At 43.9% G+C, this 244,523-nt stretch overlaps 4 protein-coding genes, 1 long non-coding RNA gene, 1 other non-coding gene and 1 pseudogene across 7 annotated transcripts; 3 read left to right on the plus strand and 4 right to left on the minus strand.

Moving 5' to 3' along the window:
• Nucleotides 1-18,613: 18,613 nt before the first annotated feature.
• On the minus strand, nucleotides 18,614-102,357 carry LOC144485993 (very long-chain specific acyl-CoA dehydrogenase, mitochondrial-like). Its single transcript, XM_078204102.1, has 17 exons — nucleotides 102,297-102,357; nucleotides 68,145-68,209; nucleotides 65,390-65,524; nucleotides 58,254-58,398; nucleotides 56,847-56,970; nucleotides 56,091-56,216; nucleotides 52,592-52,790; nucleotides 45,471-45,575; nucleotides 38,169-38,255; nucleotides 34,861-34,923; nucleotides 34,431-34,532; nucleotides 32,719-32,816; nucleotides 30,251-30,323; nucleotides 26,537-26,609; nucleotides 24,024-24,096; nucleotides 20,706-20,781; nucleotides 18,614-18,751 (listed from the first exon to the last, which is right to left on the minus strand). The coding sequence occupies exons 1-17, from the start codon at nucleotides 102,355-102,357 to the stop codon at nucleotides 18,614-18,616; spliced, it is 1,743 nt and encodes a 580-aa protein (XP_078060228.1).
• On the minus strand, nucleotides 44,568-44,765 carry LOC144491915 (U2 spliceosomal RNA). The gene has a single exon (XR_013497511.1). It is a non-coding gene; the product is annotated as a U2 spliceosomal RNA (small nuclear RNA).
• LOC144491926 (U2 spliceosomal RNA) lies at nucleotides 44,885-45,090 on the plus strand (annotated as a pseudogene).
• LOC144488189 (uncharacterized) lies at nucleotides 99,014-104,263 on the plus strand. The gene is made up of 2 exons (XM_078206220.1): nucleotides 99,014-99,171; nucleotides 103,164-104,263. The coding sequence occupies exon 2, from the start codon at nucleotides 103,170-103,172 to the stop codon at nucleotides 104,184-104,186; it is 1,017 nt and encodes a 338-aa protein (XP_078062346.1). The 5' UTR covers nucleotides 99,014-99,171; nucleotides 103,164-103,169; the 3' UTR covers nucleotides 104,187-104,263.
• A 12,971-nt stretch (nucleotides 104,264-117,234) lies between these two features.
• Nucleotides 117,235-149,938, minus strand: LOC144483166 (D-beta-hydroxybutyrate dehydrogenase, mitochondrial-like). The gene is made up of 5 exons (XM_078201964.1): nucleotides 149,555-149,938; nucleotides 141,110-141,220; nucleotides 132,557-132,698; nucleotides 125,458-125,610; nucleotides 117,235-118,076 (listed from the first exon to the last, which is right to left on the minus strand). Exons 1-5 carry the CDS (start codon nucleotides 149,765-149,767, stop codon nucleotides 117,607-117,609), a joined length of 1,089 nt encoding a protein of 362 aa, XP_078058090.1. The 5' UTR covers nucleotides 149,768-149,938; the 3' UTR covers nucleotides 117,235-117,606.
• Nucleotides 149,939-169,912: 19,974 nt separating this feature from the next.
• LOC144488200 (D-beta-hydroxybutyrate dehydrogenase, mitochondrial-like) lies at nucleotides 169,913-185,029 on the plus strand. Of its 2 annotated transcripts, none has more exons than XM_078206231.1 (6): nucleotides 169,913-170,054; nucleotides 173,570-173,630; nucleotides 176,119-176,229; nucleotides 178,359-178,500; nucleotides 179,318-179,470; nucleotides 183,301-185,029. In XM_078206231.1, exons 1-6 carry the CDS (start codon nucleotides 169,990-169,992, stop codon nucleotides 183,768-183,770), a joined length of 1,002 nt encoding a protein of 333 aa, XP_078062357.1. In that variant the 5' UTR covers nucleotides 169,913-169,989; the 3' UTR covers nucleotides 183,771-185,029. The 2 variants fall into 2 exon arrangements, with proteins under 2 accessions (XP_078062357.1, XP_078062362.1); XM_078206236.1 differs by having other exon boundaries at nucleotides 169,918-170,054; nucleotides 173,573-173,630; nucleotides 183,301-184,411.
• Nucleotides 185,030-197,453: 12,424 nt separating this feature from the next.
• Nucleotides 197,454-242,494, minus strand: LOC144483175 (uncharacterized). Its single transcript, XR_013495978.1, has 2 exons — nucleotides 242,429-242,494; nucleotides 197,454-197,930 (listed from the first exon to the last, which is right to left on the minus strand). It is a non-coding gene; the product is annotated as an uncharacterized LOC144483175 (long non-coding RNA).
• Between the last annotated feature and the right edge of the window lie 2,029 nt (nucleotides 242,495-244,523).

Below are 244,523 nucleotides of genomic sequence, written 5' to 3' on the forward strand. Positions count from 1 at the left end.
AACGAACTGGGTGTTTGCAATATTATTTAGCATATCGGTGCTCTTGACTTTTGTCTATTGCTCGCCATCTGTTTCTGAAGTACTTACCGCTTCTCCGTAGTATTAACTTGTACCCAATTATCAGCTGTCTGAGCGAATGTGTGTGTGATGCAATCACCTTGTATTAACCGTGTGTTGAGTGCTTCAATTTCATACCATACTCCCATAAACTGTGAAATAAAAACATTAAAGATTCGATTACTCAACCTGGGATCACTCAAGATTCAGCAATAATGTAGAAAGGGCACACATGCATTGAGAACACTTCATGTCTTCAGATCATCTCAAAGTGCTTCACAATCAGTTCATTACTCTTAGAAACATGATCATTGTCAAATACAACAATCAGATGGCCTGATATTGTCCCAAAGCAGCAGTGAGAAGATTGATCCTTTGATAATATCGTTTGAGGGATGAATGTTGGTTAGGACACTGGAAGAAATCTCTGCTGTTCATCAAGAAAAAGTAACGGAATGAAATTGGTTTAGGTTGGAGGGTCACATTTTTTTTTTTTTTTTTTTAACTGGTCGGTGCAACATCGTGGGCCGAAGGGCCTGTTCTGCGCTGTAATGTTCTATGTTCTATGAATCTTTTCAAGCCTCCCTGAACAGGCTTTGTTTTAATGTCTCATCCAAAAAGGTTGTATGACACAATGGTCCTTCAGCACTGCCATACTGAAGTGTCAGCCCAGAGGTCATGTTTAAACCCAGCACCTTATGGCCTTGAGGGGAGTTATAAAAATGTCAACAATCTATTATGTATTTCCATCCGAAATATGGACTTGCAGGCACACACAGTACACATACAGATTGATTCACTATCTACATGACTATAATTCATTTCTCAGGGCAGTATTGGTGTGATGCCTTCTAATGCTAAATTCACTGCAATTTGCAGGGAAGACACCCATTTTCACGAGACAGGTTGGCTTAAGAGTCACTTCGGGAACATCTCCAGCACCTAATTGATCATGCCTGCCTGAAACACTAGCGCTTACCTGCCAGGGTGGGAAGAGTTGGTCCAAGTCACCTACAACTCTGCCAACATACTGATTTACAACCCACAAAAAAAGTGACCACTTTACCAATTTTTCCCCCCAGTTTAAAATTAACTCAGGGATCCAACTCAAATGCCTCGCCCTCGTTGATGGGGCCCACATATTGGCTTAGGGATTTTGGTATGTGGCCACTGAGTTGACATGTCACTATCACACCAGGCCTCCTCCCAGCCTGATCAGCAGGAACTCTTCGCCTGGGGAAACCCCACCCAGCAGCCACTTGCTTGGCAAAGGGATGGATGGATGTTCTGCCCTTTTGAAGTTAAAGGACAAAACTCATAGAGTCAGGTATTAGTGGGAGCACGGCAGAACCAAAGTTCCCTAAAGGTATTTGTCCACCTGAGTGAAGAATGTGAAAAAAGAGTAAGGTATTCAACATCCAGCTCTGAAATGTGCTGCATTTGTTTCTTCACTTTTCACAATAACACCAAGCTCACAATTCATGTGCAGTGCCCAGTATCCGTGTGCAGTGCGCAGTATCCGTGTGCAGTGCGCAGTATCCGTGTGCAGTGCGCAGTATCCGTGTGCAGTGTGCAGTATCCGTGTGCAGTGTGCAGTATCCGTGTGCAGTGTGCAGTATCCGTGTGCAGTGCGCAGTATCCGTGTTCAGTGCACAGTATCCGTGTGCAGTGCGCAGTATCCATGTGCAGTGCACAGTATCCGTGTGCAGTACATAATATTCATGTGCAGTGCACAGTATTCATGTGCAGTGCATAGTATCCGTGTTCAGTGCACAGTATTCATGTGCAGTCTTATGGGCAGCACAGTGGTTAGCATTGCTGCCTTATAACGCCAGGAACCCGAGTTCAAATCAGGTCACTGTGTGGAGTTTGCATGTTCTCCCTGTATCTGCGTGGGTTTCCTCTGGGTGCTCCGGTTTCCTCCCACAGTCCAAAGATGTGAGGATTAGGTTGACTGGCCATGCCAAATTGACCCTAATGTCAGGGTAAATATGTGGGGTTACGGGAATAGGGCCTGGGTGGGATTGTGGTCAGTGCAGGCTCAATAGGCCGAATGGCCTCCTTCTGCACTGTAAGATTCTATGATTCTATGATTCAGTGCACAATATTCATGCGCAGTGCACAGTACATTAACAAATAATTTTGCACCCCTTTTCTCTCCAAAACGGCAACTCTGTACTGAAAACCGAGCATCAATGAATGCTAAGTTTTCCAAATACCGAATATCATAACGATTCTTAAATTAAGCCATGCAAGTGATGGATTATTTTCTTTAAAATTGTTTTCATTAAGAAAAAATGTGGATTCCTTACTGTCAAGAGGAGGCATGTGACCTGAAACAAAGGGAATTGACTTCCCCTTGGTCTTATTGCTTATCGTATTGTATAAAGACAAAATTAGCTGCAATAATGTAGGCTATATTCCCAGGTGCATAGTTTTGCATAGGAAAGGTTGCCTTTGACAGTTAGATTTCTGAGAAGTTACTAAGCTGAATGGTACAAAGGCATCAGTGAGTCATTTAGTACCCTCCAAACAGAAATCAGTTACGTTTTTTAATGACAGGAAGATATCCAGCGCACAATGTCATGAACAACAATTCCCACTAAAGGCATGGAGCTTTTATGATACGGCTCTGCATCTTACAGCAGAATCTACAAACAAACACATTTCGATTGAATTATTTCCCTCAGAATGGTTGTCTGATGACATGGCAGAATCTTGCAATGTATTTCCTTACATTTATTTATTAAATATGGATGTTGATTAGGCTTTTAATTGCCATGGACATAACTTCCATATGGCAATACAGTATAAGTTTTAGCAATGACTCTGAGCTAATCATGTGGTGTGCTTAGCAACATCTTCAGCATTGTGTAAATGTTGCAAACCTCCAGATCATAGAAGAATCATAGAATCCATACAGTGCAGAAAGAGGCCATTCAGCCCATCGAGTCTGCACTGACTCTCCAACAGAATATTTTACTCAGACCTTCTCTCCTGCCCTATCCCGTAATCCTACACATTTGTCATGGCTAATCCATCTAATCTACGCATCTTTGGACACTAAGGAACAATTTTAGCTTGGCCAATCTACCTAACCTGCACATCTTTGGAATGTGGGAGGAAACTAGAGCATTCGGAGTAAGCTCGCATAGGCATGGGGCGAATGCACAAACTCCACACAGACAGTCACCCAAGGCCGGAATTGAATCCGGGTCCCTGGCGCTGTGAGGCAGCAATGCTAATCACTGTGCCACCATGTCGCCTAAATGATAGATGCCAACTCTTGAGAACATTTGTGAACCATTGTGTGCAGCGAGGACTCACTATTCAAATGTAGCACAAGCAGACCCAGAAAGAAGCTCTCTCAAACATTTTCTTTAAAGGAAAATTCCAAGAAATCTTCCAATAGCACTCCTACATTTTGCAACTACAACAATCACACATTTCACCTTCAGGTGAATACACTTATTTATACTCAATGATGCATCCACCAAATGATCCAGGTTGTAAGAAGCAAAACTCATTCCATTTAGGAATTCTGATCGCTTTGGGAGAGGAGGCAAGGCTGGATTTAAATCTAATTGGCAGAAATGAAAGGACCATGCGCTAAAGCCTGGTGGTGCCCAGTCTTTTCAGAAAGTGCGTTTAATTACAATTTCTAAAAGCCGCAGGGAATATTTCTTGACACAGCAGGATTGGCAATGCCAGGTAACCATCTACTTAATGTGACTGACCTCTGAGAGGGTGAAGTTTTGCTGCACTTGGATCTTCGGGCATGACATACAACTTCCTCTGGTGAAACAAATGGAAAGGACTACCAGCATCAACAGTCGCCCCTGCATCTTACCGTCCTGGGAGGATCTGGAAGGGGGGAAATAAAAAGATCCTTTTAGAGCTCCCAAAGTCATCACTCCAGCATTGCCATCCTGGAGAAGAGAGGCACCTATGAATGACAGATAATTCAGAAACTGAAACATCTCTTTCAAATATAGCAGAGAGACTTTTAAACAGTGTGAGATGCATGATATAATTAAGTTTAAGTTTATTTATTTGTGTCACAAGTAGGCTTACATTAACGCTGCAATGAAGTTACTGTGAAAATCCCCTAGCTGCCACACTCCGGCGCCTGTTTGGGTACACTGAGGGAGAATTTGGCATGGCCAATGTACTTAACCAGCACATCTTTCGGACTGCAGGAGGAAACCAGTGCAACCAGAGGAAACCCGGACAGACATGGGGAGAACGTGCAGACTCTGCACAGACAGTGACCCAAGCTGGGAATCAAACATACAGAATCAAGTATACAGTGAAAAGTATTGTTTCTTGCGTGATATACAGACAAAACATACCATTCATAGAGTACAGAAGGTAATATAAGGTAGGTCCATTCAAAAGTTTGATGGCAGCAGAGAACAAGCTGTTCTTGAATCAGTTGGTACATGATCTCAGACTTTCGTACCTTTTTCCCGACAGAAGAAGGTGGAAGAGAGAATGTCTGGAGTGCATTGAGTTCTTGATCATGCTGATTGCTTTCCCGAGGCATATATGAGAAATGTTTTATTCCAGGCATTCTCACACTTTATGTGAATGGGTTAGACCCAAGTTTTCCCCAGGCTACCTCCTCCTTTCCATCCTCCCTATAGTGTAACTTGTGCATTTTCATTCCTTTCTCAAACTGCGTATTCTTTTGTTAAAGAAACAACGCCCTTCTGATTCATTCAGGTACCTTCTCCTAAAGTTGGCACCTGGATTCCACACCCTCCTCCCTAAATCTTGCCGGTGTTGAGGGGGATACTATATGTTATCTGAGACTTTCTGATTTGATTTGATATATTATTGTCACATGTATTAGTATGCAGTGAAAAGTATTGCTTCTTGCGCGCTATACAGACAAAGCATACCGTTCATAGAGGAAGAAAGGAGAGAGTGCAGAATGTAGTGTTACAGTCATAGCTAGGGTATAGAGAAAGATCAACTTAATACAAGGTAGGTCCATTCAAAAGTCTGAATAGTGCATTGTTAGAGAGTTTTAAAGTTTAATTATTAGTATCACAAATAGGCTTATATTAACACTGCAATGAAGTTACTGTGAAAATCTCCTAGTCGCCACACTCGGGCGGGTACACTGAGGGAGAATTTAGCACAACCAATACACCTAACCAGCACGTCTTTCAGATTGTGGGAGGAAACCAGAACAACCGGAGGAAACCCATGCAGACATGGGGAGAACGTGCAGACTGTACGCACACAGTGACCGAAGCCGGGAATCGAACACGGGTTCCTGGCGCTGTGAGGCAGCAGTGCTAACCACTGTGCCACAGTTTACAAGAGTTAGAATTGTTTTAGAAGAATAGGAGAGCAAAAGATAGAATATGCTTGGCACAGCTCCCGGCGCCCTTTAAACAATGAGCGAAATTCGGGTTGTTCTCTTAAAGGGAGGAGGGGTGCGGGAATCTCAGCCTTTGGGGCTTAAAGCTTCAATCGCTATCGATTCCTTTCTCCCAAATCTAACAACTGTGAACTAACTGGTTTGGAAAAAAAACAGTGCTGATGAAAACATTGAACTACAGGAGATGGGGATAATCGTTGTTTTAATCATGGTTTTATCAAACAAGCTGCATGTTTCAATCAGTTCCATTCATTATAGAGGATGAATTCATTCGATCAAAGGAATTGCCACGTTTCGCTTGTTTTTATTTCCCCAAATGGCAGGATCGTGGCTTATCTCTTTGCTATTTGCTCTCTCCAAGACTTCCCTCGCACCATTCTCAGACAGCTCCTTCAGTTGGCAGGCTGCGCAACCCGCTGAATTCCATGCCTCTGGGCTCTTCCCAGAATGGTTGGTTGTTAATTCACGGCGACAGCATACATTTCAGTCTGCAATCTTTCTTCTCCCTGTGCGAGCACTCCAAGGCTTTTCAGTGCCTCTCTGGCTTGTGAAGTTCACAACTACTCTCCAACACAGGGGACAGCTATCTGGACCCTTTGCATCAGGGTGTTATCCAAGACATTTGCCGTACTCGCCTCCCTTTTTTCCCCTTCAAACTGGACTCCACTGACCAGTTCACCTCTCAGTGCCCTGGTATAAATTAACCCAATCTATTTCACTCGGTCAATGTAAAGCTATCCTTCTGTCGATTGCAAAATTCTTGTGTTAACAAACCGATTCGGACCGCGTTCATTGGGGTTACCAGTGAGTTGTCCCCAGTCGAGGAAAGGCTTTGACAACCTCAGCACTGACCAAAATCAAAATGGGCAGAAAAATCAATGAACTTATCATATTCCAGCAAGATTCGAGAGAGAGCGGTTTATTACAATAACCCACCCCAGTTTAAATAACATCCTCCCCCCACCACCCCCCCCCCCCCTTCCCCCTATCGGAATCAATCCCAATATCTTACCCTAAAGCAATGTGGAGATTGAACGGTGATGTGCTCTGAAGCTGACCCCGGATCCCAGCTGATGTGTTCCAGTGACTGCTGCACAGCCCCACAGCCACTCCTTATATCTCAGTCAACCCCCGATCCGAATTACCTAACAGGGCTGGGTGAGAGGAACCGTAGCTGCCAGTCCCCCCGGGAGATCCCAGTAATGTACACGTTCAGATTAGTCCTGTGGAGAATAATGTGGCTCATTCTCCGCACCCAAACTGCTTTGCAGCTCCATATTTCACTCACCTCCATTATTCTTCGATGAATTATTGAATTTATGACAAGACACGAACTCTCCTCACTTGTTACATCTTTGTTGGGAAGTGTCACTTCAGCACACGGTGCTGGAAGGGACATTTATTTCTCTGGCCCTTCATCCGCCCGAGCTCCCAAACATCTGCAATGAATCACAGATGTTGGTTATTTGAGAGGGAAATGCGGATTTGTGTACAGCAAGAACCCAGAAACAGCAATTCAAACAATGACCAGTTCATTATCCGCGACTGATAATATCCCTATTGTATACAACATGTTCCATTTAAGCGTCAGCTCGACTTCTGCTCAAGCTGCATAACGAGTATCATCGAAAATTACAGCAGGTCCCTGGTGCCTGTGCCAAGAACAAAGAACTGTTCAAATTTACCTCCACACTCCAACAATAGGGCAGCACGGTGGCACAGTGGTTAGCAATGGATTCACTTCCCGGTTTAGGTCACTGTCTGTGCAGAGTCTGCATGTTCTCCCCATGTCTGCATGGATTTCCTCCGGGTGCTCCGGTTTCCTCCTACAGTCTGAAAGACGTGCTGGTTCGGTGCATTGGCCATGCCAAATTCTCCCTCAGTGTACCCGAACAGACGCGAGACTGTGGCGACTAGGGGATTTTCACAGTAACTTCACTGCAGTGTTAATGTCAGCCTACTTGTGACACTAATAAATAAACTTTAAACTTAGTTTGTATACGAAAGAGCAATTAAGCAATGATCTGGTCCCTGGTGTCAAGAACAAAGAGCTGTTCAAATTTACCTCCACACTCCAACTTCCCCCCCATCACCCTCTAAATTAGTTCTACTTAGATAACATTCAGGAGGTCTCCTGGCACAGTGGTAGGGTCCCTGCCTCTAAGCCGTGAAGCCCAAGGTTCAAGTCCTACCCCAGGACTTGATGGCCAAGGAAAGTGCATTGGTAGCATGGTAGGAGCGTCAACCTGCTAAATCCTTCTTACACTCAGCAAAGAGCAGGTGGTAAGAGCAGAAGAGATTTCTGGTCAGCCATGTGAAAATGGAGCCTCGCTCATCAACATCCAGAGCTCCAGGGGGCAACATGCACGTGTGAAACTGTATGTTGCCATAGTAACTCCTTTTGGGGGTGGGGAGGCAGCTTGTTGTCAACCATCCCCCCACAATAGTCCCCCCCCACCCCACCCCCCCCCCACCCTCATTGTATAAATCTTGTCCTATTTTCTTTGTCTTTAGCTCTGATGAAGGGTCATCCAGACTCGAAACATAGAATCCCATAGAATCCCTGCAGTGCAGAAGGAGGCCATTCAGTCCATTGAGTCTGCACCAGCCACACTCCTACCCAGGCCATATTCCCGTAACCCCACATATTTACCCTGCTAATCCCCTGCCACTAGAGTCAATTCAGCATGGCCAATCAACCTAACCCGCACATCTTTGGATTGTGGGAGGAAACCCACGCAGACATGGAGAAAATGTGCAAACTCCACACAGACAGTGACCTTAAAGGCCGAAATTGAACCTGGGTTCCTGGCGCTGTGAGGCAGCAGTGCTAACCACTGTGCCACTCTAAAACGTGGGCTCTATTCTCTCTCCCCAGATGTTGTCAGACCTACTGAGTTTTTTTTCCAGCATTTTCTGTTTTTGTTTCAGATTCCAGCATCCGCAGTATTTTGCCTTCAGCTTGCTGTCTCAGTTGACTGGCTCGTCATTGTAGATCAGATTGGCACCTACAGCATGTTGTTCGATCCCGATGATTTGGGACCTGCCTGAATGCCCTGCCTGTGGTGGAATTCACGGCGCTGTGGATCGGACCTGCCTTTGAGCAGAGAACAGAAGGTGAAGAGATAAGATGCCCTCTTGCCTTTTGTAATTTTCCTATGCAATCCACCATCTGTGTGTATTCAAGAGGCGGCTAGATATAGCACTTGGGGCAAATGGGATCAAAGGTTATGGGGAGAAAGCAGGATTAGACTATTGAATTGGAGGATCAACCATGATCGTAATGAAAGGCAAAGCAGGCTCGAAGGGCCAAATGGCCTCCTCTTGCTCCTATCTTCTTTGTTTCTATGTTTCTATCTTTGCAGTAGTCTTTGGGTTGCTCTGGGGTTGCACGTGCACACAGTTTAGCAGGAACTTTACTGTATTGAGGTTGCATTCCTGGTAAAGTGGTAATGGGGTGGAAGCAACATGAAAGAAATTTCATGTTCAAGTCATGTTACTGAGTCAAACAGGCTCAGTGAACAGTGTAGAGAAGAATCACAAGACTGAATCAGGGGACAATTTTAACTCAGGGTGGGTTAGTGTAGAAAGCTGAGCCAAATGCTACAATTGTCGCCAGGCACCAGAGATTAAAATCACCAGCCCTCATTGCTATGAAACCATGCTTTATATCAAAAATGATTTCTGAATTTACTGGCTGGAAACCTAGAATTGATTTTTTTTTAAAAGGACGAGAGTCACATTCCGATGACTTGAGATCACAGTCAAAGATGGCTACATATTTGTATCACTGTACCTTTTGAATTGCAGAAGCATTGAAATGGAGACAACCAAGCTACAGACGCTGCACCAGGAACAATGGCCTTGAAGAATATGAATGGGACCACCTCCTGTCCCATTAGCATCCAGACCTGGAGTACCCAACTGGGTGGAGACAATCCATTCGATGTCTGACCACAGTTGAACAAATAGTTTATATGTATTATGTATTTACTGAGAATTTAGAGTATGAGATAGATATGCTAAACTGTTTCATCTTTCCAAATTTATATGCATCTGGGGTGAAGGAATATTGAATATTTGAATAATTTTCTTGTGTTTCTATTGCGATCTTTCCAACCTTTTTGTATGGTGTGGTATAGTTGATTTATCCTGTTTAATAAATGTTTGGATTTTTGTGTTAAAAGTTTATCAGCAGGCTCCTATGAACCTGTTCAGTAACTTTCCTCCTCTGTTTCTGAAAAAACGTTAGGATCAATCAAGCCAGGTTTTGTGTTAGGATCTCATTTGTTCAGTATTAACATCAGCTGGGATCCTAACAACATCCTTTCAAAAAAAAACTATTGTAGTCAAACAAGGGATGGGGAAATAATGGAACCATTCGACCCCTCCTCACTTGATAGTAAAATCACATACATGTAACTTGACATAGAATCATAGAATCCCTACAGTGCAGAAGGAGGCCATTCAGCCCATCCAGTCTGCACCCACTCTCCGACAGAGCATCTTACCCAGGCCCTATCCCCATAACCCCACACATTTACCCCGTACATCTTGGGACACTAAAGGACAATTTACCTACCCTATACATCTTTGGACTGTGGGAGGAAACCGGAGCACCTGGAGGAAACCCACTCAAACAGGGGGAGAACATGCAAACTCCACACAGAGTCACCCAAAACTGGAATTGAACCTGGGTCCCTGACATTGTAAGGCAACAGTGCTAACCACTGTACCACCCAAATGACATGCCTATACATGTAAACCTCTGCAGCCAAACTGACTATTCAGAGGTCCGGTAAGAAGTCTCACAACACCAGGTTAAAGTCCAACAGGTTTATTTGGTAGCACAAGCCACAAGCTTTCGGAGCGCTACCCCTTCATCAGGTGAGTGGGAGTTCTGTTCACAAACAGAACATATAAAGACACAAACTCAATTTACAAAATAATGGTTCGAATGCGAGTCTTTTCAGGTAATCAAGTCTTAAAGGTACAGACAATGTGAGTGGAGAGAGGGTTAAGCACAGGTTAAAGAGATGTGTGTTGTCTCCAGCCAGGACAGTTAGTGAGATTTTGCAAGCCCAGGCAAGTCGTGGGGATTACAGATAGTGTGACATGAACTCAAGATCTCGGCTGAGGCCATCCTCCTGTGTGCAGAACTTGGCTATATAGCTTGTTGGAAGCTTGTTGGTGTTGTGAGACTTCTTACTGTGCTTACCCCAGTCCAACGCCGGCATCTCCACATCATATCTAGAGGACAGCAGGAGTGGGATTTCAGGCATGCACCATCAGCTTCCAACACTAAGATCATTGATAGGGAATGTGGTAAACCACTGTTAGCTTATTGCCTGTGTGTGTGACATGCCTGGACACGTCCCTGCCGGCCATGCCCGGGACTCCTTCCCCCCCGGTCCAGGTATAAAGGTGACTGCTCCCCACCCCCTGCCTCAGTCTGGACCAGTTCATCGACATGGGTGTGCTCCAAGTCTTTTGCTAATAAAAGCCTATTTGTTCTTGCATACAAACTAGTCTTTGCTTGATTGATGGTGCATCAATTTTGAAGGCCGTTTTACTAGCTCTGAGATCTAAAGGTCTTCCAGTCACCCGCTGATGCACTACACTCGATTAGATCACTCCTTTGCACAGCTACCAATGATACCCCTCATGAAAGAATGTTTGTTTCCCCCAGGAAGTCCTCCTCGGGGACCTCACTACCATCATGGCTGACGTCCCCAGGCCCTGTCCTGCTCCGGAAGCACGTGAGGACCCATAAGTCGGACCCCCTGGTCGAAAGAGTCCAACTCCTCCACGCCAACCCCCAGTACGCCTATTTGACGTACCCGACGGGCGGGAGGACACAGTTTCTATTTGAGACCTGGCACCCGCAGGTGCCCCAGGGACCACTACGACCCACAACCCCACACCCCCAACCCCCAACGTTGTCCATACAGCACCAGGGCTACAGCACGCTCCCCTAGCCCCCGTATACAGCACGCCTGAGCCCCAGGAGCTGCCACCACGCACCCAACAATCTGAAGGGACTACAGACGACTCAAGCGACTATGACCTGGCGCCTGATCCAACACCGTGGCCACCTGAACCGACACCACGACTGGCACTACGGCGGTCACAGCGGCAGATCAAGCCCCCAGAGAGACTAAATTTGTAATTCTGTAAATATCGTTCCACCCACCTCACCCCCGCCGGACTCTTTGTGGGTAAACCACTGGGGTGGAAGCTTGTTGGCGGGCAATCACAATCAGGAAAGTGCAGCAGGGAGGCCCACTGTTTCCCTGAAGGCCCCCAGCAGATTTGCCTTGACAGGAGAAGCCCAACTGGTCACCTATTCAGACCTGATGCTAAAACTATAGCTGGTCCCTGATAATGTTGCCAGGACCTGATCTGTGCATTTAAAGTAGAACCGTGCTTCAATAAGTGTCCTGTACTTTTGCGGAAGACAGATTACAATCTTGGGCATAGGTCCCTGGCCTTATTTTAACTACTTGCCATGATGCAACTTTCTGCCGGGATTAAAATTGGCCCCCATGCCACAGGACAGGGATCTAATTTATGAGAGGATGCTGGATAAAGGATGGGCACTGGCGAATTTCATATCACACACACCTCAAGTTACCATATTATTGGCCTTGCAGTGATTGTCAATTGGATCAAGTCTGCTCTGGAATCCGTGATCCATCCAGATCAAAGCAGCACTGTACCAGCAGGAAGATCTCTGACAGCAGGTTAGAATCCTGCCTCATCAGCCTGTAAGAAGTCTAACAACACCAGGTTAAAGTCCAACAGGTTTATTTCATAGCAAAAGCCACTAGCTTTCGGAACAGGCTGTCCCTTCGTCAGGTGGGTGGGATGTTCCGAAAGCTGGTGGCTTTTGCTACCAAATAAACCTGTTGGACTTTAACCTGGTGTTGTTAGACTTCTTACTGTGTTTACCCCAGTCCAACGCCGGCATCTCCACATCATCAGCCTGTACCAGGGGAAGGCTGTTGACAGAATATTGCACACCTCCATGATGAATGCGCTTTCACAAATCGGGTTTGGGAAGGGAATCCGCAATTGGAGACAACTGCTATACAAAAACATTAAAGGCACAGTTTCAATCAATGGGTGGGAATCGGAAAGCTTTCCAATCTAAACTGGGGTCAGGCAAAGGCTGCCCCTGTCATGTGTTTTTCCAAGTCCATAAGGAAGAATGTGGACATCAGAGTTGACAATTCCTCCCTGCACATGCACAGTATCTTCTGCTCGGATCTGCTGTCAGTTTCTGCATTGAGAAGCATCTGTAAACAGTTCAGGCAGCTCTCTGCAGCCAAGGTTCCCCCTGGCAGGAATGAGGCCTTTGGGAATGGGGCTGACCGATCCCTTGCCCCCTCCCACCATGGTGTTGTAGGCTAATTAGAAATGTGTTTTTAATTCCAAGGTCTGAATCATTGACATAAATTGTGGACAACAGTGGCTCCAACACTGGTTCTCATGGGATCCTACTTTACATTTATGGCCACTCAGTTATCCTTTACCCCAACTCTCTGGTTTCTTTCTCATTTTATCCAACTCTCTTTCCTTGCTTTTGAATTGTCTATGTCTCTGTCTCTCTCTCGCTCTGTCTTGCAGCCAGTTAACTACTAACTGCTGAAGAATGAGGGGGCAGCACAGTGGCACAGTAGTTAGCACTGCTGTCTCACAGTGCGAGGGACCCGGGTTCAATTCTGGCCTCGGGTCACTGTCTGTGTGGAGTTTGCACATTCTCCCCGTGTCTGCATGGGTTTGCTCCGGGTGTTCCAGCTTCCTCCCACAGTCCAAAGATGTGCGGGTTAGGTTGATTGGCCATGCTAAATTGATCCTAGTGTCAGGGGGATTAGCAGGGTAAATATGTGGGATAGGGCTTGGATGGGATTGTGGTTGGTGCAGACCCGAAAGGCCAGATGGCCACTTTCTGCACTGTAAGGATTCGAAATAACAGGTTTGAGACCTGAAATTGATGTTCACACAAGAGGGGCCATTTGGGCCATGGAACTGGCAGTGTTCAAGCACCTGTGGAACCATATTCCAACTGGAGCCATTACTGGAAGTGAAAAAATGAGGATTGGAGAAGTGAAAGTTCAGGATTTTCCAGTTCGTTAGCTATCCTAGCTTCTGACATATATTTCACTAATTACTAGACTGTTCTTAGAGTGGCAGATTCTTGATTATGATATTACAACTTGTATCTATCATCATCATGTTGTGAGAGTGAAGGCAAGTGGACAATTGACAAGGTAGGCAGCAGCTAATGGGGCAGGAGGACAAGTGGTCATCAAGCAAGAGAGAGAGAGAGTGTGTGTGTGTGAAAGAGAGGTGAGAGTGTGTGTGTGAAAGAGAGGTGAGGGTGTGTGTGTATGTATATGTGAGAGAGGTCATAAAGGGAATCATAGAATCCCTACAGTGCAGAAAAACGCCACCATTCGGCCCATCGAGTCTACACCGACTTTCCAACAGAACATCCCACCCAGGCCCTATCACTTTAACCCCATATTGTTACCCCACTAATCTACACATTTTGGGACAGTAAGGGGCAATTTAGCATGGCCAATCCACCTTTTTGCACATCTTTGGACTTTGGAAGGAAACCGGCTCACCTGGAGGAAACCCATGCAGACACAGGGAGAACGTGTAAACTCCACACAGTCACCCAAGGCCAGAATCAAACCCAGTATCTGGCACTGTGAGGCAGCAGTGTTATACACTCTGCCGCCCTGAGTCATGTAGAAAAGAAAGAGGTGAGAGTGTGTATGTGTGCGAGAGGTGAGAGTGTGAGTGCATGTGAACGAGAGGTAAGGGTGAGGGTGTGAACATGTGTGTGTGTTTGTGAGAGAGAGGAAGGTGGGAGTGTGCGTGTGAGAGAGGTGAGAATGTTTGTGTTTGTGGGAGAGGTGAAAGTGTAGGTGTGAGAGAGAGAGCGTGGCTCTGACAAAGGATCATCTAGACTCAAAACATTGGCTCTATTCTCTCCCACAGATGTTGTCAGACCTGCTGAGACTTTCCAGCATTTTCTGTTTTTGAATCATTTTTGTGATTTATTTATTTGACATAATAAGAATGTTTCTCAAGGTTCCATCAGTACTCTTGGGAGGTCAAAGGGGGTTCCATGGCTGGAAAAGTTTGGGAAACCCTTGTCAGAGATCCTTGGGTACCAGCAACCTTAGGCACACTTAGTCAACTCTTAACACAAATAGAGCTGGACACCATGCATCCAATGCAAGGTCTTTAATTACTTGTGCACACGGAGAACTCCCATCTCTCCATCAAAATGACTGGAGTGGTTCTGACGTTACGGAGAAACAACTCAGCAGTTATAATCAATCACAGCAAATCAGGAACCGGTGATTTTTCACATCCTTCATCGACATACGTATTTGCCAATAAAATCCTGGCTTTTCGCCCTGTCTCATTTGATGAAAAATTTACTTCTGCTAATCCTTCATTTGCATAGCATATCCCCATATCTCGCCTTTGGTATTTGTTATGGAAAACATCTGGTCTTGTTCACCCTCCGATGAAGGTCAAAAAGCAGAATGTTTTGAAAAAGATTAGTCTAAAGCAGACAGGCTCCCTTGAAGGTCTGCAACTAATAACATTCTCACAAGCTGTTACATGATTTTTTTTCTAAATCTGAGCATTTTAACTCCACACCCTTCTCTAATGTATCCTCAATACAATTATACAATTAATTTGATGTACATACTCCACATGCTCTCTATAACACTAAGGTATCTATCAGATCCCTCAAAGGGCCACTTTCTGATATGAATGACTTCAGTTACTATCAGTATTACTTTCCCATCTCTTATTAATAGGGAAAATGAGTAATGTATTTGAAAGCAAGTTACTTGCCAGGGGGTGCCATTGATAATACATATTAAAGAGGATCTATAATAAAATTGATCCAGAGGGAATAGATGAAGAAAGTTCCAGGGAAGTTAACACCTGTTCCCAACTCAGAATGAAAGGCATCACATGCTGAAAGAACTTGTTTTCTTTATACTTTCGATAGTCGATCTTCACTTCCAGTGTTTAACCCTTTAGCATATTTTCTACAAACATGGAACTTGAAAGCAACACATGTTTTGCTTTTTTTATAAAACACAGGTCCAGTTGAAATGAGCTTCACCACATGATTCTGATTTGATGTTTTCTTCCTGAACATAAGCAGGTGTTAATATAAAGAGGCATCAGAAAAACAGCACCGATCAGACAAACAGTAAGATCACGCTACACAGGAGGCGGATATTTTGAGTCAACAGCGGTTTTCCATCACCGTGTCAATTGTTTGGTACAGTAGCTGACTGTTCACTGCGCTCTGAAATGGCCTCGTAAATGACTCCGTTCAATTAGGGATGGCCAACAAATGCTGGCCATGTCCACAACCCATGAAAGAATGGAAAAAAAACAAAATTGCGGAAGCAATGTGTGTCAAAACAGAAGAACTAAGGCAGTCAGTCATTGCAACATCATTTCCACCTCTACTTGTGCCCCACCATCAAATAAATAGTCTTTTCCTTTAACCAAAAAAGTCACTTGTTCTTTTTTCCAATCCAGAGATTGTTAGATCAGCCAATCACTAAAATATGGCTCATGAACTCAAACTCCTCAGATCCTAACTAGGAAAGTCGCAGTCCAGAGTTTTACCGTCGCAGAACGGCATTCTCCATTGGTCTCGGGTAGGATCTTACGAGCCTTGGGCGGGCGAGGTGGTAAAATTCCAGCAACAGTGTCTTCCACAATTTCAGAATGCCCCAAAGTGATTCACAGCTACTGAAGTACTTTCAAAGTGCCACCATTGTAGCACTGTAGCAAAACCTGACAACCAAAAACTGCGCTAAACAAGATCTCAAAAACAGCAATTGAGTAAATGATCAGATCATCTGTTTTAGATGTTAGAAGGATCAATGTTGGAGAGGCCACCCAGAGAGCTCCCACACTCTTCTTTAAATAGTGGCATGGGCTCTTTTATTCCCACTCGAGAGGGCAGACAGGGCCCTCAGATATCCCATCCAAAAGAAATCACCCCCAGCAATGCAGCATTCCCTCAGTGCGACAGTGATTCTATGCTCAAAGACTGCAGTGGGGCTTAAACCTACGACTACTAGACTACACTGTGGTGAGCATGCAATCACTGAGCCAAGGCTAACACTTAGAAACAGTCATTCTTCCCCATTCTCTCTGCCAAGTAGATTTATCATAATGACGATATAATCCACAATTAAATTGGAACTTATTTGTAGAATACATTCCTCCAATAGCTACTACTTAATTTGTGGTCCTTTTATATACACAGGAGAAAATAGGTTAAAAAGAAATCTCTTTACTAGTCTTTAGTCACCGGTTTTCAATCAAGATGATGTTGCTTTTTTTTCAACCACTAACTAAAATTATGGAAAAAAATTAAAACAAGATAAATTCAACACTGATTCTAACTGAGGGTGAGAATTGAACAAACTGTCCAGAACTGTCCAGATTTCGGCAGTGTGAAACACAAGGAATTTTAACTCTCATTCCTCGTCTGCATTTCCCAGTCAGTTGCCCAGCCAAAAACAAGCAGGAGCTAGCAACTGGGGTAGCAATCAGGAATGAAATGTTTGTGGCAAAAGGCTGTCCTGTCCTGGTTGGGCCTCTTTTGGCTCCCAAATCCTCTTCTGGCACTTGTACATCTGCCTTTCCTGAAATAGCATGACATTACAGTGCCTGACCTGCTTTATTAAAGGAACCTGACAGTTTCTGGTCAATGCCCTTCCTGCTTGCTGAAAAGAGCAAATTGGAATAGAAGGTAGTGGGAAAGGAGTGACCACAGTAAAGAATCACCCTTCTCGACTCCTGTCTAATTGTAACCTACAGCAGTCATATGGCATTATGATCTGATACCAAATGGTTGCTAAGGCCAAAGTGGTTGTGGTCACTAACTGGAAGAGTGTCCTATCCAACACTATGTGAAATATTAAATGGTATCATAAACATCTGACAAAGAAGCATATATTAGATAAAGGTAATTCAGTGAGTAGAATATTCCTTTCAGAACACAATTACCCTGTTAAATTTGTTCCCTGAGGTCTCATTAAATGTATTTGTGAACCTCCTGATCACAAGGTGGCTGAACTTGTCAAAACATGCTTATTGTTGCCTTAACAGCATGTTAATGCCCAGCCATATAAAGAATAACAGATGGGTCTATAATATACTCAAGGGGCTTGGATGGTGTCAGAAGCTGTTAAAGCAGGCTTCACGTGGTTTGTGAACTAATTAAAGCACTGTATGATACTGATATTGATAACTGCATGTGGCCAAAATTCTGAATTTAACTTTGCCATCTGACTTTCACCATCGGTCACCCCTAATGCTCCAACATCAACAACCACTGTGGACAAAATGCCAAGGTTCAAATGTGCCAAAATCCTTAAAAGTGAACTGGCATTGTTACAATTTTTCTGATCTCAAACATACTAAGTCCTTAATAAATAACCTCAATCATTGTCAATTGTCGTTGTGATTCTCCAGGGATACAAAATCCACAACCGATTTGTCAGCCGGCTGCTCTTTCCCACAATGCAGATCTTGAAATGAACAGGAATTTCAGGAAAGGAAGACTACGTGCTCTTAAAGAAAAAAAACAAAAGGACCTGTAAATTCACAGGCATTGGAGGCTTAATTTGGGTGGCATGGTGCCACAATGGTTAGCGCTGCTGCCTCACAGCTCCAGGGACTTGCGTTCTATTCCCGGCTTGGGTCACTGTCTGTGTGGAGTTTGCACATTCTCCCCCCGTCTGCGTGGGTTTCCTCCGGGTGTTCCGGTTTCCTCCCAGAGTCCAAAGGTATGCGGGTTAGGTGGATTGGCCATGCTAAAATGCCCCTCAGTGTCAGGGGGTCTAGCTAAGGTAAATGCATGGGGTTATGGGGATAGGGCCTGGGTGGGGTTGTGGTCGGTGCTGTGTCAATGGGCTGAATGGCCTCCTTCTGCCTGTAGGATTCTATAATTTGCAAGAGGAAACATTTGAATATTTGTGTGAATGATCACCACATGTATGGGTCTTCCTTAAGAGGGTTCAGCATGAATTTATTATAAGTTGCACCAAGAATCCAATGCTTTTAAAAAAAAGTTGTCCATAGGTTTAATGCTTAGAATCCGAGTGGATGGTTTGCAACGACTCCCCCCTTGGCTACAAGCTCTTTCGATATAGCCTTCATGTTGCTGATGACCTGCATGTTGGACTCAGATTTTAGTGCATTCAGATTGCTGGTTACACGAGCAAATGCCTGAAATAAAGACAGAAAATTAGTTAAAACACTGCGTGCATTTTCTAGACTGCATTCAAGTCAACCAGAATGTGCACAGTGAATTACTTTGATTGTGTAGCAATGTGGAATCCCTGGAGACAGTTTATAACTGTGACCATGTATCCATCAAGTAAGAAATGTGTTACTGGATTTTTTCATGAATGAAGGGATAAATTATAGTATGTTGTTAATCAAAGTTTTAATTGACATTAGCATAAACAAAGGAACAATAATTGGAATGTACTTGTTATAATATTGCTTAATAGAATACATTAAAATCTACTTTCTGATAGTCTTTCCAGAATTATTTTTTATTAATTTTCAGGATATGGGCAACGCTGGTTAAGCTAACATTTATTGCTCATCTCTAATTGCCTCTGAGAAGGTGGTGGTGAGCTGCCTTCTTGAATCGCTGCAGTCCATGTGGTGTAGGTATACACAGTAAGAAGTTTAACAATACCAGGTTAAAGTCCAACAGGTTTATTTGGTAGCAAAAGCCACACAAGCTTTTGCTACCAAATAAACCTGTTGGACTTTAACCTGGTGTTGTTAAACTTCTTACTGTTGTTTACCCCAGTCCAACGCCGGCATCTCCACATCGTGTAGGTATACCCACAGTGCTGGTAGGGAGGGAGTTCCAGAATTTTGACCCAGCAACAGTAAAGCAACAGCTAAGTCAAGATGGTGAGTGATATAGAAGGGAACATCTTAATACAACCTTATCCTTAAATGTTGACATAGTGGAGTTGGGTGTCTCACCTTCTTCGAGGATGATAGGGTTAGCCCTCTGAGATGTCAGAGTGGTGAACCTGCTCGTAACGATTCTCCAGCATCCTCTGCTGCTGGGCTAATTCACATTCTGCACTACTAGTTACGTTTGACCGATATTTCACTCTATACGATCTTGGGGAAATGTACATCTAGATGACACACTTATATCGACATCTATCAGGCTAAAATAAATGTAAATTTTTAACTTTTCCCATTTCTCTCTCGCTCTTGGTTGTCAGAGTATGAGGGTTAAAACTTTGAATTCTTTCGTTCTCAAAAACTGTGTTAGGTATCTTTAATTCTCAAGAACCTTGAGACAGCTGGAGTGAAAACATAGATTATGCACTCAAATGTCTGGAAAAAGGCTCAAATCCACATCCCAAGTCAAAAGTAAAAGTGCTGTTACTGAGCAAAGACTGACACCTATAGGTGGCTATGTGTACAAAATGGGGCACTTACAACAACCATGAGGAGGGTTGCAGAAACCCGTCAGCATAGTAGGAGTTCAATGCAATTGTTACTTTCAGTACCAATGGAATAGCAATCTTAAAAGTTCATTTTTTAAAGCATGGATTAGGAGATTTTGGATTCCTATTTTAGGTCCTGGACAGGCCATTAAATCTCTTTCCAATATTTCAGTCAATTCTTGCATTATAATGTTCCTGACATTGGCCTGGTCACCCACCACTTGCCAGGATATTTGCCTGGAGACTCTTCTGCTCCACGTCCTGTCCCAGACCACCATCATCATTTGGAGGGGGACCTCCCTCCTCTTACATACCCCTTCTACATTTGAGAATCTGGGGGTCCTAACAGTATCAGCCGTTCATGCCATTTTCAATGTTAACAACAGAATTTAAGTTGCCTGTACCTCTCCTCTAAATAGTCTAAACAAACCAATATTAGGCCCCACACATTCAGTAAACTGATAACGAGTAGCATGAGTAGCAATGGCAGTTCATCAATTTTAATGAAATATTGATCTCGCCCCTTGCCCACACGGGCAGGGACATGGAGCAATTACTCCACACACATGTGGACCAATAATGAGCTAGACAAACTTCTCAACCTTCATAGCAACAACCACTACTTAACACAAATAGCATCAAACATTTGATAAAATGGAGCTTCCCTCAGAAAAAAAAAGGTACAGGAATCACACCTCAAGGCACCAGGTTTCACAGAGAACTTTCTCGTGTTGAGCTGATGGGAGCCTTTTGTTGAGAGCGCGAGATGCCCTAGAATACAAGAGCAGAGTGAATATGCTTCATTATAAGTTACCAAAATTAAATTACATTTTGAGAGGATAACATTCCAGTTGAAGGTAGTGTATTGGCATGGATAGAGAATTGGCCAATGGACAGAAAACAGCAAATGGGGATAAGGGGTTCTTTTTCAGGTTGGTACCCTGTAACCAGTGGGGTTCCACAGGGACCAGTGCTGGGACCACAACTGTTTATAATATATATTAATGGCTTGGAGGAAGGAAGCAAATGTACTGTAGCCAAATTCGCACACGCCACAAAAATAGACAGAAAGGCAAGTTGCAAGAAGGATACAAACAGTTTACAAAGAGATACTGATAGGTTAAGTAAGTGAGTAAAAAGTTAGCAAATAGAGTATAATGTGGGAGAATGTAAAGTTGTTGATTTGGAAGGGAGAACAAAAGAACAGAGTATTATTTAAATGAGAAAAACTGCAGAAAGCTGCAACACAAAGGGACCTGGGGTACTTGTGCACGAAACACAGAAAGCTAGCACACAGGTGCAGCAGGAAATCAGGAAGGCTAATGGAATGTTGGCCCTTATTTCAAGGGGGGTGGAATATAAAAGTAGGGAGGTCTTGCTGCAAGTCTTGGGGTGGACCTTGAACTCAGAGCTTCTGGTTCAGAAGCATGGATCCTATCTACTACATCATAAGACCTCTTTATTACGGTGTGTATGCTGTATAATTTTATTTAGCTCTAAAGTATATTACGTCCATCATCAAAATCATGTTCATTGTACACTTGCTAATCTCTCTCTTCTTAGGTAGCCTCTCATGATCAAGGATATATTGAGGTTCTGATACCTTTTTTATCCATTCTTGAGATGTGGGCATCGCTGGCTGGGCCAACATTTATTGCCCATCCCTGAGAACATTTAAGAGTCAACCACATTGCTTTTGGATCTGGAATCACATAGGCTAGACCAGGTAAGGATGACAAATTTTCTTCACTAAAGGAAATTAGTGAACCAGATGGGTTCACAATATATCATAACATAGCACAGACTCTCCACAGATTATAATACATTGTACCATATGCTCTATAATACATTTTATAATGTATACTGCTAACAAACTGAACAATGTGTTATTGAGTGTAGCAGGGGATACAGAAACCCTGCTTTCTGGGGCTATTAAAACAAAGTAGATTAGTTTAAAATAGGGACCACAGTGTGCCTTATACACATCAAAGATATTACAATGTGCCTCACTTATATACTATACAAAGGTATTGTCTGTATAAGCATATATATAAAATCGTTTTTGAAATACGCATTATAGATTTAAACTGCATTTTTGGAATTTCTTGTGAGCTTTGGCCACCAAGCGATTTACCCTTGGCATAATGGGAAATGAGTTTAATTAGACAGACCGCATTCTTTTGGAACAATGAAGCACAAAGCATTTACCCTATTATCAGGGGCAGGCCAGGCAGCTACAAGCTCCCAGGGCTTTTTGAAATAATTGGAAAGATTCAGCTTCTAGCTGCAATGAATGGACTTATTCAGCCTCCACTGGTAAGGGGACAGGAAACAGACAAGAAAGGTGACTCCCTTCTCATTCCCAGGACTGCAGGTGTTAGGAGTGATCCTTGAACCTACTGAATTTGCATAGGTAAAGGTCACTAGACAACGGGGGAAGAATCTCTGGGTTCGGTTGACCAATGAATTCCTAATTCTACTAGAGGATAGAATGCTCTTGGGCAAAGTAAATGAAATGTATTAATGTAATTGGACCATCCAGCTTGGAAGACAGGTTGGGTGGGAGGATCAAATCTTCAGAAATGTATATCTGTTGTGCTCATGTGATGTAACGTCAGAGAGAGGTTAGAATCCTCTGACCATCTCTCTCCAAATATTTTTTGGTCAAATAAAGAACATCTTTAACTGCATACTGTCTTTTGCAAGTCTTTGTGTTAGCTGGGTTCGGCTAAATACAAGACTCCCCAGTGGGACATACCGAGAAAATCTCCTTACATTGAGTATTATCATTTTGTTATCGAAAAAGAGCACATGTACCCAGACATCAAATTAAGCATCAGAAGATATTCTTTGACTCTTCCAAAAGGGTGTGAAATTCTATTTCGGTCTATTTTCAAAACAAGCAATGGCAGGGCTTGAGTTTCAGGTTCAGAGTTGAGGAGGGGGAACGGAGTTTGGGGGCTGAGCCTGGGATTAGGGTAGATGGGGAAGTGCAGTGGCAGTGATGTTGTTTGTGGGGTAGGGGGTGGGGGAAGATGGAGGGGATAGGGTGTGGGGGGAGAGTGACAGGGATTAGTCCCTTTAATGCAAAGCTGGGAGCAGTATTGTTACTCCTCCCAGCTCCACATTCAGCTAAGTTAATTACCTCCTTAGTCATGCCTTAAAGTGATTCCAATGCCTCAATGCCTGTGCACAGTAGACATTAGGTGCCGCTGTCTCAGGACAAACCAACATTGGAAAGAGAGCCTCAAAAAGTTGTTACATATTTTATTTGCATTTGTGAAGGGCCTGACTCTTGTTTCAGGCATGGATAAAGGGCACATATTTTGTTACCCTAACCAACATGGCAGGCAGCAAAATTATCACCACAAATCTGCACACATTTTCTGCTTGGTAGTCCAAGTAGCAGCCAAAAAACTGAGACTGCGAAGACTAACTTTGAGACTGCCATTTCTAACTAGCATCCCATATCTGCCAGTGAAACCAGCAGATCTGCAGAATGTCATGGTATAGTTTTTACAGCCTTCCAAGTCACTAAAAGTTTTGACTGAAGATTTTCTGGCCCAAGGACTTAGAATATATGAGTTCTGTACCACGCAGAATAAAATAATGGGTGAGAGTCCAAAAGACATGCTGGTTAGGTACATTGGCCATGCTAAATTCTCCCTCGGTGTACCCAAACAGGCACAGGAGTGTGGCGACTAGGGGATTCTCACAGTAACTTCATTGCAGTGTTAATGTAAGTCTACTTGTGACACTAATAAATACATTTTCCGACCTCGCTCACCCTGAAACCGGAAAATCCCACTCAAGGTCAACGGACCTTTCAATGTTCCGCCCCTTGCCCGCTCTGATTCCCGTGGCAGGTAGGACAGTAAAATTCACCCTAATACATCTCATATCAAAGAGACAGAACTTATGATGAGTGACACGGGCCCTTTTTGGAATGCGGTGACAAACAGTGGTCTGGTGAGGTGTACAGTGAAGCAGCAAATTGTACTTCAGGAGTTTACCTGGAGATGATCACTGTCATAGCATAAATATCGATGGCTGCATCAGCAACTCTCTTCAATAAAAACTGCTGATCTGAAAAACAACAAGAAGTTAGTGCAGACTCTTGTTTGTAGAGACCGACAGCAAGATGTCCCTACCACAGCTCTTGACATCATACAGTTCCCAAGGCGTGGCAGCCTGGCCCCTGAAGTTCAAGCAACTCCGTCTTTCGTGCACTTATATTGGCTTTGGAGGCTGGCTTGTCCTGTTTGAATTTTGGGGACTCGGAGATTGGCAAAGGGCTACTTTCAGTGCAATTGTGTCAGTGATGAGTATATCAGGACCTTAAATTGGAACAGCTCAGCTTGAGGGGTATGCAAATTAACGTGAATTTAACTTCATAGGAGGAACCAGAGACTCCAGGCCGTGCAGGCCACAAGGGCAAAAGGCTTGGACATCCATGAGCTGCAGGAATGTTCCTTACAGTTAAGAGAGAATTCAAAGGCAAATAGAAATGCTGCAGGTTAGAATAACATCCGAGGTGGAGGACAGGCCAGCACAGTATTTCTGATTGCATGTCTTATAGGACTGCTGAAAATCAGAAACACAGCTAAATAATCATTATGGAATACATACTATGAAGTCCACTCTCTTAAAAATCCCTAGGTCTGCAAGGGGACTGTAACAAGATATCGTTGTACCACAGCATAGATATAAAGTGTGAGTATACCTTTACAATTCCATATACAGTAAATTGAGACTTTAATAGTTCAGGAGGATGTGAAGAGCTGAAGTTGCCTTAGACAGAGCAAAGAAAATGACATATAATTAAACAAAAGAAGGATTATTCAACTTGATTTTCCACATTGTCCTGTTTTGATCTTGAGGTAAGGAAGAGGGCAGCAGTTTAGGAATGCCCCCTCCCCCATACCATCAATTCCTACAGTGCAATCTCTAATCGTGTGTCCATTTAGATGGTGGTTTATTAGCACTCACCCAACTTTGATTCCTGATTTTTCAATGTCGGCCTTGAATACATAAAAGGCATGGGGTTGGGAGTTTGTCAAATATAAATAGCCTTTTAAAAAAGAACAGAGGTGGACGGATTGTTGCTGCTGTGCCATGCACAGCTGGAGTCGGACTTCCGTCTCCTGATACAGATGCGAATTGGGTGTGAAGTGTTAAACTTAGTTTTTTTTTTACTGGCAACACAATTTTCCTTCACCATGTCACAATTTTCATGTGTCTTTTAGGCGGTTTAGAAAGGCCTTAGGTGAAACTCACATGCACACCTCGCCCAAAGCTGGTGTCCCCATTGTAAGAAGCGCAGTAAAATTGTACATCCTTCCACACATAACTGCTATGTGATGGTGAGTGTTTTGGAAGCCCTAAAAAAATTGAAAGTTTGTGAACACAGGGGAAAGCCTGCTGAGAAGTTGGGACCATTCTGAAAGGTAGATGCCAAATGTTCTGACACCTTCAAATGTCATGGTCAGCTGCTGTGCTATAATGCAAACGTGTTTGTTATGGAGCAATTCATTGTAGGGATCGGTCCTGCAAAGGGAAGTTGACACTTACATTGACCAGCATTGTATAATTGTTGTGATGCCTTAGAGTACTTTTCTGATTGTCAAAAGTGACATGGTGCATTAAAAAGTGAAGGAAGAAGAAATGTCCTGTCAGCCTCTGCTGTCATGTTTAACAGCTACAGATGTTAAAAAAACAGCTTTTGAAAGTTAAACACAATCTCTGCGCCTGCTTCCCTCCATTGATTAAAAGAGGCACTCTTGTTTTGAAATGGAAATTGGACACCATTCTGTTCTGTCAGCTTTTGCCATGACAGCTGTAGCCATTATGAATGCTTGGCTGGGTTTCAAAAATTATGATAGTTTCATTTCTGCAGATGTCCATTGATTCAAGAGCAAATGAAACTGTTAAGAGACTGTTATGACAGATTATGCCAATGATGTGGTTTCTTATTTGTTTAAAAGCCTATTGGCATGCAAATATTACATTTTGTTGCACTAGAGCAGCCACCACCTCCCTCTAAAAGGCATAATATACTGAAATAGAAACAGAAACAGCAATCCAGCCTGCATCTGTGGAGAGATATAAAGTTGGCTGATCCTTCATGGGACACAGTGAGAGCTGGGCAGGAGCTATAAAGGCTGCAGGATTTCCACTGCCAAGGGGAACCCTGCTGCTATCAACCAGAAAAATCAGACAGTGCAGCTTCAATAATGAATAAGTCGCAATGCATTAACACTTCTGTAAACTGCTTTCTACAATGACGAAACCCATGATGCATCTCTCACAGATGGACACCTTGGCCAGAATTTTCCAACCGTCTACGCCAGCAGGATTTTCCCATCCCGTTGCAGTGAACGGAGATTTGGCTTGTCGCCAAATTCTCCATCTTGGCTTCAGCGGGAGCATGGCGTGTGCGGGTGCTAAGATTGTGCCCCTTGCATTCAATCAGATGCCCCCTTACATGATACTTATTTTTGCATTACGTAAGCAGCAACATACATACTTATTATTTCCTTTCTGTATTTCAATAGCAGATCTTCGATGGATGCTCCAAAGTGCTCAACAGCTTTCGCCACCTGTCAAACATAAAGATTTTCGTTAGCTTGAAATTTGTTTAAATGGAGGGGTTTAAAAAGGCAGGAGAATTTAGTACTGGGAAACACAGCATTCCCACCTAACAGAGCCAGAATTAGCATCACAAACTCCAGGTTAGGTTAAAGATAGCTTGCACTTGTTACAGAAGCAGAATTCCATTGCTTGAAGTCACCAAATGCTTGCATTACATGCTTTTTATTACTTTTTATGACTTGAAATGCACAGGCCAAAATTCTCCGATCTCTTTCATCCCACCATCGCTGCCACGAGAATGGAAAATTTGACACTCAGCCAAAACTTCATTCACTGCAGCAGGACCGGAGGATCCCAGCTACGGGCGAGGTCGGAGAATTAGTGCCACCAACTCAGACTTTCAATCTGCACTCACTTGGTGGGAACATGTTAAGCATCTGTATCAAATCCTTGCCTGTGTTATTTTAAAGCAGACATTGATTTGCGTATGGGCGGGATTTTCCAGCCCATCCCATCGGCAAGATCTTCCAGTCCCACCAAGGGTGATCCCCAGTAGCGGATTCCCTGACAGTGGAGCGGGTGAACCGTGCAAAATGCCATAGACATCAGCGGTACTGGAAATCCCACCAGCTGCCAATGGTGGATTGCCTCTGCAGCAGGAGAACATGCTGGGGGGGGGGGGGGGGGGGGGGGGGGCGGTGTGAGGATGGGGGGATGGGGTGTGAGTGAAAAAGTTGCGCCAATAAATGAGAGGAAAAATCTGACAGCAGTCGTTAAACACCATCGCTGCTATCCAACTGCCTTTCTTTTATCCTCCATATCTGTCGCAAGTTGTTCAAACAGAACCAAGGGCAGCACGGTGGCACAGTGGTTAGCACTGCTGCCTCACAGGGACCCGGGTTCGATTCCCGGCTCGGGTGGCTGTCTGTGTGCAGTTTGCACATTCTCTCCATGTCTGCGTGGGTTTCCTCCGGGTGCTCCAGTTTCCTCCCATAGTCCAAAAGACGTGCGGGTTAGGTGCATTGGCCATGCTAAATTTATTCCATATAAGGCAAGTGACTGTTTTTGAATAAATTAAACTTAGTGATATTTTTCGCAAACAAAACTAAAAATGAAGGTCTGGAGTACAGTGACCGAAAGATGCAATCAGGGGTCTTTGATCATCAGATCAGCCAGGATGTCTGTCTTCTGTGGAATTTTAACATAGAAAATAGAAGGGTTACTTTTCAAAATGAAGGGAGCCTGTGCCATTAAAATTCATTCTGGTTCCAACATCTTTGTGTCTCATCTGAGACCAAGCAGAATTCTGTTCACTGTACAGTGGATATATTTCAGTGGGGTGTTAACAGGTGAGAGAGTCTTCATGTGCAATCGATGAGCTGAGCAATTTGAAAAGGAATTCTGTTCTTTCCCCCAGGAAACTGGAGTGCCAGTTTGTGTCAGCTTTTAGAATCACAATCCTGCTAAGGACTAAATTGAATTGAATTGAATTGGATTGAGTTGCCAGGGGTAGTATAATAGAGGCGGGTACAATTTTGTCTTTTAAAAAGCGTTTGGACAATTACATGGGTAAGATGGGTAAAGACGGATATGGGCCAAACACGGGCAATTGGGACTAGCTTAATGGTTTTTTAAAAAGGGGCAGCATGGACAAGTTGGGCTGAATGACCTGTTTCCATGCTGTGAACCTCTATGACTCTATGAATTATTATTGTCACATGTATTGGTATACAGTGAAAAGTATTGTTTCTTGCGAGCTATACAGACAAAACATACTGTTCATAGACTACATATGGGGAGAAGGAAAGGATAGGGTGCAGAATATAGTGTTGCAGCTACCAATAGGTTGAAGACCTTAATATGTAACAACACCATTCAAACGTCTGATGGCAACAGGGTAGAAGCTGTATCTACAGTAGATGTATCAGCAACAGCAATGAACTGCATTTATATAGCACATTTAGAAATCATGAAATCAAGAATTAATGTACTAAAACATTGCAAGGAACATCACAGGGGTGCTATTAGGTGCAGACAGATTTGGACAGGCTGAGTGAGTGGGCGAGGATCTGGCAGATGGAGTATAACGTTAACAAATGCGAGGTTATTCACTTTGGAAGAAATAATAGCAAATTGGATTATTATCGAAATGGAAAGAAATTACAACATGCTGCTGTGCAGAGGGACCTGGGGGTCCTTGTGCATGAGACGCAAAAACCCAGTCTGCAGGTGGAACAGGTGATCAAGAAGGCAAATGGGATGTTGGTCTATATCGCAAGGGGGATAGAATATAAAAGCAGAGATGTCTTGCTGCATCTGTACAGGGCATTGGTGAGGCCGCAGCTGGAATACTGTGTGCAGTACTGGTCCCCTTATTTGCGGAAGGATATATTGGCCTTGGAGGGAGTGCAGAGAATGTTCACCAGGTTGATACCAGAGATGAGGGGTGTTATGAGGAGAGACTGAGCAGATTGGGTTTGTATTCGTTGGAATTTAGAAGGCTGAGGGGGGATCTTGTAGAGACCTATAAGATAATGAAGGGGCTGGATAGGGTAGAGATGGAGAGATTATTTCCACTTAGAAAGGAAACTAGAACTAGAGGGCACAGCCTCAAAATAAAGGGGGGTCAGTTTAGGACAGAGTTGAGGAGGAACTTTGTCTCTCAGAGGGTGGTTAATCTCTGGAATTCTCTGCCCACTGAAGTGGTGGAGGCTACCTCGTTGAATATGTTTAAATCACGGATAGATAGATTCCTGATTGGTAAGGGAATTAGGGGTTATAGGGATCAGGCGGGTAAGTGGAACTGATCCACTTCAGATCAGCCATGATCTTATTGAATGGCGGGGCAGGCTCGAGGGGCTAGATGGCCTACTCCTGCTCCTATTTCTTATGTTCTTATGTTCTTATTAAACAGAAGTGGAACCAGGATAATAATAAGATGTCAGGACAGGTGACATCATCAAAAGAGGTAGGTTTTAATGAGTGTCTTAAAGATGGAGAAAGAGGTAGAAAAGTGGGAAGGTTTTTGTATATTAACAGTGGGAAAATTTTAAAAACAGGAATACTAACTTTATAGAATTCCCAAATTTGAAACCAAAATCAAAACATTCCACTCTTCCACTTTGCATGGTACACTAAATAAAGTCTCACAACACCAGGTTAAAGTCCAACAGGTTTATTTGGTATCATGCGCTTTCGGAGCGCTGCTCCTTCATCAGGTGAGTGGAGTAGAGTCCACTCACCAGCGCTCTGAAAGCTCGTGATTCCAAATAAACCGTTGGACTTTAACCTGGTGTTGTGAGACTTCTCATTGTGCCCACCCCAGTCCAACGCCAGCATCTTCACATCATTCTAAATAAAGGTAAAAACAGACCAAGAAATTTCTCAAAGCTGGTCCCACTCAGCTTCTGCCACATTTCCTGATAAGTAATGGTGTTCAAGCAAGAGCAGCGGTAAACAATTTCTCAATAAGAGTGTTCACAGAATCAGTGTATCAGGGGGGCCTGTCTTACAACGAACTACCCCTGTGGTCACCCAAGGTAGAATTTCAGTGTATGCTGCTCCTGGAATTGATCTGCCCTCGGAAATACTCACAGTCCTGACAATCCCTTGAAGTCATATTATTCATTGTATAATTAAAAATCATTACCAAATCCCCACTCGCCGCCAGATCTGCATGTGCTGCATTCCTTAGTGATAAACCAGTGGGCATGCCCAGTTTTCTGTGGAATAGATGGAAGAGATTAAAACACTGTAATAAGCAAGAAAAAAAGATAACTCCTGCATGCTACACATGAGACACCGATCCACGTGTTTCCTCTTTTTACTCTATTGTTATGAACAAGAAAATTAACCCTTAATAATTATTGTGAAATACAGCAGACAAAATTGTTTTCAGAGTTGCATCTGGGACGTAACTCTTGGCAATTGGGAATTTCTGCTTCCTGTTGGCAAAACCATTCTGCTTCTTTTACACGGTGGTTGCAGCAATAAATGAGAGGAAAAATCCGACAGCAGTCATTAAACGCCACCGCTGATATCCAACTGCCTTTCTTTTATCCTCCATTTCTGTCACAAGTTGTTTAAACAGAACCAAGGATGGCACGGTGACACAGTGGTTAGCACTGCTGCCTCACAGTGCCAGGGATCCTGGTTCGATTCCCGGCTCAGGTCACTGTCTGTGCGGAGTCTGCACGTTCTCCCCGTGTCTGCGTGGGTTTCCTCCGGGTGCTCCGGTTTCCTCCCACAGTCCGAAAGACGTGCTGGTTAGGTGCATTGGCCATGCTAAATTCTCCCACAGTGTACCCCAACAGACACAGAAGTGTGGGGACTAGGGGATTTTCACAGTAACTTCATTGCAGTGTTAATGTAAGCCTACTTGTGACAGTAATAAATAAACTTAATAACTTTAAACTTAAAAAAAACAGTGGTTAGCACTGCTGCTTCACAGCGACAGGGACTAGGGTTCAATTCCAGCCTTGGATGACTGCCTGTGTGGAGTTTGCACATTCTCCCCATGTCTGCGCGGGTTTCCTCCGGGTGCTCCGGTTTTTCCCACAGTCCAAAGATGTGCAGGCTTAGTAGATTGGCCACACTGATTTCCCCTTAGTGTCCCAGGATGTGTGGGTTAGGGTGATTAGTAGGGCAAATACCTGGGGATTACTGGGTAGGACCTGGGTAGGATGTTCTGTCAGAGAGTCAGTGCAGACTCGATCGACCAAATGGCCTCCTTCTGCACCATAGAGATTCGATGATTCTAAGTTTTTATCGGTGGCAACCCTTAATGGGGCTCAGATAATGGAGCTTAAAATGTTCAATTATTCTTAATGTGCCAAGACTTGATTAGGAACTGGATTTGTGAGATATTTTTTAAAAATTGCCACTGAGCTTCAGATTGATGGAAGATTTGATTATAAATCTTGAATTTCCTCATAGGCACACGCAGGAAGCCAAGAAACCTAATGGCATATATCTGCTACTTATATAGTTAGCATCAAGTTACTAAAACTGTGATTACATTGTAAATCAAACTGGCTCCTCCAATTGATAAACTGAAGCAACAACTTTAAAGTTTATTTATTAGTCACAAGTAAGGCTTACATTAACACTGCAATGAAGTTACTGGGCCAATGCACCTAACCAGCACATCTTTCAGAATGTGGGAAGAAACCCATGTAGACATGGGGAGAACGTGCAACTCCACACAGACAGTGACCCAAGCTGGGAATCGAACCCGGGTCCCTGGCACTGTGAGGTAGCAGTGCTAACCACTGTGCCACCGTGCCGCCCCATTAAGTATTATTATTATTAAGTAGATCAGGAAGATTTTCCAGAAATAGTCACATTGTAATAATGACTATTTGATCCTTTGCTGGTGGATCATTTAAAAAAGAAGTTAGTTGAAGAATCTGTCCTCACAAAATTAATTCATTAACAGGGATATCACACAAACAGCTCTACCATTGGTACAGCTATCCCACAAGCTGCAGGAGCACTATACAAAGTGGCCTTACTGCAAGAAAACACATAGCCAGGAAAGGCTGCCTCCTGGTGAATAAAATGAGTAACTGAATAGAGGTAGTCTGAAGGGCAGGCATTATGTTGAAGACAAGAACTGGCACTGAGACATGTGGTTGGTGTACCATGTCAGATGTGTAAATGATTATGTTTTACTTATCTTTTATCAGTAGGAGTAGAAAGTTAAACAAACACATACATGAACTCAACTCAATGAGAATTTGTTACTTTGTAAAATTACAGGAGTTGACACTGAGATCGACACAGGGAATGAAATAAATTGCTCTTTTTTCCCTTTAAACCAAATACAAGGTGAAGGGAGAATATCCACTTTGGAGTATGCACCAAAGTTCAGAATGTATTAATTAGGTGAAATGTGAATGGTGCGTAACATTTGTGCCACACAGGTTCCAGGCAGTAACCATCTCAACAGTAGAGAATCTAATAACTCCCACCAGCAAACAGTCAACACCAAGAAAAATTATATTTTCAGAACAATTAAATTCAAATACCAGCAAGGTCAATAATTTGACCTTGGATTTTTCAGTTAGGGATTTAAAGTCTTTGAATTATTGGGTTACTCAACAGAACTCACAATACCGCTTAGCTCTTTTGAAGATTTGCTCCATTAGTGTTCCAGGATCACTGAACGGATTCTTCATGATCATCTGCAGCCTCTTAAAGTAATCCCCAGTTTTCTGTTACACCGGCATTTGGAAACATTTAGAAAAATCAGTAAGCACATTTCATTCAGAATTCACTGATACTACTCATCAATCTACTGCACACGCTGCCTGCTTACTCTTTCCATAAGAATGCAATTTGAAATAGGGTAGCTTGAAATTTGTTGCATTGTTTAAATGTAAAGATTAACTTTTCCATCTTCTTGTGATCCGCTGTGTTGGGTTTGCACATTCCTTGGCTGATAATATGAGTAATAAATAAGCTAGTCGCCAGACTAGTTAGCATTGCTGCCTCACAGCGCTAGGGATCCAGGTTCAATTCTGGGCCCGGGTCACTCTCTGTGTGGAGTTTGCACATTCTTCCCATATCTGCGTGGGTTTTCTCTCGGTGCTCTGGTTTTCTCCCACAGTCCAAAGATGTGCAGGTTAGGTTAATTGGCCATACTAAATTGACACTTAGTGTCAGGGGGATTAGCAGGGTGAATATGTGGGGTTACGGGAATAGGGCCTGGGTGGGATTGTGGTCGGTGCAGACTCGAAGGGCCGAATGGTCTCCTTCTACATATAGGGATTCCATGATTCTAATACAGTTTGCTTTGGAAAAGGCTGTTGAAGAATGTGAAGACGTTTCAGCGGTGGCGTCTTATTCTCCAATTCTCGCTCACCAGGAAGTGCAGCAAGATTTTAGTGTTTTCCCCAAGCTGCTTACCTGCCTTTTGGAAAAGACAGTGCATTTTAAATCAATGGCTTGTTATATGATGAATCACTGGCAGAAATCAATTTTAACCATCAAGTGTATGGGACTGATCAGATATCAGTTTTCTTTCACCGACCCTGACTAGGAAGATATCCAGCCCATGAACAATAATATAGAAAAACTACATTGGAAGAATGTTCTTTGAATAGGCACAGAAAAGGACCATTAATTGCAACTTCCACAGAGAGGGGAACATAACAACATTGATCCAGTAATAAATACATGATGCACAGATGGCACGGTGGCACAGTGATTAACACTGCTGCCTCACAGCTCCAGGGGCCCAGGTTCAATTCCGGTCTCGGATGACTGTCCGTGTGGAGTTTGCTCATTCTCCCCGTGTCTGCGTGGGTTTCTTTCGGCTGCTCCGGTTTCCTCCCACAGCCCAAATATGTGTGGGTGAGGTTGATTGGCCATGCTAAATTGCCCCTTAGTGTCAGGGAGATTAGCAGGGTAAAAAGTCGGGTTATGGGGGTTGGGCCTGGGTGGGATTGTTGTCAGTGCAGGCTCGCTGGGCTGAATGGCCTCCTTCTGCACTGTAGGGATTCTATGATTCATTGGGAGAATCAAGTTTATACTTGTAGTGATCCATTATATGACCGGTTCCTGATTTTAGTTTTGCCAACAGATGTAAGAAAAGGGCATGTGTTTTGGAAAGAAATTCAAGGCAAATATAAGTCAAGCTGCTCTTGCACATTATGCAGTGGCTTGATACAGAGTAACAATGAGAAAAATTCATTCAGAAGGGGAAGTGCACAAGAGATCGACATGTACTATACTATATTGGATGGATCGGAGAACTAAAGTGCATTCTACATTATTTTGTATGGATAGGTAGTTATATTCCTTGTCAGTTAGCAGTCACAACTTACTTGAAAACCAGTTAGTGCAATAAACAGTCGGAGAATGTCATTTGTACCCTCAAAAATACGGAAGATGCGCAGATCTCTCATTACTCTCTCTATACCTGTTTCCTATTGGGTGGCAAAGAAGTTAAAATATGTATGTAACATAAACAGACAGCCTGGTTACAGAGCATACACATGCAGACTACTTATATCTATAGATTCTCTTAGATATTTTTAATCTAATTTTGTGTCCTACAGAAAGCCAAAAACAAGTAATTCTGCAAATATTGTCATTGTTACTTATCATATGCCCCCTACCATAGCTTCATAAAACTTCTACAGTTCCTTCACAAAAATAGGAAATTCATGCATCTTACAGTATCGTTTAACATTCTATTCAGCATATACACATAGATCATACAGTATCCACAACCATTATATTCACCTACAGTACCTGCATATATCCCATGCCTCCTAGGATCTGGATACATTCATCAGTCACATACCAGGCAGCTTCCTGCAGAGAAAATGAGAAGAATGGACTTGATCTCAGGACAGAAGATTTTTCGCTAATTATTTCTTTTCAATATTTAATTTAACTCATCACATATTTCATTCAAAATGATCATTCCTTTCTGTGATATATGCCAGCACTTCTTTCAATAATCTCATCAGGGTTTGCACTCTGCTAGTGGAAGGCCATTAGAAATGAGCCAGAGAAATAGCACAGTGGGTCTCAAATGAGATATGCAAGCTGATCACGTGCTGCTAAACTCAAACACCATAGTTAATCTCCCCGACCAAAGTCTAATATCCTTTGCTGGTGATGCCTACAATCCATGAAAGAGTAAAATCAAGCTCTTATTTGAAATTTCTCATGATAAAGCTTGCCATTTTTTTTATTCATTCAGAGTATGTGTCTGTCACTGGCAATGCCAGTACTTATTGCCCATCCTTAGTTGCCCTTGAGAAAATGGTGAGCCATCATCTTGAATATTGCAGTCCATGTGTTGCAGGTACGTGGGCGGTACGGTGGCACAGTGGTTAGCACTGCTGCCTCACAGCGCCAGGGACCCGGGTTCGAGACCCGGGTGCAAACCCTAGCTCGGGTCACTGTCTGTTTGGGGTTTGCACTTTCTCCTCATGTCTGAATGGGTTTCCTCTGGGTGCTCCAGTTTCCTCCCACAGTCCAAAGATGTGCAGATTAGGTGGATTGGCCATGCTAAATTGCCCCTAAATTGTCAGGGGCACTAGCTAGGGTAAATGCATGGGGTTATAGGGATAGGGCCTGGGTGGGATTGTGGTCGGTGCCGACTCTATGGGCCAAATGGCCTCCTTCTGTACTGTAGGATTCTATGATTCTAACCCACAGTGCTGTTAGGAAACAATTGCAAGATTTTGATCCAGCGACAGTGCCAAGTCAGGATAATGTGTGACTTAGAGGGGAACTTGCAGATGGTAGTGTTCCCATTCATCTGCTGCCCTTGTCCTTCCAGATGGTAGAGGGTTTGGACGGTGCTGTTGAAGGAGCCTTGGTGAGTTATTGCAAGTGCATTTGGCATATGGTACACATTGGGTGAAGGAAATGAATGTTTAAAGAGGTGGATGGGGTGCCAATCAAGTGAGTATGTATTGAATGGAGTGCAGCTTCTGAACTGCTATTGGAACTGCACTCATCCAGGCAAGTGGAGAGTATTCCATTCCATTCCTGACTTGCCCTTTTTAGATAGTGGCTGCACTGCAGAGTCAAAAGGTGAGTTAGTTGCCATAGAATACTTGTTGCTGTATCACCTATGTGGGTCAACCAGTTAAGTTTATGATCAAGGATGACCTCCCAGGATGTCAATATTGAGGGGTTCAGTGATGGCAATGCCATTGAATATCAAGTGAAGATGGTTAGATTCTCTCTTGTTGGAGATTGTCATTGCCTGGCATTTGTGTACACAAAGGTTGCTTCTACTTAGCCCAAGTTCTGAATGCTGACCCGATCTTATTGCTTGAGTCTCTGACGAGCTGAAAATGGAGCTGAACACCGCAATCATCAGGCGACATTGCCACTCTGATCATATGATAGAGGGATGGCCATCAATGAAGCAGCTGGAGATGGTTGGGCCTGGGACAGTGCTCTGAGGGATGCCTGCAGAGATGTCCTAGGATGAGATGATTGACCTCCTGTAACCATAACTATCTTCCTTTGCACTAGGAATGCCTCCAGGCAGTGGAAAGTTATCCGCCAATTCTTGTTGACTCCAGTTTTGCAAGGGCTGCTTGATGCCACACTCAGTCAAAGAGTGCCTTAATATCCAGGGCAGTCACTCTCACCTCACCTCCGGAATTCAGCTCTTTTGTCCATGTTTGGACCAAGGCTGTTATGAAGTTTGGAGGGGAGTAGTTGTTGAGGCTGTTCACTTTTGGTGCAGAGGTTATTGATGAGTAAGTGCCACTTGATGACATTGTCATTGACAGCTTTCGACACTTGGCTGACAATTGAGAGTAGACTGATGGAGTGGTAATTGGCCAGATTCCAATTTGTTCTGTACCATATGGACAGCAACATACCCGGGCAATTTTCTACATTGTCGGGTAGATGCCACTGTCATAACTGTACAGGAAATAGCTAGCCTTGCAATGTGGTTAGTTCTGGAGCACAAGTCTTGAGTACTATCAGCAAATCATCTTTCTCATTTAGATTTTGTTCTTCCCTTCGTTTTCTCAGGTGAAATTTCGCTACAACACATTAAGAGGTTGCATTGCAGCCCTGTTCTTTAACTGACACAGTAAGAAGTCTCACAACACCAGGTTAAAGTCCAACAGGTTTATTTGGTAGCAAATACCATAAGCTTTCGGAGCACAGCTCCTTCGTCAGATGGAGTGGATATCTGTTCTCAAACAGTGCACAGACACAGAAATCAAATTACAGAATACTGATTAGAATGCAAATCTCTACAGCCAGCCAGGTCTTAAATGTACAGACAATGTGGGTGGAGGGTGCATTCAACACAGGTTAAAGAGATGTGTATTGTCTCCAGACAGAACAGCTTGTGGAATTCTGCAAGTCCAGGAGGCAAGCTGTGGGGGACTGACTACCAGGAGTCACTTTAGTCAACTCATCTGTTCCTTTGAGGAAATTTCTGATTCCTGGTCAACACCCTTCCCCAGGGATGGAGCTGAGTACAGAAACTCACTGTGTGGCAAATTGCAAACACAAACCATTATCCTATCATCACTGTGTGCTCTGGTAAGGCTGCTTTTATCAAATGGGGAGGCAATGGCCTAGTGGTATTATCGCTAGACTATCAATCCAGAAACTCAGCTAATGTTCTGGGGACATGAGTTCGAAACCTGCCGCTACAGATGACAGAATTTGAATTCAATTTTTTAAAAATCTGGAATTAAGTATCTACTGATGACCATGAAACCATTGTTGATTGTTGGAAAAACCCATCTGGTTCAGTAATGTCCTTGAGGGAAGGAAATCTGCCATCTTTACCTGGTCTGGGCTATAGGTGACTCCAGAGCCACAGCAATGTGGTTGACTCTCAACTGCTCTCTGAATAAGGGCAACCATGAAGGGCAATAAATGCTGACCAGCCAGCGATGTCCATGTCCCATGAATGAATTTTAAAAAGATTCATTTTGTTATATTCTAGAATGTAGCTTCAGGCTGGATCAAGCAAATAAGGAAGTTTTGTTATGAAGCAATATGGTATTAGTTTGTAACAAGATCCGATCAAAACAGTATTTCTTTATGCCAATACTCACTGAAGCAAAGACTTTGCTGATTGCAGCTTCAATCTGGAATTCACTCGCGCCTGAATCCATATTACCACTGACTATATAAGCCATTGACTGTAGAAATACACATGAGCTTCAGTAAGGAAAGCATTATGTCATTAACTACATCGCAGTTACTTATGAAAGCTTATACTGGAATGATGCATTTAGTGTAGACTCTTTACTCTTGTCAAGCCCACAAAATATGTAAACTTTTATAAAATCAAGTTAGTTCAATGGGATGGATCTCGTCTCGAATACTGTATGTATGGAGAAAAGAATACAAGGGCCAAATTGGTAACTGATGCAATAAAGTCATGCCGCCCGACACACAAGATTGCTAAAAATCTTTCATTGTTTCCCAATAGTGCAGAAGGAGGCCAGTGCTAACCCCTGCGGCAACATGCATCTTTTATGGCATTTGTGGCAAGGTATTAGAATGATCACAATTGTAAATTGCAACTTCTCTACTGTGATAAAGAACATGCTATTCTTGATTGAAATGCACATTTTAAATTTATTTTAATTGAAAAGTGCTTACGGAGTGTACCATACTTTGATAACATAATTGACTGCTGAAGCATAATAACAAAAAGTGGCAACTTCTAAAATGATCAAGGGGTTGATAGATAATCACTTGATCTGGAGAGGGAAGCAGATGGAGCAAGTTTCACAGACAGCCATGACGTTCTTCACATTACTCCCAACATGTAATTTTCTTTGTTCTATGTCACATAGTTGTTCAAACAGAGGGTAAATAAATCACAGGCTAGATAAGATGCATCTGCGACTTTTGCAGAAATTATGGAGATTAGAGGGGAGGTTTTGCCAATCAAACTTACAAGCTTGTTTTGAAGGTGTGATATCAGGACTTTGTTAGGGATATGATAAGGGACAAGATGAACTTGGATTTCCGGAAGCATTTCAAAGGATAAGACCACAAGACATAGGAGTAGAAGCAGGCCATTTAGTCCATTGAGTTTACTTTGCCATATAATGACCGATCTGATATGATAATCCTCAACTCCACTTTCCCACCTTATCACCATAGCCCTTGATTCCCTTACTGATTAAAAATCTGTCTATCTCAGCCTTGAACATACTTAGCTACCCAGTCTCTACAGCCCTCTGTGGTAAAGAATTCCCTACCTTCAATACAGAGTCTCAGGAAAGACTGACACTGAGATAAAGGTGGGATTTAATGTCCCACAATCAAAGGCACACAAAGTGCCTGATCAAGGAACTGAGCATTGGAAAGCCAGGTGCCTGCTGAGAGCTATCATCTTGCCTTTGACTCCCCTGACTAGCATCTCTCACCCACCCTGCACCCCCCAAATCACCTCACCTTCCCTCCCCTCCTTTGATCTGGGGTCCCTTGTTGATCCTGGGCCTTTGATGGATGCATTACCGACAGCTGCCACCACTTTCGGTGGTGCTCATAGAATCCCTACAGTGCAGAAAAAGGCCATTCAGCCTATCGAGTCTGCACCGACTCTCCGACAGAGCATCTTACCCAGGCCTTATCCCCTTAACTCCACATATTAATTCCCCTAACCCCTGCATCCTAGGACACAAAGGGGTAATTTAGCATCGCTAATCACCCCAACCTGCATATCTCTGTGGGAGGAAACCAGAGCACCCGGAGGAAACCCACACAGACATGGGGAGAATGTGCAAACTCCACGCAAACCATCACCTAAGGCCAGAATTGAACCCAGATCCCTGGCGCTGGGAGGCAGCAGTGCTAACCACTGTGCCACCATGCCGGCTCATGTTGATGGACAAGGAGAGTTGCAGACTTCCCAGAAGGAAAAAACAGTTCGGACCAGTATTCTTACTGATTTTTCCTTCTGGGCTCTGATTAGCCAACAATCTGAAATGTTAACTCTGTTCGTCTCGCCACAGATGCTCAGTTTTGTTTTCCCCAACATTTTCAGTTTTTATTTCAGATTTCTAACATCCACAATATTCTGCTTTTTGATATACTTCGCTGGTTTGCTGATAAAAGGCAGAGAGCAGTGGGTACAGGGATAGTATCAGCCTGGGAGAATGTTAGTAATGGTTCCCCAGGGATCTCAGTTGTTTAATATTCTCATACATATTCTGGAGCTCGGAGTCACATATCCAATAGCTAAATGTACAAGTGATATAAAGCTAATAAAAGTAGCAGACTCGACAGCTGAACAGGATGAGCTAGAGGAGGATTTGAATGTACTTGGGGATTGAATAAACACATGGAAGATCAAAGTCAGCGGGGAGAAAATCACAAGGACAAAAAATCCAGGAAGGAACTATTTCTTAAACAGAAAGAAAATAACATTGGTAGTAAATCAAAGAGGGTGGGGGATCTAATTGACAACAATTGAAGCTATTGTAACATTGCTTGGTGGCAGTGAGTAAAGTGAGTTGATGTTGGTATGTTTTAGAACATTAATATTGAGCCACAATACTGAAGTAACCGTAACAATTGAGGAATCATTGGAACTCAAGCACCCTAGGAGTATTGTATACAGATCTGGTCAGCACAGTACAAAAAGGATATTGCAGCTATCGAAGAGGGCAGTCAGAATGATTGAGAGAATGTGGGGATTGGGTTATAGAACATAGAACATAGAACAGTACAGCACAGAACAGGCCCTTCGGCCCACGATGTTGTGCCGAGCTTTATCTGAAACCAAGATCAAGCTATCCCACTCCCTATCATCCTGGTGTGCTCCATGTGCCTATCCAATAACCGCTTAAATGTTTCTAAAGTGTCTGACTCCACTATCACTGCAGGCAGTCCATTCCACACCCCAACCACTCTCTGCGTAAAGAACCTACCTCTGATGTCCGTCCTGTATCTCCCACCACGAACCCTATAGTTATGCCCCCTTGTAATAGCTCCATCCACCCGAGGAAATAGTCTTTGAACGTTCACTCTATCTATCCCCTTCATCATTTTATACACCTCTATCAAGTCTCCCCTCAGCCTCCTCCGCTCCAGAGAGAATAGCCCTAGCTCCCTCAACCTTTCCTCATATGACCTACCCTCCAAACCAGGCAGCATCCTGGTAAATCTCCTCTGCACTCCTTCCAGCGCTTCCACATCCTTCCTATAGTGAGGTGACCAGAACTGCACACAATATTCCAAATGTGGTCTCACCAAGGTCCTGTACAGTTGCAGCATAACCCCACGGCTCTTAAACTCCAACCCCCTGTTAATAAAAGCTAACACACTACAGGCCTTCTTCACAGCTCTATCCACTTGAGTGGCAACCTTTAGAGATCTGTGGATATGGACCCCAAGATCTCTCTGTTCCTCCACAGTCTTCAGAACCCTACCTTTGACCCTGTAATCCACATTTAAATTTGTCCTACCAAAATGAATCACCTCACATTTATCAGGGTTAAACTCCATTTGCCATTTTTCAGCCCAGCTTTGCATCCTATCTATGTCTCTTTGCAGCCTACAACAGCCCTCCACCTCATCCACTACTCCACCAATCTTAGTGTCATCAGCAAATTTACTGATCCACCCTTCAGCCCCCTCCTCTAAGTCATTAATAAAAATCACAAAGAGCAGAGGACCAAGCACTGATCCCTGCGGCACACCGCTAGCAACCTGCCTCCAATCCGAAAATTTTCCATCGACCACCACCCTCTGTCTTCGATCAGACAGCCAGTTGCCTATCCAATCTGCCAACTTTCCCTCTATCCCACACCTCCTCACTTTCATCATAAGCCGACCATGGGGGACCTTATCAAACGCCTTACTAAAATCCATGTATATGACATCAACTGCCCTACCTTCATCAACACACTTAGTTACCTCCTCAAAAAATTCTATCAAATTTGTGAGGCACGACTTGCCCTTCACGAATCCGTGCTGACTATCTCGGATTAATCCGCATCTTTCTAAATGGTCGTAAATCCCATCCCTAAGGACCCTTTCCATCAATTTACCAACCACCGAAGTAAGACTAACCGGTCTATAATTACCAGGGTCATTTCTATTCCCTTTCTTAAACAGAGGAACAACATTCGCCATTCTCCAGTCCTCTGGCACCATCCCCGTGGACAGCGAGGACCCAAAGATCAACGCCAAAGGCTCTGCAATCTCATCCCTTGCCTCCCAAAGAATCCTAGGATACATTTCATCAGGCCCAGGGGACTTATCGACCTTCAGTTTATTCAAAACTGCCAAGACATCCTCCCTCCGAACATCTATTTCCTCCAGCCTATTAGCCTGTAACACCTTCTCTTCCTCAAAAACATGGCCCCTCTCCTTGGTGAACACTGAAGAAAAGTATTCATTCATCACCTCGCCTATCTCTACTGACTCCATACACAAGTTCCCACTACTGTCCTTGACCGGCCCTAACCTCACCCTGGTCATTCTTTTATTCCTCACATAAGAGTAAAAAGCCTTGGGGTTTTCCTTGATCCGACCCGCCAAGGACTTCTCATGTCCCCTCCTAGCTCTCCTAAGCCCCTTTTTCAGCTCATTCCTTGCTAACTTGTAACCCTTAATCGAGCCATCTGAACCTTGTTTCCTCATCCCTACATAAGCTTCCCTCTTCCTTTTCACAAGACATTCCACCTCTTTTGTGAACCATGGTTCCCTCACTCGGCCATTTCCTCCCTGCCTGACAGGAACATACCTATCAAGGACATCCAGTATTTGTTCCTTGAAAAAATTCCACTTTTCATTAGTTCCTTTCTCTGACAGTTTCTGTTCCCAACTTATGCCCCCTAATTCTTGCCTAATCGCATCATAATTACCCCTCCCCCAATTGTAAACCTTGCCCTGCCGTACGGCCCTATCCCTCTCCATTGCAATAACAAAAGACACCGAATTGTGGTCACTATCTCCAAATTGCTCTCCCACAACCAAATCTAACACTTGGCCCGGTTCATTTCCCAGTACCAAATCCAATGTGGCCTCACCTCTAGTCGGCCCATCCACATATTGTGTCAGGAAACCCTCCCGCACACACTGCACAAAAACTGCCCCATCCAAACTATTTGACCTACAAAGGTTCCAATCAATATTTGGAAAGTTAAAGTCCCCCATGACAACTACCCTGTGACCCCCACACATATCCATAATCTGCTTAGCAATTTCTTCCTCCACATCTCTATTACTATTTGGGGGCCTATAGTAAACTCCTAGCAACGTGACCGCTCCTTTCCTATTTCTAACTTCAGCCCATATTACCTCAGTGTGCAGATCCCCCACGAAGTGCCTTTCCGCAGCCGTTAAACTATCCTTGATTAACAATGCCACTCCTCCACCTCTTTTACCAGCTTCCCTACACTTACTGAAACATCTATACCCCGGAACGTCCAACAACCATTCCTGTCCTTGTTCTACCCACGTCTCCGTAATGGCCACAACATCGTAGTCCCAAGTACCAATCCACGCCCCAAGTTCATCTACCTTGTTCCGGATGCTCCTTGCATTGAAGTAGACACACTTCAACCCACCTTCCTGTCTACCAGTACCCACCCTTGACCCTGATACCTTCCCCAATGCCTCACCACCCTCACTGACTTCTGGACTACAACTCCCTTTCCCACTCCCCTGACAAATTAGTTTAAACCCCCCTGAAGAGCCGTAACAAATTTCCCTCCGAGGATATTATATGCCAAGATTGTGTAAATAGAGCATGATTTCACTGAAAAAAAGACAGAAGCGATGTGATTGCTCTTCTACGGATTCCAAGAGCTCTAGATAATGTAGACTATGACGTGCTGTTTCACCTTTTTCAGATAATAGACGCAGGGGTACAACTGCACTTGAATGAGCAAAATTCAAAACTAGATTGTGGAAAACTTATTTTGGTGAGTGAATGGCCAATTTATAGAACAGATCCCAGGCAGACAGAAGCAGTCAATATTGATTCGTTCAAATGAAAATTAGATCGATTCTTTCTGAAAACACTATTCTGGGATACAGTATGAGTCATTTGATACATACAAGACATATGGCATGTGTATCATGCTTGGGAGGACAGGTGACACATGGTTTCCAAGGGTGGGATTCCCCCAACCCCCCACCGTGTTTCATGACAGCAGAGGCAGCCTACCATTGGCTAGTGGCAGGATCTTCTGGTCCCACCGTTGTCAATAGGGTTTCCCATTAAATGCACCCCCTGCTGCCGTGAGACCGGGAATTCGCCATCGGCACGAATGGAAGATCCAGTTGGTGTAAACGGCCGGAAAATTCCAGCCCAAGGCACTCCACTATTCAGATTTCACTTGCCGCGTCTTGGAATTTGTTACAGATTTTGTTTAGTATTTTTATTCCAATTCAATCAAATCAAGTCCAATTCAGAGTCTCAACAAGTTGAGACATTCCCAATCCAAGCTGACAAGACAGGGCTCTCACCTCCCTTCTTGGGCTTGATCTACATGATCCAAGCTGATTGGAGTAGGCATAGCTCCTCCTCCAAGGCTTGATCTCATTTGCATCTTCGCCAAAAGGCCAAGATGCCGCTTTTAAAAATAGCTTCAAATGAAGCTAAAATGTAACCTAATGACTTCAACAAGTACAGCATGTCGATACTACCCTTGATCTTAGCCAAAAGGCCGAGAAGGAGTCTGTTACAGATGAATTAACAACTGTGATTGGTTAACAATTCCATTATCATGTTTAGTGGTTACCAGGTTGGTAGATGGCAAGTTAGGTGGACCTTCTATTTCCCTCAAGCAATTCTTATATCGCTTCTCGGCCTTTTGGCTAAGATCAAGTGTAGTATGGTCGGCAGCCCATGGTCGGCCGCACTTGGTTGAGGTCATTAGGTTACACTGAAGCTTCATATGTTTCATATGAAGCAATTTTTTAAAGCGGCATCTCGGCCTTTTGGCTAAGATGCAAATGAGCTCAAGTCTTGGAGGAGGAACCTCCCCCTTCTCCAATCAGCTTGGCTCATGTAGATCAGGCCCAGGACAGGGTGGTTTGGTCGCTCGCCCTGTCTTGTCAGCCTGGATCGGAAATGTCTCAACTTGTTGAGACTCTGAATTGGACTTGATTTGATTGAATTGGAAAAGTATTAAAAAAAATTTTTTTTAATTATGTCCCCGTGACATTTGTCCACTAAAAACTCTTATCTGGCCCTCTCAGGTAAAGTCACTAAATAGCCCGAAGGAACCTGATCCAATTTTCCCAGTGCAACTGCTGCCATTCTGACTGAGATCAGCAAGCTCAGTCAAGCTGCTGATCAAAGCAGAGACTTTCTAATCTGTATGACTCAATTACAATCTACCTGGGAAGTTTTGAGAGAAATGTCTTTAAGGAACGTTTACCTCAGTTACATACTGCAGCATAGCCATTGTAGCAATTTTCTCTTGAATGAGGCCATATTCATGAATCTTGCTACCGAATTGTATTCTATTGGCAGCATGGTCTACCTGTTAAAAGAGTTACAAAAGAAAATGCAAAAGGGTGTAGGATTAAATAACTCTGACCATTAAAGATAAAAAGAAACAAAACATTTCAAGTGGAGTATATTGGTTTGGTTCATGTTCACATCAGACTGGACGTTTCTACTCAATTGCAGAGTGAAAGCACTACTGGAGCAAAACTTGATTCAATTTGCGATCATAATTATATATGCTTTTCTTCTTTCTCACCCGCATCTGTTATGTTTAAATTCTTTGTTTCATCAACTTAAAACAAGGGGTTGCCGGCACGATGGCACAGTGGTTAGCACTGTTGCCTCACAGCGCCAGGGACCTGGGTTCAATTTTGGCCTCAGGTGACTGTCTGTGTGGAGTTTGCACATTTTGAATGGACCTACCTCACAGAATCGTAGAATCCCTACAGTGCAGAAGGTGGCCATTCGGCCCATCGAGTCTGCACCGACCACAATCCCACCCAGACCCTATTCCCATAAGACAACATATTCACCCTGTTAATCCCCCTGACACTAGGATCAATTTAGCATGGCCAATCAACCTAACCCCACGCATCTTTGGATTGTGGGAGGAAACTAGAGCACCCAGAGGAAACCCACTCAGGCACGGGGAGAACGTGCAAACTCCACACAATCAGTGACCCGAGGCCGGAATCGAACCCGGGTTCCTGGCGCTGTGAGGCAGCAGTGCTAACCACTGTGCCACCGTGCCTGTGTCTCTGTGGGTTTCCTCCGGGTGCTCCAGTTTCCTCCCACAGTGTAAAGATGTGTGAGTTAAGTTGATTGGCTTTGCTAAATTGACCCTTAGTGTCAGAGCAGGGTAAATACATGGGGTTACAGGGATAGGGCCTGGGTGGGATTATTGTCGGTGCAGTCTCGATGGGCCAAATGGCCTCATTCTGCTCTGTCGCGATTCTATGAAAATGTGCCTAATGGGATTCCATTTGAAATGCTATGGACTCCAATCCTAATGCATGATATGTCTCAACGTCATCCATTGACTCAAGATTTCCTGAGAACCAGGAACATGTCTGTAGTGGGCCAAGCACAACAGAGGTGAAAATTGAATTAGGACCTGGAATTTTAGCTTGGAGACAAGTGGATTCCTGTTTCAGGTTTTGCTGTATTTTACCTTCTGGCATGACCCCTAGCCATGCGTTTTTGGGAATTAAGGACCACTCCTCAGTGTCTACCCCAATGATTAGGCCCTGCAATTGAGGAAGGTGGAAGTTACATCCATTCTCTGGTAGCCTGGTTCTTGACGAGGGCAGCAAAACACCGGGGGGAATACATTATTGTCAGAATTATCCATTGCTCCTGTTTCCTCTGTGTGAATTGTGCTAGATATTAGAATCCAGTACAATGGAGTACCCTTGACTGGAACACTCCAAGTTACTGGAACCTTTTAGAGAGTCCTTCCAACTTCTTCCCAGCACTGATACTCAGAAGTTCAAACTGTGTACTGAAAAATCGATTGATTGAGACCTGAAGCTGGATTTTATGCTCAAGTGGTCAAGTAGTGATCACTTTAAGGCCTCATCCTGCCATCACTGGTATTTTATCAATGGCAGCAAGAAGCCTAGGCTATGCAGGAAGCCCAGCAGCTTTGCTGTGTGGACTGGTGTTGTGCAGGTGTGGGAGGCATCACTTGCATACTTCTTGGGATCATCAATGGCAACCTCCCCGAAGGTCATCAACCAACTTTAACTTCCTGAATCCAGCTCCCATCCCATCCCCCCTCAGTGAGACCTGTACTCCTCAGCATTGGGGACTGCCTATAGTCCCAGCAGTGGCCACCACTCCTGGCTGGCAACACTGAGAATACAGAACTTTTGAACTCACTTCTATAGTCCTAACAACTATTTCTACATACCATTGTTTTCCCCTAGTCACTGAGGTAAACACTCACTTTCCTACTGCTTAGCTAATTTGCATATCAAACACACTCATAGAATCATTGAATCCCTACAATGCAGAAGGAGGCCATTCGGCCCACTGAGTCTGCACCGACTGCAGTCCTACGCAGGCCCTATTCCCGTAACTCCAAATATTTATCCTGCTAATCCCCCTGACATTAAGGGGCAATTTAGCATGCCTTCAGGAAGCCATACTCACCTATTCCCTTTTTATCCAATTTATTTATTTTGTCCCAATTTTATTTTTAATCTTGACTTTATCCAATTCTTGAATCTTCCTTTTACTCCAGTGTCTTAACAAGGGTGTACCTCGACTAGTTCCCATTCCATTTATTGCAGTAAAGAAAGTCCTTTCTCACTTGACATGGAATCTATTGGCCTAGGCTCAAGTCCAAATCACATGACGAAGAAAGGATCCACTCCCAGATTGAGGGGAGTTTATAAATGCCCATTTAGGCTTCAAAGAACACAGCTTTTGATGGGTAATTTAACTTATACTCATTATTTATGGACAAAATCCTCAGCATGTATGTTTTCCAGAATCAAGGAACAAAGAAAAGTACAGCACGGGAACAGGCCCTTCGGTCCTCTGAGCCAGTGCCAATCATGATGCCCTAACTAAACTAAAAAAAATCTCCCCTTACTCGGTCCATATTTCTCTATTCCCTCCCTATTCATGGACCCATCCAGTTGCCTATTAAATGTTGCTAATGTGTCTGCTTCCACCACCTCCCCGAACAGCGTGTTCCAGGCACCCACCACTCCCTGCATGAAAAACTTCCCCCGCGCATCTCCCTTAAACTTTCCCCCTCTCACTTTGAACCTGTGCCGCCCTGTAATTGAAACTGTAAGAGGTATTCTCGGGGAAATCTACTGAAGAGAGGTGGCAGTTTTTCAAGGAATGTCTGTCTAGGGTTCTACAGGACAATGTTCCGAGCAGACAGGGAGGAGTTGGTAGGTTAAAGGAACCGTGGTGCACGAAAGCTGTGCGGGACCTAGTCGAGAAGAAAAGGAAAGCGTATAAAAGGTTCAGAGAGCTTGGCGAAGATAGGGATCTAGATGAGTGTACGGCTTGTAGGAAGGGACTAAAGAAGGAAATTAGGAGAGCCAGAAGGGGTCACGAGAAGGCCTTGGCAAGTAGAATTAAGGAAAACCCTAAGGCGTTCTATAAATATGTGAAGAGTAAAAGGATGAGACGTGAAGGAATAGGACCTATAAAAGGTGAAGGCGGGAAAATCTGTACGGAACCAGTAGAAATGGCAGAGGTGCTTAATGAGTATTTTGCCTCGGTTTTCACAGAGGAGAAGGACCTGGGTGGATGTACTGCTGGCTTGCGGTGGACTGAAAAGATTGAGTATGTGGACTTTAACAAAGAGGTTGTGCTGGAATCTTTGAATGGCATCAAGATAGATAAGTCGCCGGGTCCGGATGGGCAGTACCCCAGGTTACTGTGGGAGGCGCGGGAAGAGATTGAAGAGCCGCTGGCGATGATCTTTGCATCGTCGATGGAGACGGGAGAGGTGCCGGAGGATTGGAGGATTGCGGATGTGGTTCCTATTTTCAAGAAGAGGAATAGGGATAGCCCAGGAAATTACCGACTGGTGAGTCTAACCTCAGTGGTTGGTAAGCTGATGGAGAAGATCCTGAGGGACAAGATTTATGAGCATTTAGAGAGGTTTAGTATGCTCAAGAATACTCAGCATGGCTTTGTCAAAGGCAGATCGTGCCTTACGAGCCTGGTGGAGTTCTTCGAAAATGTGACTAAACACATTGACGAAGGGAAAGCGGTAGATGTGGTTTATATGGATTTTAGCAAGGTGTTCGATAAGGTCCCCCATGCAAGGCTTCTAGAAAAAGTGAGAGGGCATGGGATCCAAGGGGCTGCTGCCCTGTGGATCCAGAATTGGCTTGCCCAAAGGAGGCAGAGAGTGTGTATAGATGGGTCTTTTTCTAATTGGAGGTCGGTCACCAGTGGTGTGCCCCAGGGATCTGTTCTGGGACCCTTGCTGTTTGTCATTTTCATAAATGACCTGGATGAGGAAGTGGAGGGATGGGTTGGTAAGATTGCCGATAACACGAAGCTTCGTGGGGTTGTGGATAGTCTGGAGGGATGTCAGAAGTTACAGAGGGACATAGATAGGATGCAAGACTGGGCGGACAAGTGGCAGATGGACTTCAACCCAGATAAATGCGTAGTGGTCCATTTTGGCAGGTCGAATGGGATGAAGGAGTACAATATAAAGGGAAAGACTCTTAGTACGGTAGAGGATCAGAAGGACCTTGGGGTCCGGGTCCATAGGACTCTAAAATCGGCCCTGCAGGTGGAGGAGGTGGTTAAGAAGGCGTATGGTGTGCTGGCCTTTATCAATCGAGGGATTGCGTTTAGGAGTCTGGGGATAATGATGCAGCTATATAAGACCCTTGTCAGGCCCCACTTGGAGTACTGTGCTCAGTTCTGGTCGCCTCATTACAGAAAGGATGTGGAAAAGATTGAAAGGGTGCAGAGAAGATTTACAAGGATGTTGCCTGGATTGAGTGGCATGCCTTATGAGGATAGGCTGAGGGAGCTTGGTCTTTTCTCCTTGGAGAGACGTAGGATGAGAGGAGACCTAATAGAGGTATATGAGATGTTGAGAGGCATAGATCGGGTGGACTCTCAGTGGCTTTTTCCCGGGGTGAAAATGGCTGCTACAAGAGGACACAGGTTTAAGGTGCTGGGGGGTAGGTACAGGGGAAATGTTAGGGGGAAGTTTTTCACACAGAGGGTGGTGGGCGAGTGGAATTGGCTGCCGTCAGTGGTGGTGGAGGCAAACTCAATAGGGTCTTTTAAGAGACTCCTGGATGAGTACATGGGACGTAATAGGATGGAGGGTTATAGGTAGGCCTAAAAGGTAGGGATATGTTCGGCACAACTTGTGGGGCCTGTTTTGTGCTGTAGTTTTCTATGTTTCTAATAATTTGGGTTGTTTTAAAACTGGGCACAGGACCCAATTTCAGGATTCCCACTGCCATTCCCAACACCGCCAATGTTTGCTGGTGCAGGATAAGGGTGAGAGTCGCAAATTGCCACCCTACACTTCCAACCTGACCAGCTCCATTGCTGGAGTAGGCATTTCCGACCCCCCATAATGTTATTGGAGCCAGATCGGCTTCTCCATGACTATACCATGAACCATGGTCTGGATTCAAGAACATTTTGAAAGGTAAGTTTTAAAAGTCTTACCCATGCCCCCCATGGTCTCTCCATGCCAACTCATGCCTCCTACCCATTCCCCATACCACTTCCATGCCAACTTAATGCCAACTCATACCCATTCAATCATCATGCACTGTGCATAATGAGACTTGGCTGAGAGATCAGACACATAAAATGATTGTTTGAGTGGAAGGTTGCTGGACACAGCTGCTGACTTTCCTAGATTGTCATCTTTTGTGGTTATAACAAGTTGTTCTTTTGTCAATGTCTCAATGTTTATTTGCACAAGATTAAGAGATGTGAAATGTCTACAGTTTCTGCTATTGATACTTAATCTATCTCATTGAAACTTTCCAGGGTTGTAGAATAAAGAACAATTATTCTACATATAATTGTAGATTACGAATGGGTGATTTTTAAAGCAGTTTTGCACATATCATTGTTACTAAATGGTCCATTTTTTGCTCTACATAGTGTAAATAGGTTAAATTAGCATGGAAAGGGCCAGGAGGTGACATGGGGGCATGGGGTTGGCATGGTTAGTCAGTGGGGAATACTGGAGTATGAGGGTTGAGGGCTAGAGAGTCTGGAATAGAGCTAGGAAACTGAGACAAAATTCCAGAGAATGAAGCAAGCTTTGCAGCCAGCCTGCCCTGCCACTTAACCATCCCTGTGGCTGCCCTTCAAACTTCTTCATGCACCCACCCATCTGCCACCACCGCCGCCCCCCCCCCCCCCCCCCCACCCCTCCGCCCCCCTTTCCCAAGGAGTGAAAATGGGTGACAGGGCACTTTCTACCAAAACATTTGCAATGAGATAGGAAATTTCCCGACTCAAGCTTTTGTCTCGAAGACGAAAATTTGTGTTTGAGCTGGCAGACTGTGTCTTTATGCCCTCGCATAAAGCTTCCCGAATATAATCCAGGAAGCAATCAAAACATCTGCCAAATCACTTTACTGTTTGCACAAATTAAACTTGGTCACACAGTCTTCAAATCAACTATCAAGAGCTTAAAATTCCTACTGTTTTACATTGAATTAGTTCTGACAGGCAGGGCTCAAAGTCCAAGCACATTGTGTCGGCATTAGAACAAAGGAAAAGTCAAGCGTAGATTTCAGTGCGGCCTCAGCACGAAAAAAATACACTTTGCAAGTGTCAATAGTGGCAAGGTGGAAAACTGAACCCATGTTCACCTTTTCAAATAGTATCAGTTTCCCCTCTTTGTTTCCGATCCTTTCTATTCCCCTTTCTAATTAAATTCCACTATTGGAAGTTTACATAGCAATTTTGACCTGTAAGAGCAGATGAGTTAATTATCGAAGTTCTATTTACCAAGCAACAGGTAACTTTTACATTTCATCTGCATAGAGCTGTGCACAAGACATACAACATAAAAAGGTAACACTAGCCCTGTGCTGGAGCCAAAGATACTTGGAGTACCATTGCATCCTATGTCTCAATTTTGGGTCTGATACAAGACATTTACACATAAAGTAATTGCAACATAAACCAAATTTAAAGGCAAAACGCTGCAGATGCTGGAAAATGAAACACAAACAGAAAAAGGTGGAGAAACGCATCAGAGCTGACAGCATCTGTGGAGAGAGAATAGAGTCAATGTTTCAAGTCTGGATGACCCCAGGTCTACTCTCGATTCAGTAAGAAGTCTCACAACACCAGGTTAAAGTCCAACAGGTGTATTTGGAATCACAAGCTTTCGGAGCGCTGCTCCTCCATCAGGTGAGTGGAGAGGTAGGTTTCATAAACACGGCAAATATATAGACAAAGAATCAATTGCCTATTCTCGATTGGCTCTATTCACTCTTCACAGATGCTGTCAGATCTGCTGGGGTTCTCCAGCATTTTTTGTTGTTGTCCATAGACCAAAATTATACTCACTGCTTTGGAAATCGCACCAATCATTGTCCCAGAGAGAGCAGCCGCCATGCCGAATCGACCGTTGTTCAGTATGTTCATGGCTACTTTAAACCCATTCCCAATCCCACCTAGCACGTTTTCTGCTGGCACCTTTACATTGTCAAAGTAAACCTCAGCTGTGTTAGACGCCTTGATTCCCATCTTCTTTTCAGGAGGACCACTGAATCAAAAGAGAAACAACACTGCCATCATTGCGTGATGCATTGAGTCACCATGATGCATGAGGGACTGAAGAAGGTGGAAGTAGAACAAGAAGAAGATCAGATGTTCCATACTTAATAATTATTTTAAAACATTTAAAGTATGTAAACAGTGCTGGACATGCTATCTAAGCTTTAGGTCTTGCATTCATCAGGATAGCTCACAAGAAATTACCGAACTGTAACCTGTAAGAACTACACCAAAAGCCAATTTCAGACTGTTGGTCGGGCTTGCAGTATGGCTCATTTATGCATGTTCGAAGGCCCATAGATTCACACACCAAAGGAATATGTGTATATTTTGCACCTTTATAATTTAACAAAAGTTTAGGGAACCATCATTCCGTGGTTCATTGCCCAGGGCAATGCCTTGACAAAGAAACTTATAAAATTCGAACAGGATTAGACAGAGTTGATTCAGAAAGAATGTTCCCTATGGTGGGGGAGTCTAGAACTAGGGGCCATAGTTTGAGGATAAGGGGTAAACCTTTAGAACTGAGGTGAAGAGAAATTTCTTCACCCAGAGGATGGCGAATGTGTGGAATTCACCACCACAGAATGTATTTGAGGCCAAAACATTGTCTGATTTCAAGGTGAAATTAGATATAGCTCTAAGGGCTAAAGAGATCAAGGGATATGGAGGGAAGGGGAGGATCAGGATATTGAATTTGATGATCAGCCATGATCAAAATGAATGGTGGAGCAAGCTTGAAGGGCCATATGGCCTACTCCTGCTTCTGGTTTCTATTTTCTATGTTTCAACTAGGGTCAACCTGCCCAGTTTGAATTTGAACAAAGCAAGGCAGTTAACTGCTCTATGATTCATTCTCCCTGACAATGCTTCCACTAATCAGAGTCCACTTGAAGTCACAAAGCCGTAACAGCCATATTTGACAGCTAAGTCCGTGTTCCAGTTAATTTGCTATGCTGGAAGCTGGTGATACTAACAGATCTGGGAATTCTAACTCAGGGTTTATCCAGACATGCATGAAACAACAGCATGAAGAAAGCTCATTCCATCGCCCCCTCACCCACAAAATTTGACATTACAACCCAGAAAATAAAAAGTATGCTTAAAGAGGAGAGGGATGTGTGTGGTTCAAGGGTCAGATTGGCAGGCTGCAAGGGTGTATGTGGCCCTCAGTTTGGGGTGCGTCATCAATGAAATGGGGAGAAAGATGCAGAGGAAAATGTATTTCAAAGGTTTGCACTTGCAAATTTTGAGTCAATTCTGTTTTGCTTCCCCACCTTCTCAGCTAATACATCAATGACTCAGAATCACAGAAGCACAGAATACTACAGTGCAGAAGAGGCCATTCGGCCCATTGAGTCTGCACCGATGCATGAAAGGCCCTGACCTGCCCACCTAATCCCACTTGGCCCATAGCCTTGAATGTTATGGCGTGCCAAGTACTCATCCAGGTACATTTTAAAGGATGTGAGGCATCCCGACTCCACCACCCTCCCAGGCAGTACATTCCGGACCATCACCACCCTCTGAGTAAAAAAGATTTTCCTCAAATCCCCCCTAAACCTCTCACCCCTCACACTTAACTTGTGTCTCCTCATAACTGACCCTTCAACTAAGGGGAGCAGCTGCTCCCTATCCACCCTGTCCATGCTCCTCATAATCTTGAACAGGGGCCTCACAAAATTTCAGAAGTTTACAATGAAGAGAACATTTAAGAGCGGATACCTGAAAAGAAAAAGAAAGCACCAGCTTGAAGAGCAACTCAAAAAATTACCAAATTTCCCTAATGTGGAAGCAATATTACAACTATTCTTATGCCTGATGGTAACAAATTGTTCAGGAGAAAGGTCATTTTCACAGCTAAAGAGAATCAAAAATGAACTGAGAGCAACCATGTCTCAAGACAAACTGTCTGCACTTAGCATCATGTGCATAGAAAGCGATAAGCTGCGTAGCATATCATTTGAGGACATAATTCATGATTTTGCTTTTGAGAAATCAAGAAAGAAAATGTTTTAAGTTGTATCTGATATCAGTTTTCTGATTTTGCAAACAATTTCATTATTACTTATATTAATAAAAGTGATCCTGATTACTTATTTTGTCAGCATTTTGTATTTATATATTAATGTATCTTAAAATTATTTTAAAAATTACATTTAAGTATTGTTTCCAGGGTATACTAGATTATAATCTATGAGAGAGATCAAGCCAGCCAAATGATAAATATGTAATCAGTAAATGCATTCATTTGAAAATAATTTGTATTTTTCACGTTAAATACCTTGCTATTAAATAATTAAAAGGCATAATTATGTTTTCAATTTTTTTGTGGCGACTCAAGGTCCTGTTTTGGTGCGCACCTTTGTGAGACCTTTTAGTGTAACTTTTTAACAAGGGGCCTCCAAGCTTTATATAGCTTAGGGCCTCACCAAGTCTAAATCCGGCACTCAGTCACATCACTCCCCCCCCCCGCCCCCTGCAAGTCTTCTTTGCTCCAGAGAAAACAACCCAAGCCTATCCAATCTCTCTTTATAACTTAAATGTTCCATCCCGGGCAACATCCTGGTGAATCTCCTCTGCATCCCTTCCAGTGCATTCACGTTCTTCCTATAATGTGGCAACCAGAACTGCACACAGTACTCTAGCTATGTCCTCACCAAAGTTCTATATGTGACTTCTCTGCTTTTGTAATCTATACCCAGATTGATAAAGGCGAGTGTGCCATATGCCCTTTTCACCACCCTATTAACTTGCCTTTCCACCTTCAGAGATCTATGGACAAACACACCAAGGTCCCTTTGTTCTGGAAGAACTTCCTAGTGTCAGACCTTTCATAGTATACTTGTCAGGGTTAGCTCCTTACATTATTTAATGAAAGCAAAATACTACAGATGCTGGAATCTGAAACAGGAGCAGACAATGCTGTTAAAACTCAGCAGGTCTGACAGCATCTGTGGGGAGAGAAGGATAGTTAACTTTTTGAGTCCATATGACTTCTTCAGAACTTGCATTATTTGTCCAGCTCACAGGTGTATTTAAGGAAAACAGCAGTGCATACTACAGCAAGGTATAGATTCCGGGTGCTCAGATTTTGTGCAGTAGGTTTTAATGATAGACTTAGTAACTGTCGAAGTGGCAAAGGCACAGTGATTTACTTACTAATCCATTATGATCACTTATTATTAATGTCAATGTCAATTGGTCGAAGTATGAAAAGGTTTGAAGGAAAAATTGCATACCAGAAAATTGAGATATAAAAGTTATTTCAAATTATGTTTCACTTAACTGAGTCACCCCTCCAAATTTTCTCTCCACAATAAATGCTGTGATCTTATCCTTCTCTTTTCCAGTGCGTTTATCTTTGACAACAGTTTTAGCAAACACAGTGAAGATCTCTGCCATGCCTCCATTACTGAAAGAAATTCAGAAATAAATAACTGAGCAATTCTCTTCTCCCTGCCCAAGAAATGTTACTACCAACAGTTTAGCCCTTCGATGCCGAGCAAATATCCAATTAGGCCATTGAATTTGACATTCCAGCAACTTAATTGGATCTGTAGCCTTAAAACATCCAAGACAACAGGAACTGAAGTTCACACCAAATCCAATTGATTAAGGAGTCTTTGGAATGGAGTTCCTGTGGGGCATTATTCCAGCATCCCCACTGTCCCCATCCCAGCCTCAACCCTAAGATGCAATGCAAGCTTGTGCTGAAGATTAAGGAGGGTCCACCACTGACAACAAGGAAACTCCACAGATTCTATACTGTGGTGACTACTGCAGGTGCAATGAGAAACTTGGTGCAGTAGAGTGAGGGCTCCCACTGTATTTCTCATCCACGGGTGAGGCCATCAGCATCTACGTCGTTGGCACATTTGGCTGACAAGGAGGCCATTATAAGACCATCTCCATCCATTTCGGCAGCTACCGGTACTCTTCAGGACTTACCAACATCTGCCATAAGGTGCTTTCAGGGAGCAACAAGATTGTCTAATTCATTTAACATTTACAACATGGTCCTGGTAATACAGCCAACACTCACCTAATCCAGAGTTTGCCCCCATTCAGAATGTAGCTTCCGCCCTTCTCCACAGCAGTTGTTTTAACAGAGGCTGCATCAGAGCCACTCGCTGTTTCAGTGAGGCAGAAGGCGGCTATTGTTTTACCTACAAGTGGAGAGTCAAAGGAGTAAAAATGCTTCAATTTGTAGGAAAAGAAAATTGAGTGAATTTGGTATATTCATTCACATTTCAGATCTGGGCTGAAATCCAGCTTAGTGGATAAAAAAGTCCTTCAGTCTATTCTCCTGTTGGCAGTCTTATTCCAGTTCCTGCAAGTCTCAATCCATCACACAAACTGCTTCGAAATGCTACTGAACTCATGTGGGTGTGAAGTTCCCGCCCCTCTGGTAGAGTAGCGTGGCAGGGTGAGAAATTTAAGAGGGAGGCCAAAAATCTGAATCGCACCCAACATCAGGCAGGTTGCCATTCTCCCGGGCTGTTTTTTGTGACGTATTCAGCCTCGCACTGGGGAACGCTATTGCCCAGGCTCACTTAGGTTTCTGACCTTGCTGGTGAAGGTTCCCACCAGCGGAGATCACAGCTGGTCCTCAGCAACGGGGTCCAGATGTGATGGCCTCGCTGGTGAGACCAGAGACCATTGAGGCCCCCCTGGAAGTGAGGAGCAGGAGCCAGTGCCCTTGAGCCATGCCAGCTTGGCAGTTCCAGCCTGCGACTCTGGCACTGCCAGCCTGACACACTAACAGTGCCCACCGGGCACCAGGCAGTGCCAATGGGGTGGGGCCTAACTGGGGCAGGGCCTCATGGGATGAAGCTAGACATGGGAGGGGAGTAGGAGGGGAGGGGTGGGGTGGGGGCAAGTGGTGGGGTCAGCGATCGGTGGGGGGTGGCGATTTTAAATTTAGGATTACTAACCAATCAGCACGCATACAATATAAATTGTTTTCCCCTGATGTTTGCAAGATTAACAGCTTTGACATGGCTCATTTTTCAGTAATACTCTGTTATACCAAGCAACTATTTCTATAAATATATGTTTAGATATCTTTATTCCTCAGCTGATAGTTAAGCGCCAGTTTTGCATAGAATCTTATTGAAATGCGCAAAATTAACCACAAAGTCTCTTTGGTCATAAGGCTTCCGAGGCTTAAATCCCCACTGAAAACCACAAGAATCAAATTATGAATGAAACTTAATGAGTTGTGATGAGTATGCACCTTTCAAAGTACATAACACTTACATACAAGCTTCTAGCCCTCAATACACATGAACAGACCGGGCTTTCTGTCACAGTTTCGACACATTTATTCATATTACTTATATAAATAATGTACACATTAAGCAAGAGGAAATGAAAGCCCAATGCTTATATGTAAATAACAATAGAATCCATTATCCTTGGTATCCTAAATCAAACTAGTCTCACCTACCTGATGCGAGGTCAGGCAAATATTTCTTCTTCTGCTCATCAGTGCCAAACAACAAGATTCCTTTGAAGCCAATGGATTGATGAGCCCCAAGGGTAATGCCAACTCCAAGGTCATGAAGACCAACAATCTCCACCAGTCTAGCATACTGTAAGAGCGTAGATTTGAAAACACAACAGAGCTCAAAACAAATAAACATTTACAACGCATCACAACATGTAGAGGAATCAAACAAAATTGAATGATAATTCTAAGACCCTAAACATCCTTAAGAGGCGGAGGTAGGTAGTGGCAGACTTTCCTTCCACTTTGACCAGGTCTGACATCTGAATTGCTTTCTTGCAAGAAGATGTTTGTTCACTTTCAATATTAGAAAGATGGCACAATGTTTGGCATCTGGATCATTAAAGGTTAATTCAATTTATTCCTGATGCAATCAAGCAGAGCTCTGTGAAAGAGAAATCATGTTTGATCAATTTATTAGTGTTTCTTGAGGTTGTAACTAGCAGGATGGATAAAGGGGTAGCTGTAGATGCAGAATATTTAGATTTCCAAAATGCATTTAGTAGGGTGCTACATAAAATGTTACAAGGTGAGAGCTCACAGTGTGGGGTCCTTGATTATACTGCTTTTCCGAGGCAGTGGGAAGTGTAGACGGGATCAATGGATAGCAGCCAAGAGAATGAATTCATACAGTGTATTCAGGAAGTTTTTTTGAAGCAATATGTGATTGAACCAACTAGGGATCAGGCTATTTTGGACCTGGCAGTGTGTAATGAGGTTGGTTTAATAAATGATTTCAAGGTTAAGGATCCCCCATGAAGTAATGATCACAGTATGGTAGAATTTAGCATTCAGCTTGAGTGTGAGAAAATTGGGACTGAAATATCAGTGTTAAACTTAAAGAAGGAGAATTTTGATGATGTGAGGATGGAATTGGCCAAAGTGGATTGGTCATACAGATTAGTAGGTAAGATAATAAATGAGCAGGGGCAGACATTTAGAGAGAGAATTCATGACTCCCAGCAAAACTACATGAGTATTACTTTACAGTAAAGTTTCAGAGAGAACATTCAGAATACTTAATCACATTTAATGAGCTAACAAGAAAGCAGTTTACATATGAGATGCAGTAAGAGATTTAAACAAGTGATTATGATTTTAAAACACATGCTGATATTTTGAATGTATTAATGTATTTTTTTAAGATATATTGTTCACTTTAGCCAACAGCAATTTGCTGCAAAGCATCACGGTAAAAGGCATTTACTGATAAATCTTGCATATTTCTAAGGTCTAAACATTTTCTTGGAATATGGCTTCACCCTAATGCCTTTTACCGTGAAGCTTTGCAGCAAATTGCTGTTGGCTAAAGTGAACAATATATCTTTAAAAAGATATTAATACATTCAAAATATCAGCATGTGCTTTAAAATCAGAATCACTTGTTTAAATCTCTTACTGCATCTCATATGTAAACTGCTTTTTTGTTAGCTCATAAGCTTGTTTTAGAAATCATTTAACTTAATGCTGGTAGTTGTGTCAATGCCTTAATGTCTAATGTTTAAAAATCTTACTAACCTATTAGGGTTCTCCCCCTTACAACCTGTATGCTAGCTTTTTGGATTTCATGAACAAGGACCCCCAAGTCTCTTTGTTCTGCAGCTTTCTGCAGTCTCTTGCCGTTTAAATAATAATCTGCCTTCCCGTTCTTTCTTCCAAATGAGCAATTCCCACATTGAAGTCCATTTGCCAATTTTCTGCCCACCAACTTTACCTGTCCATAAACTATTTATATCCTCCATACAACCTGCTTTCCCTCCCACCTTCGTATCATCCACAAATTTGGTCAAAGTACACTCTGTTCCTTCCTCCAAATCATGAATATATATTGTGAAGAACTGCAGTCCCAGCACTGATCCCTGTGGGACTCCACTGGTTACTGCCCTCCTGAGAAATACCCCTTATCACTCCTCGCTGATATACAACATCGACTGATTCTCTTTTATCTATTCTGGCTAATACCTCCCGAAAGAACTTTCGTAAATTTGTCAGATGTGTTTTCCCCATCATGAAACCACGCTGACTCTGCTTATCGGAATATGACTTCCCAAACATATTGCCATTTTCCCCTTAATAATCAATTTTAATAGTGTTCCAATGACTGATGTTAGACTAACTGGCCGGTAGTTTGCTGAATTTTGCTTCCCTTTTTGAACAAAGATACCACATTGACAGCTTTCCAATCCTTTGGCACAGTTCTAGAATCCAAGGATTTTTGGAAAATGATTACCGCTGCATCCACAAATCTATAGCTACCTCCTTTAAGATCCTGGGGTGCCAACCAGCAGGTCCAGGGGACTTGTCAGCTTTTACCCCATTAGTTTGCCTAAAATTAATTCCCTGGTGATGGTGACTGTATTTAATTCCTCCCCTGTACCTCTTACTATTTCTAGGATGCTTGTAGTATCCTGTAAGGGACGATGCAAAATACCTATTTAACTCCTCCGTCATTTCTTTGTTCTTTGATTTGATTTGATTTATTATTGTCACATATATTAGTATACAGTGAAACGTATTGTTTCGTGCGCGTTATACAGACAAAGCATACCGTACAGAGAGAAGGAAAGGAGAGGGCGCAGAATGTAATGTTACAGTCATATCTAGGGTGTAGAGAAAGATCAACTTAATATAAGGTAGGTCCATTCAAAAGTCTGAAGGCATCAGGGAAGAAACTGTTCTCGAGTCGGTTGGTACGTTCCTGAGACTTTTGTATCTTTTTCCCAACGGAAGAAGTGGAAGAGAGTATGTCCGGGGTGCGTGGGTTCTCCGGAATTATTTTCCCAGTTTCATTCTCTAAGGGGCCAATGGTCTCTTTTATTTCTCTCTTCCTTTTATTGTGCTTAAACAAGCTCTTATTGTCTGTTTTTATGCTTCTCGCTAACTTGCCTTCATAGTTTATTTTCTCCTTCCTGATTTTTTAGTCTATCTTTGCTGCATTCTGAATCTATCCCAATCTTCTGGCTTACCACTAACCTTTGCCATCTTATATATTTCCACTTTCAACTTAATATCCTCCTTACATTCCTTGATTACCCATGGTAGGGTCTTCCCCTTCGAGTCTTTCCTCCTCATTGGGTTTATTCGCTGTTCAGACGAATTGGATGCATGCCCTGACGTGGAGTCATGTGTTAATCTGGTTGGCAGTGACCTTTAAGGGAACGCATGGGAATGTTCATTTGAACTTTGGGGCTAGCGTCTGAGGTTACTTGGCAACATGGAAAGTGGGGTTAGCCAAGAGGAATTAGCTTTGTGGCTGGCACGGTGGTACAGTGGTTAGCACTGCTGCCTCACAGCTCCAGGGACCTGGGTTCGATTCCCGGCTTGGGTCACTGTCTGTGTGGAGTTTACATGTTCTCCTCGTGTCTGCGTGGGTTTCCTCCGGGTGCTCCAGTTTCCTCTCACACTCCAAAGATGTGTGGGTTAGGTTGATTGGTCATGCTAAATTGCCCCTTAGTGTCCCGGGATGCGTAGGTTAGAGGGATTAGCAGGGCAAATATGTGTGGTGACACGGATGGGGCCTGGGTGGGATTGTTGTTGGTGCAGACTCGATGTGCTAAGTGGCCTCCTTCTGCACTGTAGGGTTTCTATGATTATTCTGGATTTTACAGACTAATAAAATGCCATTATGCCAGAGGGTAAGATGCAGTTGGCTAGAATTTATAACAGGTATTAATGTTGATTTGTGTATATTGAAGATGATTGATTCTAAGCTAATGAAAGGCAGGAGTAATTGATAAGAAAACCTATAATTGTTCTGTTTTGAATTGGAAAAGTCAGATTTCATCAGAGAGATCTAGCTGCTCCATCTCATAGCTACCCTGACCATTTTGGTGGTCGCCTAGCAGCCACTGGTGAAATAAAGTTACATCTTTAAACTGAAACACTGGCTTCATGAGTGTTGTACTGTCTGAAGTTAAGACACCTCGGTTACCCCACCAATACAGGTACAGAAGGTAATAGGGAGGACAATTGGAATTCTGGCTTTTATTTCAAGGGGGTTAGAGTCTAAAAGTAAAGAGCTATTGCTACAAATGTACAAGATACCAGTGAAGCCATATCTAGAATACTGTGTACAGTTGTGGTCCCCTTATTTAAGGAAAGATATTGGCCAGATTCTCCCAAAAAATAACTAAGTGCCCAACGGGCGGGAAAACGGGAGAATTTTCTGCCTGTTTTTTGGGTGGACTTAGTTTCACGATTTTCCGGCACTTGTGTTCCACAGAGTGCCTCGGGGTTTCAGGAGGGAGGGGGAGTTGGGGGGAGGTTCATGCTGCTGGAAAGGCTAGAATCAGCTCGCTGAGCGGGCCACTGCATGTGCACCGATCTGTCAGTGGGGAGATCGGTGCGTGCGCACTGCCCCCCCACAGCTCAAAACAAAAACAATCTTCTTTTGAGGATGGGCAAATTAATGGATTTGGTGCAGTTCCCTTTTCACTTGGACACTGTCACATTGACCACCTTTTTTTTGAAAAGGATTGACAAGTCATCACAGAATCACAGAAGGTGACCATCCGGCCCGTCATGTAGCTCTCCAAAGCAGTAATTTATCTATTGCCACTTCCTGGCCTTCTTCCCATAGCCCTGCACATTTCTCATGCATAGCAACATGCTTCAAAGATTCTCTAATCTTTCACCAGCAAACTCTGTATGGAACATCTCTGTGATGTGGAGATGCCGGCGTTGGACTGGGGTAGACACAGTAAGTAGTCTCACAACACCAGGTTAAAGTCCAACAGGTTTATTTGGTAGCAAAATCCACTAGCTTTCAGAGCGCTGCCCCTTCGTCTGCCTCTCCAAGGCGGCCTTCACGACACACGACAGCGCAGAGTCGCTGAGCAGAGACTGATAGCCAAGTTCCGCACACATGAGGACGGCCTCAACCGGGATCTTGGGTTCATGTCACACTATCTGTAACCCCCACGACTTGCCTGGACTTGCAAAATTTCACTAACTGTCCTGTCTGGAGACAATACACATCTCTTTAACCTGTGCTTAACGCTCTCTCCACTCACATTGTCTGTACCTTTAAGACTTGATTACCTGTAAAGACTCGCATTCCAGTCATTATTTTGTAAATTGAGTTAGTGTCTTTATGTGCCCTGTTTGTGAACAGAACTCACCTGACAAAGGGTCAGCGCTCTGAAAGCCAGTGGATTTTGCTACCAAATAAACCTGTTGGACTTTAACCTGGTGTTGTGAGACTTCTTACTGTGGAACATCTCTCCCAGGCCTTACTTGAAGCAACACATTAAAGCTTCATCCTCTTCTAAGTCTTTGGCCTTCCAACACATCTACTTGTTATTGTACCTGAAACTACTCCAGTACATTCAAGAACCAATTTATCATTAATCTCTGGAGCTGGATCTATCTAGTTACTCACCTTGGGTAATCCACACCCATTCTTAGCTCTTTTCCACTTTTTTGTGGACTTATCATAATAATTAGAAGCAGGAAAACGGGAAGGATGAAGACAATCAGAAGCAAACAAAATAGTTGGGGCTCCGGGAAGGTTCTGACTCTGCTCCAATAATCCTCCACCTCTCCCCCTTCCCCATCACTGATATCTTAATTCAATTCACCAATTTAGATACTTTCGCCTGCGCCTATCTTGTGTTTCCCTTTTCCTCTTTCTCCCTCCATCTCGACAGTATACAGAAGATTTGACACAAGGTAAACCCACGCTGCTCTCGTCCACCTTTTACTGCATAAAGGCCAACGTTGAGCAGTGCTCTGCATTCTGCCTTGTCAGCTTAAAGTCCATTTCACTATCTCCCCAAAGCATATAAAGAACTCTCTACACAATGCAATAGTATCCCTATGCTGCAGAAGGAGGCCATTCGCACCATCAAGCCTGCACCAACAACAATCCCGCCCACATATTTACCCTGCTAATCCCCCAACACTAAGGGGCAATTTAGCATGGCCAAACCAACCTAACCCACACATCCTTGGACTGTGGGAGGAAACCGGAACACCTGGAGGAAACCCACGCAGACATGGGGAGAACGTGCAAACTCCACACAGTGACCCATGCCGGGAATCGAACCCGGGTCCCTGCACTGTGAGGCAGCAGTGCTAACCACTTGTGTCATCGTGCCGCCCAAACATGTAGGTAGACCTGAGCTTTGGGCAAGATTTTTGAAAGTGGTAGGCACCTTGCTGAGGAGCACTTCTGTCAGGCTCTGTTGATTCTGACAAGCGGATATAATGGCTCATTTATCTGGATGGAGGTTACATTGAGTGGTGTCATTTCAACATCTCACAGGAATCCCAAAATCTTCTAACCACCCTATCATTTTCATCTCATTTGTACATGTACACTGCTGGAAGGATGGATGGAGGAAATGAACCCATGCAGGACGACATTATGGAACAATTCATAACCCAAACGACAACATGCACCACATCTATCTTAACAGAGCAAACATGGAAAATCAAGCCTTTTGTTAGAACATGGAATGACGATGCAATCTTAATTCAAATGCAATTTAAAATATGCCTGCTTATAAATTAAAATTGCGAGTTGGGGTTTATCCCTCTCCACTTCCTTTTTAAAAATATTTTCAAAGTTTTAGCAAAGATAACAGGCTTTTAATTCACGTAAAGGGGCAGCACGATGGCACAATGGTTAACACTGCTGCCTCACAGCGTCAGGGACCTGGGTTCGATTCCCAGCTTGGGTCACTGTCTGTGCGGAGTCCGCATGATCTCCCCGTGTCTGCGTGGGTCTCCTTCAGGTGCTCCAGTTTCCTCCACAGTCCGAAAGATGTGCTGGTTAGATGCATTGGCCAGGCTAAAATTCTACCTCAGTGTAGGTCGGCGCCGGAGTGCGGCAACTGGGGGATTTTCACAGTAACTTCAATGCAGTGTTAATGTAAGCCTACTTGTGACACTAATTAATAAACTTTCAATTTTAGAATATTTTTAAACTACTTTGAACCTTTTTAAAAGTAGAATAAATGAGAATTGAATTGAAACACCCCTGCCCTGCAGTATTCTATGTTTGAAGTTGGTTATAGATATGTCTGCCTAGATCTATTCTACAAGGAAAGGTCAGCTGTTGATAAAGCCATTACCTGAGTATTGCTGAGTCCCAAACCCCCAAATTCAACAGGAACTTGCAACCCAAAAGCTCCCATCTCCTTTAAACCTTCCATGGTCGCATCCTCCACCTTCCCCAGGTTATCATTAACAGCAGCATCATTGACCTCCTGGAACAAAAATGCAGAAATTAAAACTCAACTTTATACCTACTAATTTTCTCATTCAGTTTCTATGGCCTACTTTCTGTGGGAAATGTGATGTGGAGATGCTGGGGTTGGACTGGGGTAAGCACAGTAAGAAGTCTCACAACACCAGGTTAAAGTCCAACATGTTTATTTGGTATCACGAGCTTTCGATGCACTGCTTCTTCATCAGGTGACACACCTGATGAAGGAGCAGCACTCTGAAAGCTCATGATACCAAATAAACCTGTTGGACTTTAACCTGGTGTTGTAAGACTTCTTACTATGGGAAATGTGTGAACCTTAACAACAAGGCTAGACAGTTTTCAATCAAGGAAACGTCACAGCTGATGTCCTTGCACCACTGACGCATGTTTCCAAGAGAAGTTTCAAGGAAAGGACTAGGAATGGAAACCCTAGAACCATGAAGATTAGTTGGAGCGAGTCAACTGCCTTGGTGGTTGGAATCAGCCAGCTCTGCACAAATTGGGATCAAAACACTGCGTGTGGTTCAGTAGATCAGTGAATGGGTATGAACAAAATTAAGCGAAATATTTCTTCTCAACACATATAGGATGACGCTAATGCAATTTTATATCAAGTTTCCAGTCATCCTAATTATTTTTGCATTTGGCGACTGGAGTCGTCACTGAATTCACAGCCTCAAAAACAAGTTAAAAGTAGAAGGAATGAGCTGAAAAAGGGGCTTAGGAGAGCTAGGAGGGGACACGAGAAGTCCTTGGCGGGTTGGATCAAGGAAAACCCCAAGGCTTTTTACTCTTATGTGAGGAATAAAAGAATGACCAGGGTGAGGTTAGGGCCGGTCAAGGACAGTAGTGGGAACTTGTGTATGGAGTCAGTAGAGATAGGCGAGCTGATGAATGAATACTTTTCTTCAGTGTTCACCAAGGAGAGGGGCCATGTTTTTGAGGAAGAGAAGGTGTTACAGGCTAATAGGCTGGAGGAAGTAGATGTTCGGAGGGAGGATGTACTGGCAGTTTTGAATAAACTGAAGGTCGATAAGTCCCCTGGGCCTGATGAAATGTATCCTAGGATTCTTTGGGAGGCAAGGGATGAGATTGCAGAGCCTTTGGCTTTGATCTTTGGGTCCTCGCTGTCCACGGGGATGGTGCCAGAGGACTGGAGAATGGCGAATGTTGTTCCTCTGTTTAAGAAAGGGAATAGAAATGACCCTGGTAATTATAGACCGGTTTGTCTTACTTCGTGGTTGGTAAATTGATGGAAAAGGTCCTTAGAGATGGGATTTACGACCATTTAGAAAGATGCGGATTAATCCGGGATAGTCAGCACGGATTCATGAAGGGCAACTCGTGCCTCACAAATTTGATAGAATTTTTTGAGGAGGTAACTAAGTGTGTTGATGAAGGTAGGGCAGTTGATGTCATATACATGGATTTTAGTAAGGCGTTTGATAAGGTCCCCCATGGTCGGCTTATGATGAAAGTGAGGAGGTGTGGGATAGAGGGAAAGTTGGCCGATTGGATAGGTAACTGGCTGTCTGATCGAAGACAGAGGGTGGTGGTCGATGGAAAATTTTCGGATTGGAGGCAGGTTGCTAGCGGAGTGCCACAGGGATCAGTGCTTGGTCCTCTGCTCTTTGTGATTTTTATTAATGACTTAGAGGAGGGGGCTGAAGGGTGGATCAGTAAATTTGCTGATGACACCAAGATTGGTGGAGTAGTGGATGAGGTGGAGGGCTGTTGTAGGCTGCAAAGAGACATAGATAGGATGCAAAGCTGGGCTGAAAAATGGCAAATGGAGTTTAACCCTGATAAATGTGAGGTGATTCATTTTGGTCGGACTAATTTAAATGTGGATTACAGGGTCAAAGGTAGGGTTCTGAAGACTGTGGAGGAACAGAGAGATCTTGGGGTTCATATCCACAGATCTCTAAAGGTTGCTACTCAAGTGGATAGAGCTGTGAAGAAGGCCTATAGTGTGTTAGCTTTTATTAAGGGTTGGAGTTTAAGAGCCGTGGGGTTATGCTGCAACTGTACAGGACCTTGGTGAGACCACATTTGGAATATTGTGTGCAGTTCTGGTCACCTCACTATAAGAAGGATGTGGAAGCGCTGGAAAGAATGCAGAGGAGATTTACCAGGATGCTGCCTGGTTTGGAGGGTAGATCTTATGAGGAAAGGTTGAGGGAGCTAGGGCTGTTCTCTCTGGAGCGGAGGAGGCTTAGGGGAGACTTAATAAAGGTTTATAAAATGATGAAGGGAATAGTTAGAGTGAACGTTCAAAGACTATTTCCTCGGGTGGATGGAGCTATTACAAGGGGGCATAACTATAGGGTTCGTGATGGGAGATATAGGAAGGATATCAGAGGTAGGTTCTTTACGCAGAGAGTGGTTGGGGTGTGGAATGGACTGCCTGCAGTGATAGTGGAGTCAGACACTTTAGGAACATTTAAGCGGTTATTGGATAGGCACATGGGGCATACCAGGATGATAGGGAGTGGGATAGCTTGATCTTGGTTTCAGATAAAGCTCGGCACAACATCGTGGGCCGAAGGGCCTGTTCTGTGCTGTACTGTTCTATGTTCTATGTCTATGTTCTAGAAAAAGAGCATGACATTACTTGCCAGGAAAAACTTGGAGACTGGATCCACTAGGTCCTGGAGGAACTGTGATTGCTCACTGTTCAGAACTGCGTGGAAGAACAACACAGATTCAGTATTTAAATTGAGTTCTCAAATAACAGATAATTCACAATTTAAAAATATCCGATCAACCAGATTTTCTCCACATCTTAAAACATGCTGGAGCTCTTGTAAGCTTTTCTTTCACACCAATTCTACAGTGGCTCCACTCTTCCTTTACTGACTATAACCACTAGTAATGGTTTCCTGTCCATCAATTGCACAGTTAACACTCAAGTCCCCCAAGGATGTAAGTGTCACCTTTCCTCTTCCTCTTCTATCTGCTTTTCCTTGATGACACCAACAAAAGACATGGGGTGGGTTTTTACATTGAAGTTGATAACTTATTAGCCCATCACCTGTCTTTATCCCTTTCCGCCATAGGTCCTGTACTGTCGCACTTTCATCGGAACTGGAACGTCCTACAGCTAAACACCAGAAGGAGCACCCACACAAAACAGGAACCCTTCCTCACCAATAACTCCATTTACCTGCCTGATCATTGTTCCAGTTTTGCGTGGACTTTTTGCAGCCTCAACATTCCCTTGAACCCTGAGGTGAGCTTCTGAACTCATATCCTCACCATCACAAAAGGTATGTTGTCCACTTCTGCAATATCAGTCACCTCAACCTATTGCAGTTCATCTGCAGATACAACCCTCATCATTAGCTCGTCACTTCCAGCTGTTTCTGGATAGTTATCCATCCTCCATGCTACATATTTTAGCCGATCCTAAACTCTACCGCCTACACACTATACTGTATAATAAGAACAAAGGAATTGGTGTTGGAGTAGGCACGGTGGCACAGTAATTAGTACTGCTGCCTCACAGCACCAGGGACCCGGGTTCAATTCCGGCCTCTGGTCACTGTCTGTCTGGAGTTTACACATTCTCCCCGTGTCTGTGTGGGTTTCCTCCAGGTCTCCGTTCCCTCCCACACTCCAAAGATATACGGGTTAGGTTGATTGGCCATGTTGGGTTGACCTTGCTGTCAGGGTGATTACAGTAAGAAGTCTCACAACACCAGGTTAAAGTCCAACAGGTTTATTTGGTAGCACAAGCTTTTGGAGCATTGCTCCTTCTTCAGGTGAGTGAACAACTCTCCACTCACCTGAAGAGGGAGCAACGCTCCGAAAGTTTGTGCTACCAAATAAACCAGTTGGACCATAACCTGGTGTTGTGAGACTTCTTACTGTGCTTACCCCAGTCCAACACCAGCATCTCCACGTCAGGGTGATTAGCAGGGTAAATGTGTGGGATTACGGGAATAGGGCCTGGGTGGCAGTCGGCTCTTCCATTCCACAAGATCATGATTGATCTACCTCAACTGCACTCTCCTGAATTATCCCCATATCTCTTAATTCCCTTAACACCCAAAAATCTGTCAACTTTTGTCTTGCCAGCTCCCTCAATCATAAAGACCGTGCTAATCTTCTAGCTCAACAACACCTTCCAGCATTGTCCTCTTATCCCTCGATTCACACTGGGGGGACTTTTCCCGTTGTCCACCACAGGAACCATAGCGGGCGGGGGCGGACCATATAAAGGTCCGTTGACCTTGGGCAGATTTTCCAGTTTTGGGGCAAGCACAGCCACAAAATCCCAGCCTTAGGGCGGAATTTTACAAGAATTATTTTAAGTGTGCAGCTAGTGTGAACATGGAAGAGTTCCTGATCCATTTTTGGGCAAGTTTTCACTCCCAATCTTACGGATTTAGACATTGAAAATATGGGCTGGACCATTTTTAGCTGCTGCAGGCAGTGGGCTGGGCTTAATCATGATGTGGAGATGCCGGCGTTGGACTGGGGTAGACACAGTAAGAAGTTTAACAACACCAGGTTAAAGTCCAACAGGTTTATTTGGTAGCAAAAGCCACACAAGCTTTCGGAGCTCTAAGCCCCTTCTTCAGGTGAGTGGGAATTCTGCTGGGAATAAGCTCTGTTTGTGAACAGAATTCCCACTCACCTGAAGAAGGGGCTTAGAGCTCCGAAAGCTTGTGTGGCTTTTGCTACCAAATAAACCTGTTGGACTTTAACCTGGTGTTGTTAAACTTCTTACTGGGCTTAATCACCAGCCAGCCTGCAGAGGGAGCTACTGAGCCTGTGCAGACCTCTGATTCTGCACATGCCCAATAGCAACAGCAGATGTCTGTCAGACAGTGAGGTAGCTGTCAGACCCTGCTGCTGCAGGCACCCTGAACAAACACCGCCCCCTCCCCCCCCCACCCCGGCAATCGCGGGGGCCTGCAGGCAATCGCGAGCCCTACACCACCCGGAAATGCAGCCCCGCCACTCAGACCGATCGCACTGTCCCCCCCTCCCTCCTCCCCACCGATTGGAGCTGCAGAGTGGCAGCGGGTCCCCACCCTCCCCGATCCGATCACAGGCAGAGTGCGCCGTGGCCCCCCCCCTCTCTCCCTGACCGGACCGCCCGTATAGGCCCTGCTCCCCCATAGGCCCCCATAAGCCCCGCCCTCATAGGTCCTACCTCCTGGCACAGACCTGTGGCCAGTGCCAAGCTGCCCAGTGGGCATTAAAAAGGTGCCAAGCTGGCACTGCCCAAGGGGCACTCCACTCTTGCCCTCAGCCCCCCTGGGGGGGGCCTCAATGCCCACCGGTTCCACCGACAAGGCAACACTATTGTTCCCTGTTCATGGGGAGCAGGTGTTTTCCTCGCCAGAGCGAACCTCTCTCGGCGAGGCCACAATGGCAAGCAAACTCGGACGATTCAGCGCCGGGCTTGCAAAAGACATGGTAATGAGGATTAAAATATTATAGCACAATTTATTAATCCTCCCGCCCATTTCTGGAATTTTCCTTGCCGGAAATCCAGCTCTCGTAAGATCGCAAGAGCCGAGAAGTCGGGCGTGATCCTGATTTCTAGGCTCTCACATGACTTTACTGGCTCGCTCCGCCCTTCGATGGGCAGGGTGAGTCGGTATAATCCCGACCATAGTGTCCAAAAATCAACTGATCCCAGCCTTGTATATACTCAACAACTGAGCATCCACAACCCTCTGAGGCAGAGAATTCCAAAATATTCCCAGTCCTTTGAGTGAAGAAATTTCTCCCCATCTCAATTCTAAATGGTTGATCCCTTACTCTGAGACTGTGACCTCTTGTTCTAGCTTCAGCTGCTAGCTTTTCTCAAGCACCATTTAAAAAATCAGAGATTTCAATTAGATCGTCATCTCTCATTCTCCTTAGTTTCAGGCCCATGAGCTGTTGCAATCCAGGTCAGTGCCTAAGGGCGATCGCCGTCTTTCCGTTTTTGGCAAACAGTGGTCAGATTTCAGGTAAATGTCAAGTGGCTGGGATCCCTCACTGTGCACTCAACCCAGGACATTCCTCTCTTCTACCTTCCACCATCAGGAAAAAGATACAAAAGTCTGAGGAAAACATACCAACTGACTCAAGAACAGCTTCTTCCCTGCTGCCATCAAACTTTTGAATGGACCTACCTTATATTAAGTTGGTCTTTCTCTGCAGCCTAGTTCTGACTGTAAAACTACATTCTGCACTTCTCCTTTCCCACTCCCTTACATATTCTATGAATGGTATGCTTTGTCTGTATAGTGCACAAGAAACAATACTTTTCACTGTATACTAATACATGTGACAATAATAAATCAAATCAAATCAAAAATCCTTTGAGTTCGAACCCTGAAGGGACTAGATTTCCTCTGGGAAGGTTGGAAAGTCCATGGAAAATTCCTTCACAATGACCTTAATGGGCTTCCCCACACCAATATGCAGGTTGCTAACCCTTTGTGGTTGCTGTTGGTAAGAGTGTGAAGAGGTGGGAATGTAATGGGGAGGTGGCCCAAAGCCTTTTTTTTGCCATTTTCCTGCCCCTGTGCCCCTCACACTCCAAACCCATCTCCAAGCTGCCAGGGAAACTCCCCCTTTGTTGTCTCCTGCAAAATGTTCCTATCGGAATCAATCATGGTAAATTGCAGAAGATTATATGGAATCCAGATTTTAATTGATTGAATGAGTTAAGGTAAAGAAAAATCTCATAGCATCTGTGTTATATGTAACTTGAATCCATCCTAAAGCATTATGAATACAGGACTTTTGTTTTACTAAACTTACAAATGAAATGGCAGTGATAAAATAATGGCTGGAAATCTTCAGCCATTTGTAGCAATTTGTAGTTATATGACATATTTAACGTTGAAAATGTATCTGAAAGTGTTCTACGCAGGAGATAAAAGAGATTGACAGGGTACTGAAGAATTGATGAGAAGAATGAAGCCTTTGAGAACAATGAAGAGCGTTAGGAAGAAAGTTTCAAAGAATTGAGTCAAGGTAACTGAAAGCTCTACTATCACGAGGTCACGGAAGGAAGGAAGGACTGAAGAATGCAAAGAAATATAAGGAGGCTACAGTAGTGTTGAGGGGAAGGGTAAGGGCGGAAGAGATAGAGAGAGAAATAAAGAAAGGGAACGAGGGGAGGGAGATCTTTTACATTCACCCAAGCAGGCAGACTGGTCCTTGCTTTAATCACTCATCCAAAAAATGGCACCTCTGACAGTGCAGTAATCCCTCAGTACTACACCGAAATATCACCCTTGATTTTTGTGCTCAATCCTTGGAGAGGGAGTTGAACCTGGAACCTTGTGACACAGAATGGAAAGTGCTACCAACTGGGCCAGAAGTTTTGAATTCAATGAGTTGTAGAATAGACAACCAATGCTGAAAGGCGGTCAAAGCTCTTCCTGGATTTCACTGGAAAATTCTTGAATCCCACCTTCTCCTGACACAATCACATAAAAGTAAACATACGCTGGCGAGACCATTCCTATAAAAGTGAATGGTTATGCAGTTATGAAGGACTATATTTAAGCAGGTTGCGGTCAATCCTTGGTATGTAGGTGGAGGTCCAACAGGGGCAGGCAGAAAAAGACCATTCCTCAGATAAGACACGGGATAAAGAAACTGCGAGTCAGCCCAATCCCCTTCTATATAAAACTCATAAATAATGTGCAAATGATTGAGAATTCATTGAACACCACCTGACAACATCTGAACTATGGACTTTAATACAAAATGCAGAGTGTAGTAGACCTTTCATTTCTATGCATTAAATTAAGAAGACCTGCTTTTGGCAACATATTACAATTATTTGTATGCTAAAATGATGACAATTGTGCAATCCTTTTATTATATTCTACTTTGTTTTTATTTTCCTTTTAATGCTTGTCAATAACTCTGGCCGGGACTTTGCCCCCCGACCCCTGAGGCGGGTATTTCAGTTGGAAGGTGGCAGGTTGATAAGGAGGGTATTGGAGAAATTTTGGGGAGAAATTGTCAGGCAACACCATGGGCCATGAACTGCTACTCCATGGCATTCTTCAACGATACCAATGCAGGTAGCAGCCAATGGCACTGCTTGCCCTAGGGCATCAATGGAAGTCTAGCTGTGCCACGCAGTCAGTAAATCTACAAGTGGCCAAAGCTTAAATGAAGGTTTGAGAAGCACAGGAAGTAAAGGCAGACGAAATTCAGACAACATCACACATCACAGCCAAAAAAAAAAGGCTTCAAGAGGCATTGATATTCCAGATCTGGACAGGGTAGATAATAGATTTAAAACAAAAAATTCACAGCAACTTTTATTCATAATGATAGATGGTGGCTTTTTTTTCAAAAGATAAGCAAAAAAAAAATCAAACCCCTTTGCCAGTGTTCCCAAACGGAATCTCTCCTCCTTCCTATGTCTATATATATCCAATCAATTTAAAAGCATTTTTGCAGACTTAATTATTAATCAACATTTGAAATAAAACACTGAAAGCTTAATCAGTGACAACAGAAGAACCCCAATTCTGTACAATGCAAAGTGGGTTAAGTACCCCTGTGACAAACTTCAGATGTTTCAATGGAGATAATTAAAATCTTGGCTGTTTGAATCATTTGGTTGCCAAACTATCTGCATTTTGTTTCCATTTGAACTGCTGTTGAGTCACCTCTTACCAAATCAGTTGCACTAATCTCCAACAAGTTATAAAGTATAGCCTGTGTTTAAACTCTTGGAACTCACGAGCATGCAGCATTGAGCAAATTTCACCAAAAATCAAGTTTAAAAAATGCATAGAATATGCCATAACCCAAAGATCAATGCCCTTGTGCTAATCTGTCGTATGCAAACTCTACATTATTGACAGATCCATATCTTGAGGAAAGGGATAAAGTTGCCTGGTTTTGCTTTTAAAGACAAAACATGCGGTCTAAACAATATTCACATTGTATACTGAATTATAGAACAATACATTTCAAACAAAACTAAACAAAACTAACCAGTGCCCCAGTTTCCTCCCACACAGATGTTAGGTGGATTGGCCATGCTAAATTAACACTTAGGGTGGGATTTTACGGTCTCGCTCGTCCCAAAACCATAAAATCCTCCCCGACGTCAACGGACCTTTCCTTTGACCGCCCCTCGCCCGCTCCGATTCCCGTGGCAGGCGGGGTGGTAAAATTCCAGCCTCAGTGTCAGGGAGATTAGCAGGGTAAATACGTGGGGTTAAGAGGATAGGTCCTGGGTGGGATTGTTGTTGGTGCAGGCCCGATGGGCCGAATGGCCTCCTTCTGCACTGTGTGGAATCTATGATTCTATGAAAAGGGGATGCTTGTCCCAATGTCACTTAAGAGCAGCATAAGGCAACAATACAAGCTGCAAAGGAATAAAAAGCCACCAGAACCAATTCTGTTTAACAAATGTGCCATTTTACAAACCTGCATACATGTATATATAGCAATTAAACACGTTTGCAGTCATCTCAGAGTGTAGCATCTCCAGTGAACTATGTTAGAATTACATTTTAATCTACTGTACTAAAATGCAGTTTGGGCAGCATCTGTGGAGAGAGAACCTGAGTTAAGCTTTCCAGTTGAATATGCTTCTTCTTCAGAACAGAGCTGCCAGACCGGCTGAGTATTTTCAGCACTTTCTGCTTTCAGATTTCCAGTATCGGCTGTGTTATTTAACTAAAATGCAGGTTTGCAGGAGTATGAAGCTATGCAGGGATGGACCCACAACCTGAGCCTCCAGAATCACTAGTTGCCCTTGTTCAGAGGGCAGTTGAGAGACAACCACATTGCTGTGGCTCAGGAGTCACATGCAGGCTAGACCACATAAGGACGGCAGATTTCCTTCCCTAAAGGACATTGGTGAACCAGATGGGTTTTTCCAACAATCGACAATAGTTTTATGGTCATCAGTAGATTCTTAATTCCAGATTTCTTAAAATTGAATTCAAATTCCACCATCTGCAATGGTGGGATTCGAACCCGGGTCCCTAGAACATTAGCTGAGTTTCTGGATTAATAGTCCAGTGATAATACCACAAGGCCATCACCTCCCCATTTTATATCCCCTGTTGCAGCTGGCGTGGCAGTTTGTCAGACTAAAGGGTCATATTGCTGATATGGACGGGGTGAACAAGGGAACTAAAAACACCAAAGCGAGCAAAGTCAAAAACCTGAAAAACAATAAGCGGCTACACAGCTGTGGATGGCTGTTAGAAGGAGGCAGTGTTGCTTAATATCAGAGGGCTTGAAAAAGCCACAGATATCACATTTGCTCAATGGCAAAGTCCACAACTCTATACCTGTGGTTATGTTAGGTATCACAATTTTTCACACGACTAATATTTCTATCAAACAGAGGGTAAAAATATAAAAGCTCCAATGTCAAGGTGTGAAGAGCAATGCACTTGCTTGCATCTGCTTTTTGCAAGCAAAATACCTTTAAATAGAGTGAGAAGAAAGCTGCTTGCAGGGCCAGGCCTGGCCGTTAGCATCTTACAAGAACACAGTCCTCTTACAATAGGAACATACTGGAAGAATCGTTGCACTTGAAATGTGCAATCTGAGGGTGCTTGTGAAATATGCAACCATTGATTTGTCTCTGCACACTAAAACATGCAGATAAGAATAGTTTCCTGCCTGCCTGACTACCATTGATAGTTACAGAAAATATGGAATACTCTCCTGATATCACAATGATAATGTTTCCAGCCACTCTCTTATAAACCGTGGGTTTGCATTCATGAGTTCCACGTTATCAGTCCACAGGCTCAATCAGCCTAGAGGCATTGAGAAAATGTTAACGTGAGTGAAAGCAAAGGAGAACAAAACACAGGCGACAAGTTATTTTTGGTTACTCTCATACATGAAAGAGGGCACAATGTGTAGGCTCTCTGCCTCAGAGCCAGGAGCTCGAGGCTTGAGTCACACACACACACACATACAAACACACACACACAACACACGCACACACATACACAACACATACACACACAGAACACACACATGCACACACACACAACACACACAAGACACACAACACACATGCACGCACATGCACACACATGCACACACACACACACAACACACGCACGCACACACAAGACACATGCACGCACATGCACACACACACACACAACACATGCACGCACACACAAGACACATGCACGCACATGCACACACACACACACAAACCCAGACCTGATGGTCAAGGAAGATGAGTTCATAATGTGGCCAAACAGGTTGAGTATGGGCAGGAGAGATTGATGGTCAGCCATGTGATGGAAAGAAAGTTGAAGCCTCAACTATCTCATTATCCTGAACTCCAGATTACAACATGCATGCAAAAGTGTATGTTGCCACGGCAACTCAGTCTCCCTGAATGATCTGTAGCACACGCACATACACACACACACAGCCAGATGTAGGCTGACATCAGAAGACATCTGTCCTCATGGTGGCTGTGGTGGGGAAGAGATTATGACTCCCCTCCTGCCGCAATGTGCCTTTGCAAAGAAGGCCTGGAAAGAGATGCAGTGGATTTTTCATAGAATCTCTGCAGTGCAAAAGGAGGTCATTTGGCCCATCGAGTCTGTTCCATCCTCCGACAGAGCCTTGAACATAATAAGCAGCAACCCAACCTCCATTGTTCATGGGGGAAAGAATTTCAAACACTAACAACTCTCTGGGAAGAGGAAATTCCTCCCTCATCTCCATCTTGATTAGGAGACCACATATTTGTAAACTGTGCCCCCTAGTTCTAGACTCACCCACAAAAGTAACATCTGCTCAGCATTTCCCCAGTCAAACCCCCTCAGAATCTTTTCTGTTTCAATAAAATCACCTCTCATTATTCTAAACTCCAATCTTTCCTCACAAGGCAAGCCCTTCAGCCCAGGAGTCATCAGGAGTGAATCTTCTTTGAACTGCCTCCAACTCAAGTATGTCCCTCCTTAAGCAAGGTGACCAAATCTACACACAGTACTCTGGGTGTGATCTCACCAGTGCGCTGTTGTTACAAGATTTCCCTACTTCTATACTTGATTTCCCTTTGCATAAAGGTCAACATTCCATTTGCCTTCCGAAACACTTGCTCTACCTGCATAGTAACTTTTTGTGGTCCATGTACAAGGACACCCTGATCGTTCTGTACTGCAGCATTCCGCAGTGTCTCTCCATTGAAATAACATTCTGCTGCCAAAGTGGACAACCTCATAAAACAAATGGAGATGTTTTTAAAACAAAATAGAAAAAAAAAGGTGTAACATCAATCTAATGTCAGAGATGGGCAAACTATTGGTGATCACTGTCAAGGATAAAATTAATTCTCTTTTGGAGAACCAAGGGTTGATACGGGACAGCCAAGATGGTTGCTAAAAGCAAGTTGAGTTTAAATATAGTGGAGGAACTACAGTAGATATGCTGCAAAGTTCGGATGGTCAGTACCCACATTTTGACATTACAAATGCTGTTTTGGATCCAAAACAGGAGTCACTGTACATGCGACCACTTCTGGTGCTGGATGCCTAGATGCCATTTTGGAGAGGGTGTTGGAACTAACAAAGAAAGCATGTGCCGAAAGTATGTGGTGTCGGCAGATCTAGGCAACATTCAGGCTGCACCATTAATGTGATGTTTAACAGAATGGGGCATCCACACCAAAGCTAACTAAAAAGATCATCAACTACTTTCAGGTGAGTGGCTGATTAATTTCTACTCACTGTTCATGAGTTACTAGGAGTGTTTGTGTATGGGCGGGGGTGGGGAGGGGGCGGTTGTAATATTATTTAGTGCTGCAGAAATCTCTAGGGAATGGTGTGGCACTGGTTCAAGGAATCGGTCCTGACTTCATGAGATCTACTGAGACCACGTGCTGTCAGACATGGTGCAACAGTTCACATTCCACTTGGTATGTGACATGACTGAAAGCGTGAGCAGAGATGACGCAGATCAGGGCAAGCTGACCTCAGAGATAGGAGGAGGTAAAGTAAAGTTTATTTATTAGTGTCACAAGCAAGCTTACATTAACACTGCAATGAAGTTACTGTGAAAACCCATTGGTCGCCACACTCCGGAGCCTGTTCGGGTACACGGAGGGAGAATTTAGAATGGCAAATGCACCTAACCTGCACGTCTTTCGGACTATGGGAGGAAACCGGAACACCCGGAGGAAACCCACACAGACGCAGTGAGAACGTGCTGACTCCGCACAGATAGTAACCCAAGCCGGGAATTGAACCCGGGTCCCTGATGCTGTGAGGCAGCAGTGCTAACCACTTTGCCACCATGCCGCCCCAAGTAGTGGAGAAGTGATCTTAACAGGAGGTCATATCCACCCAGTGTCTTCAGGGAATAATTCTCCTACCGTAATCGAAGTGAGAACAGAGTGTTAGAGAACTCCACTTCAACAAGAGTTACTCACGGAAAATCTTAACAAGCATCACAGCCTCAGAGCAGGGCAAGGATGGCATTGCCATTGGCTATGGAAGTGGCAGCTGCCATCCATTTCCAGATTGGAGCAGACAGGATTTGCAACATATCCCAGTTAGCCATTCACTATTGTGTAAGGAACATCACTGAGGCTCTGTATGAAAAGAGAACTGAAAAGCTCTAATCTCTCCTGCCAGATAGAAGTAAGCAGAGCGAACATTAGGCTTCACCACAATTGCAGGCAGCCCCATTGTGCCATTGACTACACAAACATCGCTTTGCAGGTGCCAAACATAAATTCTCAGATGCACTGTAACTAGAAGGGGTACCGCTCCCTCAATGTCCAACTTCACTGCAACCATATTCAGCACATCAAGCAAGACATTCCTCAGTATTCTTGTAGCAGTTAAGATGCCTTATTTAAGCAACAGTCCACTGTACAATGTGCATGTATGCCATCGCGACAGACTGGTTTAGGGCTTCCCAAATTATGCATCATGTCACCCACTGGTGTTGAGAGCTGCGAGTTTTGGGGTCTGAGGCAGCAATGGTTGCCATGGAGCTCAGACTGAGTTCCACTGACTCAGACTGACTCAGACTGGAGCTCCACATCATGGCTACCATCGACACCGCAAACTGCCGGCTCAAAGTGGAGAGGATCTCCAAGACGATCGCGCAAGCAGCGCTCCGAAAGCTAGTGGTTTGTGCTACCAAATAAACCTGTTGGACTTTAACCTGGTGTTGTGAGACTTCTTACTGTGTTTACCCCAGTCCAACGCCGGCATCTCCACATCATGGCTCAGACTGAGGCCCTTGCTGCCACTGTAATAAATATTTTTTGTCAAAATCCTGTCCTTTATCAACTCCCCCAGTGAGGGAGTTGGGGGGTGTGAAGGACAGGGAGAATGACATAACCTCAATTCCCTTCCCCTCTCCGCCACGCAACAACTGAACCCTCCTGCCCACCAATGTGCGCCCCACACTCCCAACTCTCGTACCCCTCAAAATTTCATCCCGGGAGCCAAAAGAATTTATTTTTATTCTTTCATGAGATGTGTGCATCAATGGAAAGGCTAACACTTCTTATCCATCCCTAAGTGACCTTGAACTGTTTGGCTTGCTGGGCCAATCCCTCAGAGTCAGATTGAGAACGTGTACCAGGCTGATTCCTGGAATGGTGAGACTGACATATGAGGAGAGATTGAGTCGATTAGGATTGTACTGGCTGGAGTTCAGAAGAATCATAGAAACGCTACAGTGCTAAAGGAGGCCATTTGGCCCATCGAGTCTGCACCGACAACAATCCTATCCAGCCTCTATATCCATAATCCCTCATATTTACCCCACTAATCCCTCTAACCTATGCATCCTAGGACACAAAGGGATAATTTAGCATGGCCAATGCACCTAACCTGCACACCTTTGGACTAAGGAGGGGGGCGGATCTCATCAAAACCTACATAATTTTAACAGGACTAGAGAGAGTAGATGCAAGAAGGATATTCACGGTGGTAGGGGTGTCCAGAACAAGAGGTCACAGTCTGAGAATGCAAGATAAACTACTTAGGACAGAGATGAGGAGAAATTTCTTCACCCAGAGAGTGCTCAGCCTATGGAATTCGCTACCAAAGAACGTAATTGAAGCCAAGACATTTAATGTTTTCAAGAAGCAGGTTGATATAACACTTGAGGCGAAGGGGATCAAAGGATATGGGGGGAAGGAGGGATCAGGCTTTTGAATTGGATGATCAGCCATGATCATAATGAATGGTGGAGCAGGTTTGAAAGGCTGAATTGCCTCTTCTGCTCTTATTTTCTATGTTTCTATTGCTGTGCATCTGGAGTCCCATGTAAGTCAGATCTAGGTAATGATGGAAGATTTGCTTAGTAATAGTGAACCAGATGGGGTTTTGCAACTTTCAATTATGGCTTGCTGAGACTAATTTTATATTCCCGATTTATTTATTGAATTTAAATTCCACCAGCTGCCCTGGAAGGATTTGAACCCATGTCCCCCCCAGAGAATTCACCTGAATCTCTGGATTACTAGTCCAGTGACATTACCACTATGCCACCATCGGCATTCAGCTGGGGATTATGCTTGGAAAAACCTAGGGAAACACTGAAAGAGAGAATGGTTACTGGTTGAAAAAGGCCATCCACTTGTAAAGGAATAAGGGCTGTAATATATTAAATAGATACAAGAAATTAATTTTAAAACTCATTTTCAGTAAAACCTGCAGCAAGCTGCATTTTCCAAGAGCAAAGCTGACCAAGCATATACACAGTCAACTTCCTTCACATCAATGTGACATTGCTGATAAAGATTACATACATTTAGAAGCCATTATCCTAAGGGTCCTTACAATGACAACTCGCACGAATGTACAATGCCAGTTTGGATAAATAAAACCACAATCAAATAAAAGGAACACTAGGCCCCAAGTACTATTATAGAACCATAGCATTCCTACAAAACAGGAGGAGGCCATTTGCCCATCGAGTCTGCACCTACATTCTGACAGAGCATCTTTACCTACTGCCCTATCCCTGTAACCCCACGTATTTCCCTCATTAATCCCCCTAACCTACACATCTTGTGACACTAAGGGGCAATTTCGCATGGCCAATCCACCTAACCTGCACAACTTTGGACATCAATATGTTCCTTCCACAAAGTAAAATAAATACTGACATAAGACTGCAACAAAATATGAAATCCCCAAGTTTCAAAATGAATGACTAAAAAAGAAAGTTCTCAAGATATGAAGTGACATTTTGCTTTAATCAAGTTATTAAAGTGGAGTGGGAAAGAACAGCTTCCTTGAACTTCTTCTAAGTTCAAGGTTTATTTATTAGTGTCACAAGTAGACTTACATTAACACTGCAATGAAGTTACTGTGAAAATCCTCCAGTCGCCACACTCTCAACACCTGTTCAAGTACACTGAGGGAGAATTCAGCATGGCCAATGCATCTTTCAGACCGTGGGAGGAAACCAAAGCACGTGGAGGAAAGCTACAAAGGAACAGGGAGAACGTGCAGACTCCGCACACACAGTGACCCAAGCTGGGAATCGAACCCAGGTCCCTGTGAGGCAGCAGTGCTAACCACTGTGCCACCATTCTTTCTCACCTTACTGAACGCAATACATTGACCAAGCAGTTTGGCCAACATGACTGATATCCACACTTTGTTTTTCAAGAACAAATTCAGAAAAACATTTCCTAGAAATTGAATGAGCGATTTAATTATAATAAGAGAGTCTTCTCACCTAATATGGAATAATGAGTCGAAGTGCTCTATTATTTAGGGAATGACCTTCTTCCACACCATCCTTTGATTGTACAACACCAAAACGTTGTTCCAAATATCTCCATGTAATTTGAATTATCAGGCTTCTTTAGGGGAGAGTGTGGTAGGGATCACCCCCATGCGAGATCCATCCTAACAAGTCGTTCAGTCTCCGGAATCAAGGTAATATAATTTGATGTTTGATGGATATCCAAGTTTTCTTTTAAAATCGAGTATTTGCATTAAATAAGAATTCACATTTGGGATTCTCACATAGATATAAAAATTGGTCATCTTTTTGGGATATTATGTAGGTGTTGCAATGTATATACTCTTTGTCTAACCATCCAGTTGCATGCTTTTTCATAGTATTAAATTTATCTGTTTACTCAAAACTTAAATTGTCTCATCTAACCTTCTGTGTCAAATGCTCCACAAACCAGACTCCTATTCCCTTTTGGTGGAGGAATCATTTCTGAGGAGTTCTCACTTGGACCCTTGCAATAATATTGGTAAATGTGAGGTCATCTATTTTGGTAGGAATAACAGCAAAATGGACTATTATTTAAATGGTAAAAAATTGCAGCATGCTGCTGTGCAGAGGGACCTGGGTGTCCTTGTGCAGGAATCACAAGGAGTTGGTTTGCAGGTGCAGCAGGTAATTAAGAAGGCAAATGGAATTTTGTCCTTTATTGCTAGAGGGATGGAGTTTAAAAACAGCGAGGTTATGTTGCAGCTGTATAAGGTGCTGGTGAGGCCACACCTGGAGTACTGTGTATAGTTTTGGTCTCCTTACTTGAGAAAGGATATACTGGCACTAGAGGGGGTGCAGAGGAGATTCACTAGGTTGATTCTAGAGTTGAGAGGGTTGGCTTATGAAGAGAGACTGAGTAGACTGGGGCTATACTCATTAGAATTCAGAAGAATGAGGGGAGATCTTATAAAAACATATAAGATTATGAAGGGAATAGATAAGATAGAAGCAGGGAAGTTGTTTCCACTGGCGGGTGAAACTAGAACTAGGGGGCATAGCCTCAAAATAAGGGGAAGCAGATTTAGGACTGAGTTGAGGAGGAGCTTCTTCACACAAAAGGTTGTGAATCTGTGGAATTCCCTGCCCAGTGAAGCAGTTGAAGCTACCTCATTGAATGTTTTTAAGGCAAGGATAGATAAATTTTTGAACAGTAAAGGAATTAAGGGTTATGGTGAGCGGGCGGGTATGTGGAGCTGAGTCCGCAAAAAGATCAGCCATGATCTTATTGAATGGCGGAGCAGGCTTGAGGGGCCAAATGGCCTCCTCCTGCTCCTAGTTCTTATGTTCTTATGTTTTTAATATCTGGGAAATTACAATCTAGCTAAGAATCAGTTGCATTTGAGACAATTGAGAGGAAGGTAACACTCTCGACCGACTTTTTTCCTTTGGGTGGAGAGATGGCTAGATACTGTGGATGCAAATTACACGTCCTGGAGTCTGGCAGGAGTTAAGGAAGTTAGTTTAGCAATACACTGGATCCTATTGGCTTTACAAAGAAGTTACGATTGGAAAGACACCGCACACTGACCCCTTAGCTCAGGGCTGCAATGCGTATGGACAGCATGCATATAAAGAAAACCTGTACTGCCACAGAAAATGTGATCAAGCAGACCAGCAAGGGGCTTAAGCAATGCTTTTGTGTCTGGAACTCTCTGCAGGAATCCTGTAATACTCTTCAGAACATGTATCAAAATTTGTCGTGATCTGTTGTATGCTGCATAACCTTGCCATCATGAGGGCACAGCCCTTGCCACCCACAATCGAGGAGGAGGAGGTGTATGGGGGAAGGTGTAGGCTGCTGTGGGATTTTTACTAACTGTTAAATCCAACACGAAGTGCCAAATATATATTTCAGCTTCCACCATCTCAAAACAGTGTGACTGGCAGTTTTCAGAGCATACATATGTGCCAGGGACTCTTGGATATCTGTACAATTTTATACATTTGGGAAATAATCAAAAAAGAATTCTTCATGTTCTTTCTTTCCCACTAATTAACTCACCTGATGGATAGGGAAACACTTGTTCAGTGCTGATCCTGCCCTGAAAAATGTTCACACCAAAGGATACTGACTCCTACAGAGGAAGATAACCACATTATTCAAACAAAACTCAGAGCGCTTGGAGGAGCTACATTAAAAAGATTATTTTCAGTACTGTAAACAGAAAATTAAAATAAAGACGGAAAGTTCTGGGAAAACTCAGCATGTCCAGCAGTGTCTGTGAACAGAGGGCGGAATTTTCCCACCACGGGAATCGCAGCAAGCGGGACAGGACGATGCAAAGGTCCATTGACCTCGGGCGGGATTTTCCGGTCTTGAGACGAGCACGGCTGGAAAATCCCATCCAGATTATCAGAGTTAACATTTCAAACTCAATATGATTCTTCTTCAAAACTGAAGATTAAGTTGAGTTATTACTAGACTCTAGAATCGTCTCACTGGGATTCCAATAGTTTTTATGGCACGACCATTTGAAGTTACAATTTGCTACTTCATGCTTCTCCGTTCTGAAGGAGGAGGCAGTAAGTGAAACACTCCCAACTTTGGAAACTGGTGAAAACCATTTAAAACTTTACTGATTGATAAGGACATAAGAAATAGGAGCAGGAGTAGGCCATCTAGCCCCTCGAGCCTGCCCCGCCATTCAATAAGATCATGGCTGATCTGACGTGGATCAGTACCACTTACCCGCCTGATCCCCATAACCCTTAATTCCCTTACCGATCAGGAATCCATCCATCCGCGCTTTAAACATATTCAGCGAGGTAGCCTCCACCACCTCAGTGGGCAGAGAATTCCAGAGATTCACCACCCTCTGGGAGAAGTTCCTCCTCAACTCTGTCTTAAACCGACCCCCCTTTATTTTGAGGCTGTGTCCTCTAGTTTTATCTTCCTTACTAAGTGGAAAGAATCTCTCCGCCTCCACCCTATCCAGCCCCCGCATTATCTTATAAGTCTCCATAAGATCCCCCCTCATCCTTCTAAACTCCAACGAGTACAAACCCAATCTCCTCAGCCTCTCCTCATAATCCAAACCCCTCATCTCCGGTATCAACCTGGTGAACCTTCTCTGCACTCCCTCCAATGCCAATATATCCTTCCTCATATAAGGGGACCAATACTGCACACAGTATTCCAGCTGCGGCCTCACCAATGCCCTGTACAGGTGCATCTTATAAGTTCTGTTTGTGAACAGAATTCCCACTCACCTGAAGAAGGGGCTCAGAGCCTCGAAAGCTTGTGTGGCTTTTGCTACCAAATAAACCTGTTGGACTTTAACCTGGTGTTGTTAAACTTCTTACCAGGTGCATCAAGACATCCCTGCTTTTATATTCTATCCCCTTCGCAATATAGGCCAACATCCCATTTGCCTTCTTGATCACCTGTTGTACCTGCAGACTGGGCTTTTGCGTCTCATGCACAAGGACCCCCAGGTCCCTTTGCACGGTAGCATGTTTTAATTTGTTTCCATTGAGATAATAATCCCATTTGTTATTATTTCCTCCAAAGTGTATAACCTCGCATTTCTCAACGTTATACTCCATTTGCCATATCCTCGCCCACTCACTCAGCCTGTCCAAATCTCTCTGCAGATCTTCTCCGTCCTCCACACGATTCACTTTTCCACTTATCTTTGTGTCATCTGCAAACTTCGTTACCCTACACTCCGTCCCCTCCTCCAGATCATCTATATAAATGGTAAACAGTTGCGGCCCGAGTACCGATCCCTGCGGCACGCCACTAGTTACCTTCCTCCAACCGGAAAAACACCCATTTATTCCGACTCTTTGCTTCCTGTCGGATAGCCAGTCCCCAATCCACTTTAACACACTACCCCCAACTCCGTGTGCCCTAATCTTCTTCAGCAGCCTTTTATGGGGCACCTTATCAAACGCCTTTTGGAAATCCAAAAACACCGCATCCACCGGTTCTCCTCCATCAACCGCCCTAGTCACATCTTCATAAAAATCCAACATGTTCGTCAAGCACGACTTTCCCCTCATGAATCCATGCTGCGTCTGATTGATGGAGCCATTTCTATCCAGATGCCCTGCTATCTCCTCTTTAATAATGGATTCCAGCATTTTCCCTACTACAGACGTTAAGCTGACCGGCCTATAGTTACCCGCCTTTTGTCTCCTTCCTTTTTTAAACAGCGGCGTAACATTAGCCGTTTTCCAATCAACCGGCACTACCCCAGAATGCAACGAGTTTTGATGAAAATACTTTGTTTATGGGCTGCAAGCGCCCCAGGTGAATTGGGTTTGGACAGTCTCAGCCTACTTCTTTATAAGAAACACACACAGGGATTGCTCTGAATTTGGCCTGAATTGACATCGACATGCAATTCTTACTCAAAGCGTCCAGAAAGAATGGTTTTCTGAATGTCCAAAATGAAAGCTTTCACTTCCCAACACTTAACAAGCTCAAAACGTACAAAAACTTTGCTATTTGTCACGGGTTTTCAGAGAAATTGAATTGTGCTTTCAAAAGGACAATGTAACTGAATAAGACGCCAAAATGAATAGTAATAAAACACATTGATTAATTCTGTCCATTATATCTTCATTAATCACATGAAATCAGTCAAGATGTCCTCTATGCCCCCATATCTGACTTGCATAACTAATTCTGTCAATAACTAATTGAGAAAATTGGGATAGATGATGATAGATGGAAACAGAAGTTTCCAATATGGTGAGATGGGAGCCAAGGTTAGCAGTAAAACCAGGTGGGAGTCAAGATTAACAGTAAAACCAGGCGGCAGCCAAGGTTAACAGTAAAACCAGGTGGGAGCCAAGGTTAACAGTAAAACCAGGAGGGAGCCAAGGTTAACAGTAAAACCAGGCGGCAGCCAAGGTTAACAGTAAAACCAGGAGGCAGCTAAGGTTACAGATATGATCAGATTGAGGCCAATGTTATGACAAGGTTTTAAACATTTATTTATGCAATGTGGACATCACTGACTAGGCCCATTTATTCCCCACCCTTGAGAAGGTGGTAGGGAGCTGCCTTCTTGAACCATGTTAATCCTTCTGGTGAAGGTACACCCACAATGCTGTTAGGGAGGGAGTTCCAGATTTTTGAATTTGCTGTTGTTTCCAATGCCAAGTTCGAGGCTGGGTGGTCTGTGCATTTTTTTCATTCTTTATTGAATTGTTTTTAACTGTTTGATAAAACTGAGTGGCTTGCTAGGCCATTGCAGAGGGAGCTTAAGAGTCAACCACTAGTGTCACATATCGGCCTGACCAGGTAAGGACAGCAAATTTCCTTCCCTAAATATAGGTTTTAACAACAATCTACAACGGTTTCGCGGCCATCATTAGATTTTTTTTAATTCCAGATTTTTACTGAATTAAAATGCCGCCTCTGCCATGGTCGGATTCAAACCCAGGTCCCCAGAGCATTACCTTGGGTCTCTGGATTGCTAGTTCAGTGACAATGCCAATATGCCTCCACCACCACTTCACCCAAAATGGGGGCCAAGATTGCCAGTTTTCCAGACTATTGTACTCTAGATGTGGTAATGCAATCAGCAGCAAGATTAACTGTAATAAACTGCTACTACTTGCATTTGACAAGACAAAATTGCACCTAATGAGCCACTATTTTTTTTAATTCATTCATGGGACATGGGCATCACTGGCTGGCCAGCATTTATTGCCCATCCCTAGTTGTCCTTGAACTGAGTGGCTTGCTAAGCCATTTCAGAAGGCAGTTGAGAGTAAATCACATATATAGAACATAGAACATAGAACATTACAGCGCAGTACAGGCCCTTCGGCCCTCGATGTTGCGCCAACCAGTGAAACCAATCTAAAGCCCATCTAACCTACACTATTCCAATATCATCCATATGTGTATCCAATGACCATTTAAATGCCCTTAACGTTGGCTAGTCCACTACTGCTGCAGGCAGGGCATTCCATGCCCTTACTACTCTCTGAGTGAAGAACCTACCTCTGACATCTGTCCTATATCTATCAAAGTCACATATATGGAGTCACATATAGGCCAGACCAGGTAAGGATGGCAGATTTCCTTCCCTAAAGGATTTTCCGACAATCAACAATGGTTTCATAGTCATCAGTAGACTTTTATTTCCAGACATTTTTTATTGACTTCATATTCCACCACCTGCCATGGTGGGATTCAAACCCGGGTCCCCAGAACATTCGCTGAGTTTCTGGATTAATAGTCCAGCAATAATACCACTAGGCCATCACTTCCTCGGCGATGGACGGCACGATGGCACAGTGGTTAGCATTGCTGCCTCACAGCTCCAGGCATCTTGGTTCAATTCCCAGTTTGTCTGTATGGAGTTTGTACGTTCTCCCCGTGCCTGCACGGGTTTTGTCCGGGAGCTCCAGTTTCCTCCCACAGTTCAAAGATGTGCGGGTTAGATGCATTGGCCATGCTAAATTGCCCTTAGTGTCCCAGGATGTGTAGGTTAGAAGGATTAGCAGGAGAAATATGTGGGATTACGGGCATAGGGCCTAGGTGGGATTGTTGTCGGTGCAGACTCAATGGGCCAAATGGCCTCCTTCTGCACTGTAACATTTCTGTGATTCTATAATTCCGCTGATTCAAAAATGATTCAACAGAAGTAACATTAAAAAAAAGGTTCCAGTAATGTGAACTTTCCATGAGTGGGGATGCTTGATGAAGGCTGCATTGTGCATTGCAGCCATGTAATACATGGATGGCCCCAGCACAGCCAACCTCACACTTATGACTCACTATTTGGCAACCTCCCAATTGCAGCTGTACCATCATAAGGAAATTTGGAGGTAACCAAATGGTGCAAAGGGGTAGAACATTCCCCATTGTGTTGCAAAATAAATTCTCAATACCAGCTCCAATTTATCAATGTGTGCTCTTTCCCCTAGTGAGATGGTCTCAAATAAAACAGATTTCGTCACTTTCAACATTTTTTCCAGTAGAAATGGAATATTAATTTGACAAAAGCTGGTAATCTCACTCAAAAGGGCATAAGGATAGCTAATGTCTGGAATAAAAACATCCGTAGTGGTGCAGTCAAAGGTTAGCGGAATCATATTGTCCAGTACATAAGAACATAAGAGCATAAGAAATAGGAGCAGGAGTAGGCCATCTAGCCCCTCGAGCCTGCCCCGCCATTCAATAAGATCATGGCTGATCTGAAGTGGATCAGTTCCACTTACCCGCCTGATCCCTATAACCCCTAATTCCCTTACCGATCAGGAATCCATCTATTCATGATTTAAACATATTCAACGAGGTAGCCTCCACCACTTCAGTGGGCAGAGAATTCCAGAGATTCACCTCCCTCTGAGAGAAGACGTTCCTCCTCAACTCTGTCCTAAACTGACCCCCCTTTATTTTGAGGCTGTGCCCTCTAGTTCTAGCTTCCTTTCTAAGTGGAAAGAATCTCGCCACCTCTACCCTATCCAGCCCCTTCATTATCTTATAGGTCTCTATAAGATCCCACCTCAGCCTTCTAAATTCCAACGAGTACAAACCCAATCTGCTCAGTCTCTCCTCATAATCAACACCCCTCATCTCTGGTATCAACCTGGTGAACCTTCTCTGTGATGCGCGATTAAATCACTCGGGAGGCTGGATCGTACCCGGGAAATAAAGGCTTTTATTAGTAACAAGAATGGAGCATACTGCATAACAATACAATCCCAGACTAAAGGGTCACCAGGCAGTGCAGTGACCTTTATACTCCTACAGGTAGGCGGAGCCAACCGGAGTGTACCACCGAACAATACCAACAGGTAGAACACCCCAACCCTAACCCCAACAGTGACAACAGTAACATATGTACAAGTACCCATAGTGCTAACCATCTATGGTTCAGTACCCACAGTGCTAACCATCTATGGTTCAGTACCCATAGTGGTAACCATCTATGGTTCACCACACTCTGCACTCCCTTCAAGGCCAATATATCCTTCCGCAAATAAGGGGACCAATACTGCACACAGTATTCCAGCTACAGCCTCACCAATGCCCTGTACAGATGCAGCAAGACATCTCTGCTTTTATATTCTATCCCCCTTGCGATATAGGCCAACATCCCATTTGCCTTCTTGTACAGAACTGTATCCAACTAATGCTGACTCCTGTATTTGCATTCCTCCACATTGCCATAAATAAAATGGGTGATTCATACTGGATTTCAAAAAAAACTTTCCAAAGGATTGTACCTATTAAAAAAATGCACACTACCATATGCAGCTTTTTTTTAATATCACAGGGGAAAAACAGCAGTTACACAGAGGTAATGGTTAAGATATTTTCACTGGAAACATACAATCCATTTGAATTCCTAAGTTATTAATGACACCCAACAACAACTGACATTTAATACTCATTTGGTCGTACAGAATTTGGGTACTGCTGAAAAAAGAAACATGCTGCCAAAGCATGTTTATTTTGCACTCATCAGGACGGATGCAAGAACACCAAATTTCAAAGGGAACAACAGTTTATACTGCATGATTGTTTGGCAAGTGAATTCTGGTCGAGGCATTGCCTTGGAGACTGCACCAGAGAACAGTTGGCTCCCATGTTTTTCTTTAATTTTGCTTACTTAATTAAGACACAATGCTTGGACATGTTCTTTCTGTTTAAGGAGGACAAGGCCCTGCATTTGAATAATGTATCTAGTAGCAAACGTAAGTGTGGCTGATACTCTTAAGTTGGTTGTTAACGTCATTCTTAACATACTCAGGATTGTTCAGTAAGTGCTGTCCAATCACAGAAACACATCTAACATTGAACATTAGGTTCTGAGTTTTGCAAGCACAGGCAGGTTGAATAAAGTCAGTACTCTCTGTCTGTTGCCAACAGATGAGGAAATGTGATATTTGCTATGACTGATGTGATATCAGGTATGTAGGCTACACATCCCAACAACCAGGAGAAATCACAAAGGAGCAAGATTGCATGAGGAAACAGCAGCCAATGTGGCTGACATGCCAAAAGACCAATGGTGATATTGGGTGAAGCTAAGCAAGTAGGGGCAAAGCACAGAAGTTGAAAGCCCAGGGAATTAAAGTCATAGAATGGGAATGATAATTTTAAAGGGGTTACAGAGGTCAGCTATGATGAGACCAGAGGGATTTATAAATGAGGATGAGGAATGTGGATTGGCAGCAAGAAGACAATGGAAGTCAACAGGTACAGGGTTGGTGGATCCTGAGTTAATAAGTAACTGAACATGTTAATCATTAGATAAGACCAAAGAATCCAAAGCAAGCTGATTGTGTACCCTTAAGTGTTCCCTGGGTGGGGAATCTGGAACATGGGGCAACTCTCTCAGAATAAGAGGCTGCCATTTAGAAGTGAGATAAGGAAAAATGGGTTCACTCAAAAGCCTTTCACTGCCCCAAACAAGTTCTGGATGCTCAGACATAGGGTAAATTCAAGACAAAGTCAACAGAATTTTGATTGCTGTGGAAATGAAGGGATTTAGGGATGGTGCAGAACGGTAACAATGATGTTTACGATCAGCCATGATTATGTTGAATGGGGGAGCAGGCCCGAGGGCCAAAAGGCCCACTACAGCTCATATTCCATAAGTTTTTATTTATAAAATAAAAATGCACATTACATATAAAGTTTCAACAGTTTGGCTCACCTTTTTAATTTTGCTTGCATAATGGGCATTAAACTGGAAGGTTGGAGCAAATATTCCTGGTAAAATACAACTAGAAAAAGGAATGCCACAGATAGAGAATTTCAGTAAGCCATTAGAATTACACAAAGAGTATGAGACATAACTCAGCAAGTGATATGCTCTATATTTTTACATACTTATCTTGACACTGAAGACCAAATATAACACTAAAGACAGTTGATATTAAAGCAGGCCCTGACAATAACATTGGTTTTGTAAATTTAATTTGTTTTAGATTTATCCATTGGAGATTAAAGCTCATGCCAGTGAAGGCAAATTATTGAGCTGGTTGGGAACTTGGCTGAGTGACAAGCGACAGTGAGTAAGCATCATTTCAGAGACTTTAATTAGCTGCACATGGCTCGTGGTGTCCCACACGGTCCCATGTTGGGCCCTCAACTATTCACTGTAATTGCTAATGATGTTAATGGTGGGGTAGAACCATATATCCAAGTTTGCAGATGACTCAAAGAAGATCAGCATTATAAGCAATGTAGAGAAAAATGTAACATTACAAAGAGACATTGATTGATGAAGTAAATGGGGAAAAAAGGGACAAATGGATTTCAATGTCAGCAAATATGAGGTCATCCACTTTTGGCCTAAAAAAGATAAATCAGAGTGCTTTCTAAATGGTAGAAAGTTCCAAAGAGCTTTAGTGGTCCAGGCACATAGATCATTAAAATATCATAGAGGGGGACAGAAAATAATCCAAGTGGCTGATGGAATCCTGGTCTTTGTATTAAGAGGACCAGAGAGATAGACGTTATACGATAGATATATAAAGCCTTGGTTAGCTCAAACCTGGAGGACTGTGCGCAAGCCTGATCAGCACACCTTAAGAGATACAGATTGCCTTCGGCATGTGTGCGGTATAGATTTACCAGAATGATATCTGAACTCCATGGATTATATACCAGGAGAGATTACATAAATTGAAGTTGCATTTTTTTTGAAATTAGAAGGTTAAGTTTTTACTGATTCAATTTGTTCACATTTTGCAATGACCTGGCCTTGCAAAAGGCTGAAGCTTTGCATTGTAAAAAGGCCAGGAGTTAACTCCAGAAAAACTCAATGATCTTCTTCTGCTTAGCGTACTGTTTTTAGACATGTGTGGTACTAGTCTTCCATGTTGTCACTGCAGCCAAGCATCTTTTTGGTGTTTTTGTGCAAAATCCCAGATCATCTCTTCAGTAAAACACTCCAGGTTTATCCACAGAAAACATGTCTCTTGGTGCAAACTTGTTCAGGATGTGGCCAAGTCTGTTTTGGAGCCAACCATCTGTCATTGCGGCTGTCACCTCTGCACCCTCACAGCATACCATGCAGAAGACAATCAGTAAGGATAGGCAACAACATCACCTTCACGATCATCCTCAACACCGGTGCCCCACAAGGCTGTGTTCTCAGCCTCCTACAGTACTCCTTATGCACTTATGACTGTGTGGCCAAATTCCCCTCCAACTCGATTTTCAAGTTTGCTGACAACACCACCATAGTGGGTCTGATCTCAAACAATGACGAGACAGAGTACAGGGATGAGACAGAGAATCTGGTGAACTGGTGCGGTGACAATAATCTCTCCCTCAATGTCAAGAAAATGAAGGAGATTGTCATCGACTTCAGGAAATGTAGTGGAGAACATGCCCCTGTCTACATCAATGGGGACGAAGTACAAATGGTCAAGAGCTTCAAGGTTTTAGGTGTCCAGATCACCAACAATCTGTCCTGGTCCCCCCATCGTGACGCCATAGTTAAGAAAGCCCACCAATGCCTTTATTTTCTCAGAAGACTAAGGAAATTTGGCATGTCAGCTACGACTCTCACCAACTTTTACAGATGCACCATAGAAAGCATTCTTTCAGGTTGTATCACAGCTTGGTATGGCTCCTGCTCTGCCCAAGACCGCAAGAAACTACAGAAGGTCGTGAATGTAGCCCAATCCATCAGGCAAACCAGCCTCCCATCCATTGACTCTGTCTATACTTCCCGCTGCCTCGGCAAAGCAGCCAGCATAATTAAGAACCCACGTACCCCGGACATTCTCTCTTCCATAGGGAAAAAGATACAAAAGTCTGAAGACATGTACCAACCGACTCAAAAACAGCTTCTTCCCTGCTGCCATCAGACTTTTGAATGGACCTACCTTGCATTAAATTGATCTTTCTCTAAACCCTAGCTATGAATGTAACACTACATTCTACATTCTCTCATTTCCTTCTCTATTAACGGTATGCCTTGTCTGTATAGTGCGCAAGAAACAATACTTTTCACTGTATCCTAATACATGTGACAATAATAAATCAAATCAAATCAAAGACGATGTTATGCCTTGTCTTAAATCAATCCAGTCATCAGCTCAAACATCCCCTTCCTGGAAGATTGGACCAAAGGTGGAATCTTCCCCACTTGGGCTGCCTTGAATGACATCAGCAGAACTTCTTCAATGTCAGGATGAGCAGCCATCCTCATCCTCTTCCTTGCTGGCGAGAAGTCCTATGTGTCAAACTGCTCCATGGTTTTTGCCTCGTGTTCCACAGTGGTGGATAAACTTGACAGTGGAATCTCTCTGCGATATCCGCTCTGCATTTTACACTACAGTTTTCCAGTTGCTGTATCGACTCCACTTTCAATTATAAGGGGGCACAGGTTCAAGGCAAGAAGGGGAAAGTTTAAGGGAGATGTGCGGGGTAAGTTTTTCATGCAGAACATGGTGGGTGCCTGGAACGCGCTGCCAGAGGAGGTGGTGGAAGCAGGCCCATTAGTATGAGGCATCTGGATGGGTACATGTATAGGGAGGGAATAGAGGGATACGGACCGAGTGAGGGCAGAAGATTGTTTTTAGTTTGGTTAGGGCATCATGATCGGCACAGGTTTGGAGGGCCGTAGGGCCTGTTCCGGTGCTGTTTCTTCTCTCTGACAATCTGCATTTAAAGCTGTACTCACCTGAACTCTAAAGCGAGAAATTAACATTACCAGAGCAATTTGGACTGATCTGAGGGTCAAACCAAACATAAAATTGGGAACTTTGGTGGAAAAGATTCTTAAAATACATAATAGTTCCAGGAGGATAGAAGCTGAACAAGTAAATACAGTACTTTATTTCGTAGATCTGTTAGCCAACTATATTATTGTGAGGCAAGGAATAAATTAATCCTCAGGTAAAATTGATGAATTCTTAAATCATTTGATAGGTGTCTTAATCTGAGATACATGAAAATTTTACAGAGCAAAATTCAACAAACGTGTCCAACAGCCTGGAGAGCTGGTTGACTCTTTTCTAAATGAACTATACAGACTGGCGAAGGCTGTGACTAAGGAGACCTTAAGTCCGGGTACATAAAGATCAGAATTGTTGTCAGACTGGCGGATGATGCCCTTTCAGACATACTACAGGCCAAGGAAGATCTGACTGGAGAAAAGGCCATGCAAATAGTTAGACAATCTGAAATCTGCAAGCAGCACCGATCCATTTTACCTGGCGAAAGTAAGCCGAGGTACAAAGCAAACCTAACCGTCCAGCTAGTAAAGCAACTGATTCCCATTTTTACTCCAGTTCAGCTAGGGTTCCTTGACACCACAATCAAATGCCCTTCGAGGTGGAAGTGGTCATGGGTTTGGAAGATGCTATCTAAGGATCTTTGCTGAATTTTTGCAGTGCATCTTGTAGATAGTACACACTGCTGCAACTGAGCGTTGGTGATGGAGAGTGGATGTTTGTAGATGTGGTGCCAATCAAGCGGGCTTCTGGAAAATGGCATGAAAATGGCACTGGGTGCATTGCTCCTTCAGAGGACCAGCACAGATATAAAAGGGCAGAATGGCCTCCACCTGTGCTGTAGCCATTCTATAATTTTTCACTTGAAGCAGTTACAAACCAGGCGATGGTTGGACTCGGACCCCAATTCCAAATTGCCTACAATGCAATTGATATTCATGAATCAGTGGCGTTGGTATCAATAGATGGGGCGTATGTATCCATGGGTTGAAGCAGTGTACGCACCTATTGGTGGTGGGGCGAGGACGCCGCCACCTGCCCTTTGTCCGGGAGATGCTGAGGAGGTCGCGGCGAGCGCTGCTGTGCACCAGCAGACGGGGCAGCATCGCCTGGTCTCTGAAGCCTCCCCGCAGGAGGCGAAGTCTTCAGCGCTCACTGGCCAAGGCGGGCAGCTACTGCCGCCATCCGCAGCACCACAGCTCTGCAATTTACTCTCGGCCTTGTAGCCTATCCCTTTCCTCTCTCCCTCCCACCCCAAGAGTCAATGCAGTTTGCTGTTGCACTGCACATCCTATTGTAAATGGCGAGGGAAGCCTTATCTCCAGGGCAACTGTTCTGTGACGCCAGCAATGACATTTTTTTGTGTAAACGTGATTAATCTTTGCTAATGGAACATTTGAGGATTTTTCTGCACCTTGGTTCCCCACATGCTAGTGTTATAAAAGATACTGGCCCCCTCTGCATTCTCTGTAGGCTGGCTGCCCGCCCCCCACCACCCCCGCATCAGAGGAAGACTTGCTCTCACAAAAACTTGCTCTAATGCAGCCACCGTGCACTATAAAATCACTTGCTCTTCATACAAGCTGGGATGCAACTCTCAGATGTGAAGGGATGCAGTGTACTTCATAGAATCCTACAGTGCAGGTGGCCATTTGACCCATCGAGTCTGCACTGACCACAATCCCACCCAGGCCCTATCCCCATAACCCCATGCATTTACCTTAGCTAGTCCCCCTGACACTAAGGGGCAAAGGGTGGCACAGTGGTTAGCACTGCTGCGCCACAGTGGTTAGCACTGCTGCCTCACAGTGCCAGGGACCCAGGTTCAATTCCCGGCTTGGGTCACTGTCTGTGTGGAGTTTGCACATTCTCCCCGTGTCTGTGTGGGTTTCCACCGGGTGCTCCGGTTTCCTCCCACAGTCCAAAGATATGCAGGTTAGGTGAATTGGCTGTGCTAAATTCTCCCTCAGTGTACCCAAACAGGCGCCGGCCAGAGTGTGGCAACTAGGGGATTTTCACAGTAACTTCATTGTGGTGTTAATGTAAGACTACATGTGACTAATAAATAAACTTTAATTTAGCATGGCCAATCCACCTAAACCGCACATCTTTGGACTATATTTGAGCAGAGTGAATCAAAAATGTTTCAATTTTATTTTTCAATGATTTAATTAAACATTTTATACGCACAAAATCATTATTTATTACTTGACTTTCTCTCTTTTGATGATTGAGACATTATGCCATTAATTTGCATGACCGTATTATTGTCCATTCAGTCCATTTATCCCATCTGTCACAAAAGCAAAATGATTAGGAAATCCTTTGGGCCTGATTATACCTTATTCAGAATACTTTAGTAGGTGGGGGTGGTGGTTTGGTGAGACTTCAGGTAGTGTCTTGAGGACAAAAGGGAAAACGCTAGAAAATCTCAACAGGTCTGGCAGCATCCGCAAGGAGAGAAAAGAGCTGACATTTCGAGTCCAGATGACCCTTTGTCAAAGCTCCACTATATCAGAGAGACCAAACGTAGACTGGGTGATCGCTTTGCTGAAAACCTTCAGTCTGTGCGCAGTCAGGATCCTGACTTTCCGGTTGCTTGCCATTTTAACACACGATCTTGCTCCCTTTCCCACATGTCTGTCCTTGGTCTGTGAAGCTCAACGCAAACTGGAGGAACAGCATCTCATCTTCTGGCCAGGCACATTGCAGCTTTCCAGTCTCAACATCAAATTCAACAACTTCAGATGATTAACTCTACCCTACCTTGACCCTTTTGTTTTCATTTTATTTAATTTTTAACTGTTCCCTACCTTTTAAAAAACCACTTTGACAAAGGGTCATCTGGACTTGAAACATCAGCTCTTTTCTCTCTTCACAGGTGCTGCCAGGCCTCCTGAGATTTTCCAGCATTTTCTCTTTTGGCTTCAGATTCCAGCATCCGCAGTAATTTGCTTTTATCCAGTGTCTAGAGGAGGTTGACCACTGAGGTTCCTACAGCTACAGGCATTGACAAATATGAATTGTATTCAAAGCTGAACAATGATGGAAGAAATTCACCACATGGTCCACTGAGGAAGGGATACCTTTGATGTTTTGCTGGGGAGAGGGTTATTTGTGCAAATTATTTTCGGCTTCTCTGTGTATGGGGATGTGAAATGTATGCCCCATAAACTGCCCAAAGTGAAATCTTTAAGATTCGTTGGGTACAGGTTCTCTCCAGGTGGATTTCAGCTTTACGCATCCATATAAAATGTAATTCAGCCAAAGAACTGAACGTTAGAATGTAACTGGGAAGTAAAGCTAATTGAAACCATTAAGCTTCTAACTAAAGCAAGTTACTAAGATAATTAAACAGTGTCTTAGCTAAAAGCCACAAAGTTAGTATACACAAACAACCCAATCTGCGCTAGAGGTGCAGGTCTCAATAAATTGCAGCATCTCGTGCAGAATGTGGAATAATGTTCATATTCCACAAATACCAGTACAGTGCCTCTGATTCTGTATCAATATTCTCTGATTTTTTGGAATATTTTGGAAAATGTTGTTCCTTTAATATCCACAGTTCTCCCTCAATGTTGGTCATAGCACACAAGGTTATGGACCAAGTGTTGGAAAGTAGAATTAGAATAGATAGGTGCTCGATGAGTGGCACAGATACAATGGGCTGTAGGGCCTCTTTTTGTGCTGTAAGACTCTATGACCCTCTGATCCTATGACTTGTCACCACTAAGCAAGATAGATATTGATCTACCAGCATAATGCTTAGCAAACTTTACACTGTTTCAACAGATCAGATTACACCTGACAGTTTGCTGATTTTTAGATATTGCTAAGGGTTTTCTAAGTTTCAGTCTTATTGATGCAATATTTTTTGATCAGAACAGCAGGATTAAAATGAATAAATAGCACACATTTCATAAAAGGGTTCTGCATGTTCTGTACAAATTCATTATTGCTCATTGGGCTAACTAATGTTGCATGAAGTGCCACTGACCAAAATGGCAGAGACCTCAGCAATGTTCCCAGTTCCGGTGATTATGTAACCTCTCTTCAAATTTCACCAGTTCCAGTATTCCAGCCTCACTTCCTTTGACAGGAACAGGCAGACGGTTGCTTGTTTTGGCAAAGAGCAGTTGTGGAGCCATATATAAAAAGAACATCTCCAAATTAATTGCCGCTGACAAAGCTGACAGAACAAATTTGCTTCAGAATCGGTTCAACAGTGAGGTAAGAATATGTTAATGGTGTTGCAAGTCTGTGCTTTCCCCAGCCTCTCTTTCTCTTGTTATTAGCTGCTTTCTATTCAGTCTGCCGGGATTTGTATGGAGGGAGCTTACTCTGCGATCTGACTCAATGAATGCTGTGGGGTATTTTGTGTCATGTGCAGACCATGCTGCAGATCACAGTCAGCAGAAAAAGGTTCTATCCCGTGTCCCAGTTATTTTCCAAACCGGTCACTGTAGTTAAAAGTTAAGTTAATTTATTAGTGTCACAAGTAGGTTTACATTAACACTGCAATGAAGTTACTGCAAAAATCTAGTCGCCACACTAGTCGCCACACTGGAGTTCAGGTACACTGAGGAAGAATTTAGCTTGGCTAATGCACCTAACCAGCACATCTTTCTGACTGTGGGAGGAAACCCATGCAGACATGGGGGAAAGCATGCAAACTCCGCACAGACAGTGACCGAAGCCAGGAACCGAACCCAGGTCCCTGGCACTGTGAGGTGGTAGTGCCAGCCACTGTGCCGTCCTCAAATTAATCGCTGCAAATAGTGAATGATACTTGCTGAAATGTTAATTGTTACATGTATTGTACAAGAAAAAAGAATGGCAGTTGTTCACATACTGCCTAAGTGCAATTGCTAACAAAGAAGCCAGTAACTGCTACATGCTGCCATAAATCAAACCAAGCACTGTTGTTGAGAAAGTTCCAGCCACAGGGTAACATACTTAGTAAGCAATATTTTACTGGGTAGAGAAAGGTTCTTTAGTCATTATGGATGAACCAATTTCTGAGCTTTAAAACTGGAAAGAGAAGTGATGACTGCTATTCTGCAATGGTTAATACATGAACAACATAGGAGCTATGTAATTAGATTAACAGGCACTCCACTCACACAGGTAGAAATCAATTTGCAAAAATAACAGGGTTATCCTCTCTAGCAACATTGTACAAAGATAGGCACTGTTCAGAAACCCTCTGCATAATGTATTAGTTTCCGACTTGGACCAGTCTCAGGTAATGCAGATTATTTCGACTGTTTAATTAAGCAGTGATTGGGCCCAGTTATTGGACAGCTGAGATTGACTTTTGCTGGTCGACTCTCTTTTCTGTTGCCAGGTTGCTCTCAGTGTTCTCTCCTCTTCCCATGCACTTGTAATTCTTTGTGAGTTTTCACTCTCTCCTTCACTCAAGGCTTTCCACAGCCTCCCTTTTTACTGCAGTCAAAGATATTTTTTCCATTTATTATCCAACTTCATAGTGGTAGGATAATAGGATCCAATGAAAGGGTTCAGTTCCATAAAGAATAATGGAGACATGCTAAAAGAGCGGTAGGTTATAATCAAATCAAGGGATTCAGATGGGTTAGACCGAAGATTATAAACTGATACTCTTTTGGGAATGAGTTACAATCTAATTGAAAGGTTCGAATGGTTTGTGTGGAAAATGCTACAGGTTAAGTTATCGACTGTAATTTGTAAACAATAAAATGCAACTCAATGAGAATTGGATCAGAAAACTGGGTACAAAGGTCAGCTTGCCCATTTCACAATAATCCTGATTTCCTATTAAAACTATTTTGACTCAGGCATTCTGGCCTTGGCACTTGATTCCCCAATTATGCTCCTGTATGCATGCCTCTTTACAGAACAGGAACTCACAAAATCTATACACTAATTGAGTCAGTTCTACAGCGTCACAGCTTGTGACAGTGAAATTTCTATGATTGATAAGACCATAAGAAATACGAGCAGGACGAGGCCATTCAGCCCTTCGAGCCTGTTTTGCCATTTAATAAGATCATGGCTGATAACTATCATCCGAAACCCTACACAAGATTAACATTAAGATCAGGAAATTTTCCAGACGACATGGTGGCACAGTGGTTAGCACTGCTGCCTCGCAGTGCCCAAGGACTTGGGTTCGATTCCCAGCTTGGGTCGCTGTCTGTGCGGAGTGTGCACATTCTCCCGTGTCTGCCCGGGTTTCCTCCGGGTGCTCTGCTTTCTTCCTACAGTCTGAAAGACGTGCTGGTTCGGTGCATTGGCCATACTAAATTCTCCCTCAGTGTACCCAAACAGGTGCTGGAGAGTGGTGACTAGGGGATTCTCACAGTAACTTCATTGCAGTGTTAATATAAGCCTGTTTGTGACATTAATAAATAAACTTTAAACTTCATCATGTCATTCACATATTTTGGCTAAATGAAGTCATTTGTGAAGAAAATGAACTGAAATGTGTTAAAAAGAAACAGAAGACTAGAAATCTGAATGAAAATCCTTTATAACCCCATGTTTCTGATGTTATCCACTCTAAAATGGATGAGTTGAAATTTCATTCAATTAAATATTGGAATGCCTGAAGATATTATTTTCAGTCCTGTTCCTCCACTTCCAAGTTCCTGACACCATTCCTCTTTCTTGCAACAGTCTGAGATAAAACCAGTCTGTTCATGATCGAGGTATCATATTTGACCGGAAGATGAGCTTTTGACCTCATACTTGTGCCTTAGCTACGACTACATATTTCTACCTTCACCCTTCATGCCTGACTTCACCCCTGTCTCAACTTATCTGCTGCTTTTCCATGCCTTTGGTACTTAACCCGGGTCCCTGGTGCTGTGAGGCAGTAGTGCTAACCACTGTCCACCGTGCCGCTCATAATTTTTCATAGTGTCAGGCTCTAACCGTCACGTATCTCTCCTGCTGCACAGCTGAGTTTTTAGACCAGGCTTTCTGGCACTCTGAAAAAAAAATGTTTGGTCGGGGTTATTGGCATTGGTCTAGTGGGGCGGGGCCTCATGGAGCTGGCAAGGTCGGCTCCACATAGATCGGGGTGCCATCTTTAAAGGGTGTCCTAATCAGCACAGAAAGTGAATTCCACCCAGCCGCCACCCCCCCCCCTCCACAATGGACACGGATGACCCCATCACAAGCACTTGGGGCTCTCCCCCCACCCACTCCCCACTAACACTATGCAAGCAATGGGCATTCCTCACCCCACCCCCCAACCACAATGGCAACATTGGGCCCCCTTGACCCTCTTGTAGGCTTTGGGGTTCTTTGCCCGCAACCCCCCTATGCCTTGCAGGCATCAGGCAGTGCCAATCAGTGCCAGGGACCAGTACCAGGGCACTGCCCAGACATGTCCCTCTCGCCACTGGCGATTATACTTGGCGCCCCCGGCATGATCACCTTGACTATTTCCCGTGTTCGCAAACCTGTTGTGAACCTCGCTAACGTGATGTCATGCCTGCCAAGTTTCAATATTCCGTGAGGGGGAATAATGTGGAGGGAAGGCTTTTTAAACATATGATAATGTTCCATTAGAATGCATTTAAATAAGGCCCCTGCCTTTTCTGGGTGGGAGACTCATTACGTCACTGTCGAGAGGGAGGGGGGGAATTGTTGGTTAGACCTCATTTCCCGATTCTCGTGAAATCTTGTGGCCGCATTACTGTTCTCGCTGACGCTGAGGGCAACATCACGCCCCCTCCCCCCCCCCCCCGCCATTTCTTTGTTTTCAAATCCCTCTATTGCTTTGTCCCTCCCTATCTCTGTAATCTCTTGCAGCCACAAAATACTCTGCCATCAGACCTACTGAGTTTTCCCAGGGTTTTCTGTTTTTAATACAGATTTCCAGCATCTGCAGTTTTTTATTTATTCCAGTGCTCTGGGAATCCCGAGCTCATCTAATTCTGGTCTCTTGAGCATCTCCAATGGTAATCGCTCCACTATTCATGGCCATGCCTTCAGTTGACTCTGGAAATCCCTCAGTACAGCTCTCTGCCTCCCCATCTCACTTTCCTCCATTAAGAGCTATTTCATTAACCAAGTTTTAGGCATCTAGCCTGATATCCCCCTGAGTGGCTCGGTGTCATATTTTACTTTATAACGCTCCTTATGAAGTTTTATTACGTGAAAGGTGCAATGCAAATATAAGTTGTTGTTGTTGTAAAATGGCCAAAAGTAATACCATTCTTCTTGTGTTTTAGACGATAATGGATGCCTGTAAGATTACTGCCGTGCTGTTCCTGAGCTATATTTGCTTCTCATCTTCCGTGACCCTTTGCCCTGAGCACTGCACTTGCTACTTCTCCAGTTCTGTCACGTCTGTCATTTGTGTCTCAGTCGAATCTCTTCACGAAGTCCCTGAAAACATTCCGTCCAGTGCGACTAGCATATCGCTGGAATTCACCAATATTTCCAGTTTGAAAGAAAACGATTTCGCTGGGCTTTTCCAGCTCCAAGATCTTAATCTTGCGAGCAACAAGTTGACAAACATCTCTTCAGGCGCACTAAAGGATCTTCATCAGCTGAGAACCTTGGATTTGACCAACAATTTGCTGGATACAGTCCCACCCGGTTTATTTAACAGCTCTCTTAATCTAACTACCTTGGTTTTACAGGGAAACAAGCTGCAGGCTGTAAATCCTTCGTGGTTTCATCATCTTCACAGTCTTCAGTCACTGGATTTGTCAAACAACATGTTGAAGTCCTTGCCTCTCGATTCATTTCAAACTCTGACTGATTTAACAACACTTGATCTTTCCAGTAATAAATTTGAAAAACTGCCAGTTACTTTATTCCACAAGTTGGCTAAACTGGAGAGGTTAAACCTGGGAAATAATCAGTTGCACAGCTTTCTCCCTGGTACCTTTGATCATGTGCTTAATTTAGAATATTTGTTTCTGAATGGTAATAAAATTAGGATGATTCCAGTGGGGCTGTTTAATAAACTACTGAAACTGGACACAATGGATCTTTCCGAGAACAACTTAGAGTCGCTTCCTCCAGGGCTGTTTGATAAACTCCAGCGCATTGGGGCCAAATGGGAGCAGGGCTTAGATCTCTCACTGAACCCGTGGGTTTGTAACTGCGACCTGAAACATCTGTGGCACTGGATAACAATCAACTCTGAAAAAATGTATTCAGTCAACTCAACAGTATGTGCAAAACCTGAAACACTCAATGGGAAACAGATTAAAACACTGTCCGAATTGGAGTTAATGTGTTAAAGCAATTGCTTCTGAAACATTCTGTATAAGATTGTGCTTTGTATGCATCCGTTCAAGAAAATAAATGTAAAGATTAATGTTCTACTTTGTTATATTCTTGGGATGTGGGCGTCACTGGCTGGGTCAGCATTTATTGCTCATTTCTCATTTAAGAGTCAACCACATTGGATCTGAAGCTACATGAAGGTCAGACCAGGTAAGGATGATAGATTTCCTTCCCTAAAGGACATTAGTGAACCAAATAAGTTTCTACAACAATTGATTAATGGTCATGAGACTCTAATTCCAGATTTTTATTGAATTTCACCATCTGCTTTAACAGGATTTGAACCTGGGTCCCGAAAGCATTGCTTGAGTCTCTGTATTGCTTGCCCAACAACAATGTCACTACACCACAGCCTCCAGCATCAAGTGTTTGAATAATCTTTTTAAGGGTGTACTAACTGGCAGCAGCTGACAAATTCTAGGCCAAAGTGTGGTGGAACATAAATCCATGTTTGATGATTAGACTCATGGGCCGCGCTTTTACCAGCTCACCCCTCCCAGATGGGCGGAGCAAGCCAGTAAAATCGCGCAAGAGCCTAGAAATCAGGTTCACGCCCAATTTCTCACCTCCTGCAATCTTACTGGTACCAGATTTCCAGCGAGGTCAGCCTCACATCCATTTCCAGTGCGAGGATTAATAAATTATTCAAATCTAATTTTAATATCATTTGAATAGATTTAGTGAGCCCAGAACATAATCGTCCAGGCTCACTTGCCTTTGTGGCCTCGCCTCAGCTGTTGCAATTGTGGATGTTCAACCACAGAGGTCTGTACAAGTGCAATAGCTCCCTCTGCTGCTGGAGAAAGCTGGCTGGTGATTTAAGCCCCGCCCACTGCCTCGTGTGGCTGGAAATGGTCTATCCCATTTTTTCATTGTCTAAGTGCATCCACAGCATCCACAGTATTTTGCTTTTGTCTTAAAACACTCCATTGATTTTCTTTTAAAAATGACAGTGAAAATTGCAGGAGTTGTCCAGTAATTTACTGAAACTCAGCGGGATGGGACAGATCAGGCAGGAGTTCCAGGTATCTCCAGCGAGGAAATACCTGGCCCCCAACAATGGGGGACAGTCGTGTTGGCCTCGCTGGTAGAACTGAAGGCCATTGAGGCCCCCCCAGGTGAGGCCAGGGGCAAGGGGGGGTGACACTTGGGCAATGCCAGCTTGGCATTTCCCACCAGGGGGCCTATGGGTGGGCGGGGCCTGGATGGGCAGGGCCTGAAGGGGACAGGGCTAGGCTGGAGCAGCCCGATCAGGGAGGAATGGGGGCCCTACTGCCACTCTGCTTGTGATCGGTGCAGGGAGGGTGAGCAGTCTGGGTGGCAGGACGGCGGGAAGTGGGTTGATCTTTCCGGGAAGTGTGGGATTCGCAATCGGCCATGGGTTCCCATGATACCTGGTGGGGCGCAGGGAGTCCGTTGAGGCTGGCTGCAACAGCAGAGGCCTGGCAGGTCTCTCTCTCTCTCTCTGTCAGGCCTCAGCTGTTGCAATTGCGGATGTTCAGCCACAGAGGTCTGTACAAGCGCAATAGCTCCCTCTGCTGCTGGAGAAAGCTGGCTGGTGATTTAAGCCCCGCCCACCGCCTCTAGTGTCTGGAAATGGTCTATCCCATTTTTTCATTGTCCAAGTGTATAAAATTTGGAGTAAAGACCGGCCCAAAAAATGGATCTCAAACTCTTTCGTGTTCACTCCAGCTGGACACTAAGAATTTTTCTCATAAAATTGCCCCCTTGGTGAGTCCTCAATCTTGAATGTACTATTTGGTTAAAGTACTGTGCAGAGGTTTTTTCATGGGGAGGGAGAAATGCGTTAGCAGGCAAATCATCTGACTACTGCCTGCCACCTATCAGTGGGCCAGTGACATAGCAGCATTGGTGGAGCCTGATCAGTAGCACATATACCTGCTCTATTAACCAGAATGGTGTATGTGGTACAAGGATTAATGTGGGACTTAAGAACAATACCGCTCACAATATGACGTAGCGAGATACATGGCAGTCGACAGAGGCAGAGGTATATGGAGTAGAAGTCAACATGAAGTTAGCTCCTACTCTAAGCTATACTTTGTACATATGTGTATAGTTAAGTGTTACCAATAAATCCTATTGTTCAACCTTGTAATCTTTAACCCACTTTGTGAGACTTATTGAATAAACCCTTGCAATAATAATGACATGAAAAAGGTTAGATATAATACCTGCATTTCTAATAACAGGGGAAGGCACCCACTGTTCATTATTGCATGGAAATTGTAAACCCTTCTTTATAAAATTGCACAAATTTCTCTGACAGCAGCAAAAAAACAATTATTCAAAGTGAAGACTTAAAAGTTCTTCAAGTGGGTCAAACAGTGAAAGTAATATCCACTGAGATTTGGATGAACTGTAATGCTGAAAGCCTATAATGTGGATGTTGAAAATTCTATCCATCGCACATATTCCTCCATCAATACACTCAGGAACAGGATACAGGTAGACAAAGTGAAAAGCAAAAATAACATGGTGGAAAACTTGAATTTTTGAGACTAGTGTTTTAGGGGTTGACTTGAACAGGGGTAATGCTTTCAAGGGGTTGACGTATGTTCTTGATTTGGGCCCAAGTGGAATCCAAAAAAGATTGTCAGAATGGCATAAAGTAAAAACCAACACAAAATCAGCTAATGTTCTGGGGGCCCGGGTTCAAATCCCGCCACGGCAGGTGGTGGAATTTGAATTTAATAAAAAATATCTGGAATTAAGAATCTACTGATGACCATGAAACTATTGTCGGTTGTCAGGAAAAACCCAATTAGTTCATTAATGTCCTTTAGGGAAGGAAATCTACCATCCTTACCTGACTGGCCTACATGTGACTCCAGAGTCTCAGCAATGTGGTTGTCTCGCAACTGCCCTTGGGCAACTAGGGATGGGTGATAAATGCTGGCCAGCCAGTGATGCCCATGTCCCATGAATGAAGAAAAAAAATAAAGAATGCATGTTCATTATGTAATATTTAGTTATAGTATAAACTTACAATGTAAATACATTTTATCCATATTAAATATCTAACATTTATTTATCTGTTCTTATTCTCATTAGTATATATACATTTACAATCAAGCCCATTTGTTAACATCTGCCAGATTACACATTGGTTCAGAAATTTTTGGGCTTGCAAAATTTCTGCCAAAATCCTGCTGCTGTTTAGGCCAATGAGATCTTACAGTCCTGCCAACAATGCACTTCCGCTGCAGGTATCCCTGCGTCAAGGGGTGTGTTCAATGGGAAACCCCAACAACAACAGCAGGACCATAAGATCCCGCCACCAGTGAGGGTGCACCACCTCCCGCTGCCTGCAAAAGACACCACGGAGGGGGAAGAAAATCCTGTCTTACAGCTTTTTAGACCAAAAATCCAACTTTTGCATGGATATATATTATAGAATCATAAAATCATAGAATCCCTACAGTGCAAAAGGAGGGCATTCGGCCCATCGAGTCTGCACCGACAACAATCCCACCCAAGCCCTATCCCCATAACTCCACATATTTACCTCACTAATCACTCTAACCTTCGCATCCTGGACACTAGCTGAAGATGGTTGGTCCCTGGACATCACCACGAGGAACTCCTACAGTGATGCCATGGGAGCGAGATAATTGACCTCCAACCACCAAAACCATCTTCCATTGTGCCAGATAGGAGTCCAACCAGTGGAGGGTTTGCCTCCTGATTCTCATTGACTCCAGTTTTGCTGAGGCTCCTTGATGCCACAATCACTCAAATGCTGTCTTGATGTCTAAGGCAGTCATTCTCATCCACCTCTTGAGTTCAGCTGTTTTGTCCAAGTTTGGACTAAGGCTTTAATTATGGCAGAAGCTGAGTGGCCCTGGCAAAAGCCAAAGTGAGTGTCAGTGAGCAGCTTATTGCTGAGGAAGTCTTGCTTGATAGCACTGTCAATGACCCAAGAGCTGTTATTTAAGAAGAAGAGGGAGATAGAAAGTAAGAAACTAAAGGCCAGTTAGCCTAAAACTTATCATCAGGAATTTGTTAGAAACCATTATTTGGGAAGTTACAGCAGTATACTTAGAAAATCATGTTGGGATCAGGCAGAGTGAACTAGTTTTGTGTAATTGAAACCATATTGAGCCAATTCATTAGAGTTCTTTGAGGAAGTAAATAGCAACATGGACAAAGGGGAATCTGTAGATCTGGTGCATTTGGATTTCCAAAAGCAGTTTGGTAAGTTGCAACATCATAGTTTACTACACAAAGTAAGAATTCATGGTGTAGCGGGGTAACATATTAGGATAGATAAAAGATTGATTAGCAAGAAGAAAGAAGGGCTAAATGAGTCTTCTTTGAGTTGGCATGCTGTAACTAGTGGAGTGCCATAGGGATCAGTATTGGGGCATCAACTAGCTATTTACAATCTATATCAATGACTTGGGTGAAGGGACCGAATGTATGATAACTAAATTTGTCGATGAGAACAATGATAGATAGGACTGCAAGTGATCAAGAGGAGGTGAAGAGCTTACAATGGGCTGTAGCTTAAAGGAGTGGGCAAAAATTTGGTAGATGGAGCGTAACATAGGAAAATGTAAACGTGAACACTTTGGAAAGAAGACTAGAAAGGCAGTATATTGTTTAAATAGGGAGAGATTGCAGAACTCAGTGGCACAGAGGGATTTGGGTTCCTGGTACAAAAGACCATAAGATAGGATACAGGAGCAGAATTAGGCTATTCAGCCCATCGCGTCTGCTCCGCCATTCAATCATGGTTGATAAGATTCTCATCCCCATTCTCCAGCCTTCTCCCCGTAACACTTGATCCCCTTATTGATCAAGAACTTATCTATCTCTGTCTTAAAGACACTCAATAACCTGGCCTCCACAGCCCTCTGTGGCAATGAGTTCCACAGATTCACCACCCTCTGGCAGAAGAAATTCCTCCTCACCTCAGTTTTCAAGGAGCGTCCCTTCACTCTGAGGTTGTGCCCTCGAGTTCTGGTCTCTCCCTCTAGTGGAAACATCCTCTCCACGTCAACTCTATCTAAGCCTCTCGGTATTCTGTAAGTTTCAATTAGATCCCCCCTCACCCTTCTAAACTCCATTGAGTACAGACACTGACTCCTCAACCACTCCTCAAATGACAAACCCTTAATTCCTGGGATCATTCTTGTGAACCTCCTATGGACCCCCTCCAAAGCCAGCACACCCTTCCTTAGGTATGGGGCCCAAAACCGCTCACAATATTCCAAATGAGATCTGACCAGAGCCTTATAGAGCCTCAGCAGTACATCCCTGCACTTGTATTCTAGCCCTCTAGGAATGAATGCTAACGTTGAATTTAACTTCCTAACTGCCAACTGAACCTGCATGTTAACCTTTAGAGAGTCTGGCACCAGGGCTCCCAAGTCCCACATAATGTTAGAATGCAGGTACAGAATGTGATTAGAAAGGCAAATGGACTGTTGCTGTCTATTGCAAGGGGTGTTGAGTATCAAAGTAAGAAAGTTTTACTGCAACTGTACAGGGCCTTGCGGAGACCAAATCTGGAGTACTGCATAAAGTTTTGGCCTCCTGATTTGGAAAAGGATATATGGATACACTCTCTCAAAACCAGCTGTGGAAAAACCAGAGTTATCCAAACACCATACATTAATCACATAAAATTAACATACCTGGACAATTTGGCTAAATGCTGCATGGCGCCAGACTTCATATTCACTTCACCACCTGTGTGCCAGTCTACTCCCAAGCTTCAATCAATCTTTGACTCTGCCTGACATAGATTGGCCTGAACCCTCCGCTGTCCAAAGCACTCGACCCAAAATCCAGCAAAAAAATAAAATCCAGCATAGCCTCAGTCTCGAGGCTTATCTTATGAAGAAAGATTGAACAGATTGGGTCTACACCCATTTGCGTTTAGAAGAATCAGAGGTAAGCTTATTGAAACATAGAAACTAGAAGCAGGAGTAGGCCATTTAGTCCATTAAGCCTGCTCTGCAATTCATCTTGATCACTGCTGATCAGCGAATTCAATATCCTGATCCCCCCTTCCCGGCGTATCGCTTGATCGTTTTAACCCCAAGAGCTGTATCTAATTTCTTCTTGAAATCAGACAACGTTTTGGCCTCAACTACATTCCACACATTCACCAGCCTCTGGGCGAAGACATTTCTCCTCACCTCAGTTCTAAAAGGTTTATCCCTTATCCTCAAACTATGACCCCTCGTTCCGGACTCACCCATCATTGAGAAAATTCTTTCTGATTCTACCCTATCTAACCCTGTTAGAATTTTATAAGTTTCCACGAGATCCCTTCTCACTCTTCTAAACTCCAGTGAATATAATCCTAACCGACTTAGGCTCTAAGATAAGCTTATTGAAGCCTGTAAGATTCTGAGGGATCTTGATAGGGTGGATACTGGGAGAATGTTCCCACTTGTGGGGAATTTGAAAACCAGGGAACACATTTTAAAAATAAAAGGTCTCCTATTTAAGTGAAGGGTGGGATTGTGGTCAGTACAGACTCGATGGGCTGAATGGCCTCCTTCTGTACTGTAGGGATTCTATGAACTTCTGTGAACTACATCAACGGGGACGAAGTAGAAAGGGTCAAGAGCTTCAAGTTTTTAGGTGTCCAGATCACCAACAACCTGTTCTGGTCCCCCCATGCTGACACTATAGTTAAGAAAGCCCATCAACGCCTCTACTTTCTCAGAAGACTAAGGAAATTTGGCATGTCAGCTATGACTCTCACCAACTTTTACAGATGCACCATAGAAAGCATTGGTTTGGCTCCTGCCCAAGACTGCAAGGAACTACAAAACGTCGTGAATGTAGCCCAATCCATCACACAAACCAGCCTCCCATCCTCTGTCTACTCTTCCCGCTGCCTCGGCAAAGCAGCCAGCATAATTAAGGACCCCACGCATCCCGAACATTCTCTCTTCGACCTTCTTCCGTCGGGAAAAAGATACAAAAGTCTAAGATCACGTACCAACCGACTCAAGAACAGCTTCTTCCCTGCTGCCATCGGACTTTTGAATGGGCCTATCTCGCACTAAGTTGATCTTTCTCTACACCCTAGCTATGACTGCAACACTACATTCCACACTCTCTCATTTCCTTCTCCATGAATGGTATGTTTTGTTTGTATAGCGCGCAAGAAACAATACTTTTCACTGTATGTTAATACATCTGACAATAATAAATCAAATCAAAATCAAATCAAATCAAAAGACTGAGATGAGGATTTTATCTTCTCTTAACGGGTCATTGGTTTGTGGAATTCTCTTATTCAAGGCTGTGTTAGCTCAACTTTTGGTAGACAGGAAGGTGGAGCAGAGATCAGAATCAGATGAGCCATGATCTTATCAAATGACAGGAAGCTCAAAGGGCTAAATGGCCTACTTCTACTCCCGAGTCCCAGATTCTTAAGTCCATCTGGAACTAACTAAATAAAATTAACTTGAGGTCGAATAAAGCTAGACTCGATGTGCAACAGTAACAGAACATTAGATTCACACAAAATAAAGCACTTATTTAACAAGTCATCATGTGCAGACGGCATCACTTTGTGGTTCATTTTGTGTAAATGACCAGGCCTTGACACATCGTCAATGAACTTCACGGTTAACTTTGAGCTAATGTCAGCAAATATAATGTATTCGAGCTGCAAGCAGTTGGATCTGTGTTTATCCCGCTCAAGGCTGCAGTACCAAAACAAGTTAAGATAAGCTTTGAAGTGCAAGTAACCTTCACCTAGTACACACGGGTCATTCAATACACAGAAACCTCCCCCTTCAATCAAGCAACTTGTTTTTGCTGTTTGTTTCTCATGTTATTGGTAGCAAGGGACTATTGTCCACTTGCCTGAAGCTGATTCATACATTGAACACCCTCCAACATCGGTGAAACCTAAAACCAAGCTAAATGCTAGCTTTTTAAAGGTAGTGGTTTTACTGTAACATGGAGTTTTCATACTGGCTGTTGCAGAAGGAGCACAGCTGACTTGATCTGGGCCTGGAGCAACTCGCAGAAGGGCAGGGATAATCACCCCCTGAGATCTCAATACCTCTCTTTATAAGTATTACTGTACACTCTGCTGACGTTACTATAATTTCATTGACACAGCTATTGGCAGCGACAACAAACACAGCCAAGCAACAGTGGAAACATCGACGAGGAGAAGCTTCCAACCCAAGCATGCACAATTTATTAACAGTCCATAGCTTTAATCTCGCAGTCACTTAGGCACAACCCTCACTTTATAGGGTCTCAAGTGAAACCCCAGCTCATACTCAGCACCTGCATACAATTAAATACAAATAATATACAATTAACAGCAGTGATTACACATAATAGTGAATAGACCTTGCAATACCCAGTAGACAAATGTACTAGTTACCCACAATATATCATTTGTTCTCTTCATAGACAAGGCTCATCAGTCAACCTAGCATCAACAGTGACCACCCAGACTGGAAACATACTCCAACGTCTGTGCCAAAGATCGTCAAATACCCCTTTGTTGAGAAATGCCTACATCAGATAGCAGTACCAGTGATGGTCAATGAGTCATCGAGTTTTACAGCACAGAAAGAGGCCCTTCTGCCCATCATGTTTGCGCCAGCCATCAAGTACCTATCTATTCTAATCCCATATTCCAACTTCTTCAATGTTGTGAGGGTTCCCACTTCTCCCATCCTTTCAGGCAGTGAGTTCTGGATTCCCACCACCTTCTGGGTGAAAAAGGTTTTCCTCAAATCCCCTCCAAATATCCTGCCCATTACTTTAAATCTATGCCCCCTGGTTATTGACCCTTCTACGAAGGAGAACATTTTCTTCTTATCTATGGCCTTCATAATTTTGTACACCTCAATCAGGTCCTCCCTCAGCCTTTTCTGCTCTAAGGAAAACAGCCCCAGCCTGACCAGACTCTCTTCATTGTTGAAACACTATGGTGGCTGACAAATGGCCAGCACAATTGATGGAGATGTAGCATGGCTTTCTCCTTGGTTGCATTGCATAAAGCTTAAGGTGAGTTAATTTTCATCGACAGCACAACGCATCTAACAGATCTGTATTGAAGAGTTATGCTTTTCTTTTCACATCTTGTGAAAATACTGGCCAATAGTTTTCATTCGACATTTTGTTCTGATTTTGCAAGCACAAATTGGTTGAGTACAGTGAGTACTCTGCCTATTGCAAACAGTCCATTTGAAATTTGATGTGGCCCATAGTCACACCATCTAAGAAGGAAGACAATGAAGGAGATGAGGAGCAAGAGAAGGAGATCCCTGTCCAAGCTCCTGGCTCTGACGAGGAAGAGGAAGAGGGCAGCATGGCAGATCAGCTAAAGTGCTGGCCTACGTAGCCATGGCTGATTCACATAATAAAAGTTTAACATGGAAGGCAATCTTCCTCAGGGAAATGCTCACTCCCAATATGAGAGAATACCAACAACACATATTGAAAGTCAAGGCCATCAACATGACTGAATCCATGACCATCATGGCTTCAAGAGAATGCACAAATACACCTTCCAAAATCCTTTGCAACTGGACCCTACAAATGTGTCTGCCAATGAACCAGCAAAAATGCTGCCAGGTGCCTATTCAAACCATGTCCACAATGCTGAGAATGCCACTAGGAAGCAAGAGTTTACACCCTCTGATTTTGTATGCACTAACAGCACTTTAGCTGATGTACATTGTGCAGGGTGAGGCTACAATGGTGTTAGAACAACTCCTTTAATTACCTTCACATTATCCACCTGCCATCAACATCCAGCTTCAGGAGTATGTGACAACTGAAACACGCAATGCTACCCGACTTCTCAGCTCCCTTAGAAACTGCAGCCTCTACCATCCAAAAGAAAAAGGCTTCCAATGTGGTGGGGAGACCACACAAGCAAGCTTCCCTGGAGCATACATCTTGGCATGCAGAGCATCCGCTTAGTTGACTGTGTAACACTACACATGTGGATAACTGCCAATGACACACAACTCATTCTTGAAGTGCATCTAGGAAACTGAGTGAGCCTTTGTACCTGACCATTGACCCTCCCTTACAGTCAATCATTGATGGACAAGAAACGCTGCAAGGAACATCTCAATCTGCAACACCTTATCTGAAGGTCTGGAGAAGGAAGCAGCCTTCTGCTGTCAGGCATATATGGTTGCATCATTGCTCTGATAGCATCAATGTGATATAGACTCAGTATACACTCTTCAGTGCATGGGCCACCCTCATTTTGGTACGATTTGAATCGAGGGCTATAGAGTACCAAGCAACCCAAGACATTGTTCAGTATCTTGACAGGTATTTCAGAAGTGCATAAATTTGGAATGTACAAAGTGGTAGTGTTACTACGGACACAGTAGTGATCGAGATGAGACAGCAACTTGCGCTCATTACTGAACCTACCCTACCACCACCATGGTGCCCCGGAGAAGGTGGAGGTAGGCTGCTCACCTCTCATTCTATCTGAGATTGAGGAGCATGGTTGCCGGGCTCATGGTGTAAGGTCTGGTGGGGGAAGCAACTTCCAACCGCAGGCCCTTTGCATACTGACGTTTTATGTTAGCAGCAATAAAATGTGCTCCACACAACCACAAATAAGAACATAATAAGAAATAGGAGCAGGAGTAGGCCATCTACCCCCTCGAGCCTGCCCCACCATTCAATAAGATCATGGCTGATCTGAAGTGAATCAGTTCCACTTACCCGCCTGCTCCCCATAACCCTTAATTTCCTTACCGATCAGAATTCCATCTATCCGTGACTTAAACACATTCAACGAGGTAGCCTCCACCACTTCAGTGGGCAGAGAATTCCAGAGATTCACCACCCTCTGAGAGAAGAAGTTCCTCCTCAACTCTGTCCTAAACTGACCCCCCTTTATTTTGAGGCTGTGCCCTCTAGTTCTGGTTTCCTTTCTAAGTGGAAAAAATCTCTCCACTTCTACCCTATCCAGCCCCTTCATTATCTTATATGCCTCTATAAGATCTCCCTCAGCCTTCTAAACTCCAATGAGTACAAACCTAATCTGCTCAATCTCTCCTCATAATCTACACCCCTCATCTCCTGTATCAACCTGGTGAACCTTCTCTGCACTCCCTCCAAGGCCAATATATCCTTTTGCAAGTAAGGGGACCAAAACTGCACAATATTCCAGCGGCGGCCTCACCAATGCCTTGTACAGATGTAGCAAGATTTCTCTGCTTTTATATTCTATCCCCCTCGCGATAAATGCCAACATCCCATTTGCCTTCTTGATCACCTGTTGTACTTGCAGACTGAGTTTTTGCGACTCATGCACAAGGACCCCAGGTCCCTTTGCACAGTAGCATGTTGTAATTTTTTTTCATTTAAATAATAATCCAATTTGCTATTATTTCTTCCAAAGTGAATAACCTCGCATTTGCCAACGTTATACTCCATCTGCCAGATCCTCGCCCACTCACTCAGCCTATTCAAATCTCTCTGCAGACCTTCCGCTTCCTCCACGCAATTCACTTTCCCACTTATCTTCGTGTCGTCAGCAAACTTTGTTACCCTACACTCAGTCCCCTCCTCCAGATCATCTATGTAAATAGTAAATAGTTGAGGCCCCAGTACCGATCCCTGCGGCACGCCACTAGTCACCATCTGCCAACCAGAAAAGCACCCATTTATTCCAACTCTCTACTTCCTGTTGGATAGCCAATCCCCAATCCACGCTAACACCCTACCCCCAACTCCGTGCGCCCCAATCTTCTGCAGCGACCTTTTGTGAGGCACCTTATCGAATGCCTTTTGGAAATCCAAAAACACCACATCTACCGGTTCCCCTCCGTCAACCGCACTAGTCACATCTTCATAAAAATCCAGTAAGTTCGTCAAACACGACTTTCCTCTCATGAATCCATGCTGCATTTGCTTGATCGAACCATTCTTATCCAGATGGCCTGCTATTTCTTCTTTAATGATGGATTCCACCTTTTTCCCAACTACAGACGTTAAGCTAACCAGCCTGTAGTTACCCGCCTTTTGTCTACTTCCTTTTTTAAACAGCGGCGTAACAGTAGCCGTTTTCCAATCAGCTGGCACTACCCCAGAGTCCAGTGAATTTTGATAAATAACTACTAACGCATCTGCTATTACCTCTGACATTTCTTTCAGTACCCTGGGATGCATTCCATCCGGGCCCGGGGACTTGTCTACCTTCAGTCCCATTAGTCTACCAAGCACTGCCTCTCTAGTAACAATAATTGTATTGAGTACCTCTCCTCCTACCAACACTCGATCGTTAATATTTGGTAAACTATTTGTGTCTTCCACCGTGAAGACCGACACAGAAAACCTATTTAAAGTCTCAGCCATTTCCTCGTTTTCCACTATTAAATCCCCCCTCTCGTCCTCCAAGGGTCCAACATTCACTCTCGCCACCAGATTTTAAATATGAATATTTAAAATCTGACACGCTACATCATATAGTGAGAGAATGCAAATTTAGACTCCAATTCTCCAGTTTCTGTCTCAAACCTGTGAGTGAGAATGAGCCAAGAAGTTACCACTGCTGCACTGGGAGGACGGCACTGTGGCTCACAGTTAGCGCCAGGAGCCCAGGTTCAATTCCAGCCTCGGTCACTGTCTGTGTGGAGTCTGCACATCCTCCCCGTGTCTATGTGGGTTTCCTCTGGGTGCTCCGGTGTCCTCCCACAGTCTGAAAGACATGCTGGTTAGATGCATTTGCCATACTAAATCCTCGCTCAGTGTACCCGAACAGGCGCTGGAGTGAAGTGACTCGGGGATTTTCACAGTAACTTCATTGCAGTGCTAATGTAAGCCTACTTGTGCCTAATAAATAAATGATAAATTTTAACTCATGACTAGCTTTAGAACATGAGTAGGAGACTCTGAAAAGATCTTTAACAACCCCTCAGCTTTAAGTGGCATGTTGGAGTGATACCAATGACTGAGGGAAAAGAGTGGTGGGCGAACCAAGGAACGAAATATGCAGCAACTAATCATGGGAATTTTTTTTATTTAACAAATAGTATCACATACATGTAAAAATACTGAAGAACAAAGCATATTTTTTTCCACTGTGGAATGGAATTACACAAATATATATATTACATTTAAAAATAAACAGCAGTTCTGCAGTACCTTTCACCCTGTAACAAACACATAATGTGCTCACATGAAAAATAATTACATTAGACTAATACTTATAAAACCTATAAAATAGATTGATTAAGTTTGTGCAATTCCATTTAGTGTCCTTGTATTAAGAGTAGCTCTTGGTGACACTAGGTAATGAAAAAGGAGCTGGAAGCACGAGGAAAATGGCACAAAGTGTTGGAAGCAGACCTTTCTGGCAATGCACTGGCGAGTCAATTAACATTTGTATAACCAGTCAGCTACCGGAGTAGGTAAGTGGGCCAAGATGTGCAATCGAATCCACCAATAGGCATTCATTGGTTCGTAACGGCTGTATGGATATCTGGAAGTTAGTGCGTCAGTGATGGCGTCAAAAATAAGAGATATGTCTTTTGAACTGCTGCTGCAGAAAGATTTCATGATCATTGTCTGTCGATCAAAGTAAGCCTTCCCGTAATCCTCGTGTACAATATCAGCAGCTTCATTCCACATTCTATCGGCAATGCTTTCAATATGATCGCGGTTGAGGATTCCTGTGGCAGCTATATAGTTTCCCAGCTCAATAATGCTGACTTTAACACCCCAACGCCGCTGTTCATAGCGCAGGCAATCCGAGAAGGCCTCCAGTCCATAATTCGAAATGCAGTAGGCAGAGTGGCTCGCTAGGCCCATGCGTCCAAACATGCTGGCAACATTAACAACACGACCTGCAAACATTGTAAACAGCAAAAAAAGACTATCGTTAATTCAAATGAATAAATAGAGATCAACTAAATCCTTAGGACAGATCTGGTCACATGGATGCTTTCAGGCCTTCAGTACGGGATCATAGAATCCCTACAGTGCAAAAGGAGGCCATTCAGCCCATTGGGTCTGCACCAAATCTCCAAAAGAGCATCTTACCCGGGCCCACCCCCACCCTATCCCTGTAACCCCACACATTTACCATGGCTAACCCACCTAACCTAGGCATTTCTTTGGACACTGAGGGGCAATTTAACATGGCCAATTCACCTAACATGCTCTCTTTGGACTGTGGAAGGAAACTGGAGCACCTGGAGGAAACCCACGCAGACACAAGGAGAATCCCACACAGTCGCCCAAGGCCGGAATCAAACCCAGGATCCCTGACGCTGTGAGGCAGCAATGCTAACCACGGTGCACCGTGCTGCCCCCCCGCTGTGCTGCCCCTAAATCCTAAATTTTATACTGAGATGCATCCATTTCATTCACAGAATTTTGCAAGATTGCAAAACATGACTGATAAAGGAAGTACGTAGAAATGATATTTTGAACCTCTTATTTTCTCACATTCTCTGAGTTATTTTACTTAGTTACTGATCTGTCCATCCATGACATCCTAAGACCACTTGTCATTTTGTTGTTTTTTTAATGGCACATCAATTCCATACTTTTGAATTTTCTTCTTTGAAAACGTCTCACTGTCTCTGTTCAGTCCTGCATGCCAATGTTTCCTTTCACATTAGTTCATTCCTTACCTTTCTGAAATTTGCCCTAATTCAACTGGATGCTCCAGTTTTGGTACTGGCATTGTCACCTTCTCATTAGCTCTCATCTCTTGTCATATTGTAGACTCCACTGCGAAAGTGTTCACCAACATTTAGCTCACCTACTTGATCCACTTCATTGCTCATTACCAGATTTAGCTATGCCTCCACCCACTAGGCCTGTTGACGTATGTCCGGAATTCCCCAAATTCATTTGCCACCCCACCCCCCCCCTCCTCCCCCCAACCACTGCCAACGTGAACCGAGAATTTGGCGCTCAGCCACATCTCCATTCACTGCAGCAGGACTGGAGAATCCCAGCTGCGGGCGAGGGCAGAGAATTTCAGCCATATAGCTTAAGGAAGTCTGTCTATGCATAGTCTAGAGATCCTTTTGTTATTCTCCTTTCACTTCCTCTCTGCTCCAGTCATTAAACTGATCATTCATATCTTCACGAGTGGCACAGTGGTTAGCACTGCTGCCTCACAGCACCAGGGACCCGGGTTTGATTCCTGGCTTGGGTCACTGTCTGTGCGGAGTCCGCACATACTCTGTGTCTGCGTGGGTGCTCTGGTTTCCTCCCACAGTCCGAAAGACGTACTGGTTAGGTGCAATGGCCATGCTAAATCCTTCCTCAGTGTATCCGAACAGGCGCCGGAGTGTGGCGACTTGGGGATTTTTACAGTATTTCACAGTAGTGTTAATGTAAGCCTATTTGTGACACTAATAAATAAACTTTACTAAAGTATAATAATGTTGTTTTCCCTATAAATCTCTCTTAGCCTAAATTTCTTCTTCTGTGTCTTTCTCGCAGTTTGGAAGTCACTAATACACCTCATTAATATAACATCCCTTTTCATACTGAGCTGCAGCCATATTGAGAGTCCAAATCAACTCTCTCTGTAATATGTATCTCCTCTTTTAATATTGTCATTCTGAATCCCTTATTATTTTTCTGTCTCTCCTTATTATATTTCAATGGGCCATTGCCACTCCATATTGACTTCCCTGCACTTAAATTCTTAAGCGCCTGTCTGGCGAGATGGCAGATGGAGTTTAATCCGGACAAATGTGAGGTAATGCATTTTGGAAGGTCTAATACAGATAGGAAATATACAGTAAATGGCAGAACCCTTAAGAGTATTGATAGGCAGAGAGATCTGGGTGTACAGGTACACAGGTCACGGAAAGTGGCAATGCAGGTGGAGAAGATAGTCAGGAAGGCATACGGCATGCTTGACTTCATCGGTCGGGGCATTGAATTTAAAAATTGGCAAGTCATGTTGCAGTTTTATAGAACCTTGGTTAGGCCGCACTTGGAATACAGTGTTCAATTCTGGTCGCCACACTACCAGAAGGATGTGGAGGCATTGGAGAGGGTACAGAAAAGATTTACCAGGATGTTGCTTGGTATGGAGGGCATTAGCTATGAGGAGAGGTTGGAGAAACTTAGTTTGTTCTCACTGGAACGACGGAGGTTGAGGACCTGATAGAAGTCTACAAGATTATGAGGGGCATGGACAGAGTGGATCGTCAGAAGTTTCTTCCCAGGGTGGAAGAGTCAATTACTAGGGGGCATAGGTTTAAGGTGCGAGGGGCAAGGTTTAAAGGAGATGTATGAGGCAAGTTTTTTTACACAGAGGGTGGTGGGTGCCTGGAACTCTCTGCCAGGGGATGTAGTGGAAGCAGAAACGATAGTGACTTTTAAGAGGCGTCTTGGCAAATACATGAATAGAATGGGAATGGAGGGATATGGGCCCCGGAAGGGTAGGGGGTTTTAGTTCAGTCGGGCAGCATGGTCGGTGCAGGCTTGGAGGCCACAGGGCCTGTTTCTGTGCTGTAATTTTCTTTGCTCTTTGTTAGTTGAATGGTCTCCTGAACAGTACAGAGAGGTTCAGAGGACAGTAGCTGCTTCACTAATGCACCTTCGAAGAGGTAATTACTTCAGAATCCTTTAAGAGCAATGTGCCTGTTGCTAAAGCACAGTTCTTATTTCATAAACTGTAGAAGTCCAGTCATACCTTTCAACATATTTCAACATAGGGCGGCACGGTAGCACAGTGGTTAGCACTGCTGCTTCACAGCTCCAGGGTCCCGGGTTCGATTCCCGGCTCGGGTCACTGTCTGTGTGGAGTTTGCACATTCTCCTCGTGTCTGCGTGGGTTTCCTCCGGGTGCACCGGTTTCCTCCCACAGTCCAAAGATGTGCGGGTTAGGTTGATTGGCCAGGTTAAAAATTGCCCCTTAGAATCCTAAAATGCGTAGGTTAGAGGGATTAGTGGGTAAATATGTGGGGGTAGGGCCTGGGTGGGATTGTGGTCGGTGCAGACTCGATGGGCCGAATGGCCTCCTTCTGCACTGTAGGGTTTCTATAATTTCTTTCTATGATATTTTTGCATCCGTTTTTACTGAGGAAACGGGCATGGAGTCTACGGAAATAGGGCAAACTGGTAGGGAGGTCATGGAACTTTTACAGATCAAAGGGGAGGAGGTGCTTGCTGTCTTGAGGCAAATCAGAGTGGATAAATCCCCAGGACTGGACAGGGTATTCCCACGGACCTTGAGGGAAGCTAGTGTTGAACTTTCAGGGGCCCTGGCAGACATATTTAAAATGTCAGTATTCACGGGGGAGGTGCCGGATGATTGGAGGGTGGCTCATGTTGTTCCGTTGTTTAAAAAAGGTTCCAAAAGAAATCCGGGAAATTATAGGCCAGTAAGTTTGACGTCGGTGGTGGGCAAGTTATTGGAAGGTGTGACAAGGGATAGGATCTACAAATATTTGGATAGACAGGGACTTATTAGAACATAGAACATAGAAAGCCACAGCACAAACAGGCCCTTCGGCCCACAAGTTGCGCTGATCATATCCCTACCTCTAGGCCTATCTATAGCCCTCAATCCCATTAAATCCCATGTACTCATCCAGAAGTCTCTTAAAAGACCCCAACGAGTTTGCCTCCACCACCACCGACGTCAGCCGATTCCACTCACCCACCACCCTCTGAGTGAAAAACTTACCCCTGACATCTCCTCTGTACCTACCCCCCAGCACCTTAAACCTGTGTCCTCTCGTAGCAACCATTTCAGCCCTTGGAAATAGCCTCTGAGAGTCTACCCTATCCAGACCTCTCAACATCTTGTAAACCTCTATCAGGTCACCTCTCATCCTTCGTCTCTCCAGGGAGGAGAGACTAAGCTCCCTCAACCTATCCTCATAAGGCATGCCCCCCAATCCAGGCAACATCCTTGTAAATCTCCTCTGCACCCTTTCAATGGCTTCAACATCTTTCCTGTAATGAGGTGACCAGAACTGCACGCAGTACTCCAAGTGGGGTCTAACCAGGGTCCTATAAAGCTGCAGCATTATCTCCCGACTCCTAAACTCAATCCCTCGATTAATGAAGGCTAGTACGCCGTACGCCTTCTTGACCGCATCCTCCACCTGCGAGGCCGATTTAAGAGTCCTATGGACCCGGACTAGGGAGAGTCAACATGGCTTTGTGCGTGGTAGGTCATGTTTGACCAATCTATTAGAGTTTTTCGAGGAGGTTACCAGGAAAGTGGATGAAGGGAAGGCGGTGGATGTTGTCTACCTGGATTTCAGCAAGGCCTTTGACAAGATCCCTCATGGGAGGTTAGTTAGGAAGGTTCAGTATACATGGGGAGGTAGTAAATTGGATTAGACACTGGCTCATCAGCTTGCCTCCTGGACTTGCACAATTTCACAAGCTGTACTGTCTGGAGACAATACACATCTCTTTAACCTGTGTTGAATGCTCCCTCCACCCACATTGTCTGTACATTTAAGACCTGGCTGGGGCTGTAGAGATTTGCATTCTAATCAGTATTCTGTAATTTGATTTCTGTGTCTGTGCCCTGTTTGAGAACAGGTATCCACTCCATCTGACGAAGGAGCATTGCTCCGAAAGCTTATGGTATTTGCTACCAAATAAACCTGTTGGACTTTAACCTGGTGTTGTAAGACTTCTTACTGTGCTTACCCCAACCAACGCCGGCATCTCCACATCATCAATGGAAGAAGCCAGAGAGTGGTTGTGGAGGATTGCTTCTCTGAGTGGAGGCCTGTGACTAGTGGTGTGCCGCAGGGATCGGTGTTGGGTCCATTGTTGTTTGTCATCTACATCAATGATCTGGATGATAATGTGGTCAATTGGATCAGCAAGTTTGCTGATGATACAAAGATTGGAGGTGTAGTGGACAGTGAGGAAGGTTTTCAAAGCTTGCAGAGGGATTTGGACCAACTAGAAAAATGGGCTGAAAAATGGCAAATGGAATTTAACGCAGACAAGAGTGAGATATTGCACATTGGAAGGACAAACCAAAGTAGAACGTACAGGGTAAATGGTAGGAGTCTGAAGAGTGCAGTTGAACAGAGGGATCTGGGAATACAGGTACAGAATTCCCTAAAAGTGACATCACAGGTGGATAGGGTCGTAAAGAGTGCCTTTGGTACATTGGCCTTTATAAATCGGAGTATCGAGTATAAAAGTTGGAGTGTTATGGTAAGGTTATATAAGGCATTGGTGAGGCCGAATTTGGAGTATTGTGTACAGTTTTGGTCACCTAGTTACAGGAAGGATGTAAATAAGGTTGAAAGAGTGCAGAGAAGGTTCACAAGGATGTTGCTGGGACTTGAGAAGCTGAGTTACAGAGAGAGATTGAATAGGTTGGGACTTTATTCCCTGGAGCATAGAAGATTGAGGGGAGATTTGATAGACGTGTATAAGATTTTGATGGGTATAGATAGAGTGAATGCAAGCAGGCTTTTTCCGCTGAGGCTAGGGGAGAAAAAAACCAGAGGGCATGGGTTAAGGGTGAAAGGAGAAAAGTTTAAAGGGAATATTAGGGGGGGCTTCTTCACGCAGAGAGTGGTGGGAGTGTGGGATGAGCTCCCGGATAAAGTGGTAAATGCGGGGTTACTTTTAACATTTAAGAAAAACTTGGACGGGTTCATGGATGAGAGGGGTGTGGAGGGATATGGTCCAAGTGCAGGTCAGTGGGACTAGGCAAAAAATGGTTCGGCACAGACAAGAAGGGCCAAAAGGCCTGTTTCTGAGCTGTAATTTTCTATGGTTCTATATAGAAACATAGAAAAACCAAACCCCAACAGGCCCTTCGGCCCACAAGTTGTGCCGAACACATCCCTACCTTCTAGACCTACCTATAACCTTCCATCCTACTAAGCTCCATGTACTCATCCAGGAGTCTCTTAAAAGACCCTATTGAGTTCGCCTCCACCACCCCTGACGGCAGCCGATTCCACTCGCCCACCTGTGTGAAAAACTTACCCCGAACATCTCCCCTGTACCTACCCCCCAGCACCTTAAACCTGTGTCCTCTCGTAGCAGACATTTCCACCCTGGGAAAAAGCCTCTGAGAGTCCACCCGATCTATGCCTCTCAACATCTTATACACCTCTATTAGGTCTCCTCTCATCCTTCGTCTCTCCAAGGAGAAAAGACCCAGCTCCCTCAGCTTATCCTCATAAGGCATGCCACTCAATCCAGGCAACATCCTTGTAAATCTCCTCTGCACCCTTTCAATGTTTTCCACATCCTTCCTGTAATGAGGCGACCAGAACTGAGCACAGTACTCCAAGTGGGGTCTGACGAGGGTCTTATATAGCTGCATCAATATCCCCGGACTCCTGAACTCAATCCCTCGATTGATAAAGGCCAGCACACCATACGCCTTCTTAACCACCTCCTCCACCTGCGGGGCCGATTTCAGAGTCCTATGGACCCGGACCCCAAGGTCCTTCTGATCCTCTACCGTACCAGGACTCTTTCCCTTTATATTGTACTCCTTCATCCCATTTGACCTGCCAAAATGGACCACGACGCATTTATCTGGGTTGAAGTCCATCTGCCACTTGTCCGCCCAGTCTTGCATCCTATCTATGTCCCTCTGTAACTTCTGACATCCCTCCAGACTATCCACAACCCCACCAACCTTCGTGTCGTCGGCAAACTTACCAACCCATCCCTCCGCTTCCTCATCCAGGTCATTTATGAAAATGACAAACAGCAAGGGTCCCAGAACAGATCCCTGGGGCACACCACTGGTGACCGACCTCCATTTAGAAAAAGACCCATCTGTACCCACTCTCTGCCTCCTTTGGGCAAGCCAGTTCTGGATCCACCGGGCAGCAGCCCCTTGGATCCCATGCCCTCTCACTTTTTCTAGAAGCCTTGCATGGGGGACCGTATCGAACGCCTTGCTAAAATCCATATAAACCACATCTACCGCCTTCCCTATGTGTGGACTATGCTGGTCTGGACTGGTATAAACATTTTAACCAAAGCAAGATTACCTCAACATTCACTTTTTTAACTGACAAGTAAACACTGCTGCAGGCTTTCGCAAGGTATACAGAAATATCAAACTGTACGGTTAATTAAATGATAGCTCGAAAACTAGAAAGACAGCCGACACTCAACATACACAGTAAAGTAGTGGGGATTTAATAAGCGAAGCCTGGTTAAGTTCCTAACTGAATTTTCTTACGCGGTAGTCTCTAGCTGACAATGATCAGAGAGCTGGAACCCAGTTTTACTCACCCCTTGCTCGCCGGATGAGCGGGAGGAAGGCTTTAGTTACTCGGATAGTTCCCCACAAGTTGACATCTGCAACTTCTTTGTAATGTTCCACACTTGTGAACTCCACTTCTCCGAAAGTTGAAATGCCAGCATTATTCACCACACCCCAGAGACCTGAGTAAAGGACACAAGAGTATTTGATCACTACCAGCTGTTCATGCATGACAACTATCACCCTCAATGTATCGTACAATGGAAAATTTATGAAAAGAACATTTTTATATCCTGCTGAAGCTGGCCTGCCATTGTAAACCACTCTCAATTATCTTGGGGAAACAAATTGGCTTTTCACCATTTCTGACCAAATATAAATATCATCTTTGTTTGCTGTTTGAATTCTCACACTGTATGACTGTTACCACATACGGAATAGTATCTTATATTGCACTCCCTTTGTTCAATTTTCACTTTACTGACTAACAAAGAGAACTTCCTCAGCACCACAAGAGGAAGAAGGTGGTAAAAGATAGACATGAAGAAGCTGACGTTGGAGTTGGGGGCACAGAAGTGCTGGTTAATGGGGTCTCCACTCACATATTCCTCCCTATTCAGTCAATCATATTTCCATCCCACCTAACACATAACATGAGGTAAAGTCGCCATAGTCCCATAGGCTGCTCTCCCCCTCATAGGATCATAGAATGCCGACTGTACAGAAGGAGGCCATTCAGCCTATCGAGTCTGCACCGACCACAATCCCACCCAGGCCCTATCCCCATAAACCCATGTATTTATCCTAGCTAGTCCCCCTGATACTAAGGGACAATTTAGCATGGTCAATCCACCTAACCCCCACATCTTCAGACTGTGGGAGGAAACCGGACCACCGAGAGGAAGCCCATGCAGATACGTGGAGAACGTGCAAACTCCACACAGACAGTGACCAGAGCCAGGAATCGAACCCGGGTCCCTGACACTGTGAGACAACGGTGCTAACCAATGAGCCACCGTTCCGCCCCTTGGGGAAAGCTGACTGGTAGTGATTTAACCTGATGATCACTACATCTCAGACGAAGAATAAGATTGAGAAGGCAGGGTCTTCATGAATAACCTCAGCTGGTATTGGAATTGGACCCGCGCTGTTGGCACCACACTGCGCCACAAACCAGCCCTCCAGCCAACTGAGCCTCCAAAACACATCCAACCAAATAGTCAAACATTACAAAGAGGCTATTCAATTGTCTACCAGAAAATGAAAATAAAATGGAAAATGTGTCTGCAATCCCATTTCATTTTAAAACAGACAGTAGTGAAACAGGTTTAATCCACCAATTTATCCCTCTCACCTCTCAACCACAACTGAGCCATCGCTTCTGAAAGGAGGTCCGAATTGTTTCTCAAAGCAGGTCAACCAAACAATAGTCGAATGTCACTAGCATCTGTTTTTCAGGCTTTCACCAGCTGATCTAAACGTTCCACAGCTGACACTCCTGAAGCTCCATTCCTACTACTGTCAATAGGTTTATTTCCACAATGGGCTGGATCTTACCAGCCCAGTGAAGATGGAGTTGAAGGCAGAGAAGGGGAGTCCAAGAGATTACATAAGAACATAAGAACTAGGAGCAGGAGTAGGCCATTTGGCCCCTCGAGCCTGCTCCGTCATTCAATAAGATCATGGCTGATCTTTTCATGGACTCAGCTCCACTTACCCGCTCGCTCACCATAACCCTTAATTCCTTTACTGTCCAAAAATCTATCTATCCTTGCCTTAAAAACATTCAATGAGATAGCCTCAGCTGCTTCACAGAGCAGGGAATTCCACAGATTCACAACCCTGTGGGTGAAGAATTTCCTCTTCAACTCAATCCTAAATCTGCTCCCCCTTATTTTGAGGCCATGCCCCCTAGTTCTACTTTCACCCGCCAGTGGAAACAACTTCCTTGCTTCTATCTTATAAGATATCCCCTCATTCTTCTGAATTCCAATGAGTATAGTCCCAGTCTACTCAGTCTCTCCTCATAAACCAACCCTCTCAACTCCAGAATCAACCTAGTGAATCTCCTCTGCACCCCCTCCAGTGCCAGTATATCCTTTCTCAAGTAAGGAGACCAAAACTGTACACAGTACTCCAGGTGTGATCTCACCAGCACCTTATACATCTGCAACATAATCTCGCTGTTTTTAAACTCCATCCCTCTAGCAATGAAGGACAAAATTCCATTTGCCTTCTTAATTACCTACAGATTAGAGGGAAGCCAGATCAGAACAGCTCCCTGACATTCCCCCTGGCAGAGAACAGGGTCAGGGTGGTAACAGGACCTCTCCGTGCAGGTGAGCAGCCGTTTATGTTTGTTAACGCCCACTTAGGGATGAATTAGCAGCATTGAAGGAACTTGGAGCAGCCTTCCGACTGTGCAGCCTCCCTACTGGCAAGCTGATTGGAAATGGGCCATTGGAGCAAGAGGCTCCATGCCCCAATTGTGGCACATGGTTGTACAGCCACAGAAGGGGTTCCCCTCCATCCTGACTGGCAATGGATGTCTTCAGTGCAGCCCTTGTCTGGTGATCAGCAAGAGCACTTCTATATTGAGACGCCCTCATGGTTCCTGATCTCCATCCACATGTCCACCGCTCCCAATGGGGCTACCAGCCTGACACTGTTGTGGACAAACTGAATGGGCCAGCAGCGTCGGGAGCTTACTTGCAGGCACAGAGTTGGCCAATCAGGGGGCCACCTGCTAGAGGAACGCAATAGCAGTCTCGTTGCTGGCAATTGCAGGCTGAGAATGCCTATCTGGCCGCAACATTGGATTCTGGTAGCCTGCAAGAAAATCCAGTTCAATGATTGATTGGGGCATGTGGGAATCTAACAGCTTGTTGTAGACTTGCCCTCACTCTGTTCAGTGTCCAGAAGCATCAATGGCTAACTGCAGACACCAAGAGAATCTACGTCCAGAAATGGCTTAAGATTTCAAGGTCAGTTACTAGTTACCATCCTCCTGTACATCAGTAGATTTTCGTATACTCAAGAAATCCAGTGGTGAAGGATATAACTGGAGCCAATCTTCACACACTTTCATAAGTATCTATTTACACAGTTACTGATTACAAGCAAGCAGCTCCTAGCCCAAGAATCACAGGAGCAGTTTGTGTGTATTTATAGGTACACAAGCAAATCCTCCTTTAATGCCTACCAACTGCATACAATTCAATTAAAATAACACACAATTAATAGATTTCTATCACCAGGGGTTTTGCAGTTGACTAAAAATAGTTCTGGAAGTTAATTGCAAAGGTCTTTCTTGACTATAACTAAAGAGCAGGCTGTGCAGAAACTGGCAAAAGGGGAAAAGTTAATCCAGACAAACTTAAACTTATAAGCAACAGGCAGTAAACTCCTTTAGCGCTTCTTTTTAATACTTTGTCGCCAAATGATAAACTCCAGCTCAATATAGTTTATGAGCAGGAATATTAATCGTGTTAGCCAGGTGACCAGTTCAACTCGTAGGATGGGTTGGCATTGCTAAGGATTATTTATCTGTATTTCATTGTGCTCCACTGAAAAAAATATCACGCAAAGCAATGAGAAAATGGGTAATTACAGAACAAATGAGCTGAGATCAGTTACAATGGAGCACAACAGAACAGCTTCTTTACATGGAAACATGGGAGTTAGAAATAGAAATCATAGAAACCCTACAGTGCAGAAGGAGGCCATTCAGCCCATCGAGTCTGCACCGACCACAATCCCACCCAGGCCCTACCCCCACATATTTACCCGCTAATCCCTCTAACCTACACATCTCAGGACTCTAAGGGGCAATTTTTAACCTGGCCAATCAACCTAACCCGCACATCTTTGGACTGTGGGAGAAAACCGGAGCACCCGGAGGAAACCCACGCAGACACGAGGAGAATGTGCAAACTCCACACAGACAGTGACCCGAGCCGGGAATCGAACCCGGGACCCTGGAGCTGTGAAGCAGCAGTGCTAACCACTGTGCTACCGTGCGAGGAAACCCACGCAGACACGGGGAGCACGTGCAGACTCTGCACAGACAGTGACCCAAGCTGGGAATCGAACCCGGGGGTCCCTGGTGCTGTGAGGCACTGTGCCACCATGTTGCCCATACAAAAACAATAATGGAGCGTTTAATTAATAGAAATCAATTTCTTCAAGCAGTCCACAACAGACTCAGATATAAGATAAAGAAAATCCCAATGGTGAAGACCTTTGGGGATCATGGGTCCAATGTCACCTACTCCTCCCAAACATTCAACGCTTATCACTTACCAACTTACTCACATGCTACATCCCAAAATGTTATCCAATTTTCAGCTGAATGAATCAATATTAATCACTCACTGAAATATTGCTTCCACGGATTTATTTTAAATTTCACTCTATCTTCTGATACCTGCAGCATTTCACTCTATCTCCTGACACCAAGAACAGTTGCGCATGCGTACGCAGCTCACACTGCATCCACTGTCGTATACACACTTTCTCCCACTGCTGAGGAGATTGTGCGCATCTCTCAGCTGGTGCTGGTACTAGCTTGCGCCTGGACATCTTGTCCGCCATTGGTCTGCTCCCTCTGCCCCACTTCCAAACCCTTGCTGACCCTCTCACTTGAGCCCTTGCCCCCAAACAAAGGCAAGAATCAGGGTTTCAGCAGCTGATGAACTAAGATGAGAGAAGTCAAGCGACATTAGGGAGGTGGATAGAGGTGGTCTTAGTGATGGTGTGAATCTGTGCTCAGAAGTTTATCTTGGGGGCAAATATGGCACCAAGGTTGCAAAGTTACATGGATGCACTTAGTCTATTTCTGAGCATAAGGCACCATATTTTACAATTAAGGTATTGCAGATACCTTATTGACACTCCTTCCATATGAAGGTGCAAGCTGTGTTTGGTGAGGTTGAAGCTGAATAACAACATTATCGCCTTGTGGTGTCCATCAAGCAGTCCAGCTCCAATGTAAGTGTTACACATTCTTGGCTGAAGTCAGAGTAAGATGTACACATAGCTAAAACCAGACTGGAAACAGTGCTACGTTATGGACTGCTGTTTTTGTGATGTGACAGGAGTTACAACAGTTCACCCCACAGCCATACAGCACTGCAGCCGACTACTGAGGTCTGAGTGAGACTTGCACCACTCACTGAGACAGAGGTCCCACCCTCTGGAGCTGCCAGCCACTCTGATTCGCCATCAGTTCCAGCAGTTCTGTCAGCACCAGGAAGACGCCTGTGACAATTGCCAGGACTGCAGAAGGAAAAGAAGATCAAAGCCCAAGCATCCAAGAGCCAGAAAATCCAGAGTTTTAGGCGGGGAGGATTGGGTAGAGAGTCAGGTGGTGGGAGGTTTAAGGGAGAGAGTGGGTCAGAATGAAGGGAGGGGATTTGACGGATTTGACCTGCGAACAGCCGCTGAATTGTGTCCCCCTTCCCACCGTTTAAACTTAATTTCAGATATTTTTTATTGAATTCAAATTCCACCATCTGCCATGGCGGGATTCAAACCCAGGTCCCCAGAACATTAGCTGAATTTCTGGATTAATCGTCTAGTGATAAAACCACTCAGCCATCGCCTCCCCACCTACATGAATTGAATTTGGGCAACACAAAACCAGTTCTGAGTGCATGTGAGTCTGTAACATACAACTCCTAAAACCTTTGCATAAGCTGGCTGTCCAACACAGCCCGGGGAGAATTCCTGCATTGAAAAATGGAAATGTCAGACTAGTATAAGAAAGGTACTCCACTGGGAGCGAAAGAAGACTGTTATTTTTCAGGGAGTGTCAGTGCATTTGACGACACCTTGGTGATGCTCAGAGAATAACTGTTGAGGTAAACGCTTACACAAGGAAAAGGTTAGTTGCATGGATCACTCTGATGATGCTCTGCACTATTAGGCCGCTCATATGATTTTCTTCGGGTGCTCTGTAAAAGCTCATGAATGGAGTCCATCCAGTTGTCACAGGATACTTCATGTTCTGGTAATGAGAAAAGAGAAACCCAAAAATACCTCGACAAAAGACCCACAAGTCTTCAGAGAAGACCAATTTCACCTATAGTTCTGTCTCAGACCTAATTAAATCAGAGGGGGCAAAAAAAACACAAAAGCCAAGTTATTTCAAATGGCCAGCGTCCCTTCCCGCCAGCCAAAGGGTCGGCTGTAAACACATCCCCAACTCTACCGCCCCGCAGTCATTTCATGTTCAAATGAGCATCAATTGGCTGCAGGCGGGGACGAGGGGTGGGAGGGGGAGCCGGATTCCACCCCTCATTCTGGAGGAGGACCCCCTCCTTACAGAGCTCCCACCGGCCAATCTGATTGGCTGGCAGCTCCCTTGTCCCTGCTGTAACAGGAGCTGCAGTGGACAGAAGAGGAAGTGCAGGAAGTTGACAGAGCTCAAGTCCCAGGGCTGGACAGCAAGTTAAGCTTTCAGGGTCGTAGGATGGAGAGGGTAGAGAAGTCCTGTTAGGATGGAAAGTAGGCACTGGGGGAAGAGGCCGGTGGTGGGGGGGGGGGGGGGGGGGGGGGAGTGGCCGCTGGACCTTAAAGGTGGGGTGTCCGAAGTTAGAATGGGACAGCTGATGGAGCCACCCCACCCCTTCCTGCCTGAAGCCTAAGCCCAATCATTTTCGGGCTTCTCCTATGCCCAGTAATCCTCCCACCAGCCTAAAATTGAAGCTAGGCAGGATACTGCTGTAAATGGCCAATAGCAGGCCACTTAAGGGCCTCAACTGGGCCAAGGGCAGTCTACCTATCCTGAGGCCTTACCCACTGCAACGTACAATTGCTGCGAGGTCAGGGCAGGCAGGAACTCAAGAGGTTGTGAAATAGAAAGAGGGTTCTTTCTATTTCACACCCAGCCCCTCTGCTAAAAACCCACCAGTGAGGGGAGGAATGTGAAATGCAGGCCATAAGGAAAAAGGCCCACTCCTCTCACTACAACATCCAACCTCATCAACTAGACCACAGCATAGGAGTACCTCTCTCACTCACTAATATTAAAATGTATTTCTTCTCAAGGGTTAAACATTCAACACAGTTTGTTAATTGTGCTGCTTGTACGGTCACATTCTATGTGAAATGGAACCCACATCATACCTTTCTCAGGTTCTTTCAAGTGGCTCTTTACAAACTCCACGGCCTCTCGCACCTCCTCATCTGTGCATATGTTCATTTGAAGAACTTTCATACGTTCACACTTCATCTTCTCAAGTGTTTGAGCACCTTCTCCATTCTTATCCTTCCAAAGAAAAATACAATTACTGCAATTTTTCAACAACTAAATGAAGCGACAACAAACTCTCCTCGCTCTAAACTAGCTCGGTGGGCAAATGCACTAATTGGCGTCACAGTAAACAACACTGCAGGAATATTCAATCGTGGATCTATGCTGAATTAGCAGATTTTGACCAGCGTGGCATTGGAATAGAACAATTGATCCCCCAGGTCCCCAAACTACTGATAGCGGAGAACAAGATGTTCAGCTGGGATTTTCAGTGGATGTGTTCTGTGGTCACTGACTCCACTATAACGTACACGGGTGTAAATGTTGAATGAAAGTTGGGTAGGGTTGGGCTTCACTAACTGTGTTCACAATCTAATCGCCTGCTGAAACTCATTGTTTAAGCTCACAAGTGAGGAATGATCATTTGTGCAAGGTACCAAAGGGCAAATATCCATGAAGATAGGTTTCTCCAAAAATATCCAGAGCAAAAGTAGGAAATTTGGCAAAAGAAATTGCAAAATGGAGTGTAAATTTGGAAAGTTGTAGGCACTTTTAAAAAAGCGTCAAAACCTGTCTAATATATTGGCCCAGATTCTGTGCTGAGAAATACTGTCATTGTTCTTGTCAGTAAATTGGACAGCAACTTCTGGAGTCCCCAATTGTGCAGTAAAATGGAGAAATCCAGAGGCTGCAGCCTCTGAGTTACTCTGCTCCTTCACAGGCTGCATTACAACAGAACCTTACCAACAGAGTTGGTATTGAAATCCAGGTAAGGGCATGAAGTTATTTACTGCTTATCCACTAAGGATGGCAGACCAAAGTTAGCACTGGTGCATTCAGGTGTAGGGTTTTTTTTTAATTCATTCTTGGGATGTGGACATCACTGGCAAGGACAGCATTTATTACCCACTCATGGTGGCGAGCTGCCTTCTTGTACCACTACTGTCATGTGGGGTAGGTGCACCAATGGTGTTGTTCGGACAAGTGTTTCTTGATTTTGACCCAACAAAAATGATAAAAGTGCAATGCATTTCCAAGACAAGATGGCTTGTGAGTTGGAGGGTAACTTGCAGGTGTTCCCATGTGCCTACAGTCCTTGTCCTTCTAGACGGCAAAGGTCGGAGGTGTTGAAGGTGCTGTCAAAGAACCCTTGGTACTTGTTGCAATGCATCCATTTTAGACGGTGGACACTGCAGCTAAAGTGCACAATGGTAAATATTTAAACTGATGGATGGAACAATTTTCTAATGGTGTGATCAGAAATAACCATTGCTAAGCAACCTCTCTATCCCTGAAAATTTATTGCAAACATAGGATCTCATTTCTTCAGAATTTAATTCATAGAACCATAGAAAATTACAGCTCAGAAACAGGCCTTTTGGCCCTTCTTGTCTGTGCCGAACCGTTTTATGCCTAGTCCCACTGACCTGCACTTGAACCATATCCCTCCACACCCCTCTCATCCATGAACCCGTCTAAGTTTTTCTTAAAATGTTAAAAATGACCCCGCATTTACCACTTTATCCGGCAGCTCATTCCACACTCCCACCACTCTCTGTGTGAAGAAGCCCCCCCTAATATTCCCTTTAAACTTTTCTCCTTTCACCCTTAACCCATGCCCTCTGGTTTTTTTCTCCCCTAGCCTCAGCAGAAAAAGCCTGCTTGCATTCACTCTATCTATACCCATCAAAATCTTATACACCTCTATCAAATCTCCCCTCAATCTTCTACGCTCCAGGGAATAAAGTCCCAACCTATTCAATCTCTCCCTGTAACTCAGCTTCTCAAGTCCCGGCAACATCCTTGTGAACCTTCTCTGCACTCTTTCAATCTTATTTACATCCTTCCTGTAACTAGGTGACCAAAACTGTACACAATACTCCAAATTCGGCCTCACCAATGCCTTATATAACTTTACCATAACACTCCAACTTTTATACTCAATACTCATGTTGGAGCATGTTGGAAATATAAATATATATCTTATATATATTATTATATTATTTTTTTTTCTTTAATTTGCTTTCTATTCATGGTGTTCGAGGTTCAGACTTGGAGTCTCAGTGAGGATTCCACAATCCGACTGGTTGAAGACCCTTCCGTAGGGTGGTCCAGATGGTGGATAATAGCAAATCACCACTCAAAAGCCTGCAAAGATTATCCGGGCAGCTATCAGTATAGACAGCAAGCACCATACATTGCTGTTGACTGCAAAATAGGGAAATAAAATACTTGAGGTGTCTTTTGAGTTTGCTACAACTGGTAACTGTTCAGTTACTCTTGCAACACCCTCCAACACAAGTTTCAACAGGGTAAGATGGTACAATCACAAGTTACGTCCACAATAACTATTTCATTTTATGGTAGAAGTATTGCATTCCCTACTGTACAGTATTTACTGGAAGCCTTTAAGCTCCCTGTTCACTCATTGCACTCTCTCGCATAATGGAAAATAAATAATTCATTCTCCCCTTCCAGAACACTGTGAACAGTTTTGGTCCCCTTATCTAAGGAAAGATATATTGGCATTGAAGGCAGTCTAAAGGTTCACTAGGTTGATCCTGGGTATGGAGGGATTTTCTATGAACAGAGGTTAAGTAGGTTGGGCCTGTACTCACTGGAAAATGAGAGACGACCTTATTGAGACATATAGGATTCTCAGGGGGCTTGACAGCATAGATGCTAAAAGAATGTTTCCCCTTGTGGGAGAGTACAGGACCAGAGGGCATAATCTCAGATCACCCATTTAAGACAGAGATGAGGAGGAATTTCTTCTCTCAGAGGGTAGTGAATCTGTAGAATTCTTTGCTGCAGAGGGCTGTAAAGGCTGGGTCGTGAAGCATGTTCAAGACTGAGAGAGACAGATTTTTAATCAGTAAGGGAATCAAAGGTGATGATGATAAGGCGGGAAAGTGGAGTTGAGGATTATGTCAGATCCATCATGATCTCATTGAATGGTGGAGCAGACTCGTAGGGCTGAATGGCCTATTTCTGCTCCTATGTTTTATGATCTCCTCACAGGCCAGTTGGTGGAAATGAATAACTTTCAATGTCATCATATAGGTACTGCCATTTAAAACTCATCTTTTACAAAATCAATTCCCTTTTTCTCACAAGTACATCTTTTGGAGTAGAACCAAAGATTCATGGATTGATTCCAGCACAGAAAGAGGCCATTCAGCTCATTACTGGCTATCTGTACGAACAATTCACTTAGTGATACTCCCCCACCATTTCCACATAGCCCTGCAACCTTTCAGTTAACGATCTGATTCTCCTCTGAAGGCCATGATTCCATCTGCCTCCACCACACCCTTAGGCCGTGCATTCCAGATCTTAACCAATCACTGCATAAAAAATGTTTTCCTCTTTTCACACTGTTTCTTTTGCCAATCATTTTAAATTGGTGCCCTCTAATTCTCGATCTCACCGCCAATAGGAACAGTTTCTTCCTAACTACTCTGTACAGACCCCTCATGATTTTGAATACATTAATAAAAGCTCCATCAAGTTCATTTCGACTGTGGAATTCTCAATATAAGGAGCAAGATTCAAGAAAGGTCCTGCCCTCAATCTTGAAACAAATAAATAAATCATGTTTACAATTAAAAACCAGCCGACCCTTCGGCCAGAATTTTACCAGCGCGCCCGCCCCGCGGGCGAGGCTCGGAGAACGGCATTCTCCGTTGGCCTCGGATGGGATCGTACGAATCTCAGGCACACGTGCCGGTAAAATCCCACCCTTCAAATTTCATTCTCAGTGTTGGTGTCCTATAGATATATTTGCAATCTCGACATTATGACTTTTACTACATTCCCACTCCTGCCCTTACATGAATAACAGATAAAAATATTAATATAGCTAGAAACTTCAGCAAATAATTTTCAGGAAGCAATAAGCGGGTAATTTGATATGGTAAGTATAGCATGCTGGACAAAGGAAAGGTGGGCTTTCGAGCCTCCGACCTTGTCTGTTCCTGCCATCGCTGCCAGCGAGAATGGAGAATTTGACACTCAGCCCAAACTCCATTCACTGCAGCGGCACCGGAGATCCCAGCCACGGACAAAGTCAGGAGATTTCCGACAGTGACTTTGGAGTTACAGTTCTCAAAGCTCTTCACCACATGACGTTTTCTTCATGTCATTTCTCAGCCTGATATACCCTTACTGATGGAGATTGATTAATACGATTAGCCAACAACTCCATTATTGTGGTATCAATAATGGTACCATTATTGGTAGAAATGAATTTAATGGATCCTGGTATTTTTTTCATCTCGGAATTCCTTTGTCCCGATGTTATTTCCTTCTACTGACCTTCTATTAAATTGCCCAAGTTTCAAATTTATAGATAAATGCCTGGGACCAGAAATCAGAAAATAAACGCAAAGCAGTTTATAAAGTCAAAGAGTCACAGTGAGTAACGTTCATGTGAATAAAATAGGTGACTCATAAGTAAAAGCAAATTACTGCAGATGCTGGAATCTGAAACAAAAACAGAAAATGTTAGAAAATCTCAATATGTCTGACAGCATCTATGGGGAGAGAACAGAACTAACTTATCAAGTCTGGAAAGACTCAAAATGTTAACTGCTCCCGCTCCACAGATACTGTCAGACATATAGAGATTTTCCAATATTTTCTGTTTCTGGCTCATAAGTAATTTGGGCAATGAAAATAAGTTATTGGATGTCTCATGGATTTTGCTCCCTTTCTATCTTGCTATAATTGGACATTTTAACGACTCAGAATGGCTACATTCCCGCCACTACTATTTAATACATCACCCCAGTCCTAGTGTCAATAAATTCCACACCCAGTAATAAATAACCGTTATAATATTTCATTAGATTCCTTACTGTGCAGAAGGAGGCCATTTGGCCCATCAAGACTGCAATGACAACAATCCCATCTAGGCCCTATCTCCGTAATCCCACATATTTACCGTGCTAATCCCCTGACACTCAGGGGCAATTTAGCATGGCCAGTCCACCTAACCTACACATCTTTGGACTGTGAAAGGAAACCGGAGCACCCGGAGGAAACCCACGCAGGCACGGGGAGAATGTGCAAACTCCACACAGACAGTGACCCAAAGCCGGAATTGAACCCAGCTCCCTGGCTCTGTGAGGCAGCAATACTAACCACTGTGCCACCCTATTACACTCATATCATTAAATTTCCAAACCCTCCAGTTTACTGTAAATTATCCAGTGGAACATTTATTCATATTTTACAAGAATGAAGGAAGCAAATAAGGATGATGTGGAGAACCAAGTTATATTTTATGTTACAAGGATGAAAAGGGAAAGTGGAAACAGATAATGCTGGGAGCACACAGCAGTTCTGTTGGTAGCTGTGGAAACAGAAGTTCATGTTTCAGGTCGATGACCTTTCATCAGAACACAATAGAAAATCATAGAATCAGTGCAGAAGGAGGCCATTTGGCCCATCAAGCCTGCACCGACAACAATCCTGCCCATGCCCTATCCCCGTAACCCCACATATTTACCCCGCTAATCCCCCATGACATTAAGGGGCAATTTAACATGGCCAATCCACCTAATACATCTTTGGAGTGTGGGAGGAAACCCACGCAGACACGGGGAGAAAGCTCAAACCCCACACAAACAGTCACCCAAGGCCAGAACTGAACCCAGGTCCCTGGAGCTGTGAGGCAGCAGTGCTGACCACTGTGAAGTGAGGTGATCCTCAGGGTAAATCACCACCAGTCAGCTCCTCAAAGGGGAGAGCAGTTTATGGTCACCTGGGATTATGGCAACTTTACTTTTACATTTTCAAAGAGGAAGGGGAATGGAGAACGATAAATTGTTTAGGGTGATAACATCCAAAAATGTACCCTAAGTGTTTGGCTGTGTCGAGGTTAAACGTATAATTAAACACAGAATTGAACCACTTATTATATGGTTGAAGTTGGTTAGTGGAAGAATGAAAGAGTGGAATGCAGCACCAGATGATGAATCATAAGCAAGACTCAGCATGAGCTGTGACCTGGTGCAGTCAGGCTGGAACAAAATGGAGTTGTTCCCACCCGGGTTTAGGTGACAGTTGCCAAAGTTTAACCAAGTTCAAGTAGTGCTGTGTGGAACAATAGTGACCAATTCTCAGTATCCCTGCAAGACGTCGGGAGTTTAAAATGTAACTGCAGTTCCAAAAACACGACCAGACTGTTGTGGAAAGTATGTACTTAAAAGCTCAACAATAAAGCTGCCCCATTGTTTATCTCTTATTTTCAACTACGAAGGAATCTGAGACATTCTGACATCTTAAGGAGATTGTATAGTTGCTTTCCCTGTGTGCTTTTGAATGTGGAGTTGTTGAGAAAAACATAAGTAGATGCAACCCAAAATATCAGCATCCTGGTACTATGTTGTGATAAGGTTCCTTTCTTTCCTTTGTAAGTTGACCCTTGGAAAACATCAGCCATGGGCCATTTTCCAAATGCATTCTGATGACAATATCTTAATTCTGCACCATGACTGCTCAGTGAAACAGTAGGTTAAGAACAAATTAGGTATGATGATAGGTTAGAATATGGGCCGTGATTCTCCCATCGCGACCCGCAACTTTTCTGGCGGATCGGGATGGGAGATGCGCGTCGCCGGCCTTGTTCTGGGATTTGCGTATGTGCCGGGAACACATGCGCATCACCCAGAGCTGGAGAACAGTCAGAGTCCAGACCACGCTGGAAACCGGCGGGAAGGCAGGTAAGTCATTTGAATCTGTTTTTAATATGTTTTAACTGTCTTTTGAATGTAATTATCAGGAACTTGCCGGTCCCCATCGAATCTCCCACCCTGCCAGGAGTACTTCATCCCGGCGGGGTTTACAGTAGCTCCCCACGTTCGGGGAACTAGCGGCAGACCCCACTGGAATGAAGGGGAGGCAATCGGGGGGTCAGGCAGCGGGGGGGTGGTGTCCCCTCAGCATGGGCACCCTGGCAGTGCCAGCCTGTGTCCCCTAGCACTGCCCAAAGGGCAAAGTGCCCATGCCCAGGGGGCACCTTGGCACTGCCCAGTCGGCATCAAGCAGTGCCAAGGGGCGGGGCTAATGTGAGCGGGGCTTAGGGGCGAGCGATGTGGGTGGGGGTCCCACTGCCATTCTGCATGGCGATCGGTCAGGGTTGGAGGGAGGGCAGCGATTGGGGTGGGCTGGTGGGGGAGGGCGGGGTGGTCTGCCGGGGAGGGGGTGGCCTGCCGCTTGGGGGGGGGCTCTGACCCTGGGGAGTCAGCAGGGGGAGGATTTGCCGGGGTGAGGGGGGGGGGGAGCGGGGGGGTTGCCACTACTTGGGAGGGGGGGGGGGCGGTGGGCTGGACATCGGGGTGCCCCGGCGCCGGGGAGTCAGGGCTGGCCTGGGAATTGTTGTGGGGGCCGCGATTGATCTATGAGGGGCGGGGCTGGAGGGGGAGCACTGCGGGGTTCCCGGGCTGGCTAGCGATCGAGCTGGCCAGCAAATGGGGGGTCTGACAGATCGGGGCCACTGCGCATGCGCAGAGTTCCAGAACTGTCAGACTCTGGCGCGAATAGGCCCCGCCCCCACCCCCTGGGTTTTTTAATGAGATTCACAATTGGGACCACTGCAGTCCACAGAGTGCGGAGATTCAGGTGAGAAGCTGAACTGACAAAATAGTCGGGATCTAGAACAGTTTTCCCACAAGTCAGCACCTTTGGGAGAATTGCAGCCATGGTCTCTTCACCTGGGGAGCCTGAGTTTGAATCCAATCTAAAGTTAAATGAAAGGGTGGAAGGGTGTCAACATTGCCAAGTTATATTTATTCCTAAACATTAAAATGCAGCCTAGTGTTCCCTTCAGATGTCATTGCCAATTTCTATCCAAATGCTCACACTGTCCAAAAGTTGATGAAAGGTTAACTCCACCAAACCTTAACTCTGGGCTAGATTTTCTGGTTCTCCCTGTCTGCAGTATCCTCCAGGCCTGCTGAAAGCCACACTCCCCCCTCCCCAAATCCTTCCTCATCCCACGTTGGGTTCCCCAGCCTTGGGGTGGGCGAGCCATGCAGAAGCCCGTAGACATTAGTAGCATCGGATGATCTCATCGGCAGTCAATAGCTCATCTCATCTGCCACAGGAAAACCTTCCCTGGGGAGGGAAGGTGTGGGGAGTTTTGGGGGGGCAGTGTGGGGGCAGTGTCAGGAAAATCTTGGCCTCTGTTCCTCCCTCCAACAATGTGCCTAACCTGCTGAATTTCCAGAAATGTTTCTTTCAAGATCATACTTTCCACATCACTTTTAGAACAACGGTATTTTTCTCATTTTTCCATATCCCGTGATTTTGCCTTCACCATATAGAAATATGATTGGAAAAGCAGAGAGCACAAGACATTTTGCTAAATTCTTCAGTCCAAAGGTGTCAGCAGAACAGTATGGAATGTGATAAAAACTCACCTTTAAGAGACAGCCAGCAAAGATAGTAAACCCTTTAGTGTGTAGATGCTTTGCTAAGGCAAACCCAATTCCTTTATCACACCCTGTGATTAAGATGGCTTTGTCTTTAACCTAGAAACAAGGATAACCAAGAATACAGATGTGTTAATTTTACAAGACCCAACTCAGCAGCAATAAAATATTGCTTATTTAAGTTTAGCTATAAAGCATCAACAGAATGCAATGCTAGTAAATTATTGTAATGCTGATTCACAGGACAGCCACACAATTTCAAAATTATGCCAATTCATGGCAGTATTAGCAAATGACTTTAAAATTAATAATTTCGATCATGGTATATCATTAAAGAGCGATTTCAGAGAAACCTCACAAAACATTGTATTTACAAAGCATTAGACTAGTCAAGCATAATACAATACAGACCAAAAACAGGAGGTCAGCCCACTTGAGTAAGTGCTGAGCAAAGCTCCAACTGGAATAATCTTAAAATAATTACAGGAAGCGATTTACCTCAAGTAAATCTTGCAAATTGCTGTCGTGATGGCTCAGTATGTGATTTTCTGCCTGAACGGTTTTGAGATAAGGTGCCCCACAGATATTTCAAATGCGGCTCTATGGGGAGATCTGAGCATAACAAATCTCATAGCTGAACAATTACTTTGCTTATAAAGCGTCAGCTTTGCAGCGATTTACATGATCTTCTATTGTGGAAAATGATAAGTGGAAAACGCTGTGCCAAACAGCACGCAGTTTCATTAAGAGTTGCAACAACTCAAATTGGTCATAATTTCAACAAAAAAAGAGCAGCAGTTTAGAAACAACGTCGGTTTTGTGTAACGACCTAAGTGTTTGCTTTCAGTTTGTTAAAAAAATCGTAGAAGTTATGAAATTGTTAGCATGAACTAAAATCTAAACATTAAATATAATGGGGGTGATTCTCCCAGCCCGCTGCGCTGCTTTTGTAAATGCAATATTTTGTGAGGTTTCTCTGAAATTGCTCTTTATTGAAATACCATGATCGAATTATTAATTTTAATGTCATTTGCTAATACTGCCAGAAATTGGCGCGGTGCAGCATAATTTATGCAAATCCTCATTTTAATGTATTTTGCATATCATTAGTGAGCCTGAGACTGAAGTTCCAGGCCCGTCAGAATCTCCCCCCCAAACCACCCCCCCGGGTTTCACTCCAGCGGGGTTTACAAGAGGTCCCCACTTGCGGGGAGCTAGCAGCCTGACCCCACTGGAGTGAAGGCAGGCCTCGAGGTCAGGGATAAAGGGGCAAAGTGCCAATGCCCGGGACATCTTGGCTTTGCCCACCGGGCATCGGGTAGTGCCAAGGGAATGGGGCCTATTGGGGGCCCCGCTGCCACTCTACACTCGGGCTGAGTGACAGAGAGTGAGGGAGGGCGAACGGGGCTCAGCTTTGGGGGGGAGGGGGGGGTGGTGGTTCAGGAGATCAGGACTGCGAGGGGAAGGGAGAGGAGACTGAGGTGGGCCGGGTGTGGGGCGGGGGGGGGGGGTGGGTGCTGGTTTGAGGCAGGCCAGACATGTTCGGGCCAGCAATTGGACCATGGGGGAGTTGGAGGGCCAAAGATGAAGGGCCACGGGGCCGGCCAGCAATCGGGAGCCCGGCATTGCGAGGCTGGCAGATCGGCGCATGCGCAGTGCCCACTCAGCGCTATGCTGCTGGCCTCTTCAATAGGAAAAGGCCCCATCCACTAATTTTCAATGTGAATTACGCTAGTGCACTCTGCAGTGCACTGAGTGTGGGAGATTCATTTTGAAAATCCCGCTGAAAGAACCAGCAGGATTTACTGTCTCTTGTCCACTTTTAAAAAATATACAACTCAGATCCTTTTTAAAAGTCCAAAATTTCCATATGACTCCAGGTTTTCTCTATGATCGTAACAACTGTGAATGCACAGTAATCCCATCCATAAACAGGAACTTGCCAAGAATCCTTTCGGAGTTCCTGTTCCATCACCCTTGAAAATTTGGAGAAAGGGTAGCACAGATTAAATCAAAAGCAAATGACTGTGATATGGAAAACCTTGAACAAAAACAGGTCGCACTGCTGATAATTTATATCATCTTTCATCCAAAAGAAATCTTGCTTGAACTTCCCTTTCCTTTGCCATTCACCATTTTAGACAATGACCTTTGAACTGCCAACATGGCAGCCAAACTCGTCTTAATCGACGTACTGCAAAATCCTTAATCTTAAATACTTTGAACAAATCACGCTTTGGTTTTAAAAGTCCCCATAATGTAGCTAATACCTCCTGAAAACTCAAGTTCTTGGAAATGGATTTAATACAGTTGTTCTCCTTTATACCCACTGCAATAATCTAATGTCCTTCTTAAAATAGGTTAACAAAGACTGATCAATACTGTACTACTCAAAATGCAGTCTCACAAAAGATCATACATAATCTTCTTATTACTTTCAATTCATAGAAACATAGAAACATAGAAAAACTACAGCACAAAACAGGCCCTTCGGCCCCACAAGTTGTGCCGAACATATCCCTACCTTCTAGGCCTACCTATAGAAACATAGAAAAACTACAGCACAAAACAGGCCCTCATAACTGAAATTTCATAACTGAAATTACCATTGTAGATATCTGTCAGTTCACTCTGGTGGACACATTGTACCAACCGTTCCAGAGGTCAAAGCCAAATACTTTTTTCATGTCACAACGTTGCAAGTACATTTCAACTTAGTTTGTACGAATATTCTGATGAAACTGTGCACCGTAACTTTTGAGCCCTGGGGCAGTGTCTAAGGGGGGGGGGCTCCTCTACCCCCATCTTCTCCAGGCTTTCTGAAAAGGATTGCACAGAAATTGCCCAGGAAGTACAAACTTCTGATGGACAATTGCCCTGTACTGGGAACCATTCAAAACTTGCAAGCTTCAGATGGTTGTGACTGTGTTACACTAATAGTTACCCAGAAAGTTAGAATTAAAATCACTTCTATCTTTTGGGTAACTAATATGCTGACCCACACCAACCTTCCACAAGTGTTACTTCTCCAAATCCCCCATGAACCCCTACAGAGCTCTCTCACCCCCATACACTCTCACTAATCACCCCACAAGACTCCCCCCCCCCCCCCACTACCAATCCCCATAGGATTCCCCTCTCATTACCCCCTTCCCCAACCATAGGCATGGCCCAACTTGAGCTGTAGTCGATAAAAAGGAGTCTGACATAAGTGTCTTTGTTGTCCAGGTTGTGGGCGGCATGGTAGCACAGTGGTTAGCACTGCTGCTTCACAGCTCCAGGGACCTGGGTTCGATTCCCGGCTTGGGTCACTGTCTGTGTGGAGTTTGCACATTCTCCTCGTGTCTGCATGGGTTTCCTCCGGGTGCTCCGGTTTCCTCCCACTGTCCAAAGATGTGCGGGTTAGGTTGATTGTCCATGCTAGAAAATTGCCCCTTAGTGTCCTGAGATGCGTGGGTTAGAGGGATTAGCGGGTAAATATGCAGGGATATGGGGGTAGGGCCTGGGTGGGATTGTGGTCGGTGCAGACTCGATGGGCCAAATGGCCTCTTTCTGCACTGTAGGGTTTCTATGATTTCTATGAGGTGTTCCAGGGTTGAGTGTAGCGTCAGGAAAATGGCGTCTACTCTGGATCTGTTGGGGTGATAGGTGAACTGTAGTGGATCCAGGCAATCTGGGAGACCGGAGTTGATGGGTGTCATGACTAACCTTTCGAAGCACTTCATGATAATGAAAGTCAGAGCCACCGGGCAGCAGTCATTAAGGCACGTTGCCTGGCTTTTCTTTGACATTTACCTTTTACTCCATTGTGCATCACAAACCAATTTCTAATCCAGCACACTACAATTTCTTCTTCAGGTCCAAAATTTCTGCAGTGTTTGACTTCTGAAGTCCAGGTATATAACATCAACCATCCCACTCCATTCATTCAGTCATAACATTCTCTAAGAAATCCACGTAAGCTGGTTAATCGTGACCTGCCACTAAAAAGCCACACTGTCCGTAGCATCTTCAAGATATTTCCTTTTACATCCTTCATCACAGTTTCAAAATTTCCCTGCACCAGGCCAAGTCATAAAAACCTGGAATTTGACTGCCATTCTTAACCCCTTTCTTCTAAATATGGGGATCACATTGCTACCAGGTTGATTCCCGGGATGGCGGGACTGATGTGTGAGGAGAGATTGACTAGGTTAGGATTGTTTTCGCTGGAGCTCAGATGAATGAGGGGGAATCTCATAGAGACTTATAAAATTCTAACAGGACTGGACAGGATAGATGCAGGGAGGATATTCCCGATGGTGGAGGAGTCCAGAACCAGGAGTCACATTGTGAAGATTCAGGGTAGACCATTTAGGATGGAGGTGAGGAGACATTTCTTCATCCATAGAGTGGTGAGCCTGTGGAATTCATTACCACAGGAAGTAGTTGATGCCAAAACATTGAATGTATTCAAGAGGCGGCTCGATATAGCACTTGGGGCGAATGGGGAAAAAGCAGGATAAGGCTTTTGAGTTGGATGATCAGCCATGATCATAATGAAGTAGGCTTGAAGGATCAAATGGCCTCTTCCTGCTCCTATCTTCTATGTCTATGTGTCTATGTTTCTACTTTCTGATTTTCTGGGATATGACCCAGCTCCAGGGAGCTTGCGGAGGTTTGGTGTGGAGACAACTTCAGAGCACTACACCAAACATTGACAGTATTGATCTTGCATTTCTGAACTTCCCTAATGAGCTCCACAGTGATTTTCACCGTTTCTAACCTTTTCTCACATTTAGCAGTCTCTTCCCATTTGAAATTGTTCTCCCTTTGTCATATCAGCAATTTACTTTTCAGTTGTCACCTGTTCATGATTATTTCTTGGTAGCTGAACATTTTGAGACATGAAAGATGGCAACTGTGCTATTCCCTATTTTTTTGTTTCCACATATATACCTCCATCAATATCTCTACATATAGCTTGAGTATTTGAAACAATCTTGAAGCAAAAAACTATTCTTTGTAAAAGCTGTCGGATTATCCGAAAACCAAACAAGTTAATGCCCATTGAGGAAAGAATCCTCCACTTTAGCTTGTTTAATCTATATATGACTCCAGTCCCAAAATGATTTGATTTATTGTTGTCACATGTATTAGTATACAGTGAAAAGTATTGTTTCTTGCGTGTTATACAGACAAAGCATACCATTCATAGAGAAGGAAAGGAGAGGATGCAGAATGTAGTGTTACAGTCATGGCTAGGGCATAGAGAAAGATCAACTTAATATATAAATGTTGGTGTGCTTTAAGCCAAGTCTTATGATCACTTATCTATGCTATTGCATTGTTCAGAATGATGGAAGTTAGGAAATCAGGCAGGTAGATTGACACACAGACCAGCAGGCTGAATAGCAGAATAGGTTCAACAGGCCGAATGGCCCACTTCTTTTCCTATGATCTTTCCTCACTTTAACGTCAGCAATGGCTTCAGCCATTTTATTCCCATGCTGGTATTCTTCCCCAACCCTTTGTGTTTTGCTTGCAAACTTCAAAAACAAAATTCAATCTAAACCAAATTTCAGCCACTTTCCCTACTTTTGGGAAGGGCAGCACAGTGGCACAGTGGTTAGCATTGCTGCCTCATAGCACAAGGAACCCGGGTTCGATTGCTGGCTTGGATCACTATCTGTGTGGAGTTTGCACGTTCTCCCCATGTTTGCTTGGGTTTCCTTCGGGTGCTCCAGTTTCCTCCCACAGTCCGAAAGGTGTGCAGGGTAGGTGCATTAGGCATGCTAAATTCTCCCTCAGTTTACCGAACAAGTGCCGAAGTGTGGAGACTCGGGGATTTTCACAGTAACTTCATTGCGGTGTGAATGTGAGCCTACTTGTGACACTAATAAATAAACTTGACTTTAAACTAAACTACTGTGTCAAATTCCAAGCACCACACTTCAGGAAGGATGTAAAGACTTTAGAGAGGATCCAACAAAATGCTAAAATAATATTTATGGGGATGAGGGGCTCCAGTTACTTGGGTTGACTGGAGAAGCTGGGACCATTCCTCTCAAGAAGAGCAGGCTGAGAGGAGTTTTGAGAGAGGTGTTCAAAATCATGGGACACCTGGACAGAGTGGATATGGAGAAACCGTTCCCATTGGACGAAGTGTCGAGAATCAGAGGACACCAACTTAAGGTGATTGCCAAAAAAAGCAAAAGTGTCATCAGGGCATAGTCAGTGGTTAGAATGTGGAATGCGCTGCCTGAGAGTGCAGTGGAACCAGAAGCAATTGGAGCTTTCAAAGAGACTTAGATAATTACCTGAAATGAAAACAAATTGCAGGGCTATGGGGAAAAGGTGGAGGGTGTTGGTGGGCAGGGGGGCCGGACTAGCTGAGCTGTTCCTGCAGAGAGTCGGCATAGACACCACAGGCTGAATGGCCTGCTGTGCTGTAACCATTCTATGATACTAAGTGTAAAATAATGCGTATTGCTAAAAGAAATAACAGCAGAAATTATACTCTGAAAGGGAGTAAGCTTGATGCTATGGAAGGGCAGAAGGACAGAAATCTGGATCCAAAAAAGTATTAAAAGGCCATTAAATACTAACGTAATTCTACATTTTATCTCAAAAAAGTACAGAATATGAGTATCAAAATATAATGATGGCCTGATATAAAACTATGTGTGCATTACTGGATTCCACATTAAAGAGGCTAATGAAGCTTTTGAAAAGATGATACAAAACTTCACTAAGATGCATTCAGAATAGTGGCATTGTGCTTATGCACTGAACTAGTCATTCAGAGGTTGGAGCTATGATCCTAAAGGCCTGAGTTTCAATTCCACTTAGGGCAGCTGGATTCAGTTAATAAATAAATCTGGAATTAAAATTTGGGTGGCATGGTGGCACGGTCGTTAGCACTGCTGCCTCACAACGCCAAGGGTCCAGGTTCAATTCCAGCCTCGGGTCACTGTCTGTGTGGAGTTTGCACGTTCTCCCTGTGTCTGCGTGGGTTGCCTCCAGTTTTCTCCCACAGTCCAAAGATGTGCAGGTTAGGTTGATTGGCCATGCTAAATTGCCCCTTAGTGTCAGGAGGATTAGCAGGGTAAATAAGTGAAGTTACGGGGATAGGGCCTGGGTGGGATTGTGGTCGGTGCAAGACCTATTTAGCAGACCTATTTAGCCTGCTAATCCTCCTGACACTAAGGGGCAATTTAGCATGGTCAATCTCCTAACCTGCACATCTTTGGACTGTGGGAAGGAAACCAGAGCACCCGGAGGAAACCCATGCAGACACGGGGAGAACGTGCAGACTCCACACAGACAGTGACCCAAGCTGGGAATCAAACCCGGGTCCCTGGTGCTGTGAGGCAGCAGTGCTAACCACTGTGCCACCGTGCCACCCTTTCATTCATTCCCCTTCATCAAACCTGGAACGTTGCCCCAAACACTAATTCTGGAAGTGGATTCCAAACTCCCATAATTCTCTGCATCAATTTAAATCTCTCATATTCAGTCTCGTGTTTTGACACCAAGTTATTTACTACTCAATTGATGGGGGATGCCTCACATCCTTTAAAAAGTACCTGGATGAATACGTGGCACGCCATAACATTCAAGGCTATGGGCCAAGTGTTGGCAAGTGGGCAGGTCAGGGCCTTTCACGCGTTGGTGCAGACTCGATGGGCCAAGGACCTCTTTTGCACTGGAGTATTCTGTGATCAGAAAACTGAGCTGTGAAAAACTCGGCTGTTTGCCTTTAAAAGAAGACAACAGTGTGGGTGGGATATATAAAGGGTCAAGTGGATTTCGACGGAAAGAACGTCCTCCCCTGTTTGTATTTACCTTCCTAATACTGAACGGTCGAATAAACAAAGATAATAGGGCAAAGGGATCACTGATTTCAACTGGTCCTTCGCACAAAATGTAATCAATAGATTTCCAGGAAAAGTAACATCATGTCGTTCAAAGTGCAATTAGAAAGCTTGATGAAGAGAGGTGAGGCTGGAAATGATACTGTTATAATGGATTTAATTCCCCCCTAAAACAACAACAAGCTCCACAAGTTATTCTGGCTATGCTACATCCTGGATGTGTACATCTCACTGGATACTTGGTGATATCCAAAAATGTCACTTTTTTGACTGCACATCATTGGAAATCTGACACACCATTGGCCAGCTCTTTGAACTAATTAGTGAATTTAACATTGCCAGATTAGACATGGTGATGTATTGTATTGTACCCTTGCAATGAGATTCACTGCAAAAAGAATGGACATCTTAGTGGCATAAATTAAAGAGAATGTTTACCTCGTAAAAAAAAAATGTCACTTTCAGAAACAGTTAATGCTGTAAACATCAAGAGGTTTCTTTCAAAAACACCCGCCTCGGCACAGAGATTCCGGCAACATTTTTTTAGCAAGATCAAAGGACACCTAAAAGGGTTTACCTTGACCGAGCCGCGAGGCAGGGAGGGCATCGCCAGGTACAGCACAAAGACCAGGTACATCAGCACGATACTGTGAGTCACTGTGTCTTCCTGAAAGCCAAACAGCTTAACAAAGGCACTCAGGATCTCGGGGAGCCACAAGCCCAAGCCCAGGGTCAACAGGAATGAAAACAACACCATTAGGGCCATTTGCACGTAAGAAAGCTTGGACATCTCTGCCCCCTTGCTGGGCTGGGCTGGGCTGGGCCGGCTCCCTCTCTGACTCAGCCGACTGCAGCAGCGGCTGCACTGTCAGCGCCGCGGTTTGCTGTGTGCTCGCCCAGCCCCGCAAAGTAGCCCCGCTGGTCCCTTTCTCATCCACTCATGTATTCCCCTCCCACACACAAAAAAACAGGCAGGCAGTCCGGACAGAGAATGAGATCACTTCCGCGTGTGTACAAATCTGATGAAAGTACAGTGACAGGCTAATGTATCATTTCATCTACACCAGTAGCACTCACACACACATACGCACAGACCGCAGACACTCTGGAAAGCGCTGGGCAGATTTCTGCTCTTTCATAACTAACTAAACCCCGAACCAGCCCAGGCAAATCTCAACATCTCTGATAGCATCTTCATCCAGACTCGAAACCTTGGCCCTATTCTCTCTGATGTGGAGATGCCGGCGTTGGACTGAGGTAAGCACAGTAAGAAGTCTCACAACGCCAGGTTAAAGTCCAACAGGTTTATTTGATAGCATAAGCTCACTCCGAAAGCTTGTGCTACCAAATAAACCTGTTGGACATTAACCTGGTGTTGTGAGACTTCTTAATGTGCCTATTCTCTCCCCACAGGTGCTGTCAGGCCTGCTGAGATTTTCCAACATTTTCTGTTCTTGTTTCAAATTCCAGCAGTCATTTGCTTTTTACTATAGTTTGTGAAGACAATTTGGTTAGGAACAGGAGCAGGCCATTCAGCCCCTCCATTCTGTTCCATCAATCGTGGCTGATTTGTATCTTAACTCCAACCGCCCACTTTAGTTCCATAACACTTAAAAATGAAAACCCTTTCCTGACAAAAGTCTATCAATCCATCTATCTTTGACTTTTACCAAGCTTTGGGGAAAGAGTTCCACATTTCTAATACTCGGGAAGAAAAACTTGCATTTCTTTCCTTGCCTGCAGTGATAGTGGAGTCAGACACTTTAGGAACATTTAAGTGGTTATTGGATAGGTACATGGAGCACACCAGGATGATAGGGAGTGGGATAGCTTGATCTTGGTTTCAGATAAAGCTCGGCACAACATCGTGGGCCGAAGGGCCTGTTCTGTGCTGTACTGTTCTATGTTCTATGTTCTATATCTCAGATCTTCTCAAAACGTTTTACAGTTAATGGAATAATTTTTGAAGTGTACTTGCTGTCCTAATGTAGGAATTGTCACAGCCAATTTGTACACAGCAAGCTCCCACAAACAGCAATGTGATAATGACCAGAGAAGTTGTGTTTATGAAGTTGATTATGGGGATAAACATTGGCCAGGACACCAGGGGTAACAAACACACAAGACAACGCTGCAGATGCTGGAAATCAGCAATTAAAACTGAAAAATACTCAGCAGGTCAGGCAACATCTGTGGAGATTATGGTATTACTGTTTCAGGGTCTGTTACTATTATGTATGAGGTTTGATTTGATTTGATTTATTATTGTCACATGTATTAACATACAGTGAAAAGTATTGATTCTTGCGCGCTACACAGACAAAGCATACCGTTCATAGAGAAGGAAACGAGAGAGTGCAGAATGCAGTGTTACAGTCATAGCTAGGGTGTAGAGAAAGATCAACTTAATGCAAGGTTAGTCCATTCAAAAGTCTGACAGCAGCCGGGAAGAAGCTGTTCTTGATTCAGTTGGTACGTGACCTCAGACTTTTGTATCTTTTTCCTGACGGAAGAAGGTGGAAGAGAGAATGTCCGGGGCGCATGGGGTCCTTAATTATGCTGGCTGCTTTGCCAAGGCAGTGGGAAGTGTAGACAGAATCAATGGATGGGAGGCTGGTTTGTGTGATGGATTGGGCTACATTCATGATCTTTTGTAGTTCCTTGCGGTCTAATATGGACTAATAAAAGACCACGAGGTAAGTGGGAGTAAACTAACTGGAACTGTTTGTTCACACGTCATTACTCGAGCACAGTCAGCACAAGACTGCTTGGAAGTTCCACACAGGGTGGAGCTTGTGTCCTGGGTCACCTGATCTTAAAGGGGCATGCCCCCAACATACATAAGAGTGACCTTTCATCAGAACTGAAGAAAGATAGAAATGAACACCTCTGCTCTTCTTCGAAATGGTGTCATGGGATTTTTATACATCCACCCAAATGGGGCCACAGTTTAATATCTCATAGAAAAAATTGCATCTCCAACAATGCAGCCCTCCCTCAGTGCTGCACTGGCATGTCAGTCTTGATTTTTTTTGTGCTCAGGTCTTGGAGTTGATGTGAAGCCGGAACTTTGTGACTCAAAAAGTTGTGTGCTATTAACTAAGCTACAGCTGGCATTGACACTTCACACTAGTGTGAAGAAACATTTCCTGACATGACCTAGGGGATTTTTACAGTAACGTGGTTGCAGTGTCAATGTAAGAATGTATCCACGATAGCTTCCTTGAACAGTATGTAGTGAAACCGACAAGGGAGCCAGCTATCCTAGATCTGGTCCTGTGTAATGAGACGGGAATAATTAATGATCTTGCAGTTAGGGATCCCCTTGGAAGAAGCGATCACAGTATGGTTGAATTTAAAATACAGATGGAGCATGAGAAGGTAAATTCCAATACCAGTGTCTTGTGCTTAAACAAAGAAGACTTTAAAGGGATGAGGGGGGAGTTGGCTAAGGTAGACTGGGAGCAAAAACTTTATGGTGGGATTATTGAGGAACAGTGGAGGACCTTCAAAGCGATCTTTTACAGTGCTCAGCAAAAGTATATGTAAGGGACTGAGAAAAATGGGGATTTGTGGGGAAGACATTTACAAGTGTTCTTTGTCCCTTGTGGGTTTCAGTGTCCTGTTTGCTGAACAGGATGCTGTTTGTTGAGTGATGTGGGCTGGGCCAATTGGATTGCTCTGGGGGGCGGGAAGAAAAAAAGGCGCCAGGAAGTGAAGCAGCTGCAGAGTAAGGCAGGGAGTGTGCAGAGAGAGAGAGAGAGCCACGTTTTGAAGAGGAGCTTTTCCCAGGCAGTGAGAATTCGGTTTGGAGTGAGAGGCAGCCAGGCGTTCTCCTGCCTGTTCTTTTCATTCCTGCCGAGGAGGACAGCCTTCAGCGCACTGGACCTGCGTTGCTGCACGGATAGCTCGAGGCACCTCTGCCTCCTGCGGCATCATCTTCCACACGTGTGTCTCTTCTGGACTGTGTGTGTGTGTGTCGTGAGTAACTGGTGGGGACTATACAATCCAACTGGAACAGTATCTACAAGTGTGTTACTGAGGACAAGGTTCCCCATGAGTGCACCAACGGATGGGCCCCAACAGTTATAGATCAGAGCTCTTGGTGATGTTTTGAACATTTATTTTTAGGGTTGAAACTGTTTGGCGGGAAGATCTTCGGTTTGGGATGCTTTACCTGTTGTATGTCTGTTAATTATATTTGTTATTAAATTTATTTTTGTTATTCCGATTACAGTACTGACATTTATGGGTAAACAGGAAATTAGCCAAATCAACATCAACCGCTAGGAATTCAGGATCCTGTTGATTGAATATTTAAATAGTAGCCCCTTGATAAAGAAGGGTATCAAATTGAAAGAAAATGCATACAAAGTGGCAAAGATTAGTGGGAGCCTAGAGGATTGGGAAATCTTTACAGGGCAGCAGAAAGCCACGAAAAAAGCTAAAAAGAAAGGTAAGATGGATTATGAGAGTAAACTAGCTCAGAATACAAAAACAGATAGCAAAGGTTTCTACAAATATATAAAACGAAAAAGAGTGGCGAAAGTAAATATTGGTCCTTTAGAGGACGAGAAGGGGGATGTAATAACTGGAAATGAGAAAATGGCTGAGGCATTGAACAGGTATTTTGTGTCGGCCTTCACAGTGGAAGACACAAATAACATGCCAAAGGTTGATGACAGGAAGGCAATGGCAGGTGAGAACCTAGAAACTATCATTAACACGAAAGAGGTAGTGTTGAGCAAGTTAATGGGGCTAAAGGTAGACAAGTCTCCTGGTCCTGATGGAATGCATCCCAGGGTACTAAAAGAGATGGCAGGAGAAATAGAAAATGCACTAGTGGTAATTTACCAAAATTCACTGGACTCTGGGGTGGTTCCCTCAGATTGGAAAACAGCAAATGTGACGCCACTGTTTAAAAAAGGAGGTAGACAAAAGGCAGGTAACTATAGGCCAGTTAGCTTAACTTCTGTAGTAGGGAAAATGCTTGAATCTATCATCAAGGAAGAAATAGCGAGACATCTGGATATAAATTGTCCCATTGGTAAGACGCAGCATGGGTTCATGAAGGGAAGGTCATGTTTGATTAATTTGATGGAATTCTTTGAGAACATTACATGCGCAGTGGACAATGGGGAACCTGTGAATGTGGTGTATCTGGATTTCCAGAAGGCATTTGACAAGGTGCCGCACCAAAGACTGCTACATAAGATAAAGGTGCACGGTGTTACGGGTAATGTATTAGCATGGATAGAGGATTGGTTAACGAACATAAAGCAAAGAGTGGGGGTAAATGGGTGTTTTTCTGGTTGGCGATCAGTGACGAGTGGTGTGCCTCAGGGATCAGTGTTGGGACCGCAATTGTTTACGATTTACATAGATGATTTGGAGTTGGGGACCAAATGTAGCATGTCAAAATTTGCAGATGACACTAAGATGGGTGGAAGAGCAAAATGTGCAGAGGACGTTGAAAATCTGCAAAGGGATATAGATAATCTGAGTGGGCGAGGGTCTGGCAGATGGAGTACAATGTTGGTAAATCTGAGGTCATCCATTTTGTTAGGAATAACAGCAAAATGAACTATTATTTAAATGGTAAAAAATTGCAGCATGCTGCTGTGCAAAGGGACCTGGGTGTCCTTGTGCAGGAATCTCAAGGAGTTGGTTTGCAGGTGCAGCAGGTAATTAAGAAGGCAAATAGAATTTTGTCCTTCATTGCTAGAGGGATGGAGTTTGAAAACAGCGAGATTATGTTGCAGCTGTATAAGGTGCTGGTGAGGCCACACCTAGAGTACTGTGCACAGTTTTGGTCTCCTTACTTGAGAAAAGATATACTGGCACTGGAGGGAGTGCAGAGGAGATTCACTAGGTTGATTCTGGAGTTGAGAGGGTTGGCTTATGAGGAGAGATGGAGTAGACTGGGGCTATACTCATTGGAATTCAGAAGAATGAGGGGAGATCTTATAGAAACATATAAGATTATGAGGGGATTAGATAAGATAGAAGCGGGGAAGTTGTTTCCACTGGCAGGTGAAACTAGAACTAGGGGGCATAGCCTCAAAATAAGGGGAAGCAGATTTAGGACTGAGTTGAGGAGGAACTTCTTCACACAAAGGATTGTGAATCTGTGGAATTCCCTGCCCAGTGAAGCAGTTGAAGCTACCTCATTGAATGGTTTTAAGGCAAGGATAGATAAATTTTTGAACAGTAAAGGAATTAAGGGTTATTGTGAGCGGGCAGGTAAGTGGAGCTGAGTCCACAAAAAGATCAGCCATGATCTTATTGAATGGCGGAACAGGCTCGAGGGGCCAGATGGCCTACTCCTGCTCCTAATTCTTATGTTCTTATGTTCTTATGTTTTTATTTAAGACAACTTGTGACAAATAAACTTTACTTTTACTTTGAGTGCCCTAGCTCAAACGGTCTACATAAAATAACCAAAATGTTTTCCCCATGGTTCTGCATTTATTTTTTAAAGCAGCATCTCCAGACTTAAAGCCCTTCCCATAAACCTGCAAACTCTCCTAAGGAACTAACAAAGGCTGACTAGCTGTTTCAAAAACACTGACATCATCGGAAACCTTGCCTATTCTTTATTCGTTCATTCGACGTGGGTGTCACTGGCAGGGCAAGGCCAGCATTTGTTTCCTGTCGACTGACTGGTCATGAGAATGCGCTGGGGGCGGCACGGTGGCACAGTGGTTAGCACTGCTGCCTCACAGTGCCAGGGACATGGGTTCGACTCCCGGCTTGGGTCACTGTCCGTGTGGAGTTTGCACGTTCTCCATGTGTCTGCATGGGTTTCCTCCGGGTGCTCTGGTTTCCTCCCACAGTCTGAAAGACGTGATGGTTAGGTGCATTGACCCGAACAGGTGCCATAGTGTGGTGACTAGGGGAATTTCACAGTAACTTCATTGCAGTGTTAATGTAAGTCTAATTTGTGACTAATAAATAAATAAACTTTACTAATCGATTCGGATTGTGCTAAGAATTACACAAACAACCAATTTAAAATGATCAGTTAGGCTCGCAGTGTGGCTTACTTAAACATGCTAGGAATTATATGTAGACACACACAGGACCCTGTCCTTTGCAAACAGGGAGAACATGTCCATGCATTACATATTTTTCAACTAAACAAAAACCTTGGGAGACGGACATTCCCTGGCTCATTCCCCATGGCAATGTCTTGTCCAATCCGAGTTGAATTGCCTGATTTGAACTTAAACAAAAGCTTGGCAGTTAACTGTTGATCCCTGATGTATTCTCCATGCCAACACCTCTACCAATACTTGCCAAATAATCAGTACCCTCTTCTCATACAGTATAAATTGCTATTCTCATTGAGATTTATTATTCTTGCCAATCAATCCTGATGAGTGCAAAACTACAAGTTTCTATCGCATGTTGCTTTTCTCAGCAACCTGATAAGTCTGTTTGTCCTACAGACACCCTACAGTGTGACACCGGCTTAAGGTTTATACCAGCCATTTATGGACTGTGATATTTTACACAAATATACTATTGACTTTTCTAAATTCCAATGATAATGAGACAGTAAGTTGCCCCAGTGTCATATAACAGTGTCCCTTTGAAGAAGCTCAACTAGTAGAAAGTAAAATCATAAAATTGAAGGAAGCTGATCAAATTAAACAACACTCTTAAGTGCCCACTGGTTGTGAAAGACCTCAAATCACTGGCACCCACCATGGGTTCTCTTTCCAGGACCAGCCAGGTACATAAATGACTCATGGAAGAGAGACAAGCTGCCAGAGTAAACAGCGGCAAGGGGCTGCATAAAACCTGGGCCTGTGATGGCCACCTTGGCTCGGCCCTGCAGTGACAACCCATGGAAAGTGACTGGCCTGGATAGGGTACGCGGACGAACACTCAGATCCTGCATGGATCAGCTGGCGGAGGTATTCACAGATAACTTCAACCTCTCTTTACAACACTCTGAGGTCCCTATCTGCTTCAAGAAGATGACCATCGTCCCGGTGCCAAAGAAAAGCCAAGCAGCGTGCCTTAATGACTATTGTCCGATGGCTCTGACATCCATCATTATGAAGTGCTTCGAAAGGTTAGCCATGGCACAAATCATTCTGGCCTCCCAGATTGCCTGGATCCAGTACAGTTCACTGACTGCCGCAACAGGCCCACGGCAGATGCCATCTCCCTGACCCTGCACTCAACCCTGGAACACCTAAATAACAAAGACACCTATGTCAGACTCTTATTTATTGACTACAGCTCAGCCTTCAACACCATTGTTTCTATGAAACTCATCTCCAAGCTCCATGGCCTGGACCTCGGCACCTCCTTCTGCGGAGGATGAGGGGTGACCTAATAGAGGTGTATAAAATTATGAAAGGCATAGATAGGGTAAACGGTGGGAAGCTTTTTCCCAGATCGGTGGTGACATTCACGAGGGGTCATAGGTTCAAGGTGAGGCGGGGGAGGTTTAACACGGATATCAGAAGGACGTATTTTACACCGAGGGTGGTGGGGGCCTGGAATGCGCTGCCGGGCAAGGTGGTGGAGGCGGACACACTGGGAACGTTTAAGACTTATCTAGATAGCCACATGAACGGAGTGAGAATGGAGGGGTACAAAAGAATGGTCTAGTTTGGACCAGGGAGCGGCGCGGGCTTGGAGGGCCGAAGGGCCTGTTCCTGTGCTGTATTGTTCTTTGTTCTTTGCGATTGGATCCTGAACCTCCTAACACACAAAACGCAATCAGTAAGGATAGGCAACAACACCTCCTCCACAATCATCCTCAACACCGGTGCCCCACAAGGCTGTGTCCTCAGCCCCTTACTATACACCTATGACTGTGTGGCCAAATTCCCCTCCAATTCAACTTTCAAATCTGCTGATGACACCACCGTTGTGGGTTGGATCTCAAACAATGATGAGACAGAGTACAGGAAAGAGATAGAAAATCTGGTGAACTGGCGCGACAGCAATAATCTCTCCCTCAATGTCAACAAAATGAAGGAGATCGTCATCGACTTCAGGAAGCGTAGTGGAGAACATGCCCCTGTCTACATCAATGGGGACGAAATGGTTGAGAGCTTCAAGTTTTCAGTTGTCCAGATCACCAAGAACCTGTCCTGGTCCCTCCATGCCGACACTATAGTTAAGAAAGCCCACCAACGCCTCTACTTTCACAGAAGACTAAGGAAATTTGGCATGTCAGCGACAACTCTCACCAACTTTTACAGATGCACCATAGAAAGCATTCTTTCTGGTTGTCTCACAGCTTGGTATGGCTCCTGCTCTGCCTAAGACTACAAGAAACTACAAAGGGTCGTGAACGAAGCCCAGTCCGTCAGTCAAACCAGCCTCCCACCCATTGACTCTGTCTACACTTCCCGCTGCCTCAGAAAAGCAGCCACCATAATTAAGGATCCCATGCACCCCGGACATACTCTCTTCCACTTCTTCCATCAGGAAAATGATAGATGTCTTAGGACACGTACCAACCAACTCAAGAACAGCTTCTTCCCTGCTGCCAACAGACTTTTGAATGAACTTATCTTGCATTAAGTTGATCTTTCTCTACATCCTTGCTATGATTCTAACACTACACTCTGCACTCTCTCCTTTCCTTCTCTATGAACAGTATGCTTTCTCCGTATAGCACGCAAGAAACAATACTTTTCACTGTATGCTAATATATGTGACAATAATGAATCAAATCAAAGCAAAAGCATACAAGGAGGTGCTCTAAATTCATATAGAGATTTACATTTGAAGAGGTTTAACACAATAAGAACTGTATTTGCTAATCCTAACCCCATATTTTGGACATCTGATGTAATCCTTTGAACTGAAAATAACCTTGTGACAAATAACTGAGAGGCTGTAAAAGGACATCAGTCATCTTACACAATAGGCAGAAGTTTCCCAAAAAATGACTGACTGTCATAATGAGGGGAAAACCACAGCGATCCATGCAAGTCTGTATGGCGCGGACTGGACTGCAATCATCCCACACTTGGTGCGCTAGATGAACCCCCACGTCAAACACACAATCCACAGGCATGTCATTCACCCAAACTGGCTTGCAGCTGTGCACTGTTAACAAGGGGGAGCTACATTTAAGCGCTCCCTCTGCACCCACAGCCAGTCACGCTAAGAGGATGGCAGCGCAGAGAGCACTGCCACGTTTCATGGAGGCAGACCTGAAAAGACTTATGGATGCAGTGGAGGAGAGGCAGGCCACCCCGTACTCCCAGGCGCGTAGATGACCCAGGAGCAAGGAAGCCAATGCAGCCTGGGATACAGTGGCTGTGGCAGTCAGTGCCAGTAGGATTGCCGCCCAATGCTGTAAGAAAATGGATGACCTCATACAAGCTGCAAGTGAGTGCCCATCTGTCACATCCTGGCATCGCTCCCATCCATCACATCTGGAATGTTCACATCAATCCATTCCCTGACACCCGTGGCCTTCCAGCACCAACCCCCCCAGCATTGTCTTCAAATACCCCTGGCACTCCTCATCACAACCCCTTCCTCTTCAGGCACAGTGTCGACATATGCCACCTGTCCCAAAGTTCTCCCAAAGATACTGGAGATGCAGAGGCAGAGCCAGGGAACTGCAGGAAGGAGTGTCAGCAACATTCCAGCAACTATAAGGCCACTTGGAGGAATCTCACAGGCTTCAGGCACAGGAGATGGTGCTGGCATTGCGTGGCACCCAGGCCAACACTGCGACCACAGTGGAAAGCCTCGGGCAGGAATAAGTAGCCATGGGTAACAGGGTCTAAGGCATGGCTGAGTCTCTGAGGACCATAGCTGAGAGCCTTGGAACATGCTCCAGACACAGCTGCCAATTGCAGAGGGGCTCCAGATCTTGGTCCAGACTCAGAGGGCGATCATTGAGGGCTCAAATACCATGGTACGGACAATGTTGGGCCTCCAAAACTGGCAGTGCCATGCGACGCAGAGGCTTCTGGAGCTCACTTCAGCTGTCCCTCTGTCCGTTGGAGTATCTCAGGAGCCTATGGGCACCCTGAGGGAGGAAGAAGTGCTGGAGGCCATCCCAGAGCCTCCCACCCAGGAGGCTCTGGCAGTCTCCAGCCTTTCTGAATCCTCCCTTCCTGATACCAGTGCATCTCATGGGCACGGCTTCATCCATAACAACTGAAAGTCGACTGGGGTTCCCCAGATCCCAGCCCTCCAGTGTACATCCACCAAGGGCATCAAAAGCCATGGGGTGTGGAACACAGCAGACCATCTCCACGTCCAATGTGCATCCTGAGGGGTCACCTAGAAGTAGCGCCAGACCACACAAACATGTAGAGGCACCAAGAGGGCACGGGTGAGGGAACACACCATAGTTAGGGGTAGGGTAATTGGAGCTGTAAATAAGCAGCAATAAAGAATATTGCACCTCAAAGCTGCAACGCTCTGTCTTTGACCCACACCCCCCACCCGCGGAGCATTGGGCCAAACAAGGTGCCCCGACCCTCACTCAGACACGGGCAGGGTGTCTGCGTGCAGTCTGAAGACAGGCAGGAGTCAGACTTTGACAACACCAGAGCAGCTTCACAGCATGCCTCACAGCATATTGTCATTATCCTCCTGCTGGCATTTGCTGGCTTGTTGGCATGGCCAACCCAGGCCCATTACCCTGGTGTGATATCAATTACAGTCTCAGAGGGGGGGAAGTGGGTGCACCAGGTCAGGGCGTGTATGAACAAGGGATCTGGAAAGGTAGATTGAGGGTTCTGGAAGTGGGGGCGAGTGCTGAAGACTTTGTGTAGGGGAGGACGCTGAAGACTTTGTGGGGGGGGAGGGGGCATGTGTGCGGGTTGGAGTTGCCAGATACCATGCCTCCTAATTGGATTGATGTGAACATCCCAGATAGCGTACACACACACTACAGGCACCAGGAGAATTTCACAATAACTTATTTTGCAGTGCTAATGTAAGCCTTACTTGTGACTAATAAATAAATTTTAACTTTTAACACACGTGCATGATGTTTAGCTGGTGGTCGCTCACAACTTGGACATTCAGGAAGTGGAACCTCTTGCGTAAGATGAAGGGCATTCCCTGATGCCCCCATGTTCCGCAAAGCGACGTGCAATGCTGTCCATAGAGCCCTGCACCTGAGGCATACTGGCGATGGCAGCAAAGCCTGCAGCCCAGGCATCTTGTTGGGCCTGGCCCAGTCAAAATGGATGTAGTGGGAAGCCGGGGCATACATAGCATCCGTGAACACCTGGATGCACTTTTGAGCTAATGACTTGTGGGCTAATGACTTGTGGGCTAACGAGAGTGCCACACAAGTTCCCCACTTGAGCCCTGGAATCGTCCGGTAGAGAAAAGTTTCAGGGCTGGCATGACCTTCGCGGCTATCGGAAGGGGGGTGTCCTCCCCCATGAAGTGCCAGGTTCACGAAGAAGAAAGAAGATTTTTTAAAGAAGATATTGGCTACAGTTGAACAAGTTCAGAAGTAAAGAGAGAAAAGCCTCAGGGAACTGCAAACCTTGTTCCAAAAGTGCATAAAAGTGAAAAGCTGAGATTTGATCTCCCAATTTGAACAGAATCTGCAGAGTGTCCAGGTCACAGCCTCTGCACTGAGGGATTACAGGCAGTGAAGTCTCAAAGTTTTGATGAGATAAAAAATCATTTGTTGCTAAAAAAAATAAAATAAGTTAGAGTTAAAAGGAGATAATGGTCCTGAAATGGACAGCTCCAACAGAGTAAAACTAACAAAAAGAACGGACTCTCCAGCCAGCCAGGAAAAATGAGAAAACTGTAGAAATCGAAGTAGAAGTCTTGTGACAGCAAAATGTAAGTCAACAGTCTAAAACAAAGAGCCAAGGAAATTCCACGTAATGGTGATATCAGTTTTGTGTTGGTCAAGAGGACTGCTCATCTCAGCGAAACACATCAAGGATTTGATTCATGCCACCTAGGTAGAACATCTTGTATCGTGTACTGCAAGAGTCACTGTACTGAAGCAGAAATTAGAACAGAGCTATCATTCGCCAGAACCCTGTTGGTAATCCTTTAAAGATCCTATTGAATGATCAAACTACCAGCCATGTGGAATACACAAAAATGAGCTGGAGAAATTGGCATTCTGCAGAGAAGCAGAAACTGTCCAATATTTGAGGGTGCTGTGGAGAACACAGCAATGGACAAACCTAAAGTGAGAACACAACTGTTGAACAAGTTAGTTGTTCGAAGAGAATGATGGATTCACCTGATAGGAACTCAGAAACGGATAAACTGAACAGATTGCAAAAGCAGATACATGGACTAAAGAACTGCTCATGTCCAAGCAGAAGATTGGTCGATGCAGAAGACAAAATAAAGAGATTGGAAAATGAAGCCACCCTGTTGAAGGAGTTGTGCCGGAGAGAACTACACAAAGCAACAAATTCGGGCAGAGAAGGAACCTGAGATTGCACGCCAGAGCAAGATTGTTGAATTGGTCACACTAATAGAAATGCACAAGAACTAATATGATAACATGGTCAATGGAAAAGATGCCGAATAGAAAACCTAGGAAGAGGAGAAACTTTATCACATGACCTAAGTACCAGAAATAGACTACCATGACCATTTCCTTCACAAGTGACAGTCTGAGATTGTGCAGGAACTGTCAAGATGTAAGACCATGTTGTATTGCAATGACAGTACCTCCATGCATTGGTAGAGTAAGTTGCTTGACAGAGAAAAGGATCAACAGTAGATTGGAGAGTGACACCATCCACAGAGTAAAGAATGTAGTCCATGGTCAGCACACATCTAAGGACGGAACGCGGAAATTAGCAAGTCTATGTAGAAAAATGAAAGTCTATATTTGAAACTGTGCATTGTTGAAGCTTTCCAGAAGAAGTGTTATGTTAAATGCAAGCCTCAAGATCCATCATTGAACAATGGCTACATCGGATTACAAATATTTAACTTGTGTGTATGATGTTCATTTAGAATGTGGGTTGAGTAAATCGATTATGAAGATTGTATAAGAAAGCTAAAGGGGGAGGGGGAGTTGTGTATGTGGTACCTGTCTCTTCAAGACAGTACAGCAGAGGTGAGTTACCTGACTTGAGGGACCAATGGAAACTGAAAGTGAGTGATAACCCCAGAGTGTGGAGTCCTCAGTCAGAATCTTCTAGCAGCCATGTAGTAAGCATGTGAAGACTGGAGTTCTGCTCTAGGGCAGCTTAGATCTACAACCCTCCTGTATCTAAATTTCTCTTATCAATAAGTACCCTTTGTTCCTAACAAAGTCTGAAATCTCTTGATGATGCCATAACACCGACAACATAACAGTAGCCAAAATCCATCATCCCTGGAACCATTCTGGTGAATCTCTTCTACTCCCTCTTAAGGACTCTCACATCCTTCATAAAGTGAGGTGACCAGAGCTAAACACAATATTCTAGTTGTGGCCAAACCAGAGCTTAAGGTTCAGCACAACTTCCCTGCTTTTGTAGTCAATATCCCTATTTATGAAGCCCAAAATCGAATATGCTTTGCTGTTTATTCTCTCATTATGTCCTGCCACTTAAAAAAAATCTATGCACAGGAACCCCCTGGTCTCTTTGACCCTGCAAGAAGTCTCACAATAACAAGTTAAAGTCCAACAGGTTTATTTGGAATCAAGAGCTTTCTGAGTTCTGCTCCTTCATCAGGTGAGTGAATACTCACCTGATGAAGGGGCAGCATTCTGAAAGCTCATGATTCCAAATAAACCTGTTGGACTTTAACCTGGTATTGTGAGACTTCTTACTGTGCCCACCCCAGTCCAACGCCAGCATCTCCACACCTTTGACCCTGCATACTCTTTAGAACTATACCATTTATTCTCCCGTCTCCTCTGTCAAAATGCATGACTTTGCATTTCTTTGTACTAAATTCCTCCTGTCCGCTGTCTGCCCATTCTGTTGTTCTATCTATGTACTATTGTGGTCAATTGGTATCATCTTCAATGGATGAATTGGATGCAATACTTCAGATAAGACCAAACCCATATTTTAAAAAGAGTAATCAGAATTTCCTTGCTTTTGTATCCTATGCCTGTATTTCTAAGTAAGAAGTCTAACAACACCAAGTTAAAATCCAACAGGTTTATTTGGTCACAAAAGCCACTAGCTTTCGGAACGCTGTTCCTTCGTCAGGTGGGTGGGAGTTCTGTACCTTTAAGATTTGATTAGCTGTAAAGACTCACATTCCAATCATCATTCATGTAAATTGAGTTTGTGTCTTTGTGCCCTGTTTGTGATCAGAACTCCCACCCACCTGACGAAGGAACAGCGTTCCGAAAGCTAGTGGCTTCTGCGACCAAATAAACCTGTTGGACTTTAACCTGGTGTTGTTAGACTTCTTACTGTGTTTAACCCAGTCCAACGCCAGCATCTCCACATCATGTATTTCTAAGCCCAGAATCCTGTATACCTTGCTAACTTTCTCAACGTGTCCCACCACTTTCAACAATTAATGCACAATTCTGTGATATAAGTGCACACAAGGCTGTTAGGAAGGGATTCCAAGATTTTGACCCAGTAACAATAGAGGTACGAGGATACAGTTCCACGCCAAACTGGTTCATGTCTTGGAGGCAAACTTGCAAGATTCCATGTGCCCGTTTCCTTCTAGGCGTCAGAGGTTGTGGGTTTGGAAGGTGCTGTCAAAAGAGGCTTTGTGCGCTGCTGCAATGCATCTTGCAATGCTGCCATTATGCATCGGTAGTGGAGCAAATAATTGTTTAAGGTGGTGGATGAGGTGCCAATCAAATGGATTGCTTTGTCCTGGGTTGTGTGAAACCTCTTCAGTGTTATTGGAACAGCACTCACTGACACAAGTAGAAAGTATTCTACTTGTGACAGTGAGTTAGTATTCACCTTCTTGACTTGTGCCTTGTATATGTTGGGCAGGCTTTAGGGAGTCAGGAGTGAGTTACTCACCACAGAATTCCCAGTCTCTGATCTGTTATGGCCATAGTATTTCTAGGGCTTAAGTTGCTCATCAAAGGTAACCCAAGGATATTGATAGTAAGAGATTCAGTGAAGATAATGCTATCGAATGTCAAAGGGAAATAGTTACATTTCCGCTTGCTGGAGATGGTCAATGCCTGACATTTGTGTGGGGCAAATGCTACTTGCCACTTTTCAGCCCAAACTTAAATGTTGTTCAGTCTTGCTGCACGTGGATACAAACTGAGGAATTTCAATGAACTTGAACTATGCACTCATCAGCGAACATTCCCACTTCTGACCTTATATTGGATAGAAGGTCATTAACAAGATACCCTGAAGATGAATAGGCCTAGGGCACTACTTTGAGGAACTCCAGAGGCAATGTCCTGGGGACAAGATGTTTGGCTTCCAACAACCAAAACCATCCTTTTTTGCGTGAGGAATGACAACAATCAGCGGAGGGTTTCCCCTGTTTCCCATTGATTTCAATTTTGCCAGGAGTCCATGATGCCATACTGTAATCCTACACCTTCTTTTGAATTGTACCCTTTAGTTTACATTTCCCCCCCTTGTTCTTCCTACCAAAATGTATCCCTTCTAATTTCTCTCTGTTAGATTTCATCTACCATGTGTCCACTCATCCCACCCGCCTACCTTATGTCTGCTAGATGTCAATTATTATCCTCCTCAGTTCACAATACCTCCAAGTTTTGTGTCATCTGCAAATTTTGACTCATTGCCGAATACACTAAGTCATTAATATATATCATGAAAAGCAATGGAACTAATACTGAAGCCTGGGGAACCCTGTCATACATAAGGTCCCCCATGCAAGGTCTTCTTGAGAAAGTGAGAGGGCATGGGATCCAAGGGGCTGTTGCCTTGTGGATCCAGAACTGGCTTGCCTGCAGAAGGCAGAGAGTGGCTGTGGAGGGGTCTTTCTCTGCATGGAGGTCAGTGACCAGTGGAGTGCCCCAGGGATCTGTTCTGGGACCCTTGCTGTTTGTCATTTTCATAAATGACCTGGATGAGGAAGTGGAGGGATGGGTTGGTAAGTTTGCTGACGACACCAAGGTAGGTGGTGTTGTGGATAGTTTGGAGGGATGTCAGAAGTTGCAGCGAGACATAGATAGAATGCAAGACTGGGCGGAGAAGTGGCAGATGGACTTCAACCCGGATAAGTGTGTGGTGATCCATTTTGGCAGATCCAATGGGATGAAGCAGCAGTATAATATGAAGGGTACCATTCTTAGCAGTGTAGAGGATCAGAAGGACCTTGGGGTCCGGGTCCATAGGACTCTTAAATCGGCCTCGCAGGTGGAGGATGCGGTCAAGAAGGCGTACGGCGTACTGGCCTTCATTAATCGAGGGATTGAGTTTAGGAGTCGGGAGATAATGCTGCAGCTTTATAGGACCCTGGTTAGACCCCACTTGGAGTACTGCGCGCAGTTCTGGTCACCTCATTACAGGAAAGATGTTGAAGCCATTGAAAGGGTGCAGAGGAGATTTACAAGGATGTTGCCTGGATTGGGGGGCATGCCTTATGAGGATAGGTTGAGGGAGCTTGGTCTCTTCTCCCTGGAGAGACGAAGGATGAGAGATGACCTGATAGAGGTTTACAAGATGTTGAGAGGTCTGGATAGGGTAGACTCTCAGAGGCTATTTCCAAGGGCTGAAATGGTTGCTACGAGAGGACACAGGTTTAAGGTGCTGGGGGGTAGGTACAGAGGAGATGTCAGGGGTAAGTTTTTCACTCAGAGGGTGGTGGGTGAGTGGAATCGGCTGACGTCGGTGGTGGTGGAGGCAAACTCGTTGGGGTCTTTTAAGAGACTTCTGGATGAGTACATGGGATTTAATGGGATTGAGGGCTATAGATAGGCCTAGAGGTGGGAATGTGATCGGCGCAACTTGTGGGCCGAAGGGCCTGTTTGTGCTGTGGCTTTCTATGTTCTATGTTCTACATCTTTCTCCAGTTTGAAAATCCATTGTTCGCAACTACATTTATAATTCAGAGAGGTGGACAAATGTGTATGGTACATCCATCTGGAGCTCGTGGCTTTCTGCTCTTGTTTCTCCTGTGGGGACAAATATTTCTCTTTAGTTGTTGTGAAATGTGCAGCTTTTTGAAAACTATGTCACCAGACACCTTCGGAACAGTTTGCAGCGTTTTTTCTGAAAAATAGAGTGAAAGAAAGAGCTAACTGGACCAGAGAGAGCCACAGAGAAATAAAGAGAGCGGAATCAGGAGTGTGTTCAGTTAGAGGCCTTGTCGGGCACCTTGGCTGAGTGTATTACGGTACTGAGGCTCAGTTGGCTGGATGGCTGGTTTGTGATGTGAAGCAACGCCAACAGCAGGGGTTCAATTCCTGTATCGGCTGAGATTATCCATGAAGGCCTTGCCTTCTCAACCTTGCCCCCCACCTGTGGTGTGGTGATCATCACCAGTCAGCTCTCTCTCAAAGGGAGTGCAGCATATGGTCCTCTGGAACAATGGCAGCTTTCATTCACTGGGGTACCTGCACTGGGTTCATCATGGTAAGGACTGAGGTACCTGCACTGGGTTCATCATGGTGAGGACATCTACCCTGGGTGTATAATGGTGAATGGGCACTTGGACAAGGTGTATTTCGATATATAAGCAATTGGACTTGGTGTATTATGGTAAAGATACCCAGACTGAGTGTATTATGACTGAGTGTATCAGTTTATCCAGACTGGTGTATTAAGGTAAGGGTACCTGAACTGGCTATATTATGATACTCAGGCAGGGTGCATCCTGGTAAGGGTACACAGACTGGTCATGATATGTGCTGTGTACCCAGGCTGGTGTGTCACAGTACTAGGTACTTATTCTGGGAGTATTAAGGCATGGGTACCCAGAATAGGTGTATAACTATATGGGATATTTGGACTGGACATATGACTGTACTGAATACCCGGACTGGCTGGATTAGGATAAGTATATCCTGACTGGATATATTATGGTAGTGGGTCTTTGAACTTGGTGTATTGTGGTGCTGGGCACGCAGACAGGGTGCATTATGGTAATGGTAACCAGACTGGGTGTATTATGGTCCTCATGCACTTGGACTGATACTTGCTAAGTGTATCCAGATTGCGTGTGTTACAGTAGTGGGTCTTTAAACACTAGAATGCTGGCCACCCAAACTGGGTGCACTACGATAATGATACCCAGACTGAGTTTATCATGGTAAGGGTAGCCAGACTGAGTATTTTTTGGTCTCTGGGCATAGATTAGATGTATTATTGTCCTGGGTAACTTGACTGGGTGTATAATGGTACGTCCCTTCTCAGCCTTTGGCTAGGATCAAACGTCAGATCAAGCCCAAGGTGAGGTGAAATGCCTTATCTTGTCAGCTTTGATCTTGTTTGTCTCTCTTATGGGGACCTTGAATTGGCTTGAGACAATTCACACCTCTTTAACCTGTGCTTAACCCTCTCTCCATTCACATTGTCTGTACCTGTAAAGACTTGATTACCTGTTAAGACTCGCATTCCAACCATTATCTTGTAATCGAGTTTGTATCTATATATGCTCTGTTTCTGAACCCAATTCTCCACTCCCCTGATGAAGGGGCAGCACTCCGAAAGCTCATGCTACCAAATAAACCTGTTGGACTTTAACCTGGTGTTGTGAGACTTCTTACTTATGGTATTATGGTATTGGTGTATTACAGCAGAGGTTACTCACACTGGGTGTCTTACGGTAGAGGTTCCTCACACAGGGTGTATGATGGTGTCGGTGTATTACGGCAGAGCTTGCTCGTACTGGGTGTATTACTGTACAGGTTCCTTGCCCTTGGTGAATTGTGGTATCAGTGTATGTGATATCAGTGCACTGTTGGAGAACAGATACAGTAAGAAGTTTAACACCAGGTTAAAGTCCAACAGGTTTATTTGGTAGCAAAAGCCACACCTGTGGCTTTTGCTACCAAATAAACCTGTTGGACTTTAACCTGGTGTTGTTAAACTTCTTACTGTGTTTACCCCAGTCCAACGCCGGCATCTCCACATCATGACTACCATCGACAGGTGTGGCTTTTGCTACCAAATAAACCTGTTGGACTTTAACCTGGTGTTGTTAAACTTCTTACTGTGTTTACCCCAGTCCAACGCCGGCATCTCCACATCAGGAGAACAGATAACCATACACATCTCTTTAACCTGTGTTTAATGTTCCCTCCACCCACATTATCTGCACCTTTTAAGACCTGGCTGGCTGTAGAGATTTGCATTCTAATTAGTATTCTGTAACTTGATTTCTGTGTCTGTGCACTGTTGGAGAACAGATAACCAGACTTCTATCAGTGTATTACGGCAGAGGTTCCTCACACTGGGTGTATTATGGCAGAGGTTCCTCACACTGGGTGTATTATGGTATAGGTTGCCCGTACTGGGTGTATTATGGCAGAGGTTCCTCACGCTGGGTGTATTATGGTATGGGTTACCCATACTGGGTGTATTACGGCAGAGGTTCCTCACACTGGGTGTATTACGGCAGAGGTTCCTCACACTGGGTGTATTATGGTATAGGTTGCCCGTACTGGGTGTATTATGGCAGAGGTTCCTCACGCTGGGTGTATTATGGTATGGGTTACCCATACTGGGTGTATTACGGCAGAGGTTCCTCACACTGGGTGTATTATGGTATAGGTTACCCATGCTGGGTGTATTACGGTATAGGTTACCCATGCTGGGTGTATTACGGTATAGGTTACCCATGCTGGGTGTATTACGGTATAGGTTACCCATACTGGGTGTATTACGGTATAGGTTACCCATACTGGGTATATTACGGCAGAGGTTCCTCACACTGGGTGTATTACGGCAGAGGTTCCTCACACTTGGTGTATTACGGCAGAGATTCCTCACACTGGGTGTATTACGGCAGAGGTTCCTCAGACTGGGTGTATTATGGCAGAGGTTCCTCACACTGGGTGTATTACGGTATCTGTTACCCGGATTGCCTGTATTACGGTAGTGGGTGAGCAGCCGGTGACCTTGCTGAGTGAGTGTGCGGGTGGCTGCGACTGTGTTGGCGGCGATGTACCGAGGAGTGAGTCGGGCTGTGGTGGCCGCGCTGTGGAGGGCATCCCCTCCGGTACTGAGGTAAGAGAGTGCGGAGAGGGAGCTGGGCCTCAGCTCAGCGGGTTAGAGAAGGAGACTTTAACCTGGCTGGGGACAGGATGGTTTCTGTCTGACAGACAATATTCCCCTGGCTTCCACACTTTGATCTCTCCTAAAAAGAGGCCACACTTTGATCTCTCTGAGGGCAAGATTATAAAAGTAATGTCACCATCAATGTGATTGATGGTGGCTGCTGCCATGGAGACGGAAATGACAAGGTTCAGAGAGGCTGAGGACTCTAATGATCTGTCTGCATTGAGGCCATCACCAAGAGTTCAATGTGAATTGGGAAAGGGAGTGTTACCATCGGGATAAGAGTGGGCCATTCAGCCCCTCCAACCTGTTCCTCCACTACATCATTCACTTATCCCCATTGACCTCATTGAGGGGTGGTTAACAGAGGGGTGGTGTGTCTTGGGCTACAAGAAGATAGGATGGGATGGGCAAATGGGCAGTTAAGTGGCAGATGGAATTAACCCTGAAAAGTGTGAGGTGATGCACTTTGGAAGGAGTAATTTGACAAAGAGATATACTATGAAAGATCTGACGCTGGGAAGTTCCGAAGAATAAAGGGACTTTGGCGTGTTTGCCCATAGATCTCTAAAGGTGGAAAGGCAGGTTAATAGGGTGGTGAAAATGGCACACTCGCCTTTATCAATCGGGGTATGGAGTTGCACAGAACTTTGAGGCCACAGCTGGAGTACTGTGCGCAGTTCTGGTCACCACATTATAGGAAGGATGTGAATTTACTGCAGGGGATGCAGAGGAGTTTCACCAGGATGTTACCTGAGATGGAACATATAAAGAGAGATTGGATAGGCTTGGGTTGTTTTCTCTGGAGCAGAGAAGACTGAGGGGCGACCTGTACAAGACAATGAGGGGTGTGGACAGGGTGGATAGGGTGCAACTGCTCCCCTTAGTTGAAGGGTCAGTTACGAGGGGACACAAGTTAAAAGTGAGGGGTGGGAGGTTTAGAGGGGATTTGAAGAAAAACATTTTTACTCAGAGGGTGGTGACGGTCTGGAATGCACTGCCTGGGAGGGTGGTGGAGGTGGGATGCCTCCCACCCTTTTAAAAAGTACCTGGGTGAGTACTTGGCACACCATAACATTCAAGGCTATGGGCCAAGTGCTGGCAAGTGGGATAAGGTGGGCAGGTCAGGGTTTTTCATGTATCAGTGCAGACTCGGGTCAAAGGGCGTCTTCTGAACTGTGGTATTCTATGATTCTGTGACCTCCCCTCCCTGGAACAAAAAAAGATGATTAGTTCCAATCTTAATTTTTCAATCTGAACATTTTAATTAATCCAGGCTATTCCAGATTTCCACTAGCATTCTTGTGAAATCAGAAGCAAATGATTCTGATTTCACTCCTGAAAGATTGATTTCTTTGTCTTGTTTTGGATTTCCCCACTAGGGGGAAGAGTTTCTCTGTGTCTACCTTGGCTGAATCTGTGCCGTTTTAGAAAGTCACAGAATTCCAAAGTGCATCACCTCACACTTTTCAGGGTTAAATTCTATCTGTCACTTACCCGCCCATTTGCCCATCTATCTTCTTGTAGCCCAAGACACACCACCTCACTGTTAACCACCCCTCAGTGAGGTCAATGGGGATAAGTGAATTCCTGATTTGTCTTCATACGGGTGCAGAAGGAGACCATTCAGCCCATCAAGTCTGCAATGGCTTACCCAGGCCCACCTCCCCTCCATATCCCCGTAACCCCACATATTTATCCCACTAATCCCCCTAACCTGCACATCTTGGGACACCAAGGGGTAATTAAGCATGAACAGTCCACCTAACCATCTTTGGACTACGGGAGGAAACAAACCCACGCAGACACGGGAAGAATGTGCAAACTCCACACGGTCACCCAAGACCGGAATTGAACTGTGCCACCTAGGAGGTGAGAACCTTTATTTCTATGGTGCCTTCCACCAGCTTTTAGATAACACAAAGTGCTTTACATCCATAAATTTTAAATTATTTCCCAATGCAGCCTACAAAATTCCTGCAAGTGCTCCATCCCTTCATCCTGACATTATCTTCCTTGGTGTTTCCTATGATGGCAATTTGTTCCCTTCTGTTTTCCACGTTGCCCCTTTAATGACATTATCCATAGATTTGCTGATAATCCAGCACCTCTCCATCGTTTCCCTTTATTCCAGTACTGTATGAATTCGATTCCCTGAACCAGTCCAGCATCAAAATGCGACAGTTCCTTCCAATAAAGCATTGGGAAGACCAAAGCTGTTGCTACTGGCTTTGCTGCTGATTAAAAATTTGTCTGTTTAACCTACCTTTTCTCACCTCTCCTAATATCACCAAAGGCTGACATCTGTCCTGGGACGGTTGTTTCAGTTGGAATGAATACGAAACTGAATAAAATCAACAATATTTCAAGTTAACTTTTATTATGCAGATATTTCCATTAGTTGAGAGTGAAGACGACAAGAATCGTGGTTTCAGCAATAACTTTATTTAATACGTTTTAATTGGTTAGCAACAGGATGGCGGGGGAGGGGAAAGAGTTGGTAACTATAAAATGTTTACACATGTCTAAAGCATAACCCATTGCAGGCTGTCATTCACTCAGCAGCTACATTTCATTGCATAAATGATATTGTAGATCCCTGAACAACTGCCCTTTATGCACTGATTCTCCTTCCAAATAGACAAAGACAGGATCACCTGATACATGTTCTCCCCTCTCTGCCCCCGCCCTCCCTCGCTCTCTTCTCGAGCCCTTCCTCACTCACTTCTCAATCCCCCCTGCTCTCTTCTCGACCCCCCCCCCCCTGCTCGCTTCTCAAACCCCCATCCTCACTGGCTTCTCGATTTTCCCCCCCCCCACCTCCCATCCCCGCTGACTTCTCAACCACCCCCCTCACTCGCTTCTCAACCGCCCCCATCCCCTGCTTTCTTCTCGACAACTTTGCTTTTAGTTTGGTGGTTACAGTTAAAGTCTTAACCTGAAATCTTGTTGTGTGATCCTTCCAGTTGGTCACTGGAAATTTAGATACCTTTTTAATGTTATCGGACGGTATGGGGATCGGAGCACCCTCTGTTTCCCTCACTGTGACATTGGCTCCCACTTTCAGCAACTTGCCATGCAAAACATTTAAAAGTCTAAACATGGAAGGGGAAATCTATCTCATGGAAGACGCACCATTAGCTACTTTCCCACAGCAAATTATGGTCCTTTTCCATCTGAATTATCCACACAAGCTTCATTTGAGTATATAAGGCAGAGGTTGGATTTGTAGTCTTCCTTGCATGTTCAAATAAGATGGCAGTCCTCTTTTAAATTTACTAATATTGTTCGCCTTTTCTCTGTAAAAATAATTGAGTCTAAGATGACTGTCCGCCTTCCGTCTCATGGACTTGAGTCCATTGAGTCTTGTTAAAAATGTGTTTCCTTTCATTCTCCTAAAACTTTACTAGAAACCATTTTAAAAATCCTGTGTATAATGATTATTTTATTATCCTGTCTTTCAGTAGGGTGCAGCCAACTGTTTGCCTCACAGCTACTCGATCACTTGCAAGCCAGCCAATCGCAGTGAGTAGCCCTGTGTGATGGAAGGCTTTCTGTTCCAAAGTGAAGTAGTTAAAGGTCATTGAAATATACACAGTAGCATTTTATAAAGTTAGCGGAAACTCCAGAATAGAATGGAATTTGTTCAGCATCCCAGGTTATTTATTGTACGATTAAAGATAGTAACACTTCTATTCAATGTCAGCTTTGTGGTGGAGCTGGGAGGTTACGGGCCTTACATTCCCTGCTATAAATTCTGAGCGCTCTATGAGAAGAATTCAAATGGTAGCTCCCTGCGGAAAGTATGCTGTGCAAAACTGCATCCATTGAATGTCATATTACTGTCTGCAAACACAGCCCTAGCTCTGTGTGTGTGTGTGCGCAAGAGCAGCACATGGATTTGATCGTGATAATCTGTTATGGAGTGCTGTACAGACGAAACATACCACTCAACGAGTACGTAGGGGGAGAAGGAAAAGAGAGATTGCAGATAGGTTGAAGGGAATGATCAGCTTAATATATGACAGGACCATTCAAAAGTCTAATGGCAGCAGGGAAGAAGCTGTTCTTGAGTCAGTTGGTATGTATTTTCAGACTTTTGTATTTTTTTCCCAATGGAAGAAGGTGGAAGAGAGAATGTCCAGGGTGCATGGGGTCCTTAATTATGCTGACTGCTTTATCAAGGCAGCGGGAAGTGTAGACGGAGTCGATGGATGGGAGGATGGTTTGCATGATGGACTGGGCTACGTTCACAACCCTTTGTAGCTTTTTGCGGTGTTGGTCAGAGCAGGAGCCATACCTAGCTGTGATACATTCAGAAAGGATGCTTTCTTTGGTGCATCTGTAAAAGTTGGTGAGAGTTTCCTTAGCCTTCTGAAAAAGTAGAGGCATTGGTGGGCTTTCTTAACTATAATGTCAGCGTGGAGATACCAGGACAGATTGTTGGTGATCTGAACACCTAGAAATTTGAAGCTCTCGACCATTTCCAATTCATCACCATTGATGTAGACAGGGGCATGTCCTCCACTATGTATCCTGAAGTCGATGACTGTCTCCTTCGTTTTACTGACATTGAAGGAGAGATTACAGACTGGTTTAGCAACTATTGGACTGCATTTCCAGCAGAATATTTACAATGGCATCAATGTGGAACATTGTTAATTCTGGTTTGTTTCCAGGTTCTGCTCTGGCTTGAGTGTGAATTTGGAAAGTTTATAATGCTTATTTACCTCTCGCTATCCAATCAATGAAATTCATTTTAAAGCCGCTAATCCTAAAGGCCCAAATATAATTTTTTAGAGTTTTCCTACTTTTCTGTCTCGAGCATGCCTATTACTGATACTATTTCTCAGGATCACCCACTCACAAGTTGCCTGATCCTAGTGAGCCACCCGAGAACAAAACTGAGCAAAGAGTCACCTGTACAAGATTAGAAATGAAAGAGGAATTGGTTTTGTGGTGTTCGTTGCTGGCAGAGCCTAAGAGTTTCTTCCACGTGGTTGGGGTTGGTGGGCTGATATTGAAGTGAGAAAAATGCTGAATTATTAAAAAGAAAACGTGGGTGTCAACCTTGGCTTGGTGGTCTCTTCAGTTAAAGGGTTATGGGTTAAAGTCCCACTCCAGAGGCTTGAACACAATCTTGGTTGACACTTAACTGTTGGAAAGTGCAACATTTCAGATGAGTTCTTTTTTTAATTCATTCATGGCTGACCAGCATTTATTGTAAGAAGTCTCACAACACCAGGTTAAAGTCCAACAGGTTTATTTGGTAGCAAATACCATAAGCTTTCGGAGCACTGCTCCTTCGTCAGATGGAGTGGATATCTGCTCTCAAACAGTGCTTACCCCAGTCCAACGCCGGCATCTCCACATCAGCATTTATTGCCCATCCTTAGTTGCCCGAGGGCAGTTGAGAGTCAACCACATTGCAGTGGCTCTGGGGTCGCATGTAGGCCAGACCAGGTAAGGACAGCGGATTTCCTTCCACTAAAGGACATTAGTGAACCAGATGGGTTTTTCCAACAATTGACAATGGTTTCGTGGTCATCAGTAGATTCTTAATTCCAGATGTTTTTTACTGAATTCAATTTCCACCATCTGCTGTGGCGGGATTCGAGCCCGGGTCCCCAGAACATTAGCTGAGTTTCTGGATTAATAGTCTAAAGCCACTAGGCCATCACCTCCTCTGATGCAGAACCGAAATTCTCTTGAGTTGGGCTAAAAGATGCCATGCCTTTGTTTAAAGAAGACCAGAGGAGTTCTCTCAAGTGTCTTAACCAATATTGATCCTTCAGTAAATATCATTATAACATATCATGCAATCATTATCTCATTACTGTTTACTGGAGCTTTCTGTGCACACATTGGCTGTAGCATTTCCGACACATCAGGACTACTTAATTGGCATTAACTCACTCTGAGAGTTCCTACTGTCACGAAAAGTGCTGTGCAAATGCATTTTCTCTTTTTAAAAACATTTATAACATTATGATGTTCTTATTATTTAAACCAGAGTGAAGGCAAAAGTATCGTCATTACAGGATGTGACACTGGATTTGGATTTTCCTTGGCGCAACACCTACATGATAAAGGGTTCAAAATATTTGCAGGATGTCTGTTAAAGGTACAGATATTATTATTTCTTAGCTATACATAGTGTGTGAATTGGCTTCAAAACTGTTTTGTTCGTAAAGCTTCTGGTTTAAAACAGGAAAGCAATCTCCTTTAATGTTTAATGCTTTATCAGGTAATAAACGTATGAATTAGGAGCAGGAGTAGATCACTTGGCCCCTCAAGCCAGCTCCGCCATTCTATAAGGTCATGGCTGATCTGATTTTAACCTCAACGTCACATTCCTACCTGCCCCTGATAATCTTTCAATCGAAGCAGCAAAAAGTGTTGGTGTTTTGAGCAATGTCATTAAAAGACTACTCCCGAGAAAGAGCTTTACAAAAAGGAGCTCCGTATACAGAAAATAATTAATGTACTTAATCCAGATGATGTTTACAGTGCTCTTATTTGTCTCCTGATAGGAGTTGTCCTATTTAGTTGAGGCAGAATGTAGCCCTACCTAGCCACGTGCTGTCAGTCTTCCTCACTGTTTAACCGGCTTCAGTGGCATGTCCCTCAGTTGCTGAGAAAAAAAACTCTGGGTCTGGAAAACATTTGTGGCTATAACTGTTAGAAAAATGCATTCTGCTGGTAACTTACAAGAAACCTCAAGATAAAATACACAAGACCGTTTAAAAAATGAACATTTACAGTCTTTCCAGTTGCCAAGCACATTTTTAATTAAGTCACAAGTGCAGATAAATCATTGTCTTAGCACTTCCTTTAAAGTACATACTGCAGAGAGGTTAATGATATATTGATCTTCACTCTCGATGAATGTGGCTCAGACTGAGAAGAATCCCTTTCTATTGCAGCTTTGAAGGTTTTAAGTGGAAATTAATTAAAGTAATAGTTACTCAGTCTCCAGTGGCTAGATTAATATATAAAATTAAAAAGTCCAAGTTCTTGGTTATCCGTGCAGATTGAGATTTCCAAACCAGTTTCTGCTCATCCGTACTGTATTGAATTCAGCATTCTGGACTGGAGACTGAGCTTTCAGAATGCTGAGTGGAATACTCGGATTATTCTGGACACCAATAAGATCTATCCCTGAAAAAACTTTGCAGGTAATAGAATATATATATTTTAATTTTTACCCCTTTTCCACTGCTGTAAGCGTTGAATCCTGTTAGAAGTAGAAGTCAGCAGATGCTGCTGATCCTTTGTATTTGTCACAAGGGGTAATGTGAATCCGAAGATCATTTTACCATGAGCATGTCACAGCCAGCCCCAACCATGCCTTTACCCGATGTCATATATAAATGCTTTGCAATTTACATGTGCCATATTGGTAAATTGGCCCAAGTCTAAGTAGGTACAAACCTACAAAGTAGGGGCAGAAGGAGGACATTTAGCCCCTTGAGCCTGCTCCGCCATTCAATAAGAATTGTGACTGATCTTTCCCTGATAACCTTTGATTCCCTTGCATGTCAAGAATATACCTACTTCAACCTTAAAAATATTCAAGTATATTCAGTTCCACACTTGAACATTTTGAATGTTATGCACCCAGTATTAAATGCCCTGCCATGGCAGGATTATTCCTGTACTGTTTGAGAGAAGGAGCAAGGATTGCATATAATCAAACCAATGCCAACATTCTCTCCCTTCCTCAGGGTGGAAGGTAGCTGATCCGCACTTGATATTATCCTAAGGTAACCTGAGCATCGTGAACCTGTGTGAAATCCTGGTTGCCAATCTAGAGCTGTTCTACTCTAAATGGGCGGCATGGTGGCACAGTGGTTAGCACTGCTGCCTCACAGCGTCAGGGATCCGGGTTCAATTCCCAGCTTGGGTCACTGTCTGTGCAGAGTCTGCACATTCTCCCTGTGTATGCTTGGGTTTCCTCCGGGTTCTCCGGTTTCCTCCCACAGTCCAGAGATGTGCAGGTTGATTGACATGCTAAATTGCCCTTTAGTGTCAGGGGTACTAGCGAGAGTAAATGCATGGGGTTATGGGGATAGGGCCTGGGTGGGATTGTGTTCGATGCAAACTCGATGGGCCAAATGGTCTCCTTCTGCACTGCAGGATTCTATGATTCTACTTTGGGTTAAGCTGCTGTCAATATAGAATTGTGACTGTGCTAGAGATGAGTTACAACCTTATCCAGATTCTGCACTGCTGGTAACTCTCTGCTTTCAGGATAAAGGTGGGGAAGGGCCACAGAAGCTTGAGGATATGAAGAGTGATCGGATGGTTGTCGTCCAGTTAGATGTTTGCAAGGATGAGGAAGTAGCGACGGCAGTGGAGTTTGTGAAAGAACATTTAACAGATACAGAAAAAGGTCAGTTGGTTTTAAGAGCCCACCTCTACAACTTATTTAAATAGAGTTTATGGTGAATATTTATCTGCAAGCCAATAATATTTCCAAAAGCTTTAGGATTTTCAGAAATTCACTTTTGTCCACAGATACTGTTTTTGATAAAGCATTGTTTCTTTCTGTCAGGCAGAGAGTACAACTTCTACATGGTCTTGTCCTATAAATAGAAAGGAAAATTAGAGTGGGTGGAAAGAGGAATCCTGTTCAGCTCCACGTGCCTGCTGATGGAGTTGAATTGTGTGTATAGAGCTATGAAGAATAGTAAGAGAGAAATTTTTTGTTTCAACCAACTCTCATTTTTGCATTAGTGAACGTGACTTTCCTCACAACTGTGGCTAAGCTCTGGTGATTCCAGTTGTTGAAATTCTGTAATCTGGGAGTGATTGTGTAACGTAATATTGCAACATCACGTTGGGTGGGAGCACTGAAGCTAAGCTGACTTGGGAGGAAAAGCATGTCATAAGCAGGGTGTGGTTTGTTCTATGGTTTGTATTGGTACCAGTCAGAGACACACCAGGATCCTGTCAGAAGCTGACACCAGTGAGCAAGCCTGGCAGGGGGAGGGACCCTATCTAAAGATTATCAGCGGAGTTGGAGAAAAATATCCAGTAAATGTTTCCCAGCGTGATAAAGGGAAGCACTTCAACAAAAAACATTTTCCCTTCACTTCCTTTCTCTTTTTAAAGGCTAAGTATTAGGCTGAACACTATTGACTAATGTCAGTTCAAATATTGTGTCAGTACTGAAGTATTTCCAAACAGTAATTCCTTTCTTTGATTAGGTATTTGGGGCTTGATTAACAACGCTGGTATCTCAACCTTTGGGGAAGTGGAGTTCACCACCATGAATACCTATAAGCAGGTTGCAGAGGTTAACCTGTGGGGAACTATCCGTGTGACCAAAGGTTTCCTTCCCTATATTCGCAGAGCAAAAGGTGAGTGAAGGTTTGCTTGAGTAAGGTCTGCATGAAGCAGAACTGTTCTGTGGCTCATACAATTGAATTGAACGTTACACCCATTGTGTAAGTGACCTTGCAGTGTGTGGCCGTTGATGTTCACATTGTGTAAAAATCAGACAGGCAATGAGCAGCGAAATTCACTCTGTCCATCTGATGATATTGGTATGATGCTCTGATTCATTGTCGTGGTTTGGCTTCACTGGAATAAACTGGTGAGCTGCCAGTGCTAGTGCCACTCTCTATAATCTGCTCATTTACAGATTTTTGACAGCTGAAAACCCAGCACTAGTGCTGCAATCTAATACCAGCCAACAGTCCTTGAAGGAGCAGTGCACTTCCTGTTTGCTCATTAGTGGCATTCGCTCGTCAGAATCTGCTGGCATGATGACTGCATCTAGGGCAATGGAAATTTGGATGATGCTAATTGTGCAGTAGGAATGAGGTCAGATTCCTCTGAGTGGTGTCTGGTGGAAAGGAAACCTTTACAGCCTCGATTAACGTAGATGACAGAGCAACCCTTGTTCCCAAAATCTTAGCAGCCATGCAAACACAAATTAATGGCTTCTCCAGAACTTCTAATTTAAGACTTTGTTACACATTTCTTCCACACTCATCAGAACTCTGCATCACCATAATTTCACATATGAATCAGAGGGTTGTGGGTTCGAGTCCACTTCTGGACTTGAGCACAATATCAGGGCTAACTCCCCACTACTGTTCTGAAAGAGTCTTGCATTGCCAGAAGTGCTTTCTTTCAGACAAAAAGTTAATTCTAGGCCTGTCACTCAGATGCTGGTAAAAGATCCTGTGACACTATTTTGAAGGAGAGTGAGGGAGTTATCCCCAGTGTCCTGAGCAATATGTTTCCCTCCGTCAAGATCACAAGAACAGATTATCTGCTTGGCATCACATTGCTGTTCGTGAGAGTTTACGGTGTGTAAATTAGCTGCTGTGATTTCTACATGACCACAGTAGCTGCACATCAAAAATGCTTGTTGGCTTAAAGCACTTGCAGATGTCTGGAGGTTGTGAAAGATGCTATATAAATGCAAAATTTTATTAACCACAGCATATTCATGATCCTTCCTTCCATACCTCTCCTTAAGTTACAACAGGATGCTTCACTGCAGCTCTTTCGGCTTGAACACATACTTGGGACTTTCTACTGCCTATGATCTTACAGTCTATGTTAAGCTGCCTCACACATATTCAACACAGAACACAAGTAAGCCCATTACCAGACTTTGTACAGACTCTCTGGCCAAAGTCCTAAATCCTGAAGTGTGCATTCAGGACCAGGGGGCATCCTGCCTTGATGCGTGCTCTCATCATCATTTGGTGAATCCATTGGATTGCTTGCCAGGAAACTTTCTCAGCATGTCAGAGCGTTGAACCCCAACTTGTGTGCGGTCTAGTGCATGATATTGGCACTCTGCAGTCATCCATAGAAGTTCTGGTCGCTTTGATAGATGTTACAGCTGGGCTCCTCCGCATCAGTTATAGAATCTCTGAAATGCCTGGGCAGCTGAGAGGCCGCATGGATCGGGTTCCAGTCTGATCACTGATACGCTTTCTATTTTGCCACTGAGCGATGTAAGTTCTGGTCCGTGGCCCCTAGAACTGGCTGCCATGCAATGGGGAATGTACATGTTGCCATCTCTTGATGACAGCACGTCTGCACCCTCGTGATTCCCTTGACCTAAATGTCTGCGCTGGTGCCAGGAAATCAACCGGGCCATACGTCTTGTTTACTACACGAAATAGTTCCATCACTCTCGCTATGGACAAGCAGCAAGTTCAGGCCTAGGAGGGTCGGGTTTTTTCAGGTTGCAGGATTCCCCAAAACTGATGTTGCAGATACCCATTCTGGCAGCCTGGAAGGAACTGGAGGCAAAGAAGCTGGGAGGCTTCAGTGACCTTGATCAAAACAAGCGCTAGTTATGGAAGTTTGTAGGTTTTGTTTTAAGAAGTAACAGATATCCGATAGCCTCCCTAGTGAAATACTGCTTCCTTATTCACTGATTCTTGGGCTGCTGGTGTATTACCCTGGGGGGCTATACATACTGGAAGGTCAAAGGTTCTCATGCATTCCTCTGCAGGGTTAGCTCTGTGTCCACCCTACTCCTAAATCACCTCCGGATCCTCCAACCAGCATTGCATTGCCAGAAGTCCCTCAAGAGTAGGAATGCTCAGCAGCGAACACGAGCATTGGTCGACAAAACCACACTGTAATGAAAGCAAGATATTTCCCAAACATTCCAATGTTTTACCTGTGAGCGGAGGTTGATACTTTAAATATTGTTAGCAATGGCCACCTCCCAATATGTACTGTGGTGTTTGGCAGCTTAAGGAAGTGGTACTAATAATATGGGTAGACACTAGGTGAATAAGTGTGTTTTGGGACCTACAATAGCCTTCCGCTTGTTTTGTGTGGGAGCGCTGGCTGCCTACATCAAGCCCTGCTCACAGATGAGCCTGGGTGGAAAGTGTGCAGTTAGTGATTTCAGAATTTGCATCTTGGTGACAGCTTCTTCCATGTTCATGAACCAGAAGGTCAGGAGCTGAACATCATCCTATGATAGGCTGCAGTATCCATGCTCATGAAGAAGCACTTTCCCATTAGAAATATCCAGGAGATAAGTTTGGAAAGAATATGGATACTTCAGTCCCTCACCAGTGTTTGTGAACAAGTTTGCCTGAGTTTATAAATGCATCAAATCCACCCTGTGCTTAAAAGAGTATGGGGGAAATTTTCCTGTCCAGCCTGCCACAGGAATCATAGCGGGCAGGACACGGACCGTGCAACTGTCCGTTGACCTCAGGTGAGATTTTCCGGCCTTGGGGCAAACACGGCCGGAAAATCCCACCCTATGTTTTCAGAAATTCATTATCAGCTCTGTATTGACGAGGGAGTCTATTTGGAATAGATTTCACTTTGAAAGTTATTGAATTAGCACTGTAAATCAACTATTACCTGCGTTAGCGAGTGATTCCTTTCAGAAATCATTTGATCCTATTTGTAAATGCAGCTGTTCTTGGAGAGATGGAACACAATTTCTTTCCCAAATTCCATTCGCCCAGATCCACACTTTTTATGAGCAGGAGGTAGAACAAGAGAAAATCAATCTGATCTGTGCAATCATTTCTCACTGGGTACACTTCAAGTTTGGGTGGCACAGTGGTTAGCACTGCTGCCTCGCAGCTCCAGGGACCTGTGTTTGATTCCCAGCTTGGGTCACTGTCTGTATGGAGTTTGCACATTCTCCCCGTGTCTGTGTGGGTTTCCTTTGGATGCTCTGGTTTCCTCCCACAGTCCAAAGATGTACAGGTTAGGTGCATTGGCCATGCTCAATTGCCCATTAGTGTCCTGGGACACGTAGGCTAGAGGGATTGACGGGGTAAATATGTGGTGTTACGGGGATAGGACCTGGGTGGGATTGTGGTCGGTGCAGACTTGATGGGCCAAATGGCCTCCTTCTACACTGTAGGGTTTCTATAATTTTATGATTTAGTCGTACCCTGAAAATGAAACGGTCTTGCTGGGAGTTAAACTAGAGAAACGGCTATGAAAGCAAGAGTATAAAACTTAACAAATAAGTGATGAATAATTTTTTGTTTGGACTCATTGTTATGTATGAATGTGCTGAGGTTTATACCTTAAAACTTTATAACCACATGAAATACTATTTATAACAATCCACTTGATACAACCACCATGTACTGAAGTATTAATAATGTATAACCTCTCTTTTCATTTAATAATGATGCAACGTTTTAATCTCTCTCTTTTTCATTTTTGTGGAAAGGTCGTGTGGTTAACATCACAAGTATGCTGGGACGAATGGCCAATCCTGCTCGCTCCCCTTATTGTGTCACTAAGTTTGGAGTGGAGGCGTTCTCGGACTGCTTGCGCTACGAAATGCATCGCTGGGGTGTGAAAGTTAGTGTCGTTGAACCTGGTAATTTCATAGCCGCCACCAATCTTTACAGTCCTGAGCGTGTCAAAATGATCACAGAAAAGATGTGGAATGAACTGTCTGACATTGTCGCTAAGGATTATGGGAAGGAATACTTTGATGAACAGATTTCCAAAATGCAATCTTACGTTGGGGGTGGCTCGTCAGACACGTCAATAGTTATTAACGATGTCACACACGCACTGACCTCTGCATCCCCATACACCCGCTACAATCCAATGGATTACTATTGGTGGTTGAGGATGCAGATAATGACCCATTTTCCAGCTGCTATATCTGATCGAATATACATTCACTAACGTGATTTTAAACAGATAACTTTTATTTTGAAATCGCTTTCTACCTTCTTACTGATCAAATTCATACTGTGATGATTGAGGCAGTGTCTGAACATAACATTTACACAATGGAATCACTGAACAGAGTGCACTGTTCTATAAACTCTTGTTAGTGGTTATCAAGACTTGAATATTTAACGGTCCTAACTGATTCTAATAGTGCTCGGGACCATTATTATGGTACCGCATTTGCAAACCTGCTCCATAACGACACAGAAGGGACAATACAACTCCCGATCTGGCTTCAGAAGTGCAGCCTTGTCAGCTGCTCAGTGAGGCTGTTTCACACCTCATAACCTTAACATTGAATGGAAGGCAGAATGAAGTCTCGCTGCAAAAATGTCAGGGAAAATCCACAGGAGTCCTAAAAAGGTGCTTAGAAACTTGAGCAGAGGTTTTCTTGCATGTTTAAGAGTGCTGATACTGGTGCCCGTGTTGGACAACCCCATCTACCTACCAGGAGTTAACTCCTGATCCGTGAGAAAGCAGTTGTAGCCAAGCGGTTTAGATTGGGTATAACTGTCCAGGAATTGATTCACTGGTCATCAGTTTCGTTAGTGTCACATTACATATTTGTTCTGTTGGAAATTTGTGCACTTTACAAAATTAAGAAAAACAGCCTGCACAATATTTTCATAGGACTGATTTTATATATATATATATATATTATTATAATTAAGATCTGTTCAGCTTCCTTCAAAGACTCTGGATGGGATTTTCCTGCTGCACTCACCCCAAAACCAGAAAATTCCACCTGAGGTACACAGATCTTTGCATGATCCCCCCCCACGCCCCACACGCTCGCCACGATTCCCATGGCGGGCGGGATAGGAAAATTCCTTCCTCCGAGTTTGAAGTAAATTGTGTGGATTTTATTTTTGACTTGCCTTTTTAGAGTTAGCAAAGCTTTTCAATTACTGTGATGTAAAAAATGACTGGAATCTCATTCCCTGAATTGGTACTGTAGAGATTACTCAGACAACTTGACATGGGAATGATTTGTTTGTATTAAAGGGAACTTCAGTAAAATTGTATAAATTAACATTTTTAATAAACCCCAAGGTGCCAATCTATACATTTATTTATTAAGATTAAATTGAAAGATGCCTTTGGCTTTATTCCAATTGATCACTTCAAAAATGGTGTTTAAAATGTTTGTCATGAAATATATTTAAGGTTCCCAATTGAATCATTAGCAAATCAATAAAATTGAGTTGAGCAAAACATTTTGGATTTGTTGTTTATTTGATAGAACCAAACTGGCACTGGAAATTCTGGAAGGAAGTGAACATAATATCATCACCAAGTGTTTTCTACAGTTTTGCTGTAACTTTTTTTTTCAAAATCTACCTGCATAATCATGACGAAAAAGTTGGGAGCCAGGGGTTTGTGTTCATCCCTTTTGAGCCAGTACATTTTCAAAGAGGACATAATGAGGTTGCAGACGGATGTAGGTTGAGTGAGTGGGCAAAGATCTGGTAAATGGAGTATAATGTGGGGAAAAGTGAAGTTGTTCCCTTTGACGGTAAGAATAAAATGTCAAAGTACTACTTAAAGGGAGAATGGCTGCAGAATTCCAAGTTGCTCAGGGACCTAAGTGTTCTAGTAATCAGTCACAAAAAGCTAGTATGCAGGTAAAGCAATTAATTAAGATGGCAAATGGCAAATCCTTCATTACGAAAGGAATTGAACATAAAGGTAAGGATGTTATGCTTCCGTTAAATCACTCCCCTAATGAAGGGACAATGCTCCAAAAGCTCGTGCTACCAAATAAACCTGTTGGACTTTAACCTGGTGTTGTGAGATTACTTACTGTCTGTTACACAGGGCATTGGTGAAACCACAGGTGGGATTTTTCAGCCTAGCTTGCCCCGAAACTGGAAAATCCCGCCTGAGGTCAACAGGCCTTTCTATGATCTGCCCCTCACCCACTCCGATTCCCGGTAACATTCACCCCACATCTCGAATACTTTTTCAGTTTTGGTCTCCTTATTTATGGAAAGATGTAAATGCGTTGGAGGCAGTTCAGAAGAGGTTTAGTAGATTGATACCTGGAATGAGGGGTCTTATGTGAATAGGTTGGACAAGTTGGGCTTGTTTCCACTTGGGAGTTTAGAAGAGGTAAGGGATGACTTGATTGAAGTGTATAAGATGCTGAATGATCTTGACAAGATGGATGCGGAAAGGATGTTTCCTTTTGTGAAAGAATCCTGATCTAGGGGGCACTGTTTTAAAATTGGGGGTCACCCTTTAAGGAGAGAGATGCGAGTTTTTTTCTGAGGGTGAACAATTATGGGACTCTTCCTCAGAAGGCGGTGGAGGCAGGGTCATTGAATATTTTTAAGGCAGAGGGAATCAAAGGATATCAGGGGTAGATGGGAATGTGGAATTTGAAACACAAGCAAATCAGTCATGATCTTACTGAATGTTGGAGCAGGCTCGAGGGGCCGAATGGCCTACTGCTGCTCCTATTTTGTATGTCCGTAAACCCAGTATCTGTTCATTCTTTACTAAACATATCCAGCTTTGTAAATACTCAGTTTTGTAAACCAAAAAAACTGGCCAAAGTAAATGTCAACATCAAAACTAAGACACTTGATTGTAACGTCTAATTATTGCTGCTATAAATAACATTTTGGCAATCTAACTTCAGCTTCCATTTGAGTGCACTTCCACATCAAAGTTTGCCTCTAATTCTGTGGGTTTAAAGCGCAGTTCCTTTCAAAATTGGATTCTTCAAGCACTATCATCAATTTCACTTTGCAGTTGCCTTACATGCTGGTGAGTAAATATGGTATTTAACCTGTCGCTAATGGAGCATACTGGTCTTTGATGTTAAAACTGGCAGCTGAGATTGAGTGACCCTGTTATGGTCAACATTCCAGAAGAGGGGAAATAGTTGACACCCATAATCGTAACGTCAAAAAGGCTCTGCAGAAGAAGTAAATTTGTGCACTGCTTTTGGCACACATCAAGACTCATTGCCTTGGTGCTGTGTACTTTTCCCCTTAAAGATTATGGCTAGAATTTTCCGACTGTTCACGCCAGTGGAAATTTCCCATCCTGCTGCAGTGGACTGAGTCGGGCCTCCTTCAATATCTCTTCATAACTGGTGGATAAGATATGCACAAGTTGTTGACCTTTCTTTTTTTTTCCTCTTCAATTTTTCTTTTTTTCTCTCTTGCGATTACACATTTTTGGGAGTATAGTTCCATTGGCACCATGCCTCCTCTAGGCTTCACTGAAATGTCCATTATTGAAGTCTGAATCTTGATTATCAACTGAAAAGTGGGTACACAGTTGTGTTTCCAGTAATGGTTGCGAGATCTTCAATCTTGTCTCAACTGCTGTGGTGCAATTTGTCACAACTGTCAAAATGTGAGCAGAGTTTTCCAAGCAGGTTGTTGGACGTGGATTGGCTTGGAAGTCTCCAATTGAAATGGAAGCTCAACATTTATTTTCTTCAGCATTTTAGTTACAAAGTATCAACCGAGCAGGGAAAAGCCTTGAGGATGAGCTGCATAATTGTAATAATGTTGAGTTAACATAGCATGGCGGAGATATGTGCTCAACTGAGTGCTCCCTTCACTTAGTTTATGTACCTTTCCTAACCAAGGATGTTGTGTTCTACTACAGTTCACCTCTTGCTGCCTTGTTTCAGATCAGCTAGTTCAGTTTTGGCCATGAATTGAAATGAGTCTGTTTTGCTCAATTATTCACTAGGGAAAAAGTCTAAACTGTACTCCTTTATAAGGAAGATCATTGGAATACACAACTGATTCCCCATATGGCAATCTCAGTTTTCATCAGTGAAGAACAGTTATCGCACTTCCTCCCCCCCTTAAACAAGATACTGGGAAGGTTGCGAAGATTTGAGTTTTAAACTGGAGGGTTCTAATAAAGAATGAGTAAGACTACTTCCTTTGGTTAGGGAATCCATGATGAAGGAGCAATAACTTAAAGTTGTTCCAAGACTGAGAAGCAAGATTTGGGGAAAATCCTTTTTGGAGTGTTGCTGGAACTTGAAAGGTTTTGCTGTAGAAAGTGTTTGGGTCAGAGACCATGACTTCCTTGAAGCTATATTTGAAATATAGGAATATGCAAAGCACAGGGTTGCAGAAGTAGTTTTGAATTGCTTCAATAAAAAGGCAACACAGATGTGATGGGCCAAATGGGGTGGCATGGTGGCACTGTGGTGAGCACTGCTGCTTCACAGTGCCAGGGACCTGGGTTCGATTCCCGGCTTGGGTCACTGTCTGTTTGCACATTCTCCCCATGCCTGCAGGGCTTCCTCCGGGTGCTCCAGTTTCCTCCCACATTCCAAAAGATGTGCTGGTTAGGTACATTGGCCAGGCTAAATTCTCCCTCAGTGTACCCGAACAGGCGCCGGAGTGTGGCGACGAGGAGATTTTCACAGTAACTTCATTTCAGTGTTAATGTAAGCCTACTTGTGACACAAATAAATGGCTTCTTCCTGTTGTTCTCCAGTGATGAAAACTGCAATTGCCATATGGGGAATCAGTTGTGTATTCCAATGATCTCCTGGCCAGCCTCCAACTTTGTATCTTCCATAAACTTTACTGATCCAAAATCCTGCTGTCCACATTGTAACTTGCATCAAGTTCTGTTCACCCAGCACTTCTACACTCGCTGACCTGCAATGTCTCTATTTTAAAATTCTCAACCTGTTTCCAAATTCCTCCATGACTGAACCTCTTCCTATCTTTGTAACCTGCACCATCCCTACAATTTGCTGAGATCTTGGCGTTGTAGCCAATTTGGGCCACCTGCACATCATTATTGACAATCGCATCTTCAGCTGCCAAGGCTTTAAGATAAGGAATTCCCCAATAAACTTCTATGCCTCTCCCTTTTCCTTTAAGATCAATTGTTTTGATCAAATTATTTGTGACTTTTCTTAATATTGCCTTGTATGGCTTGGTGTAAATTTTGTTTTTATTCATTTGTGGAACATGGGTGTCACTGGCTGGCCAGCATTTATTGCCTGTCCCTAGTTGTGCTTGAGAAGGTGGTGGTGAGCTGCCTTTATGAAATGCTGCATTCCTCGTGCTATGGGTTGACCCACAATGCTGTCGGGGAGGGAATTCCAGGATTTTGACCCAGCGACTGCGTAAGAACAGTGATCCATTTCCAAGACAGGATGGTGAGTGGCTTGGATGGGAACTTGCAGGTATTGGTGTTCCCATAAAGGCTATTTGATAACACTCCTGTGAAGCACCTTTGGATGTTTCTCTATATTTAAAGGTACTAATATAAATGTAAGTTGTTCTACAGCTACCACCCGGAAGCGGCACGGTGGCACAGTGGTTAGCATTGCTGCCTCACAGCGCCAGTGGACCCGGATTCAATTCTGGCCTCGGGTCACTGTCTATGTGGAGTTCGCACATTCTCCCCGTGTCTGCGTGGGTTTCCTCCGGTTGCTCCGGTTTCCTCCCACAGTCCAAAGATTTGCGGGTTAGCTTGATTGACCATGCTAAATTGACCCTTAGTGTCAGCAGATTAGCAGGATAAATATATGGGGTTATGGGAATAGGGCTAGGGTGGGATTGCAGTCAGCGCAGACCCGATGGGCCAAATGGCCTCCTTCTGCACTGTAGGGATTCTCGGATTCTATGGATTCTAAGAAGACATTACTGCTCAAGCATGTCACCCCACTCGTCATGAGATTTTCTTCGCAAGCTGTATGGCAAATAACCTCTTGCGAGTATGTTGCTCCGATGCACCCTTTTTTGTTAATTATTACTGTTGTTAAAATTCTGGCTGAACTCTTGAGAAGCTGGCCCTGCTACGTGGCAGGATCATGGACTGAAGCCAAATTCTGGCAGAATACGTACTGTCAGTCTCCATTCAGTTAAAGTATCTGTGCTCGCCAAGATTATGAGTGTTCATGGAAAATTCCTATTGAATCATGAATAGTCTGAAAAATGAGGCAAGAGATAACTCACTGTGTGAAGCTTTCTACTGGTGCCGAAATTTGCTGGTAAGCCAGACGGCCACAGCTGAATGTGCATTTCGATTGCACTGAGTTGAACTGAGTTCAAACATGATCAAGTTGTGTTTACTTGAATGCTGTGTGCTATGTGAAGTAAAATATTTGGTTTAATGTGGCAAGGAGATTGGACTTTGAATATTTCAGCACTGTGGCCTGTTTACTTTATGACTTAGATATTTATATGTGTAAAGGTAACCATTTAACTGCCATGGAATTAGAAAGAGACATACTTCCACTCAAGCCTGTTTGTTCCAACTTTGTACCAACTATCAGTCTTCTCGCGAAAAAAAACAATCCTGCACAAATGCTCCCTGATTCCCCAAAGGCAAGCAAGATTTTCCAGAAAACTGGAACCACGACTAGGTTGAGACCCTAGCTGAGACAAGAGCTCGTGTGATTAAGGTCGTAGTCGGTGTAAGGTCGTAGATGTGTGGATCAGGTTCTTGATCAATAAGGGGCTCAAGGGTTACAGGGAGAAGGCAGGAGAATCATATCAGCCATGATTGAATGGTGGAGCAGACTCAATGAGCCGAATAGCCTAATTCTGCTCCTACATCTTATGGTCTTATGACCATAAGCACCTCCCCAAAATCCGTGATTGCAATCATGCTTGCACAGCCTGACCCATTGCCACTTTATTGCTACTGGAGTTCATTTTAGCCTAGTCACCATTGCACATGATAACACAATTGATGTTGTTTGGATTTATCAACAATCAACTGGATTTCTACCACAACCTCAACATATCTCAATCTCTTGCCTATCAGCAGCTGAGCACATCCGAGGTTGGCCATTTATCTGCCTGCTTGTCACTTACTCTCTCTCGCTATGTTTCTTCTTGTCTTTGTTTCCATGTGTTCTGCCCCTCTCTCTGCTTCCTTTTTTTGTTTACTTGGTTTCCTTAATCTCCTTTACCCCCTGTGTCACTTTCATTTTTTTTGTCTGTATCACATAGCAGCAAAAGAGCTAAGAAGGTTCATTTCATGTTCATGAAACAACAGTAATACGTTAATGTAGAAAGAATAAGAGGATTGGAATGTGCAGAGTAGTAAACCACAAACCACAGACAGTTCAGCAGAGAATAACTCAGTCAGGTGCTATTTCTTAGCAAGTTTAACCCTTTGCATCAGAATACAAAAGGAAAGGAAACCCAGTGGTCTGGGTTCAATTCCGGCCTTGGGTGACTGTCTATGTGGAGTCTGCACACATGTGAGTTTCCTCCCACAGTCCAAAGATGTGTGGGTTAGGTGGATTGGCCATGCTAAATTGCCCCTTAGTGTCGGGGATTAACGGGGTAAATGCGTGGGGTTACGGGGATAGGGCCTGGGTGGGATTGTTGTTGGTGCAGGTTTGATGGGCTGAATGGCCTCCTTCTGCATTGTAGGGATTCTATGATTTCATCAAATATTTAAGACTAAGGAGTCACAAAGCTCTGTTTTATCTGAAAATTTCTGCTGAACATTTCATAAGCGTTTAAATCAAAGTGGAAATAAATCATTTTTTCAGTCTTAAAACTTATCTATGCTAAACAATTCAGAAACTGAAAATCTCATTGTATTATTCCTATCTTAACTATTTAATGTTTTATTCATCACTGATGACTTCTCTTTCCTCCCCCAGACCATCACCTCCCCAAAGTATCCTGGTCTCTATTTTTGTATGTTATTCCTTATCTGTGGGTCTGGATTTTCGGGAGTCGGGTCAGGGGAGCAGAGTCAGGACAATTCCCAACTCCTCAAATCCCAGCCAGTGAAAAGGACCCCGAGACTGGGATTTTCATTCCAGGCTGGCAGACTGGGAGGTTCTTTGGGATTTGTGCCTGTCACCACACCGCCCCCCATGCCGCCGCCGCCCCCCCCCCCCCCCCCCCCCCCCCCCCCCGGAACAAGTGCAAAGGTTAGAGGAGGCAATGGCCTAGTGATATTTTCACTAGTCTATTAACCGAGAAACTGAGCTAATGTTCTGGGGACTCAGGTTCGAATCCCACCACGGCAGATAGTGAAATTTTAATTCAATAAAAACTGTCCAGAATTAAGAATCTACTGATGACCATGAAACCATTGTCGATTGTCAGAAAAACCCATCTGGTTCACCAATGCCCCTAGGGAAGGAAATCTGCCGTCCTTGTCTGGGCTGGCCTACATGTGATTCCAGAGCCACAGCAATGTGGTTGACTCTCAACTGCCCTCTGAAATGGCCTAGCAAGCCACTCAGTTCATGGGCAACTAAGAATGGGCAATAACTGCTGGCCAACCAGCGACGCCCATGTCCCACAAATGAATAAAAAAGGTGCGGAGGCAGGCTGAGCCTGTCTCTATGCTCCGCACTGTGCCCAAGATTTTACAAAAGCAATAAAATTGAATAGCTCTCCAGCACCTCACCTCTGAAATCCCCTCAAGCTCCTCACACACTACCCATGCCCACCCATTCCCACCTATGTCCTCTACCTATTCCAATGGCCAATCTATGCTCCTCTACCCATTCCAATGGCCCTTTATAGCCCCTATCCCAACATTGCCAACTTGTGCCAACCCATGTCCCACCCATCATCCTTTTCCCCATACACCTACCATGCCAACTCACCCAGTATCCATCATGAGCAGACCTCAGAACCCATGATGATATAAAATAAAATTCTAAGTTTCTATTGCAGACTTTAATTTATAAAACACTTTTTCATAACCCATTCACTACATTTACATTCCTTCAACTATATTCTTATAAAAACAAATATTTAACTCAAGTGCTTGTCCCTTATAAAAATGAAGATTTGAATTTGTAGTTGGACTTCAAATAGGCTGTAGCCAATTGGAGCGGCCATTAAAGCTTTGAATCAGAAGGCACCTCACTGTGATAATGGAAGGTTGTGAAATCAGTCATGCAGCACTAGTCCAGTAATGGTAATCCTCAGATGTATACAAATAGACAAAGTGAAATAGCAATCTGATTTTTTTTTAAACATTCCAGTCATTGTTTCAAAGGTTTGAGGGGAAGGATGCCCTGAAAGCTTGACATTGCCTTTGACAGCTCATTTTGGCATTTTTGACAGTTCCAAAGTGCTGGACAGTTAATGAGTTTATGCACTTTTAAAAAACATTCATGCCTACTTTTAACAATCCCAAGAGCACCTGACCTACCTCAAAGGTGTCCCAGGACCATATCTAAAGGAGGACTTTAGCTCTCAAAAAGGGTACATCCCACTTTGTCAAAGGACTCTGCAAAGTTTAGACCGGCTCCTACTCCAGGCTAATGAAAATTAGACATGACTCGGGGCAGCTATTGTCTTATATGGGCAATTGCCTCCACATAAAGGACATGTACAAATTCCCAACCCAGACCCATTCCCACCCCCACAAAAATGGTGGGTGCTGTTTTTGGGGATGGGACTTCCAAATCCTGACCTCTTCCACTATTTTCACAATGCTAGAGGGCCTCTCCATTGTTGTGAAAATCCAATCCATGGAGTCACTTTTTGGAAGAACATTAAGAATGTCAAATTTAACCATTTTTTATTACTATGACTACTATTGTCCTGTTAGGTTGCCTGTCCAACAGCCTTGGAGAATCACAACTTACTTTAGCTGAACAGCAAGGTTATTAATAACACGTCCTGTTTTTATTTCAGGTTTCCAGCATCCACTGAATTTTGTTTTTGTTCATGCAACATTGGCTAGCTTTGTTGTAAATATTTTAAAGGAAGGGCGAGTTTCATCCAAACTGAGCCAAATAGTTTGAAAGAATATTTACTTCACTTACTTAAGTATGTTAACCAATTACTCATCCAATGAGCCATTTGCAGGTGGGCAAGGAGCAAAAGCAGAAAGTAGGCACAAAGAGCTAGAGTAGATAGACCAAAACTGGCGTGAGGGTCAGTCACCAAAAGACACATTTAAAATAATTAACAAAAAGCCACAGGGAAGATGAAAGATTTCACCAAAGAGTTGTTACGATCTGGAACGCATTGCCTGAAGAGATGGTGGAAGCAGAATCACTCGTAACTTTCAAAAGGAATTGGATCTGTAAGAATGAAAAACATTTACAGGGCTGTGGGAGATAAGAGGAGAGCAAGAACTAATTGATGGAAAGAAAGCCAGAACAGACAGGATGGGCTGAATAGCCTCAGTTCTCTAAGATTCTACATCTGGTGAGCAATTTGTAGCAATCAAAATTCATCGAACCTTTAATACCTCGCTCACTGAAGGGAAGTTGGCAGCCTGAACCTTTTAAAGAAGCATTATTTTTCCTCACTTTTGCCCTGACATTGGACAGTTCATTGCCTTAAAAGTGAGGCATTTCATTGGGGAAAAAAAAAGACACTAAAGATATACACAAAGAGGCATCTTGACAAATACATGAATAGAATGGGAATAGAGGGATATGGTCCCCAGAAGAGTAGAGGGTTTTTGTTCAGTCCGGCAGCATGGTAGGTGCAGACATGGAGGGCCAAAGGGCCTATTCCTGTGCTGTAATTTTCTTTGTCTTTTGTTCTTAGAACTGCGTAGATCATGTTTATTTGACTCAGAAAATCCGATTCCTCTTACTAACTTTCCAACAGATGGTGGTTGTTTGTGGTTCAATCTCAGACTTCCCTTCTTGTGCAAGGACAGAACGGTACTGAAATCTTTCACAAGGTCCTATGCTGGGCTAAATTTACAAAAATCAATAACAAGCGACTATACAGACACAACCTCAGAGAAGGCTATGGCTATTTACAGTGCTTGCCAAAATCAGCTGCAAACCAGTTCCAAAGAGTCCAAAGATCTGAACAAGTAAATATAGTCGCACATTGTGATATTGCTAAACAAGTGAGCAGTCTGTGGTTTTATTGATTTGGGCTTCAACAAAGTACTGTGAAACATGAACTAATCTTTTCACAATTGCCGAGAGATCTGATGTGTCTTACCGAGATTTTCTATTTTAATTTGCAATGTTAGGTGTGTAACTTGCATTGATCTGAACCTGCAGTCCCCGAGGGTTTCACAAGAAGTTTCAAGGGGTCTGTCGTAAGTAACCTCTGGGAATTAAAAACAAAACATTTAAAAACAATGAAAAATGCACCACTGTGTAGAGATGAGATCAAGCTGAGAAAACTGGCAACTCCGATCCCAAGGAGGATCTCTGTTTGACCTCCTCCCCCCACCCCACCCCCGAAGGTTAAGGAGAAAAGGAGTTGCTGAGGTCAAACAGTTCGTCACTGATGTCATGGATAAAGAAGAGAAACATGTCCATCTATGAGGATTGGCACATAAGGAAAGATTTTCTGCTTTATTCATTCACAGGATGTGTGTGTGTCACTGGCTAGGCCAACAATTACTGTCCATCCTAAATTGCCTTTGAGGAGGTGGGGATGAGACATTTCCTTGAACTGTTGTAGGTATACCCACAGTGCTGTTAGGAAGGGAGTTCAAGGATTTTAACCTCGAGACAGTGGAGGAAAGGCACTATATTTCCAAGTCAGGGTGGTGAGTGACTTGGGGGGAAGGTTGCAGGTGCTACCCTTGTCCTTCCAGGTGGTAGTTTGCAGACTTGTTTAAATATTTTGCACTGTCTATTTCCCGTTCCGCAACCCCCCACCCCACCATCCCCCCCAAACCATTTTCTCGTCTGCCACCTGCAAAGTTTTGAGTGATGATATCAGATAGTTACAAAGGTGCTGGTTGCACTGTAGTGCCTAACCTCATTTATTGTTAACCTGCAAGCCCATATCACTATTATCAATCTTGCTCTACCAAGGGGGATATCACAGGCAGACCTAATTGTTCACTTCAATATTGGCCTCAAGCTAGGCTAGGATTTCAGTCTTCCGGGATTCTCCTGGAGTTTCCAGGAATGAAGAAATAACCTGAACATTGTGTTAGCAATTCGGGGGAAAATTGAGAGGTTGTTTTTCTTCATTTTCATTGTATACTTTTGTTGATTAGTTGTTAAAAGGTCAGATTTGAGGGATAAACAGTGTTTGACTGAAAAAGATCAGGGAAGAAGGACCTACTGATATACTGAGAACAGTGGGCAACAGAGTCGGGCGTTGAGCAAGGAAGAAGGAATGTGATGAGGGTGGGAGCTAATATTTTCAGCATGCTGAGTGGGAACTTTGCAAAGAGAATTTGGTACAGAAAAAAATATTTGTTATGTGTTGGAGGACACCCATGGTGCGGCATGGGAGGAGATCTTAGAAGCAAAGAGAATGAGAAGGCATGGTGCAGAGAACAGATGCGGGCTTCCATTGGATGCAATGTTTAACCACTTAGTGCGATCTGGCACAAGCAATGCGGTCACGAGTGTTATGGTATCAGGTTGTGAAAATATCACACCTAACCTGGCAAGAAAGCAAATTTTAGCAATGCAAACACATGAGAGCGTACCGACACCATTCTCCCATGATCTGACCTACAAAAGCATTAATTGTAAAAGAGCTTTAGATGTGTTATACCATTGGTATCTTAATAATTACAGGTGGTGCGCACGCCTTTTTACCAATGTATGTACTGCAATTTAATCTAGCTATGATGCATTAGTGCATTATGATTAAAATAGATATTGAGACAATTGTTAGAACACAGACATTCGAATCAGACTGTGATAAGTTCCATTTTAATAATGATTCTGTGTTAATTATATCCAGTATATTTATGGAAAAGTATGAATCTACTATGAACCATACAATTATAAAGATTAATTACTACCAATTCTGATGCAATTCACAATGCATTTTAAATTGTTTAAACACTGTGATCTTTTAAGACAATCAACTGTGATTACTTATTATATGTTTTAAAGGATCACTAAAAAAATCATAAATTAAGAATTGAGTCAACGCAATATTCTTAGTTATATTAATACAAGGAAAGATCCATGCATGGACATGCTGAAGGGATACAGATGTGTTGGAACACCCAGAAAGGCGATGGCCTAGTGGTATCGCTAGACTATTAATCCAGAAACTCAGCTAATATTTTGGGGACCTGGGTTCGAATCCCACCACGACAGTTGGTGGAATTTGAATTCAATAAAAAATGTCAGGAATTAAGAATACTGATGACCATGCCAATTGGCTGGTTCACTAATGTCCTTTAGGGAAGGAAATCTGCCATCCTTACCTGGTCTGGCCTACATGAGGACGGCCTAAACCGAGATGTTGGGTTTATGTCACACTATCAGTAACCCCCCACAGCTTGCCTCCTGGACTTGCTGGCTGTCCTGTCTGGAGACAATACACATCTCTTTAACCTGCGCTTAATGTTCCCTCCACTCACATTGTCTGTATCTTTAAGACCTGGTTGGCTGTAGAGATTTGCATTCTAATCAGTATTTTGTAACTTGATTTTGTGTCTCTGTGCCCTGCTTGAGAGCAGATATCCACTCCATCTGACAAAGGAGCAGCGCTCCAAAAGCTTATGGTATTTGCTACCAAATAAACCTGTTGGACTTTAACCTGGTGTTGTTAAAACTCTTACTGTGTTTACCCCAGTCCAACGCCGGCATCTCCACATCATGACTACATGTGACTCCAGAGCCACAGCAATGCGGTTGACTCTCAACAGCCCTCCAAGGACAACTCGGGATGGGCAATAAATGTTGGCCAGCCAGTGATGCCCATGTCCCACAGATGAATTTAAAAAATCAGCTTGGAGCATAGTCACACAAATTTAATTATTTAAAACATAACAAGCTTAACAGGGCTTCTCTCTTTTGACACCCTCCTTGAGTCTGATTTCTGGGCATCTTGTTGAAATCTTGGTACAGACTCCTTCCTATAGCATATCCTTGGGGACACAGCCACCTTCTGTGCATGTGTTCAAGCCAGGGAATCCCCTTCGCTTGATTACCACCAGCATGCTTGGCATGTGCCATGTAGAAAGGACTGCTTTATTGGTGGCTTTGTCTTTCCATGTGATGCCGAGAGCATGTGTTGACACCAGAGATGGGAAATTCTGATCTTTTTTTCTTGGGAGGTGTAGGTTGTCCAGGCTTTACTGCCATTGACCAATGCGCTGAGGATACAGGCCTTGTAGCTGAACATCTTGGTCAGTTTGTTGTTTCTCCATGCCCGTTTTGTCAGCCGGCTGAAGTTGGTGGTTGCCTTTGTATTGCATGTTTGTCGGATAAACCTGTACAGAAATCCAACATTAGTAACACGCTCAACTTTGTTAATGAATTATTTTACACTCGTGTTTTAATGCCATTCGGGGAACAGGAGTGACAGAAACTCTCTTTCTCGCTGTTTCTCCTATTCCAGCAAATAATGTTCATTAAAACAACAAGGCAAAATTAAAATATTGCTATAAAATAAAAAAAATCTGAGATATTGATCTTCCATTGTTCCTGTTCTTCAGGAACAATGGAAGATCATTGTTCTTCCACATCTCTCTCCCAAATTCATCACTCCTCTTTTTTAGGGCTTCTACATAAAATATTGAACATTTTCATGCCCTGCCCTCTCACACTCCTCAGGTTGCCTCATGGTTTATGAATTTGGATGAATAAATTCCAATCCATATCTAGCATTTAAAATGTGAAACTAAATTTTATAATTGTGGTAAATCGTGAGCTTGCACAAGAAAATTTCCATTAAGGTTGCTGGATTGTCCTGGAAACCTTGTGTTAACTCATGTCATAGAATCATAGAATGCAGAAGGAGGCCATTTGGCCCATCAAGGCTGCACTGACAACAATCCCACCCAGGCCCTATCCCCACAACCCTCTGAAACTAAGGGGCAATTTAGCATGGCCAATCCACCTAATCTACACGTCTTTGGAGTGTGGGAGGAAACCGGAGCACCCGGAGAAAACCCACACAGACAGGCGGAGAATGTGCAAACTCCACATGGACAGAGGCTGGAATTGAACCCAGGTTCCTCATGCTATGAGGCAGCTATGCTAACCACTGTGCCGCACCAGGGAAAGGAAACTGTCACCCCTATTCAGTTTGACCTCTATGTGATTCCAGTGCTAGAGTGTGCGGTTGACTTTTAATGCCATCAGGATGAATAGGGGCAGACCATTAACATTGCCTTTCATCATTATAAAAGTAAGATTCCACAAGTACAAGCTGCCCTCCATTAACTTAACCAGGTTGTAATCTTCTCATATCTGCCTGGAGAGTATGCATCAGCAGGTTCTTTGTCTTTGTGTGCCCTGACCCAAAGGAAAATCAAATTGAACCATTTTATTGGAGTTCTTTGAATAAGCAGCAGGTGATTTGATTTGATTTATTCTTGTCACGTGTTAGTATACAGTGAAAAGTATTGTTTCTTGTGCGCTATACAGACAAAGCATACTGTTCATAGAGAAGGAAAGGAGAGAGTGCAGATTGTAGTGTCACAGTCATAGCTAGGGTGTAGAGAAAGATCAACTTAATGCAAGGTAGGTCCATTCAAAAGTCTGATGGCAGCAGGGAAGAAGTTGTTCTTGAGTCGGTTGGTATGTGTCCTCAGACTTTTGTATCCTTTTCCCGATGGAAGAAGGTGGAAGAGAATATGTCCGGGGTGCATGGTGGCTGCTTTTCCAAGGCAGCGGGAAATGTAGATAGTGGGTGGGAGGCTGGTTTGAGTGATGGGCTGGGCTTCGTTCACAAACCTTTGTAGTTTCTTGCGGTGTTGGGCAGCGCAGGAGCCATACCAAGCTGTGATACAATCAGAAAGAATGCTTTCTATGGTGCATCTGTAAAAGTTGGTGAGAGTCGTAGCAGACATGCCAAATTTCCTTAGCCTTCCGAGAAAGTAGAGGTGTTGGTGGGCTTTCTTAACAATAGCGTCAGCATGGAGGGACCAGGGCAGGTTGTTGGTGATCTATATACCTAAAAACTTGAAGTTCTCAATCATGTCCACTTGATCCACATTGATGTAGACAGGGGCATGTTCTCCACCATGCTTCCTGAAATCGATGCCAATCTCCTTCATTTTGTTGACATTGAGGGAGAGATTATTGTCATCGCACCAGTTCACCAGATTCTCTAAAGGGGAACCTGTGAATGTACTGTACTTAGATTTCCAGAAGGCATTTGGTAACGTGCCACATCAAAGGTTATTGCGTAAAATAAAGGAAAGTTCATGGTTTCAGAGATAACATATTAGCATGGATAAGAAGGTTGGCTGGCTAACAAGAAACAAAGAGTGGCATAAGTGAGTCTTTTTGTGGTTAGCAGGATGTGACAAGTGATGTGCCACAGGGATCATTGCTGGGGCCTTAACTTTTTACAATTTATACAAATGACTTGGAGGAAGGGACTGAAGGTATGGTTGCTAAATTTGCTGATGACACAAAGATAGATAGGAAAGTAAATTGAGTTGAGGACATAAGGAGGCTAAAAAGGGATATAGATAGGTTAGGTGAGTGGGCGAAATCTGGAAATGGAGTATAATGTGAGCAAATGTGAAATTGTCAATTTTGGCAGGAAGAATAAAAAAAAGTGTATTATCTAAATGGTGAGACATTGCAGAGCTCTGAGGTACAGAGGGATCTGGGTGTCCTAGTGCATGAATCACAAAAGGTTAGTATATAGGTATAGAATCTGCACATTCTCCGCATGTCTACATGGGTTTCCTCTGGGTGCTCCGGTTTCCTCTCACAGTCCAAAAGACTGGTTAGGTGCATTAGCCATGCTAAATTCTCCCTCAGTGTACCTGAACAGGCGCTGGAGTGTGGCGACTAGGGGATTTTCACAGTAACTTCATTGCAGTGTTAATGTAAGCCTACTTGTGACACCAGTAAATAAACTTAAAAAAGAAAGTAATTAGAAAAGCTAATCGAATGTTATCATTTACTGTGAGGGGAACTGATTACAAAAGTAGGAAGATTATGCTTCAGTTGTACAGAGCATTGGTGAGACTACATCAGGAGTGTTAGTTTTCTTATTTAAGGAAAGATGTAAATGCATTAGGAGCAGTTCAGAGACGGTTTACTAGGAACGGGCAGATTGTCTTATGGAGAAAGTTTGAAGAGGTTAGATTTGTATCCACTAGAGTTCAGAAGAGTAAGAGGTGACTTGATCAAAATCTTTAACATCCTGGGAGGGTGTTGACAGTTTGGATGTGGAGAGGATGTTTCCTCTTGTTAGAGAATCTGGAACTAGGGGTCACTGTTTAAAAATAAGAGGCGCTCACTTAAGACCGAGATGAGATATATTTTCTTTCAAAGGGTCATGAATCTCTGGAATTCTCTTCCCCAAAAGGCAGTGGAAGCAGAGTGACTGATGGGCTTTTGATTAAAAAGAGGGTGAAAGTTTATCCGGGGGAGGCAGGAATATGGGGTTAGATTAGCAATCCAATCAGCCATGAGGTTATTGAATGGCGGGGTGGGCTCGAGGGGCAGAGTGGCCTCCTCCTGCTTCTAATTCATATGTTTGTGTGTCACACTAACAGGACTTCCAGCACAGGAAGCTGAATAATTGTCGAGAGTGAAAACATCCTGACTGATTTATTTCCAGTCCCCCCCCCCCCCCCGCACCACCCACCACCTCCCCCCCAAACAATCTCCTCTTCCAAAGCTCAGACACCTGACCCATTTCCAATATCGCTCTATCTGTCCTGAGATCAGCTCACTTGGCACAAACTGAACCTGCAAACCTTTCATGTCTCTCTCGGTATCAAGTAGTGCTGTTTACCCACTGAGCTATCAAGGGGAAAGTTTTCCATCTCTAGCTTATTTATTTTTCAGATTTCTGGAAGTTGGGAAGAAGTGGATAAATGAGGCTGTGCATAATCCCAGCTCGATGATATGAACAGGGATTTGGTATCCTCATCTTGTTAGCTTACAATGCCCACAGCTAATGTCTGTATACCATGAATTCATGAAATAAACTGATTGGAAATCAACTCACCAGAAACTTAGGAACAAGTGGCCCTTCCCTCATAATATGTAATGTAATATTAGAGTTACTCCACTTACATCTGTGACCATTCATTTTTGTAGGTGTCTAAATATGAATTATTTAAAGGCAATTATAAGGTTAAACTTTTGATCTCCTGGGTCCAAAATTTTGATACTCAGAACTTAATGGGTCAAATAGTCTCCTTGCCAACCAGTGACTGCTTTCATTAATATAAATGTAACTTTTCTCTGCAAGTTGTTTCTTCTCCTTACTATGGATCCACCTTGCTCAATCCACTGCCAATCTACAATGAATCACTTTCTAATCAAGGTCGTGCAGGAAAATTCCAGTCTCCAGATTTTGCATAATTTGACTCAAATTTGTTTGGATGGCTTAACTTGACGAATGAGTGTTCTTATAGGTTGAAGACTCTCACCAACTTTACAGATGCATCGTGGAAAGCATTATTTTTGGTTGTATCACAGCTTGGTATGGCTCCTGCTCTGCCCAAGACCGCAAGTAACTACAAAAGGTCGTGAATGTAGCCCAATCCATCATGCAAACCAGCCTCCCATCCATTGACTCTGTCTACACTTCCCGCACCCCGGACATTCTCTCTTCCACCTTCTTCCGTCGGGAAAAAGATACTAAAGTCTGAGGTCACGTACCAACTGACTCAAGAACAGCTTCTTCCCTGCTGCTGTCGGACTTTTAAATGGACTTACCTTGCATTAAATTGATCTTTCCCTACACTCCAGCTATGACTGTAACACCACATTCTGCACTCTTATTTCTTTCTCTATGAACAGTATGCTTTGTCTGCATAGCGCGCAAGAAACAATACCTTTCACTGTATGTTAATACATGTGACAATAATAAATCAAATCAAATGTGAAATCAAAACGAGTAAATACGCAAAACAAAAGTATATTTAGCACCAAAAGGTGAAACCTCGTGCGGAATTTTACAAGAATGATTGTAAGTGTCCAGCTAGCGTGAAAATGGGAAAGTTGCAGACCCATTTTTGGGCAAGTTTTCACACCCAATCTTGTGCACATAGTGCATGGAAAAATGGTCTAGACCATTTCTAGCTGCTGCAGTCAGTGTGTAGGGCTTAACTTGTCAGCCAGCCTGCAGGAGGAGCTATTGCGCATGCGCAGACCTCCATATCTGCACGTGCACAATAGCAACTGCAGAGGGACCTATTGCACATGTGCAGACCTCTGATTCTGCACAAGCACTATAGCAGCAGCAGAAGCCTGACAGACAGAGAAAGCTGTCAGGCCCCTGCTGCTGTAGGCAGCCTGAACAAACTCTCCTCCCCTCCACAATCGCGGTGGCTTGCGGGCTATCATGCACACCACACTACCCAACATGCAGTCCCCGCCGCCCCCACCACTGCCCAGACTGATTGCATCCCCCCCGCAACAATGCGATGCAGAGTGGGCCTTCTCTCTCCCCCATCAATTACCAGCAGAGTGGCAATGGGCCCACCTCCCCTCCATCCATTCGCAGGCCCCACCCCTATAAGCTCTCCCCAATAGACCCCTATAAGTTCCGCACCCTGGCACTGCCAATTCCCGGTGGGCAATACCAAGGTGCCAGGCTTGCACTGCCAGGCTGGTACTGCCACAGGGGCACCTCACCTTGCCCTTGGCCTCTCCTGGAGGCCTCAATGGCCTCCAGTTCTATCGGCGAGGCCAACACGACTGTTCCCCGTTCATGGGGAGAGGTGTTTTCCTCGTTGGAGAGAACCTCGAGGCCATAAAAGTAAGTGAACCCAGATCATTCAGCACCAGGCTCGCTAATCACATGTAAATTAACACTGGAATAAATTTAAATAATTTATTCAGCCTCTCACCCTTATCTGGTGAGAGGGTGACCTCGCCGGAAATCCGGCTCTCGTAAGATCGCGAAAGCCGAGAAATCGGGCGTGATCCTGATTTCTCGGCTCTCACACGATTTTACCAGCTCGCTCCATCCATCGAGGAGCAGGGCGAGCCGGCAAAATCCCAGCCCACAAGTCAATTTGTCAATGAAATGTAGTTGGAGGAACCCTTTTTTTCCCAGTCATTGAATTTCATGTAATATTGCATCTTCTGATGTACATCACTGCCTTCCTTGCAAAGGTTTGGAACAGTCCTTGTTGAGGTATCTCTTAAAAGGATTTCTATCTGGTGACCTCCACCCACCACCGGACCCGACCTGTTTTGTGGAGGTTTTTATTGTTTGGCAAGGTGTTCCCAGCAGAGGGCAGATTCGAGTCAGAGAATTGTCAGTTTGTGGAATGAATGTGATTTTCTCATCATCCTCCTGGCTTTGAAGGCAGGGGCGTCGATCACTACATTTGAAATGTTCACCCTGGGGGGCGGGGGGGGGGAGAATCTGCAGCTGAGACTCAGAGCGGAACTTCCATATTCATAAATGTTGTAATGCACAAATGCTGACGTTTCCCAGCTAATCATTAGCATCATATTTATTGTTTTGTCACGGAAGCAATCTAAAACAGGCTATTGACAGAGAATAATGAAGGTATGAAGTTCTGGTCCAGTGATAGAGAATTCGCTTCTGTTACCCCATCATTAAAGTGATTTTTTTAAACAAGATAGTCTATTATCACATTGTTATCCTTAGTCTAGATGCCAAAAATGATAATGGCCAAATAGTGGCTAAGCCAGTGCAAATTAGCATGCTGATCCAGGTTGAGTAATGTTTGTGCATTCCTGCCCCTCTCCTCACTTCATTCAGCCACTGTTTACAAAGCATCCTGTTGGTGAAACGTGTGATGTGACCATACAGGAACCTATACTTACAATTACAGACCTAGGTTGCTGATGCACGTGCTGTCAATGTCATCATGTCAGCAAACAACACTAGAGGTAAAGCGGTGTGTGGTTGGGGAGGGGGTGGTGTGGGCAGGGGGTGAGCGCAGTAGGAATGGGGTTAAAGCTATCCTGAGTTAAAGAGAGATCCTTGTGATAACGTTCCCTTTTTAAACACCATTACTTTGTGCTTTAGAATCCCTTCAGTGCAGAAGGAGGCCACTCGGCCTATCAAGTCTGCACCAACCACTATCCCACCCCGGCCCTATCCCCATGACCCCATGCATTTCTCCTAACTAGTCCCACTGACACTAAGGGGCAATTTTAGCATGGCCAATCCACCTAACCCCGCACATCTTTGGACTGCAGGAGGAAACCGGAGCACCCGGAGGAAACCCACACAGACACGAGGAGAATGTGCAGACTCCACACAGACAGTGAACCAAGCTGGGAATCAAACTCAGGTCCCTAGCACTGTGAGGCAGCAGTGTTAACCACGGTGCCGCCCTTTATTTCTTAAAATCCTACAAATCAGTGAGCACCCCTTTCCACCTTTTAGAACACAATTATTGGTCATATTCCTCCTTCAAAAGAGATCCTAAAACTCTGCCAGTGGCTGAATGAGTAAATGCAATCTGGTGAGTAGTGATTGTCAGATTCAACTCCTGATCCGTGCTGTTGGCTGACCTTAGCCAGTGCAGCAATGATTAAGATTAAGTTTTAAGTTGATTTATTAGTGTCATAAGTGGGCTTACATTGGTTTCCAATGCAGGCTTACACTACAATGAAGTTACTGTAAAAATCTCCTAGTTGCCACACTCCGGCGCCTGTTTGAGTACACTGAGGGAGAATTTAGCATGGCCAATGCACCTAACTTACATGTCTTTCGGACTGTGGGAGGAAACCGGATCACCCGGAGGAAACCCACGCAGAAACGGGAAGAAGGTGCAGACTCCGCATAGACAGTGACCCAAGGTTGGAATTGAACCCAGGTCTCTGGCGCAGTGAGGCCGTGATGTGGAGATGCCAACGTTGGACTGGGGTAAGCACTGTGAGGCAGCAGAGCTAACCACTGTGCCACCGTGCCGCCCTGTACTACAGAGGATGACAAATATGAATCCATGTTTGGAAAAGCATTTATATAATCTATAAGTGAAAACAAGGCTGGAATCAACACCTTTACTTCCCGTGGTCAGTCCACTGACTCTCCGCTTTCTTTACAAATGATCCCAGTGGCAAAAGAACTCTCGCTTTAATTGTGAAAGAAATCCAGCTGCTGAGGGAGTAAATGTTAAAAGGTATCTCGATTGAACAAACCAGTTATTCAGTCATTCGCACAAACTCTCCCCGATGTTTTTAGGAGGAATAACAACTCTTTTGTACAGGCTGGTACTGTGTTACCACACAAGACTGCCAAGCATTCAAATAACTCGCAACCCACGATATGACTGAAAAACCTCTATTTTCATCTGTTGTGTCAGGGCATATCATCTCTCAGGCTATTTGTATATTTGTAATACCAATGTACCATAGGACACACATTGTTAAAATACACTACGCAACAGCTTAGCTTTTCTAATGCTACTTTTTTCTTAAGCAAAACACTAGGTGAAGATGGGAGCAGCAGTCGAGCTGCTGGCGAGTTCATTTCCCCCCCCCCCGCCCGGTTTAAGGTTCCCAGTTATAAACAATGCAGCGGCAGTGACAGGATTTGGCCAAGCCCATTCATGAGATGACCTCACTGTCATCCGCATTTTAATTACTTGAAAAACAATGGGCAAGACGCAGATATCTAGAAACTCCAATAAGCTGCATTCTGCACCTCTTCAAATCTAGAGTTCTCCCTTCAGTCCACCCTGCAACAAGCTGAAGGAAAGCAGAGGCTAACAAAACTGATCCCAGCTCACCACCGGCGATTTAAAAGCCACGTCAAAACTGGAAATGATTTGATTTTGATCTGATTTATTATTGCCACATGTATTGGTATACAGTGAAAAATATTGTTTCCTGTGCACTCTACAAACAATACATACCGTTCATAGAATACATAGGGGAGAAGGAAAGGAGAGGGTACAGAATGTTACAGTCATGTGAGCTGATGTATTTTGGTAGATTGAACCAGAGCAGGACTTACTCAGTTAATGATAGGGCGTTGGGGAGAGTTACAGAACAAAGAGATCCAGAGGTACATGTTCATAGCTCCTTGAAAGTGGAGGCACAGGTGGACAGAGTGGTGAAGAAGGCATTCGGCACGCTTGGTTTCATCAGGTCAGAACATTGAATACAGGAGTTGGGACGTCTTGTTGAAGTTGTACAAGACATTGGTAAGGCCACACTTGGAATACTGTGTGCAATTCTGGTCACCCTATTATAAAAAGGATATTATTAAACTAGAAAGAGTGCAGAAAAGATTTACTAGGATGCTACCGGGACTTGATGGTTTGGGTTATGAGAGGCTGGATAGACTGGGACTTTTTTCTCTGGAGCGTAGGAGGCTGAAGGGTGACCTTATAGAGGTTAATAAAATAATGAGGGGCACAGATCAGCTGGATAGTCAAAATCTTTTCCCAAAAGTAGGGGAGTCTCAAACTAGAGGGCATAGGTTTAAGGTTAGAGGGGAGAGATACAAAAGTATCCAGAGGGGCAATTTTTTCACACAGAGAGTGGTGAGTGTCTGGAACAAGCTGCCAGAGGTAGTAGTAGAAGTGGGTACAATGTTGTCTTTTAAAAAGCATTTAGATAGTTACATGGATAAGATGGGTATAGAGGGATATGGGCCAAATGTGGGCAATTGGGATTAATTTAGGGGTTTAAAAAAAAGGGCGGCATGGACAAGTTGGGCCGAAGGGTCTGTTTCCATGCTGTAAACCTCTATGACTCTATAGCTAGGGTGCAGAGAAAGATCAGGCTAACATAAACAGAAAATGCTGGAAAATCTCAACAGATCTGACAGCATCTGCGGGGAGAGAATAAAGCCAACATTTCGAGTCTGGATAACCCTTCGTCAGAGCTCTGACGAAGGGTTATCCAGACTTGAAACATTGGTTCTATTCTCTTCCCCCAGGTGCTGTCAGACCCGCTGAGATTTTCCAGCATTTTCTGTTTTCGTTTCAGATTCCAGCATCAGCAGTTTTTAGCTTTTAGCCTAATATAAGGTAGGTCCATTCAAAATTCTGATGGCCGCAAATTAAGTGTAAGGGTGAAAATGAGGGAGTGACACAAAAAGTGAGTAGATTGTAACACACAGAGTGTAGTTAATGCAGAACCATATGTAGAACAAAACATTCCAAGGTGTTTAATAGGGAAACGAGATGACATTTAGCGGAGGTGATTGAAGCTACACACAAAGAGGTAAATCTCGTGGGACTAGAGGTAGATTTGCAGTTAGTGGGGCCCTGTGTTCACTTTCATTTCTGCCCCCCTCATCATTCCCCCCCCCCCTGCTGTCCATCCCCCACCAACCTCACCCAGCCTCGCCCCACAGAACACAATGCCAGTAACGCAGAATCAATTCTTGCAGGTAACTTACATCTTTGAACGGATGCACAGATAGCTGTAATATGAGCTTTGGAAGTTTCATAATCAGCAATCTCTCTTCCAATGTTTCTCCAGTTAGAGTACCTGTCGATGAATGCTTGTTTCCCTTTATTAGGGTCAGGGAATAATTTGTAAAAATAGCAATAGATTGCCTTAGAGGTTTCTGAAAAAAATCAACCAATTTCTAATTTCCGTCATCCCATTTCTCTTCATCCTCAGAAAATGGGACTTATGAAGACTTCTAACCTGCTTTTGGCCTTCAACCTCAAGCTCTTTTCTCAAATTTTCCATATTACCTATGTTTTCTGGTTTATCTAGTACGAAATATTCTATCATACCCAATGGAACATACTTTGGCCATAAGGCAATGTCTTCAGGATAGGTTTCTTCCCTCACTTCAACAGAATCAGCAATGTCTTGTAGTTCCCTTGTCATTTCAGAGTCCACTTGTTCAACTTTTGCAATCATTGTGGTATCTCTGAAAATCGGCAAGTCATCAAATAATTCACCCATACTTCTACATGAGTGCGCGCAGTTTAATAGAACAAAGAATAGTACAGCACAGGAGCAAGCCCTTTTGCCCTCCAAGCCCATGCCAATCACGTTTACCTAACTAAATCAATCGCTCATATCTCTATTCCCCTTTTGTTCATATGCCTATCAAGATAAGTCTTGAATGTGGCTAATGTAACTGCCTCAACCACGTCACTTGGCAGTGCAAACCAAGCCCCCACCGCCCTTTGTATAATAAACTTTCCCCGTACATCTCCACTGAACCCTTCCCCCCTTATCTTGAACTTGTGCCCCCTTGTAATTGTCATTTCTACCCTGGGAAAAAGCTTCCAACAGTTCACCCTATCCATACCTCTCATAATTTTATAAATACTTTGAGCTCTCTGAACTAAAATGACAAACTATCTTTTTGTTTAGCTTTGTCCTTTTGTCTCACCTTCATTTGTCTGCATTTTTAACTGCCAGCCTCATAATGTCCCCTCATATTGCTAAAGAAACTGATCTTGACCTTAGGCAGCTAATAAAGAGTCTGAAAGAGCAGGCACTTGTACAGTCAATCCCATGTTTTCACTAGGTTCTAGCTCTGCAAAAATGGGATTCATCTCCTAACTATAAAATTGTGATTCTGCTCATGGATTTCAAATAACACTCATTCCCCCCCCCCCCCCCCCACCCCACCGCCTCCCCCCCCCTGCCCCGCCGCCCCCCCCAACCATTCCCACCTCACACACTCTCCCCACCAACCCAACTTCCTCACAGACTCTCCCTCAGCCCACATCCTCACACTCCTCCCCATCCCCTCACAGTCTCCCCCCACCCCTCATTCCTTCACACTCTTCCCCATTCTCACCTTGTTTGCCTGAATGTCCTTAAGACAGCCTGCCTTGACATGACCGCCGTGCCTCGCCTTCACCTCTGACCTTACGTGCCTGCTGCTTGCCTGGGAGTGGGGGGGGTGCACCCTGCTACCAGCGCAGATCTCGGATTCCCCACACTGTGTCCTCATCAATGGTACCCCTCCACCGTCTTATGATCTTGTGCATGCGCACTTGCTGCCAACCGTTACTTATCTTCCCACTCTTTGGTTCTCATCCAATCAAAGAATTGCCACAATGCGGAAGGAGGTCATTCAGTCCATCAAGTCTGCACCAACTCTTTGACAGAGTGTCTTACCCAGGCCCTCTCCCCTTTGGAGTGTGGGAGGAAACTGGAGCACACTGTGGAAACCCACACAGACTTGGGGAGAACATGCAAACTCCATACAGTCACCCAAGCGGGGAAATGAACCCGGGTCCCTGAGGCAGCAATGCTAACCACTGTGCTACCGTGTTGACCCTAAATCAGACCCTGATTTTGTTCTGCATTTGCTGTTAATAGGCTTAAAGTAGCAAATACAGAGAGTAATCAGTCTCTGATTGGATGCCCTGCTAACTGTCTAGCCATGTTGATGTGCACTTCAGCTGAGGTGCCTCAGTCCCAGGTCTGGCGGTACAACAGGATGGCCAGTGGTGGGGCCCTCCTGATGGTTGGGATCTTGTGCCTAGTGTTATGGTTCAGGTCAGAAACTCCAAAGTTCTTTATGGAGCCCGTCAGGATCATAAGTTTTGCCTCTTGAATTTAGGATAAGTATATGTTTCACTTCAAGTATGATTCAAATGACCCACTAGGGAGCTTTTATCAAACAAAGTGTATTTAAAAATATAGTTAACATGTATAGTAAGAAAATTAGCAAGAACTCTTATCAATTACAAACAAGAAACAAAACAACAAATATAATGTATAACCCTTAACAAATATACCCAATCTGTTCCAATCAAACCAATCCCATAGACAAAAGACCGTTTTCACAGGTTTAACACAGCAAAGACTAATGCTCATGTGATACTGGACTTAAGACCTTTGGATGAAATTTGCAATTTTCTGGATAGACTCAGAACAGTTTGAAGTCAGAACCGCTTCCCAAAACATCAGGGACTCTAGGCAAACCACCAACAGTTGATTTCCCCCCCTTCAGAAAGGCAAGACCTTGCTTTCAGATGATCTGCAGAATTTCCAAAACGAGGAGAGAGAGAGAGAGACTTCTTTTCAGCTTGATGCCTCTTCTAAAACGAAAACTCAAACCTGCAGCTCCAAACTGAAAATGAAAACAACCTCCTATCACCTGACCTGCCAGTCAGTTCGTGTCCTAACAATGCAGAGCCATAATCATCCCAGTAAAAATAAACAAACCCCCGTTTATGCAGCACTAAAAAGACTCTCATAGACAGCCCGGCAACAATGAGAAAAATAAAGTGAAAAAGTTTGCTTACAACTGCAGAGTACATGATGAAAAACACTTCTTAAAGGTACACTAATGTCACACTAGGCACGGTGTATTTCATTGTAAATCCACCCCTAGGTGGGAGTTTTGACTTACTGTACATTGTATAGAAACAGGCCATTCAGTCCACTGGTCTAATGTGGTATTTATACTATCCCTCCCCTCTACATTTCCCTTGATTCCCTTCTCTTACACGCACACACCAAGTCTCACTTTAAATGGATTGAGGCTATTTATTTTGACCACTCCATGTGGTAGTGAGCACCACATTCTCACCACCCTGTGTAAATTAATTCCTTCTAAATTATTTATTTGATCTACTGGTAACTACACTATGTACAGTAAGTGCCGTCTTGTCATGGGCTCACCCACAAGTGGAAACATTTTCTCCACATCCGCCTTATCCAATCCCTGCATAATTTTAAAAGCTCTGAACATGTCTGCTTATAATCGCCTCTTTTTCAGAGAGAAAAATCTCCGGTCTGCTTAGACTTTGCTGACAATCACATTCTCACTATTTTTGGTAGAATACCTGTAAATCTTTTCTGCATTTTCTCCAATGTTTCAATATCCTCTTCTCGAACATAAAGAGGCCAGAACTGCACACATCACATCAAGTATAACACAACCAAGATTTTTTAAATATAGATTTATCACTATAGTCCTGCTTTTGGATTCTATTCCTGTAGAAACTAACCCCAGTACTTTATATGCTTTATAGTTTTTACCAGTTAATGTTACTACTCTTAATGATTTATGCATCTGTACTCTTATATTTCTCCTCAGCCTATTTAGTTTATTACCTTCGAAGCACTAAGCTAGTCCTCCTGCCAAAGAGAATCTTCTCACACTTTTCTGCATTTAATTTCATTTGAATTTACGGGTTCCCTCTGAAGCCAGTTACGTCTTCCTGTATTTTGACACAATACTCCCCGTCATTAGCTGTACCCTCCCGATTGGTATCATCGACAAATTTTCATCCAAATATTTGAATCCAGATCATTTCTGTATGTGGTGAGCAGCAATGGTCCCAACATGGATCCCAGTGGGGCAAACGCTTCTGCCGGAAAATGAATAAATAGGTAGCAGAGTAGTAGAAGTTGAAGAAGACAATTCTAGAGTGAAGAACTATGGTAATTGAAAATTTTTGTCAAGGGAGACCAACTCAGATTGGACCTATTCTCCCCATGTGGCCAAAGATGTGCAGATCTCAGCCTGTTCAATCTCATGAATATCATAGCGGAAACCTGTGACCCTAAATAGACATCTTCGAATTGAGGAACAGTCAGCAATAAAAGACATATTCACAAGACCTCCAGCCTCCAACCATCTGGCCCCCTTTGCTCCTGATCTTAGTTGTCTGACATGTCCCTCATCTTGGTACAGCACATTCCCATGCCAATTTGAATCATAGAATCATAGAAACCCTACAGTGCAGAAAGAGGCCATTTGGCCCATCGAGTCTGCACCGACCGCAATCCCACCCCGGTCCTACATATTTTACCCACTAATCCCTCTAACCTACGCATCTCAGGACACTAAGGGGCAATTTTAGCTTGGCCAATCAACCTAATCCGCACATTTTTGGACTGTGGGAGGAAACCGGAGCATCCGGAGGAAACCCACGCAGAACACGAGGAGAATGTGCAAACTCCACACAGACAGTGACCCAAGCCGGGAATCGAACCCAAGTCCCTGGAGCTGTGAAGCAGCAGTGCTAACCACTCTGCTACCGTGCCGCCTATTTGAAACCAAGCCATTTCGTTGGTACCCAATTGAATCATTCCTGACTATCAGTCTTTCATCCAATCCTTTTTGCTGATAAATCATCAACAAAGAAGACAAAATGATCTTTAATGATCTTTCTCCTGAGGGGCTTATAGCAGTTTCCTGGAAATTAATCTTTAATTCCTGGCAACTCTGGGGGGGAAGCGGGGTGGGGGGAGATAGATGGTGTTAAGGTTCAGGTCAGAAACTCCAAAATGTTTTATGAAGCCCGCCTGAATCATAAGTTTTGCATTTTGAATTTGGCTAGGATAAGCATAAAATGTTTCACTTCAGGTATGATTCAAGTGACCCACTAGGGAGCTTTTATCAAACAAAGTTTATGTAAGAATATAGTTATCATGTATAGTAGGAAAATTAGCAAGGACTTTTATCAATTACAAACAAGAAACAAACAATCATGACAGTGTATAACCCTTAACGAATATATATAAGCAGTCCCAATCAAAACCAAAACCTCCCATAGACAAAAGACCCTTTTTACAGGTTTAACATAGCACAGAATAATGCTCATATGATAGTGGGATCGAGGCCATTAGTTGAATTCTGCACTCAAATGTTCTTGAGACTCAGAACAGGTTGAAGACAAGACAGCTTCCTAAAACACCAGAGAGACTCGGGTCCAGCCCCCAACAACAGCAGGTTTTCACCCTTCAGGAAAACAAGATCTTGTTTTCAGCTAACCAACAGAATTTTCAAAGCAACAGTGAGAGAGAGAAAACACTGATGTCCCTTCTAAAACCCAACTCCCAAAACTGAAACTGAAAATGAACTCCTGTCACCTGACCTGACCACAGTTTTTTCTTCCTCCCAACAATGACATCACCGAGGGCTATGAGCATGATTTTTAAAAAATCTCTTAAAGGTATTCTAACATCACAATGCACATTAGGCCAGAGTCAGAAAATAGGTTAAAAGCAAAAGCAAAATGCTGCAGATGCTGAAGATCTGAAATAAAAACAGAAAATCCTGAAGAAACTCCATAGGTCTGGCAGAGAAACAGAGTTAACGTTTTGAGTCCAATATGAAGTAGGATAGACTGGTAGGCCTGAAACAGAAAGAGGTGGATGGAAACTGTGCAAATTTTGATGGAGCAAGAGGGAATTGGAATTAAAACAGAAAATACTGATCAGGCAGCAGCTATAAAGAGAGAAACAATGTAAAGGTTTCAGGTTGATGACATGGAAGAAGCTGGAGATACTGCAGTAATCAGAGTGAGGAGGTTTCGGTTAGCGTAGTTGGCTGGATGGCTGATTTGTGATGTGGAGCGACTCCAACAGCGTGGGTTCGATTCCCGTACCAACTGAGGTAATTCATGTAGGCCAACATTCTCAACCTTGCCCCACGCCTGAGGTGTGGTGACCCTCAGGTTAAACCACCACAGTCAACTCTCTCTCAAAAGGGGAGAGCAACCTATGGTCGTCTGGGACTGTGGCAACATTTCATTTCAATCAGAAAGACTTGAAGGTGATCTTTTTAAAAAGGACAGGGAATCTTTGAAGGGCGAGAGGGGGGAGCAATGACTGGGGTTAATGAAAGTCAATGAGAATTATGCATTAGAATGGCCATTGAGTGGCTAAGAGCTTGGCTGGGAAGATCAAAGGAGCTGGTGCCAGGTCTCATAGAGGAAGTTTTTATTTTTTTACTAGTGTCACAAGTAGGCTTACGTTAATACTACAATGAAGTTACTGTGAAAATCCCCTAGTCTCCACACTCTGGCGCCAGTTCGGGTACACTGAGGGAGACTTTAGCATGGTCAACGCACCTAACCAGCACGTCTTTCGGACTGTGGGAGGAAACGAGAGCACCCAGAGGAAACCCATGCAGACATGGGAGTCAAGGTATTGGAAATGGGAGAAATGAGAACATTGTGAGATGGGAGGCTAGGGTTGGGCAGATCAACAGAGAAAGTCAGCAGAGATACAAACCCTATTGCTTTTCATGAGACGCGAGAGGGGCAGGGGCATGATTGTGTTATTTCTGATGCAGTCATTTGAAAACTAGTCTTTTAAACGACGACTGTTACTGCACTTTCTTCTGTAAATCCTGTCTTCATCTGCAGACTCCAGCTGTTTCCTTTAATACCAGGGGTGCTTCAATTCCTCTCACCTTGAAATTAAACTACTTTTGTAACTAAGACCTGCCAATTCAATTTCCAGAGTTGACAGCAATTCAGATGGGCTTAATTGGAAAACCTATAATTAGCATCTTCACTGCTGCTAAGGGAAAATTAAGGGAAAGAAAGAGGCCTTAGAGTTAAAAAGGAAATAAATATTTGATGGTTTCTGTGCGACCTGATAATAACCCAGTAATCTGGCAACAACAACTCAGTAACCTAGTGGAGTATTAACTGGTATAACTGCAAAATGATTACAATATGAAGACTGAGCAATAGTCCAGGTATCTAAGAACCAGGTCCTTGCAATAGCAAAAAGTTATCTTAGAATCATAGAATCATTGAATCTCTACAGTGCGGAAGCAGGCCATTTGGCCCATCAAGCCTGCACCGACTCTCTGACAGAGCATCCCACTCAGACCCTATTACTGTAATCCCACATTATTACCCTGCTAATCGCCCCTAATTTACACATTTTGAGACACTAAGGGGCAATTTAGTGTGGCCAATCCACCTAATCCGCACATCTTGAGACAACAATTTAACAACCTTGGCCACAGTAACATGCTAGCCTAATTAACAGCCTCATTACCTAGAGATCGCAGCTCAGTAACCTATAGATGACATCTTGGTGATAACTAGTCATTTCCTAAATAGTTGCAATCAGGGCAATTCCAATGTAGATCAGTCATTTGTTGGCTCGGGCAGTAATTAAAAGCACACTGATACAATAGAATTCCGTTTAGAATGATTGATTTGGGCTAAATGGAATTAGGGGTGTTAAATGATACGACTGTAATGATGGTAGCAAGTAAAAATGATACTACAAAAATAAGTGTGTGTTTAAGCGGACAAGCGTTTCCACAGTTCTGTAACTTGGTGATTTGTGCTTCAGTGCAAAAAGTTCTTAAGCGTTCCACTGCTCCCACAGTTGAGAGCAAGTAACTGAACACAAACCTGAGCCTTTCTAGTATTACAAAATCCAGTACGATGTTACACTTCACATTTCCCTCAAAGGCAACTACCCTCAGCTCAGTGCCTGTCCTTGCTGAGGGGGTTAGAATTTCTATATAGGCCCCAACCCCTCCCCTAACATTCTCTGGCAAAGCCCTGCAGCGTAGCAATGCATTCTGCTGCTTGTTTCAATAACTTGTTGAACTTGAAGTCCACAGAACACATTTTATCCAAACTGCAGTTATTGGTTACAACAGCTGCCAAGAGGAAATGTACATGTTTGCATCTATTAGCACAAGATGGGGAGAGGGGGTGAAAACACACCCATTCTTTTCTGGAAATTCGGTTTGATGCTGCTATGAAGACAGATCGGATTACAATTTTTAATTAACTCTCATTGTACATTCTGATAACCTCCATGTGCTTAGAATTCTTCTGCTGGGGATAACGGGAAAGTAATAAAGAGACACTTCATATTACTCAGGGATACTGAATTAATTACTTCTATTAAACTCTCCAAGATAAAATTAAATTAGAAATCTGTAATCTGTATTGAGCAGGTGTGGATTCTCCAATGGTTATTTTTCAGCTAATAGTCTGGTGCTTATTATCCTGAGGAAGGTCTGATATCTCTGCCTGTTGGTTTTGACATGGACTCCTTCCCTTCACTTCTTCCCACGTGCTGAGCTCTTGCTGTTATTGCTGTGTTTTCAATTGCTGAAGGTTTAACTTTTAATACTCACCCTTCCTTTCAGACTCCATTGCCTCGCATCATTTCTTGATGGCAACGCTGATCAAGTTTTTTAATCAGTCGAGTCTCTGAGCAAGGAAGCTGCCATGCTGTGGGCTCTTCATGTTCTTTAACTCCTGCCTGATCTCCAACTCTAATTTAACAAGTTCCAGCCCCTGCTGCAATCAGAATGTTTCTCTCTCCTTTTTAAGAGATACGGTCTGACATCAAGGCTGGCTTCAAATGGTGCTCATCTCACACAAACCTCCCGTGCTGAGATATGCAGCCAGTCACACAGCATGTTCAGCATTGGGCTGCATGCCATAGTCATTATGATGAGCAGGTAATGTGAAGTTGTCATGCTGCCTCCATCAATTTTGAATGGATACTAGCTAATTGTGATCCCCATGCACAATTTCAGGCGCTATCCAATTTAGCTCTCATATGTTTTTAGAACACGGGCTTCTGGTAGTATAATAGTACAGTAGTATGCCTACAGTGCAGAAAGAGGCCATTCAGCCCATCGGATCTGCACCAATCGTAGCACAACCTTCAAGGTTGGATAATGTTTTCTCATGATCAACATCTAGAAGTTTCCAGCACAGATGGTTTCAAGCATGGTACTAGACATTTCCTACCATATGAAATGTTAAGGTGAACGTTAAACGTATTACTGTTTCTAACTTTACAAAAGGATAACTAAAGAATTATCCCAAAAGGGAGGGGTGTGTGATGGAGTGTTAGCGTGAGACTGAAACATAAAAATGCACCATCCAGCCTCTCAAGCCTATTCCACCATTCAATGAGATCAAAGGTTATCAGTATCCTAACTCCATCCACCTCCCTTGGCTCCAGATCCCTTAACACTCTTGGTTAGCAAAAACTCTTCTATGAATTGAGCTAGCACTGCTTGCATTTTGTAAGAGTGTGCTCTATATTTCTACTAAACTTCTGTTCCGCTGGGAACGGCACAGTGGTTAGCACTGCTGCCTCACAGTGCCAGGGATCCGGGTTCAATTCCCAGCCTGGGTCACTGTCTGTGTGGAGTTTGTACATTCTTCCCATGTCTGCCTGGGTTTCCACAAGGTGCTCCGGGTTCCTCCCACATTCCAAAGATGTGCGGGTTAGGTGGATTGGCCATGCTAAATTGACCCTTAGTGTCAGGGGGACTAGCTAGGGTACACATGGGGTTATGGGGATAAGGCCTGGGTGGGATTGTTGTTGGTACAGACATGGTGGGCTGAATGGCCTCCTTCTGCACTGTAGGACTCTATGATTCTATGAGCCTCCCCTTCCAAATGGACGGGCTCTGATTTTAACATTATTTTCCTTTGTCCAGAAGAAAACATTTCTCTCTTTCTACCCTATTACTTCCTTTCAAAACTCTAAGAACCTCAATCAAAGCATCCCTTTACCTTTATACTCCATGGAATTCAAGGCTAGTATGTGTACGATCCAATTGAGATAGAAGCTTGTGGGAAGGTGGGGAAATGCTAAAAATAGAGGGAGAGCATCAGAAAGGAGCTGCTGACAGCCACATTCTACCACAGCCACCATCCCAAATGTAGACTGCAGCCATTGCTGTCTCTTCTCCACGCCACATTGTGCCACTCCCACACATAAAGAAAACAAAAAGAGGGAAAAAGCAGAAGGAGACAGAGAGAGAAATACAATTAATAATTAGGGAGAGTGAATCAGAAGAGAAAGGGCGAGGTAGAGAAACAGCAAGATGAAGACCACAGAGACATGTGGAATAGAGAGTATATGTTCCAAATTACTGTGTACAAATACATAACAGATGAACTAATAACCACTTCTTCTTATATGTGTGGCTTGTTCTCGAAATAAGAGCTGTGTCAGCATTTGCTCATTATCTAGGTTGGCATGTATATAAACGTTTTTCTTTCAGTCATGCATTTGGATTCTCTTCCCAACAATTCCCCAATTGGTAAGAAATTTCTGTTGGGCCATGAAGCCAGGCGACATATGTTAACATGTTGAGTACAGGTGAGAACCTTGTGGATGGTTTAGGAATTGCATTGACAAAGACCTCCTTGCTGCGTATAAGAATTTGTTTGCTTTTGGTCGCTACATACGTAGCAAAATGATAATTGTGTTATTTTGGGGTATACATAGTTATGTTACACAAGGCAACAGAGAAGCTATTCCCCTTGTTTGTGGATTACGCCTGGTGTGAAGAGACTTAAAAGATAGGAATGCAGGAGGAGGAATGACAATCTAATCAATCTAGAAAATAAAAGGAACAAACCTTCTGTTGATTCTTGAACTTAAATGCTGAACTATCATCAGCATTTCGGTGGGATGGTGGCACATTCCGCCACCATACCACCCACCACAATGTCAGCAGATGTGCAGGGTTTATGTGTGTGGACAGGGGTCTTGCTACCCTTAAAGCTACATCAAAGCCACAGGAGGAAACCGAGGACATTTAAAACTCCACTTGATAAAAAGGACACAACTGAAAGTTAATTTACAAAATGGAGGAGTGTGTTTCAGTCTTATTGGCTTTGCTCAAATACAGAAACTTACCCTCGGTCTCATCAGACAGAAAAAAAACTCACGCTTCAACAAATCAATTGAGCACAGGCTGAAACAATATAGACTAATCCAGGATATCCTGAATCACTGCAATTAGTGATTGATTAGGTAGTAACTGGTATGGACGCTTCCTTTTTCCTGTGTTTCAGATTTTATTTTGTGCTAATTAATCTAATGGATTAACCCAGAAGTATATTTAGAAGTTAAAGCATTGTATCACACACTTCTGTTCAAAAGCATATGTAGGACATGTACTCATATTGTCACATAATAGCTTCTAATAATACATTAATTAATGGAACACACTGAACTCACTAAATACTTGCAAGATAAAAGTTATGTTTGATTTAAATTATATTATCAATCTGGATTTTGAATTTGCGCTTTTTGTTTTCAAATTTCAATTTGCTTCATTTGATATATTCTGCTCAAATTATTTTTTGCTCTTTTTAATATCTTTCTACCTCTTCACTTGCATTGCAAAGTGCACCCACTAAAATACCACACAGATGGCCTTACTGCAAGCCTGCACCAATATTATTCCATTGGCCGTTAGAAGGAGCTTTCCAACCCCTCCCCCAATTTGGTTCCGACAGCCCAGACGTGATCAAGAACTCGCAATATGTTAGCAGAATGACCACGTTTGCTGCTAATTCTAACTTGATGTTTCAACTTGTTTTAGATTTCCACAGCAGCCTTTTATTGTTGCAGACTCCAGTGCAATCAAAATGAGGAAATATGAAGTTATTGAGTGAAACTGGATTTCAGAGTAAACTTCTTTGGTTGTTCTCAGATGTGACTGCTGCTGAGGTGGGAGACAAGGCCAGATGCAAAGCTATTGCCCATTTAGTTCACTGGCATTATATTACATAGAGCTTCCTACATCAATTTCAAGCTGCCTCCTTTAGACTCCTACCCATGTTTACAATCACAGAAACATTGGCTGAAGGAAGTCAAAAGAAGGTAGATTTACAACTGAGATGTGCACCTCTGTTAATGTTTAACAAAGTGTTTCTTCTCTTAAAGTGAAATAAGCCATGAATAAAATGAATGTCGATTTATTTAATGTTGGCCATGACATTGCTAAATTAATTTGTAATTTTGTTTTAACTTTTGAACTGAGTGTGTATTGCATTGGAATTCGATAATATATTAAGTACAGATCTGAATATTGCTTTGGAAACAGGACTTTCAGAGAATACATATTCCCGTAGATATTACACGTGGTGATTGCGTCTGAATAGTAGAGAATACCATGGTGATTTATAAACTGAAATTTAGAAGTCAACATGTGCATTTGAACCAATTAAATGTGACCTACCTCAACCTTACCGGCAGCAATTATAGCTGTAAGCACATGGGGGAGGGGCAACTTTGTGTTTCTTTCCATCATCAATACTCTTCTGGAATTTCAAGGCTTGAAGTATAAAGTGAATATTTGATTGTGTACTTGCTGGAGTATGCCTTATTGCATGAGGATTGAAGAATTCAGAAATGATTGTATACAGTGAATATTGAATACAGTGTTCTGTAGGACACCCTACAAATTACAAATCTGAACCAGATGGCCTTCATACACATTCCCATTGTGAAGGGAAACAAGTGCATTTACTTATCTGCAAAGTAAATGCATAATTAATGCAATAGAATGATTACTTTCCTGTTCTATGGATTTTGATGAGGTAAACCACTACCTATTCAGTTCCATTACTAGTTGATTCCCCACGTAGAAACCATAGAAACATCGAAACCCTACAGTGCAGAAGGAGGCCATTCGGCCCATTAAGCATGCATCGACAACAATCTCACCCAGGCCCTATCCCCATAACCTCATGTATTTACCCTGCTAATCCCCCTAATGATAAGGGTCAATTTAGCATGACCTAACCCGCACATCTTTCAGACTGTGGGAGGAAACCAGAGCACTTGGAGGAAACCCACGCAGACATGGGGAGAACGTGTAAACTCCACACAGACAGTGACCCGAGGCCAGGATTGAACCCCGATCCCTGATGCTGTGAGGTAGCAGTGCTAGCCACTCTGCCACCATGCTGCCATAGCTGTCGTCCCTTACAAAGCCAAATTATGACCATCTTTCTGCTTTCTCCCAGTCTGTAGTTTTTTTGGTCTTTCTATTAGATTTTATGTTTGCTGATTTGTTATGTTTGCTGTTTGCTCCTCAGATCTTGTCTCTTTAATTTCTCTGTCTGCTTATTTATTCACACTTTACACCAACTCCTCCCCTTTCTCCTGTCTTTCCTCTGTTCCTATTGCAATTTATTTACAGTCTCTCAGGTTGAGCTGGAGATCAGGTGGACTCTCACTGGCCTTGAAGTCACAGGCCCCAAGAGATGGCGCTGAGCAACACATTACACGCATGTGCAGAAAAGCTTGGGTCAATCATCAGGAGGCAAGGGAATGATGAAAGAGTACAGATTTCAAATTAGAACAGCAGACAAGGCCAGGCTCAAGTGACAGAAAACCTGCTAAAAAATCAAGTAAAGCAGCAATAGTAAAAATGATGGGAGAATGAGGTATCTTGCCAAAATGGCAATAACAGAAAATGGAAGGGTCATGGCACCCAAAAGCTTCTTCGTAATATTTTGAGGAATGCAATTAGTTCCTTTTTTGTAGTTATGGGAATCCTTTTTTAAAGGGTAGTGCCCTGCACTGCACTGTGTTGGCTTTTGATTGGTAGCTTTACAACAAATGTGAAACTTGAGTCACTTATTGCACTTTGCATTTTAAGTTTGTGTTAGACAGTCACAGGCTGACAAACATTTGAAGTATAAACCAGTAGATCTTGCGTGACATTGTTCGTGGTGTGTGAAAATATATAAGCCTTTGCAGAGTGGCCAATCCTTATAGAAATTGCCTGACTTTTGCTTTCCTTGAAATGAATGCTTCGGTGCCAGTTAAAAATCATCAGGGTATATAAATGTACCAACCTTATTGCCAATAGCCTCTCCAACTGTAATTTTAACATCATCCTAATACTTCCCAAATGGCATGACATTGTCTTATTTTTGTTTATCTGTAATCTGAATTTTCCACTCTCCACAGACAGCCTGTCAGTTTCTGCAAAACTATTTTAATTTTTTTCATATTCAGTCGCGGAACATGGGTGTTGCTGGCTGGCCAGCATTTATTGCCCATCCCTAGTTGCCCTTGAGAAGGTAGTGGTGAGCTGCCTTCTTGAAATGCTGCAGTCCACGTGTTGTGGGTTGATCCACAATGTCGTTAGGGAGGGAATTCCAGGAATTTGACCCAGCAACTGCAAAGGAACGGTGATATATTTCCAAGTCAGGATGGTGAGTTGCTTGGAGGGGAACTTGCAGGTGGTGGTGTTCCCATATACCTGTTGCCCTTGTCCTTCTAGATAGAATTGATCGTGGGTTTTACCAAGAATCTTTGGTAAATTCCTGCAATGCATCTTGTAGATTGAACACACTGCTGCTACTGAGCGTCAATGATGGAGGGAGTGGATGTTTGTTGATGTGGTGCTCATCAAGTGGGCTGCTTTGTCCAGAACAGGATCAAGCTTCTTGAGTGTTGTTGGAGCTGGAACCATCCAGGCAAGTGGGGAGTATTCCATTAGACTCCCATTTTGTGCCTTGTAGATGATGGATAGGCTTTGGGGAGTCAGGAGGTGAGTTAATTGCCACAGAATTCCTCTGACCTTGCAGCCGTTGTGTGGGTATTCGGTCAATGTTGCTGTTAGGTCAATGTCATCAGCAATTCTCAGATTATCTGAAACCTTGTTACATAAGGAAAATGATCCAATATCATATTTTCATGAAGGATTCCTAATTGCTTGCCGTGATAGATTAAATGTAATTACGCAACAATGTGCATTCTTGTCTCCCCCCAACTCTTAATCAAAGTCACTCAAACAGATCCTAGCCACTCTGACTGAACTGGGGTTTGAACACACATCACCAATGGTAAACCTGAGGTCATTCAAAACTTGACTGCATGTCTTAACTCACACAGTCCCATTCTCCTATTGCCTCTATCCTCACTGACCTACATTGGATCACAGTTAAGCAACATCTTGATTTTAAAATTCTCATCCTTGTTTTCAAGGCCCTGTACTGCCTTGCCTCTCCCTATCTCTGTAATCTTCTCCATTGGGCTTCAAAGAGTTTAAATTCTGTTTTAGACATAGGCACCACACGCCATTTTGTTGCCTACACCAATTAATTTCTAACATCACTCATCATTGCTATGCCTCAAATCCTCATCTGTGCCTTTTTTGTCTCTAGACTTGACTATTCCACAAATTTCCTGACCAAGCTCTGACCTTTCACCTTCCATAAAATAGAACACTTCCAAAACACTGTTGCTTTTATCCCATCTTGCACCAAGTCCCACTCATCCATCACCCTCTGTTCACTGACTGACATTGGCTGCCAGATAAGCAACACCTCGATTTTAGAATTCTCACCCTCGACTTCAAATCTCTCCATCCCTCTCCCAATCTTTGTAACCTCCACCAAGCCTACAACACTGTGAGACCCTCACAGTCTCCCAATTCTCATCAATCCACCATTGGTGGCTGCATCTTCAGCTGCCCTGGCCCGAAGCTCTGGATTTCCTTCCCAAAACCTCTCAGCCTCTGTCCCCCATTAAGATTCTGCTTGAGACGTAGCTCTTTGTCCAGGATTTTGGTCACTTGTCCTACTAACTAGTCTGGCTTTGGTTTTGTCAGCAGTGGTTGGGGTGGGAATGAGCGCACCTGCTCTTCCAGGCTTCAGAGTCAGGAAGGTACATTTTTAAGCACTCGTTTTGTTGAGTGGTCCCTTTAACAACTGCCTCTTAGGGTGCATTTAACCAGTCTTCCAGGCAAAACAACTAAACTAAATTAAATTAACTGAGGGACAAATTAAAAGGGGCGCTGCATATAACCTAGGTCAGAATTTTACATCTTTGGGGTGGAGGCAGGCCCGACCTGACATCGTGGGAGCAGATGTCGGGCATGTGTCCCAATGTCACTGCGCACTCGCATGATATTTCACTTGGCGGGTGCGTGCAGCAGTCAGAAGCACGCCCGCTGACAGTTTAGCGGGCAATTAGGTCCATTAAGGAGTGAATTGAAAATGATTTTACGTTACGTGACCCATCCACTTTTACGATTGGCTGATGAGCCAATCAGCCAGATAGCCTCCAGGTTGTCGCTACAACTTCAATCCAGGGAGGGATGAAATGTCCGGGGTGGAATATAATTGGAAAAAGTGTTGGGAGACTGAGGCTTGTTGAGTTCTGCTGTCAGCCGCTTGAAGGTGCTGCACAGACGCAGTTTGCTGCATTTTCTTCTCATTTAATTTGTACAGGTCCCTTCAGGGAGCTCATTAGAAGGGCCCGCCTGCACTCTCAGTGCCCACCTTTTTGCTGCCAACAACAGTCCCCCAACCCCCACCATCACAGAGCCTTTCTCAGCGCACGTCCCATTAATTGGCCAGCCAGTGTGAAGTGGTATTCGGGGGTCGAGAGAAGCTGGAAGCACCTTTTTGTATCTGCTTCCAGGCCCACTGATCGTACATGCCTGATCAGGACAAGATCCAGGCCCTAATTTTCCTGCATGTGTCAGGGCAACCAACATTACACAGTGGGCTTCAAAAAGTTTAAATTCTGTTTTAGACATAGGCACCATACTCCATTTCCTTCCCTACACCAAGTAAGTGGAGTAATTCTGCACCTTCTCCTTTCCTTCTCTCTTATGTACTCTATGAACGGTATGTTTTGTCTGTGGAGCGGGCAAGAAACAATACTTTTCACTGCATCCCAATACATGTGATAATAATAAATCAAATCAAATGAAAATCAGGTCAGAACAAACATGCACTTCCAATGTTGTAGGTTTAGGAGGCCAGTTAGATCCCCAAAACAGGTGCTATGTGGTTGAAATTCAACCACATTACTTTCAATTGTTGAACTGAATTAACCACAATCCGAGCAGTGATCACTTCACTGGTGACAAGTTGTTTGAGGCAGTGAATAAGAGCAGCATTCTCTCACATGCTGCACACTTAGAAAAAGGGAACAATTCATGTCACTTGAAACTGTTTTGCGAGCTAACTCTCTACATCTACAGTTGCACAAAAGGTAAAAGATAGCTATTTATGCCTTGTTGGGATTATTTGATTTATTAGTTCTACATTTAGTTGTTACCTCCAATGTAATAGGATTTAAAAGAATTCTATTTTGGGGGCGGAATAAGCAATGATTACCGAGAGTGTGACAGACTGTTTCCTGGCAGGTTTCCCACATTCTACCCTTAGTAAACCTGAGGTCATCCAAAACTTGGCTGCAGATGTCTTAACTCACACAGTCCCATTCTCCTATCGTCTCTATCCTCACTGACCTACATTGGTTTGCAGTTAAGCAACATTTTGATTTTAAAATTCTCATCCTTGTTTTCAAGGCCCTCCACGGCCATGCCTCTCCCTATCTCTGTAATCTTCTCCATCCCCGTAGCCCTGCGAGATACCTGTGCTTCTCAAATTCTGGCCTGATTTTAACCCGATTTTAATCATAAAACCATAAGAAATAGGAACATGAGTAAGCACTAGACACTATTTTATTGCATACACCAAGAAGGTGGAGTACTTCCGACTCCTAACAAAATGCACAGCAAAATATATATCCCAGTGAGGAAGAAGGATTCTAGGATGGGGATAAATTAACCATGGTTGTCCAAGGAAGTTAAGGATAGTATTAAACCAAAAGAAAAAACATAAAACGTGGCAAAGATTAGTGGCAAACCAGAGGATTGGGAAAGTTTTAAAAACCAACAAAAGATTACCAAAAAATAATAAAGAGGGAGAAGATAAACTTTGAGGGCAATCGAGCAAACAATATAAAAATGGACAGATCGTCTTTAAATATAAAGGAAGAGAGAAACCAAATTGAACATAGGCCCCTGAGAGAATGAGACTGGGGAAATAATAATGGGGAACTAGGAAATGGCAGAGGAGTTAAATAAATACTTTGCATCAAGTAGAGTAGGAGACACTAATGACATTCCAAAAATACTAAATAATCAAGGGACAAAAGGGGGGAGGAAATAAATACAATAACTATCACTGGAGAAGTAGTACTAGGGAAACTATTGGGGCTAAAGGCCAATAGGTCCCCTGGACCTGATGGATTGCATCCTAGGATATCAAAGGAAGTACCTACAGAAATAATGAATGCACCGGTAGTAATCTTTAAAGAATCCTTAAATTCTGGAAAGATCCCAGAAGATTGGAAAACTGCCAATATAACAACTTTATTCAACAGCGGAGGCAGACAAAAAACAGATAACCATAGGCCAGTTAGCTTAATGTCTATCATTGGGAAAATTTTAGCATCCATTATAATGCATGGAATAGCAGAACATTTAGAAATGCATATTATAATCAAACAGAGTCTGTATGGCTTCGTGAAGGCGAAATATGCCTGACCAATTTATTAGAATGCTTTGAGGTGGTAATGAGCAGGATAAATAAAGGGGAACCACTAGATGTAATATACTTGGATTTCCAAAACATTCGATAAGGTACCACAAAAAAGGCTACTTAATAAGATAGGAGCCCATGATGTTGGGATATTATGTTAGAATGGATAGAGAATTGGCTAACTGGTTGAAGATTTGGTTTAGAAGATTGAGAGGTAACCTTATTGAGACATATAGGAATCTCAGGGGGCTTGACAGGGTAGATGCTGAGAGGTTGCTCCCCTTGTGGGAGAGTCTAGGACTGGAGGGCATAATCTCAGAGTGAGGAGTCACCCATTTATGAGAGAGATGAGGAGGAATTTCCTCCCTCAGAGGGTAGTGAATCTTTGGAATTCTTTATCGCAGGGGTTGTAGAGGCTGGGTCGTTAACTTCGTTCAAGGATGTGAGAGACAGTAAGGGTATCAAAGGTTATGGGAATAAGGCGGGAAGTGGAGTTGTGGATTATCATATCAGATCAGTCATGATCTCATTGAATGGCGGAGCAGACGTGATGGGCCAAATGGTCTACTTCTACTCTTCTATCTTAGGGTATTGTCATTGGAATAATGTGGTGTGCAGTAATCACTTGACTACTTGAACAATGACTGGGGCTGCCTCAGGAGTTCGGGATGGAGGCTGCCAGCAACCCCGGCAATAGGTGGGAGGAGCATCTGCAGGTGGATCTTCCAAATTCAGTTCCATCTTCTAGCCTCAGATTGTTCCTGGAGATCCATCTTCCTCTTCAGGAGGTCTAATTTCTTTCTTCAATGGTGCGTCAGTGATATTGGGCATCTTTTCAATATGGCATCTAAATATGATGGCAGAATGCATGCTATCATGCCCGCCTTGCCACAGAATACAGCATTAAACCCCCCAGTGCATTATCAATTAGGTCGGGGCCAGAAGGTATGGTGTGGTTTCCCACCAGCCTCTACAGCAGAATTCCCCTCTCCCACTCCCCGCCACGGCCTAATCCCAGATGGTTCACAACTCTCTGAGTGAAGAAATTTCTCCTCATCTCAGTCCCATATGGCCGACCCCTTATCCTGAGACCACGTCCCTCCTGGTTCTAGATGTAGCATTAGGGTGTTCAGAGCTAGCAAGGTTGATGTGTGGGGCCAGAGAAACAGTACCGCCCACATGATGATGTAAGAGTGAGTCACATGACTAAGAATTGAGAAGGAGAAAGCTCATGATTTGGAGTCTTGTATATCTGTAAATAGTTTTGCTCATTCAGTAAATGGTGATTGTTGTATCAATGTCTCCGCAACCTTCCTTAGCCAGTTAAAACCAAAATACAAACTTAGACTTCCCAGCCAAGGGAAACAGCTTCTCAGCATCGAACCTTCTAAGAATTCTATACATTTCACTAAGATCATCTTTCATCCTTAAAAATCAACAGCTGACCAACAGGGGCACTGAGGCCAATTAGAGTAGCCCTGTTCCTGAGATCAACTAGCGCATCACCGATGAGGAATTGATTTTAGGATCTTATGGCCTGTATGATTTAATACTACACCAGCAGGTTCCTCTTCCTCACAATCCTTTGGGGAAGTTATTATATATATCTCCTTTAATCAATCATATGTATGTCCCATATACTTACGTACTTGTCTAGTGGATGAAGCGATTTATAATGTATCATTTACTGCACTTTAAGAATGGAGAAATTTAATGCCATAAAAATATTGAGAACAGGAGCATACTGGAAATGTTACTGCAAGATGAGCCAGAGAGGTAGACAAATCTCTGGAGACATGAGTTCAAATCCCACCTCAGCAGCTGGGGGAATTTGAATTCGATTCATTAAATGGACAAAGAGCTAACCTCAGTAATCGCAACCATGAAATTACCAAATTGTCATAAAAACCATTCTGGTTCACTCATGTCGTTTAGGGAAGGAAATCTGCTGTCCTTACCAGGTCTGGCCTACATGTGACTCCAGACCCACAGCAATGTTGTTGATTCTTAACCACCCTCTCATGTAGCCTAACAAGCCAGTCAGTTGTATCAAACCTCAGGAAAATTCAAATAAGAATAAAACAGGATGGGCCACCCAGCGTTGACCTGGGCATAAACAAAGGTACACACAACCAGCCAATCCTGCAATCCTCCTTAGGGTGGCACGGTGGCACAACGGTTACACTGCTGCCTCACAGCGCCAGTGACCCGGATTCAATTCCGGCCTTGGGTGGCTGTCTGCATGGAGTTGGCACATTTTCCTCATGTCTGTGTGGGTTTCCTCCGGGTACTCCAGTTTCCTCCCACATTCCAAAGATGTGCGGTTAGGTTGATTGGCCATGCTAAATTACCCCTTAGTGTCAAGGGGATTAGCAGGGTAAATACATGTGTTTACGGGGTAGAGCCTGAGCAGGATTGTTGTCGGTGCAGGCTCGATGGGCCAAATGGCCTCCTTCTGCACTGTAGGGGAGACGATGGCCTGTTGGTATTATCGCCAGACTATTAATCCAGAAACTCAGCTAATGTTATGGAGACCTGGGTTCAAATCCCGCCACACAACCAGCAACACCCATGTCCCATGAATGAATTAAAAATGAATGAAACACCTGGGGACTTATATGTTAAAATTGGAAGACCTGTCCCATAGACATATAGTAAGAAGTCTCACAACACCATAGACATATAGCCATACTCACAGAATCACACTTTATGGACAATGTCCCAGGCTTATCTATTACCTTCCCATGGTATGTCCTGTTCCACTGGCATGACAAACCAACAAAGGGCAGCAGCACAGTAGTATACTTCAGGAAGGAATGGCTCTGAGAATCTTCAACATCAACTCTGGACCCCATGAAATCTCATGGCATCATGTCAAGTATTGGCAAGGAAACCTCCTGATAATTACCCCCTGCCACCCTGTCTTACTGTTGAATCGGTACGCCTCCAAATTGAACACCACTTGGAAGACACCTGAATGTAGTTGGAGCATCTAAAGTAGTCTGAGTGGAGACCCCATCACCAAGAGTGACTTGGTAGCACCATTATTGATTGAGCTGGCCAATGTATCTGGCAGACTGGGTCTGTGGCAGGTGGTGAGAGAATCAACACAAAGGAAAACCTATTTGATTTTGTCTTTGCCGATCTGTCTTTTGTAGCCACACCTGTCCAATAAAACAGTTCTTGTGGAGGTGAAGTCCTGTTTCACTGTGTGGACATGTTCCATCATGTTGTGTAGCAAACTGTGTAGCAGTACCACCATGCTGCAATGGACTCGATGCTGTTCAATATTGATCTATTAGATCAGAAATGAGGCACTGTGGGTCATCACTAGCAGCAGAAGTGTATTTGACCACAACCAGTAACATCGTAGCCTTGCAAATCCCTCACTCCACCATTACCCTCAAGCCAAGGGCTCAATCCTGCATCAATGAGGATGGCAGGAGAGCATGCCAGGAGTAATAAAAATAAGCTGCCAACCTGATGGAGCTACAACTCAGGACTACACATATGCCAATCTGTGGCTTTAGCAAGCTATAGACAGCTAAGTGATCAGAAATCTATAGATCAGATCAAAGTTCTGCACTCCTGCAACTTCCAGCTGTGAATAGTGGTGGACAATTGAACAACTAATAGGAGGAGGAGGCTCCATGAACTTCACCGTCCTCAATGATAGAACCCAGCACGAGAGTGCAAAGCAGAGCCAGTGCAACCATAGGCTGTCTTATAGTGCAGCAAAATTAGGGATGTGGCGGGAACCAGCATTGGCACCATGGCAAAAAACTGAACTAAAACTACTTAGAGCATTCCAATGATATGAGCTTCTTTCCACCAGTGCACAAGGCATTATTTCATTGTAAAGCTCTTTGATATTTAAGTTCTGAGATTTTCTGAAGCAGCTAGCATCTCTTTCCTGTCTGCAAGGCTAACTGATTTGCAAACATCTTCAGCCGGAAGTGCCAAGCGGGTGATCCATCCTGGCCTCTTCCTCCTCAGGACACCAGCATCACAGAAACCAGTCTTCCGCCAATTCGATTCACCCTACATGATATCAAGAAACAGCTGAAGGCACTGGACACTGCAAAGGCTATGGGCCTTGACAAGACCTGGGTTAGAGTGCTGAACACTTGTACTCCCTCCAGTGCTAGCTGTGCCAAACTGTCCCAGTCCATCTTTCACACTGGCATCTCCCCGACAATATGGAAAATTGCCCAGGTATGGCCTGTCCATGAAAAGCAGGACATATCCAATCCAGCCAATTACTGCCCCAGCAGTCTGTGTTGCATTTTTGTTGTCCATCCCTAATTGTGCTCGAGAAGGTGGCGGTGAGCTCCAGTTCATATGATGTAGGTACATCCACATGCCATTTGTAAAGGAGTTCCAGGATTTTGATCCAGCAACAGTGAAGGAACGGTGACATATTACCAAGTCAGGATGGTGAGTGGCTTGGAGAGGAACATGCAGGTGGTGGTGTTCCCATATATCTGCTGCCCTTGTTCTTCTAGATGTTAGAGGTTATGGGTGTCGAAGGAGCCTTTGGTGAGTTGCTGCAATGCATTTTGTAGACACATTGCTGCCACTGTAGATGTTTAAGGTGATCGATGGGGTGCTAATCAAGCGGGTTGCTTTGTCCTGGATGGTTTGATTTGATTTGATTTAATTTCATTTATTATTGTCACATGTACCGAGATATGGTGAAAAGTATTGTTTTGCGTGCTATCCATACAAATCATACCATACATAGCTCACAAAGAGTCACCACGCTCTGGCACCATCTTGAAACATGGATATGGTCAATCCACAGTGAGATCATCAACATTCTCTCTCTGCCGCCTGTGCTGCGGGGACCGGCCGGAAGCACTCCAGGGCCCTGCGTCAAGGCCAGGCCCCGCGAATCAAAGGAACACAACCAACAGTCCCAAAATGAACCAAAAAAATAAAGACAGTAATTTGCACAAGAGCTTTCACTTTCCACACCACCAACCACTGAAAACATTCCCAATGTGTGTGTGTGTGTTGCTACATGTCCCAACCCGCCCCTTTTCCACCCGTGCTTTGATTTTGATAGTGTGAGTGTGTCTGGTTATTACACCGAACAAGGTTTCATTTTAATCTCTAATGGACAGAGAGGGAGTGAGTGAATTATAAACTGTGATATTTTTGCATTTGGATCCAAGGGATTGTGTAACTGAGGGGCTGGATGTTGTTGAGCTTCTTGAGTGTTGTCGGAGTAACAGCCATCAAGGCAAGTGGAGAGTATTCCATCACACTCCTGACTTGTGACTTGCAGACGATGGACAGGATTTTGGGAGTCAGGAGGTGACCTACTCGTTGCAGAATGTCCAGCTTCTGACCTGCTGTAAGGTTTCTGTTGGTAGGAGGCTACAACTCTTATAAATCACAGTTAAATGTATTAGAATCATAACATAGAACATAAGAAATAGGAGAGGGAGTATACCTTGAACTTGCTCTGCCATTCAATAAGATCATGGCTGATTTGCTTTTAGCCTCAAGTCGTCTTTCTTGCCTGTTCCCCATAACCCTTGATTCCCATGTTGATCAAAAATCTGTCTGTCCCAGCCTCGAAGATATTCAATGACTTCGACTCCACAGCTCTTTTAGTAGAGCATTCTAAAGATTCTCAAGAAGAAATTCCTCCTCATTAAGTTAAATACATGACCCCTTATTCTGAAACAATGCTGCCTCATTCTAAATTCCCCCACCAGGGGAAACATTGTCTCAGTATCTACCTGTTTCAGTAAGGTCACCTCTCATTCTTCGAAACTCCAATGGGCAGTGAGCCAACCTGCTCAATCTTGCCTCCTAGGGCAACCCCTTCATTCCAACAATTAACCTCGTGAACCTTTTCTGAACTGCCTCCAATGCAAGTATAGCCCTCTTTAAATAATGAAAAAGAAAGGCTAGGCTGAGCCATTCAGAGTAAATCAGAGGTTATGAACCAAAGAGCCTTGAAATATGATCTTCAGGCACAGGGATAAGCAGAAACATCTTCATTTTAGACAGATCACATTTCAATGTATGGAGCTGATCAATACAACAAATCTGGAGTCTAAATTCTAACGTTATGGACTGGATTTAATGGAAACGATGATGTTCTCACCTGCCAGCTGGAGAGTCAGCAACATCCCTGCATCATCTCATTTCAGAAAGGCCCATCAAATTAAGTGCCACTCAGGGGCTGTTTACTTTTTTTTATTTTATTAGTGTCACAAGTAGGCTTACATTAACACTGCAATGAAGTTACTGTGAAAATCCCCTAGTCGCCACACTCCGGCGCCTATTTGGGTACACTGAGGGAGAATTTAGCATGGCCAATGCACCTAACCAGCACATCTTTCGGACTGTGGGAGGAAACCAGAGCACCCGGAGGAAACCCACGCAAACACGGGGAGAACATGCAGACTCCACACAGACAGTGACCCAAGCCGGGAATCGAACCTGGCACTTTGAGGCAGCAGTGCTAACCACTGCGCCACTGTGCTGCCCCATGGGTTGGAAGGGTGGGAAGGGGTTTGATAGCCCTTGTCAGTAGCCCTTGTCCTTCCTGATGCCAGTTCCTTGATCAGGTACTGAGTGCCTTCGAATGAGGAACTTCCCGTGCAAACAACCCAGCAAGAATTGTCCATCTGCCATTGGGTTAAAATCAATGGGAAGTAAATAAGCATTAGTCGCCACCTAAAGGTGAGAAAGCGGTCACCTTTCCACCTTATTAAATGACACCCCTGTCACCAAACTCGCCATGAGGGAGAACAGTAAATTCTGCCATTAATGTGCAAAAATAGGTCACTGTTTCATGTCATGCATTTTCATTAGAAGGAATTTGTTATAATCCTGATAACATTATCCTTACTTTCACTTTACTTTGATATAGATTGATGTAAACTTCAAAATCTCCTTTTAAAGAGGGAGCTTCATCGTCAAGTCTCCTTTCAGCTGTTGGATTGCTGAAATCACTGTAGATCTCCAAGCCAACTGGCTTATGTAAAGATCTCACGGCAACAGTGTTAGACCATCTGTTACAGTAAATCTTGGGATTAACCCCAACTGCACAAGTATATTTTCTGAAAGGATTTGAACAAGATAAGATGTATGCAATACATGTAAAACATATCAATGGTGATTCACAGAGCAGAACATCTTCAGAAATACATTTTTTTGTGTGAAAATCACAATGTATGGTATTATAGACTGACAGCTTTATTATGCATCAGTCAAATTACGCACCCCAATTATGTTTCGCTTTTAAAACTGTGTTTTGAACAATCTGATTAAATATATTTTTGGATGATGTCTCTTGCTCTGTAATCTCTGCCAGCCCTGCGACACTTTGAGATCTTGCTGACCTCCAATTCTAGCCTGTTCTGCATCCACAAGTTTAATCATTGGTGACCATGCCTTTAGCTGCATTAGCCTTAAGTTTAGAAATGTCCTCTCTAAACTCCTTCATCTATGTCTATCTCTCTCCTCGTTTAAAGATGATTCGATGAATCCTTGACTAAGCCATCTGCCCTAATATCTCCTTTAGTGATTATAATAAGTCCTCGGAGGCAGAAGTCCCTTCACCAAAATCCCTTTATTTACAAGTCTGACAACAGCATACAGAGTGCTTTCAGTTCGCAGTCTACACTAGGAGTCCCAGAGGAACTGACCCTCCTGGTTAAGTACAAAGCAAGAGGCTCCCTGATTGGCCCATCAATTTGGCCCTTAAACAGGAAGTTCATATTCTAACAGGCCCACCTCAATTGCCTGATTAAAGTCATTACGGTGGCTCAGTGTAGAATGTGTTTTTATGTTGCTTCCGTGAAGCACTTTGGGATGTTTTTGAACAAAGACCAAAGAAAAGTACAGCACAGGAACAGGCCCTTCGGCCCTCCAAGCCCATGCCAATCATGATGCCCTAACTAAACTAATAAAAACCTCCTGCCCTTACTGGGTCCTTCCCTATTCCTTCCCTATTTATGTACCCATCCAGATGCCTCTTAAGTGTTGCTAATGTGCCTGCTTCCATCACCTCCTCTGACAGCGCGTTCCAGGCACTCTCTGCATGAAAACCTTCCCCCACACATCTCCCTTAAACTTTCCCCCTCTCATCTTGAACCTGTGCCCCCTTGTGATTCACACTTCTAGCCAGGGGAAAAGCCTCTGACTATCCACCCTGTCTATGCCTCTCATAATTTTGTAGACCTCTATCAGGTCTCTCCTCAGGCTCCATATTTAAAGTGAAAACTATCCTAGTGTATTCAACCTCTCCTCATAGCCAAAGCCTTCGAGACCGGGCAACATCCTGGTAAGCCTTCTTTGCACTCTCTCCAAAGCTTCCACATCCTTCTGGTAGTGTGGCGACCAGAACTGCACGCAATACTCCAAATGCAGCCTAACCAAGGGTTTACATAGCTGCAAGCTGATTTGCCAACTCTTGTCTTCAGTGCCTCAGTTGATGAAGGCCATATGTCTTCTTAACCACCTTGGCCACCTGTGTTGCCACTTTTAGGGAACTATGGACCTGCAGGCTCAGATCCCTCTGTATGTTAATGTTCCTAATGTTCCTGTTTTGCTATGTCAAAGTCACTATGTAAATGAACATTGTTGTTGTTGGACTAAAACCTGTCTGACATTTTCTTAGCTTCTGCGATGTCTTGTAATTTTATTTTAATCTTAGAATGAAAATGACTACATTGACTTCACCTTGTCCACAATGACAAGCTGTCAACCCTAAAGGACATTTAATCACCGATCTCACACTTGGAGCTGAATTGTAAAGGGGCAATTTTTCTTCAGGTCGGTAAGTGTGACTACAGCTGGATTCACTATTCAACTGGTCCTTCACTTTGTAACAATGTAATCTGATACATATCAGAAGCGAAGACCTTGACCAGTATCAATGATTTTACTGTGTGCAGTGTTATCTGATGGTCTGATATGACCTGAATTCAAAGCTATTTTAAAATTGCAGAATATTTGAGCCATTGTTTATCTGTCCTTTTTGCACTCATCAAAGTGTGGAATTTCAATGCTGGAGAACTGGAACACTTATCCACGTTGTATCAGCGTCAGCAGAGACCACTAATGAGTCACTTACATTTTATATAAGGCGGACCTTACAAAGGTCCGTTGACCTTGGGTGGGATTTTCTGACCTTGGGGTGGGTGCAGCCAGAAAATCCTGTCCATACAGTCATGGGGGGAATTTTACCGTCCCACCCGCCATGGGAATCGCAGCGGACGGGGTGGGGGCGGGCGGGATTTTCCGGGTTTGGAGCGAGCACGGCCCATAGAGTCATACAGTGCAGAAAAGGCCCTTTGGCCCATCGATTCTGCACCAACAATATCTACCACTAAAGGCGCATTAATCCCCTTTTCCTGCACTTGTCCCATATCCTTCAATATCATGATATTTTAAAGCGCTCATCCAAATATTTTTTAAAGGGTTGCAATGTTTCCAGCCTTGACTAGCTTCCCAGGCAGTGCATTGCAGATTCCAGACAAGCATTCAGTACTGATGAAGGAATTGACAAATGGTTCACAGAAATTGAATGTTGCGTTCTGCTTTAAGAGAGATTGCTGGATGCAAGTAAGAGAAAGCTAGCAGAGAGGGGCTGAATATTATTTTGATATCATTTTTCTGCACGCACTTCCTCAGCAACTGCAGAACTTTTAGACAAAACAATGAGAACACTGACCTCCAGTAATGCCCTTGAGATTGCTGCTATGTAATTTATTCCTAGGCAGCTTTACCCTGGATAATTTTACACTGAATTTACTTCAGTCAGAAACTTGCCTTGCCCAATTTTGTGAATTGCTTGTTGGTCTCTTTTTGTGTGAGTAAGGTATGTGTTTGTTTGCCTAGATTATTATCAGTCCTCTCTTCAGGAGGAAGCAACACACATTGAGTACCACATACTCTCCTTTCCCTTCCCCCAGACAGTGGGTTGGCTAAGATTACCAGCTCACACTTTAACGAATGACGCTGGAGAAGTTAAGCCTTTCCATCTCATGAACTCCTGGGGAAAACAATTTATTTTACATTCCTCATTCTTTTGCTGCTGCACACAGTCTTTTAACTGATCCATTTACAATAAATGGCACATTTTTATCATGTGACAGCAACACATTCTGATTACCAGATCCCTATTTAAATTGTTGAATTTTCAACATAGTTGCGACTTTGGAAATGGTTTAATGTAATTTTAACCTGATCTCAAAATATTAAATTCATCATCAAATTCATCAATTCCTAACTTGGGTCATTGTCTGTTAGGAGTTTGCAATTCTCCCCGTGTCTGCGTGAGTTTCCTCCGGGTGCTCTGGTTTCATAGAATCATAGAAATCATAGAAACCCTACAGTGCAGAAGGAGGCCATTCGGCCCATCGAGTCTGCACCGACCACAATCCCACCCAGGCCCTACCCCCACATATTTACCCGCTAATCCCTCTAACCTATGCATCTCAGGACTCTAAGGGACAATTTTTAACCTGGCCAATCAACCTAACCCGCACATCTTTGGACTGTGGGAGGAAACCGGAGCACCCGGAGGAAACCCACGCAGACACGAGGAGAATGTGCAAACTCCACACAGACAGTGACCTGAGCCAGGAATCGAACCCGGGACCCTGGAGCTGTGAAGCAGCAGTGCTAACCACTGTGCTACCGTGCCGCCCACGGTTTCCTCCCACATTCCAAAGATGCGCTGGTTAGGTGAATTGGCCGTGCCAAAATTCCCCTTACTGTAAGGGGGGACTAGCTAGGGTAAATGCATGGGGTTATGGGGATAGGGCCTGGGTGGGATTGTGGTCGGTGCAGACTCGGTGGGCCGAATGGCCTCGTTCTGCACTGTAGGATTCTATAATTCTATGAATTTTATTTTTTTGACAGCTTGCTTTTAAAAATATATCTGTCCAGTTAGTCTTCTGCAAAACACATTGAGCTTAATTTGAAACATGAGTTAAATGTAAATTATTATCGGTGTTATGATCCCAGTCAATGTTATGACTGGACGGGAAGATCCTGGAATGGAACGCTGGCTCAATACACGGTAACTTCTGTTTTTTTTTTCTATAACAGGGAGGAACAGAGTCACAGGATCGCGAATTCGTTTTAACAACAAGAAAAAAAATCTATTGCACATGAGAAGTTGGATTATTATACAATACTTCTTCACTCCCCCTTTATCTTAACAAATGCACACAGGTTTTAAGCTTAACATGGATTACAAAGTATATCTTAAACTACAATGGTTTCAGTAACACTACCTCCTTTTAAACACACAAGATGGATGTGGTCATATACACTCCCCAAATACACTGCGGACATACCCCAGATGATTGTCACATGAAAGTTTCTAAACTGCAGTCACAATAAAACATGCTTCACTCACAACAATGTTTTCACTAGCAGTTTACATTCCGAAATCCAGTCTAGCTTTTCCAAATAACATTATTAAACATAGCTTCCGCTTCACCTTTAACAGTGCATCCAGCCCAGGATTTACACCTTTAGGATTTTCTTGTCTTGACTGCTGTACAAACTGTTCACAATTGTTTTAACTCTCAATTCCCAGGCTCCAGTAAAATAGCACCAAGCATTTGATTTCCTTCTGAAGTCTGCTTTCTCACTTTAAATTTGGTTACTGCAATTGTATCTTTAACTCGGAACTCTTTGTTCACACTTCCTTGAATGCTTCTGAAAAATACCTTGGTCTCTGTTCCCTTAACTTCAGTCACCTTAGACATTATTTCTGTCCCAATTTCTTGGTTATCTGAATGCTATTGTCTTCCTTAGGAATCCTGCATCTTTACAACTCTATTGTCCAGCCCAACTTCTCCTGCCAGAGTTGAGAGATGTTCACTCCCCGGTCTCCTGTCCCTAACTGCAATCAATTCAACTAAACTAAGAACAGAAAGCCTTCCTAGCTTAAAAGCAACACCCACATGCTTATGCCTTTTATTTATTCTTCACACCGTAACCCTCTATAAGCACAATAGAATCACAGTTAGACTTGACACTAACCACCATGCATACAAACATCTTTGTCCAGCATGAATCTAACTGTAGGTTATACCCTTCCAGGCACAGAAACCTTAAATTAAATCCACTTAAAACTACACCTTATTTCTAATGTTTACCAATACAAATATAAATCCCTTAAAACTACCTTTGTGTTCCCAACATAGGCCACAACCTCAATACAACGTGTAGTTGTGCCAACCTATTATGAAAAGGATATTAGAGCTATTGAAAATCTATAACATTGATTTGATAAAATTACACAAGCTAAAACATTAAGTTTTGGTTTACTGCAGTAGAGAAGGTGAAGAATGCAAAGTAAAATTGTTGTTAATTCTGTTTAAACAGATTTGAAAGGATTAAGCTTAAAAATAATTCAAGTCTTGAAATGCTGCTGTTCAAGATGAGTGCTTAATGCATTTATCGGAAATTCCATCTCCCATCATTATAGAAGAGGTGATAATATATTTATTGTAACTTGTTGAAGTTGTACAAGACATTAGTAAGGCCACACTTGGAATATTGTGTACAGTTCTGTCTGCTCACCCTATTATAGAAAGGATATTATTGAACTAGAAAGAGCAGAAAAGATTTACGAGGATGCTACCGGGACTTGATGGTTTGAGTTATAAGGAGAGGATGGATAGACTGGGAGTTTTTTCACTGGAGCGTAGGAGGCTGAGGGGTGATCTTATAGAGGTCTATAAAATAATGAGGGGCATAGATAAGGCAGGTAGTCAACATCTTTTCCCGAAAGTAATGGAGTCTAAAACTAGAGGGCATAGGCCTAAGGTGAGAGGGGAGAGATACAAAAGGGTCCAGAGGGGCAATTCTTTCACTCAGAGGGTGGTGAGTGTCGGGAATGAGCTGCCAGAGACTGTAGTAGAGGCGGGTACAATTTTGTCTTTTAAAAAGCAGTTACATAGGTAAGATGGGTATAGAGGGATATGGGCCAAATGCGGGCAATTGGGACTAGCTTAGTGGTAAAAACTGGGCGGCATGGACATGTTGGGCCGAAGGGCCTGTTTCCATGCTGTAAACCTCTATGACCTCTAAATGAACTAATGCTTTTTTAAAAATAGCAGAGAGAGAAATAATTCCAAACCTATAATTTTGGAACTTTAGTATTTAGTCTCATACTTTGTCAGCCTTGCTGTATATTTAATTGACATGTCTATGTGCTTGCAGCTACAGCAGAATGACTTGGTGATGACAACATAATAATGTCTGAAACTGAAACAGAGCTCTAACGAAGGGTCATCGAGACTCGAAACATTGGCTCTATTCTCTCTCCACAGATCCTGTCAGACCTGCTGAGATTTTACAGCATTTTCTGTTTTTGTTCCAGATTCCAGCATTCACAGTATTTTGCTTTTATAATAATGAGTTCTGTATAAATGATGCCAAAATTAACAGCAGTACATAAATCTCCATACAAATGAGTGCTAATTTTTTTAACTTTTGCTTTCTGTTTTGTTTTTCTTTCTGCACTTGATTTGACCTTGAATTAAATCGTCTAATTTATACTTCCTGGTTTGGGCTGTTCGTTTAACTGAATAATCCAGTCTGATAGTTCAAGGAAAAACACAGTTGCATACCCAGTTCACATGGGTTCTAGATGCCCTGTAGAAGACCCTGTGTCATTTGGATCTCTAACTTCCAGAAGTTTCCGTGGGTTTCCTCTGGGTGCTCTGGTTTCCTCTCACAGTCCAAAGATGTGCAGGTTAGGTGGATTGGCCATACTAAATTGACCCTTTGGGCCCGATTTTACCAACAACGGGCGCGAAATCACGGTAAAATCGGGTGTGAGGCCTTTATTGCAATCTGCACCCGCGTCCGAGCAAATCGCGACTTTATCGACACCCGATTCGGGTGCGGATCTGTTCCGCAACCGAATCGGGCGGCCCGACGATTTAAAGGCATTAGCATGCATTTAAATCGATTTAATGAATCGCCTGCCCAACTCTATCATCAATTCCCATTTTACCTTCTTCTGTTCCGTTCCGGATCCGCGCTTTTAGCAACCTGCAAAATAAAAATCCGAAGCCAATTTTTATTTTGCAGCGGGAACCTCCGAAGCAGGTTCAGAGCCTGCAACGGTTCTCTGATCCAGATCATCCTCCGGAAGGGGGTGGGGAGGAGGTAGGCGGGTCAGAGCATCCTCTGGGAGGGGGGGAGGAGAGCGGCGGGTCAGATCATCCTCTGGGAGGGGGGGAGGAGGGAGGCGGGTCAGAGCATCCTCCTCTGGGGGGGAGAAGGAAGGTGGGTCAGAGCATCCAATGGGGGGGAGGAGGGAGGTGGGCCAGAGCATCCTCTGGAGGGGGGGGGGAGGAGGGAGGCGGGTCAGATGTTTCTCTGGGGGAGGGGCAACAGGGCTGATCATTGTCTGGTGGTGGGGGGGAGGCCCGATCGCTCACCGGTGGGGGCTGCGGCTGGATCTCTGGTGGGGGGGCAGGGGGGTCTGCTGCCACTCTGTGGGTGATAGGTGGGGAGGAGGGGCAGGGGTGTCTGCTGCCACTCTGCGGGTGATGGGTGGGGAGGGAGGGGGGCAAGGGTGTCCGCTGCCACTCTGCGGGTGATCGGTGGGGAGGGAGGGGAGCAGGGGTGTCCGCTGCCACTCTGCGGGCGATCCCTCCTCCCTACCGGAGGAACGAATCCCTCCTCCTGGAGTGGCCGCATGTCCACTCCGGGAGGAGGGATTCGTTCCTCCGGTGGGGAGGAGGGATCGCCCGCAGGGTGGCAGCAGATACCCCTGCCCCCTGCCTCCACACTGATCACCCACAGAGTGGCAGCGGACACCCCTGCCCCCCCACCAGAGATCCATCTGCCCCCCCCCCCCCCACCAGTGAGCGATCGGGCCTCCCGCCCCACCACCAGACAATGATCAGCCCTCTCACCCCCCCAGTGGTAAATCTGACCCGCCTCCTCCTCCTCCCCCCCCCCCCAGAGATACATCTGACCTGCCTCCCTCCCCTGCCCCCAGAGATACATCTGACCTGCCTCCCTCCCCCCACCCCCCAGAGGATGATCTGTGTCAGAGAGCTGCTCTTTCCGCTTTCTGCTTTCTTTTTCCCGACCTGGGTGCGCTTTTTCAATTTTTTTTCGAACTGCGCATGCGCAGTTCAAAGCTCCAATCGTTCTGGCAACGCTAAGCCCCGCCCACAGTGCAGATCAGACTGGAGCCGGCTGAAAGCGTATGGGCGCGTCTGAAAGCGGATTTCAAGGTCGGATCTGTACTGCGCCCAGATTCGGCACTTAGAATCAAAATGGTAAAATCGGGCCATTAGTGTCAGAGGGATTAGCAAGATAAATACATGGGGTTATGGGGATAGGGCCTGGGTGGGATTGTTGTCAGTGTAGGCTCGATGGGCTGAACGGCCCCCCTCTGCACTGTCGGGATTCTACAATTCTATTCTATAAAATTCCAGTGCAACAGGACTTTGGGGGTGGGCAAGTCTAACATATTGCAGGGGCCATTTATTCACGGTCTACCACAGCTTTGGCCTAATATAATCTGCTACTTCACGAAGCTTAACATCTGCACCAGCACATAGTGTCAAGGTGTGCTTGGACATAGATTTGTGTCTGTATCTTAACCAGAGTGCTGGGCAGAGATGCAAAGGGTCGGAGGGAAATTAACACTGAGCTGCACACTAAAGGGATCACATTTTTGTGCTCATCAAAAGAGTCAGTTACAGAGCAGCACTGGCAGAAGTCCCAGATTGCTAGTCTATTTTCTCGGCGAGAGGAGAAGTGTGTGAAAACAGGAATGTAGAAGTGGGCAGATAAAACAAAAGAAAAAGGTGCCAATGGGGAAAGGGAAGGGATCCTTCAGACATCATCCAAATTCTTGGAAGTGAATTATCTGTACGCTTGAAATTAGCAGAGCATACTTACACATTACAGGAGCCTGATTAGCACCCCCTTCCAGCTATCTCGTCAATACTCTTCCACACACATATTAAACATTCTCGTGTCTGAGTCTGTCGTCTCACCTCTTAATCTTTAATGATTCTTCCTTGACCGCTTTCCCCATGATTAACGGTTATCAGAGATAATACCTGCAGTGATAATGATGACATAATCATTAATCATTCAGCACAGATTGTAACAAAATTGTCAGTAAAACAAAGCCCATTGTCTTTTGACATCCACTCTGATGGCAACTGCTGTGAAATAGGCAGTCAGGACATCAAATAAAACCCTTGTCATAATGACTATTGTGTACATTTCAGAAAAATAGAAGAACCGGGTCTGATTCAAAGGCACTTTTTGCGTTCTCTGTAATCTCAGCACTCTCTCTATCACAATCTTTATGTGACAAAACCTACACAGGTTACATCACTTCCTTCTATGTTAGAATGGTTCCATGAAAACACCTGAGCAGTTCTCTGTTTTCAACACATACTGGCGCCAAATTTTCTTATTTCCTACTTTCCACCTGCACAATATGTTCTGAGCTTGAACTGACATGAATGTAACTGTATTTTTGGGTTCAGACCATTGAGATAGGCTTGGAATTTACAGGCCAACCCTCGGCAATGTGACTGCTCCCCTTACCATTTTGAGTCTGGACAGACTTCCTGCCTATCACTCTCAAATCCTCAAGGAGAGCAGTGACATTAGAGCTTCCACCAAGCACAAAGCCAGGAAAATGTGGCATCAGGTATGGTGATGAAATAATTAAGAATCTACTGATGACCGTGAAACCATTGTCGATTGTCAGAAAAACCCATCTGGTTCACTAATGTCCTTTAGGGAAGGAAATTTGCTGTCCTTACCTGATTTGGCTGTGGGCCAAACACAGCAATGTGGTTGACTCTCAACTGCCCTCCAAGGGCAGCTAGAAATGGGCAATAAATCCTGGCCAGCCAGCGACGCTCATGTCCCTCGAATGAGCAGGTCCTTTACATGTTTATAGAATCTAAAGCATGGAGATAGGCCCTTCGGCCCAAACTGGTCCATGCCGACCAAAATGCCTATCTAAACCAACCCCATTTGCTTGCATATCCATCTAAAGTGATTGAAAATATAACTTCTTCATAAGCTCCTTTTGGAAAGCTCGCCTCTAGCCAGCGAGGAGTTGAACCTGGAATCTTTTGAGCAATAGTCAGACGCATTATCCATAGCGCCACTGACCTACATTGATAGACAGAATGGCTCGTTCGGGAGTTGAACCCAGGACCTCTCGCAAATTCATTCAAGGAAACTCCTGAAGCGATAATCATACCAGTAGACCAAAGAGCCACATATGTTTGTGCTAACTAGCACCTATTTTATGGCAAAAAAATCAATAAAGGCATCCCTATCATGGATGCATTTTACAGCATGTTGTTCTCTGGCAAGGATACAATACGATGTGCAGCTCTTGGCATTTGAAAATCTTTTCATAAGAGGAAAATGGTGGACATATAGCCAGTCCAGATAGAATTCCATGAGTTATACAATGACATTGGTAAGGCCACACTTGGAATACTGTTTACAGTTCTGGTCACCCTATGATAGAAAGGATATTATTCAACTAGAAAGAGTGCAGAAAAGATTTACTAGGGTGCTACCGGGACTTGATGGTTTGAGTTATAAGCAGAGGCTGGATAGACTAGGACTTTTTTTCTCTGGAGGCTTAGGGGTGATCTTATAGAGGACTACAATATGATAAGGGGCATAGATCAGCTAGATAGTCAATATCTTTTCCCAAAGGTAGGGGAGTCTAAAACTAGAGGGCATAGGTTTAAGGTGAGAGGGGAGAAATTCAAAATGGTCCAGAGGGGCAATTTTTTCACACAGAGGGTGGTGAGTGTCTGGAACAAACTGCTAGAGGTAGTAGTAGAGGTGGGTACAATTTTGTCTTTTAAAAAATGTTTAGACAATTACATGGGTCAGATGGGTATAGAGGGATATGGGCCAAACACGGACAATTGGGGCTAGCTTAGGGGTTAAAAAAAGGGGCGGCATGGACAAGTTGGGCCGAAGGGCCTGTTTCCATGCTGTAAACCTCTGTGACTCTATGGCTCTATAAATTGATACCTTGTGGAGTATCCATATAATTTCCTTCAGTGTTCGGGAAGACATTTTATAGCCTTTCCTTCT

The sequence above is a fragment of the Mustelus asterias genome, chromosome 3 (assembly GCF_964213995.1).
Source record: "Mustelus asterias chromosome 3, sMusAst1.hap1.1, whole genome shotgun sequence".
Taxonomy (NCBI): domain Eukaryota; kingdom Metazoa; phylum Chordata; class Chondrichthyes; order Carcharhiniformes; family Triakidae; genus Mustelus; species Mustelus asterias.

Excerpts from the sequence above, each read along its gene's own strand:
- LOC144485993 (XM_078204102.1), bottom strand. The coding sequence starts at position 102,357 with ATGCCGGGGGCGCCAAGTATAATCGCCAGTGGCGAGAGGGACATGTCT. Across the intron at positions 65,525-68,144 it reads CAGTCTCCAAGTTTTTCCTG|GAGGTCAATGATGCTGCTGT; the intron begins GCAAGTAATGTC and ends TTTTTGTTCCAG. Across the intron at positions 56,217-56,846 it reads GGGGGCAAACTCTGGATTAG|TAATGGAGGCATGGCAGAGA; the intron begins GTGAGTGTTGGC and ends AATTTCTTTCAG.
- LOC144488189 (XM_078206220.1), top strand. The coding sequence starts at position 103,170 with ATGGATGCCTGTAAGATTACTGCCGTGCTGTTCCTGAGCTATATTTGC.
- LOC144483166 (XM_078201964.1), bottom strand. The coding sequence starts at position 149,767 with ATGTCCAAGCTTTCTTACGTGCAAATGGCCCTAATGGTGTTGTTTTCA. Across the intron at positions 132,699-141,109 it reads TTGCTGGCTGTCTCTTAAAG|GATAAGAATGGAGAAGGTGC; the intron begins GTGAGTTTTTAT and ends TTTCTTTGGAAG. Across the intron at positions 118,077-125,457 it reads GCTCATCCGGCGAGCAAGGG|GTCGTGTTGTTAATGTTGCC; the intron begins GTGAGTAAAACT and ends CAATGTTTGCAG.
- LOC144488200 (XM_078206231.1), top strand. The coding sequence starts at position 169,990 with ATGTACCGAGGAGTGAGTCGGGCTGTGGTGGCCGCGCTGTGGAGGGCA. Across the intron at positions 173,631-176,118 it reads TTGCAAGCCAGCCAATCGCA|AGTGAAGGCAAAAGTATCGT; the intron begins GTGAGTAGCCCT and ends TATTTAAACCAG. Across the intron at positions 179,471-183,300 it reads CTATATTCGCAGAGCAAAAG|GTCGTGTGGTTAACATCACA; the intron begins GTGAGTGAAGGT and ends TTTTGTGGAAAG.